This window comes from Macaca mulatta, chromosome 14 (genome assembly GCF_049350105.2).
Source record: "Macaca mulatta isolate MMU2019108-1 chromosome 14, T2T-MMU8v2.0, whole genome shotgun sequence".
NCBI classification, from domain to species: Eukaryota; Metazoa; Chordata; class Mammalia; order Primates; family Cercopithecidae; genus Macaca; species Macaca mulatta.
Window position 1 is genome coordinate 15,504,061 of NC_133419.1, and position 281,036 is coordinate 15,785,096.

At 44.7% G+C, this 281,036-nt stretch overlaps 9 protein-coding genes, 1 long non-coding RNA gene, 1 other non-coding gene and 1 pseudogene across 62 annotated transcripts; 5 read left to right on the forward strand and 7 right to left on the reverse strand.

The window, feature by feature from the left end:
- Positions 1 to 24,154: 24,154 nt before the first annotated feature.
- LOC704096 (olfactory receptor 5B21) lies at positions 24,155 to 25,376 on the forward strand. Its single transcript, XM_001094381.3, has one exon. The coding sequence runs from the start codon at positions 24,278 to 24,280 to the stop codon at positions 25,235 to 25,237; it is 960 nt and encodes a 319-aa protein (XP_001094381.1). The 5' UTR covers positions 24,155 to 24,277; the 3' UTR covers positions 25,238 to 25,376.
- A 46,129-nt stretch (positions 25,377 to 71,505) lies between these two features.
- On the reverse strand, positions 71,506 to 130,914 carry CTNND1 (catenin delta 1). 45 transcript variants are annotated; one of them, XM_077960577.1, is made up of 20 exons: positions 130,670 to 130,914; positions 102,246 to 102,364; positions 99,625 to 99,806; positions 97,221 to 97,292; positions 95,569 to 95,721; positions 94,302 to 94,837; positions 88,759 to 89,222; positions 87,443 to 87,626; positions 86,480 to 86,597; positions 85,229 to 85,382; positions 84,284 to 84,352; positions 82,707 to 82,834; positions 82,454 to 82,604; positions 81,524 to 81,716; positions 80,470 to 80,584; positions 79,198 to 79,285; positions 76,330 to 76,392; positions 75,176 to 75,282; positions 74,677 to 74,763; positions 72,238 to 74,377 (listed from the first exon to the last, which is right to left on the reverse strand). In XM_077960577.1, the coding sequence occupies exons 3-20, from the start codon at positions 99,655 to 99,657 to the stop codon at positions 74,366 to 74,368; spliced, it is 2,727 nt and encodes a 908-aa protein (XP_077816703.1). In that variant the 5' UTR covers positions 99,658 to 99,806; positions 102,246 to 102,364; positions 130,670 to 130,914; the 3' UTR covers positions 72,238 to 74,365.
- A 10,990-nt stretch (positions 130,915 to 141,904) lies between these two features.
- BTBD18 (BTB domain containing 18) lies at positions 141,905 to 148,929 on the forward strand. Its single transcript, XM_028842744.2, has 2 exons — positions 141,905 to 142,159; positions 146,291 to 148,929. Exons 1-2 carry the CDS (start codon positions 142,036 to 142,038, stop codon positions 148,306 to 148,308), a joined length of 2,142 nt encoding a protein of 713 aa, XP_028698577.1. The 5' UTR covers positions 141,905 to 142,035; the 3' UTR covers positions 148,309 to 148,929.
- A 407-nt stretch (positions 148,930 to 149,336) lies between these two features.
- Positions 149,337 to 151,073, reverse strand: SELENOH (selenoprotein H). 2 transcript variants are annotated; one of them, NM_001321341.1, is given in 4 exon segments: positions 149,337 to 149,579; positions 150,211 to 150,321; positions 150,486 to 150,631; positions 150,721 to 151,073. In NM_001321341.1, coding segments are annotated over 3 exon segments (369 nt in total). In that variant the 5' UTR covers positions 150,843 to 151,073; the 3' UTR covers positions 149,337 to 149,579; positions 150,211 to 150,220.
- An 809-nt stretch (positions 151,074 to 151,882) lies between these two features.
- On the reverse strand, positions 151,883 to 178,827 carry TMX2 (thioredoxin related transmembrane protein 2). Of its 2 annotated transcripts, NM_001195759.1 has the most exons (8): positions 178,613 to 178,801; positions 154,809 to 154,869; positions 154,453 to 154,566; positions 154,043 to 154,119; positions 153,703 to 153,809; positions 153,431 to 153,496; positions 153,211 to 153,340; positions 151,883 to 152,336 (listed from the first exon to the last, which is right to left on the reverse strand). In NM_001195759.1, exons 1-8 carry the CDS (start codon positions 178,799 to 178,801, stop codon positions 152,190 to 152,192), a joined length of 891 nt encoding a protein of 296 aa, NP_001182688.1. In that variant the 3' UTR covers positions 151,883 to 152,189. The 2 variants fall into 2 exon arrangements, with proteins under 2 accessions (NP_001182688.1, XP_077816412.1); XM_077960286.1 differs by lacking the exon at positions 151,883 to 152,336 and having other exon boundaries at positions 153,216 to 153,340; positions 153,442 to 153,496; positions 178,613 to 178,827.
- A 377-nt stretch (positions 178,828 to 179,204) lies between these two features.
- On the forward strand, positions 179,205 to 187,742 carry MED19 (mediator complex subunit 19). The gene is made up of 5 exons (XM_001101030.5): positions 179,205 to 179,454; positions 186,249 to 186,505; positions 186,663 to 186,759; positions 187,067 to 187,161; positions 187,360 to 187,742. Exons 1-5 carry the CDS (start codon positions 179,238 to 179,240, stop codon positions 187,426 to 187,428), a joined length of 735 nt encoding a protein of 244 aa, XP_001101030.3. The 5' UTR covers positions 179,205 to 179,237; the 3' UTR covers positions 187,429 to 187,742.
- Positions 187,743 to 191,043: 3,301 nt separating this feature from the next.
- On the reverse strand, positions 191,044 to 224,149 carry ZDHHC5 (zinc finger DHHC-type palmitoyltransferase 5). 2 transcript variants are annotated; one of them, XM_002808070.4, is made up of 12 exons: positions 224,072 to 224,149; positions 219,096 to 220,259; positions 210,036 to 210,157; positions 202,403 to 202,560; positions 201,172 to 201,344; positions 200,938 to 201,040; positions 198,860 to 198,951; positions 197,700 to 197,832; positions 195,530 to 195,653; positions 194,713 to 194,825; positions 192,307 to 193,166; positions 191,044 to 191,542 (listed from the first exon to the last, which is right to left on the reverse strand). In XM_002808070.4, the coding sequence occupies exons 2-12, from the start codon at positions 219,197 to 219,199 to the stop codon at positions 191,377 to 191,379; spliced, it is 2,148 nt and encodes a 715-aa protein (XP_002808116.4). In that variant the 5' UTR covers positions 219,200 to 220,259; positions 224,072 to 224,149; the 3' UTR covers positions 191,044 to 191,376. The 2 variants fall into 2 exon arrangements, with proteins under 2 accessions (XP_002808116.4, XP_014969633.3); XM_015114147.3 differs by having other exon boundaries at positions 224,019 to 224,149.
- On the forward strand, positions 223,481 to 225,292 carry LOC144334210 (uncharacterized). Its single transcript, XR_013403802.1, has 2 exons — positions 223,481 to 223,538; positions 224,893 to 225,292. It is a non-coding gene; the product is annotated as an uncharacterized LOC144334210 (long non-coding RNA).
- A 2,327-nt stretch (positions 225,293 to 227,619) lies between these two features.
- On the reverse strand, positions 227,620 to 228,186 carry LOC100430249 (transcription and mRNA export factor ENY2 pseudogene; annotated as a pseudogene). The gene has a single exon (XR_013403801.1). The product of XR_013403801.1 is annotated as a transcription and mRNA export factor ENY2 pseudogene (transcript).
- A 3,697-nt stretch (positions 228,187 to 231,883) lies between these two features.
- CLP1 (cleavage factor polyribonucleotide kinase subunit 1) lies at positions 231,884 to 235,968 on the reverse strand. 2 transcript variants are annotated; one of them, NM_001194783.1, is made up of 3 exons: positions 235,852 to 235,968; positions 233,871 to 234,306; positions 231,884 to 232,984 (listed from the first exon to the last, which is right to left on the reverse strand). In NM_001194783.1, the coding sequence occupies exons 2-3, from the start codon at positions 234,282 to 234,284 to the stop codon at positions 232,313 to 232,315; spliced, it is 1,086 nt and encodes a 361-aa protein (NP_001181712.1). In that variant the 5' UTR covers positions 234,285 to 234,306; positions 235,852 to 235,968; the 3' UTR covers positions 231,884 to 232,312. The 2 variants fall into 2 exon arrangements, with proteins under 2 accessions (NP_001181712.1, XP_014969606.1); XM_015114120.3 differs by having other exon boundaries at positions 231,889 to 232,984; positions 233,679 to 234,306; positions 235,852 to 235,950.
- Positions 235,969 to 244,048: 8,080 nt separating this feature from the next.
- YPEL4 (yippee like 4) lies at positions 244,049 to 248,855 on the forward strand. Of its 3 annotated transcripts, none has more exons than XM_015114123.3 (5): positions 244,049 to 246,468; positions 246,650 to 246,974; positions 247,146 to 247,189; positions 247,533 to 247,641; positions 247,864 to 248,855. In XM_015114123.3, exons 2-5 carry the CDS (start codon positions 246,834 to 246,836, stop codon positions 247,951 to 247,953), a joined length of 384 nt encoding a protein of 127 aa, XP_014969609.1. In that variant the 5' UTR covers positions 244,049 to 246,468; positions 246,650 to 246,833; the 3' UTR covers positions 247,954 to 248,855. The 3 variants fall into 3 exon arrangements, 2 of the variants coding, with proteins under 2 accessions (XP_014969609.1, NP_001248736.1); NM_001261807.1 differs by having other exon boundaries at positions 244,128 to 244,276; XR_013403199.1 differs by lacking the exon at positions 247,146 to 247,189.
- A 3,699-nt stretch (positions 248,856 to 252,554) lies between these two features.
- On the reverse strand, positions 252,555 to 252,635 carry MIR130A (microRNA mir-130a). Its single transcript, NR_031967.1, has one exon. It is a non-coding gene; the product is annotated as a microRNA mir-130a (primary transcript).
- Positions 252,636 to 281,036: the final 28,401 nt, after the last annotated feature.

Consider the following 281,036-nt stretch of genomic DNA (forward strand, 5'->3'; position numbering starts at 1 on the left):
AAGTGAGAAAATTGAATCAGTAATAAAAAGTCTCCTATCAAAGAAAAACCCAGATCCTGATAGCTGTACTACTAAAATCTACCAAACATATAGAAAACACCAATTGTTCTCAAACCATTCCAGAAAATTGGAAAGAAAGAAATATTTTCAAACTCATTCTACGAAGCCAGCACTGCCCTGACACCAAAACCAGACAAGGAAAAAACAAAAAACAAAACAAACAAACAAAAAAACTATAAGCCACTATTCCCGATTAACATAGATTCAAAAATCCTCAACATAACATTAGCAAACTGAATTTAACAGCACATTTAAAAGGTCATTCACTATATAAGTGGGATTCATCCCAGGATGCAAGGATGGTTCAATATATGCAAATCAATAAATGTGATACATCACATTAGCAGAAAGAAGGACAAAAACCATATGATCATTTCAATAGAGGCAGAAAAAGCATTTGACAAAATTCAGCATCCCTTCATGATAAAAACTCTCAGCAAACTGAGTACAGAAGAAACATACCTCAAAACAATAAAATCCATATATGACAAACCCACAGTTAACATCAAATTGAATGGGGAAAAGTTGAAAGCTTTTTCTCTAAGATCTGGAAGTAAACAAGAATACCACTTCTATTCAACATAGTACTAGAACTCCTAGCCAGAGCAATTGAACAAAAGAAAGAAATAAAAGGCATCCAAATTGGAAAGGAGAAAGTCAAATTGCCCATTTGCAGATGACATAATCTCATGTATATAAAACCCTAAAGACTTTACCAAAGAACTGTTAAAACTAACAAATGAATTCAGTATAGTTGCAGGATGTGAACATATAAAAATCAGTAGTGTTTCTTATGCTGATAGTAAACTACCTGAAAAATAAGCCAAGAAAACAATCCCATTTTTAATAGCCACACAAATAATAATAAGGTACATAGGAATAAATTTAACCAAAGAGGTGAGAGATCTCTACACTGAAAATTATAAGACATTGATGAAAAAATTGAAGAGGACACAAATAAATGGAAAGGTATCCTGCATTAATGAACTGGAAGAATTACTATTGTTAAAATGTTCATACTACCCAAAACAATTTACAAATTCAATGCAATTTTGGTGGGTTTTTTTTTGTTTTTTTTTGTTTGTTTGTTTGTTTGTTTTTTGTGGGGCAGGTGTGGGTTGAGGAGGGAAGCAGAACAGAGACAGAGACTCACTCTGTTGCCCAGACTGAAGTACTGGAGTACAGTGGCACAATCTTTGTTCACTGCAACCTCCGCCTCCCAGGTTCAAGTGATTCTCACACCTCAGCCTCCTGAGTAGCTGGGATTACAGGCATGTGCCACCATGCCCAGCTAATTTTTGTATTTTCAGCAGAGATGGGGTTTTGCCATGTTGGCCAGACTGGTCTTAAACCCCTGACCTCGGGTGATCTGCCCACCTTGGCCTCTCAAACTGCTGGGATTACAAGTGTGAACCACCATGCCCAGCCTGATTCAATGCAATTCTTTTTGAAATACCAATAACATTCTTCCCAGAAATAGAAAAACAAAATTCCAAAATGTGTATGGAACTACAAAAAATGACAGATCGACAAAGCTGGAGGCATCACACTACCTGACTTAAAAATGTACTATAAAGCTATAGTAACCAAAACAGCATGGTGTTAACATAAAAACAGACACATAGACCAAAGGAAAAGAACAGAGCCCAGAAATAAATTCACACACTTAACAGCCAACTATGTTCAGCAAAGGTATCAAGAACACACATTGGGAAAGGACAGTCTTTTGAATAAATGGTGCTGGGAAAACTGGGCATCCATATGCAGAAGAATGAAACTAGCCCACTTTCTCTCACCATATACAAAAATCAACTCAAAATGGATTAAAGACTTAAACATAAGATGCAAGACTATGAAATTACTAGAAGAAAACATAGGGGAAACACTTTATGACATTGGACTGAGCAAGCATTTTTTTAATAAGACCTCAAAAGGACAGGCAACAAAAGCAAAAAATAATCAAATAAGATTAGGTCAAACTAAAAACTAAAACACTTCTACATCACAAAGGAAACAATCAACAGAGTGAAGAGACAACCCATAGAATGAGAGAAAATATTTACAAACTACTCATCTGACAAAAAGTTAGTATCTAGAATATGTAAGGAACTCAAACCACTCAATAGCAAAAAATAAAATAAAATGGGCAAAATACCTTAATAGACATTTATCAAAAGAAAACATACAAATGGCTGACAAGTGTTTGAAAAAATGCTCAACACCACTAATCATCAGGAAAATGCAGATGGAAATCACAATGAGATATCACCCTGCTCCAGTCAGAAGGCTACTATTATCAAAAAGACAAAAGATAACAAGTGTTGACAAGAATGTGGAGAAAAGGGGAACAATTACACGCTGTTGGAGGGAATGTAAATTAGTACAGCCATTATGGAAAACAGTATGGAGGTTCCTCAAAGAACTAAAAATAGAACTACCATACAATCCAGCAATTCCACTACTGGGTGTATATTCAAAGGAAATGAAATCAGTATGTCTAAGAGAGATCTGCACTCCCATGTCTATTGCAGCACTATTCACAATAGCCAAGATATGAAGTCAACCTAAGTGTCCAACAACAGATGAATGGATAATATAACAGATGAATGGATGAATGCGATATATATATATATATATACACACATACACACAAATGGAATCTATTAAAAAGAATTAAGTCCTGTCATTTGTGACAACATTGAGAGGACATTATGTTAAGTGAAATAAACCTGACACAGAAAAACAAAGAGGGCATGTTCTCATATGAGGAATTTTGAAAAGTTGTTCTCATAGAAGTAAAGAGTAGAACAATGGTTACCAGAGACTGGAAAGGGTAAGAGGGAGGGAGGAATAGGGGGAGATTGGACAACAGTGACAATTTGATAAGAGTGTTCTATTACATGTAGAGTAATTACTGTTAACAATAATGTATTATATATTTCAAAATAGCTAGAACAGTTTGAATGCTCTCACCACAATAATAAATGTTTGAGATGATGTATGTCCTAATTACTTTGATTTGATAATTATACAATGTATACATGTATCAAAACATTGCATTGCACACCATAAATATGTGCAATTATTATGTTTTAATTTTTTTAATTGAGGCAGGGTCTCACTCTGTCACCCAGGCTGGAGTACAGTTGCACAATCGTGGCTCATTGCAATCTCTGCCTCCTGGGCCCAGGTGATCCTCCCACCTCAGCCTCCTGAGTAGCTGGGACTACAGATGCATATCACATCTGGATAACTTTTGTTTTTGTTTTTGTTTGTTCATTGGTTTGTAGAGACGAGGTTTCACCTTGCTGCCCAGGCTGGTCTCAAACTTCTGGGCTCAAGCAGTCTGCCCACCTCTGCCTCCCAAAGTGCTGGGATTACAGGTCTGAGCCACCGTGCCCAGCTAAAAAAAATTCTAAGAATTTGTTTATGTGTCACTCTTCTCTAATACGTTCTGGAAGATACTCCAAATTCTCTGGAATCTAACCTAGGGCTGGTAATGTTTGTTGTAAAAATAAACTCATCCATTAATAATGTCAATAAATAACATATTCCAGTGGTGTATATGTATAGATATATATATATATTTTTTTTTAGATGGAGTCTCGCTCTGTTGCCCAGGCTGGAGTGCAGTGGCACAATCTCAGTTCACTGCAACCTCCGCCTCCCAGGTTCAAGCAATTCTCCTCCCTCAGCCTCCTGAGTAGGTGGGATTACAAGTGTGTGCCACCACACTCATCTAATTTTTGTGTTTTTAGAGACAGGGTTTCACTATGTTGGCCAGGCTGGTCTCGAACTTCTGACCTTGTGACTGCCTGCCTTGGCATCCCAAAGTGCTGGGATTACAGGCATGAGCCACTGTACCCGGCCTCTGGTATCACTTTTTAGACATCATGAAGTGCTCTCCCAGTAGATATTTGACTTTCGTACCCTTACATGAAGGTATAAAAGTTTTCATACAACTTCATACATTCATGCTTCCAACAAGTATGTATGGAGGGCCCACTATGTCTGCTGGACTAAGCGCTGGAGATAGTGTGATAATTAAGAAAGTCTCTGCCCTCAGGTAATGTCTAGTCTTGCATTAAAAGTCTGTCAGACCGTGTGTCCCAAGTTGGCATTCAAAACACACCTCCGGTGGCTCTGCCTGTATCAGCCTCTGCAACCTGGGCCTTACTTGTCGAGCATTTCCATTTTCTGGGCACTGGATGGCACATTGAGGCCAAGAGCCCCAGTCTTTGAGGAGTGGCTGTTTTAACAGCAGCCAGATGGTGAGAGAAACACAGTTGCCTGAAGTTTAATTTTAATGTTCTGTGAATACTTTTTTTCCCTTTCATGTTGCAGGGGATCTGGGCCAAAGACTGAGTGGTGAAGAGGAAGAGAGAAATGAAATACTAAAAATGACAAACAAGGGAAGCAGTGATACATTCTCACTTGAGAAGTAACTGAGAAGACATTGCTGGGGGTTGCTGGGGGTGTATGCAAATGAGATGTAAATGTGACATCTACACCAGCTCAAAATTTTAGGGCCTTTTTATTTTACATACTCGGATGTGGGACATTGGGAATATTCTCCTGGAGTTTACTGTGCAAAGTGATTGACTGCTAACCTCATGCACCCTCACTGTGTATTTGATCATGTGTGAAATGTTTCCCCACTCTGGTCCTTTGTACCTCCCCTCACATGACAGAGTTGGATACATAGTCTTTAAGTTTTCTTCTAGCTTTTACACAGGTTCTTAGAGAGTAATAATTTCCTTTGCCATCAATATTTTCAGGAAATCAGCCCCAGATTTTGAACACTCCCACAAGGCCTAATCATGGTGAAGATACAGAGTTGGGGGCGCAGGGGATGGAGGAACAGGAAAAGAATGTTGTGGGAAAGAATTAACTATACAGGTCAGAACAGGAGAGGCTAGAAAAGATGGGGCTGGCCAGGCGCAGTGGCTCGTGCCTGCAATCCCAGCACTTTGGGAGGCCGAGGCAGGCAGATCACTTGAGGTCAGGAATTCAAGACCATCCTGGCCAACAGAGTGAAACTCTGTCTCTACTGAAAAAAAAAAAAAAAAAAATTAGCTGGGCATAGTGGCACATGTCTGCAATCCCAGCTATTCAGGAGGCTGAGGTAGGAGAATCGCTTGAATCCAGGAGGTGCAAGTTGCAGTGAGCCGAGATGGCACCACTGCATTCCAGCCTGGGCAACAGAGCAAGACTACGTCTCGGAAAAAAAAAAAGAAAAGAAAAGAAAAAGGAAAAGAAAAGGAAAAAGAAAATGAAAAAAGAAAAGAAAAGAAAAGCTAGGGCTATGCCTGACACAAAGTTGTAAGAAGCGCCCCATGATTGTTTAGGATCCACAGAGATACAGAAACCATAGGTTATCTGTGTCTTCTTGGCAGGTGCACCTAACACAATTCTCCTTACATATTAGGTTATAAAATTTGTTTAATTGTTGAACTGAGCAAATTTCATAGCATTCACTTTCTTTGTAGCTAGCAAATTCTCTAGTATTAAAGGCGTCTGAGCAGAGACTTGATGCCCACCTATCAAGGATGCTGAAAAAGGTGAATCACGCATTAGTCAATGCCTTTTAGAGTGGTCCCCAATGTCACTTGAAGCCCTGAGATTCTACATTTCTATAAAGTTTAATCAGATTAAATTGAATTGAATCCCCTCAAACTCTCAAGTTTTAGGCCCAGCTGCCCCTAAGTCTACACTTTTTTTTGAGACGGAGTTTCGCTCTCGCTGCCCAGGCTGGCATGCAATGGCGTGATCTCTGCTCACTGCAACCTCTGCCTCCCAGGTTCAAGTGATCCTCCCGCCCCAGCCTCCCAAGTAGCTAGGATTACAGGCATGTGCCACCACACCTGGCTAATTTTGTATTTGTAGTAGAGACGGGGTTTCACCATGTTGGCCAGGCTTGTCTCGAACTCCTGACCTCAGGTGATCTGCCCACCTTGGCCTCCCAAAGTGCTGGGATTACAGGTATAAGCCAACACGCCCAGCCCTAAGACCTAAGTCTAAGTCCTCTTGTAGCCTGCACTTGTACCAGCACCAACCAATGTTTGGTTATCCCTCCCATCTCCAATCCCCAATCTTTTATTTGTAGCCTAATCTGGGAAAAAATAATAATCTGTCAGATTCTCTTATCCTGTACCCTTCCTGAGACACCATCAGTCAACTTTCAATTCACTTTTTGGTTCCCTTCATTTCTCCCGAATTCATTTCCTTCAACCAGTTATTTATTCATTATTACCTCAGCCACATATTTATTCAACCAATAAAAATTTATTGAGCACCACTGTGTATCCTGCTATGTGTTTGGAGCTATCTAGAATACTGAACATGCAAACAGGCCAGGCACAATGGCTTACGCCTGTAATCCCAGCACTTTGGGAGGCCAAGGCAGGCAGATTGCTTGAGGTCAGGAGTTTGAGACCAACCTGGCCAACATGGAAAAACCCCATCTCTACTAAAAATACAAAAATTAGCCAGGTGTGGTGGTACACACCTGTAATCTCAGCTACTGGGATGGCTGAGACAGGAGAATCACTTGAACCCAGGAGGTGGAGGCTGCAATGATCCAAGATCACGCCACTACACTCCAGCCTGGGTGATGGAGTGAGACTCTTTCTCAAAGAAAAGAAAAAAAGGAATATGCAAATACTTCGGTCTCTGCCCTCCATAGAGGCTAAACTGCCACGTTTAGTAATTTTCAAAACGAGCTTAAGGCAGTTTATTACGAAGAACTAAGTGGCATATCCAGTGTGAAAATGCTGTAGGATTTCAGAAGAAAGGAATACTACTTTCAGTTAGGGTGGTCTGGAGAAACGGAAGTTTAAATTAGATATTTAAATACGGGAAAGATAAATCTTGACTGGGAGGAACAACAAGACGACAGGAATTAGAGCAGTGTGTTACATGCAAGGGTCTGACTGGATGAAGCACAGGGGAAATCCACACTGACAGACATGGGAGATAAGACTGATATTTTTTATACAGAGTAGGAGGCAGCTATAACCATGTTTCTGAAAGCTGTTATCCTCGACATTACAGTCCTGGAGGCTATGACCCAGCCACATTAACATTAGGGGCTATTTATGACTGAAGTAGGAAATGTGAAGTCATCAACCCTGAAAGCCTCATTCCAGCTACTTCTTACATGCAGAACCTTCCTAGGAATGAAGCCTGTGTTGGCAGCAGCGAGCATCATTTGCAGGAAGGTCAGCAATCAGCCAGCTGGAAGGGAAGATGGGGTGGGACGTGGAGGCTTCTGTGAGAGGGTAGACGTAGGTGGAAGGTTGAGGTGACAGACTGTGAGAAGGGTGGAGAAGAGGAGGTGTACCTGAGATATCATTAGGAAGCACAGACATGTTGAGATAAATTTACTTGCAACTTTCTGTCTGCAGCACTCTGCTATTTCAGCACCCTTGTGACTGGACAGCACTTTCCCCCTTTGGTCACTCTGAGTCTATTACGTGATATCTTCTTCCAATTCTACTTCTGATTCACCTTTTCCCTGTTCTTTCCAATGGCCATCTCCACCGCCCTTTACCATCCCCAGCAGGCTGCCTGAATGAATTACTGTCATCTCCTTGGAGATGCCTGCATTTAGCAACCCAAGGAAAACCCAAGGATGCAATCAAATAGGTTGATTTTTTTTTCTTTGTTTCCTAGAAGACAAAAGTATATTTGGCAATTTTAGTGAATCTAAATTGCAACCCATAATCAGTATAAGCTATCATTCACTGGGAGCTTAACAGGTGCCAGGCACTATGCTGATCTACATACATACTGTGCGTGCCATTTCTTGTTTAGTTCTCACAACATTCCTTGTGAGGTAGGAATTTTCAGCTCCTCTTTACAGATGAGGAACCTGGCAATCACAGATATTATGTAGCTTATCCAACACTACACCACCAATAAATATCAGAACCAGGATTTATACCTGGTTTAAGTTATTTCCAAGGCCAAAGTGTGGACGACAGGATTTTAGGTGAAACACAAGTTAACAAATTTATTTCAATAGTTACTGTATTAGTCTGTTTTCACACTGCTGTAAAGAACTGCCCAAGACTAGGTAATTTATAAAGGAAAGAGGTTTAATTGATTCATAGTTCAGCATGACTGGCGAGACCTCAGGGAACTTACAATCAGGGCAGAAGGCAAAGAGGAAGCAAGGCACCTTCTTCACAAGGCAGCAGGAATGAGAACAAATGCAGGAGAAACTACCAAACACTTATAAAACCATCGGATCTTGGCCAGGTGCAGTGGCTTATTCCTATAATCCCAGTACTTTGGGAGGCCGAGGCTGGTGGATCACCTGAGGTCAGGAGTTCGAGACCAGCATGGCCAACATGGTGAAATCCCCTCTCTATTAAAACCACAAAGATTAGCCAGGCTGGTGCATGCCTGTAGTCCCAGCTACTCGGAAAGCTGAGACAGGAGAATCACTTGAACCCAGGTTGTAGTGAGCATGCCACTGCACTCCAGCCTGGGCAACAGAGTGAGGCTCTGTCAAAAAAAGAAAAAATAGATCTCATGAGAACTCACTCACTCACTCACCATCATGAGTACAGCATGGGGGAAACTGCCCTCATGATTCAATTATCTCCACCTCATCTATCCAGTGGGGATTATTGGGATTACCATTCAAGATGAGATTTTGGGTGGGGACATAGCCAAACCATATCAGTTATACATTATTTTAGTATGCATTAAAGATACAACTGTTGTATTACCTCCATGGATTTTAATGAAATTGGCAGGTCTAGACTTAATTTTTAAATGAGTTGGATTTTTTAAAATATTAAGTAAATATTACAACTATCATGAAAATTTGGCAAAATATATGACTGACTTTTGGAAAACACTGCACTAGGCTAGACTTTGCATATTATTGAGTGATATGTCTGAGAGTTTTCCCAATCCCCAATCTTGCAAAGGCCACTATAGCATATAATTTCTCTATAAAATGGCATAGTCAACAAAGGCACACTGATACGCAAATGCTAGGGGTTTAGCTAAATTGACTCACTAGGAAAGCGACTCATTGCAAACACCAGTGGGGCAGTGCAGGTGGTTCAAATTCATAGCTCAGCAAAATTGCAAGTTTTCTTTCTGAAAAATCTTCAAGGCTAATTTGGTGAGTTCCTAGAGTCCCTTGTAATCATCTCCCACCAAGTACCTATTCCTGCTTCGTCTATATTGATGTCTCCCAACCTGGAATTTTGGAACTCCTGGAGATCCCTAAAGATCATAAGATAGGTATCTTAGGTCTACTATTAATATTTCCAAAAGCTGATGAAAGTAACAATTCAGTAAAGCAACACAGGCTAATTAAAACATCAAGTGTTGCTGTTTATAGTTGGAATAGCATAAACTCTATATAGTAATTCTATTTTTTATTTTCTTTTTTAGAGACGGAGTCTCGCTCTGTCACCCAGGCTGGAGTGCAGTGGCGGCAATCTCGGCTCACTGCAAGCTCCACCTCCTGGGTTCACGCCATTCTCCTGCCTCAGCCTCCTGAGAAGCTGGGACTACAGGTGCCTGCTACCGCGCCCGGCTAATTTTTGTATTTTTAGTAGAGACAGGGTTTCACCGTGTTAGCCAGGATAGTCTGGATCTCCTGACCTTGTGATCCACCCGCCTCAGCCTCCCAAAGTGCTGGGATTACAAACGTGAGCCACCACACCTGGCCTAGTAATTCTAATTTTTTAATTTTTATTCAAAGCCTGGTTGGCAGTTAGTCTTTAGTTTATAAAAATGAGAGCTGCTCAGGTAAGGTGGCTCGTGCCTGTAATCCCAGCACTTTGGGAGGCCAAGACAGGAAGATCACTTGAGACCAAGAGCTCGAGACCAGCCTGGACAACATGGTGAGACCTCATCTCTACAAAAAATGTTTTAAAGTTAGCTGGGCACGGTGATGCATGTCTATAATCTCAGCTACTTGGGAGGCTGAGGTGGGAAGATCGCTTGAAGCCAGGAGTTAGGGGCGGTAGTGAGTTGTGATTGCATCACTATACTACAGCCTGGACAACAAAGCAACACTCTATCTCAACAACAACAAAAAATGAGAGCTGCGTTACATTAATTAGTGTGTTTCAGAGGCAGCCACAATATTTCAGTAGATGAAGTTTACAGAATATACTGCTTTGAGGTGAAAGGAGAGAACCACTCTTGCAAATGATTCCAGGTTTATTATCCGTTAATGTCTTATTTTGTGCTGCACTTTGCTCTATTTTTTGTATGTACAAAACAGAAAACTATTCAAGTTAAGCTCAAATAAAGAGGAGGTATACTGCAAAGACAGCACAATCTTTCAGATGCTGAGCACATCAGGCTTCCTGGGACCTGGATCTGGCTTTTATCTGGGAGGCTGTCAGGGATGGAGCCTCCATGTGTCTCCTTCTTACTGGAGATGAATGATGTTATATCGCTGATTCTTCTTGTGTGCCTTTCCCTACCTCTTCACTACAGCGTGGCCCCTTCTGCTTAGCCATGATTTCTGCACCCCACGAATGCAGTTTACACATGGTTCTGGTTGCCATGGTGCCAGCCCCTAGCCTGACTGGAATGGGCTTCTGAGTTTAGCCACCACAAGCACATTTGTTCCCCCAGATTCCTGGGAAAGACCAGCGTGGAGATGTCCATTCCTGGTCCAATAAGCCATGCCCAGAGAGGGAGCCATGACATGGTACCCTACACTATATCTAAGCCTAGACTATATCTCAAACTGCAATGAAAGAGCAGTGCCCAGAGAAAGGGGCTATGGACAGGCAGGCATCCCAACACACATTCACTACTTGGCTTTATTTGCAAAAGATATCTAGTCTTCTTGGAAATGGTCACTATATAAATCTTAAAGAGTAATAATTAATATTAACAAGGAACTCATCAGGTATTTATTGAGAACCTGTTATGGGTAGCTCTGTGGATGCTACAGTCTGGTTAGGAGAGAAAAGGATAAACACACACGTAAATGAAAAGCATGTAATTATTGACATAAGTGTGACCCCACCAAAAAGCAAGACAGGAAGTCATCAAAGGGAGGAACCAGAGATCAGAACTGCTTCCCAAGCCCAGAACTTCCCCCTGTCAGCCTATCCTACTGTTTCATCTGGCGCTGACCACCTTTCCTCTCCACCTGTCTTTCCCCTGCATCAATGCAAACCCTACCTCCCTACACCACCCCCCAAAAACTCTTTCCTGATTAAACCAACCAGAAGGAATTTCTCCATTCTTCAACCTTTCTTGGCACTCTGAGCACCTCTTTTAGGGCACTTAAACCTTTCTGCTGTTCATTATATAATCATTGAAGTACATGTAATATCTCTTCTACCAGACTGTAACCTCCTTGATAATAAAAACCATATGATAGTCAAAGGACCTAGGGCGACTCCTTGCACATGGTAGGCATTTAATTAATATCTATCACATTAATTAATGCATTGAATACCTGCACGTAAGCATGAATAAGCAAACAGTAGGTGTATGTAGGTAGGATTTGAACATGTGCTAGAGAGAGGATATTCAAGGTAAGAGAAAGTTTATTATTTATTTATTATTTATGGAGGCAGTCTCACTGTTGCCCAGGCTGGAGTATGGAGTGCGGTGGTGGGATCTCAGCTCACTGCAGCTTCTGCCTCCTGGGTTCAAGCAATTCTCATGCTTCAGCCTCCTGAGTAGCAGAGATTACAGGCACGCACCACCACCCCCGGCTAATTTTTGTATTTTTAGGAAAGACAGGGTTTCTCTACATTGGCCAAGTTGGTCTCGAACTCTTGGCCTCAAGTGATCCACCCACCTCGGCCCCCCAAAGTGCTGGGATTACAGGTGTGAGCCACCGTGCCCAGCCAGATAAGAGGAAGTTTTTGTTTTCCCTTCATAGCGACAGCAGTTTACATATAGACACCAAATTCATCCAGGGCACATTTTTTTGACCCTCACCTCGTATCAGTGGATTAAGTAATCATGCTTGTCTTTCTTACCAATCTAAGCCCGCTATTACAGATGCCACAAAAATGTCTACCCTCTCTCTCTCGACTGCATCAAACTGCAGAGGCTTGATAAGCCGGTTGCGCTTTCCCAGGCCCTTTGTGGCTAGAAGTGATCATATGATCTACATCCGGCCAGTGAGCTTTAGGAGAAATCAGCCAGCTGGTTCTTGGCTTCTGCAGAAGACATTTCCTGACAAGCCCACCGCCAAACTTCTTGTAAACAAAGAATAAATATTCTTACAGCTTAAGTCACCTCGCTGGAGTTTTCTGTCACTTGTTGCTGGACAAATGTAATAGATCCATCTAACAAATAATTCCATTAATTCAACAAGTTTTTCTTTTAAGCTCCTACTAAAACCTAAGCCCTATTCTCTTCTCACCTTACACAAAGTTTGCCATCCTCCCACATACTCTATTCTTTTTCCTCTCTTTATCTATTGGGAAATATTGGTCCTTCCTCTCCTCTATTTTACATTTTGTGAGTCCATAAGAAAACACCTGCTTAATTAATTTATTCCAAAATAGAGAAGGCAGGCAATTAGAGTTAACCGATGCTTTACAAACTGACATACCTCTCAGGTGAATCTTTACAACCACACGTTGTGGCATTTTACGCTCATTTTGCAAAGCAAAAACAGGCTAATTGTAACTGAGGTCTTACAATTTGTAAACGTGATGAAGCCAGATTGTCTTTACCTGTTTAATTGCAAAAGCAATGCTCTTACGACCTCTTTGGGCTCTCTCCCACCTACTCTCACGTCCATACAAATTGGCTTCTTTGGGCTTATGCTGTTTAAACAATCAACAAAATCCACATATTCACCTCCGTTTCTATGTCTGTATTTGTCCTTCACAGTCAGCACTCAGTTGTCAGCATCCATGGGAAGACAGCAGTTGCACAGATACTCCAAACATAACCCAGTCTCAGAAATGTACAAGGTAACTTGGTTTAACAGCAGATTTTCCTTATAAGTGCTTGTGGAGGCTAACACTAAGAAAAAGTGGAGCTTTCTAAATACTCATCCAAGGATGGCAAAGTAAAAAAGCCCAAGCTGAGAAAGGCAGCCACCTGGTAGAGTTAGAAATGACAGCAGGTGGGGGCCGGGCGCAATGGCTCACACCTGTAATCCCAGCACTTTGGGAGGCCGAGGTGGGCGGATCACCTGAGGTCAGGAGTTCAAGCCAGCCTGGCCAACATGGTGAAACCCCATCTCTACTAAAAATACAAAAATTAGCCAGGCGTGGTAGCGCATGCCTGTAATCCCAGCTACTCAGGAGGCTGAGGCAGGAGAATCACTTGAATCCAGGAGGCAGAGGTTGCAGTGAGCCGAGATCACGCCACTGCACTCCAGCCTGGGCAACAGAGCGAGACTCTGTCTCAAAAAAAAAAAAAAAAATGACATTAGGCGGGGTAGTAGTCCCCATGTGGAGAGTGGGAAGTTAGCCACACAATCATATGCTCAGACCCTGAACTCAGAAATTGACACAGATCAAAAGAAAAGCCATGCTCTTTCGACTTTCTCTAAGGAAATGAGGGAGAAGAGGAGGAAGAAACTAGCAGCAGCTACAATTTACTGAGTATCTGCAATGTGTTCCTAGAGGTTCTCTCACAAGTAGTCTATCATTTAACTCTTACAGCAAGCCTGGAAGTCAGGAACCATTACATCCCCTCTCTTTTTTAACATAAAGTTTATCATTTTAACCATTCAAATATACAATTTACAACTTAAGTATATTGTATACAATATAGATTGTACATAACAATTTAAGTGCATTCACAATATTGTGCAAGCATCAACACTGTCCCTTTTCAGAATCTTTCATCATCTCAAACAAACTCTGTACCTATTAAACAATTTTCCATTCCCTCCCTTCTTCCCCCAGCCCCTAGTCTACTTTCTGTATCTATGAATTTGCCTGTTTTAGGTATCTTGTATGTATTTGTCTGTTCTTGCACTTCTATGAAGAAATACATAAGACCAGGTAACGTATCAAGAAAAGAGGTTTAATTTACTTACAGTTCGGAAGGCTGTACAGGTAGCATGGCTGAGAAGGCCTCAGGAAACTTTCAATCATGGCAGAAGGTGAAGGGGAAGCAGGAGGGAGAGAGGTGCTGAAGCAGGAGGAACAGAGGTGCCACACACTTTTTTTTTTCTTTTTTTTTTTTTGACATGGAGTCTCACTCTGTCGCCCAGAGTGCAGTGGCGCTATCTCAGCTCACTGCAACCTCCTCCTCCTGGGTGCAAGCTATTCTCATGCCTCAGCCTCCTGAGTAGCTGGGATTACAGGCAGGCGCCACCACACCCAGCTAATTTTTGTATTTTTAGTAGAGATGGGGTTTCACCATGTTGGCCAGGCTGGTCTTGAACTCCTGACCTCAGGTGATCCACCTGACTCAGCCTCTCAAAATGCTGGGATAACAGGCTGAGCCACCGTGCCTGGCCCTACATAAATATTTAATCAGGTAGATAACACATTACAGGTCATTGAAATCCCTATGTATCCTACCTGAGTCCTATGCCTCTCCCTTGCTAGAGAGACAACCATTATCACAAATTTGGCTTGTATCCTTCAGTGTAGAAAAGCATAATTTTCAAAATAAATTAAAACAGTAAGATGTTGGATTGGATATTCCAGTGGTTCTTGTCCTATATGGCAATCAACTGTAAACTTCGGGGCTGTCTTTTCTATAAGACAAATTATTTGCATCTCTACTGAACAAAAATGTGTAAGTTAACATGTAATTTCACTAAATTCGAGGCGTTTAATCAATAGGAAACAGTGAGTCAAATCAAGTATATTCTCCTGAATAACCCTTGGTGGACCTATTAAATCTGTATATATATATACACATATATATACATATATAAAAGTAGCAAAATACTGAAGCCTCTTGTTAGGGCAAGATAGAAAGCTCTGTGCATTCATTTATGCCAAATTATTGACTAGGCATTGTTTGAGAGGATGATGGGAATATGTGAAGATTTGTAGACTGGAATCCAGGAGACACAGGTTACAATTTTGAGTCTAGAACTAATTAGTTGCATGACCCTGGGTAAGTCACTTCTCTTTGAACACCAGCTTTACTTCCTGTTAAGATGAGTACTGAGCTGGGCATGGTAGCTCACATCTATAATTCCAGCAGCTCTGAAAAATTATGTGCATACCACTCCACTTATGAATTTTCTTTTTTGTTTTTTTTTTTAAGAGTCTCCCTGTGTCACCCAGACTAGAGTGCAGTGGCATAATCTCAGCTCACTGCAACCTCCACCTCCTGGGTTCAAGAGATTCTCTCACCTCAGACTCTCAAGTAACTGGGTCTACAGGTGTGTGCCACCAAGCCCGGTTAATTTTTTTGGATTTTTAGTAGAGATGGTGGTTCGCCATGTTGGTCAGGCTGGTCTCGAACTCCTGGCCTCCAGTGATCCGCCCGCCTTGGCCTCCCAAAGTGCTGGGATTTCAGGCATGAGCCAGTGAGCCCAGCCTCACTTACGAATTTTCTTTAACCCAGTTCCAAACTGAAAAAAATTTAAGTATAAGGAATTGCAACAAAGTTTTGATTTTTCTATGATGCTTCAATGTTTTTAAAAATTAGCATTAAAGGTTCAAATATATACCAAAGCAGGCAGTATAATAAACTGACTTCCATGTACCTATCACTCAGCCTCAACATTTGTCATTTTATAACCAGTTCTTTATCTTTCCACTCTTCCCAGTCAGGTTATTTTAAAGCAAATTCCAACGTTCTGCCATTTCCTGGTGCTTTTTTAAAAATGTCCAAATAAGTCTTTTCTTTTTTTTTTTAATGCCTCTACTTTGCTGGTGCACCAAGCGTGTTCTTGGTCTTCCCATATTCCGGACTCTAGTCCTGCCTCAGGCACTGCTGTACCGTCACATCTCAGCTGAGCCTGCTGGACTGGATGCTCTGTAATTCTCTTTAGCTGAAACAATCCATGATTCACAGAACCATAACCACCCGCACTCCAGTAGCCTCAGCTGAGCTTCTCGAGACGCAGTCTCAGGACAGCAGAGTCAGCTGACACAGGGGTAGGGAGGAACCCATCCTCCCGCCACAAAGCTCAGTCAGAGAGGGAGAAAAGGAGGAGAGAAGCGACAACTGGAAGATGATCAGTGTGTGTTCGCTCCTGGTAACAAATCCCTTGGCTCCTCCTTATGCCCATCAGCATTTCCTGTGCTTAGAAGTCAGCTTCATTTCTGGAAATATCATTTTTTTTTTTGTCTTGTTTTTTCCTTGGATTGCATTTTTTTTTTTTTCTTTTTGGACACGGAGTTTCGCTTTTGTTGCCCAGGCTGGAGTGCAATGGCACGATCTCAGATCACCACAACCTCTGCCTCCTGTGTTCAAATGATTCTCCTGCCTCAGCCTCCCAACTAGCTGGGATTACAGGCATGCGCCACCACACCCAGCTAATTTTGTATTTTCACTAGAGATGGGGTTTCTCCATGTTGGTCAGGCTGGTCTTGAACTCCCAACCTCAGGTGATCTGCCCACCTCGGCATCTCAAAGTGCTGGGAATACAGGTGTGAGCCACCATGCCCGCAGCATTTTTTTAAAATATCATATTTTTTAATTGCTAATATAAATAAACTACCCATTCCACTAACAAGGCCCCTAGTGCCTCCTCCAATGAGTCCCCAGAAGCTCTCCAGGATTCCTAGAGAGCTTCCTGGCAGGGCCCCAGAGTCCCTGCCCTAGTGTGCTTCCAGCTGTCCTCAGTGCTCCGTTACTGCCGGGACCCAGACTTGGGCAACAGTAATGAAAGTTTATGACACGAAAAGGGACTTACCTCTAACCCTGGCCCTAACCCTAGACCACGCCCAGCTCTTCACCAACCTCTGAACTCAGTGTCCCCAATTTGTTTGATCAGTATTGAGGCCCACAACAGATGCTCGATGTTCAGCAAAGGACCCTTGGGTCATTTAGTCAAAAACTGCATCAACTGTCCCCCAGGTTCCTGTAAGCTCCCAAGGGACAAGATGACTTTCCCTCGTTCAGACTTCAGAATCCAAGGAGGAGGTAGAAGTCTCCTACCTGCTCACGCTGAGCCTTTCTACTGCCAAGAATGGAATGACAATGGCCGGGCATCACGACTCAAGCCTGTAATCCCAGCACTTCAGGAGAATGAGGCAGGGGAATAGCTTCAACCCAGGAGTTTGAAACCAGCCTGGGGGGCAACATAGGGAGATCCCGTCTAAAAAAATAAAACAGAATAGAATGACAAACTCCATCTCCTCAAGGAGATCCTAACCCCCCCTAACCCCCCTGTGCCTCAAGACCAAAACAAATGCCCAAAATCTAGAGGGAGGGATAATCTCTTCTTCCCCGAGGCCTGAACCTCCCAGGTAGGGAGGTGGTGTGTTTCAAGGACCTCCCAGAGCTCTAAGCCTCCAGGGCCACCAGGGATCAAGAGGAGATGGAGCCAGCTTTATAAGCTCTGGGCAAGACCAAGATACATCCGTAGCTTCAGTCCCGAATGCCACGTTCTGTTTGCCTGAGCTGTGTGTCTTATCGAGTCTGAATGTGTGGCTACCCCAGGAACAGCTTTAGAGAGGAGAAACTGAAGATACAGGCTGGAGTGGAAGGGAGTCCCAGTACTACCCCCCACGTGGCTGGCCTGAGAGGATCTTGAGTTCCCCCCCTCCTGAGGTATATCGGGCTGAGGAGCACCATCTGCTAAGGTTGGTATTTTTCTATTGCAAATTTTACTGAGTTTCACCAGAGCTGATTCAGAAGGCTGAGGTTGCCTGTTCTCTTCCTCTTCCCTTCCCCCAAAATCCACACCCACCCCATCCCTTACTCTGTCAGCCTTTAGGCATTTCCTGAGATCCCATGGTATTCAAGGGTCTTGAGCAATGTTTTCCAGCTCCCCATTCATCAGGTACGCATAATCTCACTTGGTGAAAGTTAGTATATATCAAGTACCTACCCTGTTTCCAGAAGTGTGTTGAGTACCACGTTGACACACATTGTCTTCCAATCCTCACAGACACTGAGGTTCAAAGAGGTTAAGTAACTCTGCCAAGTTTCCTGACCCCTTCCAATGCACCCTTTGCCTGGTAAATGTTTACTGAGGTTAATTCCCAGTTCCAGGTTATCGCACTTCCCCGTCTCCTCCCCCTAGCAACACCTTTCTCATTCCTCAAGGTTCAGCCCCATGCCTCCTGGTCCTGAAGCCGCCCCAGAGCACCCCAAGCTGCAATCACCCTTCCCTCAATGGGTTCGTGCTGCAGAGTGCGCTCCACCCAACTTCACTCGTTTTCGTGGGAGCAAGTGTCTCGTAACAAAATTTTAAGATCTTAAATGGTCACAGCTGTGTCTCATGCCGTTGTTTACTTTGAACAACTATGATGGTTTAAACACTTTGAACAACCATAATTGTTTAAACGCTTTTGAACAATTGCAATTTTTCAAATATTTTCAGATTATAGTCGTTGTTCAAATCGTCACCGACAGCTTGTGATATAGCTTAAAACAGCCTCTGCTCTCAGAGGTTATCATATGATAGGGAAGCAAAACAACACCATGCAGGAGGGAAGACAGACTTCGAAACATGGACAGACCCTGTTACACAATTCTAAACACGTGTGTGAGTAAAAACCCACTGCCAGATGACAACAGCACACAAAACGAGGATTCACTGGGGAAAGGGAAGTCTTACTGGAGGGATTGAGGGATGGCGTTGCAGGATTATAGAGGAAGCTGGGAGGGTTGATTGAGGAGACCTGGAGGGATGATAGAGGAAACCTGGAGGGATGATAGAGGAAACCTGGAGAGATGATAGAGGAAACGTGGAGGGATGATAGAGGAAACGTGGAGGGATGATAGAGGAAACGTGGAGGGATGATAGAGGAGACCTGGAGGGATGATAGAGGAGACCTGGAGGGATGATAGAGGAAACGTGGAGGGATGATAGAGGAAACCTGGAGGGATGATAGAGGAAACGTGGAGAGATGATAGAGGAAACGTGGAGGGATGATAGAGGAAACCTGGAGGGATGATAGAGGAAACGTGGAGAGATGATAGAGGAAACGTGGAGGGATGATAGAGGAAACGTGGAGGGATGATAGAGGAGACCTGGAGGGATGATAGAGGAGACCTGGAGGGATGATAGAGGAAACCTGGAAATACTCTACACTTGAGAACCTCAAAGTACACCTGGAAGGCTGTTGCCAAGGTCACAACAATTGAGAATTATTGATAGGTGTGCCTCTGAAGGAATCAAATGGCCATCTGGGAGTTGAGATGGGAGCAGTGGAGGATTAGGAGGGAATGCAGTCCTGGGCCATGGGAAGACGGTGGAAGAGAGGGATTGGGAAAGTAAACAAGAAACTTTATTTGCTGGATTCCAGGAACTCAGCCTAAAAATATATGGCTGGGTGTGGTGGCTCACGCCTGTTATGCCAGCACTTTGGGATGCCAAGGTGGGAGGATCACCGGATATCAGGAATTCAAGACCAGACTGACCAACATGGTGAAACCCTGTCTCTACTACAAATACAAAAATTAGCCAGGCATAGTGGCGGGTGCCCGTAATTCCAGCTACTCAGGAGGCTGAGGCGGAAGAATTGCTTGAACCCGGGAGGCAGAGGTTGCAGTGAGCCAAGATCATGCCACTGCACTCTAGTCTGGGTGACAGAGTGAGACTGTCTCAAAAATTTTTTTTTAAATAATAATAATGCTGAGTATGACTTTGTGAATGTGTGTGTCTAAGGAACTGGGCTGTCATCCTATCAGAGAAAAATGAAAGCAGTAATATTCATTGTAGATCAGAGACTCATGGACATTTAGATTTGAACAGAAGGAAACCCCTAAGAAAGGTAAAAAGAATAAGTGTAAATGATTCACGGGGCATCTGGGTGGAGAAACTGGGGCACAGGCCAGGAGGCTGACTGTGCTAGGTTGAACGTCAAAGCTGAATCATGGATAGGATTCTGTCACACCACCAGGACCCTGACTTTCGAGATCACATATTCTGACCTTTCCAGTAAATAGAAGGCCATTCTGTGAAGAATCCTGAATTCTCCTATGGTCACATAATCACAAGCCCATCTCTGGGAGAGAGGGAGGAGAGGCAGCAAGGGCGGAGGCAAGGTCCTGGAGGTTTCAGTAGCTGGCTAGTTCTTCTAAGGCCACAGTCTTCAAACGAGGGTTGGTAGCCCTGAGGGTAAGTGAAGACTCTTCAAAGGGTTCACAAGCAAGACCATCTTAAGGGCACCAGTTTCCAGAACCTCGATGTCCATATCTATGCCTTCCTAAAACTGACAGGCTTGAGAACACCCCTGTGATGAGAATGCTGGACTCTCTCAACTCCCCCTTCACGATTGCCCTTCTCCCACTTTTGAAAAGAAATGCATGCTTTTTTTTTCTTTCTTTTTTTCTTTTTTGAGATGGAGTCTTGCTCTGTCACCCAGGCTGGAGAGCAGTGGCTTGATCTCAGCTCACTACAACCTTCACCTCCCGGGTTCAAGTGATTCTCCTGCCTCAGCCTCCTGAGTAGCTGGGATTATAGGCGCACACCACCATGCCCAGCTAATTTTTGTATTTTTTGTAGAAACAGGGTTTCACTATGTTGGCCTGGCTGATCTCCAACTCCTGACCTCAAGCTGTCCATCAGCCTTGGCCTCTCAAAGTGCTGGGATTACAGGCATGAGCCACCACACCCAGCCGAGAAATACATGCTTCTAACGCATGCTGAATCTTATGAGAAGGCATCTCACCAGCATATACAAACTTCCAGAATACCACACGAAGATATAATTTGATAACTAAGTATTGAAAAAATAAATAGAGATGCTGCTTAGTCTGGAGGCTGTTAGCTAGGCTTGTTCTCTCCCTTCGAATCAGAGGCTTCTGCTGCAGACATGCCCCACCAGACCCTCAGTCAGACCACGAAGCACCTGAGTTTGATATCCTGCTTCGTATTTACTGGAGCTGGGAATACTGGAGCAGCATGGTATGCCTTGTGTCTGGCATTTTCAGTCTAGATGTTAGTTGGGCCAGAAAGAATAACCCAGAACCCCAGAACAAACTGAGTCCCAATGATCAATACAAGTCCTACTCAGTGAATGTGGATTACGGCAAACCGAGAAAGAAGGCCCAGATTTCTAAATGAAATGCTTCACTGTAAAGCTGCTTAGAATTAGGATCTTCTAGATGCCATCCACACACTTTTCCTTTTAACCGGGAAATAGTTCTCCTCCACAAACATGAAATCATGTTGGTGTACTGCGTTGGACATTACACTGATTAATAAATAACTGAGATGTGAAAAAAAAGAAAAAGCAACTAACTTTAGAACGCCTATAAAATCCCTTTTTTGGCTTCTTGTAGAAGGAGCCTTATACTTAACTTAGTGTTTGATATAGTTTGGATGTTTGTCCCCACCAAATCTCATGTTGAAATGTGGTGCCCGGTGTTGGAAGTGGAGGCTAGTGGCAGGTGTTTGGGTCATAGGGGCGGATCCCTCACGAATGTCCTGGTGCCATCCCCACGGTTAATGAGTGAGTTCCTGCTCTGTTAGTTCATACAAGAGCTGGTTGTTTAAAGGAGCCTGGCACCTCTCCCCATTCTCTCTTGCTCGCTTTCTTGCTGTGTAACACACCTGCTCCCCCTTCCCCTTCCTCCATGAGTACAAGCTTCCTGAAGTCCTGACCGGAACAGATGCCGGGGCTATGCTTTTCAACCTACAGAATCGTGAGCCAAATAAACCACTTTTGTTTATAAATTACCTAGTCTCAGATATTCCTTTATAGCAACACAAAATAGACTCACAGAAAATTGGTACTGAGAAGTAGAGTGCTGCTATAACAAGATACCTGAAAATATGGAAGTGGCTTTGGAACTGGGTAATGAGCAGAGGCTAGAAGAGTTGGCAGGGCTCAAAAGAAGACAGGAAGATGAGGGAGAGTTTGGAACTTCTTAGAGACTGGTTAATGGTTGTGATCAAAATGCTAATAGAAATATGGACAGTAAAGGCCAGACTGACGAGGTCTCAAAGGGAAATGAGAAATTTATTGGAAACCGCAGTAAAGGTCACCCTTGTTATGCCTTTGCAAAGAGCTTGGCTGCCTTGTGTTCACGCCCTAGAGATTTGTGGAAGGTTGAATTTAAGAATGATGACCTAGGGAACTGGGTGCAGTGGCTCACATCTGTAATCCCAGCACTTTGGGAGGCCAAGGCAGGAGGATTGCTTGAGCCCAAGAGTTTGAGAATAGCCTGGGTAACATAGTGAGACCCTGTCTCTAGAGAAAATTTAAAACTTAGCCAGGCAAGGTGGCACATGCCTGTAGTCCCAACAACTTAGGAGGCTGAGGTGGGAGGATCTCTTGAGCCTAGGAGGTCGAGGCTGCAGTGAGCCATGATCAGTGCCACTGCAATCCAGCCTGAGTAACAGAGTGAGACCCTGTCTCAAAGAAAAAGAAAAATGACGATGACTTAGGGTATCAGGTGGAAAAAATTTCTAAGTAGCAAAGCATTCAAGATGTGGAGTGACTGCTTCTAAAAACCTATGATCACGTACAGGGGCAAAGGAATGACTTAAATCTGAAACTTACTGAAAGGTTAGCACAGTGTACCAATTTGGAGAATCACAACCTGGCCATGTGGCAGAGAAGAAAAAAGCATTTTCAGGAGAATCCAAGAGGGCTGTGGAGCAACCATTTGCTAGAGAGATTTGCATGAGTACAAGGGAGGCAGGTGCTCATATCCAAGGCAATGGGAAAAAGGCTTCTAAGCCATTTCAGAAATCTCTGAGGCAGCATCTTCTATCGCAGGCCCAGAGGCCTGGAGGGGTGGGGGGAATGGTTTCAGGAGCAAGGCCCTAGTCCACGCTGCCCTGCTCAGCCTCAGGACACTGCTCCCCTAATCCCAGATGCTGCAGCTACAGCTGTGTTTCAAAGGGCCCCAGGTTCAGCTCAGGCCACCATTCTAGAGAGCACAAGCCATAAGCCTTGGTGGTTTCCATGTGGTGTTAAGCCTGCAGGTGTGCAGCGTGCAAGAGTGAAAGAGGCTTGGAAGCTTCTATCTAGATTTCAAAGGATGTATGGAAAAGCCTAGGTGCCCAGGCAGATGCCTCCTGCAGGGCAGTTCCCCCACAGAGAGCCTTTACTAGGGCAGTACTGAGGGGAAAGATGGTGGTGGAGCCCCCATACAAAGTCCCCACCAGGGCACTGCCCACTGGAGCTGCAGGAACAGAGCCACTGCCCTCCAGATCCCAGGATGAGCCACTAGCAGCTTGCAAATCCAGCATGGAAAAGCCATTTTAACCCATGACAGCAGCCATGTGGGCCACACCCAGCAAAGCCACAGAGGTAGAGCTTTCCAAGGCCTTGGGAGCCCACCCCTTTCACCAGTGTGCCCAGGATGCAGGACATGGAGTCAAGGATGACTGTGGAGTTTTAAGATTTAATGTCTGCCTTGCTGGGTTTTGGACTTGTGTGAGGCCTGTTGCCCCTTTCTTTTGACCAATTTCTCCCTCGTGTAATGAAATGTTTACCCAGTGCCTGTACCACTAATGTATCTTAGAAGTAAGTAGCATATTTTTTTATTTTACAGGCTCATAGGTGGAAGGAACTTGCCTGGAGTCTCCGATGAGACTTTGGACTTTGGACTTTTCAGCTGATGCTGGTACAAGTTAAGACTTTGGGGGACTATAGGGAAGGCATGACTGTTTTGCAAGGGGAAAAGAACATGAGATTTGGGGGGCCAGGGGAAGAATGCTATAGTTTAGATGTTTATCCCCTCCACGTCTCCCCAGTGTTGGAGGTGAGGCCTGGTGGGAGGTATTTGGGTCATGGGAGAAGATCCCTCGTGAATGTCGTACTGCCCTCTCCATGGTAATGAGTGTATTCTTGCTCTGTTAGTTCACGCAAGAGCTGGTTGTTTAAAGGAGGCTGGCACCTCCTGCCCTCTCTTGTGCTCCCTTTCTCGCCATGTGACAGGCCTGCTCCCCCTTCACCTTCTATCACGAGTAAACGCCTCCTGAGTTCCTGACCAGAACAGACGTTGGTGCCAGGCTTGCACAGCCTGCAGAACCAGGAGACAAAGAAATATGTCTTCTTTATAAATTACCCAGTTTCAGATATTCCTTAATAACAACACAAAACAGATTAAAACAGTGTTCTTCCTCATTGTACCTTGCACAGAAGTAGATATGCTCAAGTAATACTGTTTGAGTGATTGCCAGTTGTAAACTCTGCAGATGACACCTGGAGAACTAGCCCTTGCCAGTGGCAACCACACCCCAGTCACCAAGTTCATCTTGCAGGGATTCTCCAATTATCCAGACCTCCAGGAGCTTCTCTTCGGAGCCATCCTGCTCATCTATGCCATAACAGTGGTGGGCAACTTGGGAATGATGGCACTCATCTTCACAGACTCCCATCTCCAAAGCCCAATGTATTTCTTCCTCGGGGTCCTCTCTTTTCTTGATATTTGTTACTCTTCTGTGGTCACACCTAAGCTCTTGGTCAACTTCCTGGTCTCTGACAAGTCCATCTCTTTTGAGGGCTGTGTGGTCCAGCTCGCCTTCTTTGTAGTGCATGTGACAGCTGAGAGCTTCCTGCTGGCCTCCATGGCCTATGATCGCTTCATGGCCATCTGCCAACCCCTCCATTATGGTTCCATCATGACCAGGGGGACCTGTCTCCTGCTGGTAGCTGCTTCCTATGCATTCGGTGGAGCCAACTCTGCTATCCAGACTGGAAATGTCTTTGCCCTGCCTTTCTGTGGGCCCAACCAGCTAACACACTACTACTGTGACGTACCACCCCTTCTCCACCTAGCTTGTGCCAACACAGCCACAGCAAGAGTGGTCCTCTATGTCTTTTCTGCTCTGGTCACCCTTCTGCCAGCTGCAATCATTCTCACCTCCTACTGCTTGGTCTTGGTGGCCATTGGGAGGATGCGCTCAGTAGCAGGGAGGGAGAAGGCCCTCTCCACTTGTGCCTCCCACTTTCTGGCCATTGCTATTTTCTATGGCACCGTGGTTTTCACGTACGTTCAGCCCCATGGATCTACTAACAATACCAATGGCCAAGTAGTGTCTGTCTTCTACACCATCATAATTCCCATGCTCAATCCCTTCATCTATAGCCTCCGCAACAAGGAGGTGAAGGGCGCCCTGCAGAGGAAGCTTCAGGTCAACATCTTTCCCGGCTGAGCCCTGCAAAGTGATTTGTTGGAATGAGGAAGGTGTAACATCTTCCAAAACACACTGTGAATTAACCTAACCAACCAAGAGCAGCCCTGGTTTTGGAGGAGATAGAAAAAGTAAACAAGAAACAGCGAATATATCTTGTACAGACCATTACAGTTTATAAGGCAGCTTTTTACCCATTATCATATCAAATTCTCACTACCGTATTGTGAGGCACCCTTTGTTACAATGATCCCATTTTACAAATGAAAGATACATGACTCAGAAAAAAATTAATTAATTACCTAAAGTCATGCCATGAGTGAGAGGATGAGTATCTAAAATCAGGAATTTCACATCACAACCAGAGATAGTTCAAGTACACCACAACCACAGTTGAGTCTCTACTGGCAGCTTATTGTAACTTCCAGGAAACATCAGATAAGGTGCAATACAGTCATTTCTGTTTTGCCACTGATTTAGTGAACTGGGAATGGGCAACAAGTGACTTAGTTCTTTTTTCCTGCTCTAAAAAGAGAGATAACCAGGATAGAGGTGTCCTTATTTCTTATTGCAACCACATTTTGCTGGACTGTGCCATGATAACCTCAGGATCCAGAGTGATCTTTTTTTGTACGTCTGTATCTTGGCCAGATGTGTGTGTGCGTGTGGCTCATAATTCTCAAGGGTTTGGTGGCAGGGGGATGTGTATGATGATTAGGCAGTTACATCATTACATTAGATACTGTGCTTTGAGAAACTGATTTTTTTAATATTTATATTCGGCCTATCTTTTTTTTTTTTTTTTTTTTTGAGATGGAGTCTGGCTCTGTCACCCAGACTGGAGTGCAGTGGCCGGATCTCGGCTCACTGCAAGCTCCGCCTCCCGGGTTTACGCCATTCTCCTGCCTCAGCCTCCCAAGTAGCTGGGACTACAGGCGCCCGCCACCTCGCCCGGCTAGTTTTTTTGTATTTTTTAGTAGAGATGGGGTTTCACCGTGTTAGCCAGGATGGTCTCGATCTCCTGACTTCGTGATCCGCCCGTCTCAGCCTCCCAAAGTGCCAGGATTACAGGCTTGAGCCACCGTGCCTGGCCTCGGCCTATCTTTAAGTGTACATGTCATATGGTGAGCATATGTGTTTTATAGAATCACACCAATGATGAAGCTGAACTTGAAGACCTAATTCAGGGTTGAGCACTGGATTAGAAAGCATACTCTTAAACCAATGCAAAGTCCTAATCTGAATGGAGTTGGTTTCAGCCTGAGATTTTTGGATTATTAAAAAGTTTGTTTTTCAGATATACCTCAAGGCAATTATTCTAAATACAGAAAATCTTACTATACACATAAGTCTATCATAGCATCATACGTGAAAATGAAAAATTGGTAATGACCTAAATGTTCAAAAGAGAAAAAGGATTAAATGACTTATTTCCTAGATGTATTTTAACATCAACCATTACAAATTATGCTTGTGAAGACTATGTAATAACATGGAAAACAGCAGGCCAGAACATCTAGAGTGCAATCGCAGTAATCAAACAAAAACAAGAAGCCTAAAACACACAAAAATGTAAATTATAGTTTTAGAGGAGGAAAAATGTTTTTCTATTTTTCTCAAACATTTTCCAAAACTTTTTTAATGAGTTTTTTGTTTTGTTTTGTTTTGTTTTTGAGATGGAATTTTGCTCTTTTTGCCCAGGCTGGAGTGCAACAGCGTGATCTCAGTTCACTACAGCCTCCGCCTCCTAGGTTCAAGTGATTCTCCTGCGTCAGCCTCCCAAGTAGCTGAGATTACAGGTGCACGCCACCACACCCGGCTAATTTTGTATTTTTAGTAGAGATGGGGTTTCACCATGTTGGCCAGGCTAGTCTTGAATTCCTGGCCTCAAGTGATCCACCCACCTCGGCCTCCCAAAGTGCTGGGATTACAGGCATAAGCCATGGTGCCCAGCCTAATAAGCATGTTTAATTTTGATACCTTATTCTTGTTACTAGTGGTGAATCCATACAGGTCTGTAGCAAATTCAATCCTTGCCTCCTTGGAGGGAAAGAATTCAGCTGAGTGGCAGATGTAGGTTTAAGGAACAGGGAGAGACTGAGGTAAGTTTTAGAGCAAGAGTGAAACTTTATGAAAAACTTATGGAGCAGGAATGAAAGGAAGTAAACTTCAAAGAGGGCCAAGTGGGCAACTTGAGAGATCCAAGTGCCTTGATCAACTCTCGACTTGTGTTGTTTTTTTTTTTTTTTTTTTTTTTTTTGAGACGGAGTCTCGCTCTGCCGCGCAGGCTGGAGTGCAGTGGCCGGATCTCAGCTCACTGCAAGCTCCGCCTCCTGGGTTCACGCCATTCTCCTGCCTCAGCCTCCCGAGTAGTTGGGACTACAGGCGCCCGCCACTGCGCCCGGCTAGTTTTTTGTATTTTTTAGTAGAGACGGGGTTTCACCGTGTTAGCCAAGATGGTCTCGATCTCCTGACCTCGTGATCCGCCCGTCTCGGCCTCCCAAAGTGCTGGGATTACAGGCTTGAGCCACCGCGCCCGGCTCGACTTGGGGTTTTATACACTGGCATGGTTCTGGGTCTTCTTTCCTCCTCTGATTCTTCCCTTGGGGTGGGTTGTGCACATGCGCAGTGGCCTGCCAGCACTTGGGAGGGGCCACATGCGCAGTGTGTTTACTGAAGTTGTAGGCATCTTCACTTGAGGCATTTGTCCCTTGCCAGTTCAGTGTTCCTAGAAGAAGACCACACAGCAGTTAAACTTCACCATTTTGCCTCTTAGCACGCATGCATGAGCCCACTCGCCCCACTCCTGAGATCTTACCGGGAAGCCACTGGTCATTAGCTTCAGGTGTTTTTGGGGGGGGTGGGGGTTTAGGTTGTTTTGTTTTGTTTTAAGATGGAGTCTCACTCTGTCACCCAGGCTGGAGTGCAGTGGCACAATCTCGGCTCACTGCAACCTCCACCTCCTGGGTTCAAGCGTTTCTCTTGCCTCAGCCTCCTGAGTAGCTGGGATTACAAGTGCACACCACCACACCTAGCTAATTTTTGTATTTTCAGTAGACAATGTGTTTCGCCATGTTGGCCAGACTGATCTCAGACTCCTGACCTCAAATGATCCACCCACCTTGGCCTCGCAAAATGTTGGGACTACAGGTGTGAACCACTGCTCCTGGCCCAGGTGTTTTCTGTCTATTGGAAGACTCTCTCTCCCTGGCATTGGCTGCAACCAGTTATTACTTTAGAGAGACAGTTTAACAACCCCCCGACCATCACTTGATGGTTGCCTGACATTCCTGGAGGGGCAACCTGTCTTGCCCTGATCATGTCTGCCTAACTACCTACCTACCTACTACCTACATTCTAAAAACGAACAATTTAAAAATCCCTTCCAGGAGGCTGAGTGTGAAAATTTCTCATTTTTGTCTTCTTTCATTCAGCAAATCTTTGCTAAGTTCCTCCTATGCTCCACCTACTTTTAACTTATAAACTAAATTTTTAGTACATTCAGTTGAAGTCAGGACTAGAATCTTATGGTAAAGAGATTTAGTAAAAATTAATCTAATTCATTCATCTGGGAAAATATTTACACGGCAATTACGTGTAACACAATGTGGTAGGCCCTAGCTCGACAGTCAGAACATCTATTAGGCAGATTGCTTATGCCATAGTAACAAACAAACCCCAATGTCAGTGACTTCATACCACAGAGCTTTTCACCTATGCTAAATTTGAGACACATCAGGTGACTCCATATCTGAGCCCCTCTCCTGTTGCAGTCCTGCCATCTCACCCTTTGCCCTCCAAGATCTTAATGGTGGAGGAAATGATCAAGGTCACACAGCATTTTTAAGCACCTGGCCTGAGGTTGGCTCACATCATTTTGACCCATGTACCATTGGCTTGAAACCAGTCTTATGGCTGATATATGGCAAAGGAGGCTGGGAAATGCAGTCCTTTTTGCACCCAGAGGAAGAAAAAGAAATGAGATTTAGTAAACACATAGCTTTGTGTGTCACTGGCCAACTGGACATTTGATTAGACCATCATCCGTAAGAAGTACTAAAACATCACTGGAAAAAATCAGAAATAAGGTACTGACTGGTTAACTCATGTTTCTACATAACTGAGGTAGACTGTTTCCTTGAGTGGACATTTTTAAACACTCCTTGCCTGGACTGACCTATCTCTTTTCAGCATTTTTTAAATCACATGCCCAAGTTGCATGGTGCCACTACAAGCAGTAAAACTAATGATGAGACCAGTCATTTGATGGCTGCCTGAAGCTGGGGGTCACAGTTACCTCCTTGAATTCTAAAACTAAATAATGTACAACATAGTGGTGTCTACTAAGAGTGATTTTATCTAAGTTTAACCCCATAATCTATCACCCAAGAAGTGGTACACACACAAACACATTTTCTCATGAAGAAAGAAGAAACTACAAAACAAAAACGCATTGGAAAACATGAAAGATAAAAATACAAAAGTTGAATGTGCATATCATGTGGCTCAACTGTACAATTTTAACTAGTAGACTATAAGTTGCTATTCACCTCAACTATATAAATATTGAATAAATACTTATAGGATTTCAATCTGAGAGTGATAAATTATCCTGCCCCTTCCACCGTATCTTCTATGTGTAGAATAACACCTGGCACATGGCAGGCACTCAATAAACATCTGTTCAATAAATGAGTGAATGGGTATCCACATGCTTGTTTTCCTTGGACTAGCAACACTGTCATCACCTGGGAACTTTCAAACGTAGAATCTGGGGCCCCACTCTTGACCTGCTGAATAAGAATCTGCATTTTGGCTGGGCGCAGTACTCACGCCTGTTATGCCAGCGCTTTGGGAGGCTGTGGCAGGCGGATCACCAGAGGTCAGGAGTTCGAGACCAGCCTGTCCAACATGATGAAAGCCCATCGCTACTAAAAATGCAAAAAAAAAAAATTATCCAGGCATGGTGGCAGTTGCCTATAATCTCAGCTACTCAGAAGTCTGAGGCAGGAGAATAGCTTGAACCCGAGAGGCGGAGGATGCAGTGAGCCAAGATCTCACCACTGCACTCCAGTCTGGGTGACAGTGAGACTCTGCCTAAAAAAAAAAAAAAAAAAAAAAAAGAATTTGCATTTTAACATGATCCCCATATAATTTGCATTTGCATGCAAGTGAAAGTTTGAGAAGCACTGAACCATATGACTCAATCTAGTCCTAAATTTATGAACCAAGTGTGCAGTTTTCCTCCTCCCAGAGCTCACAGTTTAGGCCGGGAGAGTGTTCTTAGCAGAGGCAAAAGCATAGCAAAGACCAAGAAGTGAGAAAAGAACAATGTGTCCTCTTCCCTGATCCTCTTTCACCATTGCATGTGATCTACATTAAAATGAGCGTTAGGAGGAGAATCAGCATTAACAGAGTCATCATGTTACCTAATGTGGGAAGTGGGAAGATAGGAAGGAACTATGGGAATAGTAACCTATCCCCAGCAAAACTGGCCAAAGTGCTATCTAAAAGTAAACTAAGTAATTTTGATAATGGCAAAAAAGTTAAGCAGTTCATATGAGTTCTCACAGCTAGTAAAGATATGAAGGACCTGGTTAGCTAATAAACATGAAAATCTCATTTTTTGAAGCAACAATTAAAAATCTCAAGATACACTTTCTTGGTTTTTGGTAAGCAATGTGGTTTGTTTTTGTTTAATTTTGTAATTGATGAATAACAATTATACCTATTAATGGGGCACATAGTGATGTTTTGATACACATAATGTATAATGATCAGATCAGGGTAATTACTTTATCCATCATCTCAAACATTTATCAATTCTTTGTGTTGAGAATGTTCAGTATCCTCCCTCTAGCTATTTGAAACTATATGTTATTGTTAACTATAGTCATCCTACAGTGGTATAGGACACTAGAATTTATTCCTCCTATCTAGCTGTAATTTTGTAGTCTTTAATCTCTCCCTATCCCTCCCTTCCCCCTACGCATCCCAGCGTCTAGTATCCTCTGTTCTACTTTTTACTCCTATGAGATCAACTTTTTTTAGCTTCCACGTATGAGTGAGAACATATGGTGCCTGACTCTCTGTGCCTGGCTTATTTCACTTAACATAATATCCTCCAGTTCCATCTATATTGCCAGGAATAACAGCATTTCATTCTTTTTTTATGGCTGAATAATATTCCATTGCATACATACCAATTTTCTTTATCCATTCACCTGTTGTAGAACACCCAGGTTGATTCCATACCAAGATACACTTTTATAGCCACCTAATCTCCAAAAAAATCTGATCAGCCCAGTGTTAGTGGATGTGGAATGGGGGACGGGGTGTGAATTGGATTGACCACTTTCAACAACAATTTAGCATCAAAATAAATGTTGAAGATATATATACACTATGATCCTGCAGTTCTATTAGTAGGCATATAATCTAGAGAAATTTTGGCACATTTGCACTGTAAAACATGTACCAGAAATTTGTCATAGCAAAAAACTGAAAACAACCAATGTCCATCAACAATAGAAATTCATGCATAAGATAGGACCTATTCATGGCTGGGTGTAGTGGCTCATGCCTGTAATCCCAGCACTTTGGGAGGCCAAGGCGGTGGATCACCTGAGGTCAGGAGTTCAAGACCAGCCTGGCCAACATGGCAAAACCCCATCTCTACTAAAAATACAAAAATTAGCCGAGCATGGTGGTTGGCGCCTGTAATCTCAGCTACTAGAGGGGTGCTGAGACAGGAGAATTGCTGGAACCCGGGAGGCAGAGGTGGAAATGAGCCAAGATCGTGTCACTGCACTACAGCCTAGGCAACAGTGCAAGACTCAGTCTCAAAAAAAAAAGGGTATTCATACAATGGAAACTAACAAGTGGCAAAAATTAATGAACTGCAGGTCTCTGTATCAACATGAATGTGGCTGTAAAACACAAGGTTGAATAAAATAAGCAAGTCACAGAGAAATGTATGCTTATTATTTCATTTGTATAAAATTTTAAAATAGGTAAAACTAAACAGTTATAATGTTTAAAAGTGTATTCACAGATAAACTATTTCAAATAAAACAAGGAATAACTGACACAAAATTTAAGAAAGTGTCTACCTCTTATGGAGAGAAAAGGGATAGAATTAGAAGAAGCACACAGAAGCCATCTCAGATCATGCTACTCCATGCATGATCGTTGGCCCACCAGTATCTGTGTCACCTGGTAGCCTGTTAGAAATACAGAATCTCCTAAGGTTTGTATGGTTTTAGGTCTAACATTTAAGTCTTTAATTCACCTTGAATTAATTTTTGTATAAAGTGTAAGGAAGGGATCCAGTTTCTGCTTTCTACTTATGGCTAGCCAGTTTTCCCAGCACCATTTATTAAATAGGGAATCCTTTCCCCATTTCTTGTTTCTGTCAAGTTTGTCAAAGATCAGATGGTTACAGATGTGTGGTATTATTTCTGAGGGCTCTGTTCTGTTCCATTGGTCTATATCTCTGTTTTGGTTCCAGTACCATGCTGTTTTATTACTGTAGCCTTGTAGTATAGTTTGAAGTCAGGTAGCGTGATGTCTCCAGCTTTGTTCTTTTGGTTTAGGATTGTCTTGGCAATGCAGGCTCTTTTTTGGTTCCAGATGAACTTTAAAGTAGTTTTTTCCAATTCTGTGAAGAAAGTCATTGGTAGCTTGATAGGGATGGCATTGAATCTATAAATTACCTTGGGCAGTATGGCCGTTTTCACAATATTGATTCTTCCTATCCATGAGCATGGAATGTTCTTCCATTTGTTTGTGTCCTCTTTTATTTCATTGAGCAGTGGTTTGTAATTCTCCTTGAAGAGATCCTCCACATCCTGTGTAAGTTGGATTCTGGAGTTCACTCATGATTTGGCTGTCTGTTTGTCTGTTATTGGTATATAGGAATGTTTGTGATTTTTGCACATTGATTTTGTATCCTGAGACTTTGCTGAAGTTGCTTATCAGCTTTTGGTCTGAGATGATGGGGTTTTCTAAATATACAATCATGTCATCTGTAAACAGGGACAAATTTACTTCCTCTTTTCCTAATTGAATACCCTTTATTTCTTTCTCTTGCCTGATGGCCCTGGCCAGAACTTCCAACACTATGTTGAATAGCAGTGGTGAGAGAGGGCATCCCTGTCTTGTGCCAGTTTTCAAAGGGAATGCTTCCAGGTTTTGCCCATTCAGTATGATATTGGCTGTGGGTTTGTCATAAATAGCTCTTATTATTTTGAGATATGTCCCATCAATTCCTAATTTATTGTGAGTTTTTAGCATGAAGGGCTGTTGAATTTTGTCAAAGGCTTTTTCTGCATCTATTGAGATAATCATGTGGTTTTTGTCTTTGGTTCTGTGAAAACCTAGGCAATACCATACAGGACATAGGCATGGCCAAGGACTTCATGTCTAAAACACCAAAAGCAATGGCAACAAAAGCCAAAACTGAGAAATGGGATCTAATTAAAGAGCTTCTGCACAGCAAAAGAAACTACCATCAGAGTGAACAGGCAACCTACAGAATGGGAGAAAATTTTTGCAATCTACCCATCTGACAAAGGGCTAATATCCAGAATCTACAAAGAACTTAACAAATTTACAAGAAAAAATCAAACAACCCCATCAAAAAGTGGGCAAAGGATATGAACAGACACTTTTCAAAAGAAGACATTTATGCAGCCAACATCCACATGAAAAAATGCTCATCATCACTGGCCATCAGGGCAATGCAAATCAAAACCACAATGAGATACCATCTCACACCTGTTAGAATGGCAATCATTAAAATGTCAGGAAACAACAGGTGCTGGAGAGGATGTGGAGAAATAGGAACAGTTTTACACTGTTGGTGGGACTGTAAACTAGTTCAACCATTGTAGAAGACAGTGTGGTGATTCCTCAAGCATCTAGAACTAGAAATACCATTTGACCCAGCGATCCCATTACTGGGTATATACCCAAAGGATTATAAATCATGCTGCTATAAAGACACATGCACATATATGTTTATTGGGGCACTATTCACAATAGCAAAGACTTGGAACCAACCCAAATGTCTATCAATGATAGACTGGATTAGGAAAATATGGCACATATACACCATGGAATACTATGCAGCCATAAAAAAGGATGAGTTTATGTCCTTTGTAGGGACATGGATGCAGCTGGAAACCATCATTCTAAGCAAACTTTCGCAAGGACAGAAAACCAAACTCCACATGTTCTCACTCATGGTGGGAATTGAACAATGAGAACACTTGGACACAGGATGGGAAACATCACATACCGGGGCCTGTCATGTCGTGGGGGGAGGGAGGAGGGATAGTATTAGGAGAAATACCTAATGTAAATGACGAGTTAATGGGTGCAGCACACCAACATGGCACATGTATACATATGTAACAAACCTACACGTTGGGCACATGTACCCTAGAACTTAAAGTATAATAATAATAAAATAATAAAATAAAATAAAGAAATACAGAATCTCAGACTCACATACTTACTGAATCAGAATCTACACTTTAAAATGATCCCCAGGTGATTCATAAGCTACTAAAGATATTTGTAAAGTTCTATTTCTAATGTGGATGGTGCAAAAATGGGTGTTTATTTTAGCAATATTCTTTAAATGCCAGAAGTTTTAATACACTTTTGCATTTATCATATATTTTATAATTTAATAATATTTTGGGGCCAGGCACCATGGCTCACACCTGTAATCCCAACACTTTGGGAGACCGAGGCAAGTAGATCGTTTGAGCCCAGGAGTTCAAGACCAGCCTGGGCAACATGGTGAAACCCCGTCTCTATTATAGATTTTTTTAAAAGAAAAATAATATTTTTGAAGTATATAGTTTTAATGATGTTTTATTTTAAAGTATATATAAAGACAGAAACAAAAATGAAGACCGCAAAGATGACAAAGTACTGAAACCAAACCCAGATATTTAGACTCAAAATCCAGGGCTATTCTCACTATAATGATATAATAAGGCCCACTATCTTTTTTTTTTTTTTTTTTTTTAACAGCTCTTGTGCTGCATCAGTAAACAGAACTTTGGTTAGTTTTATGAAATGCACCATCTAATCCCTTGTTTTCTGGGAAAAAGAAACCGCAATGACTTAGAGTTAAGAATGGCCCGGCACGGTGGTGGCTCAGGCGGGGCGCAGTGGTGGCTCATGCCTGTAATCCCAGCACTTCGGGAGGCCGAGGCAGGCAGATCACCTGAGGTCAGGAGATCGAGACCAGCCTAGCCAAAATAGTGAAACCCCGTCTCTACTAAAAATACAAAAACTAGCGAGGTGTGGTGGCGAGCGCCTGTAATCCCAGCTACACTGGAGGCCAAGGCAGGAGAATTGCTTGAACCTGCGAGGTGGAGGTTGCCGTGAGTGGAGATCATGCCACTGCACTCCAGCCTGGGCAGCAGAGTGAGACTCCGTCTCAAAAAAAAACGAATGTGGATACCGCCTCCCTCACGAACACTCATTCGCAGACTGTAAAGCATCCCTCACCCTCCTAGCCAGCAAGCATACGGCACCATGCGGCAAAGGTACAGCAAAGATAGGCTTGAGACTCAAGCTCCATCTTCCTCCTCAGTAGCAAAGGAATAAGGTCCACTATCTGAGTGTTTGCCCCAAGACAGTAAGTGAACTGACTCCGATGAATTTATCCATTTCTTTTCTTTTCTTTTTTGAGATGGAGTTTCACTCTTGTCGCCCAAGCTGGAGTGCACTGGCAGGATCTTGGCTCCCTGCAACCTCCGCCTCCCAGGTTCAAGTGATTCTCCTGTCTTAGCCTCCAGAGTAGCTGGGATTACAGGTGCCTGCCACCACGCCCAGCTAACTTTTGTATTTTTTTAGTAGAGACGGTTTCACCAAGTTGGCCAGGCTGGTTTTGACGTCAGGTGATCCGCCCACCTCAGCCTCCCAAAGTGCTAGGATTACAGGTGTAAGCCACCGCACCCGGCCGAATTTATCTATCTCTAATGGTCGTGCTGCAACTGGATGGACAAAATCCCATGATAAAAATCGATAAACTACTAGAAGCTTCAGTGGTTTGATCATTTTCATTTCAATATTCTGGAATGGGGGGTGGGTAGGAAAGCTATTTTCCCATTCAGACAGTCCCTGCCTTTAATAATACATAATGCTTTCCGGGAAAATGTTTTGGAAAGTAGAATGCCTGAAATTTGAACTTTGTACTTAAATGTTTTATTTGGTGGGGGAAGGAGGAGGAAGTGAGGAAAGGACGGAATTCAATCCATAGAGCTAGAGAAAAAAATTAACGAAGTCTCAAACATGATATAAATGCTTAACTTGATTTTACATCTGAATGTTACACGCTGTGTGCAGATATTTAAACTATTAAAAATAGATTATATTGTATTTTATTTATTTGTATTGAGATGGAGTCTCGCTCTGTCACCGAGGCTGGAGTGTAGTGGCGTGATCTTGGCTCACTGCAACCTCCGCCTCCCAGATTCAAGCGATTCTCCTGCCTCAGCCTCCCGACTAGCTGAGACAACAGGCATGCGCCACTACGCCCAGCTAATTTTTGTATTTTCAATAGAGACGGGGTTTCACCATGTTGCTTGGCCACGATGGTCTCGATCTCTTAACCTCGTGATCCGCCCGCCTCAGCCTCCCAAAGTGCTGGGATTACAGGTGTGAGCCACTGCACCCAGCAAAAACAGATTACATTTTTTTTGCCATCAAATTTAATTTTCTGGTGTATCAAATTTAATTTTCTGGTGTATCCTTGCAACTCAAAATCCTTGTTCATTCAGTTTACTTGAAATGATATTTGGTATATTCCTTCTCTCAGGGTTCATAAAGTACCAAGGAATAAGAATGGGACAGAGAGGGATACCTGCATATTGGCATTTACTATAACATCTTATTCCCATTTGCTTTCCAACTGCCAAACCATGTTGATCATATTTATGACTCCATGTCCCAAAAGGAAATCCTCTCCAGGCTCTCAGCTACTCCTTTTTCCCTCTCAGAGGGCAGTGGGCACATCCATCCACTCTCCCATGCCACTCTGGGTCCATAGGAATATTGTCTCAGACCCTCTCTGCCTGGCACTGCCACACGAACATTTCTTCTCAATGTCTACACTTCAAAAAGTACAGAAGCGGCCGAATGGGGTGACTCACGTCTGTAATCCCAACACTTTGGTAGGCCGAGGTGGGCAGATCACAGGTCAAGAGATAGAGACCATCCTGGCCAACATGGTGAAACCCCATCTCTACTAAAAATACAAAAAAATTAACTGGACTTGGTGGTGCATGCCTGTAGTCTCAGCTACTGGGGAGCTGAGGCAGGAGAATCACTTGAACCTGGGAGGTGGAGGTTGCAGTGAGCCAAGATCGTGCCACTGCACTCGAACCTGGGTAACAGAGCAAGACTCCGTCTCAAAAAAAAAAAAAGAAAAAGAAAAAAGGTGCAGAGGTTCTAGCAAGTTGGGCCACTGGATGGATTCCTCCTTAAAGATTCACCAGACTTAGAACTCACTTCTCCTCTGACTGCCTTCACTTTACAAGTCTAAGGAATTTGTTTCTAGTCTTTAAGAGAAAAGAAGGCACTGGAAAAACTGGCTCTGACTGATCACATACGCTTATGTGTCTGTGGTTAAGGCCTGAGTTTATTCTCTGGGTTATTCTCTGACTTTATTCTCAGGATGGTTCTAGCTTTTGAAGTTCAAAAGTTTTTTAATCACAAAGGTTTTATCTCTGCCTTGAGTTTCCAAAACATATTTTAAACCTCAAAGGCCAAGGATTGACTTCTTTGGTATCTGCACTATGCTGCAACAACCCTATCCCGAAGCATGGCTGCCAAGAGGTCAAGTTTGAACTGGGAAGGACCCCTGGGTTAAAAAATATATATATTATCTGGAAATAAAACCTGATATATCAAAATAATATTCTGCTACACGTAATTGTAAAGATCCACACATTTGTTCCATGACTGCACCTTATTTTTAGCCACAAGCTTTGCCAACATACTTATAACATTTTGTACATGTGTTTTAAGTTTGTTTTCTTTTGTAATTGAACACAGTTGTCAGATCTGCTTAAATTTGATAAGCATCGAAATTTACTGTTTTTGGCATACTGAATGATAGCTTCCTTTGACACAATTGGAAAATCATTAACATCAGCACTTTATTTTTCCATTTCCACTATACTTTTATAAATAAGGGCAAATATGCAACAAAATGTTCAAGTAACTGCGCAGACATTGCCATATTTAGATGGCAACACTGCTAAAATGAAACTATTGCCTGGCAGACGACAGTAACATAATGTAACTTGAAATAGTTATTTGTCTACTAAAATAAGAAAGTCAAAATTTGGTACAGAAAAGTTTAGAAGTGTTTATGTATATTATATGGAAATGATAGTCATATAAAAGCTAATGACTACCTGCATTTTGATTCATTAATTTTTGTTCATCTTCACCTGGCTCCATATCTCTTAAATATAAGCAATTATTTAAAAAATTATTTGTAACAGCTTTATTTAGATACAATTCACATACCATACAATTCACCCATTTAAAGTATATAATTCAGAGGCCGAGGTTGGTGGATCACTTGAGGTCAGGAGTTCGAGACCAGCCTGGCCAACATGGTGAAACCTCGTCTCTACTAAAAATACAAAAATTTGCGGGGCGTGGTGGTGAGTGCCTGTAATCCCAGCTACTCGGGAAGCTGAGCCACGAGAATCGCTTGGACCCGGGAGGTGGAGGTTGCAGTGAACCGAGATCATGCCATTGTACTGCAGCCTGGGCAACAAGAGTGAAACTCTCTCTCAAAAAATAAAATAAAATAAAAATAAAGTATACAATTCAATGATTTTTAGTGTATTTACAGAGCTGTACAACCATCACCACAATCAATTTTAGAAAATTTTCATTATCCGAAAAAGAAGCCCTGTACTCTTTAGCCACCATCTGCCAATCCCTCTATACTCCGCAGTTCTTCGCAGTCACTAGTCTACTTTCTGTCACAATAATTTGCCTATTTTGACATTTTATATAAATGGAATCACAAAAAACTGTGTTAGAGATGGGTTTCTTTCACTTAACTAAATGTTTCTAAGTTTATCCATGAAATGCCTTGTATCAGTACTTCATTCCTTCTTATGGCTGAATAATATTCCATTGTATGGATACAAGGCTACACTACTCTTTATTTATTTATTTATTTATCAGTTAGTAGATATTTGGATTGTTTCTACCTTTCAGCTATTGTGAACAATACTGCTATTAACATTCATGTACAAATTTTTGCATGAACATATATTTTCAATTCTCTTGGTTATACATCTAGGAGAGGAATTGCTGGGCTATAGGGAAACTGTGTTTAACCTTTTGAGGAATTGTCAGACTGTTTTCCAAAGTGGCTGCATCATTTTACCTTTCCACCAACAGTGCCTGAGGGTTTCAATTTCCCCACATTCTCACCAACACTTGTTATTATCTGTCTTTTATTATTATAGCCATCCTAATGAATATGAAACAGTATCTCATTGTGTTTGTGATTTGCATATTCCTGATAACTAAAATCTCGAGCACCTTTTCATGTGCTTATAGGTCATTTTGATATCTTCTTTGGAAACAACTGTCTATTCCAATCCTGTGCTCATTATTAGTTGGGTTATTTATATTTTTATTATTGATTTATAAGAGTTCTTATACAATCTAGATAAAAATCCTTTAACCAATATGTGATTTTCAAATATTTCACCCATTGAATAGCTTTCCTTTTCATTCTCTTGTTAATGTCCTTTAATTTATTTTTCTATGTTTTTCTAGAATTTTTTATTATTGTACTTTAAGTTCTAGGGTACATGTGCACAACATGCAGGTTTGTTACATATGTATACAGGTGTTGATTTGCTGCACCCATTAACTTGTCATTTACATTAGGTATTTCTCCTAATGCTACCCCTCCCCCACTGCCCCACCCCATAACAGGCCCCGGTGTGTGATGTTCCCTGCCCAGTGTGCAAGTGTTCTCATTGTTCAATTCCCACCCTAAGTGAGAACATGCAGAGTTTGGTTTTCTGTCCTTGCGAAAGTTTGCTCAGAATGATCGTTTCCAGCTTCATCCATGTACCTACAAAGGACATAAACTCATCCTTTTTTATGGCTGCATAGTATTCCATGGTATATATGTGCCACATTTTCTTAATCCAGTCTATCATTGATAGACATTTGGGTTGGTTCCAAGTCTTTGCTATTGTGAATAGTGCCCCAATAAACATATGTGTGCATGTGTCTTTATAGCAGCATGATTTATAATCCTTTGGGTATATACCCAGTAATGGGATCGCTGGGTCAAATGGTATTTCTAGTTCTAGATGCTTGAGGAATCACCACACTGTCTTCTACAATGGTTGAACTAGTTTACAGTCCCACCAACAGTGTAAAACTGTTCCTATTTCTCCACATCCTCTCCAGCACCTGTTGTTTCCTGACATTTTAATGACTGCCATTCTAACAGGTGTGAGATGGTATCTCATTGTGGTTTTGATTTGCATTGCCCTGATGGCCAGTGATGATGAGCATTTTTTCATGTGGATGTTGGCTGCATAAATGTCTTCTTTTGAAAAGTGTCTGTTCATATCCTTTGCCCACTTTTTGATGGGGTTGTTTGATTTTTTTCTTGTAAATTTGTTAAGTTCTTTGTAGATTCTGGATGTTAGCCCTTTGTCAGATGGGTAGATTGCAAAAATTTTCTCCCATTCTGTAGGTTGCCTGTTCACTCTGATGGTAGTTTCTTTTGCTGTGCAGAAGCTCTTTAGTTTAATTATATTCCATTTGTCTATTTTAGCTTTTGTTGCCATTGCTTTTGGTGTTTTAGTCATGAAGTCCTTGGCCATGCCTATGTCCTGAATGGTATTGCCTAGGTTTTCTTCTAGGGCTTTTATGGTTTTAGGTTGAATATCTAAGTCTTTAATCCATCTTGAATTAATTTTTTTATAAGGTGTAAGGAAGGGATCCAGTTTCAGCTTTCTACTTATGGCTAGCCAGTTTTCCCAGCACCATTTATTAAATAGGGAACTCTTTCCCTATTTCTTGTTTTTGTCAGGTTTGTCAAAGATCAGATGGTTGTAGATGTGTGATGTGATTTCTGAGGGCTCCGTTCTGTTCCATTGGTCTATATCTCTGTTTTGTACCAGTACCATGCTGTTTTGGTTACTGTACTTTGTAGTATAGTTTGAAGTCAGGTAGCGTGATGCCTCCAGCTTTGTTCTTTTTGCTAAGGATTGTCTTGGCAATGCAGGCTCTTTTTTGGTTCCATATGAACTTTAAAGTAGCTTTTTTCAATTCTGTGAAGAAAGTCATTGGTAGCTTGATGGGGATGGCATTAAATCTATAAATTACCTTGGGCAGTATGGCCGTTTTCACAATGTTGATTCTTCCTATTCATGAGCATGGAATGTTCTTCCCTTTGTTTGTGTCCTCTTTTATTTCTTTTTTTTTTTTTTTTTTTTTTTTTTTTTTGAGACGGAGTCTCGCTGTGTCTCCCAGGCTGGAGTGCAGTGGCGTGATCTCGGCTCACTGCAAGCTCCGCCTCCCGGGTTCACGCCATTCTCCCGCCTCAGCGTCCCAAGTAGCTGGGATTACAGGCGCCCGCCACCACGCCCTGCTAGTTTTTTGTATTTTTAGTAGAGACGGGGTTTCACCATGTTAGCCAGGATAGTCTCGATCTCCTGACCTCGTGATCCACCCACCTCGGCCTCCCAAAGTGCTGGGATTACAGGCTTGAGCCACCGCACCCGGCCGTCCTCTTTTATTTCATTGAGCAGTAGTTTGTAGTTCTCCTTGAAGAGATCCTTCACATCCCTTGTAAGTTGGAGTCCTAGGTATTTTATTCCCTTTGTAGCAATTGTGAATGGGAGTTCACTCATGATTTCACTGTCTGTCTGTTATTGGTGTATAAGAATGCTTGTGATTTTTGCACATTGGTTGTGTATCCTGAGACTTTGCTGAAGTTGCTTATCAGCTTAAGGAGATTTTGGGCTGAGATGATGGGGTTTTCTAAATATACAATCATGTCATCTGCAAACAGGGACAATTTGACTTCCTCTTTTCCTAATTGAATACCCTTTCTTTCTTTCTCTTGCCTGATTGCCCTGGCCAGAACTTCCAACACTATGTTGAATAGGAGTGGTGAGAGAGGGCATCCCTGTCTTGTGCCAGTTTTCAAAGGGAATGCTTCCAGTTTTTGCCTATTCAGTATGACACTGGCAGTGGGTTTGTCATAAATAGATCTTATTATTTTGAGATATGTTCCATCAATACCTAGTTTGTTGAGAGTTTTTAGCATGAAGGGCTGTTGAATTTTGTCAAAGGCCTTTTCTGCATCTATTGAGATAATCATGTGGTTTTTGTCTTTGGTTCTGTTTATGTGATGGATTACTTTTATTGATTTGCATATGTTGAACCAGCCTTGCATCTCAGGGATGAAGCCAACTTGATCTTGGTGGATAAGCTTTTTGATGTGCTGCTGGATTCAGTTTGCCAGTATTCTATTGAGGATTTTCACATCAATGTTCATCAGGGATATTGGTCTAAAATTCTCTTTTTTTGTTGTGTCTCTGCCAGGCTTTGGTATCAGGATGATGCTGGCCTCATAAAGTGAGTTAGGGAGGATTCCTTCTTTTTCTATTGATTGGAATAGTTTCAGAAGGAATGGTACCAGCTCCTCTTTGTACCTTTGGTAGAATTCGGCTATGAATCTATCTGGCCCTGGACTTTTTTTGGTTGGTAGGCTATTAATTATTGCCTCAATTTCAGAACTTGTTACTGGTCTATTCAGGGATTTGACTTCTTCCTGGTTTAGTTTTGGGTGGGTGTATGTGTCCAGGAATTTATCCATTTCTTCTAGATTTTCTAGTTTATTTGCATAGAGGTGTTTATAGTATTCTCTGAAGGCAGTTTGTATTTCTGTGGGATCAGTGGTGATATCCCCTTTATCTTTTTTTTTTTTTTTTTTTTTTTTTTTTTTTGGTGTATTTGATTCTTCTCTCTTTTCTTCTTTATTAGTCTTGCTAGCGGTCTATCAATTTTGTTGATCTTTTCAAAAAACCAGCTCCTGGATTCATTGATATTTTGAAGGGTTTTTATGTCTCTATCTCCTTCAGTTCTACTCTGATCTTAGTTATTTCTTGCCTTCTGCTAGCTTTTGAATGTGTTTGCTCTTACTTCTCTAGTTCTTTCAATTGTGGTGTTAGGGTGTTGATTTTAGATCTTTCCTGCTTTCCTTTGTGGGCATTTAGTGCTGTAAATATCCCTCTACACACTGCTTTAAATGTGTCCCAGAGATTCTGGTATGTTGTGTCTTTGTTCTCATTGGTTGCAAAGAACATCTTTATTTCTGCGTTCATTTTGTTATTTACCCAGTAGTCATTCAGGAGCAGGTTGTTCAGTTTCCATGTAGTTGTGTGGTTTTGAGTGAGTTTCTTAATCCTGAATTGTAATTTGATTGCACTGTGGTCTAAGAGACAGTTTATTGTGATTTCTATTCTTTTACATTTGCTGAGGAGTGCTTTACTTCCAACTATGTGGTCAATTTTGCAATAAGTACAATGTGGTGCTGAGAAGAATGTATATTCTGTTGATTTGGGGGTTGAGTTCTGTAGATATCTATTAGGTCTGCTTGGTGCAGAGCTGAATTCAAGTCATGGAATCCTTGTTAACCTTCTGTCTCATTCATCTGTCTAATATTGACAGTAGAGGGTTAAAGTCTCCCATTATTATTGTGTGGGAGTCTAAGTCTCTTTGTAGGTCTCTAAGGACTTGCTTTATGAATCTGGGTGCTCCTGTATTGGATGCATACATATTTAGGTTAGCTCTTCTTGTTGAATTGATCCCTTTACCATTATGTAATGGCCTTCTTTGTCTCTTTTGGTCTTTGTTGGTTTAAAGTCTGTTTTATCAGAGACTAGGATTGCAACCCCTACTTTTTTTTGCTTTCCATTTGTTTAGTAGATCTTCCTCCATCCCTTTATTTGGAGCCTATGTGTGTCTCTGCACACGAAATGGGTCTGCTGAATACAGCACACTGATGGGTCTTGACTCTTTATCCAATTTGCCAATCTGTGTCTTTTAACTGGGGCATTTAGCCCATTTACATTTAAGATTAATATTGTTATATGTGAATTTGATCCTGTCATTATGATGTTAGCTGGTTATTTTGCCCGTTAGTTGATGCAGTTTCCTCCTAGCATTAACAGTCTTTACAATTTGGCATGTTTTTGCAGTGGCTGGTACCAATTGTTCCTTTCCATGTTTAGTGCTTCCTTCAGGAGCTCTTGTAAGACAGGCCTGGTGATGACAAAATCTCTCAGCATTTGTTTGTCTGTAAAGGATTTTATTTCTCCTTCATTTATTAAGCTTTGTTTGTCTGGATAGGAAATTCCAGGTTGAAAAATCTTTTCTTTAAGAATGTTGAATATCAGCCCCCACTCTCTTCTGGCTTGTAGAGTTTCTGCTGAGAGATCCGCTGTTAGTCTGATGGGCTTCCCTTTGTGTGTAACCCGACCTTTCTCTCTGGCTGCCCTTAACATTTTTTCCTTCATTTCAACCTTGGTGAATCTGACAATTATGTGTCTTGGAGTTGCTCTTCTCGAGGAGTATCATTGTGGTGTTCTCCGTATTTCCTGAATTTGAATGTTGGCCTGCCTTGCTAGGTTGGGGAAGTTCTCCTGGGTAATATCCTGAAGATAGTTTTCCAGCTTGGTTCCATTCTCTCCATCACTCTCAGGTACACCAATCAAACACAGATTTGGTCTTTTCACATAGTCCCATATTTCTGGGAGGCTTTGTTTGTTTTTACTCTTTTTTCTCTAAACTTCCCTTCTCGCTTCATTTCATTAATTTGATCTTCAATCACTGATACCCTTTCTTCCACTTGATTGAATCAGCTACTGAAGCTTGTGCATGCATCACGCAGTTCTTGTGCCATGGTTTTGAGCTGCATCGGGTCATTTAAGGTCTTCTCTACACTGTTTATTATAGTTAGCCATTCAGCTAATCTTTTTTCAAGATTTTTAGCTTCCTTGCGATAGGTTCGAACATCCTCCTTTAGCTCAGAGAAGTTTGTTATTACTGACCTTCTGAAGCCTACTTCTGCTAACTTGTCAAAGTCATTCGCCATCCAGCTTTGTTCCATTGCTTGCAAGGAGCTGCAATCCTTTGGAGGAGAAAAGGCTCTGTGGTTTTTAGAATTTTCAACTTTTCTGCTCTGGTTTCTCCCCATCTTTGTGGTTTTATCTACCTTTGGTCTTTGATGATGGTAACCTACAGATGGGGTTTTGGTGTGGATGTCCTTTTTCCTGATGTTGATGCTATTCCTTTCTGTTTGTTAGTTTTTCTTCTAACAGTCAGGTCCCTCAGCTGCAGGTCTGTTGGAGTTTGCTGGAGGTCCACTCCAGACCCTGTTTGCCTAAGTATCACCAGCAGAGGCTGCAGAACAGCAAATATTGCAGAACTGAAAATATTGCTGCCTGATCCTTCCTCTGGAAGCCTCATCTCAGAGGGGCACCCAGCTGTATGAGATGTCAGTCGGCCGCTACTGGGAGGTGTCACCAAGTTAGGCTACACAGGGGTCAGGGACCCACTTGATGAGGCAGTCTGTCCATTCTCAGAGCTCAAACACCATGCTGGGAGAACCACGGCTCTCTCCAGAGCTGTCAGACGGGCACATTTAAGTCTGCAGAAGTTTCTGCTGCCTTTTGTCCAGCTATGCCCTGCCCCCGGAGATGGAGTCTACAGAGGCAGGTGGGCCTCGTTGAGTTGTGGTGGGCTCCACCCAGTTTGAGCTTCCTGGCCACTTTGTTCACCTACTCAAGTCTCAGCAATAGTGGACACCCCTCCCCCAGCCAGGCTTGCCATCTCACAGTTTGATCTTGGACTGCTGTGCTAGCAGTGAGCAAGGCTCCCTGGGCATGGGACCTGCTGAGTCAGGCACGGGATATAATCTCCTGGTGTGCCGTTTGCTAAGACCGTTGGAAAAGTGCAGTATTTAGGTGGGAGTGTCCTGATTTTCCCAGTGCAGTCTGTCACGGCTTCCCTTGGCTAGGAAAGGGAAATCCCCCGACCCCTTGTGCTTCCCAGGTGAGGCGGTGCCCCACCCTGCTTCGGCTCACCCTCCATGGGCTGTACCCACTGTCCAACCAGTCCCAATGAGATGAACCAGGTACCTCAGTTGGAAATGAAGAAATCACTCATCTTCTGCGTCGATCACGCTGGGAGCTGCAGACCAGAGCTGTTCTTATTAGGCCATCTTGAAACACTGCAATGTCCTTTAATTTTTATCTATAAAAATCATAGCAATTTATCTATTGTTATGGACTGAATTGTGTCCCCTGCCTCCAAAATTCATGTGTTGAAGCTCTAATCTCCAGTGTAATGGTATTTGGAGATGGGGCCTTTGGGAGATAATAGATTTAGATGAGGTCATGAGGGGTGGAGCCCTCATGATAGAATTAGTGCCTTTGTAAGAAGAGACACCAGAGAATGTGCTCTCTCTCTCTCTCACTTTCTTCTCTGTGTGAGGACACAGTGAGAAGGTAGCTGACTGCAAGTCAGGAAGAAAGCCTTCACAAGAACGCAACCATGCTGGCACCTGATCTCAGATTTCTAGCCTCCAGAACCAGAAGCCAATAAATTTCTGTTATTTAGGCCACCCAGACTATGGTATTTTGTCATAGCAGCTCACGCTAAGACATCTGTTTTATCTTTTGTTTCTAATGCTTTTGATGTCATATCCAAAAATCCATTGCCAAATCTAAGATCATAAAGATTTACCCCCTATATTTTCTTCTAACAGTTGTATGGTTTCAGGTCTTACATTTAAGTCTCTGATCCATTTTGACTTAATGTTTATATACAGTGTGAGGTAGGAATCAAATTTCATTATTTCACATGTGGATATCCAGGTGTCTCAACAACGTCTGTGAAAGAGATGGTTCTCTCTTCACATCAAAAATCAACTGGGGCCAGATGCGGTGGCTCATACCTGTAATCCCAGCACTTTGGGAGGCTGAGGCAGGTGGATCACTTGAGGGCAGGAGTTTGAGACCAGCCTGGCCAATATGGTGAAACCCTCTCTCTACTAACAATACAAAAATTAGCTGGGTGTGGTGGCACACATCTGTAATCCCAACTACTGGGAAGGCTGAAGCAGGAGAATCACTTGAACCTAGGAGGTGGAGATTGTAGTGAATTGAGGTCATGCCACTGCACTCCAGCCTAGGAGACAGAACAAGACTCCATCTCAAAAAAAAAAAAAAAAGAAAGAAAGAAAAAGAAAAGAAAAAAAAAATCAACTGGCTGTAAATATATGGGCTTATTTTTGGACTCTGAGTTGTATTCCATTCTATATGTCTATTCTTATGCCACTTCCATATTGTCCTAATTACTGTAGCTTTGTAGTAAGTTCTGAAATTGGGAAGCATGAGTCCTCCAACTTTGTTTTTCTTTTTCAAGAATGTTGTGGCTACTCTAGATCCTTTGAATTCCAATATGATTTTAGGATCAGCTTCTCCATTTCGCTAAGAAGCCAGCTTGAATTTTGACAGGGACTGTGTTGATTTGAAGATCAGTTTGGGGAGTATTGCCATCTTAAAAATATTAAGCCAGGCATGGTGTCTCACAACTGTAATCCCAGCACTTTGGGAGGACAAGGCAGGTGGATTGCCTGAGCTCAGGAGTTTGAGACCAGCCTGGGCAACACAGTGAAACCCTGTCTCTACTAAAATACAAAAAATTAGCCAGGCATGGTAGTGTAGTGACATGTACCTGTAATCCTAGCTACTCGGGAGGCTAAGGCAGTAGAATCTCTTGAAACTGGGAAGCGAGGGTTACAGTGAGCAGAGATGATGTATGATGTTAGCTGTGGGTTTTTTTGTAGATGTCCTTTATCAGGTTAAGAAATTTATCTTCTATTTCTAGTTTGTTGAGTGTTTTTATCGTAAGAGCAGGTTACATTTTTGCAAATGTTTTTTTCCTGCATCTATGGGAACACAGCTATTATTTTTTGTCCTATTGGTTGATTTTTGGATGCTAAACCAATCTTATAATACATTGATAGGGCCAGGCACGGTGGCTCACGCCTGTAATCCCAGCACTTTGGGAGGCCGAGGCAGGCAGATGACCTGAGGTCAGGAGTTTGAGACCAGTCTGGTCAACATGGCGAAACCTGGTCACTACTAAAAATATAAAAATTAGCCGGGTGTGGTGGCGGGTGCCTGTAATCCCAGCTACTCAGGAGGCTGAGGCATGAGAATCACTTGAATCCAAGAGGCGGAGGTTGCAGCAAGCCAAGATCGTACCATTGCACTCTAGCCTTGGGGATAGAGCGAGGCTTTGTCTCTAAAAAAATAAATCACTGGGATAAGTTTAACATGCTCATGGTGTACAAGCATTTTTATATGTTGATAAACCCTGTTTACTAGTTTTTTTGTTTGTTTTTTGTTTTTTGAGAATTTGGGAGTCTGTCTTCTCATTTGGGTTTTTTTGTTTGTCTGTCTTGGGGAGGGTCTTGAGACAGGGTCTTGCTCTGTCACCCAGGCTGGAGTGCAGTGGTGTGATAACAGCTCACTGCAGCCCCTACCTCCCAGGCTCAAATGATCTTCCCACTTTAGCCTCCCAAGTAGCTGGGACTACTGGTGTGCACCACCACACCCAGCTAATTTTTAATGTTTTTTATAGAGATGGGGGTCTCACTATGTTGTGCAGGCTGGCCTTGAACTCCTAGGCTCAAAGTTGTTCTCTCACCTCAGCTTCTTAAAGGGCTGGGATTATAGGTGTGAGCCACCATACCCAGCCAGGGTCTATATTCGTAAAGATATTGATCTGCAGTTTTATTTTTATGTCTTTGTCTGGTTTTGGTATCAAGATAATACTGACCTCATAGAATAAACTGAAAAGTGTTCATCCTTTTTTTTTTTTTTTTGATAAGTTTGTAAATATTTCTATTAATTCTTCTTTAAATGGTTGCTACAATTTGCCTGAGAAGAAATCTAGGCCTGAATGTTTGTTGTTGTTGTTGTTGTTGGCAATTTTATGTTACTTGTCCAATATTTTTACTTGATAAAGATCTGTTCAAAATTTCTATTTCTTCTTGAGTCACCTTTGGTAATTTGTCTGTTTTCAGGGATTTATTCACTTTATCTAAATTATCTAATTTATTGACATACTATTGTTCATAGTATTATTTTATAATCCTTTTTATTTCTGTTAGGTCAGTAGTGATGCCCCTTTTTCATTTCTGATTTTAGCAGTTTGAGTCTTCTCTTTTTCTCTTACTCAGTCTAGCTAAAATGTTTGTTGATTTTGTTGACCTTTTCAAGGAATTGGCTTTTGGGTTTGATTTTTTTTCTCTATTTTTTAAATTATCTATTTCATTAATTTCCACTCTAACCTTTATTATTTCCTTTTTTCTGCTTGCCTTAGGTTTGGTTTGCTCTTCTTTTTCCTTAAGTGTCTTAGGGTGGAAGTTTAGTTTATTGATTTTGAGATGATTCTTCTTTTATAATATAGATGTTTATAGCTAAAGCTTTCCTTTAAGTACAGTTTTAGTTGCATCCCATAAGTTTAGTTTTGTTCGTTTTTAGTTTTTTTTTAGACAGGGTCTTACTCTGTTGCCCAGACTGGAATGCAGTGGCACGGTCATAGCTCACTGCAGCCTTGATCTCTTGGGCTCAAGCAATTCTCCCACCTCAGCCCCCTGAGTAGCTGGTACTACAGGCATGCCCCACCACTGCCCAGCTAAATTTTTTTTATTTTTGGTAGAAATAAGGTCTTGCAGAGAACTGCTTGAACCTGGGAGGCAAAGGTTGCAGTGAGCCGAGATCGCGCCACTGCACTCCAGCCTGGGCGACAGAGCAAGACTCCGTCTCAAAGAAAAAGAAAGAAATAAGGTCTTTCTATGTTGCCTAGGCTGGTATTAAACTTCTGAACTCAAGCAATTCCCCTACCTTGGCTTCCCAAAGTGCTGGGATTACAGGCATGAGCCACCACACCTGGCTATTTTGTCTTAGTTTTTATTCATCTCAATGAATTTTCTCTTGTATTTTGTGTGTTTTTTTGTTGTTGTTGTGTGTTTAAGACAGGGTCTCATTATGTCACCCAGGCTGACCTCAAACTCCTCAGCTCCAGTGATTCTCCCAACTCAGCCTCCCCAGTAGCTGGGACTACAGGAACACACTGCACTCAGCTTCTCTTGATACTCTTCTTTAACCCACTGGTTTTTAGTGTGTTAATTTCCATGTATTTGTGAATTTCTCATATTCAGTTGTTGATTTCTCATTTCATTCCATGTAGGTGAAGAACATACTTTGAAGCATTTCAATCCTTTTAAATGTATTGAGGTTTGTTTTATGGTGTAGCATATGGTCTATTCTGACGAAAGTTTCATACGCGCTTGAGAAAAATTTATATTCTGCTGCTCCTGGAGTATCTGTTAGGATTAGTTGGTTTATAATGGTCAAATATTCTGTTTCCTACTGATCTTCTGCCTACTTGTTCTATCTATTGCTGAAGGTATTGAAGTCTCCAAGGACTATTATCAAATCGTCATCTCTCCTTTCATTTCTGTCAGTTTTTGTTTCATGTGTTTTGGGATGCTGTTAATAGGTGCATATACGTTTATAATTGTTATGTCTTCCTGATAGATTGGCCCTATTATTATTATAAAATGTCCTTCTTTATCTCTAGTAACATTTTTATTTTAAATTTTATTTTGTCTGACATTATTATAGCCGCTTCAGATACCTCTGAGGCTGTGTTCATTTTTCTTCCTCCTTCTGTCGTTGGATTTCATAATCTCTGCTGATCTATCTTCCAGTTCAATTCTCTCTTCTGCCAGTTCAAATCTACTGTTGAGCTTCTCTAGTGACTTTATTTCAGTTACTGAAGTTTTTAACTCCACAAAATCTACTTGATTCTTTTTTATAGTTTCTACCTCTTTATTAATATTCTCTACATAATAAAATATTGTCATTCTATTTTCTTTTACTTCTTTAAGCATGGTTTCCTTACTTTGATAATGGCTACTTTGAAGTCTTTGTTAAGTCTGACATCTGTCCCTCTCACAAATAGTTTCTGTTGACTGATTTTTATCCTGCATATAGGCCACACTTTCCTGTTTCCTTGACGTTAACATAATTTCTGTTGGAAAAAAAAGCGCTTCAGATGATATATTGTAGAAGTTCTGGATATCAGTCCCCTCCCTCTGCCGCCAAGGCTTGTTATTGTTGTATGCCTGTTTGTATATTGTCTGGCTGGACTATTTTAGTGAAGTCTATTTCCTTCACACTGTAAAACCTCTGATGTTGTTCCTCAGAGGGTGCAACATCGGGCATATGCACAGCCACCCTAGGATGTCAGTAATATTATTTTAGCACAGCTGTCTTCAACAGCCTCTTCCCTTGATCACTCCCAGCTCTTATGCTTCACTAATTGTCAGCTGATTGCTCTATTGTTTGTGACAATGTCCTGGGACATAAATTGCTCCACAGCTAATCCGATTAAATTAGAACTCCCTTTCAGGGTTCATTTTTGAGATGCATGTTTAAGGTTTGCTCTGTCCCCAGGAGGGCTCTTCTTAGGAATCCTTTTCCCTGATTCTCTCTGGTAAACTAGTTGGTCAATGGGTTAGCTTGTATCTATCATAAAGCCACCAGCTGCCTCTTAATTGCTTTCTAATGAAACTGCCATTGTTTGAGAGAACCCTTAGACTTGAACTTCCCTACATCCTGTATCAAACTCCGTTTCTTATGGGAAGACTTTAGATTTATTTGTTTAGAGCCTGCTTCTCCCCTAGGAAAAATACCAGAGCCACAGTTCCAGAGCTGAGGGGTGGGGATAGAAATGACTGGTGTGCTTCTCTCTGGGTAACAGCTCTGCCTTAGGCAAACTAATTTTTCCATCCTCTGACCTCCCCTCATTCTGCTCCTTGACTGTAAGTCCCCATTTGTCCTTGTTGTATTCAGAATTGAGCTCAGTTCTGCACTGAAGTCTCTTTCCTCTATTGCAATAGTACTGAATAAAATCTGTCCTTACCACCTCTAGTGTCCTGCTCCATTTAACACTCCTCACACTAATATTCCTCACACAGAAGTAAAACCCCACAAAACAATTTTTTGAACACTCTGTCATATATAATTTCTAAGTTCGTAAATCCTGGAATTAAAAATTTAGAAATTGTCAAATGTGTTGAGTATCATATATATGTATTTCTAGGGCATTACATAATGCATTACATTTATTTTCATTTCATTCCCAATCCCATCCTGAGCCCATCTCTCATAAAAGCTTTTCCCTGTGAGTTTTGTTTTTGTTTTTGTTTTTTTTTGAGATGGAGTCTCCCTCTGTTGCCCAGGCTGGAGTGCCGTGGAACGATCTCAGCTCACTGCAACCTCTGCCTCCTGGGTTCAGGCAATTCTCTTACCTCAACCTCCCAAATAGCTGGGAGCAATTTATGTCCCAGGACATTGTCACAATGCACCACCATGCCTGGCTAATTTTTTGTAATTTTTTTTTAGTAGAGACAGGGCTTCACCATGTTGGCCAGGGTAGTCTAGAACTCCTGACCTCAAGTGATTGGTCTGCCTCGGTCTCCCAAAGTGCTGAGATTAGAGGCATGAGCCACTCACTGTGCCTGGCCATGATTTTAAAGTCTGTAGAATTTTACACGTCTGCTATTATTAACTCTAAAACTTTTCTGTGGGTCTCTTACCTCTCTTCTCAGCACACTGTCAGCTCTCACAGGCATAGACATGCAGTTCAACTCATGTTTGTGGTTGGCTCAGCAGCACAACAGTGTTGAGTAAATGAAAATACAGCAAGTATCTGAGACTTCCCAATGTGCGTGGCATAATCGTGCTCAAAGACAACAGTCTAGACCCCCTAAGTGAGCTCTGCATTCAATACATGCTAATAATCCTAGGTAGCCACAGAGAATAAAAATGGAAGCATTACCCCATATAACTCATCACAACTAAAAAAAATGCTACTGTGCTTCTCCCACATATATGCAAAATATAGGCAAAATGATTTTCAATGAAACATTATTTAATGGAGCAAAACTCAGAAACAACAAAAACATCCATCAACAGGGGAAAGATCAAATAAATTTAGTGTGGCCATGTAACAGAATGCTATGCACAGGGACTGATATGGGCAGATGTTCAAATCATACTGTTGAGTTGCAGAACAATACACACAGAATCATTATTTATTTAAAGAAGGAAGGCAAAAGGAGGGAGGGAGGGATGGAGGCAGAGAGGAAGGAAGAAAGGGAGGGAAGGAGGAAAGAAAGAAGAGAGAAAGGGAAGAAGGGAACTGTGCATGTAAAAGTATCTTTATGCCTATAAATATATAGGAGGGGTTTTGAATGAAACTCTTAACAGCAAATATTTTTCTGTGAAAAGTAAAACTGGAAGTGGCGATGCAGAGGGAAAGGGAAGGCGTGGATGCTTTATGTACTTCTATGTTGTTTGAATTTCCTATTCCTTAAAAAAAGTAACTAAATAGGATAGAAAACGCACTGATATCAGGAAGAATTGAGTTGGAAATTCAGCTCTGCCACTTACTGGGTGACCCTGTACAACTCTGTCCTCTGCCTCAGTTTCATTGTCGCTACAGTAGAGATTGGCATCCACCTCCTAGAATGTTGTGTCATTAAATGAGATAAGGTATGAGAAGGCTTCTATCAGTCTCTGGCACAGAGTTGGTACTCACTGACATTTTTAAAGACCTTGGCTGGGCACAGTGCTTCATTCCTGTGATCCCAGAACTTTGGGAGGCAGAGGTGGAAGGTTCACTTGAGCCCAGGAGTTCAAGACCAGCCTGGGCAACATAGTGAAACCTATTTCTACAAAAAATTAAATAAAAAAAAAATTAGCTGGGCATGGTAGCTCCCACCTGTGGTCCCGATACTCAGAAGACTGAGGCAGAAAGATTGCTTGGGCCCATGAGGTTGAGGCAGCAGTGAGACCTGATTGCACCACTGCTCTCCAGCCTGGGTGACACAGCAAGACCCTCTCTCAAAAAATGTAAAAAATAAATAAAAATAATTTTAAAGACCTTCATATATCAGTGAATTGCCTTGCCAGTTTAGATTCCTCTCTGCCATGTATAAATAGCTTTTCCAACACATTATTAGACAATAGCATTGAAAACTTTTTAGCTAATTTGGTAAGCCCAAAAAGTGGAAATACTTAATTGTTTTTATTTGCACTTATTTTATTACTGGAAAGAGTAAACAATTTTCTATATATTTATTTGTTCTATAGCTGTGTTTATTAATTATCTGTTCAAGTCTTCTGGCTATATATATGTATATATATGATATATGTATATGTATATATCAGCTTTTCATATAATGAACACATTTAATGATTTGTCGTATCTGCTGAAAATATTTTGCCATTTTTTGAATATCTCATTTTATTTTATGTAGGTAACTTTTAATGCCTGTGTACTCTATATTTTCCTTCTTGATTTACTCAATCACTTAGAAGTTTGTAAGTTACAAAAATGAAAATACAAGCCACAGACTGAAAGAAAATATTTGCAAAACACTTATCTGATAGGCCAGGTGCTTTGGCTCATGCCCATAATCCTAGCACTTTGAGAAGCTGAGGCAGGACGATCACTGAAGCCCAGGAATTCAAGACCAGCCTGGGCAACATAGTGAGACTATAGTCCCAGCTACTCAGGAGGCTGAGACAAGAGGATCCCTCAAGCCCAGGAAGTCGAGGCTGCACTCCAGACTGGGTGACAGAGTGAGACCCTGTTGGAAAATAGCCAGCCGCGGTGGCTCACGCCTGTAATCCCAGCACTTTCAGAGGCCAAGGCGGCAAATCACCAGAGGTCAGGAGTTTGAGACCAGCCTGGAAAACAAGTTGAAACCCCATCTCTACTACAAATACAAAAGTTAGCCAGTCATGGTGGCACATACCTGTAATCCCAGCTACTCAGGAGTCTGAGGTATGAGAATCGCTTGAACCCAGGTGGCAGAGGTCGCAGTGAGCCGAGATCATGCCACTGCACTCCAGCCTGGGCCACAAAGCGAGACTCTGTTCCAAAAAAAAAAAAAAAAAAAAAAATCCACTTATCTGATAAAGGATTGGTATCCAAAATATATAAACTCTTAATAGAAAAAAAAATGTAAAAGGGGCAAAAGATCTGAACACTTTACCGAAGAAGATATAAAGATTATAGGTATGCAGATGAAAAGATGCTCACCACCATACATAATTAGGAAACTGCAAATCAAGGCCATGGTGAGAGAGAAAACAACAGGAACGAGATACAAATACACACCTATTAGAAAGACTGAAATCTAAAACACAAACATTTACACCAAGTGCTGGAGAGGATGGGGAACAGCAGGAACTCTCCCTCACTGCTGGAGGAAAAGGCAATTTCAGTTTACAATGCTAAGCACAGACTTACCACATGACTCAGCAATTGTGCTCTGTACCAGTCTGTTCTCACACTGCTATAAAGAAATACCTGAAACTGGGTAATTTGTAAAGAAAAGAGGTTTAATTGTCTCATGGTTCTGCAGGCTGTACAGGCTTCTGCTTCTGGGAGGCCTCGGACAACTTAGAATCATGGCAGAAGGCAAAGGGGAAGCTGGCACATCTTACATGGCTGGAGCAGAAGAAACACAGTGAAGGAGGAGGTGCTACACACTTTTAAACAACCAGATCTCATGAGAACTCACTCATTTTCATGAGAACAGCAAGGGGGAAATCTAACCCCATGATCCAATCACCTCCCACCAAGCCCCTCCTCCAACACTGGGGATTACAATTCGACATGAGATTTGGGTGGGGACACAAATCCATACCATATCATGCTCCTTGGTATTTACTCAAATTAACTGAAAACTTATATCCTCACAAAAACCTGCACATGAATGTTTACAGCAGTTTTATTCATAATTGCTAAAATTTGGAAGCACCCAAGATGTTTTTGGTTTTGTTTATCCAGGTAAATGGATACAGCCACACAATGGAATATTATTGAGCAAGAAGAAGAAATGAACTATCAAACCATAACATGACAGGAAAGAGCTTTAAATGCTATTTCTAAGTAAAAGAACCCAATCTGAAAAGGCTACATACTCTAACTTTTCTGAATAATAATTTAGTACTGTATATCAACGGTCTTAAAAATGTTCATAATTTCTGACCCAGCAATTCCTCTTCTAAGGAAAAAATCCAGAAGAAAAAGATTTAGGTACAAAGATGTTTATTACAGCAAGTTTATAATACTATACATAGGTATTACACTTAAGTATCCAACAACTGAGCAAAAGTTAAATAATGGTATATTCATTTAATTAAATATCATGCAGCCATGAAAAAAATATGACTTTGAAGAATTGGAAAATGTTATAAAACAATGTTAGGCAAAGAAAAGCAGGTAACTGTTGTATATATTGTATAATCTCTATTATTATTATTTTAAAAAATAGAAAAACACTAGATGGAAGGACAGCAGAATGTTAATAATGGTTGCCTCTGGATGGCAGGAACTAGGATTACAATTGACTTAGCCTCTACTTTAAAAAAAAACAAAAAAACTTGCTGTACTTTCTTATTTATTTACTTAAAGATGGCGTCTCACTCTGTCACCCTGGCTGTGCAGTGGTGTGATCATGGTTCACTGCAGGTTCAACCTCCTGGGTTCAAGGGATCCTCCTGCCTCACTCTGCCAAGTATCTGGGAGTACAGGTACACATGACCACACCCAACTAATTTATTTTTCTTTAGAGACAGAGGTCTCACTGTGTTGCCTAGGCTGGTCTTGAACTCCTAGGCTCAAGTAATCCTCCCACCTTGGCCTCCCAAAGTGCTGAGGTAACAGACATGAGCCACTGTGCCTGGCCCTTTCTGAACTCTCTAAATTATTTTCAATTATTACATTTTAAAAATTGTTTACAGCTAGTAAAAATAATATATTAAAAGTTACTCAATATGACCTTCTCTGTTCTGTCATCAGTTTGCTGTTTGTTCTGTCACTCAAGTTGGAATGCAGTGACGCAATCTTGGCTCACTGCAGCCTTCGCCTCCTGAGCCATTCTTTTGCCTCAGCCTCCTGAGTAGCTGGGAATACAGACATGCACCACCACACCTAGCTAATTTTTGTATTTTTAGTAGAGATGGTGTTTCACCATGTTGGCCAGGCTGGTCTCAAACTCCTACCCTCAAGTAATCCGCTCACCTTGGCCTCCTAAAGTGCTGGAATTATAGGTGTGAGCCACTGCGCCCAGCCCTGTTATCAGTTCTGTACCTCAAAGAAGTACCTCGACCTGCTGGGATGTAAGCTTAACTCTGCAAACCTTTTTACTGTATCCTACCTAGAGGCACTTACAAGGCACTCTAACTCTGGACCGCTGGCTACTACACAGGAATAATACACCTGGATGCAAACATGCAGAAGCACAAGACATCTTGCATGATGGAAAGCCACACCTCCAGAAGAGGGAAAGTTCCAGTCTGAATTGGGGGAAGATGAGAACAGAAATAATTGATAGGAGACGGACAGAAAGAAGGAGGGAAGTGCGGCTCTCTGGGACATGACTTGGCTTTCTGAATTCAGAACTATACCTGAAAATGAAGGAGACCTGGGTCCACTGTCAGACTGTAGTGCTTCTCCGTGAAAGGGCTTCACTTTAGCCCTAGAGGAAGGTAGTTGCTCTCTTTAGATAACGACCAGGACTCCAGAGTTTGAACCCCTGTAGCAGGAGTTAAGTGGCGGGAGCGGAAGATGAGATAGACTGTGAAGATAAGCTGAGTCTTTAGAGCAGAACTTCTCAAATCTTAGTGAACTTTAGAATTATACCAGGGAGATTGTTCAAATTGGTGATACTAGCACCAGAAATTCTAGGGTAGGACAAGAAATACCGGATTTTTAAAAAACCAACCAAACAAGCAGCAATAAAGGAATACTGTATTTTTATCAAGAAACTCTGCCGTCAAATCTTCCTGATGCATTTAAATTGCAGCAACTTTAAAATTCTAGAGACTCTCAAATGGTAGGCAAATATTATGTGTGTGTATTTTTCTGGAGCAGGTCCATAACAATCATTAGATTCTCAAGGAGTTCCATAATTCAAGAAGGCTAAGATCTTAATGAGCACAAAAAGTAAGAACTAAAGAGGCTTCACGCAAGCATCAAGTCAGAGGGGCAAAGGCAAGGTTAAGAAGCATGCATCCCGTCCACTAGGACATTGTACAGTGAAAGTCAGAGGGATAGAGATGCATAAAGATGTACCTAAATGATTTTCACCAAGTCTGGAATTTTTTTTTATTTTTAGACAAGATCTAAATGTTCTTATTTTTATTTTTAGACAAGATCTCACTTTGTCACCCAGGCTGGAGTGCAGTGGCATGATCATAGCTCACTGCAGCCTCAACCTCCCATGTTCAAATGATCCTCCTCCCTCAGCCTCCTGAGTAACTGGGATTACAGGCACGTAACCCCACGCCCAGCTAATTTTTGGGTTTCTTGTAGAGATGGGGCCTCACTATGTTGCCCAGGGTGGTCTCAAACTCCTGGGAGCTTCCCACCTCAGCTTCCCAAAGTTTTAGGATTACAGGTGTGAGCCACTGCACCTAGCAGAGTCTGGAATGTTAATAGTTCATTTTTATCAACCGTAAGCAGCTTGATGCATGAGTATGTGTCCATGTGTTTTAAAAGCACAGGGCTCAGTGAGACATTACATCTGAGGGAGACTACTAGGAGGGAAAGTCAGTGGATTTGCCTAGTCAGACAGACTCTAAGATTTCACAGAAAAGGGAAGAAGAGATGGCTAACTGTTGGGGTCTTACAGACTGGAGTTTAAGCCGCTATAAGAAGGTAGAGCACTGTCAAGTAGATGTGGTGGTGCATACTGAAAGCAGCTATAGTTGAGACAAGAGCAACAACAATACAAGTGGTCACTGTGAGCCCAAACCACTGGCATTACTCCCTGCCTCACCATATTATCAGTTATGGTGCACAGGAGGACAGACCGGAGACTCTGATCAAGGAAGATGCTGAGACAGTTGTAAGGGAGACATGAGCTCTCCGTGTGCTCTGCCAAGAGCCAGATAGAAGAGAAAGGAGCAGGGTTCCAGCCTATTCCCCAGTAGGTACTAAGGACAGGTTTTGTTTTTACAAGGAGTGAGCATATTTCCAAACCCTCTTCGTTGTCTTCCCTAGATGTATGGCCTGGGAAATGATAACTACAAATAATGTCTTAAAAGGTTTACCTCCTGGCACCAAATCTTCATTGGCTAAATTCCTCTCAAAACAAATGGCTTTATTCATTTGCCATATTAAAATAGCCTCCCAGCTGATTTCCCTGCCTCCAGTCTTCTGCGCTATGGCTCAAGTGACGGTCTTTAAAATATTCAACTGTTCTCTAATGGCTATAGAGAAATTTTTTGAAGCCTCAGAATCCCGTTTTTAAATAAAATATTACCTGAAAGCCAGATTTAATAAAAGTTAGAAGTAAAGCTGTTCTTGTTAAAATGTCCTGTTATCCCCTCTGTTCAGCTCCTGTCCCCTATCCTTGTTCCAGAGGCTCCACCTCAGAACGCTAGGTCTCCAGGATGGTGTGAAACTCATTTGTCTGCATGAAAAGAACTTTATAGCCCAACCACCCCTGCCACTGCCACTCCCTTCATAACCCCATATCCCGCTACCCCGTATGTACCTGTGACTCAGCCACATGGAGCTAATAGATCCCAAATATACCATTTAAAAAAATTATTACAGGGAATTCTAATTTTAAATTTTAAATAATATACAGAAAAATCAAATAGAATGAACCTTGGTGTACCCATACCTCAGCTTGAATTACCCATAGCCAATTGTGTCACTTGTAGCCCCATCTACTCTTCCCCCATACTTAGAAGCAAATTTCCTCATCATAACATTTTGTCCATTAAAATTTCAGTACATTGCTCAAATTTACAATGAATTAATCATAACCCATGAAACCACCGTCACATCTAAAAATAATAATCCCTGAGTAACATCAAATACCCAGTGTTCGAATTTCCAATTGTCTCATAAAATGTCCTCTTTATGTTAGGATCCGAATAAGACCCATGCATTGAGACGGATATTTTTTCTTTTAATTTATAGGTCTGTCTCCATTTTTTCTTTTCCTTACAATTGATTTATTAAAGACATTGGGTCATTTGTAATTCCTCCCATTTTGCGAATTACATCCTCATGGTATAGTTTAACACTGCCCCCATCTTCTGTGTTTCCTATAAAATAGTATTTGGATCTACAAGTTTGATCAGACTCAGGCTTGATACTTTTTTAAACTACTTCATAGGTGATAGTGATCTCTTTTTGTGATGTTAGCAGCTGTTGATGCTCAATACCTAAGATCCCTTTATTAGGGATTGCAAAAAGATAATATTCTGTTTCAATCACACCTTCAATTATGAGCTGAAATGTTTCTATAAAGAGAAACTTCCCCTTGCCTATGTGGACACCTAATGAGCCACATTCTTTTTATATTTCTGTACTCTTGCACATTATTCTATCTGAGTTGAATGACTTCACACCACTGGAATCTTAATTATCCTTCAAACCAACCAAAATGTCACCTCAGTGAAGCCTTGCCCTCCTTCCTGGCAGAAGTCAACCCTCTTCTAAATGTTAAAGAGAAATCATTATAATAATGCTTACCTCATTAATGAATTTACTGCCTTCATCCCTGGGATCAGAGCTCCTCAAAGACAGGAATAGCCTTAGGCCCTAGCATCTATATGAAGTAGTTTCCCATCGCTAGCAACATCATAATGGTTGTAGTATCATAACACAATGGATTACTCATGTATTTGTGGTGATACTGGTGTAAACAAACCTACTGCACTGTCAGCCATATAAAAGTACAGCACATACAATTATGTATCATACATAACACTTGATAATAATAAATTATTATTGGTTTATGTATTTACTATATTTGATCATTATTTTAGAGTATATTCCTCCTACTTATTAAAAAAAGTTTAACTATGCCAGGCAGGGTGGCTCATGCTTGAAATGCCAGCATTTTGGGAGGCCAAGGCAGGAGGATTGCTTGAGCCCAGGAGTTCAAGACCAGCCTGAGCCTGGGCAACATGGTGAGACTCCATCTCTACAAAAAAAGATACAAAACTTAGCCGGGCATGGTGGCATGCACCTGTAGTCCAGCTCTACTCAGGAGGTTGAGATGGGAGGATCACCTGAGCCTGAGGAGTTCAAGGCTGCGGTGAGCCAAAATCGTGCCACTGCACTCCAGCCTAGGCAAGAGAACAAGACACTGTCTCAAAAATTTAAAAAGGTTAAGTGTAAACTAGCCCCAGGCAGGTCCTTCAGCAGAAGAAAGCATTATTACCATAGATGACAGCTCCGTGCACATTATTGCCCCTGAAGACCTAATAAGACACAATGTGGAGGTGAAAGACGGTGATGATCCTGACCCCACGTAAGCCTAAGCTAACGCGTGCTGTGTGCTTGTGTCTTAGTTTTGGCTTTTGTGTGTGATTGATTCATTTTGAGAGACAGGGTCTTATTCTGTCATCCAGGCTGGAGTGCAGTGGCTCACTGTAACCTGGAACTCCTGGACTCAAGGGATCCTCCTGCCTCAGCCTCCCAAGAAGCTAGGACTACAGGAGTGCATCATTGCTCCTGGCTAATTTTTTTGGTTTTTTGTAGAGACGGGGTTTGCTATGTTTCCCAAGCTTGTCTTGAACTCCTGGTCTCAAGCTATCCTGCCAAAGAGCTGGAATTATGTCTTAGTTTTTAACAACAACGAGAAAAAATGTTTAAAGTAAAAGAACAAAATTTAAATAGAAAATAGCTTATAGAATAAGGATATGGAGAAAGAAAATATTTTGTACAGCTGTCCAATGTGTTTGCTTAGGCTGCTATTACAAAAAAGTCAAAAGTTTTTTTTAATTTTTAAAGTTTATGAAGAAAAGCTATAGCAAGCTAAGGTTAATTTATTACTGAAGAAAAATAGTTTATAAATTTAGTGTAGCCTAAGCGTACAGTAACGTTGTAGGTCTTCACATGCACTCACCACTCACTCACTGACTCACCCAGAGCAACTTTCAGTCCTAAAGCTTCATTCACGTAAGTACTCTATGCAGGTATACCAGTTGTTTCATCTTTTATACCATATTTTTACTATATCTTATCTATGTTTAGACATGCAAATACCATATTACAATTGCCTACAGTATTCATTATTACTATAATAATGGTACACACATGCTGTACAGGTTTGTAGCCTAGGAGTAACGGGCTATACCACATGGCCCAGGAGTGTAGTAAATGGTATCATCTAGATTTGCATAAGGATACTCTATGATGTTCCCACAACAATGAAATTGCCTAACAATGCATTTCTTAGAACATATCCTTGCCATTAAGTGATGAGTGACAGTACTGATGGGGTCCGAGTTTCACTTTTTAAGTCAGTTTCGTATAAATAACACTATGGAATGCAGGTTACAAAGCAACTGGCAATGAAGTACCATCACTAGAATACAAGTTACCAGAATTCAAGACACTCTACAGGAAGTAAAGGTGAAGTCAGAGCTGAGATATCAACTGTCCACAGTCAGACATTAGAGAGGCCCACAAAGGAGAGTTTTGGACCTGACTTCTCCAAACTACAGAGAAGACATGAGAGTCAGGCTGAGCCAGGGTCCTTCCTGGGAATTCCATCAGAAACAAATTAGAAGCAGGCTGTAGCCTTCAAACGGCTGGCTAGGACTCAAAGCCAACTGCATTCCACCGCCTTCCTCTGCACTCATTTCACACAGTGTCAGGACTGTAGGTTTTGGGATGGCAGGCAGAGCAATCCCTATCTTCAGATAAAACGTAGATTTAAAAAGCCAAAAATCCTCTGTGTTATGTTCCGAAGGAAGGCAGGGACAGGATACTTAGCATCTCTGCCCAGGGGCACAAAGCAGTAGGAAGCATATTTCCAAATCCTCTGAGGAAGTGAGATAGAGGTTGATAAGGCTGAATTGTCCAGAGAGGGGGCGAAACGGCCACACTGTCTGCTAATCCTAACCATAGGATCATGGGCTCTGGACTGAGGTTCTATACTGGGAAAAATGTCTCCTAAGTGGGCTATGAGACTTCCATGTTGGCCACAAAAAGGTGGCCCAGAAGCAGGAAGATACCAGGTCTAAAATGGCACAGACTTACAATGGTAAACTAGGCAATCATGAGGAAAACAAGGAAGACTAATATGCACTATGGTAGAAAGATGTCCATGACATGCTTTATGGGGAAAAAACAAAATTGCAGAATATGTACATCATAACTTCCATTAAATTTTTGTGGTCGGGCACTAACTAAACTTTTCTTTTCCAACATATCCTTCTACTTGCCACTGTTTCCTGTCTCAATCAGGAAATATGTCGCTGATATCACCCACATATCAGAAAATCATTCTTTATGTTTTTTTTTTTTTTTAGATGGGGTCTCACTCTTTCACCCAGGCTGGAGTGTAGTGGCATGATCTTGGCTCACTGTAACCTCTGCCTCCCAGGCTTAAGCCATCCTCCCACCTCAGCCTCCCGAGTAACTGGGACCAGAAGCCCTGTGCCACCACACCCAGCTAATTTTTTGTATTTTTAGTAGAGACAGGGTTCCACCATGTTTCCCAGGCTGGAGGAACTCATTCTCAACTCTTCTCCTCACCCTATGTTCCACCAATTCTACCTTCTAAAGCAATCTATGTTAGTAGTGAAAAAAATAAAAAGAAAAACCCACAGCATTTCTAATCAAACAAATCTGATCAAAAACAAAAAAATGTTTAACCTTTGTCACTGAGTGTAGCCTAAGGCAAGTTACTTAACTGCTGTAAAATGGGGATAATCACAGAGTTGTAGTAATTAAACAAGAATAATGCATATGGCTGGGCGCGGTGGCTCATGCCTGTAATCCTAGCACTTTGGGAGGCTGAGGAGGGCAGATCACCTGAGGTCAGGAGTTCGACACCAGCCTGGCCAACATGATAAAACCCCATTTCTACTAAAAATACAAAAATTAGGCAGATGTGGTGGTACACGCCTGTAATCCCAGATACTTGGGAGGCTAAGGCAGGAATTGTTTGAATCTGGGAGGTGGGGGTTGCAGTGAGCCAAGATCACAGTCACTGCACTCCAGCCTGGGTGACAGAGCAAGACTCCATCTCAAAAAAAAAAAAAGGAAAGAATGCATGTGAAGCCGAGCACAAAGGTTAGCCCCAAAATACTTGCTATTATTATATATATTCAGGTCATTCTCCTATGTATAGGGTTCGTGTGATTAAATGTTAATATATTCAAAGTACTTAGAAAGTTTTACACAGCACTAAATATTAGCTATTTACATTACTGAACTGGAAATATTATTTTCTTTCTGTACTGTGACCTAGTCTAAGCCACCATTATCCCTTGCCTAGAATCTTGCAGCTTCCTCTGATCATCCAGTCTTTTCCTCTCCACACTCTTCTCTATAGCTAGCGATCTAATGACTTCACTGCCTAAAATCCTTTGCCCTTGGAGTAATTTACCAAATGTTCCTTGAGGACATGTGCTCACTACATGTCTATCACCAGTATAGGGCCTAGTATACAACAAAGTACTTAATAAATGTATATAGCTTTTTATTCATTCTTTCATTCAATTAAATCCCTTCATGTTGCTCATGAGTTCTCATGCCCAAAGAATACTCCTTTATCTCTTGAGGTTTCAGACACCCAGAAAAACCTTGATATCTTGTGAGGAAGTCTTTTCTCATCTTGGTTCAGAAAAGTCTATGTGCTGTCACAAGCACTACCAGAATAAACAGATGCTTCCACGTGGGAATGCCACATAGTAATCTCTAAGCCTTTAACATTCACTTTTGCAAGAATCATTCCTAACACTTAAGCACCTAGAACAGAGCCTGGACAAAAGAGGTCTAAGTACCCACTGAAAGACTAAGGCTATCTTTTCCTAATCTAGGGTGTGGACATGTATACCACTTGCTTGTTATTTCGAGATCCTCTTGAATCCCTGAAGTAGTTGGACATAATAACTCGGCAATCATATAACTAATTATATGCATATATATGTAAAAGTATCTGGTGATAAATACAATAGTAATAATACACTATGTGCCAGGTACTGTTTTAAGTCCAATTACATTCATTATCTCATTACATCTTCATAATATGTAGATATTATTCTTCCCATGATGAAGGGTACCAAACGCTTTAGAAATCTGCTCAAGGTCACACAGCTAAGTAGCACAGCAAGGACTTGAACTCAAACAATTTGGTTCCAGAGCCTGAATTTTGTGCTGAGTAGTTTAATATAAATGATCATTCTAAATCATCTCAAAAATCTGAGCTAGATTTCAGAATCACTAACCTCAGTAAAAAGAAATAAAAAGCCAGGCATGGTGGCTCACACCTGTAATTCCAGCACTTTGGGAGGCCAAGATGAGCAGATCACCTGAGGTCAGGAGTTTGAGACCAGCCTGGCCAATATGGTGAAACCCCATCTCCACTAAAAGAATACAAAAATAAGTGAGGCGTGGTGGCGGACACCTGTAATCCCAGCTACTTGGGAGGCTGAGGCAGGAGAATCGCTTGAACCCAGGAGGTGGAGGTTGCAGTGAGCAGAGATCACACCAATGCACTCCAGCCTGGGTGACAGAGTGAGACTCCGTCTCAAAAAAATAATAAGAAATAAAAAGATTAAAGCAAAAGGCCTTTGAATAAGACAGAAGATAGCACATCTTGATCCCATATATAATCTAAGCTTGTATCACTAGTACAGACATGCTTTAAGTGTACCATAAGGGACAGAGAAATGTCTGTTGCAAATGTATGACGTTGTAATGTACCACCAATTCAAAATTGAATCAATGTCCCTGAGTAAGCCCTTCTTAGTGCCCAGGAAATGATGACCCAGAGATGAGCTTGAATAGCCTAATGCTTCCCCATGACCTCTCCTACTCTAAAGCCAGTGGTACCTAAAAATGATACATCTTCATGTCAAAGGGTAGCCTCCAGCTTTAGTCTAGCCCTACTCTGAGTCAAACCCTTTTAGGATATGGGGAGGCTACTCAGACAAATAAGACTTTGCAATTTCATCAGCAAGGTATGAAAGCTTTTGTACTGACTCTGTATTTAAGCCAGGCTGACCAACTCACATAGCAGCCAATTTTTAACTTTGCTTTTATAGAAATTGTCTTGGAGCTATTTCCCTTGTCCCTATTCTTGTTCTTCACTCTGCTCTTTGCTGCACACATCTACTTCACTTGCCACATGCTATACCCCAGTGCTGTGATATGAAGGTGGGTGCTTCACCACCACCACCTACCACCACTGCCCTGCAGGCTCAGCTTGTTCCATCAGATGCAGCACCGGTACTAACCTTGCCCACACTCCTTTTGCTTTCTTCTCTATTTGTTTGGAGGTTATATGTCCTGTGTTCATTCTTTAGTGGTTATTCCAGCTAATATGTATTAGGTTGGTGCAAAAGTCATTGCAGTTTTTGCCATTTCAATGCAATTACTTCTGTACCAATCTATTTAGTTTTTCAAGTCTTATCAGTATCTTTACTTTCCTCCTGAAGAACCTGAAAATTAGTGTTGTAATTGCTCCCTCGACTTTACATGCTATTGTCCTGCATTTCAATTCTAGTCTGTATTTCTCTCCCATAAATTACACATTCCTCTTACAGTGAAGGCTTTGGCAATCTTGTTCAGTGTTCCTTCTTGCATCTGATTCTCCATCTGAGATCATTTTCCTTCCACCTCAAGGACATCCTTTTATGAGTGGAAACTCTGCTTTTGTCTGAAAATGTTTTTATTAGCTCTTTTTAAAAAAAGTGTCACTGGGGGTAAGCTTCCATAAGAAGTTCCTTTTTTTCTTAACATGATGAAGATAAATTTCACTGTTTCCTGGCTTTCGTTGTTGACACAGAAGTCACCATCTGGCTGGTTTTCTACAGGTAGTCTGCATTTTCTCTCTAGATGCCCAAAATCTTTTCTTAGGTTTTCTGCATCTCACCCTGATGTACTAGATAAGTTGGTTTATCTTGCTTGAGATTCACTGGGCTCCCTAAGTCTGAGGTTTGGCGCCTTTCATCAAACCCTAAAAAATTTCTCTTTGAATATTGCCTCCTCCTATTATCTCCTGATGTTCCAAATAATGTATATTAGATCTTATTCCATTGTCATCTCAACCTCTTGCCTATTTTCCATTCTGTCTTTATCTGGAGTGCATTCTGTATAATTTCTTATCTTCCAGTTCACAAATCCTCCTTCCATTTGTCTAATCTATTTAATCCATCCATTAACTTATTACCTCAAATTTGTATTTTTCACTTCTAATTCAAAAAGGCTTTTTTTCCACTAATTCAAAAAGTTCATTAATCATTATTTCATTACAATCTGTGCAACAATGCCAACATCTGAAGTATTTAAAAGATCAGCTTCTGTGTCTGTCTCCATATTCACTCATTGTGCCTTACTTCTTTGTTCGGTTTATAATTTTTGGGCAAGAGCACTCATTTGCCTTGAAAGTATATCTATGGGAATTGTTCTGGGGCCTTAGAGGAATTGCATTTGCTTCTGGAAATCACCTGGAAGCATAAACAACTTTAAATTCCATAAATCACTTTAAATTCCCCAGTTAAGCTTTTTGGACCACACAGATAGCCTAAGTTTGGACTGAAAGCCCATAGAAGGCCATTTGTGGTTATGAATTGTCAGGGCAGATACTCTATACCTTCCATGTGGCACTAAGGTTGAGACAAATGAGTTCCTTGCTGCACCATTCTATGGAGTGTTTATTTCTTGTTCACCTTTACACTGAGGGTGTCTAGCTTTACAAGGGAACCTACTAGATTTCTCATTTCCTGTTGCCCATACTTTGTGTAATCACTAAAATAGAAGGTTATGGTCTGCTGAATTTGGCAAAAATTCTGAGGAAAAGCTGGCTTTGGCAGTTACTTCCTAGGATTCCAACTTTTGCTTCATTTTGAAGAGCTGTAGGCTCCTTACTTTCGTGCCTGCTCAGCAACATGTTTAAAAGTATTTTTTATAAATATATTTACCCAGTATCTTGGTTGCTTCAGCTGAAAGGACTTTTCAGAATATCTAATCCAGCATACTGCCAAAAACAGAGCCCTGAATTAGTTCCAAATATGCACACCAACGCACTCCCCCTGCCCCGATTCTGCCAACAGCATGAACTGTTTAAGACCAAAGATGCCTTTAAGATGGAAGGAAAAGAAGAATTGAGGTGAGCTGGGCATGGTGGCTCACGCCTGTATCACTGCACTTTGGGAGGCCGAGGCAAGCAGACCACCTGAGATTGGGAGTTTGAGACCAACCTGACCAACAAGGAGAAACCCCGTCTCTACTACAAATACAAAATTAGCCGGGCGTGGTGGTGCATGCCTGTAATCCCAGCTACTCCAGAGGCTAAGGCAAAAGAATCACTTGAACCTGGGAGGCGGAGATCGTGCCATGGCACTCCAGCCTGGGCAACAAGAGTGAAACTTCACCTCAAAAAAAAAAAAAAAGAATTGAGGTGAAGATAAAAGTGGGTAACTGACTGGAACATCACCACGGATACCTCATATTTCTTTTTCCTCAGGCACAAATGTCTTATGGCACTGTCCATTAACACTAGAGATACTAGGGGAAAAGACAGCAGGGTAGTAATACTTTTGCGTCCTCAATAAAAATGGAATAACCTGTCCTTTTTCAACAATAAAGATAAGAGAAGTTTATGGAGATAAGTATAGCACTTTTTCTCAGGTAAAAAAAAAAAAATTTAAGCTAGTTGCCACATGCTTATAGCTCCTACAATTATAACAAGTGTAAAGTTCTCAGTCCATTCATGGATAGCTAGCTATCCATGGTCATTTTACACTGCATAAAAGGATAAAAACATGTCAGGTTAAAATGATCAGACCAATCAATCTATCTTACCTCCTCCAACTTTCTCTTCATCCATGTCTGTCTCTAAATCCTGGACGGATCAGTTGAACTAATGCATTAAGTGACACAGGCAACAGAACAGTCTTAAAGCTGTGTGGAAAAAAAAATTGTTCCTAGCAATTATCTTGTTTCTTTTTTGAGCTTTCCTGAGGTAGCTCTCTCTGGAAGCTACCAGAGTGATTTAAGTTTACAGATGTGGTCTCCTTGGCTTTAGCCAACGGGGTTACTTGTTCCCCAGTTGAGGTACCCTTTGTAGTTAGAAGTAACACTTAAGTCAAAGTCGGCAATTCCAGGGGATTCTCTGTGACCTAGAGGACCCCGTATTAAGGGCTAGCTTCCTGCCTCAGCAACCTGAGCATTACCTACATATGATTTTCAGGATGAGAATCTTCTCCTACCCAGATACCACACACCAACCTATCACCATTATCTCAAACTCTATTCAAAGTAATGCATTCCTTTGACATAAAGTTTCCTCTATGAATGCTCTCTTAAAATGGTGATCACCACATCATATTGTCTACATTCACCATACTAGTATTACTGTCAGTGGAGTTGAAGACAGTAATCCTGGGTTCCACTTTGAGGCTGTAACCTTAAGCAAGTCACTAGATCAGTCCCTTAAGTCACAGTTAACTGACCACGCACATCAGAATAACCTGGATGGGCCAGGCGTGGTGGCTCGCGCCTGTAATCCCAGCACTTTGGGAGGCCAAAGTGGGTGGATCACCGGAGGTCAGGAGTTCAAGACCAGCCTGGCCAACATGGTGAAACCCCGTCTCTACTAAAAATACAAATATTAGCTGGGCATGGTGGTGGGCACCTGTAGTCCCAGCTAATCAAGAGGCCAAGGCAGGAGAATTACTTTAACCTGGGAGGCAGAGGTTGCACCAAGCTGAGATCGCGCCATTGCACTCCAGCCTGGGTGACAAGAGCGAAATTCCGTCCCCCCAACCCAAAAAAAGAGGATAACCTGGATGACTTACCATGAGTTTAGATTCCTGAATCCCACCTACTGAATCAATTTTTGGAAATGGAACATGGGACTCTGCATTTTCAACAAGCATACAGGGAATTCTTATGTAAGTTGCTCAGGTCTATAGGGCTAGGTCTAGTCAATTCCATCTATGAAAATATTAAGAACCTTTGCTTCAGAAATAAAAATAGACAAAATGAGAAATGATATGAAAAGACTGGTCCTTAGTTCTTCCTGGGTGAGGTGTTTCCAGTTTGTAGCAAAGAATATTAGTTCAGCAAGAAAAACAAGTGGCCGGCCATGCGCAGTGGCTCACGCCTGTAATGCCAGCACTTTGGGAGGCCAAGACGGGTGGATCACTTGAGGTCAGGAGTTTGAGACCAGCCTGGCCAACGTGGTGAAATCCCGTCTCTACTAAAAATACAAAATTAGCCAGGTGTGGTGGTACGCACCTGTAATCCTAGCTACTCGGGAGGCTGAGGCAGGAGAATCGCTTGAACCCAGGAGGCAGAGGTTGCAGTGAACCGAGATTGCACCACTGCACTCCAGCCTGGGTGACAGAGCAAGACTCTGTCTTTAAAAAAAAAAAAAAAAGTGGCCAAGTGAAGTCCCAGCTTTGACCTCTGTCACAAAGTACATCAGTATCAAGAAACTTGTGAGATAGGGCCTTTACACAACATTCTGTGTAACATTTCACTGTATTTAGATACGGCACAGAGAGAAGTGTTTTTAAGATCATAGATCTTGTCTACGGCCATACCACCCTGAACGCACACAATCTCATCTGATCATAGATCTTAGCTATACATGATTCTCATGGATTGCAATCTATGAGAAAAGATCCATCTGTTTCACTCTCTAAACCTAACCTTGACACAACGCTTAGCATATAGGAGATGCTTGGCAAATATTTATTGAATGAAATAAAACAAATGGACCAATCCAGGAGGAAGAGAGAAGAGTAGGGTTTGTATATCTAGCTCAATGCAGTGAATAAGAACAGGGAAATAAAGTGTTGCTGACCAAGTAGCCAGGTTTTTCTACATAGATAAAAATCACCTCAAGCAGGGCTATCAAAACTCTTTGGAAAGTAAACTCTAAACAGCTTTTTGGCTTTGTACTTCCATCCTCTAGTCTAACACTACAATTGTTAGACACAAATCAAGCTTTAAAAGGTAGATTTCCTGGTCTCACTAGCCCATGAAAGTTTTCATACCCAAGTCCTAGTTCAATAAAACAAGACAGGACCATCATCAGAAGCAGCTATATAATTTTAATCTAAAGATTTGGGCATACAGAAAGCATTTCACATAAATTCTCTTTAGTCTTTAATTATATGACAGGACATAACGACCTCAGAAAAATAAGTCTCTTCCCATAGATCTTAACCCTTGGTCTCTGCAGCAAAGACAGTTCCTGGTAATCCAGGTAATACGGTCTGTAAAATATTAATAAATAAGCCTGTCTACTGACTTCTGACTAAAGGACTGCATATAGCCTGAGAAGCAACATTATGGCCCAGTGGTCAGTACTTATATACATGGGCCTTTTGATCCTACATTTTCCTATTAGGTAGTTGGGATTGGTAGTTTCTAATCTTCTAGTCCTAAGTGTTATATTTAAAGAGGGCTACATATTACAGTGGACCTTATTCAATGTTAGTTTTGTCAAATGTTGCAAAAGAATCCCAGTAATTAAAGTCATTAATTCTTTATGCTTCAGTTTCCTATCTCTTAAGTTAGCAATAAGCTCCCATGTTCAACGTCAGCCACATTCAATTTTTAAGAATCTTCAGAAGAAAAAAATGTTTCACATATAGTTAACAAGAATGTTGCTTAATAAGACTTGGGGCTGAGCTCAAAATAAATCCTGGTATAACCTCCTTCTGGTTGCTCTGGAAAGGACACTGATACATAAGGAAGTAACAAAGATGAAAAGCAGGGAAGAAATAACAGCTTGAAGTGAAGAAATGACACAGACCCCCCACATACACACTTTAAAAACTTTATTTATATAAAAAACTCATTTGTTTTTAAAAGCATTAACAAGACAGAAAGAAAAGAGAAAAGGTATGGAGCAGAACACAGGCCCCTTAGTAGTGTTCGGTGGGAAGGTGGGATTTTTGGTTCTCTGGAATTGAATGTTTAGTGTTTTTATAAACAAAAGAGGGAAAAAAAAGTTAAAGGTCCCCAAAAGCCCATGGCTGTTCTATTACCCACACCCCACCGAGAAAAAAGAGCACCAGGAAAAGAGCAGAAGAGGACAAAAGAAATCAAGAGTGGAGCCAGGTCTGGATGGGGCAATTTCCCCTGTGCAGTATGCTCTTAGGGGTCACAGAGAGCAAAAGGCTCCTTTTTGCCAGAAAAGGTAGATGAAAGTGGGAAGAAATGGAAAGCGGGGAAAGGGTAAATGAGAAATTTTAATGCACGAGTAAAGGGGGTGGTGGGTTGTGCACTTTTCTCCTACCCCATAGCCTCAATATATAAGGGAAGGGGAAGAGAGGGATAAAGTTGCATGGAACAGAGCTTTTAGATTAGATTAAGGGGAGTAGAAGGCAAATAAGGAAAAGGATTAAAAATAATAATAATAATCAACCCGCATAGCAGCTGATTTCTCTAGCCCAACCTGCTAATTAATACATGCTAAAGTGAGAGGAGGCAATACTGGAGGGAGGGGACAATTGGGGAGACCACTTCCCTGTAACTCCTTCAGAGATGATGGTAAATTCTGGGCACCTAAGGAGTAAGAGTCACACCACTCACCTCCCTTACCAACCTTACTTTGAGATTCATCAGAATAGAATTTTGGCAAAATCCCACCCACATGCTGTTGAGCAAAAGCTTGCTATGACTGAAATCATGGCTATACCAATCCTCAGTGAAGAATCTGAGGTTCTCTAGGTCACTTCTCTTCTTTCTGCTATTTAGGGCCAATAGTAGGTAAGAAAGCAACAAAATATAATTTGCAAAATTATGAGAAATGAGACTGCAGAGGCAAAGAAAGGCACATGGAAGGGCGGGAGGAGATGCACCCCAGGCCAAAGGCACAAAGAAGAGGCAAAGCCAGGGGCAATCCCCACCTTGTAAGGGTAAAAGGGACAGGAGTTATGTACATCAAGTCCTTTAGTTTGCCAACCAATCCAGGGCAGAGGCAAGGGACAGGCCTATAAGGATAGGAAAAGGAGAAACAGGGGAGTGGGGAAGCCAGTTTCAGACTAATCGTTTCATGTACATTCCTACTAGCTCCTCCTAGAGGTCTTCTTCTTCCCAAAAACACATCTTTCTGCTCCTTCTCAACCAAAAGTCTTCCTTGACATTCTCCCCTTTCTATAGCCTCTTGGAAATGGCCAGGCCAACTCAGCAGACATATCACAGGGCGGGAGAAGTGGGTTAAGGACAGCCTCTGTTTAAGGGGCAGCAGCAATAGCCCAGGGTTGGCATGAGGCTTGCAGAAGAGATGGAGTCTGTAGGTTCTTGATGGTCCCTGCCTTGGAGATGAGGAGAGCAAGGTTTCTTAATCCCAGTTCTAGGAGACCTTCACTTACTCAAGGGTCCTTTGCCAGGTGGCATGTGCCAATGTTGCCGGCCTTCTTTGCTTCAAAAATAGCCATCAGGAATAAGGGAAGAGTTCACACTTTCCCCTCTCTAAAAGAAAATAAAAGTCCCTTCCCCACCAGGAAAAAAATCTTGATTAAGAATCATCAGTTTATCAGACTGCTGGACATTGCATATACAGCATGTAACTTCCAATTCTTCCCACGGCTTCCAGTGAAGATTGCTATTCTCTCCATCCCTCCCTCCACAAAAGGCCAAGAGTTCCAGGGAGAACTGGCAAAAAGAACTAATCTGCAGCAGTTTCTCAAAATATGCAAATAACTGAGTCAGGCTTCTTGGGAGAAAATGGAGAGAATGGGGGAGGGGGAAGCGTTGAGACAATTAAACTTCACCGGAAGAAGTTGGGAATTGATGGAAAGAAGGCAGCCACGTAGGGCTGTAAGGGCAGGAGGCAGCCTGGCAGTTGGCACAATAGTCCAGCGAAGAAAAAGGAAAATCATCAGTCAATTTCACCACCAAAAAATAAAAGTACATATAAGCCCAGATGGAATGGAGACAGTGGTGCTAAATCTTCTGCTGTGGAGAAAAAAGAGAAAGAGAGGATGTTAGCGGGGTTGGGATTAAGGAGACCCCCCCCCTCAAAAAAAGCTGAACAAATCTGGAAACAGGAAAGCAGCACATAATGGAGAATCAGATTACCAGCTGCATGTCCCAGACTCTTAAGAGGTAATAATCACAAAAGCAGAACCCCTCGAGCCCCATGTGGCTGAGACTAGTTAGCCTCTGGCCTGATCAGATCAGCGTGATTGACAAATTGCTGGCACACAGGAGCCTCCTTCCTCAAGGACAATCTTGGGGGTGACTGAAGGACATACCATGGAGGGGTAAGACACTTGGCCCCCCTCATCATCCAAAACCAACACATCCAACTCTTCCTCCAGAGATTCCTGCCCCTCGTCCTGCTGTGAACACATGCAATTTGTTAGTATGAGTAGAGACAGGAACCTCATGTGTGTGCCAGACCTGGGGAAACTCTGAAAATTTGTAAACTCAAACAAAACAAGATATAATAGTAAGAGAAGGGCAAAACATTCATAAACAGGGAGGAAGAGGAAAAAGGTAATGTTTGAAAATAGATCAGTTAGTGTTAGTCATATCAGTAACACTTTTACAGACATGCTTCCCCCATTTTGACCACTGCAGAATAACGGCCCATGAAATCCCAACACGAGTCAAAACCCTTACTTTTTCCTAAAAACCCCTACCAGAAAAGGATGCGATCTTTCTCTGTACTTTTTTTTGTATTTCACAAAACACATAGGATTCAAAATAGAACTAGCCTTAGACAGATAGCAGTATATAAAAAGAATTTACCATCAAGGGTGTTGTTCCCTTCAATGGCTCCATGTCGCCTAGATCCCCCGATCGATCCAGTGTTCTATTGTGGTCTCCTCTCTCATTTGGTGTGGAATAGTTGTTATCTGATTAAAAAAAAAAAAAATTGTACGCAGAAATATGACATTCCCCTCTACTGTACAATATATATCAAGCAGATGGGTGTAATTAGGCACCACTGTTGGGAACTGAGCTTGCCAAATGCTCCAGAAAGGCACTGAAGTCTGATAGTCCCAACTTAAAGAACTTGAATCTGGCTGACCGCGGTGGCTCATGCCTGTAATCCTAGCACTTTGGGAGGCTGAGACGGGCAGATCACTTAAGGCCAGAAGTTCAAGATCAGCCTGGCCAAATGGCGAAACCCCATCTCTACTAAAAATATAAAAATTAGCCAGGTGTGATGGTGTACACCTGTAGTCCCAGCTACTCAGGAGGCTGAGGTATGAGAATCACGCCACTGCACTCCAGCCGGGAGTGAAAGAGTGAGACTCTGTCTCAAAAACAGAACTTGAATCTTGAATCTAAGATGGAAGGCAATATGTATAAAATACCCAGAATATGGCATAATAAAGCTAAACAAGAGGTCTGTCTGAAAATGGTATTGGAATTAAAAGAAGAGCAAGTGAAATATGCTGCAATCGTTAGAAAGGACCTGACAAGGGAGAACAGGACTTGAGTTAAACCTTTGGAGACAAAAAGAATTTGGAAAAGCAAAAGGGAAGGACATACCAGTAAGAGGTATTACATGAGCAGAATCAAACTACAGAGTGAAAAGACAGAATAGCAAGCAGAATAGTTGGGCAGAAACAGAATGTATCCATTCACTCCGGAGAAGGAGACTGGGGTAGGAATATAATGGGCTATAAGTTTAGGGACACAAACTTGAATGTGTAGTAACGGGAGAGGCATAGAAAGATTTCTGAAAACCTTTGAGCATGTAGGAATGTGAAAAAAGTAGACAGATCAGATTTTATTAAATTTCCTTACATACTTCAAAATGGAAATGATCAGCCAATGCTCTCCCAGGATGGTAAATGGTTAAGGGTGTTAGAAAAAAAACTGTAGAGCTAGACAGCTCTCCTTAGCCCAGTGAAATATTACTCCACATCCTTAGGCAGGAATTAATCACATACCTAGCGATTTTGTGTTTGATCCCATATTGCTCATCTGAATTTCTTCCCGATCAGGTTTCTTATCTGTATGAAGTCAGAAAGTTATCCATGTCAAAAACAATTCTTCAAAATCTGTCCACATCATGAAAATTGCTCTCTGGTCCTCCTTTCTTCCCTTCATTCACACTTCTACTTAGCACCAACTATGTGCACCACAATGCCTGGATAATTTTTAAGTTTTTTGTAGAGATGAGGTCTCACTGCATTGCTCAGACTGGTCTCAAACTCCTGGGCTCAAGCGATCCTTCCACCTCAGTCTCCCAAAGTACTGGGATTACAGGTGTGAGCCATCACACCTGGCCCCTAGAGACTCTTAAATCAAAAAACAATTCCATCTAAACCAGCAGTTTTCAAATTATTTGGTCTCAAGGTCCTTTTACAGTATTAAGAATTATGAGGATCTAAAGAACCTTCATTGGTGTGAGTTATATGTATTAACTGTTACCATACTGAGAAGTTTAAAGTATCTATTTCACTTAAGTAAACTTATTACATGTTACCATAAACAATCTTTAATAAAATCCTTTACATTTTTGCACATCTCTTTGAAGTTTAGCTTAGATTCTCATATCTGCTTCTGCATTCAATCTGTTGTGATGTTATTATAGTTAATGTATATCAAGAAAATCCAGCCTCACACAGATAAAAAGTTGGAAAAGAGAGGATGATTTTAAGTCTTTTCAGATAATTGTGGTTATTATTCTTTAATAGTATATTAATTAATAGTATTTTCTTAACGGTTGATAGTAATGTGGAATCTATAACTAACAATCTCTTCATACTGTTTAATTAAAATCCATCGGTCCTTCTTGCACTTTTAATGGATCAATTACCTATGTGCGATTTTGACATATGCATTTGTCACTTGCAAAATACTGCTTCAAGTTATCCAGATGTTCAAAATGCTAACACATAGCATTATACAATATTTTGAAATCACATTTGTTAATATCACTGTTCATTTCATTAGAAAAGTCTTTTTTAATTTTATTCATGTATTTTTTGAGACAGGGTCTTGCTCTGTTGCCCAGGCTGGAATGCAGTGGCACAATCATGGCTCACTGCAGCCTTGACCACCTGGGCTCAAGTGATCCCCCTGCCTCAGCCTCCCAAGTAACTGGGACTACAGGAATGTGCCACCATGCCTGGCTAATTTTTTTGTACAGACATGGTCTCATTACGTTGCTCAGGCTAGTCTCAAACTCCTGGGCTCAAATGATGCTCCTGCCTCAGTCTCCCAAAGTACTTAAATTATAAGCATGAGACACTGCACTCGGCCTAGAAAAGTCTTTTCAGTATTGGGAAGTTACCAGGCTCACAGTAGCAAATAAAAGTTTTTCAAAACTACAATTTCCACTTGAAAGCTCAGGCAGCAAACACTGTGTTCTTTTCCTCAAAGCAACAAGCTTATCGCATTCATTTTTTGAGGAAATGTCTGCCAAATGCACACATCTGAATAATCCCTTTGTCTACCAGACGTTTTTTTCCAAGTAAAAATGGTGTTCCATTAAACAAAGTGGCTAGTGTGACTGGGTGCAGGATGTAATCCCAACACTTGGCCAAGGCAGGAGGATCACTTGACACCAGGAGTTCAAGACCAGCCTGGATAACATAGGGAGACCCCATCTCAAAATAAATAAATAAGCAATTAAAAAGTGGCTAGTCTAACTAGTAACTGAAACAATAACATAAGTACATTTCCTTAAGACAACCATCATGCTTTAATATGCTATTTCATCAGTACAGAATATTAAAAAGATGTATACTCAAGGGTAGAAAAATAATAAAAGTGATTTTTATTTTCTTATGAGATGGAGTCTCTACTCTGTTGCCCTGGCTGGAGTGCAATGGTGCGATCTCAGCTCACTGCAACCTCCGCCTCCTGGGTTCAAGTGGTTCTCCTGCCTCAGCCTCCTGAGTAGCTGGGATTACAGGGGTCTGCCACCACACCCAGCTAATTTTTGTATTTTTAGTAGAGATGGGGTTTCACCATGTTGGCCAGGCTGATCGTAAACTCATGACCTCAGGTGATCCGTCCTCCTCAGCCTCCCAAAGTGCTAGGATTACAGGCATGAGCTACCACACCTGGCCTGATTTTTTTTCTTCTCCAATTAAGTGAAAATGGCTCTCTGCTTTTACCTATGTGAGTGGCAATGAAGACTACAATGACTCATTCAGCTTTATGTCACTGCTAAGTCACCAGAAGCATCACTGCTTTCTGTGCCATAAGTACAAATGGTAACAGTCTTGGGACTCTCAGACCACACTTTAAGAACCAATAATCAAGGAAAAAGGCAAGTGTGATTAAGATAATAATGGTCACAATATACACTTCATGTGAAAAAGAAAAAAATTACAAAACAAAATATATAATTCATCTCAGAGGAAAAATGTGTTTGCTCACATGGTAAAAATGTTTAAAAAGATACAAGTGGTTTTCTCTGGATAATAGAAACAAGTGATTTTTTGTTATTTTTCTGATTGTTTATATTTTGTAATTTTAAAATAGTAATTATCTATTATAATATTCGGTATTAAATGGAAATTTAAAAGGAGAAAAAATAGAGAAAACAGACTAGAGTTCACTTTCCAGTGTTTTAAGTTCACAAGCAATGATAAGGGAATCACACTCAGGCTAATTACCTGTTTTGTTTTAATTTCTAATGCTTAGACCTACCCATTTCTGCATTAGGATCCTGGAGTGGAGAATTATTCCCCTCCCCCAAAAGACTACCCAATTCAGAAATAATATATATCCTATTTGTTAGTAAGCCACCTAGAACAGCAAGAGTGGCTAAATGGAGAGGGTGTGCCTTCTGGATACTGCACCTGATTTTTGGTTCCGGTCAATGAGAGGGAGAGTACTATCATCGTATGAATGACTGCTCTGGCTTCGGGAAGCATTGTTTAGATTCACCTAGAGGCAAACACAAACGCAATAGTATCACAGAATACTGAATTCACCCATATCTTATGCTCTAATGGGCATAAACCTCTAGGTTCCTATTCCCAAATAGAATTACAAAAAAGCAACTCATAAGAGTTGAATAAATAACCTAGATAGTGAAACAAACTAGGATATTATGGCTTCTATTTGTGTTCCAGAACAGGAGATTACAAAGGATCCAAATGTTGATACTATCAGAAGAAAATACAGTTTCAGAGAATAGTAAAAATTCTCTCAAAGAGCGATGGTAGATTTGGGCAAAAAGGCCATCATCCTTCATTATCACCTGCACCTAAAGTATGTTATGACGTAGAGGGATGCCTGAGCTGTGTCAGCAACAAATGAATTGTAGACACATCATCCTTTTGAGGAGTAAACCAAATGTTTTTTCTTTTTTTTTTTTTTTTTTGAGACAGGGTTTAGCTATGCTGCCCAGGCTGGAGTGCAGCAGTGTGATTTCAGCTCACTGCAACCTCCACCTCCTGGGCTCAAGCGATCCTCTCACCTCAGCCTCCTGAGTTGCTGGGACTACTGGCAAATGACACAACTGGCTACTTATTTTATTTCTATTTTTGGTAGAGATGGGTTTCACCATGTTGCCCAGCCTGGTCTCACACTCCTAGGCTCAAGCAATCCACCTGCCTCAGCCTCCCAAAGTGTTCAAATTACAGGTTTGAGCCAACACGCCTGGCCAGATAATTCCTAATGAAGAAATATGGGTCAAAAATAGATTCAACATGAGGCCAGGTGCAATGGCTCACGCCTGTAATCCTAGCACTTCGGGAGGCCGAGGCAGGCGGATTGCCTAAGCTCAGAGTTCAAGATTAGCCTGGCCAACATGGTGAAACCTCATCTCTACTAAAAATACAAAAAATCATCTGGGTATGGTGGTGTGCGCCTGTAGTCCCAGCTACTGGGGAGGCTGATGCACAAGAATCACTTGAACCCGGGAGGTGGAGGTTGCAGTGAGCCAAGACTGCACCACTTCACTCCAGCCTGGGCGACTGAGTAAGACTCTGTCTCCAAAAAGACAAAAAAAAAAAGATTTAACATGATGGTGAAACAGCAGAAACCAAAGACAACAGAAGCATTATCCTGGGACCAAGAAAAAAAAAAAAAAAAAGTAAAAGTCTTGGTCTCAAAAGTTACTATACCTGAAAGTCTGATTTCTTCCATCCTTCTTTCTCCAGTGGCTTCCGCAGTTCCTTATATCCCCAGATTGTTTGTAATACAAGTGCTGCTGCTCGAACTTCTTTTTCTGAGCGGTTCCTTTGGAGGAAAGTAACACCATATGGAATTTGGATATAAGACCAGGAAAAAAGCTTAGACCCTATATCGTCTAATAACATAAGAATATAAATGCCAGGGGCAGGGCATGGTGGCTTATGCCTGTAATCCCAGCACTTTGGGAGGCCAAGGCAGGTGGATCACCTGAGGTCAGGAGATGGAGACCATCCTGGATAACATGGTGAAACCCCATCTCCACAAAAATATAAAAAAGTAGCTGGGCATGGTGGCACACACCTGTAGTCCCAGCTACTCAGGAGGCTGAGCCAGGAGAATCGCTTGAACCCGGGAGGTGGAGGTTGCAGTGAGCTGAGATTGCACCACTGCACTCCAGCCTGGGTGACAGAGCGAGACTCTGTCTCAAACAAGAATATAAATGCCAAAATGGGTTAAATCAAATTTTTACCAAATCCTGTATTCTACCCCAAATAGTGACACAAAAAAAGTCTGACATAAGAGCCTATTAATTTATGGATCAACATCAAGACAGGTAACAGAGCAATAGCTCTTCACACTTTACATGTAAATAAGGGGAAATTTCTTTTTTTTTTTTTTTTTTGAGATGAAGTGTCGCTTTGTCGCCCAGGCTGGAGTGCAGTGGCGCGGTCTTGGCTCACTGCAAGCTCCGCCTCCCAGGTTCACACCATTCTCCTGCCTCAGCCTCCCGAGTAGCTGGGACTACAAGCGCCTGCCACCACACCTGGCTAATTTTTTCTATTTTTAGTAGAGACAGGGTTTCATCATGTTAGCCAGGATGGTCCCGATCTGACCTCGTGATCTGCCCACCTTGGCCTCCCAAAGTGCTGGGATTACAGGCGTGAGCCACCGCGCCCGGCTTCCTTTTTCTTAGTAACCAAAAGAAGGAAACAACTCCCCACTCACTCAAATTCTTCTGATTGTAATTTTAGGTGGTAAGCTCACCCTGATTTGTTGATCAACACCAGCTTCTCAATACCCTGTGTCTCTCGAAGCTTTTTGGCAGCCTCCAAGTTCTCGGCGATAACCTCATTGATAGTGTTCAAAATAGAGACCACAGTGTCCTCAGAGAAATTCCAAGAGGAATTCTGCTGTCCTCCTGGCAGATTCTTTACCAAGTTAGGAACAGCATGTTTACCTAGTCAGAAAGAATGTATACAGGGAGAAAAGATCAAGTCAGGTCATGAAGAGCCTTACATTATACTTAATTGTATTAATCATATCAAGTGTAGGTGCTGTCCATAAGAATCAACTTCATTATCCTATAGGATTATCATCTCAAAAGGGCTAAGGACCTGAAATAGCCATGGATTTACTGTCCTACCTATTCCTTTATTTCTTTTCTACTTCAACCACATTGAAAGTATAAATACTGTATATTAGATAAGCTACACAGTCCTTTCAGATACTCTAATGAAAATATCTTGAATATTATAATAATTTGATAGAAGAGTTATTATGAATTTAAAATATAAATAAACAACTGGGCTCCGCTACTAACTAGCTACATTAACTCTGGGCAATTTACTTAACTTCCATGAGTTAAGTAATTTCCTTATCCTATAAAAAAAAATGGACCTTTGTAAAGTGGTGAGGATTAAATGAAAACACAGAAGCATTTAACAATGCCTAGTAACAAAGTAAGTGCTCAATAAATAATAGCAATTATTATTCTATTTTTGAAGAGTTGTCATTTGTTTGCTTTCCAAGAACCATTAAATTAAAACCCTTACCAACTCTCGCATTCATGAACTATGAAGCGGGGGAGGGTCCTTCCCTTCAGTCATTTCAATAAATTCAATAAATTATAGGCATCTGCTGGACTACAAACACTGTACTAAATTTTGAGGTAATAGTTAGCATTCAACTCCTCACCAATTAATTCTTTGTTGCGAGCATCCACAGCCAGGTTTCTCAGTGCTCCAGACGCAGCTTTCACCACCCGTTCATGTTCATTAGTCAGGAGGTCAGCTATGGCAGAAAGAGCCTTCTCTTGACGCAGAGCAGAGCGGATATATCGACCATACTAGAATAGCACATAGAAAGGGGTAGAACAAATTACAAATGGCAGCAAACTAGTTATCTAAGTTTTCCCATCTCCAAATCCATTTTCTAAAAGGTACTTTACCGTCCAGCGCCCAGCACACAAATTCTGGATAGCTCCAGCTGAGGCTTCTAAGATGGCAGGAGTCTTGCTCTCCTTAAGAAGTGAGATGTATATCCGAACCACCTCTGGCTGAAATAAGAGCTCATAGCCTGCACAAAAGAGAAAAAGAAGGCAGAAGGTGCTAATCAGTACCAATAAACCAGGCTCTAGCTGGCTGGAGTTCAGCCTTAATACTCCCGATTGATGTTCTATACCATCAGGTTCCCTAAACTCTCTCACACTCTCTACAGCAAATTTAGAGGCCAAATTCCATGTCTTAAGAATAATGAGGCCAGGCGCAGTGGCTCAACACCTGTAATCCCAGCACTTAGGAGGCCAAGGCGGGCAGATCACGAGGTCAGGAGATTGAGACCATCCTAGCTAACACGGTGAAACCCCGTCTCTACTAAAAATACAAAAAATTAGCTGGGCGTGATGGCGGGCGCCTATAGTCCCAGCTACTCGGGAGGCTAAGAGCAGGAGAATGGCGTGAACCTGGGAGGCGGAGCTTGCAGTGAGCCGAGTTCACGCCACTGCACTCCAGCCAGAGTGAGACTCCGTCTCAAAAAAAAAAAAAAAGACTAATGAATCCATGGTAAGATTGGAACAAATATCAACTCATTATACTCAACTCCTCTCTTTCCTTCCTTCTTGCCTCCTCTCCCATAGCTTTGCCTTTGGTTCTACCATGAGCGCTCAGGGGCTCCATTTAGCTCATTGACAGCACTCAAGGTTAAAAATTCCTCATCTCAAATCAATTATTTCTAACTTAACCCAGTCATTCTTCCCATCTTTGCAATTACTACGACGGTCCATTACAGATTAAACGTTTATAATTTTTATATCCATGGAGAGCTGTGAACTTTGGACTCACTGTATTGATGAATATAAAGATCCAAATTTCTTATAGTAAAGTGTAAAAATTATCTTTTCTTTTCTTTTGGAGACGAGTCTCTGTCGCCCACGCTGGAGTGCAGTGGCGCGATCTCAACTCACTGCAACCTCCGCCTCCCGGGTTCAAGCGATTCTCCTGCCTCAGCCTCCAGAGTATCTGGGATTACAGGCACCCGCCACCATGCCCAGCTAATTTTTGCATTTTTAGTAGGGACAGGGTTTCACCATGTTGGCCAGGCTGGTCTCAAACGCCTGACCTCAGGTGACCTGCCCGCCTCAGCCTCACAAAGTGCTGGGATTACAGTCATGAGCTGCTGCCCCCAACCTAAAAAGTATCTTTCTTAGTAAAGGAGCTTCTTTTAAAAGTGAGGTTTAAGTCTCAGGCACTGTAGTGGTCATTTATGGTTCCCAAATTTCTGCTCTAGACTACCATCAGGACCTTATTCTATCCTCAAGTAACCTGAATAACTGCCTTAACAAGTAGTCCTTTGTAAGTTACTGCTGTAATACTATACAGCTTCCCAATACTTTCACAATCATTTCAGTCTGTAAGTTGGAAAAGAGAGGACAATAAACATATTACATAAAGTCTGCTGTTAAGTTACCAAATATCTTATCTTTGTACTATGTTTATGAGACCTTTGGAGACTGAGAAGATAACTTACCCCGAGCTGGACTCGTTCTTTTAGGGAAATCCACTGTGTCATTTGCTGGATCCTCTATGGGTTTTTTCCCTATAAAAACGAAAAAGGGCAGGAAAAGGGGTAAGTCAGTTTAAAATAGAAAAGATTCCACCTGGCACATTTTTCATTCTTCGGTCAGAACCTTTTGATCACAGATGCACCACGAGGGACAAAGGGCAGGTGGGGGCAACTTGTTCCAGCAGGGGACTATTCAGAAACAAGGATAGAAAACAGGCAGCAGATAGGTAAGATGAGGATGACCATTGTTGATGCTATTGTCCTGAGCTCTGATAATGGGGACTGCTGCCCAGAAACAGCATGCCATGAGCTATTAGCTCCAAAGAGCTAAACCTGTTTCAGTGTCTTCCTCAACTGAACTTTCCTACATGCATAGACAGGGAAAGGTTAGGCAAGGACATACTAGGGAAGCTAAAACCAAAACATGCAAATTAGAAGTAGATAAGCACCTTAAAAGACTCCACTCACCTCTGGAGAACCACTCATCTTCCAGTGCATCACCCAAGGCAGAAAGCAGAGAAGAGAAAAGAAATAAGAAAAATGCAGGAGAAAGATGTCAGCAGAATCATGGGCAAATAAGCAGGGAAGCACAGAGAAGAAAAGAAAAACACAGAAAATGCAAAGGACGTATGGGGAAGAAGGTCCCAGATTAGTTGAGTTCTCATTTTCCACTGCCCCACTCATTGATACCACCACCACCACCACCATCACCACCAACACACCACCACCATCACCCCACCACCAAACCTTGAATGAAGCACACAACACAGGAGAAGCAGCAAAGCAAAAAGACATCTGTAACCAGGCAGACTCCCATATTGCTTGCCAAGTATTTTGTATCTTAAGCTAAAGTGTTCCTTCCTTTCCCTGTCCCACATTAAAGAGTAAGAAACAGGAACCAAGACTCACCTTTGCCCTTCTTGGCCCCAAAGCAACTGGCAGCATGTGGCCCAGTATTGTTGGCAACATTGGGAGCTGCCTCTTGGTAACGCTCTGCCTGTGGGATCTCCCGGTGAACTTGATATGATAAGTTCCGAAGGAGGCAAACACAGTTTTCTACAAGCTTAGGTACACAAGATAAAAGGGCCAATGAGAAAAAAGAATGTTGTGATTTCTCCACAGGTTTCCATGACTCAGGTATTAAAATGTTGATATTCAAATGCATAACCCAATCCATAACTTCTCAGGATGCCTCTTAAGCGCTCCAGGCTTCTTGAAATCCCTGTAGCCTCAGGCTAATGGAAGGCCCAACTATGGACTTATTGGCTTCTGCCACTATTTGGTGTGTGACTGAAACTTGGATCATCATTCTTACTACTTAGACAATGTACAATTTTGGAAGACAGCTAAGCAGCTTTAAAATATATAGGTGACAGATTTTTAAAAAAAGAAAAAAAAGCTGGGCACAGTGACTCACACCTGTAATCCCAGCACTTTAGGAGGCTGAAGCAGGTGGATCACCTGAGGTCGGGAGTTCAAAACCAGCCTGGCCAACATGGTGAAACCCTGTCTCTACTAAAATACAAAAACTAGCTGGGCATGGTGGCAGGTGCCTATAATCCCAGCTACTCAGGGGCTGAAGCAGGAGAATCGCTTGAACCCAGGAGGGAGAGGTTGCAGTGAGCCGAGATCATGCCAATGTACTCCAGCCTGTGCGACAGAGCCAGACTCCATCTCTAAAAACAAACAAACGAACAAAACACATGTTTTCTTTTAAGTTGAATGCCCACTTTAAGGAGTAGGGGCTTGGCTGGGCACAGTGGCTAACGCCTGTAATCCCAACACTTTGGGAGGCTGAAGTGGATGGATCACGTGAGGTCAAGAGTTTGAGACCAGCCTGGCCAACATGGTGAAATGTACTAAAAATACAAAAATTAGCTGGGCGTGGTGGTGCACGCCTATAGTCCCATCTACTTGGGAGGCTGAGGCACGAGAATCACTTGAACCCAGGAAGCGGAGGTTGCAGTGAGCTGAGATCACATCACTGTACCCCAGCCTGGACAACAGAGTAAGACTCTGTCTCAAAAATAAGGGGTAGGGGCCAGTAAAAATAGTTAACATTACTTGAAAGCCTGAGATGATAGGTCTCTGACCTACAGATACTTCATAGTTCTGGTGAATGGAATTCACTCAGTCATTAAAGGTAAGACAAGCACTTACCTTGCTGTCTGAATCCTTCTGCCCAATCTCAGCCTGAACAATGAAAATGAGGGCATCAACTAAACCATCACATTCCCGAAGTTTCCGGCGAGCTTCACTCCTCTCTGAGCTTACATTCCTGAGGGGAAACCAGAAGCTTCAAGATGACTCAAATCCAGAAATCCTCCCTTAAATATCCCTCAACACCTACAAGATTCCTGAATATTTTTTTCTACTCACTATAATAGCGAATACTTATCATAAGCAAGGTACTGCAGTTCAGAGAAAGTTGATTAACAGTCCCCGCCTTCTAAATGTCTGTATCACTGTGGGGTAGGGGTTAATGATATATACCAGATGCAGTAATTCAAGATGGAATATACACTTCTTGTATGGAAGTATAATACATATGTAGAACAGAGCACACAGAGGTGTATTCCAAAGAGAGACAGATTATATAGCAGCATGTATAGGATATAAAAATAAGTCAGGAAAATTTTAATAAAATAAAGGCACTTGAGTTTAACTACAAAAAGATAAATAAGAAGAGAAAGGCATTCACGGAAAGAACAGACCTTCCTCACCCATGCCCTAACCTCCTAGTGCTCTGTACCTCTTTTGCTGCATTTATCACAGCCTGACTTGAAATACAGATAACTAGGGCAAGGACACAGACAAGTCCAGGACTAGACCACCTTACATGTGGTAGATGCTGAACAAAAGCTTACCAAAGTAGATGAACAAAGTCAAAGAGGCATAAAAGTGAAGAGGATGTGTGGGGAACAGCAAGAAAACTGACATAGGTACATGTGGTACGCATAAGAGAATAGCAACAAAGGTAGAAAGACAGGTTGGAGTTACAGTATGCAATACAGATAGGAATGGAGGCTAAAGAATAGGCTAAAGAATTTTAATTGTTTTTTAAGGAAATTTAAGTCAGTCCTCAAAAATTCACCTTCATATTCTCAAAGCCCCTATTGTTACCTAAGGCAGCCAGCTGTGTTGGTGAGCACCGATTCCCACTCAATATGGCGTGGCTTACAGTCTTCATTAGGTTCCCGCTCCCAACCAGAATGAGGAATGATCACTTCATCTGTCAAGGCATGCAGTGCATGGTCCACAATCTCCATTTTGATTGAGTCATGGGATGAAAGATTCCACAGGGTTCCTGGAAGAGACAACTCATCAGATGGCTCTTGAGCATTCAAGACAACATGTCTGAAGAACATCAAAGAGAATCCCCTATTATATCATTTCTCAGTCTTCCCCAGTGACCAAATACCTTGTAGTAATATTCAAGTTTTGTTTGTGAACCTCAGCAAGAAACATGTTCTACATTACAGCTCAAAATAAACATACAGATCATGAAATAAGGTTTTGTAAAGCAATATTTAACGATAAGCAATGCTCTCCGATCTATCTATACCAGAGTTTTTCAACCTCAGCACTACTGACATTTTGAGCCAGATAATTCTTTGCTATGAGGAGCTGTCTTGTCTATTGCTGGATGTTTAGCAGTATACCTAGCCTTTACTCACTAGATGCCAGTAGCACTCCCTCTCCCCTGTTCTAAGTTATAACAACCAAAAACATCTCCAACACTACAAATGTCCGAATGACCTCAGGGCAGGGCAGGCAAAATGGCCCACAACTGAGAAGCAATGGTCTATATTACTTTTTCTTTATTCCTTTCCCTTGGAATGCTGATTATGCTCCACAAAATTGTGTTTTATTCACTAATGGATCACACAAATAGATCACAACCCACAATCTGAAAAACTACTGCTCTAAATAAAGCAAGGACCACAAGCTTAAATGTCTATATGGGCCAAGCAGGTGAGTCAAGAGAGGAAGATATTTAAAAGAAATTACAAGCATGTGAAAAAATAGCAGTTGACAGCTCCATGTTTGGGAAACAACATCCTAAACGGCTGTAGTTGGTCAGATAATAGAATGTGTTGGAGATTAGTGTAAATTAGAGAACACATGCTCCAATCAGTTCAGACCAAATACTGCTAGGAAAGAAAAGAGATCCATTGTTAACAACTTTTCCACATTTTTAATAGAAGCCAAGAATCTGGAATTTTAAGTGAAATCTTCTGAATTTTAAACATCAGCAACCAGTTCTTTAAAATTTCAAAAATGCTGTGTGATCCAAACAAATCTGTGAGATGGATTTGACCCAAGGCCACCAGTTCACAACCTTTCATCAAAAGTAAAAGGTCTGGAAATCCCTCTAGTTCTTAACATCACTAGAGAGTAACAGTGACTTAGCAATTTTCCTTAGGCCTAGAACTCACCGGTAATGACTTCAGTAAGGTCCATATCACGAGCCTTTCGGAGCAATCGCACAAGGGCGGGCACACCATCACAGTTTTTTATGGCAATCTTGTTATCCTGGTCACGTCCAAAAGAGATATTCTTGAGAGCTCCACAGGCTCCAAGGTGCACTTCCTTTTTGGGATGGTCTAACAATCCCACCAGTACTGGGATGCCCTTGAGCTTCCGCACGTCAGTCTTCACCTTGTCATTGCGGTAGCATAAGTGTTGCAGGTATGCAGCTGCATTGGACTTGACAGCATCCAAGCGGAATCCAAGCATGGCGATCACCTCTGGCAGCTCTGGCTGTCTCCAATTAGGAGGTGGGGGCCCTCCTTTGCGCAGGCTATCCAAGCTTGCTAAACTTCCTCGCTCATGCTGGGCCAAAGGAGCCCAATAGTATTGATCCGATGGCACCTCCTCACCAATCATGTCTTCGTAGCTCCTGAGAAGTTTTGGAATAACCAAGAGAATACATCAAGTCATTATGGCTAGCTTCCTGGACATTCCCATTACCCTCATCTGCAAAGCAGGATTAACTGGAGTTTCAGTGTGCTCATCTTCTCTCTCCTTTACATGAATAATATACTGATCAATTTTCCTCAATGGGTTAGGAAAAATAAAAGGTAATAATCTTAAAGGCACCTACAATTTAATTAAAACTACACTTTTTTCTTTGAAGTCTGCAGGCTTAGAAAGTAACAAGCATTCAGGAGAGGCTAATCAAAAAGAAAGAACCAAATCCTTATTATTTATCATTTACTTGAATGATACCTGACAGCTATTAACTTTTCTAGGTAGAGATCAGGATAAACTCTCAAAAAGCAGAATTAACCAAAGCAACTGACTCAATGCCACAGAAGTCTGAGAACAGTTCCTTAACCAAACAGGAAATTAGGCATTTACACACAGGAAACAACTGGCGGGTTAAGACCTTTAAATGCATTTCATATTTAAGCTTCTCCTTATCCTATTTTGGAAATTATAAAAGATGGATTGATAGAGAAAAACTAATAAAGGGCTTCCTGCTACATTATAGGAGGATCTGGGTTTGGTACTGATGAGGTATAAACTTGAAAAGTAATTTTCACAGTCATCCCAAGGTCATGTCTGCTACTCAACAAATGTGTTAGTGGTAAGATTCCATCCTCCAATTTCTAAAGACAGTACCTCCAGTTCTTTCAAAATTGAGCCTATTCACCAACATCACATTTGGGAAGCCCAGCCACTAGGAACAGAGAAAGCAATTGAAAGTAAGAAAAATCAAACCAGGAGACAATTCTTCCTGTTTCAGTACTACCAACAACCACTAGAGGGTGAGTCTGTCACACTATTATTTATTCATAACTACCAGGAAGAAAGAAACCCATTATCTGTGAGCTCATCTCTTCTGGCTCCCACAGGAGAGGAGAATCTATTGTGTGGAGCTCTCCAAATAAGCCGTTGTTTGTTCTACAAAACCACTCCCACTGTCACCAAATACTCAAAGTTGCCCTGAGCAGAAGGGCTGCCTCACAGGTATCAACATCAACTATGCAACAGTGATTCAGATGGACAAAGTATTTAGTAAAACATGACCAAGATGGTCTTAAAATAACACGGAAACAGGACCAGGCGTGGTGGCTCACATCTGTAATCCCAGCACTTTGGGAGGCTGAGGTGGGCGGATTACCTGAGGTCAGAAGTTCAAGACCAGCATAGCCAACATGGCAAAACCCTATCTCTACTAAAAATATAAAAATTAGCTGGGCGTGGTGGTGGGCACCTGTAATCCCAGCTACTTGGGAGGCTGAGGCAGGAGAATCACTTGAACCCAGGAGGTGGAGGTTGCAGTGAGCCAAGATCGCACCACTGCGCTCCAGCCTGGGCAACAGAGCAAGACTCCATCTCAAAAAACAAACAAACAAACAAACACAGAAACAAAATGAATAGCTTAGATAGCTAAGTTTTAAAAGTAGGCTATTGAGCAGTATGTTAAGATTCCCTTTTTGTAGAGGGAAAATAGGATACAGTTACATGTACAATAAAAAAACCTCAAAGGATATGCACCAAAATGTTAACAGTGGTTCTTTATTAATAGATGGTATGCTTTTCTGGGTTTTTCAGGCTCCGTATTGAACATGCTTAACCTCTATTATTAATATACAAAATTATAAGAACAATTACCATAACCAAAATTTCCAAATAACTCTATCTTATATCTTTTTCTATATAGAGGCAGTGGATTGGGCATTCTTTCCTCTGTTTTACAAGTAACAAAGCTGTGCCCAGGAAGACCAAATGACTTGCTTGAGGCTACTTAGCTAGTGGCAAAGGCACAACTAGAACCAAGGTCTCAGGGTTCAGTGCTTTTTCCACTAATCACTGCCTCACTGTTTAAGTTTGACCTCGTATTACTCTTCTAGCCTGGAACAGGAAGCAGCAAATATTCTTGCTAGTCAAGCAGGTTTCCAAGTCCATTGCTACCCTGGAACAAACCCAAGAACGGCCCAAAACTCTATGTGAACTAGCACAACTAGGGACGGCAGAGAATGACCTGGCCACCCACACCCATCTGGGTCCAATCACTCTTTACTAATGAGGAAGTCAGAAAAAGCAGACTTGCAGTAGAGCCAACACCCTGGACAGACTGCTTCAATGATGGCTGTTATCTACCACTGTTCTAGGTTGCACCAGCCGAGGTCTGGTGCTCCTGGAGGAATAAAAATGACTCACATGGGAGTTGGATTAGCTATCCAAGACACCTGAAAGGTGAGTGACTCAGTCTTAGATAATGGGGCCTCTACCCCTGGGCCCAGCCCTGTTCACTCTTAACCAAAGCTACCTAATATATGAAGAAAATTAGCACCAAGGCATTTGCTTTAAAAGGTCATGACCCCATATAGAGAAATTCAGCAACAGCTGCTAGGATATCCTTACCATCAAGACAACCATAAATCATCCCTTCTTTTTTTTTTTTTTTTTTTTTTTGAGACGGAGTCTCACGCTGTTGCCCAGGCTGGAGTGCAGTGGCGTGATCTCGGCTCACTGCAAGCTCCGCCTCCCGGGTTCCCGCCATTCTCCTGCCTCAGCCTCCTGAGTAGCTGGGACTACAGGCGCCCGCCACCGTGCCCGGCTAATTTTTTGTATTTTTAGTAGAGACGGGGTTTCACTGTGGGCTCGATCTCCTGACCTTGTGATCCGCCCGCCTCGGCCTCCCAAAGTGCTGGGATTACAGGCTTGAGCCACCGCGCCCGGCATCCCTTGTTTCTTATCATTTCTCTTTGCGTGGAAAACACTGTTTCTAATTTATTCTGAAGCAGCATTGGCAGCCCATGGGCCAAACCTGTTTTTGTACACCCCCAGAATGCTTTTTATATTTTTAAAAGATTGTTTGAAAAAAAGAACAACAACATATGACAAAGATGATACATGGCCTGCAAAGCCTAAAATAGTTCTACATGGTCCTTTCCAGGGGTCTGTCGACCCCATTCTAAAGCATTCTCTCAAGGCAACAAGGCAAACCATATACCAGTCCAAACATCAATCACTCCTTTTTTCACATCACCAAAGAAATCTCCAGGGACAAGTAGTAAAGTCAGAGTAGGCAGCTGCTTAGTGACCTTTCAGAGTGTTGCTAACGTACCCCCCAACCCCCACTCAAGGATGCCACCACAATTTCACTTTACAATCAAATAATAAGACCCTAAGCACAGAATGTCAAGGCCCTTGTGAGGTCAAAGTTTGTTTTTAACTTTGGGATTAAAAACACCACAAGAAAGTTCTTATATATATCCTTAACTGTCTCTTTTGGTCCTGTATTCCTAAAACCTTCAACTCTGTTTTGTTTTGTTTTGAGACAGTCTCACTCTGTTGCCCAGGCTGGAGTGCAGTGGCGGCATCTTGGCTCACTGCAGCCTCTGCCTCCCGGGTTCAAGTGATTCTCCTGCCTCAGCCTCCTGAGTAGCTGGGACTGCAGGCACGAGCCACCACACGCGGCTAATTTTTGTATTTTTAGTAGAGACAGGGTTTCACTATGTTAGCCAGGATGATCTTGATCTCCTGACCTCGTGATCTGCCCGCCTCAGCCTCCAAAAGTGCTGGGATTACAGGTGTGAACCACCATGCCCGACTGACTCTGTTCTTAATACCAAACCAGAAGCTAAATAGAAATTCCCAAGAAGAAGTGAGCAAGAATTCCATGGCCCCAGACATCAGAATCCTCTGCCTAACACCAAAAAGGGGTCACATCTTAGCCAGAAACAGCAAAAACTTGAGCATAGAAGCAGAAGCAAAATTCAGTCTTCAGGACACAGACTAATAACAATCACAAGTTGTTTTCTTTTTTTTTTGAGATGGAGTTTCGCTCTTGTTGCCCAGGCCGGAGTGCAATGGCACGATCTTGGCTCACCACAACCTCCGCCTCCCGGGTTTACATGATTCTCCTGCCTCAGCCTCCTGAGTAGCTGGGATTGCAGGCATGTGTCACCATGCTCAGCTAATTTTGTATTTTTAGTAAAGACGGGATTTCTCCATGTTGGTCAGGCTGGTCTTGAACTCCAGACCTCAGGTGAGCCACCTACGTAGGTCTCCAAAAGCGCTGGGATTACAGGCATGAGCCACTGTGCCTGGCCCATATATTCAAATTATAGAAAACAACTTGTGGACCAGGCGTGGTGGCTCACGCCTGTAATCCCAGCACTTTTGGAGGCCAAGGCGGGTGGATCACCAGAGGTCAGGAGTTTGAGACCAGCCTGGCCAACAAGGTGAAACCGCATCTCTACTAAAAATATAAAAGTTAGCCGAGCGTCATGGTGCTTGCCTGTAGTCCCAGCAACTAGGGAGACTGAGACACAAGAAACACTTGAACCCAGGAAGTGGAGGTGGCAGTGAGCCAAGATGGCGCCACTGCACTCCAGCCTGGGTGAAAGAGGAAGACTCTGTCTCTAAAAAATAAAATTAGAAGTCCGGGCGCGGTGGCTCACACCTGTAATCCCAGCACTTTGGGAGGCTGAGGCGGGTGGATCACGAGGTCAGGAGATAGAGACCATCCTGGCTAACACGGTGAAACCCCATCTCTAATAAAAATGCAAAAAAAAAATTAGCCGGGCGTGGCGGTGGGCGCCTGTAGTCCCAGCTACTTGGGAGGCTGAGCCAGGAGAATGGCGTGAACCCGGGAGGCGGAGCTTGCAGTGAGCCGAGAACGCGCCACTGCACTCCAGCCTGGGCGACTGAGCGAGACTCCGTCTCAAAAAAATAAAAAATAAAAAATAAAAAATAAAATTAGAATATATTATTTTCATTTAAAAAATTATATATATAGTTATATTATACAGATATACATTTATATTTTATATATATAGCAAGTCAATACTAAGCCAAGTCAGAAAAGGGAAAAATGGGGTAGCCTTTCACCCCAAAAAAAAGCAGAGGGGAGGAGGCCACAAGTATCTCTGATCCCAAAAAGCTCTTAGAAGTTGAAGGAAAAGCTACCCCTTACCCCTGGTTTTGGAAAAACCCTTTTCTCTTCCCTATTCCTGCCTACCTGAGGCGCCGACGAGGGTCAGAGGGTGTCCCAGTCCGACGGGCAGTGCCATAATCAGACATCATACCATAATCCAGGTCATCATAGCCCATACTACGCTGGTCATCCTCTAGCCCATAAGGCTCTGGATGAAAGCGATGCAGATCCACGCTGCTCCCACCTACCCGAACCTGGGGTTGGGGCCCATACACATCCTGTCTACTAGGTGCCCGGTAGCCTTCCATGCTGGGCCTATACCGCTCCTCAATGCGGGTCACCCGGGACAGACTGCCATAGTTATCACTGCCACCTGGATAACCATCTTCATAGTGGCGGCTATAACCATCAGGAGGGTAGTGGAAGTTCCTAGGAAGGGTAGCAGTGCCGGCTTGCCCCACATAGGGACCAGGTCCCCCATTGCCATTCTTGCGGAAGTCACGACCCAAAGTCTGGATATAGTTGTTAGAAACTGATGAAGCATCCACAGGCAACCCGTCTGGTCCCATAGCAACTGGCTGTACTGTCCGTGTTGTCACAGTCTTCACTACTTTCTTGACCTGCAAGTAGGAAACAAGAAAAAGAAAAACTAACTAAGGAAGTGAGCAATTAAATTCTTCTTTTTTTTTTTTTTTTTTGAGATGGAGTCTTGCACTGTTGCCCTGGCTGGAGTGCAATGGTGTGATCTCAGCTCACTGAAATCTCTGCCTCCCGGGTTCACGTCCTTCTCCTACCTCAGCCTCCCGAGTAGCTGGTATTACAGGCACACACCAACACACCTGGCTAATTTTTTGTGTTTTTAGTAGAGACGGGGTTTCACAATGTTGTCCAGACTGGTCTCGAACTCCTGACCTTCCGCCCACCTCCACCTCCCACAGTGCTAGGATTACAGGCGTGAGCCACCATGCCCAGCCATGAACAATTAAATTCTATACCACACTAAAAGAAACAAACCTTTACATCCCTAGGACACTTTACCTAGAAATGCCTTAAGGCCTACCATCTATCTTTCTTTCCATCCTGTAGGAAGTCCCCAAGTAGGAAAATTGCCCTGACAGTAACTATGCCTATAAGGGAAGCTACTATAGACCTTGATATACCTTCTCTCTTCCCTATGCCATTAGATTTCCCCATATCTCTTCATCCTTTCTATCTGGCCAGAGATCACTTTATGCAATCAGATCAATAACGGCATATCAGTCCTCCATTTTAATTAAGTGCTTAACTCCTCCCCTAATAGAGAATAAAAGACCTCTTATCACTTCCAGATCTTACACACGTCTTAGTTTACCGTGGTCTCTGTGCGCCGAGTGGTCCCATCATCTGAGGTCTCCACAGAGACTACAGACATGGCTCCCTCAGGATCCTCCTCCGTGTAGGTCTCCACAATCTGCCCCGGCTCCTGCATCCTGGGGATGGTGCTATATAGAAGGTGACTGTGATCCTATATGCAAAAGAGAAAAGAGAAGGAACTATTATTAAGCACTATGTATTAACAAGCCATCCTAATAAGAAGCGTAAGTAGTGACCCTGGAAACAGGGACTCCTCATGCATCTTCTATAGGCCTCAGGATTTTTAGATGGGTGGCTGTCATCTTTTGAACTTGTACAAAAGGACAGCAGACATAATTTCCCAGTTGTAGTCATTTAATAAACATGAACTGAGTTAATTATAGCCACACCAACATCCAAGTGACAGACAGTAGATTTAACTTCCCAGCTGTGGTCATCTAAGGGAACATGAACTGTGTTAACTGCCATTTCATCTATGTCTGAGTGACCCCTCAAAAGAGCAGCTCACCCAATAAATAAATAACTTTTATTTATTTATTTGAGATAGGGTCTCACTCTGTCACACAAGCTAGAGTGCAGTGGCATGATCATAGCTCACTGGAGCCCCAACCTCCCAGGCTCAAGCAATCTTACCATTTCAGCCTCCTAAGTAGCTAGAACTACAGGCTCATGCCACCATGCCTGGCTAATTTTATTTTATTTTTTTTAGAGACAGGGTCTCACTATGTTGCCCAGGCTGGTCTTGAACTCCTGGGCTCAAGCAATCCTCCAGCCTCAGCCTCCCAAAGTGCTGGAATTACAGGAATGAGCCGACCATGCCTGGCCAAAATAAAGAACTTTTTTTTTTTTTGAGACGGAGTTTTGCTCTGCCTTGGCCTCCCAAAGTGCTGGAATTACAGGCATGAGATGCCGTGCCCAGCCTAAAATAAAGAACTTTTTTTTTTTTGAGATGGAGTTTTGCTCTTGTTGCCCAGGCTGGAGTACAATGGCATGATCTCAGCTCACCACAATCTCCACCTCCCAGGTTCAAGCAATTCTCCTGCCTCAGCCTCCCGAGTAGCTGGGATTACAGGCATGTGCTACCATGCCCGGCTAATTTTGTATTTTCAGTAGAGATGGGGTTTCTCCATGTTGGTCAGGCTGGTCTCGAACTCCTGACCTGAGGTGATCTGCCCACCTCAGCCTCCCAAAGTGCTGGGATTACAGGTGTAAGCCACCGTAGCTGGCCAAAAATAAAGAACTTTTAAGACAAACCTGAAAATCCCAGTAAGAGCCATCTTTTGACTGGCTTTATGTTACTCTTCAGATACTATCTAAAAGGCTCAAGACCAGCCAGATTTTAGGTAGCGTTTTCTGCTGCAGAGTAGAAGCCTACTGTCTCTAGAAAAGAAACGCAGTACTTAGGGATCAAATGGGATGGCAGTGGGGAAAAGGAATAGTCATAAAGATCAATGGTCATTAAAATTCATTTCAAAACAAAACTACATATATACTTTGGACCTCCACTTCTTTGTTTTCGTAAATGAAAGAAACTAATTGATGAGTGTGTACAATGTGCCAGGCACTTTACAAGACACAAATATGCTCTTATAGGCTGGGGAAATAAGAAAATACGAATGAAGCAACCCACGTCTTGAGCCAAAGAATTACCTGGGGTCCGTTGAGTTTCAAATCTGAAAATTTCTGTCTCTCAAGGTCAGCATCGCCCACAAACCGGCCGTTCTGAAACACAGTCCACAAGAAGACAATTCATTTTGTGGCCTTCTTTTGCTCTACCAAACACAAATGATCTTTTTTTCAAACAGAAAGAGGGCTTTCAAGAAGATATGTGTGGCCTGGAGTCCTTGTGTCAGTACTCATAAAAGAACCATATCACTCTTTAGTCTTAGCACTTTCCTCAAAATTGAAAATCAGGCCTGGAACTCTGGCAGACAGGGTCTCTGGAACATAAGAACGTAAGCTCCATGAGGGCAGAGGGTTTTTGGGATTAGTTTAGTGATATATTCCCTAGTGCCTTGAGCAGTGCCTGCACATAACAGGTGCTCAAAAACTATACGCTGAATAAACAGTACAGACCTAGATAATTTCCCCTACATGCAACCTTTTTGGAAAGCCATAAAAATGTAAGGAAAGTTGGAAGGGCTAAGTTGGGGAGTTTCCAAAGAGCTTTATAGTCTCATGAATCTTCATGCAGTACTACCACTGGAAACTCCCATTCCCGGCAGCTTTTTAAAGAAAGAAGCAAGATGGCTATCATGTCCTAATGTAAAAAATAGAAATTTAATTAAAGAAAAAAGCAAGAGATACGAGTCTCCCTTTCCAAGTATAAAAACAAGCACCCCAACTCCTCTCAAGAAAAGAGAAGGCTCAACATCTTTACCAACAATTATTCGAGCCACAGAATACATTCCAAAATGTCATCCAGAAGTTGCTCTGTCTTAAGCAGCAGGAAATAATCTTTATACCACATAAAAATGTATTTGCCTGCTCCTCTTCCAGCAGAACAGTGAGATCCAACCACTTTGGGAGACTCTTCCTCCACCCCACTCCCATTACATAGAGTGTAATGCTGCAGGGAGAGGAAGTTAAACATTACTTTCAGGAAGAAGGAAGGGTGTGGTTTTACTGCTAAGCAGAAGTTAAAAATAAGAGAGAAACCACATACTGAATCCTGGAATTCCCCATGACCTCCAAACCTGAGCAGTCCTGCTTTCCTCTTTCAATATAATTTCATACCTAACTTTCTATTGTAGTTCCTGTAAAAATCCCAGGAACACTGCAAGCATGCTGCCTCCCTCAGATTCCTTGATCCTCCAATTGGAATTCTGTTCTTTTTGCAAGGTTCCTCAGTATGAGGGACTTTCTCTATCTTAAAAAAAAAAAAAAAAAAAAAATTACCCGGCCAGTGCAGTAGCTCACGCCTGTAATCCCAGCACTTTGGGAGGCCAAGGCAGGCGGATCACAAGGTCAAGAGATCGAGACCATCCTGGCCAACATGGTGAAACGCCATTTCTACTAAAAATACAAAAATTGGCTGGGTGTGGTGGCACGTGCCTGTAGTCCCAGCTACTCGGGAGGTTGAGGGAGAAGAAACGCTTGAACCTGGGAGGCGGAGGATGCAGTGAGCCAAGATTGCACCACTGCACTCCAGCCTGGAGACAGAGCGAGACTCTGTCATAAATAAATAAATAAATTATTACTCAATGAAAAGGACTATAAGGGCATGAGCACTGTTCTGGTTCCCACCCAGAAATCTCTCGTAAGATGCAATCTATCAGGCAATGCCTACCACACACACACATGCACACACACACACACAGGAAGACAGACAAAACCTCAGACAGATTACATCACAGCAAAGTCAGACTAGAAAAACCAGAGGAAACATAAGATACTTCTTATTCCTAACACCAGCTCTCCCAAGTCACATCACAGAGTCAGCCAACCCAGAGACCACTGGCTCCTGTGGTTATTTGGGTTAAACAGCAGCATGATGCTCCCTCTCCAACTCTAACCAACAGAATTAACAATGACCCCTTCCTCCAACACATGATTTACACAGCCAACAAAAAGAGCACACAAGGACAATATAGAGCAGGAGTACACAATTTATGGATACTGCCACACCTGGGTACAGACTGTTCCCTCAGGGAGACTGAACTAGAGCTGAGCGCACAAGATGCCCAACCACTACGTGGGCATTTACTTTCCTGATTTTTTGATACCAAGGAAAAAAAAATCAGAAAAGTAACTTGAGTACAGCTGCAAACTACACTATCTACCATTACTTGAATTGTAGCCCACCCCAAAAAACCTACTCCAGCAAAACAGAAGTCAGATGGATGCTTCTAGAGACAGTAACTCCACCCAACTCAGTCCAGCAGCAATATTCCTTGTCTCTTATCAGCATTTAACACCTCTGGAAAAAAATCCCTGGAAGAACGGGCACTGGATAGCCCATCACCAAAAGGAGAGTAGCTTCCCAAAAAGGATCATAGCCTCTCTGTGATCATGCCAAAGTCCTACCTGCAGGTCTGATGGAGAGAGGGGTTACCTGATGCCGGCGGGTGAGTGTGCCGTTGGCCATGAGTGGGTTGGCATCTTGTGGTGAGACCCGGACGCGTTCCAGCTGCGCCGAGACGTGGCGCCGTTCCTCCTCCAGCGCCCGGGTCAGCTTCTCAAACTGGGCCTCTTGTTCCTTCACAGAGGCCAAGATGCTGGCGGTCGACTCCACCTCTGAGTCGTCCATGAAGGTAAGGGGCGGAGCCGCCGCAGGGCAGGGTAAAAAGGAAGGTGAATCACAGAGGAAGGAGAAGGAGGGAGAGAGACCCCCTCACTTCACACTACCGGGAAAGGGTAAGAGAAAGGAGAGAAAAGGTCAGAGGTCAGAGAAGACAGATGAATTATTAATCCCAGAGCCAAAGATGCCCTCTCGTGGTTTTACTGCAGTGCAGAAAGCAAGCCACCACCAAGCCTGGGAGCCCATCACCAGTGTCTGTTCAAGCGGCATCCTTTGCCCACTATGCTCTCTTCAACATCCCACCGGAAATAACTACTGAAAGGAACGGTGCAATTAAATCTAAGTCTCTACACTGTTAGGAGAGGGAGAATGTAGTGAGGTGCTGTAGTTATGTGATTGGATTATTTTTCCCTGAAAAAAATCTGCTGGTATCAACTCAGTGAAATGTGTAACTCCATGGTACAGACAAGCATTCACTATTCTGCAGGGACAAGCCACTTTTAGAGATAATAGGGCAATACAGATCTTACTTAACCTCTCCCACATCTAACACTAAAACTGCTGAAGTGGCAGCAAATTTTAAAAAAAAATTTACTATGCTAAACTAAAACGCCAATTAAGAAACGAAAGGGCCAGGCGCTGTGGCTCACGCCTGTAATCCCAGCACTTTGGGAAGCCGAGGCAGGCGGATCACGAGGTCAGAAGCTCGAGACCAGTCTGGCCAACATAGTGAAACCCGTCTCTACTGAAAAAACACCAAAAAAGGCCGGGCACGGTGGCTCATACCTGTAATCCCAGCACTTTGGGAGGCCGAGGCGGGTGGATCACGAAGTCAGCAGATCGAGACCATCCTAGCTAACACGGTGAAACCCTGTCTCTACTAAAAATACAAAAAATTAGCCGGGCGTGGTGGCAGGAGCCTGTAGTCCCAGATACTTGGGAGGCTGAGACAGGAGAATGGCGTGAACCCGGGAGGTGGAACTTACAGTGAGCTGAGATCGCGCTACTACACTCCAGCCTGGGTGACAGAGCAAGACTCTGTCTCAAAAAGAAAAAAAAAATTAGCCGGGTGTAGTGTACGCCTATCAACCTATCAACTCGGGAGACTGAGACAGGAGAATAGCGTGAATCCGGGAGGCAGAGGTTGCAGTGAGCCAAGATAGCGCCATTGCACTCCAGCCGGGAACACAGTGCAAGACTCCGTCTCAGAAAAAAAAAAAAAAAGAAATCAAAGTAGGCTGGGCGCGGTGGCTCACACCTGTAATCCCAGCACTTTAAGAGGCCAAGGTGGGTGGATCACTTGAAGTCAGGTTCACTTGGTCAAGACCAGCCTGGCCAACATGGGGAAACCTTATCTCTACTAAAAATACAAAAATTAGCCAGGCATGGTGCTAGGTACCTGTAATCCCAGCTGAGGCATGAGAGTTGTGTGAACCCAGGAGACGGAGGTTGCAGTGAGTCGAGATGGCACCACTGCACTCCAAGCTGGGCAACAGAGCAAGACTCTGCCTCCCAAAATATAATAATACATTCATAAAAGGGCCTTTCTACTTTCCAAAACTATACTACTATAGTTTGTTAAATATAATATTGATGGCAAAACGTGTTCCTTGACTAAAGGAGACAACAGAGTAATAGAACCACAAAAAACTCTGTGTAAAAAAGCACTGTCTTAAGGAAACTTCACCGCCTTGGGAAGTAGGAAGAGAAGTATTAGCCTCAACCTCTGAAAGTGCACCTCACAGTAGTTCATATTCTAACCTCCACAAGTCAATGGCTGAAGTTCCTACATCTCTGTAATCCTGCAGAAAGCTCTAACTCAAGCTTGTCCGACCCACAGCCTGCGGGACACACGCAGCCCAGGACAGCTTTGAATGCGGCCCAACACAAATTTGCAAACTTTCTTAAAACATTATGAGATTTTTTTTTTCTTAGCTCACTGGCTATTCTTAGTGTACATTATGTATGGCCCAAGACAATTCTTTCAGTGTAGCCCAGGGAAGCCAAAAGATTGGACACCCTTGTTCTAAATAGACTATATTTTTACCCCCTTATTTGTTCCAACTCAGGATAAATATCCAAGTATCTAAGGGTCTATGTGTGCTATCTGTACAATAAAATATAGTTATATAGAAATGAAGAGTTCTCCATATCATTATATAAACAGGAGGTTTAACAGGCATTAGTGATACTCTGTTGGACTCAATGGGTTTTTTTCTGTCTTATAGCTATGAGAGACTTTATGCCAGTCCAAAATATACAATGTTGAAAGACAGGTTTTGAAATAAATATTCTCCCCAATTCCCACCCTCTCACCAACCCATAAAGAAAAAAGGTACTTAAAAAGATTTTTTTCTGCTATGACATGAGAGGAATAAAAATACATATTTCTTAAAAATATTTTTCATTCTTAATAAACATATTTCCATACACACCTGTTAAGAGAAGGTCGCAACTGATTGGTTTAACACAGAGAACAGCCCAGTCTACATTCAAAAAATCATGGAAGAAGCATCCCAGCCACCACAGCAAGGAGGAAGCAGGAAGGAGAGAGCTGCAGAAATATTTGAAGGAAAAATGGGAATGAGAGGAAAATAAAATACACCCAATACATAGAACCAAGAAGAGCAAGGGGCAACATTAGGAATGAAAGGAAGTAATTTAAAATATGACTTGGAATTGCTTAATGTGACAGACAAGTGCCCTTTAGACCTTGCTGTGTTCAGATATCTAGGCCTTGGATGTTGTTTTCATTAAAACCTGGATTCTACTGTCGTGTGAGTTCCTCTACTTGTATTTCCATACATAACCAGAACAGGTTATAATATGCATAAAAATCCATTTACCCTGTTTCCAGCAACCAAATTGGGGAAAAAGAAAAAAACTGCTGTTGGAATGCCCTTCCCCCTCCCTTCCCACCCGTAAGGCAGAAACCTCAAAGCCCAGTCCCAGCATGCCCACAAAGACATTGAGAAACCAATGCAAAAGTTGTGTGGGGAAGACATGTGGGAACTAGCCTAGGCTGAGCCTTTTGCTTCAGTTCCCTTTCCCACGCTCCCCAGAGCCCCACCAAGCACAAATGCTTGGTCCTGTTTGCCTTAGAGTGTATGCAGAAGTCAGCAAGCAAGAGTACCCAAAGGAACTGATTAATAAGTGCCCAATAAACTCCTGAATCAATGCAGTCCCTAAGTTTAAAGAACGTGGTCGCCCTTCCCTAAATTCCTCCTACCCCAGCTTGGAGTTCCCATAATCACTTATCAACTCTTCTTCCTTTCAGTCTAAAACCCATTGCCACTTTCTCATATTCCCAACCTACATTCCAGTAGGCCACCCAAAGGTCTTTCTTGAATAAGCACCCTTATTTAAAAAAAAAAAAAAACACACCGGGGCTCCCCTTTCATCTCCATTTCTTAAGTACTTGCCCTTATCCACTATGTACAATGACCTATGAACCTTCCACACCAAGAGGATTCTGAGCTCAAAAAGAGACTCTTTCAGTTACTGAATTTCAACAGGGTCTGAAGTGCAATTACCACTCCAGCAGCATCCACCCTGTAATCTTCTTTGCTAATAAAAGCCCAAATTACTGCTACCATGGGGGATACAGTGACATTCCCTGCTGCAAAGAGAAAGTGTACAGATGGCCATAAATGGCCCTGCAACTTAAATTCAGTGAAGAAGGTTAGGAAGGGAGATAGGAAAAATGCTCAGGGTTCTAGGTCAGAAAGCAGTATCTGGAGAAACATTAGCTTCCACCATCTTCTTAAAGCTGACCACCCGGCTCTAATTTGGAAAAGAAGACAGCACAATTAAACAAAAAGATGAGATTCCTAGGTCTAAAAGCATGGGGAGATATTCTGCCTGAAAGAGGGCAGAAGCAGAGGCCATGAGATAGAACACAATTCTGGCCGGGCGCGGTGGCTCAAGCCTGTAATCCCAGCACTTTGGGAGGCCGAGACAGGCGGATCAAGAGGTCGGGAGATCGAGACCATCCTGGCTAACACGGTGAAACCCCGTCTCTACTAAAAAAATACAAAAAACTAGCCGGGCGAGGTGGCGGGCGCCTGTAGTCCCAGCTACTCGGGAGGCTGAGGCAGGAGAACGGCATGAACCCGGGAGGCGGAGCTTGCAGTGAGTTGAGATCCGGCCACTGCGCTCCAGCCTGGGCGACAGAGCGAGACTCTGTCTCAAAAAAAAAAAAAAAGAGATAGAACACAATTCAGAAGACTGGTCCCAGTTCTGGCTTTACTACTACCCAACAATGGCAGTAAACCCTGTCATGTTCTCACTTGTAAGATGCCAAATCCATTTACCCCGTTTCCAGGAACCAAATTGGGGAAAAAGAAAAACAAAATTGCTGCTTCCCAGGAGTTAGGAAATTAGCCTGGTCTAACTCAGAGTTGTGAGGATCAGGTGAGACAACATTATATACAAATGTCAGGTATTAAGTTGTTTCAAAAGTTGGTTTAACACTTCCAATTACTTCACAGTACGTCTCAGCCTCAAACTATTTTGTGAACTAGTAGATGAAATCAACTGGATCAAAAACATAACTAGGTTCTAAGGGGTGAATGGGCTGGTTTCCCTACTCCTAATCTATTTACTAGGAGGTCCCACCTATACCAGTGTTTCTGGGACAAAGGGCACTGCTCTAGTGCTTGGAAGTCATCACATCATTACACATCTGTCATAATAAGTTCTTGATTCTGTATTTGAGGCCTTAACAATTTATTACCTTGGAGAAAGAGAATGTGAAACAAACTAATGATTACCGAATGTTTTACATTTACTATCTTGGCAATCCTTACAACAACCCTAAGGAAGTTTTACTGCAAATAAGACTTATGGGTGAAGAAACTACCCAAGGTCTCACAGTTAATAGCAAATTTTGAATTTAAACCCAGGTCTGTGCCATTCCAAAGCCTGTTTCTCTTTCTATGCCATGGTGTCCAGTCCAAATAGAAGTGCAGTCAGTACCAGCTGGATGGTCCAGAGCCTCTCCTCTACAACCTTTGAGAGCTTTCTTCTTAACCATCACAGGAAAACAGGGAAAGAAAAGGGTTCTACTTTGTTTTTTTTAGGCTCAAGAGTTACCCATAATATCTACATGTAAGTGAGAAAACAAAAAAAAATGGAAGGAAAAAGAATGTACGAGTGGGGAAAGAATGAAGCTGTTAGGCAGGCTACAGTAAATGGTCTCATAACTTGGAGACTTAAGGAAAAAAAGATTCTTCTCCATGCCATATGCATCAAGAAGATTACACTACAAACTTTCAGCTGACTTTGGCAGACAGTCAGGAGTCATAATTACAAGTCCAGCCCAATACCTTTCCAGGTTTGCCACTTACTTTTTTTTTTTTTGAGACAGAGTCTCGCTTAGTGGCCCAGGCTGGAGTGCTGAGGCGCAATCTCAGCTCACTGCAACCTCCACCTCCCAGGTTCAGGCGATTCTGCTGCCTCAGCCTCCCTAGTAGCTGGGACTACAGGCTCGTGCCACTACGCCGGCTAATTTGTTGTATTTTTAGTGGAGACGGGGTTTCACCGTGTCAGCCAGGATGGTCTCGATCTCCTGACCTCTCGTGATCCACCTGCCTCAGTCTCCCATAGTGCTGGGATTACAGGCATGAGCCACCGCAGCCAGCTACCACTTACTTAGATTTAAATAGATTACATTTGCTCTCACAAAAAAAAAAGAATTCCTGAAGTCAGGGGGTTGAGGAGACATAAAGTGAAACTTGTTATTTCCCCTTAAGACTAGATTTTCTGGCCGGGCGCGGTGGCTCAAGCCTGTAATCCCAGCACTTTGGGAGGCCGAGATGGGCGGATCACGAGGTCAGGAGATCGAGACCATCCTGGCTAACACGGTGAAACCCCGTCTCTACTAAGAAATACAAAAAATAGCCGGGCGAGGTGGCAGCGCCTGTAGTCCCAGCTACTCGGGAGGCTGAGGCCGGAGAATGGCGTGAACCCGGGAGGCGGAGCTTGCAGTAAGCTGAGATCCGGCCACTGCACTCCAGCCTGGGCGACAGAGCGAGACTCCGTCTCAAAAAAAAAAAAAAAAAAAAGACTAGATTTTCTGAGAATACCTAGTTTTACTCTTAATAAGCCGTAAGTCCTACATTACCGGATCCCACTCACACTAGAAAGATATTCCTGCTATTATCCAGAGTCCATAGTCCATAGTAAAGATCCTTCATCCAAGCAATGATAATGATAAAAACTCAGTCTCTTCTGTAAGCACTCCAAACCAAAATAAGTTAAATTAAATCAAATACCCAGAAGGACCAAACAACTAGACAATGCTAACCAGATAGGAGGTTAAAAAAAAAAAAAAAATCACTTACCGGCTGGGCGCAGTGGCTCATGTCTGTAATCCCAGCACTTTGGGAGGCCGAGGTGAGCAGATCACAAGGTCAGGGGTTTGAGACCAGCGTGACCAACATGGTGAAACCCCACCTCTACTAAAAATACAAAAATTAGCCAGGCGTGGTGGTGCGTACCTGTAATCCCAGCTACACAGGAGGCTGAGGCAGGAGAATCACTTGAACCCAGGAAGCGGAAGTTGCAGTGAGCCGAGATCATGCCACTGCACATCAGCCTGGGTGACAGAGCAAGACTCAGTACCCCCACAAAAAATCACCTACCAACAGCACAGTCCCTGGAATGATTTCTTCTACTGTAAACTGGCTAAAGAAATACAAATTGGAATTATGATTCTTAAGGGGTTAAGCGTATAGGCTTTGTTATCTGCCTGGGTTTAAGTATAAGATCTATCACTTTTAGCTATATGACTTTGGGCAAAGTATCAACCACTCGAAACTGCAGCTTTCTTTTCTGTAAAATGGAGGAATAAAAATACATAGGGTGGTTGTGAAGATTAAATGAGGCATTTCATGTAAAGTGCTTAGAAAAATGTCTTGACACACAGAAAGCCAGTAATATTGTTACTACTACAGGAACTCGAGCTTGGGTGTGGTTGGTAGAGTTTTTGAAGTTTGTAAACCAGCCTCCCCAGGATCCCCTCTTCCATTTGCAGCAGACCTGAAAACTACAAGAATTATTCACTTTTAGAGGGAAAAACAAAATAAAACTCCAGATTAGGGGTCAAAAGACTGGGAGTCCAAGTCCTGGCTCCTCCAAAAACTAGCTAGGAGACCTTGGAAAAGTTATAACCCCTGTAAGCTTCCATTTTTATTACTCTTCATGGTTTAGTTTTAATGAACTAATATATATAAAACCATAGCCTGTGTGAACTCTAAAGTTCACCAATCTTCGGGTTTTTGCAAAAATAATTTTGTCTCCGGCAGCCAGTCTCAAAGGCAACTCTCCTCCTATCTTCCTATTTATTCATTATAAAATCAAAACCAATGTCACGGCCGGGCACCACGGCTCATACCTGCAATCACAGCACTTTAGGAGACCAAGATGGGAGGATCACTTGAGGTTGGGAGTTCAAACCCAGCCTGGTCAACATGGTGAAACCCCATCTCTACTTAAAATACAAAAAAATTAGCCGGGCATGTTGGCACACACCTGTAATCCCAGCTACTCAGGAGGCTGAGGCAGGAGAATTGCTTCAACTCAGGAGGCAGAGGTTTCAGTGTGCCGAGATTGCGCCACTGTACTCCAGCCTGGACGACAGAGTGAGACTCTGTCTCAAAAACAACAACAACAACAAAACGAATGTCACATATTTATGCTCTCCCTCTAAAAACAATGACAGGCAAAACTCCACTTCCATGTCATTCTAGGAAATTTTTTTTTTTTTTTTTTGAGACAGGGTCTCGCTCTTGTTGCCCTGACTAGAGTGCAGTGGTGTGATCACAGCTCACTACAGCATATACCTCGTGGGCTCAAGCAATCCCACCTTGGCCTCCCAAAGTGCAGGGATTACTGGCATGCGCCACTGTGCCCAGCCATTCTAGGGACTGCAAATGGCTTTTTTCAAAAGCACATTGGGCTGGGTGCAGTGGCTCACACCTGTAATCCCAGCACTTTGGGAGGCCAAGGTGGGCAGATCACTTGAGCCCAGGAGTTTAAAGACCGGCCTGGGCAACATGGCGAAACCCCGCCTCTACAAAAAAATTACAAAAATTAGCTGGGCGTGGTGGTGCACACTGTAGTCCCAGCTACTCAGGAGGCTGAGGTGGGAGTATTGCTTGAGTCTAGGAGGTCCAGACCGCAGTGAGCCACAATCACTACATTGCCACCTGGGCGACCCGGTCTCAAAAATAAATAAGTAAATAAATAAATACCATACCGAGCCTCCTACTACAGAATACTAAATCAACAAAACATAGCACCTGTAACACTACAGAACTGTATTACATAACATTCAAGCCAGAAAGGGGCCCTCCAGATACCTAAAAGGCATTTATTTGCCTTAACTGGCACCTGACCCCAAATTTGAAGACATTACTCCGGTTCAACCACAAACAAAGAAAATTGCCATTTTGTTTCTAAATCAAAGAAATATATTTTGTCAAGATTTTCTATGGCTTCTTATCAGTGCTTGTACCAGAGTCCAAAGTCGAAGTACCCCACCCTACCTTCACTTGATGTTCCACCTTTTTTTTTTTTTTTTTTTGCGATGGAGTCTTGCCCTGTCGCCCAGGTACAATGCCGTGATCTCGGCTCACTGCAACCTCCACCTCCCAGGTTCAAGTGATTCTCCTGCCTCAGCCTTCCAAGTAGCTGGGACTATAGGCATGTGCCACTGCGCCCGGCTAATTTTTGTATTTTTAGTAGAGACACAGTTTTACCACGTTGGCCAGGCTGGTCTTGAACTCCTGACCTCAAGTGATCTGCCAGCCTCAGCCACCCAAAGTGCTGGGATTACAGGTGTGAGCCACCATGCCCCGCCATGTTCCACCTTCATGCTCAGTCAGAACAGTTCTAGTATTTTTCACTTCACTGGGAAGACTCACCTTCTGTTAATTCCAAGTCCCTTAAGCTGATTTGCATTAAGATTAAAAGGACTGTGTTCACTTCACAATCTCAACTGAGCACTACTCAAGTCACAAAACCTGTATTATTCTGGATATGGCCTTCTCCTAGTGTTCACTGTTTCTATGCTTCCTCATGGATCTGCTTCCTGCTAGGCCCAACTTCTCCATTTAGAAGTGTTAAATCAAGTTTAGCCTAAAGCTGCCTCCTTACATATTTTAAGTTTGGCCTAAAGATTTCTCTGTACATAATGAACTATAACCTAAATGGTGGTAGAAATAGACTGTAACCTACTCTTGTGCCAATCACTGAGTTTTGGCCAATCAAAGGCGGGCCAACTGTTCAAACCATGAACAAATAAAGCAACTGCCAGCCGAGCCATAACCATTTCAGCCGTTTCCATACCTCGCTTCCATTTTCTGTTCATCACTTTCCTTTTTCTGTCCATAAATCTTCTACCACATGACTGCGCTGGAGTCTCTGAGCCTACTCTGGCTCAGAAGGCTCCCCAATGCGTGAATTGTTCTTTGCTCAATTAAACACTGTTAAATTTAATTTGGTTAAGGATTTTCTTTTAAAAGAGGGTAAAAGGCTGACAAAAGAAGTCTTATTTTCATGAGGAAAAACTAGGTGTCCACCAGGAATCTCTCTCATGAATTAAGGCAGGCTCTGGGCAAACCACCCTCCTCTTAGGAAAGAGGGATGCATTCTCTCTGATTGGAATGTCAGAGAAAAGAATTTTTTAAAAAACAAAGATATAAACTTTTTTTTTAATACTCCTTGTTAAAAGGAATTTGGGCTGACAACCTCTATACATCACCAGGGTACCTTAAACTCCCTTTAGTCTTATAATCCTTACTCAAAGCTACCTGTCAACATTCAAAGTTTTTACTGTAACTTTAAAAAAAAATTCACCTCCACTATCATGACCTCCTAAATTCTGAGACCAAATAAAACATTCTTCTCTTTCTCTTTACCCCTCCCAAGTATTCTGAGAACCCCCCCTAAACCATAACATATTAAATGGCTTAGCGCTGGGCTGGCTTTAAAGCCAAGGAAGGGTGTGGCTCTCAGCTAGTGAGGGGCCCAGGACTGAAAGGGTACAGAAAGAAACAAAACCTGCTTCTCTATGGAGCATGCATGACGCACACACAGGACTGGTCTAACAAGTCCTGATCTCTCAGGCCAGGCGGCCTCCTTCTCCTCCCCCATTATCCACATGCCTCTCCAAGGCCCTCCACTGGGACAGTTAACATTGAGTTTTCTCTTATCCTGAGAAGAGACTGAGTTACTTACCTGGATCCCTGTGCAACCTTGCCAAAGGCACCTCACCTAGCCTTAAAAGGAGAAAGCAGGGCTTTAGGGAGAGGCCGATAAGGAAACAAAGATAAGAGGGAGTGGCAAAAAAACAGAGCGAAGTGTTAGACTAAAGGAAGGGGAGAAGCCAAATCCCTTTCTCCTTCCTACAAGAGGAGAAAGATCAGGTACACTATGAAAAATAAGAAAAAACCTAATTGAAATGCAAAGGTATTGTTTAGGTCTCATGTCATAAAAGAGAAATCCTAAAATTAACTAAGATACCTTATACCCTTCCATACCCTAGGCTAGGGAAAAAATACATATATTTGTGGAAAAGCTTAACCTTAGAATTTACTAGGGGTCACCCAAGTGTTTGAGCTCACATTCCTTTTTTAAATAGCAGCTTCTCAGCCGGGCGCGGTGGCTCAGGCCTGTAATCCCAGCACTTTGGGAGGCCGAGGCGGGCGGATCACCAGGTCAGGAGTTTGAGACTAGCCTGGTCAACATGGCGAAACCCTGTCTCTACTGAAAATACAAAAATTAGCCTGGCGTGGTGGTGGGTGCCTGTAATCCTAGCTACCCGGGAGGCTGAGGCAGGAGAATCGCTTGAACCCAGGAGGTGGAGGTTGCAGTGAGCAGAGATTGTGCCATTGCACTCCAGCCTGGGCAACAAGAGCAAAACTCTGTCTCAAAAAAGAAAGAAACAAACAAACAAACAAACAAAATAGCAGCTTCTCACCAAACTTCCTAACTTTCAATCTATGGCATTCCCCCACCTCTTTGCCCATCATTTGAAAGTAACTTGGAAAAGGTGGAAGCATGTAATTGAGCCATATTTACAGTCCCAATTTCTCAAAATCCTGAAAAGACCAATAAGGCACTCTTTTCATCAAGTTTGGAGTATGTCTTCTTTTTGAGACAAGCAACAGGGAGACAGAACATGTCAATCTATAAATGAATCAATCAGAAGTGTTAAGGTCCTTTCTCAGCTTTAGGACAGATAGCAGGAGGAAATGTTTCTCCTTATCTGAAAGAAGAAAATCCTACTTTGAAGGGGAAGAAAAGTTGTGTATTATTGCTCTTCCCCTTGAAGTTATCATATAATCCTTTCAACACCTGCTGAGGTAATGGCCTCTTTTTATAAATAAGCATACTACCTGTATATCACAAGTATTTAGTATCTTGCCCAAGTTCATCAACTAGTAGTAAGTAGTGGAAACTCCTATTTTATTCCAAGTCCATGTTCCTTCTTGATAAAGTGGAAAGAGTATGAATTTTCTGTGCTTCCTGTGGTTAAAAGTCATTCTTAAGGCCAGGCTAGGTGGCTCAAGCCTGTAATCCCAGCACTTTGGGAGGCTGAGGCGGGCAGACGGCTTGAGCTCAGGAGTTCGAGACCAGCCTGGGCAAAATGGCAAGACACCATCTCTACAAAAAATACAAAAAAATTAGCCGGGTGTAGTGGCATGTGCCTGTAGTTCCAGTTACTCGGGAGGCTGAGGGGGGAGAATCACTTGAGCCTGGGGGTTCTAGGCTGCAGTCGGCCGAGATTGCGCCACTGTACTCCAGCCTGGGTGACAGAGTAAGACCCTGTCTCCAAAAAAAAATTTTTTTTAAATGACATTCTAGTTCCAATTGAGAAGTTAACCCAAAGTTAACATTTTTTTACGGAGAGGGGAAGGAGGCAAGAGAAGGTGGAATGGAACCAGCTAGACTTTTGGGTCTTACCTTAACTTCAAAGAACAAAACCTTACTCAATTTGGGAAGAGTAGCTTGCAGTCTACCTCAGATTTATCTCCCCTTTTATAAGGACCTAGTACTTGGGAGGAAAGGTGCTAAGAACAAAAGAGGCACTACTCTGTAAAAATCACCTACCTTACCACTGGCAAGCCTGCTCTAGAAAGCTGGCTACATGTCACATTCTCTGATCACCCCCTCAACCCTACCACAAGAAAAAAAATCCAATCACAAATATCCCTACTCTCATTTTTAATGTGACATCTCACTAAGCCAAAAGCAAAGATCAGAGCTGGGGTGGGAAACAGAAGGAACTAGAGGCAGTAAAGATTGTGCTAGCCAGCATAAGAACAGAGAAGAAGGATTGTTCTAGTGGTATGTTAGCAATCTGCCTCTAGGGCAGCTGTCCTCCTGGACAATCAAAGGCGGGTTTGTGTGTGTGCTCAGGAACCAGCCAGCTTGGCTCAAAGTTAAGGACTCAGCCACCCAATCCACAAAGTGAGAAAAGATGCCTGTTTCACAGCTGGAATGGAAGGCAGGGAAAACACAAAACAAGGGAGAAAAGAGGGAAGGAAGAGAGAGGGTATTGCAGGTGCTATTTCAGTCTAGACATAGGGAAGAAAAATCCTAGGAAACTACCAACCATTGTCTAGTCATGTTCAAACATTAGGGAATTGCTAGTAACTCTTAATACTAAGTAGGTAGGTTTCTCCTGATCTGTATGTAGTAGGCTGCCAATTGGAAGGATGAGACCTAAAATGTAAAGGACCTCAGCATTACCTGTTTCTTTCTGTCCCTTTTAAGCCCAACAAGGTACCTGCAATATACACAGCAAATGAACATTCCTTAACGTCTATTTCCTTCTAGAATTCCTTTCTTAATTAAATCTTAGAGATCCACAAAAAATAGCAGCACACACAAAACTCAGTAAGCTTCCCAGTGCTAAGAGATCGAGGCCATTTATATAACTCAAGTGCTAAAACGCAAAAGGCCACAGTCAGAATTCACACTCCCTAATCCCTCGGAGTAGCTAGATGCTCGGAGACCCATTAGACACACAAAGGCTGCTCTCTTCTCGGCAGAGCTCTGCAGCAGAGCTGCTCTCCAGGGACAAAGAGATTTCACAGGAGAACCACAAAGACATCGACCCTCTCTGTTCCCCCACTCCCAGCTTTCTCACTTCCTGTCACAGTAGCACCAGACCACAGTCTCCCAGAAACAAACAAATACAAAGTGCTGGATTCTGGGCTTCAGGCCAACCACATTCCAGGGCATCCTGTCTACCAATCACGGGCCAGAGCCCCCACTTTGCCCTGCTCAGCCCCTTATCATGTTCAGGGAAAACAACCCTCCTCTCTGCCCCAAGCCAACACTACGTAGGACAAAGCTCAGGCCTTCAAGAATCAGCAGAAAGATACTGTGTGTGGATCTAAGAGTTTGGAGGGGGTGAGGGAATTTTTAAGATTCCTACTTGGCAAGTTTCTTCACTTTGGAGGCACTGCATTAGGGATTTTAAAGCTACTGCTGCTGTTAATTCAGCTCAGCTACATGTGACACATCTCATTATGGCAATTTGATTACCAACCTGGATTCAGTGAATGGAATATTCCCATTTGGAGAACTACTTTAGGAACTTCACCTTCCCTATCATCCACCTCTGTTTTCAGCCTTTCAAACTTTTTCCCTACAAGCATAGAGTTGATTTAGACAGGCTCCACAGAGAACAAACAAAGGCAGCGGACTCCACCCTACAAAGAGGCAGTTTAATCAGGTGCTGGGAGCAAAGTTCCCCATTTCCCTAGAGAATGAGAGGACAACCACTAGGAATTGCACAGAAGCCAAATACTGGCAGCAAAGAGGTCAAGACAGCAACATCAGCTTTTCCTGCTCACAACCCCCTGAAGTGGGTCAGGGGCTGTAAATTTGGAGCCTAGTCAGAAAAGAAAGCCTCCTCTCCTAATAAGGGTCCTCCACTAACTCCAAGAATTAGATAAATGATAGACTTTTCTATTATCTTGTACAACCCATTGGAAATTAGCCCTAAGTCACAGAAGCAAAAACGAAGACAGAGGTTAAGCTCTATAAGCTAGAGATTCTTGGCCGGGCGCGGTGGCTCACGCCTGTAATCCCAGCACTTTGGGAGGCCGAGATGGGCGGATCACGAGGTCAGGAGATCGAGACCATCCTGGCTGACACGGTGAAACCTCGTCTCTACTAAAAATGCAAAAAATTAGCCGGGTGTGGCGGTGGGCGCCTGTAGTCCCAGCTACTCGGGAGGCTGAGGCAGGAGAATGGTGTGAACCCGGGAGGCAGAGCTTGCAGTGAGCCGAGATCGCGCCACTGCACTCCAGCCTGGGCGACAGAGAGAGACTCCGTCTCACAAAAAAAAAAAAAAAAAAAAAAAAAAAAGCTAGAGATTCTTGAAATCCAAAGAAGCAACACCCTCTGCCCAAAGGGCTCAATTCCCTTTGCATAAAAATAGCACGATGCTCAGCAGAGTCCTCCAACCAGAGGGACATACCAGGAACTAACTAGTAGTATGCTATCACTTCTCATCTTTTCTTCTTCCTTTATTTTTCTTATATTTCTTTCATCTTCTTAGATCTGCTAGAATTAGTCTGGGCCGAACCCTCGTCTAAAGCAGCACATGATACAAAAGAACTAAGTCTAAAACAGACAACTTAGAAGGATTTAGTCCTTGGCCAGGCACGGTGGCTCAAGCCTGTCGTAATCCCAGCACTTTGGGAGGCTGAGGCAGGCAAACCACTGGAGGTCAGGAGTTCAAGACCAGGCTGGCCAACATAGTGAAACCCCATCTCTACTAAAAATAAAAAAATTAGCTGGGCATGGTGGTGCACACCTGTAATCCCAGCTACTTCAGGTGGCTAAGGCAGGGGAATCACTTGAGCCTAGGAGGCAGAGGTTGCAGTGAGCTGAGTTCATGCCACTACACTCCAGCCTGGGTGACCAAAAAAAAAAAAGGATTTAGTCCTTATCTGGATCTGGTATGACCAGGTGGCAAGGGTAGGGCAGTAATATACACAATAGCCATTCTAGGGTGGGATAGAAAAGAATATTGAGCAACACTATGGAACTTCAGCAGCAGAGCCCAGCCATTACAAACTCTATCACTGAAGCATACACACAAAAAAGTTAACAATCTCTTACTTGGCATGGAATCAGACTAACTCCCTTTATCTCTCAAGAATACTGAACAATTAGTTATGACAGTTAGTATTCTTACCCAATTCTTCCTCATGCATAGCCCAGGCCAAATAATCAGACTTAATTAAGTACCACAGTGTGAAGTAGATATACTAAAGCAGATAAAAATAGTAGCTTTTAGTAGAGGAGAGTTTTCTGAGATACCAAAAAAAAAGTTGTAAAAGACACACCCAGGCAGAGAACTGAACACACCCACATCAATGCTGCTAATCCAAAAGGATGCTTGGCAAGTTCTCTGCATCAAATTGAGCAGGTGAGACAGAAAAGGAGTGCTGACTCAGAAATATAGTAATCCTGGGGTGTGAGGGAGGGAAGAAGACAAGTATAGCCAACCAATTACAATTCAACTTAACTTCACCAGAGGTCCCAGTTCTAATTGTATTTAGGCTCTTTGCAGACATATTTAGAAACCCCAACTAAAGGAATAATGAATGGATGCGAAGAAAGCCTCTGGAGGGCCCAATACTCAGCGGGTAGGAAGGATGAATCTGTTTTGTTGTCTAACTTCCCACACCCCTCTCTCTCCAAAGCAGGCCCAACACTGAAAGAATTACAGGGAGGGGAGGCAGAAGAAAGAATGTGACTGGGAAAGGTTTAGCTACATTCCAACTAGCCAACATCCCACATAGCATTAAGAGTGCCTGAGAATTCAAACCCACTACATAAGAGTTGCTGAGACTCTGCTAACACGCATCCAATTCCTGTGCCACCAACCCCCACCCCCAAACACTCTGAAAAGAAGAGTAATTGAGATAGCTTGATGAAGGCACCAGCTGTTTCCACAACCACCCTCCCTCGCTCGCTCCCTCCCCTCCTGAGACCTCAGTTCAAACTCACATCAAACACTTAATACAATTGACTGGTCAGTAGGAAGGAGAAGCCTGGACTAAAATAGCAGTAGGAGTGCCAACTGGCCCCACTTAAAGGAATGCTTTCTTGGCTCAATTCAAAAATAAGAAACCTCTGTCATCCACTCCCCTCTGCCCAATTATGTTCTCCTTTCCACAACTTACCCCGCTCTGTGTCAAATGAGTTTCAGTTTCTTCCCTCCAACTCCTTGGTCTATTTTCAAATGTCAGAAAATACAAGGGAGGTGTATATAAGGTTGAATGTAAAAGTAACATCGGAGAGATTAGGCTTCCCAGACTAAATCCAAACCTAGTACGGGGCTCCCATATAAGAACAAGGAGACAGGGGTACACCCAGCACCCATCTATGTGTTTCGAGTGAGGAAAAGAGTAAACCTTAAGCGGCTATACACAAACATTAGTGGTAACACGATTACTAACATGACCAGCCCCTCCCCCACCCATATTCCAAGTTGGCCAGAGTTAACCAAGGAGGAAGGGAAGGAAGCCAGCACTTCCTTTTCAGACAGGAAGTAACATTGGCCCTTCCTGTCCAGTTTTAAACAAATTGTCCAGCTAAGTTTCAATGCTAACATCCTCTCCTGAATTTGTTCCACAATTTAAAACCACAGATACAGTCTAAAGGTTTCTCTTCCTCCCAACAGGCCAGTCCTCCATACCATGCTAAGTGTTAGCATAACCCCCAAATCAAGAGGTAACATCTTTAATTCCAAAACAACACAGGACACAGAGGTAAATCACTTCACTTCAAATTAACGACTTTCTCGTCATGTCTACTACAATAAACCATGTTCTATACTTTTTTTTTTTTTTTTTTTTTTTTTGAGACGGGGTCGCCCTATATTGCCTAAGCTGGTGTCAAACTCCTGGACTCAAGTGATCCTCCCTCTTTAGCTTCCTAAGTAGCTGGGATGAAAGGCACAGGCCACCATGCCTGGCTCTACTTCTCACCCTAACTAAATAACCATCCACCTGAGAAATAACATATACATATAGCTTAATTCAAACATTCAGGTTTTGTGATCCTGAATCGTGAATGATCAGAATCACCTAGGGAGTTTTTTGAAAAAAATTAAATCCCCCCTCTATGTCAGTTTCTACAGGGAAGTCTGGGAATTCATGTTTTTAAAAAAAAAAAAAAAACCCTCATAGGCTGGGCGCGGTGTGGCTCACACCTGTAATCCCAGCACTTTGGGAGGCTGAGGCAGGCAGATCACCTGAGGTCAGGAGTTCGAGACCAGCCTGGCCAACATGGCAAAACCCCACCTCTACTAAAAATACAAAAATTAGACAGGTATGGTGGCACACGCCTGTAATTCCAGCTACTCAGGAGGCTGAGGCACGAGAATCACTTGAACCTGGGAGGCAGAGGTTGTAGTGAGCCAAGATCCTGCCACTGCACTCCAGCCTGAGCAACAGAGTAAGACTCCGTCTAAAAAATAAATAAATAAATATTAAAAAACCCTCATAGACTCTTAACGCCTGTTGTGAACCACTGTAGTGGCCTATCCCTAACAACCCACTGACCTTCTTGCTAAAAGGGCACTGGTTATAAAATACATTATTTGGGCCAGTTTTACTGCTCACCAGACAGCTCAGATCATTATTCAGTCTAGATTAGAGGCTCTTTGAAAGCATGAATCTAAATATAAGGATGGCTGCAATGGCACAGTCCTAACTCCTGTACTGCAGACTCAGAACCTAGAAGGAAGAACTGTCTAACTTGCCAGCACCATCTTCTCTGGAATCCTGAGTTGCTACAATGTAGGATATCCCTCTGTACACTGCAGATTGGAGAACCCAATTAAGTTTAAAACATCTTAGATGGCCTTCAGGGAACAGAGAGCTATGCCAAATTTTCAAAGGCTGGTTTCCACATTCTATCCCAAAAGAACTCCAAAGTCTTAAATCTACCATTAAAGATCCTAGATAATTCTAAACCACTTGACAAAAGAGAAAGAACCAGAAACTCTGGATTCAAGTGGTTACCTCTGACACTTATGCAAGCCACTTTAACTTCTGGTTTGAGTAAGAGCAAGCGAGTAACAAAAGGTCTTTAAAGAACTAAAAAGTGAAACATTCCTACAGGTAAACATGTGTCACTGAAGACTCAGGAAACAAGAATGGCATTAAAAGACATACTCTCTCCCAAATCCCAAAGTCAAACAATAAAGGTACATTTAAAACAAAAAACAAAGCCAAAAAAAGTTTTGTTTTCTTTTGTTTTTGTTTTTGTTTTTTTTTTTTTGAGACGGAGTCTCACTCTGTCGCTCAGGCTGGAATGCAATGGTGCAATCTCAATGCAACCCTGGCCTCCAGGGTTCAAACCATTTTCCTGCCTTGGCCTCCTGAGTAGATGGAACTACAAGTACGCACCACCACGCCTGGCTAATTTTTATATTGTTTTTAGTAGAGACGAGGTTTTGCTATGTTGGCCAGGCTGGTCTCTAACTCCTGACCTCAAGCAATCCGCCCACCTCAGCCTCCCAAAGTGCTGGGATTACAAATGTAAGCCACTGCACCTGGCCAAAAAAATTTTTTTAATTAAAAAAAAAAAAAAAAAAAAAAGCCGGGCGCGGTGGCTCACGCCTGTAATCCCAGCACTTTGGGAGGCCGAGGCGGGCGGATCACAAGGTCAGGAGATCGAGACCATCCTGGCTAACACGGTGAAACCCCGTCTCTACTAAAAATACAAAAAAACTAGCCGGTCGTGGTGGCGGGCGCCTGTAGTCCCAGCTACTCAGGAGGCTGAGGCAGGAGAATGGCATGATCCCAGGAGGCGGAGCTTGCAGTGAGCCGAGATCGCACCACTGCACTCCAGCCAGGGGGACAGAGCAAGACTCCATCTCAAAAAAAAAAAAAAAAAAAAAAAAAAGACATAGCCAGGCGTGGTGGCATGTGCTTGTAATCCCAGCTACTCAGGAGGCTGAGACAGGAGAATCATTTGAACCCAAGAGGCAGAGGTTGCAGTGCCGTTGCACTCCAGCCTGGGCAACAAGAGCTTAACTCCATCTCAAAAAAAACAAACAAAACAAACAAACAAAAAAACATACTCTCAGGCTGGTCACAGTGACTCATGCCTGTAAGTAATTACTGCACTTTGGGAGGCGAAGTGAGGAGGATCACTTGAATCCAGGAGTTCAAAACCAGCCTGGGCAACATATAGAGACCATGTCTCTACAAAAAATACAAAAATTAGCCAGGTGTGATGGAGGCTGAGATGGGAGGATCATTTGAGCCTGGGAAGTTGAGGCTGTAGTAAGTCATGATCATGCCAGTGCACTCCAGCCTGGATGACAGAGCAAAGCTCTATCTCAAAAAACTCTCAAGACAACCACAAACATCTGGCACCAGCTATATATGATGACGTAATACATATTAACCAGTTGTTTAAAACAATTTCAAAATTTTGGGTAATCTCTGATTGCCTGGATTATTTCCCATGCAAGATGATACAGTTACCTGACCAAAGGAGGAGATGGGAAGAAAAAAAGTTTATTGGTTGAGGTCATCCCTGATATTAAGTAACCAGATGACAACGAGGTAAGCATAATTAAAGGGAAGAACAGAGGGTAACCAGGTCAAGAGTCAGAGCTGAAAACTCCAAAGAGAGAGGAGAAGAGGGGTGAGTGAGAGACAGAGAGAGACAAAAGAGCAAGTAAGAGGGACAGGGAGAGGGAGAGAGACAGAGGAGACAGAGAGAGACAAAGAAAGAGAAGGAGACAGAGACTCTGAGGGGCAGACCAGCTAAACCAGAATTCTTAAGAGGGAAAGTAACAGTGGGTGATTCAAAACATAGGTACTCAATCAGATATCCTTTTACTTTCCTATATGGGGTTGCCATAGAACATCAAATCACTAAATAGTTGGTGCTTCTTCCTCAACTCCATCAAAGTCAACTAGGTAAAGTGGCTCAGGATGTGCTTTAATAACCTCTAAGGCCTAAACAAACATATGGAAAGGGAAAGTGGAGACATCAGTTAGTCATCAGGGATAATCATCTCTCCTGATGTGCAAGACAGAAATATGGATATGGTGACCTATAAAGGGGTCCTCAAAGCCATGAATTCTCAACAATCAAGGCATGGGGAAGCAGGAGCTTTTTGGTCAAATGAGCAAAAGGAGAAGCAGCAGACAAGTGGGGCAAGCCTATTTAGTCAAAAGCACATAAACCAAACCAATAAATGTTGTGCTCAAAAGGAAACTGTACAGGTCTAGGCTGTCACTCCTGCTCATAGAAAACGACTAGGTAGATAAGATGATGGAGAAACATACAGCATTTCTCTGGTAAGGAAAAATTTAGGGGCCGGGCACAGTGGCTCACACCTGTAATCCCAGCACTTTGGGAGGCTGAGGCAGGCAGATCTGAGCTTGAGCTCAGAAGTTTGAGACCAGCCTGGGCAACATGGCAAAACCCCACCTCTACAAGAAAAAAAAAAAATTAGCTGGGTGTAGTAGTGCATGCCTACAGTCCCAGCTACTCAGGAGGCTGAGGTGGGAGGATGGCTTGAGCGTGGGAGGCAGAGGCTGCACTGAGCTGAGATTGTGACACTGTAGAGACAGACCTTGTATCAAAAAAAAAAAAAAAAGAAAAATTTTGATCTCACTTCCCGAAAACAAATAAGCTTATTCTAAGTAGCTGCCTTATTATTATCATTCTCTAAGAGAAGGGTAATTAACCTATGCAAAATCGGCTACTATGCAAATTATCTGCTAACTATATTTTCATGGAGATTCCACAACGGGAGAAATATGGAGGTTGGGTCAGGTGCTACAAGAAAGACACAAAAATTCGGTAACAGCCATTGCCTCTGGGGTTTGAAGTGGAGATAATTTTTTTTGGTACAATATAATACACAACAAGACCCTACATTATTCCCCTTCCCCCAAAATACATTCCCAGTGGACCTCTCTGGACAGGTCTCTTACGTCTCCTTCCCTCCTCTCAATCTCTTTTGTTCACTGGCAATAACCAACCTCAGGGCCTTTGCACTTCCTACTCCTCATACCTACATGACTCCATCCTTCATTTCTCTTGGTCTCTGTCACATGAGACCCTCCCTGACCACTCTACATAAAATAACCTCACTCCCACCCTGGGACTTCTTATCCTCCATACTACTCATTCTACTTTACTTTTTTCTCAATAATATTATCACACTCTGACATACTACATATTTACTTATTATTTGTCTCTCACAACTAGAATGTAAGCTCTTTGAGAACAAACAGTAGGTCTATTTTGTTTGTTGTTGTACTTCAGTGTATGGCATACAACAGACTCTCGAATTTCTTTTGAATGGAGATGTTCTACTTCCTTCTTCAATGAATACAAAAAGTTAAATTTTAGAAAAAATAAACCAACTTTGTTTTCTTTTTTTTTTTTTTTTTTTTTTTTTTTTTTCTTTGAGATGGAGTCTCGCTCTGTGGCCCAGGCTGGAGTGCAGTGGCCAGATCTCAGCTCACTGCAAGCTCCGCCTCCCGGGTCTACGCCATTCTCCTGCCTCAGCCTCCCGAGTAGCTGGGACTACAGGCACCCGCCACCTTGCCCGGCTAGTTTTTTGTATTTTTTAGTAGAGACAGGGTTTCACTGGGTTAGCCAGGATAGTCTCGATCTCCTGACCTTGTGATCCACCCGTCTCGGCCTCCCAAAGTGCTGGGATTACAGGTTTGAGCCACCGCGCCCGGCCTTTGTTTTCTTTTTCTATACTTTTTTTTTTTCCCAACTGTGATCTTAGTTAGGCCTACGAAGAGGCTTAGGTAGCCTTACCTGCCTATTTGGCTGACCTTCAGCAGGGTAGACATCCAAGAGGCCAACTGTGCTCCAGTTAACACAGTAGTCAATGGAGAGCAGAACAGCAAAGAGGTTACAGAACTTGACCCATTCCAACAAAGCAGGAAAGAAATCAGATTGGCACCAATTTCTCTTTTAAAATAGGCTATTTTAAAAGTGTACTGAATATACACCAGCTACTTTATTTCAATGAGATTTACTTCACTTGCAATGAAATGGGAACTGCAGGTGCTTTGATAAAGGTATTGAGAAGTTGACCTAGTTTCTATAACAACGTCTTATGTCCTCAACCATGAGAATACATTTTAGTTTCTTAAAATATGAGCTTCTTAGAACAAAAATCTTTTCTCTCTTTTTTTTTTTTTTTTTTGAGAGAGTCTCACTCTCTCACCAGGCTGGAGTGCGGTGGCGCGATTTCAGCTCATTGCAGCCTCTGCCTCCCAGCTTCAAGTGATTCTCCTGCCTCAGCCTCCCAAGGAGCAGGGACTACAGGCACACGCCACCACACCCAGCTAATTTTTGAAATTTTAGTAGAGACAGGGTTTCACCATGTTGGCCAGGATGGTCTCAATCTCTTGACCTCATGACCCGCCTGCCTCGGCCTCCCAAAGTGCTAGGATTACAGGTGTGAGCCACTGTGCCCGACCATGTAACAAAAATCTTTTCAGTCCATAAAGATACCTCCTAATGTGCTACTGCACTACAATATAGAACAACATAGAAAGCACAAATAAAACAGATAATTTACTCTGGAGAAAGTAAATTTTTTTTGCTCAACTGTCAACTAAACCAAAATGAGTAATTAATCAAGAAATGTGGATGAAATCTAAAAATCAAAGATAAAACCAATCTGAATCACTAGAAGAGACCAGTCTTCTTGGATTACAACTGATTCCTAAACTAGATCTAACTGAAATGAAGTGGTATCCTAACAGTTGTACCTTTAGCACACGGGTACAGTTTATTCTAGAGTAAAAATCAGAAATACGTCTTTTTTTTTTTTTTTTGAGACGGAGTCTTGCTCTGTTGCCCAGGCTGGAGTGCAGTGGCACAATCTCCGCTCACTGCAAGCTCCACCTCCCGGGTTCACGCCATTCTCCTGCCTCAGCCTCCAGAGTAGCTGGGACTATAGGTGCTCGCCACTACGCCCGGCTAATTTTTTGTATTCTTTAGTAGAGACGGGGTTTCACTGTGTTAGCCAGGATGGTCTCGATCTCCTGACCTCGTGATCCACCTGCCTCGGCCTCCCAAAGTGCTGGGATTACAGGCGTGAGCCACCGCGCCCGGCCAGAAATACTTCTTTATATTAACTGTGAGTGAGGCAAAGCAATGCCCATGAAGACCTAAGGGAAAACCTAAGGGGAAAAAAAGGAAACCCAACCTAAAAGAAAAAAAAAAGATAAGGGAGGCAAGAGGAGGCAAAGAGAGACAAAGGAAGACACCACAGAGAATAGGAAAGCAAAAGAAAAGGAGAAAATACAGGAGAATTGGTAGAAGAAATTGTAGGTAAAATAAATGTGGGGAACTGAGTGTGGGAGGCTACGGGGTGCCAACAGAAATTAGCTTAAATAGCCAGGCAAGGTGGTGTGTGCCTGTAGTCCTAGCTACTCCAGGGGCTGAAGTGGGAGGATCACTTAAGCCCAGGAGTTGGAGACAGGACAACATACCAAGACTCTTTCTTTTTTTTTTTTTGAGACAGAGTCTCGCCCTGTCACCCAGGCTGGGGTGCAATGACATGATATCGGCTCATTGCAACCTCTGCCTCCCGGATTCAATCGATTCTCCTGCCTCAGCCTCCCGAGTAACTGGGATTACAGGCATGTGCCACCATGCCCAGCTAACTTTTTTTTTTTTTTTTGTATCTTTAGTACAGACGGGGTTTCATCATGTTGGCCAGGCTGGTCTCAAACCCCTGACCTCAAGTGATCCGCCTGCCTCAGCTTCCCAAAGTGCTGGGATTACAGGTGTGAGCCACCATGCCCAGCCTCTGTCTCATTTTTTTTTTTTTTTTTTGAGACGGAGTCTCGCTCTGCCGCCCAGGCTGGAGTGCAGTGGCCAGATCTCGGCTCACTGCAAGCTCCACATCCTGGGTTCACGCCATTCTCCTGCCTCAGCCTCCCGAGTATCTGGGACTACAGGCGCCCGCCACCTCGCCCGGCTAGTTTTTTGTATTTTTTAGTAGAGACGGGGTTTCACCGTGTCAGCCAGGATGGTCTCGATCTCCTGACCTCATGATCCGCCCGTCTCGGCCTCCCAAAGTGCTGGGATTACAGGCTTGAGCCACCGCGCCCGGCCTCATTTTTTTAAAAAAATGTAAAATAAAGAAAAATTCTTCAAAGAAATTGGCCAAGTACTATTTAGAACACTACTTTCATGGGTTCTTTAGTATGAAGAAAAGGGAGGAAAAAAGAAGGAAAATTCCTAGACTGGAATAAACCTGCAAGTTTCTAAGCAAGGTTGCATCTAACACATGTGTATTTCCCACAGACCACAGCTTGGCTTTTTCACATATAAAAGCTGACTCCTTTCTTAGAAGCACACTTCTCACAGGAAGCATTTATGAACTCATGTCACAGTTTTACAAATGTCCACAAATAAGTGTTGCAAACACAGAATGATGTCCACAAATTATTCTGTTTATCCTCCTCCCACTAACACTTCACTTTACTAAAGTTATCCATTCTCATACTACTGTTGAACTTCACCCACAGAACTCTCCAATTATTACCTACTACTAAAAATAATTTTTTCCCATTTAAAAAATTTAAAAGTTAGCTTTTACTCAGGAAGCCCATATATTCTGTAATGCAAGCACCTACATCTACCACAGATTCTCAGGTTTTAAGAGACCTTCGGCCGGGCATGGTGGCTCACACCTGTAATCCCAGCACTTTGGGAGTCCGAGGTGGGTGATCATTTGAGGTCAGGAGTTTGAGACCAGCCTGGCCAATATGGTGAAACCCCCCCCCCTACTAAAAATACAAAAATCAGCCAGGGGTGGTGGCGGGCACCTGTAGTCCCAGCTACTCAGGAAGCTGACACAGGAGAATCACTTGAACCCGGGAGGCGGAGGTTGCAGCGAGCAAAGATCACACCACTGCACTCAAGCCTGGGAGACAAAGTGAGACTCCGTCTCAAAAAAAAAAAAAAAATTAAAAAAAAAAAAAGATCTTTAAGGGCATTAGTTCAACAGACAAACAAAATTTGAATTCTTTAAAGCATCCATTCTAATAGCAAACACAAGATATTACTATGAGCTGTGCACTACTCTGTAAGTTTTACATACGTTAAACAACTTTAGAGTCACGACAATCCTGTAAGATGGTTGATATTATCCCCATTTTACAGACAAGGAGGCCAAGGCAAAGAGAGATTAAGCAATTTGCCCTAGGTTACATGGTTCCTCCATGGCAGTCTGGCTACCCATCCATGCTCTTAATCATTATGTTATGCTGCCTTGCCTCACCATATTGTGGAAGTCTCAGACTGGAAACTCCCTTTTTGGTTAGCATATTGACCAAAAAATATAGAATAAAGCATTTGTGGCAACATGTTAACAAATGATACCTAGGCAAATGAAGGGTATACCGGAGTTACTGCAAGCAACTTTCCGCAAGTTTGAAATAAAAAGTTGAAAAGTGCTTTTGTCATCACATCACATCACATCAAACATCATGGGACATGTTTTGTGAAAGTCATAACCAAATTATCTATTGCTGACCAGCAAGGAAGGCTTTAAGATAAAATTATGGCCGGGCACAGTGGCTCATGACTCTAATCCCAGCACTCTGGGAGGCCAAGGTGGGCAGATCATGAGGTCAAGAGTTCAAGACCAACCTGGCAATTATGGTGAAACCCATCTCTACTAAAAATACAAAAAATTAGCAGGGCGTGGTGGCGTGTGCCTGTAGTCCCAGCTACTTGGGAGGCTGAGGCAGGAGAATCATTTGAATCCAGGAGGTAGAGGTTGCAGTCAGCCAAGATCGTGCCACTGCACTCCACCCTGGGCAACAAAGCAAGACTCCATCTCAAAAAAAAAAAAAAAAAAAAAAAGATAAGAAAACTATTTGGCTCTTTATAATTCCCCCACTATATGCCTGATCTAAATTGACCACACCACACCAATCAAACTGAAGGGCTCCCTGGAGAGGAAGTGGCCCTAAAAACAGGGAACACTATCCCTGAATAAAATGGTAAATTCAGGCCCCATTCTCAGTACTTAATATTTAATAATAACATGCAATTCCAAGTAGAATTAGGGAAAAAATTACTTCCAAAAAATACATTAAACAATTAAATACAAGTCAATCCATACCCTAATTTCCCCCTCATTAGTTCTAACCAGAACAGTTGTTCTTGCCTTCTTACAATCCCCCTGCCAGGCTATATCAATGCTCTATTGGAAACCTTGGAGGCAGCTGCATAGTTTAGGCAGAGCAATTCCCACTTCAGCTTTGTGTGGCATTTAACCCTTCTTTGAGGGAAGAGAACGTGAAAGAATATTTGTAGTTATTCACATCCTTATTACCTACAGTTCACTCCTTTAGGCAAGTTCCTTGTTAATACCTTTTAAATAACCCAAGAAAACTAATTTCGGTTCTTAAACTCATAAGCTTCCCAACACATGAACAAAATCTAAAGTTTTGTGGCTAAAGCAGTGATTTAAAGAATACACTGATATTCAAACATACTTTCTTTGAAACACTGATGTTCAAAACTATCATCCCAAGCTCTTAATATTTTTATTAACAAGCATAGAAACCATTCACCTCCAAACAGGGCTGAAAGCAAACTTTTCTGCTGATGTCTTAATATATTCTCCCCTAGGAAATGGCTACATTTAAGGTTTTCAGTTGTTGAAGTTCATTATGAAATGAACTGACTAGGATACTTTTTTTTTTTGAGATAAGATCTGGCTCTGCAAGTCCCCCTAAGTCTGGAGGGCAGTGGCACGATCTCGGCTTGCTGCAACCTCCACCTCCCAGGCTCAAGCTGTCCTCCCACCTCAGCCTCCCCAGTAGCTGGGACTACAGGCACACTCCACCATGCCCAGCTAATTTTTTTATTTTTTGTAAAGAGGAGGCTTCACCATGTTGCCCAGTGATCCACCCACCTGGACCTCCCAAAATGCTGGGATCACAGGCGTGAGCCACCGCACCAGGCCAGATCCTTACTTTTTATACTATTCTTTGTACCACTTGCCAAGAAAGGAACAGGATTAAAGAAATGCTAAAATTTAAAATCCTCCATTATCTCCAGAAACTTTGCTTAAAAATATAAGGGAGGGCCAGGTGTGGTAGGGCACACCTATAATCACAACACTTTGGGAGGCCAAGGTAGGAGGTTGGCTTGAGCCCAGGTGTTTGAGACCAGCCTAGACTACATAGAGAGACCCCATCTCCACAAAAATATACAAAACTTAGCCAGGTATAGTGGTGTGCACCCATAGTCCTAGCTACTCAGAAGACTGAGATAGGAGCACCATTTGAGCCCAGGAGTTTGAGGCTGCAGTGAGCCATGATTTCACCACTGCACTCCAGCCTGGGTGACAGAACAAGACCCTGTCTCAAACAAAAAAAAAAAAAAATTAAGGGAGGAGAGGCATAAAAGGTTGAAACTACAGACTACAGTAAAAGTTGCAAAAGTACATTGCAATTTGATTAATCTATGTTGTTTTGCTTCCTTTCAAACCTTCCCCACAAATCAGTCCCTCACTGATTCTCATCAAATGCCTTATTTAACCAAGGCTTACTGAGCACTTCAGTATGCAGCAGACACTAAGACAGGTGCTAAAAAGATACAGAGATAAGACAGTACCTACACCCAAGCTGCTCATAGTCTAGAGGGAAAGACAAGAATATCTGAACTACCTCCTACAAGCCTATCTCTGCAAGTTGATGATATCCTATCATTCCAAACCACATACCTAAAAATTCTCTGGAAGAAGAAATTTTACTGATAATTGAACAACGTGTGACACAATTGCAGGAAGTTTAAGAAATTAGGACAGCAATGGTGGGCATATGGATATAGAAAGATTCTCGTTCTAAAGATTAAAATAATATCCATTCTAGCACATCCAGCTCCCCACGAGCTCTATGGAAAATAGATCTTTTACATACATTATCCCAACAGGGGTAGTGGGGAGTTGGAGGGGGTTGGAAATTTGAGTACTGCCCCCGTGCCAAGATGAAACACTCCTGCCTCTAACAAGGGCTCATTTTAGTTCAAGCTGTTGTTTCCATTCTCTGTGGTGAATGGCAGTATATTAGTGGTTAAGTCCATGGACTTTGTAGTTAGTCAGAGCAGGGTTAATCCTGGCCTCAACCATTTACAGGCAGTGAGATTTTCACCAAACCTCAGCTTCTCTGAGGGTCAAATTCCTTAAAAAACAAAACAAAACAAAACAAAAAAAAACGGTGGTGGGAAATTAATAGCTTATGCAAAATGCTTAGAATACACTAAAAACAAGGTGTGGGGAGGTAGGGGGGAATGAGGGCCTTGGCAGTTACTAACGGGTACCAAAATAGAAGGAGATAAATTATACAAAGCTAATCATTTTGTTATTCCAATTGATAGTGATCTATTTGCATCCATCCTATCTCATCCATCCCTAGAGAGCAACTACTTCATAAACCTAAGGCTGGATTGTAATTACTTAGTGCTTTTCTTTTTGTTAATATCTCCAAATAGTCTCAATTTTACCCTAGCTCAGAGAACATGTTGAAGCTTCTCTGACTATCCATGCTGGAACCTTGAGAAAGGTACTAGAACTCCAACCACCTAAAAGAGAACCGCCCCCCCTCCGCCCCCCAATCTGGAACACAGACCACTACCTTACTCACATAACAAAGAAACCAACCGTATATAGGAGGCAAACAAGGAAAGAAAAATCTGAACAGCTCATACTTACCTGTCATCATTTTTTACCCCAAAACCAAGACGAGGAGCAAAATAAAAAAATTTTAAAAATAAAAGATTTACTTATCTGCATCCCTTATAATTCCTGAAAGAACCAGTGGAGGTGAGGTAAAAGACAAATCTTCCATCTTATCACCCCAAAGGCTCTGTACTACACACCAGTCAAAACAGCGCCTCAGTTCGTGGAAACAGTCCTGGACACTAGGTTAACCAGGATGCTCACTTCGACTACACAAAGCCCACTATTTAAAGCTAAACCCAAATCACCACCACTCAGTCATCCAGAACCTATTTTCAAACTGCCTTTGTACTCCTCCTTCAGATTCCCTCATCCCTCCCCCTAAAGGTTGAGTGGGAAACAGACACTCTGGAAGCAACATGACCAACACTCTAAAGATCCAAGAAACCTCCCCAGGCTGGAGTCAAGGCATAGAGAACATTTGAAAGAAAATTTGGAAAATACTAAACAGACTATACACATTGTATTTTTTTCTTTCTTTTTGACTGTACTTGTTATAATTATGAGATCCAGACATCAAAAATTTCCTGCAGCCTTTGCCTAGATTATAGTCAAAGGAGGAACAAAGTTCTGTTTCCTCCTGAAGCCACAACTTCACAAGGATGAAATCATCTTTCAAGAAATACCCTCATTCTAGAAAAGAAATTCAAGGAAGTCTCGTCTTAAAAAAAATTTGCGGCAGGGGGGTGGGGGGTGGAACGAAATCAAATTATTAAAGATACATACCAGTTTAAAGCTAATGAGCAGCTTACACACTAAAGCCCATCTTGTTACAATTAGGACAGTATCTATAATTTTCAGCCTGATTCGCATTTTCAAAAAGAGAAGAGAATACCCTAGTTTTTCAGCTAGTGATGAGTTGGCTATATAATTATCTAGAATCAGTACTTTTGCAAGAATGTATTTGCGAAAACAAAACAAATCTTAAGATTAAATATATGAAAGCACAGTCATAGGCCTTCAGCTCTAAGAGATTTAAGATTTCATGGTAAATTAACTAAGCAATAAACTCCAAAAAACAACTTTCAGTTTGGTTTAAAAATAAAAATCTCCCTTGTGTTTTCTGAAACGTATTTTAAACACTAAACTTTGTATAAATGGTTTTTCTAAACCTAATTTTATTCCAGCCATGGCCCTTTCAGAGTGCAGAAAGCTGAAAATATTTTCAGGTGTGTAGTCACTTTACTCAGGTGAAATAAAAAGCATGATTAGAATTTCCTTATCCCTTTAAACACATAAACCAAACGTTGTCGTATTTGCAGATTTAACAAACACCTCCACAAATCTTTGCTATGAAAGGTAGTTTAGAAGGAAGAAGGAGATGGCAATTCAGTTAACATTGTTCCGTATGTTTTCTTTTATAAGCCAAAGCAGGGAGACTACATCTAGCAGGAGAATGAGGTTCCCACCCACCGCACCTGGAAAAGTAAGAGGGATCCACCCAGGAACAGCAGGGCTGAAACCGATACGGGCCGTTCAAACTCTCTGGGGGAAAAACAATACCATTTACGCTGCAAAGCTCCCTGCAACTTTCCACTTCCACAAATCCAATGACAAAGAAAAAAAAAGTTTGAAACATATGAAGAACCATCTGCATAACTGGGTTCCGACACGGACAAATTCCTTTCCCAACCCACATGCAACATGCCAAAAAACCAACTTTTGGGCTCTGAAAACAGAAATATGTTAGCTTAATCCAGAAAAAAACAAAACAAAACAAAACAAAAAACATAAAATCAAAGAACACACCAAAATGTAAATTTTCAAACCTGCTCTTACCCCTCTGGATCTACTCAGCTTCCTGTATTAGAGAGACCTAGAAGTTTGTTTCCAGGTCTTGTATATTTCACCTTTTTAAATATAATAAAATACCAAAATCTACCCCGCCAAAGTATTGAAAGTAGAAAGAAAAATAATTGCTTAAAAGTTACTCATCAACATAACGAACTCTCTCCCGTTTTTTAATTCCCTCCCGTTACCGTAAGACAAAAATTCGACTTGCTTATCCTCCTTTTCCCGTCAGTACATACATTTTCTTTAAAAGCCACACACCTCAAATGTGGAGTTCTAAAAACCAGTCCTTTAAGAAAGAAACCCAAGGCTTCGCCAAGGTGCTGAGAAAGACAAATCCAGCAAGGCAGTTGATTTTTCGCCACCTCTTCCTCCTTTCAGGATCTTTCCTGCTCTTCTTTCTCTCTCTCTCCCTCTCTCTTTTTTTTCCCCCTCAGATCCAACACCTAAAATGGAAGTTGCACCCAGCCAAAGGCAAGGGAGCCTGGGTGGTGACAAACTGATCTGGCAGCCCTACCCCCTTCGCTTTCCTAAGTGATGTCAGCCCCTGTGAGCTTCCAATAGGAGTCAGGCATAAATCAGGGAGCTGACCTTATCCAATAGGAAACTTTATTATAGAAAATTAAAAAAAGAGAGGAGGAGAGAAAGACACAAGGGGAAGTTTATACATATATATTTATATTTATATATTTATATTTAAAGTGGAGAGACTGTACAATCTCTGAGGAATTACTGCAGAGCTGAGGGGGGCGGGGGAGGCAAGGGAGACAAGGAACAAGGGCTTTTCAGAATGGCACGCCTAAGTCTCAGTTCTCTTTGATGATGGGTTCTTGCTCCCTCTTCCGTACTATCCCAGTGGGGAAATAGAAAAGAACTGATTTTACTTGCCTGCTGCTGTTTGGTTTGTTGCTTCCTATCCCAAAGCATTTCCCTAAAGGAAGATGGTAAAGAAAGGAGAGAGAAATCCTAGAAACAGGACTACTATATGTTGACTGGGATGGTAGGGGATATCTGAGGTAAACCCAGTTTCACTGTTTTGGATTAGTTGCATTAGAGCTAATTTTTTTTTTTTTTTAATTTCTAGACTTGTTAACAGTTTTTAGTCTCTATACTCTGAATTAGAAGGAAGCAGAATCCACTGGGCTGTTAAAGAAAATCACTGTCTTCCCAATTTGTCCCCAAATCAAAATAATGTGGGTTTGTTGGGAAGAGGACATGAAATCCAATAAACAATATATTTAGAGGGAATAACAGCATAGGTAAAGAAAGTAAATATCGCCGGGCGCGGTGGCTCAAGTCTGTAATCCCAGCACTTTGGGAGGCCGAGACGGGCGGATCACGAGGTCAGGAGATCGAGACCATCCTGGCAAACACGGTGAAACCCCGTCTCTATTAAATACAAAAAAACTAGCCGGGCGAGGTGGCGGGCGCCTGTAGTCCCAGCTACTTGGGAGGCTGAGGCCGGAGAATGGCGTGAACCCGGGAGGCGGAGCTTGCAGTGAGCTGAGATCCGGCCACTGCACTCCAGCCTGGGTGACAGAGCGAGACTCCGTCTCAAAAAATAATAATAATAATAATAATAATAATAAAATAAAATAGAATTACATACAAATCAAAAAAGATAACTTAGTGGTGAAAAATATGTTAAAATTTAAATTTATCTGAAACAGGAAAACTGTCTCTACAAAAAAACAAAGATTAGCCAGGTGTGGTGGGGCAAGCCTGTGGTTCCAGCTACTTGGGAGGCTGAGGTGGGAGGATCACTTGAGCCTGGGAGGTTAAGGCTGTGGTGAGCTGTGATCACACCATTGCATTCCAGCCTGGATGACAGAGCAAGACCCTGTCTCCCTCAATAAATCAGTAAATAATACAAAATGGCTATCTCAAAATAAAGTATAATAAGCATTAATACATACTGACTGAGGGAAAAACTGTTCATACTCAATTAATAGAAAATAAAAAGACTAGTTCCACTTGGGTTATTTTGAGCACCTATTGTGAGCCAGGTACTCCACCAGATGACAAGGATAACAAGATTAGAAAAGTTTTCTGTTTTCATAGAGAATAGGAAAGAATTCTTTCTCTAGGAAAGAATGAGAGGATTAATAAACAAAAGTCAGATGGACCACTATGTAGATTTTAAACAGATTGATGGGAATGACTTGTGGCTTACTCCAGATTGGATGTCAGGTGCAAACTCTCTGGAGAGGTGACATTTAAATTGAAATCTTTAGCCACATGTGGTGGCGTGTGCCTGTAGTCCCAGCTACTCAGGAGGCTGAGGTGGGAGGATCAGTTGACCCTACAAAAGTAAGGCTGCAGTGAGCCATCACTGCGCCACTGCACTCCAGCCGGGGCAACAGGGGGGACCTTGCTTCCAAAATAAAAGAAAAAAAGAAAATGTTGAAATCTGCCAGGTGCAGTGGCTCATACCTGTAATTACAGCACTGTGGGAGGCCAAGGCGGGCAGATCACCTGAGGTCAGGAGTTTGAGACCAGCCTGACCAACATGGAGAAACCCCGTCTCTACTACAAACACAAAATTAGCCAAGTGTGGTGGTGCATGCCTGTATTCCCAGCTACTTGGGAGACTGAGGCAGGAGAATCGCTTGAACCTGGGAGGCAGAGGTTGCGGTGAGCGGAGACTGCGCCATTGCACTCCATCTCAAACAAGAGCAAAACTCTGTCTTGAAAAAACAAAAAGAAAAGAAAATGTTGAAATCTAAATGATAAGAAGCAGCCAAGTAAGTAAGAAGATATAAGCCCTGAGGTATGGAGCTGAAACATACTGGACCCAGCAGAGAGCACTGGAAACGAGGAGGATGGAGGAATAGATGAGAATCAAGACTGTGAAGTTTTCTATAGCTCAGAGAATAAAGTTTGTATTTGTATTCTTAGGTAGAGGAAAACCTATGGGGTTTTTTGGTTTTGTTTTTTGTTTTGTTTCGTTTTGTTTTGTTTGTTTTTTGTTGTTGTTGAGACGGAGTCTCCGTCACCCAGGCTGGAGTGCAGTGGTGTGATCTCAGCTCACTGCAACCTCCGCCTCTCAGGTTCAACCAATTATCCTGCCTCAGCCTCCCAAGTAGCTGGGATTGCAGGCACCCGCCACCATGCCCAGCTAATTTGTGTATTTTTAGTAGAGATGGGGTTTCACCATCTTGGCCAGGCTGGTCTTGAACTCCTGACCTCGTGATCCACCTGCCTCGGCCTCCTAAAGTGCTGGGATTACAGGTTTGAGCCGCAACACCCAGCCAGGGGGTTTTAAACAGAATGAGATGATCACATTTTTAAAAGATCTGGGTGGGTGCAATAGCTCATGCCAGTAATCCAAGCACTTTGAGAGGCTGAGGCGGGAGTTCAGGAGTTCAAGACAGCCTGGGCAACATAGCAAGACCTCATCTCTATAAAACAGCAAGACCTCATCTCTATAAAATAAAATAAAAATAAAAATAATTAGCTAGGTATGGTGGCATGAGCCTGTGGTTCCAGCTCCTCGGAAGGCTGAGGCGGGAGGATCACTTGAACCCAGGAGTTCCAGGCTGCAATGAGCCATGATCAGGCCACTGCACTCCGGCCTGGGTGACAGAGCGCAACCCTATCTCCAAAAAAAAAAAAAGAAAGAAAGAATGAGCAGCCGGGCACCATGGCTCATGCCTGTAATCCCAGCACTTTGGGAGGCCGAGGCGGGTGAATCATGAGCTCAGGAGTTGAAGACCAGCCTGGCCAAGATGGTGAAACCCCGTCTCTATTAAAAATACAAAAAAGTTAGCTGGGTATGGCGGCAGGAACCTGTAATCCCAGCTACTCAAGAGGCTGAGGCAGAGAATTGCTTGAACCCGGGAGGTGGAGGTTGCAGTGAGCCGAGATCACACCACTGCACTCCAGCCTGGGTGACACAGCGAGACTCCATCTCAAAAAAAAAAAAAAGAAAATAAAGAAAGAAAGAAAGAAAGAAATGGTCTTTGATAGATTTATGCAAAAATAGATTAAAGAGGGATAACAGTGAAAGCAGGACAAGTTTATTTATTTATTTTTTATTTTTTTGAGACAGAGTCTCACTCTGTTGCCCAGGCTAGAGTGCCGTGGTGCCATCTCAGATGACTATAACCTCCACCTCCTGGGTTCAAGCGATTCTCTGCCTCAGCCTCCCCAGTAGCTGGGATTACAGGCATGAACCACCACACCCAACTGATTTCTGTACTTTTTTTTTTTTTTTGAGACAGAGTCTCACTCTGTCGCCCAGGCTGGAGTGCAGTGGTGTAATCTTGGCTCACTGCAAGCTCAGCCTCCCAGGTTCACGCCATTCTCCTGCCTCAGCCTTCTGAGTAGCTGGGACTATAGGTGCCCGCCACCACGCCCGGCTAATTTTTTGTATTTTTAGTAGAGACGGGATTTCACCGTGTTAGCCAGGATGGTCTCGATCTCCTGACCTCCCAAAGTGCTGGGATTACAGGCGTGAGCCACCGCGCCCCGCCGATTTCTGTATTTTTAGTAGAGACTGGGTTTTGCCATGTTGGCCAGGCTAGTCTGAAACTCCTGACCTCAAGTGATCTGCTTGCCTTGGCCTCCCAAAGTGCCATGATTACGGATGTGAACTACTACGCCCCATCCAAGAGGAGTTTAAAGGCTATTGTACTGGTCAAGCTGCAGTGACAGGGATTTGGATTAGGGCAGCAGTAAAAATGGAGAGAAGTCAATAGACAGAAGATGTGTTTTAGACATACAGAATTGTTTTATGGTTTTTTTCTTTCTTTTTTTCTTTTGTTTTGATGCATGGAATATTACACTCGGTGCTCAGTTTTACAAACCCTCAAAGTTTCATGTCCCCATCTACAATCATTACCACATACAAAACCAGAAAAACAAGATACCATAAAATGGTGAAATATTAAGAAAAAGCTGAGAGAGGGAAAAAAAAGTGTGCTTTAAAAAGAAGTATTAAAATTATTATATAGGGCAGAGTGTTATGCTGTGATGATTCTAGTTCTAAAATAGACTAAAACAGCCAGGTACAGTGGCTAATGCCTGTAATCCCTGCATTTTGGAGGCCAAGGCAGGAGGATCGTTTAAGCCCAGGAGTTCAAGACCAGCCTGGGAAACCCAGCAAGACCCTCACCTCTACAAAAAAACTTTAAAAAAACAATTAGCAGGGCATAGTGGTGCATACCTGTGGTCCCAGCTAATTTGGGAGGCTGAGGTAGGAGGATTGCTTAAGCCCAGGAGTTCAAGGCTGCAGTGAGCTGTGTTTGTGCCACTGCACTCCAGCCTAGGTGACAAAGTGAGACCCTGTCTCAAAAATAAAATAAGGCTGGGTGCAGTAGCTCACACCTGTAATCCCAGCACTTTGGGAGGCCAAGGCAGGTGGATCACCAGAGGTCAAGAGTTCCTGACCAGCCTGACCAATATGGTGAAACCTCATCTCTACTAAAAATACAAAAATTAGCCAGGCGTGGTGTCATGCACCTGTATTCCCAGCTACTTGGGAGGCTGAGACAGGAGAATTGCTTGAACTCAGGAGGTGGAGGTTGCAGTGAGCCAAGATTGTGCCTGCACTCCAGCCTGGGAGACAGAGCGAGCCTCTGAATGCCAAGAATAAATTTTTAAAATTCAACTCCAAAACCCCACTGGTTATCCATACAAAGAAAAACAAAATATTTTTACTCCTTTCTACCCTCTGGTGGTTACACATTACAATCAAAGTTTGTCATTTTTGAAGCCCTGGATAGGATGGCCATTTATCAATCCCTTTAGAAGTTATTATTATCTCTCTCTCTTTCTTTTTTTCTTTTTTTTGAAACAGAGTCTTGCTCTGTCGCCTAGGCTGAAGTGCAGTCGTGTGATGTCAGCTCACTGCAACCTCCGCCTACTAGGTTCATGCAATTCTCCTGCCTCAGCCTCCCAAGTAGCTGGGATTATAGGTGCCCACCATCATGCCCAGCTAATTTTTGTATTTTTAGTAGAGACAGGGTTTCGCCATGTTGGCCAGGCTGGTCTCGAACTCCTGACCTCAAGTGATCTGCCTGCCTCAGCCTCAACAAAGTGCTGGGATTACCGGCCTGAGCCACCTTAAGAAATTCTACCAACACAAGATTTAACTAAAATCATGTTAGATTAAAAAAATAAGAAGTCCTCTCCACTTCTTGAAAATTAATTTAATCCTCATGGCAATATATTAATGAGAAGATATACATTTATAATTTCCTTACACTTCCACACAGTCATCTATACTGGTACTCTACCTGCCCAATCAAGTTCTGATTCTACAGTAACAGATGCCATAAACAAGGGTTGTTCTGCCTTCTCTTTTGTTTTCCTTGCTTGTTTACGTGTGTGTGTGTGTTGTGCTGTTGTTGCTGCCACTGACATCTAAAATCTGTCCTCCTTCTGCTAAGTTTTATGTCCTCTCACTAACTGCCTCTTCTTCAAAGTAAGACAACAGCAACCAAAAATGTTTTCTGTTCCTTGTTTTTTCTCCATCTCAACATCAGAGGCCTCAGCCTGGGGGAAATAGTACCTGACTTGGAAATGCACTCCCCACACCACCATTTCAACCAACCTCAAATCATTTTTGAAAAGGTGTTAGATATCAATAAAGACATTTGGGCACACTGTACCCTCACCCCTCTACGTTTTGTCCCTTTGCACGTTCCCCTTGTCTTAGGCATCTTTCTTCCTTTCTACCTCCAGTTGACCTCAGTGGGAGCTGGTTCGTTTCAATTCACCCCACTTTGTCACCAGCAGCTTTGGACTCAACCATTCTCACCCAGAGTTGGACATCACAGACTATCTACTGAGGGGCAATAACTGAAGCCAGGGCCTAGGTCCTAACCCACACGGGAAAGAACTGCTGTCCAGAATTATACCATGGGTTGGCACTCTCTGTATATATTTAATCTTGAGATAATTAGGCCAGGCACGCTGGCTCACACCTGTAATCCCAGCACTTTGGGAAGCCGAGGCAGGCGGATCACTTGAGGTCAGGAGTTTGAGACCAGCCTGGCCAACACGGTGAGACCCTACCTCTACTAAAAATACAAAAATTAGCCGGGCGTGGTGGTGAGTGCCTATAATCCCAGCTACTTGGGAGGCTGAGGCTGCAGAATCACCTGAACCCAGGAGGCGGAGGTTGCAGTGAGCCAAGATCATGCCACTGCACTCCAGCCTGGGCAACAGAGGGAGACTCAGTCTCACAAAAAAAATAATAATAATAATAAATCTTAAGATAATTTAATTTTAGTATCATCCCTGAAAACAGCTGATTCCAGTCAGGAACTGGGCTAAATAAATTGTCTCTGGGTCGGGCTCGGTGGCTCATGCCTGTAATGCCAGCACTTTGGGAGGCCAAGGTGGGAGGATCAATTGAGCCCAGGAGTTTGAGACCAGCCCGGGTAATGTAGGGAGACCCTGTCTTTATTTTATTTATTTATTTATTTACTTACTTACTTATTTTGAGATGGAGTCTTGCTCTGTCACCCAGGCTGGAGTGCAGTGGCATGATCTTGGCTCACTCCAACCTCTTCCTCCTGGGTTCAAGCCATTCTCCTGGCTCAGCCGCCCCAGCAGCTGGGATTACAGGTATGTGCCACCATGCCCAGATAATTTTTGTATTTTTAGTAGAGACAGGGTTTCATCATGTTGGCCAGGCTTGTCTCAAACCCCTGACCTCGTGATCCACCTGCCTCAGCCTCCCAAAGTGTTGGGATTACAGGTGTGAGACACCGCGCCCAGCCGACCCTGTCTCTATTTTAAAAAAGAAAAGAACGAATGAAAAGAGCGAAAGAATGAACGAAAGAAAGAACATACTGAAGAAAGCAGAAAAAAAGAAAGAAGGAAAGAGGGAAGGAAGGGAGGGAGGGAAGGAAGAAAGGGAGGGAGGGAAGGAAAAGAAAAGAAAGAGAACAAGAGAAAGAAAGGAGGAAGGAAGGGAGAGAAGGAAGGGGAAAAAGAAAGAAAGAGAAAAGAAGAAAAAGAAGATCAGTCCAAGCACGGTAGCTCACGCCTGTAATTCCAGCACTTTGGGAGGCCGAGGCAGGTGGATCACCTGAGGCCAGGAGTTCGAAACCAGTCTGGCCAACATGGTATAACCCCGTATCTACTAAAAATACAAAACTTAGCTGGGCATGGTGGTGCATGCCTGTAATCCCAGCTACTCAGGAGGCTGAGGCAGGAGAATTGCTTGAACCCGGAGGTGAAGGTTGCAGTGAGCCAAGATCATGCCTTGCACACCAGCCTGGACAAAAAGAGTGAAACTCTTGTTTCCAAAAAAAAAGAAAGAAAAGAAAAACAAATCAGCCAGGCGTGGTGGCACTCGCCAATAGCCCCAGCTACTTGGGAGGCTGAGGTGGAAGGATTGCTGGAGCTCCAGAAGTCGAGGCTGCAGTGAGCTGGGATCGCGTCACAGCCTGGGAAACATTAACTACTTTTTTTTTTTTTTTTTTTTTCCTGAGACTGAGTCTTGCTCTGTCACCCAGGCTGGAGTGCAGTGGCGCAATCTCGGCTCACTGCAGCCTCTGCCTCCCGGGTTCAAACGATTTTCCTGCCTCAACCTCCCGAGTAGCTGGGATTACAGGCACGCGCCACCAGGCCCGGCTAATTTCTTGTATTTTTAGTAGAGACGGGGTTTCACCATGTTGGTCAGGCTGGTCTCTAACTCCTGGCCTCGTGATCCGCCCCAGTCAGCCTCCCAAAGTCCTGGAATTACAGGCGTGAAAACAGCGCCCGGCCTAATTAACTTTTTTTTTTTTTAATCGTCTCTCTAAGGATAATAGAGACCGTTCCGGGGGGCGCGATTTCTGCAAAATTCTCCAAGATTTGGGGTTAGAGTGGAATCAGTAAAGAAACTGAATTCAGAAACTGCCCAATGACCTCATTCCAGAACATCTCCGGTCTTAAGGGATTTCTAAATTAGCGATATGGGGGACCCGGTGTTAGCAGAGCCATCTAGAGACCTCTTCCTCTACGAAGCCTAGAGCGCTCCTAGCAGAGCCAAGGGCATCTGCTGCCTCTTCAAAGGGAAGATGGACATGACTCTTAACCGCCTTGGCACCCTCTCTACTACAGCATCCCTACCCTCTTTTTCGGTGTGTTTTCATCGAGTGCTGAGGAAGACGACAGCTTTCACAAGAATTCCTCCCCGGTGGGCCCTTCCCCCTGCCTCTTGCAGCCCAGCCATCTTCCCTCAGCCCTCAAGTCCCTCGAGACTTAGCCTCCCGCCCGAAGCGCTCCTCCTGCTCTGATTGGTTCTCCCGGGAGCCTTCGGCCAATGGGAATGACGTATTCCGGCGGACGTAGCCCGAGGGCTCGGGAGGAGGAGGGGCGTAGGGTTCTGCGACGCGCAGCGCGCTAGGGCGGTGGCACGAGGTGTGTGGCGCTGGCCGCGTGGCCTCACAACCCTCGCTATCACCACCACCCAGTGCATGTGGGTGCCGAGGCCCGCAGAGATACAAGGGCGCCAGGGGCTGCCTGCAAAGTCTGTGCTGGTGGAGGTGGCCGTGACGGGAAGTCCTGAATTTGGGCCTCCCGGATCCCCACGCTCCATTCCCAGAAACCCTCGCGCCTAGAAATCTTTCTTCAAAGGAGTTGGGCCAGGGCGCCCAAGCGTGCGGGGCACCCCGCTTTGCAGGGCTCTCCCTGAAGCCCCGCTTTTTCCGCCAACACCGATTCCCTTGCTTCTGGGCCGGGAGGTGAAGCACTCAGCCGTTGGTCCACCTGCGCTTCTTTGCTCAGCCTCCCGACTCAACGCTGGACATTGAGAGGAAGCAAGGCAGGCTGGACAGAGGACAAGCACAGAGAGGGCAACAGGAGCAAAGTCTACCGCAAAGCTATTCCAGGTTGGGTCTGGGGGCAAGGCCGGGCGCTCGTGGATTGGGAAGCTTCCCCAGGGCCCTTGCAACAGCTGCCATCCTCCATCCACATCTCTCTTACTGGGATGGGAATTTTTATTTTTTTATTTTTAAATTTATTTATTTATTTATTTTTTGAGACGGAGTCTTCCTCTGTCGCCCAGGCTGGAGTGCAGTGGCTGTATCTGCAACCTCCGCCTCCCAGGTTCAAGCGATTCTCCCACCTCAGCCTACCGAGTAGCTGGGATTACAGGCGCCCGCCACCATGCCCGGCTAATTTTCGTATTTTTAGAGACGGGAGTCACCATGTTGGCCAGACTGGTCTCGAACTCCTAACCTCAGGTGATCCACCTGCCTCAGCCTCCCAAAGTGCTGGGATAACAGGCGTGAGCCACCCCGCCCGGCCAAGCCTGCCTTCTCTTAATTTACCTTTTCACTCTTCTTTCCTGATAGTTTTGACGTGAACTGTTCGGACTCTCAGTGCTACCTGATAGAAAACTGCATTCCAGGAAAGGAACTCAGCTGTGCAGTGAGTGGGGGGGTTTCGATGCTAAAAGCTGGACATAAACCTGAAGTCAGAATACTCAGTTTGTTTTGGGAGGGGTAAAGTGCTTAACTATCCTTGCTCCATTGTTAGCCTGGTAATTAACTATACAAACCTAAAGGCCAAATTCTTTGCCTACTGCCAGGGTCAGTCAGGCTCACTTTGGTCTAGTACAGCCAGCCAAGGGTGGCAATGTCCTCGGTTCTGTGAGAGACCTTCCCGCAGAGTCAGAGGCTTCTCTTCTTTATTGTGCACCCTCTGCTGGTTAGTGTGATACAGTGAGCTCAGAGAAAAGGTGCATAGGACTTACTAGAGATAATTTTATACCCAATAGTATTTCCTTAAAAGTGTTAAATTGAAGATTATACCTATGGAGCGAGGATGTGGTGCTCAGGAAGAGTATGAGTAGTCAGCATTGTAGCAGTTGAGTCTCAGTGGTAATGGAAATGAGGAAAGTTGAAGGATAATAATAGCTACCATTTGGGGCATGGTAGTTATTTTGTGCCAGGCACTCACTGTGCTAAGCAACTTTACCTTCACTGACTCATTTAATCTTTAAAACAACCCTACAAGGTAAGTACTATTATTCCATTTCATGAATAGGAAAGTGAGACTCAGAGAAGTTAGGTCACCTGTGTGAGATTATACAGCTAGGCTAATAAATAGAGCCGAGACCCAAACCTAGGCTTATCTCTGAGCTCCCACATGTAACCACTATGATAATTTTCTTTTTTTTTTTTTTTTTTTTTTTTGTTGAGACAGAGTCTCCCTGTGTCGCCCAGACTGGAGTGCAGTGGCCGGATCTCAGCTCACTGCAAGCTCCGCCTCCCGGGTTCACGCCATTCTCCTGCCTCCGCCTCCCGAGTAGCTGGGACTACAGGCGTCCGCCACCTCGCCCGGCTAGTTTTTGTATTTTTTAGTAGAGACGGGGTTTCACCGTGTTAGCCAGGATGGTCTCGATCTCCTGACCTTGTGATCCGCCCGTCTCGGCCTCCCAAAGTGCTGGGATTACAGGCTTGAGCCACCGCGCCCGGCCGATAATTTTCTTTCATGAGATATCCTTGGAACAATTTCTGGGCTGATGTTTACTCAACTCATATACTATTATCTCTCACGTTCAAAATTTCCCTGCCATTTCAAAGACAAAAAACAAATTAGATATAACCATGCCTCTGAAATGTATTATTTCACCTACAGGAGTCTGATCTGTGAAAACCTAGGTTTGTTAAGACTCTGCCAACATGTGCTCTCCTGCCAGTCCCAAAATCCTATACAGGAACCCCCGGTTCCTCAGGTTAGCTTTTCTGCAGCTTCATCACCAGCAGCAGAGTGATGTGTTCTGTGATGTCCTTCTGCAGGCAGAAGGTAAGAGACTGGTGGGAATTCAACTGAAAACTCACCACAGAATAAGATAAAACGAGTTCAGGGCCAGAGGGTAAAGGACAAAATCAGCAAAATGTTACTGCCTATGACCACTGTAAACTAGTTGGTAAAGGGCTGTTTGTTTCTAGGACAATTACTACTGTTTTCAAGAGTGAAATTGTGACTTTGCTTCTTTCTCTTAAATAATGAATCTAATTGTAAAGTTTTATAAGCAGATAAATTCTATATAACATAGATAATATTCCAATGGGATGGTTGTGAAGATTAAGAGTTAACGTGGGTGAGCACTTAGAATAGTGCTTTTAATGTACCAACCACAGTATGTGTTAGATGATACTATTATGTTTTCCTTTTTTTGAGAGTCTCACTCTCTTGCCCAGGCAGGAGTGTGGTGGCACAGTCACAGCTCCCTGCAACGTCCACCTCCTGGGTTCAACTGATTCTCATGCCTTAGCCTTCTCAAGTAGCTGGGATTACAGGCATGCACCACTAGGCCCAGCTAATTTTTGTATTTTTAGTAGAGATGAGGTTCTGCCATGATGGCCAGGCTGGTCTCAACTCCTGGCCTCAAGTGATCCACCCGCTTCGGCCTCCCAAAGTGCTGGGATTACAGGCGTGAGCCACCATGTCCAACCCCATTTTCCCATTTTCTTTTCTTTTTTTTTGTTTTTGTTTTTGTTTTTGAGACAGCGTCTCACTCTGTCACCCAGGCTGGGGTGCAATGGCTCGGTCTCGGCTCACTGCAACCTCCACCTCCCGGGTTCAAGCAATTCTCCCGCCTCAGCCTCCCGAGTAGCTGGGACAACAGGTGCGTGCTACCACACCCGGCTAATTTTTTGTATTTTTAGTAGAGATGGGGTTTCACTATGTTGGCCAGGCTGGTCTCAAACTCCTGACCTCATGATTTGCCCGCCTCAGCCTCCCAAAGTGCTGAGATTACAGGCGTGAGCCTCTGCGCCTGGCCTGCTTAATTTTTTAATCTTCAAATTGATGACTTTTGCTGTTTGTTGCTAAAACTAAAAATGTATAGCTTATTTCCACCCCTTCACTTCACACTGGAAATATTAATTCAGCATAAAGTAGACCCTGATATATAATGTACAAGGCCCAAGATTAGAAGACAGTTACTTAGTAACTGTCAAATGGGCAGGTAACTTCATCTCTCTGGGGCTCAATTTCTTCATTTATAAAAAAAAATTATGATAACCAATATTGTATACCACTCTACAGTTTGTGGAGTACATACAGTATAGTGTCTCATTTGATTCTAAGTCTTGTAAGAGAAGTCTTAGCTATATAGTTCCAATTCTACATAGGAATGAGTTGAGGACTACAGTTAAGTGACTTGCCTGCTGCTTCTCTTAGTAAGTGCAGAGCTGAGATTGACTATTTAATTCCAAATAAAGAAGAAAACTATCAGTTGCCTGTTGTATGCTAAACACTGCTACCGTGGTCATACAAAAGTTCCTCTTCCTAAGGAAATCTTATAAGGGGAAGACATCCAAATATCCAGTGCATTCAAGTAACTGTGCAATATATTAAAAATATAATTGGGTAAGTATAGGCAGACTTAGGAGGATAAAAAAGGAACATCCTTCACAGACTTGAGGAGACTGGGAGACAAGGTTAGGGAACTTTTCTTGGAATAACCCCTTAGGTGAGATCTGAAGGACAAACAAGTGGGAGGAAGCAGGGAACAATTTTTCCTGGCAGAAAGCAGCATATATATAGGTTCAGAGATGTGACCAAGGGATTTGTTCATTATTACTAGAGCAGACTATAAAAGGTGTATTGACCAGAGAGGAAAAGGGAAATTAGTAAACATGTGAGGTCTGAAGTGTCATGCAAAGGAAGTAGGTATTTCAGGACACTGGGAAATGTACTGAACAGTTTTATGCAGAAGGTTATAATCTGATACCTGCTTTAGAAACAACATTCAGCCATTACTGGTTACTGAGCCTAGATAGGCAGCTGTTTCATAATCCAGGAGAGAAGGGATGGTGGTCTGAATTAAGGCATTGAGAAGATAAAAATATGAGCTATTAAAGAGAGTTTACAAAAATTGCTGAAGTGGTTAAGGGCATAGACTCTGTAGCCAGACTCTCTGGGCTCAAATTCTTTTTTTTTTTTTCTTTTTAGAGACAGGGTCTCACTGTTTTGCCTAGGTTAGTCTCAAACTCTTGTGCTCAAGTGATCCTCCCACCTCAGCCTCCCAAAGTGCTGGGATTACAGGCGTGAGCCACCACACCCGGCCAGGGTTGTTTTGTTTTGTTTTTTGAGACAGGGTCTCGCTCTGCCAACCAGGCTGGAGCAGTGACACAATCATAGCTCACTGCAAACTCAACCTCCCGGGCTCCGGTGGTTATCCTACCTCAGCCTCCTGAGTAGCTGGGACTACAGGCATATACCACCCAGTCAGCTAATTGTTTGTATTTTTAATAGAAACAGGGTTTTCCCATATTGCCTAGGCTGGTCTCAAACTCCTGGGCTAAAGCAATCTGTCTGCCTTGGAGGCCGAGGCGGGTGGATCACCTGAGGTCAGGAGTTAAAGACCAGCCTGGCCAACATGGTGAAACCCCCTCTCTACTAAAAATAGAAAAATTAGCCAGGCACGGTGGCGGACGGCTGTAATCCCAGCTACTCGGGAGGCTGAGGCAGGAGAATTGCTTGAACCCAGGAGGCGGAGGTTGCAGTGAGCTGAGATTGCTCCATTGCACTCCAGCCTGTGCCACAGAGCGAGACTCTGTCTCAAAAAAACAAAAACAAAAACCAACAACCCTGATACTTAAATTAGATGTGATGGGTAAGGGAGGGGAAATGAAAAATGACTTCTGGTTTTCAAGCTCAGGCAACTGGGTGAATATGATGCCTTACTTCGAAGTAGAAAATGAGAGAGGTTTTTGGGGTGGGGAGTAAGTTCATTTTCTGGAAAAGTTGCATTCAAGGTGCGGGTAAGGCATATATGTAGACATGCTAGCTGTGGTATGTTCACTCCCTCAGGAAAGGGATCTAGGCAGAGGTATGGATCTGGGAATCATCAGCAAGCCTTTTGTAATTAAAGCCATGGAAGAAACGAAGTGAGATTACCTGGGAAGTGCCCATTAAATGAGAAGGGGGCTCAGAACAGATGGCTAGAGCACAGCAGATAGTCCACCTCCATAGCTCTCTCTGTTAGACCACAAGTTGCTTCTATAAAAGTTTTTGAAGTCTTGTGTGAGTCAATAAAATTAAATTCAGCAAGAATGATGATCCTCTATTTTGTGTCAGGCACTGAATATATCTCAGTGAGAAAGACAGATATGGTCCCTGTCCTCACAGAGTTACAGCCTAGTGAAAGAGATGGGTAATTACAATACAGATAGCTAAGTGCCACGATAGCTACAGAGTACCTCTGCCCAGGAACACCTAACTCAGACTTGTGGTGGGGTGAAGGAAGGCTTTTTTTTTTTTGAGTCACGGTATCACTGTGTTGCCCAGGCTAGTCTCAAAGTCCTGGACTCAAGCAGTCTTCCTGCCTCAGCCTCCCTAGTAGCTGGGATTACAAGCATGTGGCACTGCACTCAGCCCCAGGAGGCTTTCTGAAGGAAGTGATGACAAAGGTAGATTTTGAGAATAAAGAAACAAGTTAGCGGGCTGGACACAGTGGTTCACGAGGTCTGTGATTCCAGCACTCTGGGAGGCCAAGGCAGGTGGATCACCTGAGGTCAGGAGTTCGGGACCAGCCTGACCAACAAGGTGAAACCCCGTCTCTACTAAAAATACAAAAATTAGCCAGGTGTGGTGGCATGTGCTTGTAATCCCAGCTACTCGGGAGGCTGAGGCAGGAGAATTGCTTGAACCCAGGAGGCAGAGGTTGCAGTGAGCTGATATTGCACCACTGCACTCCAGCCTGGGTGACTGAGAGTATCTTAAAAAAAAAAAAAAAAAAAAGTTAGCTAGGCAAAAGGTAATGGCAGAAGCTTCCAGGCAGGCAGAAGAATCATTTTCTTTTACTTGAAGTCCCATGGAAGGAAATAAGAGAAGGGGCAGTACATTTGGGTAGTAATGTCTGTGCTTACCCCATGAATATGCCAGTCTACCTGAGATAACAAAAGAATTTGGGTTTCCCTTCAGGTGAGGCAGTTCCAGCTCACTGCTGCATCCTGTCAGCTTACAGCCCCTTCTTCACAGAGCGCCTGGAGCGGGAGAGGCCAGCTCAGGGTCGGAAGGTGGTGCTGGAGCTGGGCGGCCTAAAGATCAGCACACTTAGGAAGCTGGTGGACTTCCTGTATACCTCAGAAATGGAAGTATCTCAAGAAGAAGCCCAGGATGTGCTATCTGCTGCCCGTCAGCTCCGTGTGTCTGAGCTGGAATCCCTTCAGCTTGAGGGTGGAAAGTTGGTGAAGGCCCCACAGGGCCGAAGACTGAACCGAGAGTGCTTACAACCAACAAGTGCTGCACCAATCTCTGCCAGAGTGGTGACACCCAGCCACCACCCTCACACCCCACTGCCTGCTACTCGGACTCCTTGTCCTCTTGGGGCAATAAGATTGAAGTCCTTGGGGAAGGAAGAGGGGCCTCAGGAGAACAACCGACAGAATGCAGACAATCTGTCTGGCACTCTTCTGCTCAAGAGGAAGGCCAGAGCCTGCCCAACTCCGCAAGAAAAAAGCTCTTCACCATCAAGCCATAGTCAAGGGCCTAGAGAGAACAAGAATGACACTGCCCTTGATCCTACAGTGCTCTCCCCACCCAGCTTGTACCCCTCTGTGGACAAACACCTGTTGCCCAGAAAGATCAGGCTCAGTCGCTCAAAGCCATCTCCTGATATCTGTACATCAAAGCCTTCCAGCATTTTAAGTGGACCTAGCTCAGTACCTGCAACCCCTGGCCGGCGTCTTTGGCGGCAGAGGAGTGTAAATAAAGAAGCACCAGAGGACAAGCTAAAACCAGGGAGAGCTAGTCCTCTACAGACCACCCCAAGCCCATCTGGTCTGGGAAAGACAGGTGGGAGCAAGAAGCGGAGCCCTGAAGTTAGGGCACCTAACTCAGAATCTGCAGAGGAGGGGCAGGTTGGGAGAGTTAAACTTAGGAAGATTGTCAATGGGACTTGCTGGGAAGTGGTGCAAGAACCTCCCCTCAAAAACTCTCAAGATAGCCCCCAGATCCCAGATCCTGGAGGAGACTTCCGAGAGCCTTCAGGAACTCAGCCATTCTCCAGTAATGAGCAGGAAATGTCATCTACTAGAATAGAACTGTGTCAGGACTCCCCGGTGTGCACTAGGCTACAAGACATTCTGGTCTCTGCTAGCCACTCCCCAGACCACCCGGTGGTGAAGTCAGAGTTTGGGTCCAGTCCAGAACTGGTAGAGAAGGAACCTATGTTGGCTATTGACTGCAGAGAGCCCTATGCATTTGACACAGCCTTGCTGGAGCAACCCTGTGAGGCTGAGGAGTACCGAATCACAAGTGCTGCTGCCACCAGTGAGCTGGAGGAGATCCTGGACTTCATGCTCTGTGGCTCAGACATTGAACCACCTATAGGGTCTCTGGAGAGTCCTGGGGCTGAGGGCTGTAGAACCCCTACCTACCATCTGACAGAAACAGGAAAGAACTGGATGGAAGGGGAAGAATGGTGTCTACCAGACATGGAACTCTGGCCCAGGGAGCTCACAGAATTGGAAAAGGAACCTGCTGGTGAGAACAAAGAGCCAGCTGAGCTCCTTAGCCCCCTTGTCATGCCCTCTGAGGTGAGTGGAGAAGTGCTTTCAGTAGGAGGCCCTTGGACACCAGACCTTGAAATTACCAGCTCCCAGCCACTGGATGGTCAGGAAGACAAACTTCTCCATGTCAGCTCCCTTGATATTCCCCAGAGGTCTTATGGGGACCTCTCACCTCCCTGCTCAAACTGGGTGGAGACTGGGCTGGAAGTCTCCCTGACTACAGATGAGTTATTATACCCTTCTCCCAAGGCAGGCAAGGAGGTATCTGGTCACTCTGAACTACTAGGCTCACTTCCTGCGAGCTCTGAAGAGGAAGAGATTGATGTGGTGGACTGGACAGCAGAGGGGAGGCTGGTACCCACTAGTGTTCCCTCCGTATGGCCTGACCCTTCCTCAGAGTCAGAAACAGAGGTAGATATACTAACATAGCGGAGGGGGGAGGGCAGGTGAGGGGGCCTGGGAGGGTGGGAAGTGTTAGCTAGCAAAAGGCTTGTTGACAGAGAAGCTGGCACATGCCCTCCCCTCTTGGCACAAGAGGCAGGTGTATCCCTGGCTCTTTGTAGGTCCCTTCCTCCCCTCCCTAAGCCTCGGAAGCCAGGCAGAAGCCAAGGGTACCACACATAGAAAATTATGAATTTGAACCATCTTATTTCTTTGTAATCTATTTTCCAGTTAGTGACAACTTAAACTGTGTGCTCCCCAGTTCTAGTGGGTCATAAGTAACAGCCAAGGTCAGGTCTCTCAGGTCATAAGGCATCCAGTCACTGGTAATTTAGGAAAAGCTGGGAAAGAACACCTTCTGTGGTGGTGTACTGTTTAAGAAAATGTTCCAGAGGAAGGTGTAAAACAGTGTTGGGTGGAATACTATGTGGGTGGGAGTGATGGATGCTGTCCAGCACCTAACATGGGGCTTATTCACTGCCAGTATTAGGAAGTCTAGCTAAAACCTCTGCAGGGAACAAGAAGATGTACTTCCATCATTACTTCCAAAAAGTAAGTTGAAAAAGATAGTTGCTTTTTTTAAAAAATAAATTATTTACTTTGCTCCCATAATTTTTACAAGCATTTTTCATGTTTTACTAGAGACCCTAAAAGTTCCAGGTCAGGCCAGGTGTGGTGGCTCATCATGCCTGTTAACTCCAGCACTTTGGGAGGTCAAGGCAGATGTATCACTTGAGGTCAGGAGTTTGAGACCAGCCTGGCCAACATGGTGAAACCCCGCCTTTCCTAAAAATAAAATAAAATAGATATTAGCCAGGCGTGGTGCTGTGCACCTGTGATCCCAGCTACTCAGGAGACTGAGGCAGGAGAATCGCTTGAACCTGGAAGACAAGAGGTTGCAGAGAGCACCACTATACTCCAGTGTGGGTGACGAAGTGAGACTCTGGCTCTTAAAAAAAATTTTTTTTTTTTAAAGTTCCAGGTCATATGGCTATCTTGGGCTATGAAAAACACAAGGACTACCAACTCCACAAGGCTGGCTTTGTCCATCCCTTAAGATTAAGTTTTACTCTATTACTCAAATACTTTATTTCAACTTTTATTAAACCAAATCCAGTAACTTTTGCAATGCCTTACTAGAGGGTTGCCTCACAACTGAACCATCATTTCTGGCGGGGTAGAAACCATGGCTTCAGGCACATGACTGAAGTTTGGCCATGTTCCATCATTAATGTTCCAGCATCACCAGGGACACAAAGCTGCAAAAATGAGAAGGAAAATAAGGTTAGAGAAAGGATCCAGGCAATGATAAGGACTGAGGAAGACAGGTTCTCCAACCCTTGAACTCACAAACCCTGGAGCTCAAGGATTGCATCCTTCCTCCAAATCTCACTCAACATAAGTGCAGAACATGCCAAAACACTGTATGAAGCACTAGGGACAAAGACAAGGTCAAAATCCTTGTAACCAAATGTGATGGTATTGTAGTACAGTGTTAACACAGGGGACAGTAACAGAACACCCTAGAACCAAACAGAAGAGTGTAGCGATAAACATAAATGAAGTAGCATGAAATAAACTTCCAAATGGAAAACTTGTCCATACCCCCAGGGCAACAGTCAACTACAGTCTTCCAAATGACAAATTGCACTTAGGGCACACTAGATAGAAAACAGTATTGTGTCTTTTTTTTTTTTTTCTCAAATAGACGGGGTCTCCCTATGTTGGCCATTCACTCCTGCCTCGATCTCCCAGAGTGCTGGGACTGCAGGCGTGAGCTACCCACGCCAGGTGGGTACTTGTAGCCACACCAAGATTAATCCCTTCTCTTCCTCAACAGCGGCCGCGCCCCCCACTTCCCATTTCAAACCTCAGCATGAGGACTTCTACCCAAATCTCCCTACGACAGGTACTTCTTCAACTCTTCCACCACCTCTTGAGGCTCAGGGAATTTGAGTTTGCGTGGGGGCCCCTTCTTAATCCCAGTCCAGAGCTCCGCACCTGCGAAAGGACAGAATGAAGTGAAGTTACAATACTTCGGAATCCACCCGCACGTCTCTGAAGTCATGAGACTGCCGCGGTTTCTGAGAACAGCGCTTCCTCTCTTCGGAATCCACGTCCCTCTCCCCTCCGCCCCTCTCCCCCACACCCACGTCCCCACTTACTGCTGCCGTCCGGGCGCAGCAGCGTCACCTCGAAGCTGCCCCTCCGGGGCTTGGTCGGGTTCACCTTTACTGGAAGCTCTGGGGCCTCCAGGCGCAGCGCCTGACTCAGGGCCGCGGCGTTGCGCCCATAGACGCGTCAGCTCGTGCTAGGGAGAGAAGGGGAGGTTAGAGACCGGGGCCTCTGGCCCCGCCGCGCCACTATTCCCTCTCCCCGGTTACTCTCCAGGCCCCTCACCAATGCTCGATAACAACGGTTGTCTCCTCCATTCCCTCCCCGCTGTTCGCCAGCTTCTCTTGCTTCTCGGCTGCGGCGACCATCGCGGCCTCAGCCTTCCGCTTCCTACCGCGGGGAGCCATGGCGCCTAGAACCTGGCCGAGAATGCAGCAGGCCTGGTGGGTGGGGTGCAAAGACGCGACCACTGAGCTGGAAGTGGGCAGCGAAGACCGCAGCCCGGAAGCTACCCTCCTACAGCGGAAACCTCTCCCCAAGGAACGGAAAGCGTGGTCCGCAGCGCCCACGTGGCCTGGAGGCGGACCTTGGGGCACAACCACTTTGCAAGCAGGGAGAGGGGAGGTGCGGGAAGCGCCTGACGGAACCACCCATCGCTTCGGGTCGACGAGACAGGGGACGCTGGGATGGTGAACACAGCAGGAAGGGGCGGAGACAAGGGTCCTATTGCAAGCCTCGCTTCACGCGCCGTCTTTTCTGTACCTTTGCGTCGCGCTACATGTTGTGTGCAACGATCCGTCGCCAAACTCTCCTCCCTGGCAACTGCGAACCAATCCCAAACTAAACCCACCACCTAACAGTGGCCCCTATTCTAGGCTTATGGAAACTGGCCTTCTGCAACTCTTGCCAATCCTGGGGATCAATGCCCGGCCTTTGGTAAAACCGAATAGGATGACCTTTGACGTCAAGATGGGCAATTCCTCTGCAGTTGCCAGGCTTTTCTAGTACAGGAACACACAAAGGTGCAATCAAAAGGAAATCCCAATCTTTTTATTGTGGAAAACCATCAACTGGGTGTGGGGAGTAGGTCAGAGGGTTAGTGAAAGTCCAAGGGATTTCTCCTCCAAGTCCTATCACACAAAGGGAAGTCTCAAGCCTCTATTCACCCCTTCTCAATCCCCACAAAACAGGGGGTTGTTCAATATCGTCTTCAATGATAAAAAAAACTTTGTGGTTAAAGGTTTCTCCTTAGGACTAGTGACAAAGTTAGGCTTATGCTTTTAGTAAAGACCATAAACCAAGCCAGAAGGGCTTAAGGAAGCAAGAGTCCTTGAGGGAAAATTCTTAGCTTTCTATACCCCAGCATCCTAGCTTAGGGTTAAATCTAGGTCTAACCAGGCTCTGCAGGTCGAGTAAGAAGGAATAATGAAACCATAGTTTCATAGAGAAACCATGGAGATGTCTGAATAGTTGATAACACACTGACCCAAGCTTGGAGGAAAACCATTTCCCCTCCATCATAGGAGATCTCTTTCTTTCTTGCTCCAGTGAACAGCTGGCCACCGCATGGCAGGCCTTCTTGTAGGGTGCCTGACAATTCCCTAGATGCCTCTGTAAAATCAGAAGCAGCACCCTGCCGCCCCACCCAGTCACAGCCAAACGGAAAACATAAATAAAAGGCTGTAGCCTCAGGCTTGTGGTTATGGAAGGAGCCTGGAATTGACAGGAGAGGAAGCACTGCCAAAGTGAGGATCTTATTTGTCCTTCTTGCTTTCCCCATCAGACACTCTGGTGGGGGTTGGAGCCACAGGCTGCTCCTCGGGGATATTGTCTCCAGCCTTTGATAGCTTCTTGGCCCGCTGGTATAGCTCATTTAAGTTAAATTCTCGGATCACATTCTCCTGCACAAAAGAGATGCACAAATCAGGATCTGGGTTGGAAGGGAGAGTAAAGAGCCTGGGAAGTAAGGCATTTTACACAGTCTGGGAAAGGAAGGAGTAAGCAAAGGACAAAAATCTTCCCTAACCTTCCTCTTTTTTAGGTACCCAGAAAAGTCAACTAATAGTTAAATACCCATTATGTGCCAATGGGTATTTAACTATTCAATGGGTATTTATTCACTGTGCCAAGAATTATATATACCTAAATTATTTAATGTAATCTGCAAAACAATCCTGTAAGCCAGGGGTTATTACCTCCAATTAACTGACAAGGAACCTAACACCTACAGACAATATGTGCAGGGGCCTTCGAGACCAAATCTTTTTTTTTTTTTTCTGATGGAGTTTCGCACTTGTTGCCCAGGCTGGAGCACAATGGCGCAATCTCAGCTCACTGCAACCTCCGCCTCCCAGGTTCAAGCGATTCTCCTGCCTCAGCTTCCTAAGTAGCTGGGATTACAGGCATAAGCCAGCACACTTGGCTAATTTTGTATTTTTAGTAGAGATGGGGTTTCTCCATGTTGGTGAGGCTGGTCTCGAACTCCTGACCTCAGGTGATCTGCCAGCCTCGGCCTCCCAAAGTGCTGGGATTACAGGCATGAGCCACCGTACCTGGCCTGAGACCAAATCTTAAACTAATAATTGTTCCCCAGTACTAGCAGGTCTGGCACATAATATATATTTGCTAAGTGAATTAATACACGAGGTCTAGTAACTAGTCCACACCCTTAAAGCTAATAGGCAAGTGGCAGAACTGTGAATCAAAGCTGGGTAGGGCTCGAAAGCCCACCTACTGTTCTACACCCTTCATGCACCTGCCCTTCCTTTCAGGTACCTCAGAGAAGGTCCATGAGACAGCCCGTCCTTTCTTGTCAATCTGTGGCCGCCGCATTACCTCCTTGCCACCTTGGAACAGGATCAGGGTAGGGAGCTGCTTGGTGAGGGGTGATGTGCTCACTTTGTACCTGCAGGGCCCAGGAAGTTCTCTAAATGCCCCTGTGTATAACACTCAAAGTGATTCCCTGCTCAGACCCTCTGCCCAGGTCTTTACATACCGTGTACTAACATCAGTATAGCGTCCAACATCCACCTTCCCAAAATTTAACCCTGTACAGTTGTACCTGAAAAGAATATATTATTTAATATACTGAAAAAAAAAAACAATGGATCAAGGAAAGTGGAAGTATCGATATTTAAGAGGGGAGAGGGAGATGCCTTTGGTTGCCATGTATAAAAATCAAGGACAAAAGAAGAAAAAAAAAAAAAAACAGTGAGAGGGAAGGCACAGCATCTTCATTTCCACCATCTCTCCTTTTGCACTACTCACTTGAGGGAGAGGTCAGCATAGATAGGAGCAAATGATTGGCAGTCATTAGACCAATTGGCAAAGAACTCCACAATCCAAGTGACCCTCTTGTCCCGTTCTAGTTCCTCCTGCCAAATACAGGGAAGAAAAGTGAGCTGGATCCACATAGCCTCCTGGGAAGTTTCACACCTTAGCATCTAATTCCTCATCCTGGCGTTCCCTCTTCCCCGGCTCTCATAATGAACCACAGTGCCCTTGACATCCATTTTGAAGCACTGTTGTTCCTCCTAGTGAATGCAGAGCACAACTACAAAATCATCCACAAGGGACCCAAGAAACAGAAAAGGGAAAGAGCACTCACATCAATGGTTTTATCATTGAAGTACTTGATATACTCAGGGCCCATATATAGGGGGGGTTTGCACGTCATCAGGAACACTAAACACAGAAAGAAGATGTCAGAGGAAACATAAAAAGCCTTACACAGGGAATTTACTTCCAAACCAACCCAAGGATTTCAGCCCCCAAAGAATACATACACACTTGTGGATGTATGTAGATGACCAACACATTCCCTACCTCTACAAATACAGTCTCTATAAACTGTTATCATCTGAGCTACATATATAATTAATTAGGTACGAGATATGGAAGAAGGGTATGGAGAAACATGTTTGGGATTGCAACTGTTGGGACTGTGGTTTCCACAATCAAGTCTATCAACACAGTCTTACAAAAACAAAAAACAAAAACAAAGAAAGGTCTCCTTACCTATGCAGAGTGTGATGTAAAGCAGGCCCATGCGAATATCCAAGCGGAAGAAAAGAATTGCATTGGCCACTTTACTAAACATGAAAATGTTGCCTATATGTTGCTCCACAGTGACTGAAACACAGAGATGTCACAGGTCAGGCTGGGCTGTGCACTCCTATATCCCATTCTTTGTCCCTCTTCATGGGGCACTTTGATATAGGAGATGGGGAGGGAATAGGTCCAAGTTCAAATTCAGCCTTGGAATTAAATGTAGGACAGATTTACCAAATGATTGCCACTCTCTTAACACGAAGGAAAGGACCTCCAAAGGGCATTAGATCTAACCTTATGACTGAGAAGTGGGCCAAACTTACTGGATCTGCGGTTCTTCATCATCACAATGGCACTGAGAAACATCAGGATCTCCACTTCTCTCTGGAACAGAATCAAAGTATTATAACAGGAATGCAGTGACTAGAGCTAATTTAGGTAGGAAAGGGAACTAAATATGTAATAAAAACCAATAGTGATCCAAACTGGGAATGGTAACAAGAACGAACGAACTGCAATTAGGTAAGGTGTACTGGGATAAACATCAGTCAGAAGACCTGGATTCAGGTTTTACTCCTGCCACAAACTTGCTGGTGCTTTTCTTTTTTCTTTTTGAGATGGAGTTTCACTCTTGTTGCCCAGGCTGGAGTACAATGGTGCAATCTCGGCTCACTGCAACCTCTGCCTCCCGGTTTAAAGTGTTTCTCCTGTCTCAGCCTCCCGAGTAGTCGGGATTACAGGTGCCTGCCACCACACCCGGCTAATTTTTTGTATTTTTAGTAGAGACTGGGTTTCACCATGTTGGCCAGGCTGGTCTCAAACTCCTGACCTCAGGTGATCCACCTGCCTTGGCCTCCCAAAGTGCTGGGATTACAGGTGTAAGCCACCACGCCCGGCCTGCTGGTGCTTTTCAACAAAGCACTTAATCCCTTAGCTTTGGCTTCCTCAACTGAACAGTATCTATTTCAAAATGCTACTGGGTAATTAAATAATAGATTAAAAAGAGTTGTATAAAGCATGATATGGTATAAAATCATAAGATTATTAAGATCAACTCAGTGTGACCCCTGTAGAATAAAACTTTTCCAGGTAAGTTTTCTTGATAATAGCCCATTAATACAATATCTAGCTATTCCATGTGTTTAATTTTTTATTTTTTAGACAGTCTTGCTCTGTCGCCCAGGCTGGAGTGCAATGGTGCAATCTCGGCTCACTGAAATCTCCACCACCTGGGCTCACGTTTCTCCTCACTCGGCCTCCCAAGTAGCTGGGACTACAGGTGCACACTACTGCACCTGGCTATTTTTTGTAGAGACCGGGTTTCCTCATGTTGCCCAGGCTGGTATGGAACTCCTGAGCTCAGATGATCCGCCTGCTTCGGTCTCCTAAAGTGCTGCGATTACAGGTGTGTGCCACCAAACCCAGCGCCCATGTGTTTAATTTTACTTAATCATTCCTCCCCACCCAATATTCATCGTGATAATCCATGTACTTTTGCTATAATTTGAGAGCTGAAAGGGGCTTTCAGAGCTCTCAAAAGCCCTTTTCAATACTCTTGTCTTACAGTTTTCTCACCTTCTAGAACAACCTTATGGTCCAACCTGTGGCTCACATGCAGCCCAGGATGGCTTCGAATGGGGTCCAACACAAATTCATAGACTTCCTTAAAACATTATGATATATTTTATATATATATATATATATATATATTTTTTTTTTTTAGCTCATCAGCTATCATTAGGTGTTATTGTATTTTATGTGTGGCCCAAGACAATTCTTCCAATGTGGCCCAGGGAAGCCAAAAGATTGGATACCCCTGTTCTAGAATGTAACCACCAAGTGAGCAAGCGAGACATAATAAACATGACAAAGACACTGAGAAGTAATAAAAATCTAAGCCTTGAAGTGACTGAACAGACTGCCTCTTGGCTAAGGGGACCCCAGAAAAACCTTGAAAACTGAATTCTTGGCCGTGACAGGGTGCGAGCTCAGACACCTCTTTATACCCCCTCCTTCACTTACCACCATTAGGCTTTCTTAAACAGAAAGTTAAACAGAAACCGGCCCTTTGAAAAGACTTGCTCCACCTGACATCAACCAACTGCCTGACACTGCCCATCCCTTTTGCAGTCAGGACAAAACAACTAACCAGCATTGCTTCCTGGTAAAAGAGCAGTGACCATGTAGTGGATCTGGCCAGGCTAAGGAGAACGCAGTTTCTGTGTCCTCTGCTTCACCTTTTGACTTGAGAGGGCTGGAAACTCCACCTCAGATCACTCTAACATTACCATTTTTGAACATGGGTCTTATGGACAGATATGAAGCTCAACTGAACATGCACATGTTTCTCCTTTCATAAATATTCATGACTCTGCCAATATATTATTAAATATGTGTGTTTGACCACCCTGCTTAGCATAAATTCCTGTTTCCTTTTACCCCGCACTCCAAGTGTCTGTTTTTGGCTTCTGAGCGGAGGCTCTGCTTCTCTGCCTGACAGGATAGCCTGCAAGCTGCAAACGTTTATGAGAAATAAAGCTCTCCTGGCCGGGCACGGTGGCTCAAGCCTGTAATCTCAGCACTTTAGGAGGCCAAGGTGGGTGGATCACCCGAGATTAGTCAACATGGCAAAACCCCGTCTCGACTAAAAATACAAAAAAAGTAGCTGGGCACAGTGGCATGTGCCTGTAATCCCAGCTACTTCAGAGGCTGAGGCAGGAGAATCCCTTGAACCCAGGAGGCGGAGGTTGCAGTGAGCCGATATCGTGCCACTACACTCCAGCCTGGGCAACAAAGAGTGAAACTCCGTCTCAAAAAAAAGGAAAATAGGGGTGAGGGAGTATGACAGACTTTAGTAAATATTATACCCGAGACAGAAATTAGGAAAGATTTTTTTTTTTTGAGACGGAGTCTTGCTCTGTTGCCCAGGCTGGAGTGCAGTGGCACGATCTCAGCTTACTGCGGCCTCCACCTCCCAGGTTTAAGTGATTCTCCCGCTTCAGCCTCCCAAGTAGCTGGGACTACAGGTGTGCACCACCACGTCCAGCTAATTTTTGTATTTTTAGTAGAGACGGGGTTTTACCACGTTGGCCAGGATGGTCCTGATCTCTTGACCTTGTCATCCACCCCCCTCGGCCTCCCAAAGTGCTGGGATTACAGGCATGAGCCACCCTGCCCTGCCAGGAAAGATTTTCATGAATGAAACTAGGTGGGTTAGAATTGGGAATGAAAGGCCGGGCGCGGTGGCTCAAGCCTGTAATCCCAGCACTTTGGGAGGCCGAGACGGGCGGATCACGAGGTCAGGAGATCGAGACCATCCTGGGTAACACAGTGAAACCCCGTCTCTACTAAAAATACAAAAACTTAGCCGGGCGAGGTGGCGGGCGCCTGTAGTCCCAGCTACTCGGGAGGCTGAGACAGGAGAATGGCGTGAACCCGGGAGGCGGAGCTTGCAGTGAGCTGAGATCCGGCCACTGCACTCCAGCCTGGGCGACAGAGCGAGACTCCGTCTCAAAAAAAAAAAAAAAAAAAAAAAAAAAAAAAAAAAAAAAAAAAGAATTGGGAATGAAAGTTGTGGAAAGGTGAATTTTATTTTAATTTAATTTAAATTTTTTTTTTTTTTTTTTGAGACGGAGGAGTCTTGCCCTGTTGCCCAGGCTGGAGTGCAATGGCACAACCTCGGCTCACTGCAACCTTTGCCTCCTGGATTCAAGCGATTCTCCTGCCTCAGCCTCCTGAGTAGCTGGGATTACAGGCACCTGCTACCATGCCTGGTGAACTTTTGTATTTTTGGTAGAGATAGGATTTCACCATGTTGGCCAGGCTAGTCTCAAACTCCTAGCCTCAAGTGATCCACCTGCCTTGGCCTCCCAAAGTGCTGAGATTATAGGCGTGAGCCACTGCTCCCGGCTGAAAGATGAATTTTAAAAGAGAGTTGTAGTTAACCAGGAGACCAAAGGTAGGACCAAAATAAATTCTCTAAGGACAGAAAATGGTCTATGGAGGGACTGGTTATTGCTACTGCAAACTTCATTTCTTTTCTTCCCCATACTACAACTAGACTTTCTCCCTGCTTCTTTGCATCCAGGTAGAACTGTTTGACTAGTACTTGAGAATGGAATGTGAATGAAAGTGATTTACCACTTCTGGGTTCAGGCAGTTAACAAAGGGTGTGCCCTTGCATTCCAGCTTTTTTTCATTTGCTGGCTAGATGATGCTGGGATGACCCAAGGCCACAGGTTGAAGACAAAATGAGCCTTGGGTTCTAGGATGACTCTATAATGCAGAGTCCTTGGTTGATCTATTTAATTGTTTTAAAACTTTTTATTGTGGATAATTTGAAGCATACAGAAGAGAGGATAATTGAATGAACCCCTATTACCCAGCTCCAACAGTAACCAACATTTTGCCACTGTGATTTCCAATTCATATATACTACCCATTTTTTTTTAATTTCTTAGAGAAATTCCTATCAGCTGGGTGCAGTGGCTCACGCCTGTAATCCCAGCACTTTGGGAGGCCGAGGTGGGCGGATCACCTGAGGTCAGGAATTCGAGACCAGCCTGGCCTACAGGGTGAAATCCATCTCTACTAAAAACACACAAAAAGTCAGCTGGGTGTGGTGGCACGCGCCTGTAATCCCAGCTACTCGGGAGGCTGAGGCAGGAGAATCGCTTGAACCCGGAAGGCAGATGTTGCAGTGAGCGGAGGTTGCAGTGAGTGGAAATTGCACCACTGCACTCCAGCCTGAGAGAGAGAGCGAAACTTCGTCTCAAAAAAAAAAAAAAAAGAGGCCGGGCGCGGTGGCTCAAGCCTGTAATCCCAGCACTTTGGGAGGCCGAGACGGGCGGATCACGAGGTCAGGAGATCAAGACCATCCTGGCTAACACGGTGAAACCCCATCTCTACTAAAAAATACAAAAAAAAAAAACTAGCCGGGCGAGGTGGCGGGCGCCTGTAGTCCCAGCTACTCGGGAGGCTGAGGCAGGAGAATGGCGTAAACCCGGGAGGCGGAGCTTGCAGTGAGCTGAGATCCGGCCACTGCACTCCAGCCTGGGCGACAGAGCCAGACTCCCTCTCAAAAAAAAAAAAAAAAAAAGAGAAAGAGTAGCACTTTTAAGGTATCAATCTGAAGAATGTTAAAGGAAACACAGTGCAGAATTTAAACATTTAAAAAGTTCTTGAACTAAAAATAACAATATTTGTAATAAAATCTTGTTTTAGCTAATTTAAGTTTTATGTGAGTGCATTTTTATAAATATTAAAGACTAATCTCTAGAAAGATAGGTTTTCCTTTAATCATAGCCAACTGAATTATACAACCCCTTTAAAAATTCCTTCTTACTGGCCGGGCGCGGTGGCTCAAGCCTGTAATCCCAGCACTTTGGGAGGCCGAGACCGGCCCATCACGAGGTCAGGAGATCGAGACCATCCTGGCTAACCCAGTGAAACCCCGTCCCTACTAAAAAATACAAAAAAAAAAACTAGCCGGGCGAGGCGGCGGGCGCCTGTAGTCCCCAGCTACTCCGGAGGCTGAGGCAGGAGACTGGCATGAACCCGGGAGGCGGAGCTTGCAGTGAGCTGAGATCCGGCCACTGCACTCCAGCCTGGGCGACAGACCGAGACTCCGTCTCAAAAAAAAAAAAAAAAAAAAAAATTCCTTCTTACTAACCTTATTATGATTTACAAAAACCATTCACAGTGGTTAGGCTGTTTTACCCTAAATCTCTCTTTCTCTAGCAACCCAGTTATTTTATTTGAGGGTAAAAATTCACTCTACAAGATTCTTGGTTTCTGTTTGTTTTGAGACGCAGTTTCACTCTGGTTTTTTTTGTTTTGTTTTGTTTGTGTTTTTTTGAGATGGAGTCTCGCTGTCACCCAGGCTGGAGTGCAGTGGCTCAATCTTTGGCTCACTGCAAGCTCCGCCTCCCGGGTTCAATTCTCCTGCCTCAGCCTCCTGAGTAGCTGGAACTACAGGCGCCTGCCACCACACAGCTAATGTTTTATATTTTTTTAGTAGAGACGGGGTTTCACCGTGTTAGCCAGGATGGTCTGGATCTCCTGACCTAGTGATCTGCCCGCCTCGGTCTCCCAAAGTGCTGGGATTACAGGTCTGAGCTGTAACTGTGCCCAGCCTGAGACGCAGTTTCACTCTTGTTGCCCAGGCTGGAGTGCAATGGTGCCATCTCGGCTCACTGCTACCTCCGCCTTATGGGTTCAAGCGATTCTCCTGCGTCAGCCTCCAGAGTAGTTGGGATTACAGGCACCCACCACCAATGCCTAGCTAATTTTTATATTTTTAGTAGAGATGGGGTTTCACCATGTTGGCCAGGCTGATCTCGAACCCCTGACCTCAGATGATCTGCCTGCCTCGGCCTCCCAAAGTGCTGGGATTACAGGCATGAGCCACCATGCCTGGGCTTTGTTGTTGTTGTTGTTGTTGTTTTTGAGACGCAGTTTCACTCTTGTTGCCCAGCCTGGAGTGCAATGGCGTGATCTCGGCTCACTGCAACCTCCACCTCCCGGGTTCAAGCGATTCTCCTGCCTCAGCCTCCCAAGTACCTGGGATTATAGGCGCCCACCACCCTGCCCGACTAATTTTTGTACTTTTAGTAGAGACGGGGTTTCACCATGTTGGCCAGGCTGGTCTGGAACTCCTGACAGGTGATCCACCCGCCTCGGCCTCCCAAAGTATTGAGATTATGTGAGGCACCATACCCGCTGCATGCATATATATATATATATATATGGTTTACCACAACCTCCATCTCCCGGGTTCAAACGATTCTCCTGCCTCAGTCTTAGTAGCTGGGACTACAGGTGCACACCAACATGCCCGGCTAATTTTTGTATTTTTAGTAGAGACGGGGTTTCACCATGTTGGCCAGGCTGTTCTCGAACTCTTGACCTTGTGATCCAACCTGTCTCGGCTTCCCAAAAGTGCTGGGATTACAGGTGTGAGCCACTGTGCCCTACCCGCTTTTATGTATTTTTAAGCCAATTAATTAGAGCTCTTTATATATTTTCAGTAGTGAAAATATTGTATACACACACATAAATATACAGACTTATTAGGTATGCCGATAGAAGCACACGGCATAGACTCATAACGACCTTTTTTTTCCATTTTTAAAAATCTTACACTAGGCAGCTGTCAGCTAAACAGCCTTAAATTTGCATATTAAAGGCAACTCGGGTGAAAATCAGATAGCAAAATTTACATCATAAGGTAAGAAAAGTCTAGTGTGCTAGAGGGAGATTAAAAGGGTTTCAATTGCCAATTGAACGTAAAATTATATGTCTATTATAAAGGCCTTTAAATACACACACACTTACACACTTCCCATAGCTATTAATTCAGTACTTTCACCATGAGACAAATACAACTTCACCGACTTGCAAAAAAACAGAGAACAGTGGTTTTTAGGTTGAAAAGTAACAGCCGATTTAAACCAGGCAGAAAAAAAAAACAGAACCTAGAACTCTAGTTTTCAGTTCGACCTCAGGACTCTTTTTCTTTAATGCAAATGTGCACGAAGACTATATTACTTCCATTTTATATCAACTCTGGCAAGTAGAGATGCCATGAAACCTACAGAGGGCCCGAAAAGGGGACATCTCCTCATTTTCTCCTTATTCTTAGATTTGTTCCCTGCCCTTTTTTTTTTTCCTTAGAAAGAGGAGCTGAGCTGTAGCCTCGGGTTCTTGTGTGGTGGATTGATGCATGCTGCTTGTGGGCAGGGCTCCACAGTGTCACCACTGAGTCATTTCTGCCCTCTTACCTGTCTCTCTCCAGAGGTCTGTGACCTCCGAGAGGGCTCAAAACGCTGGGTGATCAGCCCTTACACGCGTTTCCTGGATGAGCCATTTTTAAAATTGTTTTTGGGGGATTTCCCAAGTGCAGGGCCACTGTATGTCTTGGGGGTCAACCCCCTGGACACTCCCACGAGGCCCCCAGTCATCCAGGGGCACCTTTCGGCTGGGAAGAGCAAATGCCCTTTCTCTTCAGAGCTGGAAAACTCAGTCTCTATGAAAACAACAGTTCAGTTCCACACACAGATGAACCGAATCAAGATAAATTTTAGGAGAAAAAGCAACAGAGAATTCCCTTCAGAATGCATATCCAAACTACAATTAGGATCCTTAAACAAGTTCCTAGGAGAAAACCAGCTCAGAATAAATCAAGGACCATCAGCCCTTGAAGGGAGGTCCAGGGCTCAGGACAACTTAACAGTTCCACCCGAGGAGAAGCTCGAACTCAGTGGGGCTTTAACGGGCTCCTGCTGGTACCTTACCTCCGGTTTCCGGCAACTCCTTCGGGGTTCCGAGTCTTCTCTGAGACCCACGTTGGGCACCATATTATTGTTGCCAAAAAGAGTCAAACTCACAGTGAAACCCCGTCTCTACTAAAAATACAAAAAATTAGCCGGGCATGGTGGCAGGCGCCTGTCCTCCCAGCTACTCGGGAGGCTGAAGCAGAAGAATGGCTGAACCCGGGAGGTGGAGGCTGCAGTGAGGTTGCAGGGAAGGGGAGGTTGCAGTGAGATCGTGCCACTGCACTCCAGCCTGGGCAACAGAGCAAGACACCGTCTCAAAAACAAAAAAAACAAACAAAAAAAACTCTGTAAAATATTTTAAGAGATTTATTCTGAGCCAAATATGAGTGACCATGCCCCATGACACAGCCCTCAGGAGGTCCTGAGAACATGTGCCCAAGGTGGTCAGGGTATAGCTTGGTTTAATATTTTAGGAAGGCATGAGACATCAATCAAATACATTTAAGAAATACACTGGTTTCGTTCAGAAGGGCAGGACAACTCAAAGCGGGGGCTTCCAGGCTACTAGTAAATTTAAACATTTTCTGGCAGACAATTGGTTGAGTTCGTCTAAAGACGGGATTCATAGAAACGAATGTCCAGGTTATAATAAAGGACTGTGGAGGCCAAGTTTTATTGTGCAGAGGAAGCTCTCAGCAGACTTCTTAGACAGCAGGTTGTAAATTGTTTCTTACTGGACTTAAAAGGGTGCCCAGCTCTTAGTTGATTATCTCCTGGATCTGGCAAGGAAAGAAGGAAGGAAAACAAAGGGGAGAAGGGATGCTCTATAGAATGTGGATTTTTCCCAGAAGAGACTTTGCAGGGCAATTTCAAGGTATGGGAAGGAAAGAGATTTTGGGGTAAAACATTTTTAGTCTTCCTTGTTATGCCAGAGTCAGATTGGAAAGTAAGTCACAATAGATATCCAGGGTTAAATAAAACCCATCTGATGAGAATTTATGGTTTGTAGGGCATGACTCACCAGACCCCTTAGAAAGGAATTTGGGCCAGATTAAAAAAAAAAAAAAAAAAAAAAAATCACAGCTTAGTCCTCAGTCCCCCCTCTTGGCCAAAAAGCATTCCATAGAATATATGTGTAGGCCAACAAACACCAGCAGGTCGCAACATACTAGGAAGCCTCATTCCTAGAGTTGTTTGATTTGGCCATCTGGCAGGGTCCCACAGGACTAGGAAGGCTTGTTTCTAGAGTTCTTTTGATCTGATGGTCATAGTTTTAAATATTAGCGATTTGGATAATGGAGGGAGGACATGGTATGACCTGATGTAATAACCAATTGTTTAAGGGATGAAATGGGGTCAGGCTTAGTCTAAAAAAATCCCAGATCAGATCTACTTTCTGAGCTATTACGATCCGGGTCTTTAACTGTGCATTTCCCTTTTGCTGTATCTGGCATACAAGAAATATCTAATGCTAATAACAAATATCATAAAGACAGTGAAGATTTGGGTGTTCAGGGTTATAGGTAGAATCTGAGGGCAGTCAACAACCCAATCAGCCAGGAAAAATCCTGCATGCCTCATCATATTCCTTGAATAGACTTACAATTTGTTTATACTCCTTATTAAGGGTTATTTGCACCCTGTGATAAATCTTACTTGAAAATTGTGATACCAACATTAAATTAGAATGTAATACATTTATTCTCGCTTCCGGCCAATTTATCTCCATAGGTATAGCATCCTGAGGGAGAATATAAATTAAATGGGAGAAATGCCTGGTCCTTGGTTTTTAAATGGTTATAGACTTATTAAAAGTAGACAAACCGATTTTTCCCACAACTTTTGTATTGCACCATATACTGGTATTTGGGAGAAAAGGTTTTATCACAGGAGAAGTCATATAATTCTACAGTGTTTTTTCCTTGGCAGGACTTCCTATGGCTGAGGGCCTTGAGAGTCAAAAGACTTATAGTCAATTAATTGTCTTAGGCCATATAGGAATGGATGTGGACAGGCATTCATTACTTCTTAAAATTATTATTATTATTATTTTTTTTTTTTTTTGAGACGGAGTCTCGCTGTGTCTCCCAGGCTGGAGTGCAGTGGCGTGATCTCGGCTCACTGCAAGCTCCGCCTCCCGGGTTCATGCCATTCTCCCGCCTCAGCCTCCCGAGTAGCTGAGACTACAGGCCCCCGCCACCACGCCTAGCTAGTTTTTTGTATTTTTAGTAGAGACGGGGTTTCACCGTGTTAGCCAGGATAGTCTCGATCTCCTGACCTCGTGATCCACCCGCCTCGGCCTCCCAAAGTGCTGGGATTACAGGCTTGAGCCACCGCGCCCGGCCCAAAATTATTAAGTTAAAAAAAAAGCCGACAATAAACTCAAAAAGTTACAAGACTGACTTCTTTTTATTTTTTTATTTTATTTTTTATGGAAACAGAGTCTGGCTCTGTCGCCCAGGCTGAAGTGCAGTGGCATGATCTCAGCTCACTGCAACCTCCACCTCCTGGCTTCAAGCAATTCTCCTACCTCAGCCTCCCGAGTAGCTGGGACTACAGGCGCACACCACCACGCCTGGCTAATTTTTTGGTTTTTTGTAGAGATGGGGTTTTACCATGTTGCCCAGGCTGGTCTCGAACTCCTGAGCTCAGGCAATCCACCCACCTCGGCCTACCAAAGTGCTTGGATTACAGGAGTGAGCCACCATGCCCGGCAGACTGACTTACGTTTAATTTTTATGTGTTGAGCTACTGTAAGCTTGGTTTCTGTTACAGACTTATAGCAATTAGCTATACAAAACATAAGCATCATTCTGAAAAATAATTAAAAATATGTATATATACTTATCTATATCTGTAGATATATTTATCTTCACAACTTATAATTCGGAGTATTATACCCAGGAGGCTTTGTTCCACGGTATTTTATCATGTTAGTAAATATTTTTCCTTAATTTTATAGTAAGCAGAAAATTTTTATGGTTGGGTCGGATGCAAAAGTGACACATAATAGTTTAGAAGGTAACCAATTTTGTTTTACCAGCTGTGTGGGCATTTTTAGTACCCCCTTCTTGATTTGGAGGGTTTAATCTTGACCTTTTTTTTTTTTCTTCGAGACAGAGCCTCGCTCCGTCGACCAGCTTGGAGTGCAGTGGCACAATCTCAGTTCACTGCAACCTCCACCTCCCGGGTTCAAGTGATTCTCCTGCCTCAGCCTCCGAAGTAGCTGGGATTACAGGCATGCGCCACCACATCCGGCTAATTTTTGTAATTTTAGTAGAGACAGGGTTTCATTCTGTTAGCCAGGCTGGTCTCAAACTCCTGACCGCAAGTGATCCACCCACCTCGGTCTCCCAAAGTGCTGGGATTACAGGCATGAGTCACCTCGACCAGCCAATCTTGACCTAATTTTATCCCTCAAAACCATCCCTTATAACCTTATGCGCTACCTCTTCCAAGATAGTCCTTGGGCCTAGAGGGAGGCAGCTTGTATAGTTTTAGCAGCAGAGCATTAGCAGTGAAACAGATCCAGGGTCAGTGGGATACCAAATAAGGGAGATTCATGTTTCTAGTTTTCAGAATACCATGATTTTGGTTTCCTTCAAAGTAAAACAAGGAGAGATAAATAATGGCTTAATCTGCACTTAAAAAGTTAGGGCTGAGGCCAGACATAGTGGCTCACGCCTGTAATCCCAGCACTTTGGGAGGCAGAAGTGGGCGGATCACCTGAGGTCAGGAGTTCGAGACCAGCCTGGCCAACATGATGAAACCAGTCTCTACTAAAAATCCAAAAATCAGCTGGGCGTGGTAGAGGGCACCTGTAATCCCAGCTATTTGGTAGGCAGAGGCAGGAGAATTGCTTGAACCTGGGAGGCAGAGGTTGCAGTGAGCTGAGACTGTGCCATTGCACTCCAGCCTGTGCAAAAAGAGTGTCTGAGAATCCATCCCAAAAAACAACAAAACAAAACAAAACAGGGCTGAAATCTAGTATTAAGTATCACGCTTTTCCCTTAAAACAATTATTTTTTAACTATTATTGAACTTATGCAGACAACTATACTGTTACAAAATTATAGTTCTAAGTTTGGAGACCTTGGGCAAGGTAAATTTGCTTACAAGTACATACTTTACCCAAATAACTTAAAAGAAAAAGATTCTTCTGGACCCTCCTTTTTTTTTTTTTTTTTTTTTTGAGACAGAGTCAAAAAAAAAAAAACATTGAAAAGTACTTAGTTTTTGCTATCAGCCTTGATAAATGCTCCACACAAAAGACTATGCAATGGAGGATTTACATGATCTGATTTACGTCTTCAGTTTTATAGTACTAGAAAGGGAAAAACATCCCCCAATTAGATATAGTACCCATTTTTTTTTGAGACAGAATCTCACTCTATTGCCCAGGTTGGAGTGCAGTAGCGTGATCTCAGCTCACTGCAATCTCTGCCACCCAGGTTTAAGTGATTCTCCTGCTTCAGCCTCCCAAGTAACTGGGATTACAGGCGCCTGCCACCATGCCTGGCTAATTTTTGTATTTTTAGTAGAGACAGGGTTTCACCATCTTGGCCAGGCTCCTGACCTTGTGATCCACCCGCCTCGGCCTCCCAAAGTGCTGGAATTACAGGTGTGAGCCACCATGCCCGACCTTATAGTACCCATTTTCATAAGACATTTAGGTAAAAGGAGTTACAACTACCTTACATAAAGCTTGTTTAAACATCTTACATTTTACAGTTCTATTAACCTAAATGTTTTTATGTTCTGGTCCCAGGAAGCTTTTTTTTTTTTTTTAAATCCCCAAACCATTTTACCTTTTCTGGTACAAAGGGCTTGGATTCTCAGCAGGGGGTTGCATCTATAAGACCTATGAGGGATAGGATATTTGATAAGGCTTCTTAAACAGACCTATGATTCTGTGGGAGGGGCACCCATGTGAAACAGGCCCTCTTAACCTACAAATTTACCATGACCTGGGTAACAGACATAGTTGGTGGGAGGATATCCCAGTTATCATAAAGCTAGTCCAACATGGCTTGTATAGGAAACATACTAACTGCTTCATCTCAGGTACTTCACTTGGTATTTCAAAGGGAGAGTTGGGCAATTCCCTTCTCAGGGCAAACAGACCTTATAATGGCATTATCTGGCCCACTAGCTGATTGCTTTTTCAGGAATAAACCTCCTGTGTGTTTGGATCATGTATACTCAGTGATTGTTCAGTAATGAACTGTGGGTCCTGCATTAATCCAAACAAGCTCTTAAATTCTGTAGCATTTAAAATTAAGAATTTTGTCCTTAAAGTGGTTATTTTTACAATTCACTATAATAAAGTTTTTTTTAAAAAAGCTGAATGATACTAATCTACAAAATGGAACAATTCCTTTACATTACACCTTTTGGTTTTAAATAGTTACTTGGTTTTGCCCTTCCCCTATATCGACTATTTTCTTGGTAACCTGTTGCCCTGGCTTGTTTTGTTTTGCTTTTTTTTTTTTTTTAAATCCATTTAGTTTTATCTGTATATTTTTCTTCATTATAAAGCAACTCTTAGCTTATTTTATTTATTTATTTTTTTTGAGGCGGAGTCTTGCTCTGTCGCCCAGGCTGGGGTGCAGTGGCATGATCACAGCTCACTGCAACCTCCACCTCCCGGGTTCAAGCAATTCTCCTGTCTCAGCCTCCCGAGTAGCTGGAATTACAGGCACACAGCACCATGCCCGGCTAATTTTTGTATTTTTTTAGTAGAGATGGGGTTTCACCACATTGGCCAGGCTGGTCTTGAACTCCTGACCTAGTGATCCACCTGCCTCAGCCTCCCAAAGTGCTGGGATTACAGGCATAAGCCACTTAGTTTCTTTCTTTTTTTTTTTTGTGATGGAGTTTCGCCCTTGTTGCCCAGGCTGGAGTGCAATGGCACAATCCCGGCTCACTGCAACCTCTGCCTCCCGGGTTCAAGTGATCTCCTATCTCAGCCTCCCAAGTAGCTGGGATTACAGGCGCACGCCACCATATCCAGCTAATTTTTTTTGTATTTTTAGTAGAGATGGGGTTTCATCATATTGGTCAGGCTGGTCTCCAACTCCTGACCTCAGGTGATCCACCCGCCCCAGCCTCCCAAAGTGCTGGGATTACAGGCATGAGCCACTGCACCCAGCCCAAGCCACTTAGTTTCTTAACAGAAAAGAAACTTACATTTTTTTGAGAATTGACATCTTGCGTTTATAAATTCTTTTTTTTTTTGAGACGGAGTCTTGCTCTGTCCTCCAGGGTGGAGTGCATTGGCGCAATCTCGGCTCACTGCAACCTCCGCCTTCCGGGTTCAAGGGATTCTCCTGCCTCAGTCTCCCAAGTAGCTGGGATTACAGGTGCACACCACCACACCCGGCTAATTTTGTATTTTTGTACAGATGGGGTTTTGCCATGTTGACCAGGCTGGTCCCAAACTCCTGACCTCAGGTGATCTGCCCACCTCAGCCTCCCAAAGTGCTGGGATTACAGGCTTGAGCCACTGCGCCCGGCTGATAAAATTTTAATAAAAGCGTATTTTATGTTTCTACTGTCTTAACTTTTTTTTTTTTTTTGAGATGGAGTCTGGCTCTGTCGCCCAGGCTGGAGTGCAGTGCCACAATCTCAGCTCACTGCAAGCTCTGCCTCCCGGGTTTAGGCCATTCTCCCGCCTCAGCCTCCCGAGTAGCTGGGACTACAGGCGCCCGCCACCTCGCCCGGCTAGGTTTTTTTATTTTTTAGTAGAGATGGGGTTTCACCATGTTCGCCAGGATGGTCTCGATCTCCTGACCTCGTGATCCGCCCGTCTTGGCCTCCCAAAGTGCTGGGATTACAGGCTTGAGCCACCGCGCCCGGCCTTAACTTCTAGTAACCCAAATTTCCAGTGGGGAAAAAAAACTTGAGGGTTTAAACATGACTTTAAGACTTTTAAATTACTGGAGAGTTTTACCAAGGTTATGTAAATTAAAAGGCATCTGAACTAGCTTTTACCAATCTGATAAGCACTTACATTTTTTAAATTACTTGATTAGAGCTCTTTCATGTAGTTTGGTAGTGAAATATCACTTCTATATGACATATATAAAGATACAGATATAACAGGCATGCAGAATAAAAGCCATGTTCAAAAGATACTTTATTTGCCTGTTTTCAAAAACAATTTTTCTCCTTTACTTTAGATAATTAGTAAAAGTTACAGGACACAACAAAAGGTGAAGGAGAGAGCCATCTTTCAAGGCCTTTTCAAAAAGAAAGAGGGCCGGGTGCTCACGCCTGATTTTATTGTCTCAACTTTTTTATCTTTTTCTTTTCCTTTTTTTTTTTTGAGACGGAGTCTGGCTCTGTCGCCCAGGCTGGAGTGCAGTAGCCGGATCTCAGCTCAGTGCAAGCTCCGTCTCCCGGGTTTACGCCATTCTCCTGCCTCAGCCTCCCGAGTAGCTGGGACTACAGGCGCCCGCCACCTCCCCCGGCTAGTTTTTTTTTTTTTTTTTTTTTTTTTTTGGTATTTTTCAGTAGAGACGGGGTTTCACCGTGTTAGCCAGGATGGTCTCGATCTCCTGACCTCGTGATCCGCCCGTCTCGGCCTCCCAAAGTGCCAGGATTACAGGCTTGAGCCACCACGCCCAGCCTTTCTTTTCCTTTTTAAAAAATTCCTTCACTGAAGCTGGGCGCAGTGGCTCACACCTGTAATCCTAGCACTTTGGGAGGATCACTTCAGCTCAGGGGTTCGAGACCAGTCTAGGCAACAAAGTGAGACCTCCTCTCCACAAATGATTTTTAAACATTAGCTGGGCATGTTTGTTGGCACGTGCCTGTAGTCCCATCTGCTTGACAGGCTGAGGCGCGAAGATGGCTTAAGCACAGCAGGTTGAGGCTGTAGTGAGCTGCGACCATACCACTGCACTGTAGCGTGGGTAGGACTGCGAGACCCTGTCTGCCCCCTCAATTTTTTAAATTTAATTTAAAAAATAAATGAAATTACTTCACTGAGAAGGAAGAAGTCTCAACTCTTATTGCCTGGTTAGTCCTGGGCAAGTCCAATCCAAGGAGGGCCTACCTGGTGTCACGAATTAATGGGTCTATGATTGACAGCCCCCCACATATTGGTGGGATACTACAGGAACCACACACATGAACACCATCCTTAACTGTCTATGACAACAAGAGTCTTTCGCTATCTTAGCCTATTTTTGAAAGTGAATATTTTGGGGGAATGTGAGGGTTATATCATCTGGTATTCTGAACCTAGAAAGTTACCTCTGAGACTTTCCATGAAAAAAGCTTATTGGCTTAAGTCGCTAATTGGCTTTATTTAAAAAACATTTTAGGCCAGGCATGGTGGCTCACACCTGTAATCCCAGCACTTTGGGAGGCCAAGGCTGGTGGATCACCTGAGGTTGGGAGTTCGAGAATAGCCTAATCAACATGGAAAACCCCATGTCTACTAAAAATACAAAATTAGCCGGGCATGGTGGCGCATGCCTGTAATCCCAGCTACTCAGGAGGCTGAGACAGGAGAATCGCTTGAACCTGGCAGGTGGAGGTTGTGGTGAGCCGAGACTGAGCCACTGCACTCCAGCCTGGGCAACAAGAGCAAAACTCCATCTCAAAAAAAAAAACCCTTTATCTATTTATTTATTTATTTACATAAAACATTGATTGATTGATTGATTGACTGATTGGAGATGGAGTCTCACTCTGTCACCCAGGCTGGAGTACGGTGGTGTGATCTCGGCTCACTGCAACCTCCGCCTCCCAGTTCAAGCAATTCTCCTGCCTCAACCTCCCGGGTAGCTGAGATTGCAGGCGCACACCACCACACCCGGCTAGTATTTTGTATTTTAGTAGAGACAGGGTTTCATCATGTTGCCCAGGCTGGTCTCGAACTCCTGAGCTCAGGCAATCCACCAGCCTCGACCTCCCAAAGTGCTAGGATTACAGGCATAAGCCACTGTAGTAGGCCTGAAAAAAAAAAAAATTAGATAGCTCTTGTCTTAAACAGCTATCTTTCTGGTACCTATAAAAAGATACAGAAAGAACACAGCCTTGAAACTCCCTTGGCAATATTTTTTTTTTTTTTTTTTTTTGGAGACGGAGTCTTGCTCTGTCACCCAGGCTGGAGTGCAGTGGCCAGATCTCAGCTCACTGCAAGCTCCGCCTCCCGGGTTCACGCCATTCTCCTGCCTCAGCCTCCCGAGTAGCTGGGACTACAGGCGCCCGCCACCTCGCCCGGCTAGTTTTTTTTTTGTATTTTTTTTAGAGACGGGGTTTCACCATGTTAGCCAGGATGGTCTCGATCTCCTGACCTCGTGATCCGCCCGTCTCGGCCTCCCAAAGTGCTGGGATTACAGGCTTGAGCCACCGCGCCCGGCCGGCAAGATTTTTAAAAGACAGAAATCAGATTCAAAACACAAGTTAAAATTCTTTGTACACTCAAACTGCTTGTTTGGGATCCCTTGAAGGGCCTGCAAAAAGGCACTGTGATCTGTGCTCTAGTGGCTGGCAATAAAATGGTTCACTGCTGCAGTCTGAGTTGAATTCCTCATAAGGTTAACAGTCCACTGCAGATACAAGTCTTTTAACTCAGGGGAAAAAAAAGAAACACTTATAAAAATTAGTTTCAGGCCAGGCATGATGGCTCACGCCTGTAATCCCAGCACTGTGGGAGGCCAAAGCGGGCAGATGGCTTGAAGCCAGGAGTTCGAGACCAGCCTGACCAACGTGGCGAAACTGTCTCCACTAAAATACAAAAATTAGCCATGTGTGATGGTGCACGCCTGTGATCCCAGCTACTCAGGAGGCTGAGGTATGAGAATTGCTTGAATCTGGAGGCAGAGGTTGCAGTGAGCGGAGATCATGCTAAAGCACTCCAGCCTGGGTGATAGAGCAAGACTCTATTTAAAAAAAAAAAAAAAAATTTATTTGTTTTAAATTTCCATTTGTGACTTCTGACTTTTGGGGGTACTCATTCGTTATTGGTACCATATAGACAATATGTAAGCACATGTATAGACACGTACATACGTATATAGGCACATGTATCTATACAAAAGCCAAAGACTAGAGAGTTTAATTCAAAAGAGAAGAGTTTTAAACTCAACATGAACCCATTAGTGACTTTTGGAGCTCTATGAGGAAAACAAGAGGCCCCAAAAGAGAGGGTCAGTGGCACGTTTTTCTTTTCTTTTTTTTTTTTTTTTTGTATTTTTAGTAGAGATGGGGTTTCACCTCGTTGGCCAGGCTAGTTTTGAACTTCTGACCTCAGGTAATCCACCCACCTCAGCCACCCAAAGTGCTGGGATTATAGGCAGGAGCCACCACACCGTGCCAGTGGCACCTTTTTTTGTCTTCCTCAAGGGGTCTCAGGGTTGTCAGAAGTCCCATCTAGACCCCTTCAAGGGTTATCAAAGGTGGCAAAAGGAAGAAGTAAAAGTACATGGAAGAACAAGTTTTGGAGAAGTCAATTTGGGGAGATTTTAAGCTTCCCAAAAAGGCTAATGAAATTTTACATTTTCAAGGCAGGGTGCAGTAGTTCATGCCTGTAGTCCCAGCACTTTGGGAAGCTGAGGGAAATGTACCACTTGAGCCCAGGAGTTCAAGATCAGCCTGGGCAACATGGTGAAACCCCATCTCTACAAAAAATACAAAAATTAGCCAGGCACGGTGGTATGTGCCTGTAATCCCAGCTACTCAGAAGGCTGAGATGGAACGCTTGAGCCCGGGAGGTCAAGGTTGCTGTAAGGTGAGATCTCACCACTGTACTCCAGCCTGGGCAATACAGTGAGACCCTGTCTCAAAAAACAAACCAAAAAAAAAAAAAAAAGAAAGAAATTTTACGTTTTTCTCAGCAAAGATCATGCCAACAAGAAAGGAAGTGAACACAAGGACTAAACATAATTTTTTTTTTTTTTTAAAGGGGGTTTCAGTCAACTGAAAAAATTTCCAGGGCATGAGATCCAAAAGATCCAAAAGAGAAAAAGCAGAAAACCTTTAAAATAAAAAACTGGCCAGGCGCAATGGCTCACGCCTGTTATCCCAGCACTTTGGGAGGCTGAGGCAGCTGGATCACGAGGTCAGGAGATCGAGACCATCACGGCTAACACAGTGAAACCCCGTCTCTACTAAAAATACAAAAAATTAGCCGGGCATGGTGGCGTGTGCCTGTAGCTCCAGCTCAGGAGCTGAGGCAGGAGAATCGCTTGAACCTGGGAGGCGGAGGTTGCAGTGAGCCGAGATTGCACCACTGCACTCTAGCCTGGGAGACAGAGCGAGACTCTCTATCAAAAAAAAAAAAAAAAAAATTATAGCCTGAATATCAGCTTTTAGTTAAGCCAACTTCTGACCAGAAAGCTCTTTTTAAAAATCCTTTGTGGCCAGGCTCAGTGGCTCACACCTGTAATCCCACCACTTTGGGAGGCCAAGGCAGGCAGATCATGAGGTCAGGAGTTAGAGACCAGCCTGGCCAACATGGTGAAACCCCGTCTCTACTAAAAATACAAAATTTAGCCAGACATGGTGGTGGGCACCTGTAGTCCCACCTTCTCGGGAGGCTGAGGCAGGAAAATTGCTTGAACCCAGGAGGCGGAGGTGGTTGCAGTGAGCCAAGATCACGCCACTGCACTCCAGCCTGGGCGACAGAGTGAGACTCCATCTTAAGAAAAAAAAAAATCTTTTTTAAAAAATTTTTTGTTTGACATAGGGTCTTACTCTTCACCCAGGTTGCAGTGAAGTAGAGGGATCTCAGCGCACTGTAACCTAGGCCTCCTGGGCTCAAGGGATCCTTCCTCCTCAGCCTCCTGAGTTGCTGGAACTACAGTCGCGCACTACAATGCCTGCCTAATTTTTAATTTTTTGTAGAGATGGTGTCTCGCCATGTTGCTTAGGCTGTTTTAAATCTTTTATTATCAGGCCAGGCGTGGTGGCTCAAGCCTGTAATCTCATCACTTTGGGAGGCCAAGGTGGGTGGATCACTTGAGGTCACGAGTTTGAGACCAACCTGGCCAACATGGTGAAACACTGTCGTTATTAAAAACACAAAAATTAGCTGGGCATGGTAGTGGGTGCCTGAAATTCCAGCTATTTGGGAGACTGAGGCAGGAGAATCACTTGAACCCAGAAGGTGGAAGTTGCAGTGAGCCAAGATCACGCCACTGAACTCCAGCCTGGGCAATAGAGCGAGACTCCCATCTCAAAAAAAAAAAGGGGGGGGGGTTGTTTCAGAATAAATGAATGGAGGAAAACAATGATATAGATAAAACTAAATAGATATAAAAAGTTGAGCAAAGAGGCTTTGCCGCCACCACCGGGAGCCCTGTACTATCAGTCATGGTCAACCCCACCATGTTCTTTGACATCACCGTGGATGGTGAGCCCCTGGGCCACGTCTCCTTCGAGCTGTTTGCAGAAAAGGTTCCAAGGACAATAGAAAACTTTTGTGCTCTGAGCACTGGACAAAAAGGGTTTGGTTATAAGAGTTCCTACTTTCACAGAATTATTCCAGGGTTTATGTGTCAGGGTGGTAACTTCACACGCCATAATGGCACTGGTGGCAAGTCCATCTACGGGGAGAAATTTGAAGATGAGAACTTCATCCCAGAGCATACAGGTCCTGCCATCTTGTCCATGGAAAATGCTGGATCCAACACAAACAGTTCCCAGTTTTTCATCTACACTGCCAAGACTGAGTGGTTGGATGGCAAGCATGTGGTCTTTGGCAAGGTGAAAGAAGGCACGAATATTGTAGAGGCCATGGAGCGCTCTGGGTCCAGGAATGGCAAGACCAGCAAGAAGATCACCATTGCTGACTGTGGATAACTCTAGTAAGTTTGACTTGTGTTTTAGCTTAACCACCAGACCATTCCTTCTGTGCTCTCCTCTCAGGAGAGCACCCCTCCACCCCCATTTGCTCGCAGTATCCTAGAATCTTTGTGCTCTCGCTGCAGTTCCCTTTGGGTTCCACGTTTTCCTTGTTCCCTTCCATGCCTAGCTGGATTGCAGAGTTAAGTTTATGATTATGAAATAAAAACTAAATAACAACAACAAAAAGCTGGGGAAAGAAAAGAAAGAATGAAAACAAATTCTAAGAGGTTATAAAAGGTTTATGGAAATTTTATCTTGTGTAGTCAAAGCTGATCAAGATTAGACAGATTTGTTTGTAAAGTTTATTAAAATTAGCATTAGTATTAAAAGCACATTAATATATAGCATATATTATATATATTATATGTATTTTTTATTTTACTTATTGATTGATTTTGAGACAGAATTTTGCTCTTGATGCCCAGGCTTGAGTGCAATGGCACGATCCTGGCTCACTGCAACCTCTGCCTCTCGGGTTCAAGTGATTCTTCTGCCTCAGCCTCCAGAGTAGCTGGGATTACGGGCACCCACCACCACACCCGGCTAATTTTCTGTATTTTTAGTAGAGACAGGGTTACACCATGTTGGCCAGGCTGGTCTCGAACTCTTGAGCTCAGGAAATCCACTCGCCTCAGCCTCCCAAAGTGCTGGGATTACAGATGTCAGCCACCACACCTGGCCAAGTGTCTTATTTTCAAGGAGGCTCTTGGAAAGCATGGGAAGAATTCTGACAAATACAGGTTTCTGATAACTTTGAAATTGCATCATTGGACTGGGTAAAAATTTCCAAAGTCTAATGAAAATAAAACTGGACTCATAAAATTGCTAACCTCCAGACTAATGTTTTCCATTTTTCACCCACTCTTCTGACTTAGAATCACTAAAAATTAAAACAGCCTTCTTTTTGACTTGGCGCAGTGGCTCATGCCTGTAAATCCCAGCTCCTTAGGAAGCCAAGTCAGGAGGATCCCTCGAGCTCAGGAGTTCAAGACCAACCTGGGCAACATAAAGAGACCCCACCTCAAAAAAATTTTTTAAAAATTAGCCAGGTGTGTAGTGCATGCCTTTGGTTCCAGCTACCTGGGAGGCTGAGGTGGCAGGATGGCTTTGCCCAGGAGGTTAAGACTACAGTGAGCCATGATCACACCACTGCACTCCAGCTTGGATAACAGAGCAAGATCTTGTCTCAAAAAAACCCCAAAAAACTAAAAACCCTGCCTTTTTCCTAAGGCCTTATCAGCTAAAGCTAGTCAACTTGTCTTTGAAAAAAAAAAAAATCACCGTAACATCTTATATTTGGACAAACTTTACACACAACCTACAATCTAGGAAAATAAATTGCTATTGATCTTCCCAACTGACTGCCCTCCAGACTCTAAAGAAACTAGTTTATACGCTATACCAGATATTAAGCTTTGCCTTGTTCCATAGATATGTCTCTCTTATTAAATCTGTTTGCCTACATCATGTATAGAAGACTAGCTTTGAGAACTCATCTACAATGCCATCTCCTGAAAGGAGACACAGAAATTTAACTGAACTGGCCTATCCCCCAAAATGAGAGACTGGTTTAATGGGATCCTTTGCCGCTCAATTACTAGCCCAATTTCTCTCTCCACAGACACCAACTCAGCTTTTATAGGGAAACTTCTAAGGAAGTTTCAGACAAAGGAAATAAAGGAGACCAGGGACTCACAGCCCAAAATATGGCATCCTGTATGCTAATTATTTTAAATTAAAGGTCCCTGGATACCAGCAGATACTGGAAGCAGCTTTACTCTGATAACTACCTTATCTGCCTAAAGTCCAGACCTGTCAAAGAAGAAAACAATTACTTCTGGTCTCTTCCCTGAGTTTTCATTAACTTAACTCATAGTACAGGAAGAAAGACTGAAGCCTGTCAACACACCCGGACAGATTTTTGTCAGAAACCACTGTCTGCTTTGCAGGCCCAACAGTCATTGTCCCACGCCACTGTATGTTCTCCAGGCCACTGAATCACCCTAAAAGTCATTTACAATCCACCTTAAAATCACCCACATTTCCCCATCTCCCATACTCCTATGAAGAAGGGTATATAAGCCTCTGTACCCCACTGGGTCATTCTCCTTCAATTCCCTCATGCTATGCACGTTAAAATAAAATTTCTGTGCCTTTCTCCTATTAACGTGCCCTTTGTCGGCTGATTTTTCAACAAACCCTCAGAGAGCTAAGGGGAAGCTTTGCCTTGGCCCTTACATGCTATATAGCAGAGGGTAAAGTGCTTTAAGTTCATGTTCTGAGCAGTCCCTCCACCCATTCCAAGGAAGCACAGCAAGGAGCTTGGGACACTTCTCAAAGAAAGCCCAAAGATTTCTTTACAACTTATTTTTTACAATTCCTTTACAGTAGCCCCAAAATTTTATCCACTTTCGCATCCTCAGGATCAAGCAGAGTGCCTAGAGTGTACACTCTAGAAATGCTGATTGAATTAAGAAACGGCTGACAGTGTGTGCAGGTAGTGTGGCCACAAGAATAGTTTCAAGTCCCAGGCACTCATTAGTTGCATGACCTGGGGCAAGTCGCCTAAATATACCAAGATCCATTCCTTCACCAATGAAACAGGACTACTACTACTTGCCTTCCCTACCTTACTGGCTCCTCAGGAGGCTTTACATAATGAGCGGCACTGTAAGATGCTATACACGTATATGTACAGTTTTGACAGGGCTGTTTCTTAGTCTAAATGGTGAAATGGAAAGAAACCTGGACTCAACAGTCAGAAGCTGTTGGGCCGTTGTACAGGGCTACGACTAACAGGTTCCGTTTTCCCATATTAAACACAAAGTTTAGTCTCGACGATGTTTCGGACTCTGCACTTTACAGTCTGTTAAATCCGCTACAGGCTCGGAACCTCAGGTGTCCTCAGAAAGGTAAACCCCAGGGTTCCCAGATGCACCTGCAAGGGCAGGGACAGTCAAGGTCGCGGTACTGAGACGCGGGACGCTCACCCAGTCAAAGTCACACGGGTTACCGTCTTCGCGTTGGGTGGGCAAACCGTGGCAGAGTGGCGGCAGTTTCCTCACGAGTAGGAAGGCAGCAGAGAGCAGGGCCGACAGAAGGTAGTAAGGTTGGGCAAGCCATCGTGAAAGTCGCGGCACCGAATACACCAGAGCAATTAGAGGAGCCAAGACCGCCATCTTTTCGGCCGCAAGGGCCACTGCTCACCGGCGTCGTAGGTCCGGCCCCGCCTCCCCCACCATAGCGACTGCTATTGGGCTACATCTCAAACGTACGGCCTCTAAACCCGGATGTAGTTCTGTCAACGCTGTGGTATGTCAGAACCCAAAAAAGAACTTAATATCTTATTGGTTGGTCTAGCTGTCGCTTTATCAGCTTAAGTCATTTTATTGGACTGTAGCTAACGTAGCTAGCAGAAGACTCTAATAAGGTTAAATAGCACTTCCTGAACGTTCTCAGAGAGCGACGGAAGTAGTTGTTGAAACAAGGTAGGCGGTGCCTGAGGCATCCAATGACAAGCGGTTCCTTGAGAAAGAGGTGGGTATTCCTTAAAGGCATTGTCCAATGAAAATTACCAACGCCAGACACCGAGACAGCGCCGGGGCGGAGGGGACGATGGAGAATTTCACGGCGCTGTTCGGGGCTCAGGCTGACCCACCACCGCCCCCAACCGCACTAGGCTTCGGACCAGGAAAGCCTCCACCCCCGCCACCGCCTCCTCCGGGCGGGGGACCCGGCACGGCTCCGCCTCCCACCGCGGCCACGGCCCCTCCCGGCGCGGACAAGTCAGGAGCTGGCTGTGGCCCTTTTTACCTCATGAGGGAACTGCCAGGTGAGTACTCGGCCTTGCCAAAGCCAGCCAATCAAATCTTAGAGAGGAGGTGTTGGGCGTGGCTCTCAGCCGGCTAACGGAGGTGCGAGGTAACCTAGGCAACGCATACCCGGACTGTGGAGCCCTAAGTCGAAAGGGCTATTAGGATTCACAAGCAGAGGGATGAGTTGAATTCAACCAAAGGGATGAATGGCGGGGAGCGGGGTGGTGCATCTCCGTGACTGTCTTTTGCACCATGTCCAGGCTGTGTTCCTGACACTGGTTTATGTCTCCCTAAAAAATGATCTAGGGCTGGGCGCAGTGGCTCACGCCTGTAATCCCAACACTCTGGGAGACGGAGGCGGGCGAATCACCTCAGGTCAGGAGTTCGAGACCAGCCTGGCCAACATGATGCAACTCTGTCTGTACTAAAAACACAAAAATTACTTGGGCGTGGTGGCGTATACCTTTAATTCCAGCTACTCGGAACCCGGGAGGCGGAGGTTGCATTGAGCCGAGATTGCTCCACTGCACTCCAGCCTGGGCGATAGAATGAGACTCCGTCTCAAAACAAAAACAAACAAACAAAAAATCAAGAGTTTGAGTTTGGAACTCGAGAGGCCTGATTTAATATCTTTGGGGACCTAAAGTTTTAGTTACAAGTCTCCCACAGACTTGCTGTGGGTTTGGGGCAAGTTGCCACTCTTCCAAGATTTCTGCGTTTCCTGGTGTCATCAAAGAAGGGGTAAGAATCGAACCAAACTCTTTTCATTCAAAAAATTATTTTGTTGAGTACCTATGTACCAAGCACTTTTCTAAATGCTGGAGATACAGTTGTGAACAAGACTGACAAGATGCTTGCCTTTTTTGGAATGTACATTTCAGTGTAGGAGGCATTGTAAACAAGATAATGTCAGAGAGTGGTTAATGCTAGGAAGAGAAAACATTATAAAAAATTGAAGGTGGCCAGGCGCATTGCTCACGCCTGTAATCCCAGCGCTTGGGTAGGCTGAGGCAGGAGGATCCTTTGAGCCCAGGAGTTTGAGACCAGCCTGGGCAACATGGCGAGACCCAGTCTCTACAAAACATACAAGATTAGCCGGCCGTGGTAGTGCTTGCCTGTAGCCCCAGCTACTCAGGAGACTAAGGGAGGAGAATTGCTTGAACACAGGAGGTCCAGGCTGCAGTGAACCAAGATTGTGCCACTGCACTCCAGCCTAGGCAACAGATGAGACCCTGTCTCTTAAAAAAAAAATTGAGGGGCAGAACTACTTTAGCTAGAGTGGCCAGAGATGCTCTCTCCACATAGCTAAAATTTGAACTAAAATGTAAGCATAGACAAAGGGCCAGCCAGCTATGGACAGGAGGGAGAGATAATTCTAGATACAGGAAATGAGGTCAGAAACCCTGATGTGAGAAAAAGCTTAGAATATCTGAGGGACAGAAAATCAGTTGGACTCCAGTGAAGTGAACAAAAGGAAAGAGTGTTAGGAGAGAGATGAAGCTGGGAGAGTTAGGCAGAGGCTTTTATAAAGCAATAAAGGCATTTAGATTGTAAATACAAAAGGAAGCCATTTAAAACAATTTTTTATAGAGACAAGGTCTCACTGTGTCACCCAGGCTGGACTGCAGTGGTACAGTCATAGCTCACTGTAACCTCCAATTCCTAGGCGCATGCTGTCCTCCCACCTCAGCCTCCCAAGTAGCTAGGACTGCAGGCATGTGCCACCACAGTTGGCTAACTTAAAAATTTTTTGTAAAGACTGGGTCTTACTGTGTTGCCCAAGCTGGTCTTGAACTCCTGGCCAATGACAGTCCTCCCACCTTGGCCACCCAAAGTGCTAGGATTATAGGCCTGAGCCACTGTGCCCAGCCAAGGAAAGCCATTTTAACATAGGAACTTGGTCAAATGTACTTATTTAGAGAAGTAAATGGATACAGGGTGTTAGATGTAGAGCTGACAGGGTTGAAAAGCTGAATATAGAGCCAGGTGCTGTGGCTAACGCCAGTAATCCCAGCACTTTGGGAGGCTGAGGTGGGAGGACTGCTTGAGCCCAAAAGTTTGAGACCAGCCTGGGCAATATAATGAGACCCCATCTCTACAAAAAATAAAAGTAAATTAGCTAGGGATAGCAGCGTACACCTGTAGTCTCAGCTACTTAGGAAGCTGAGGTGGTAGAATCACTTGAGCCCAGGAAGTTGAGGCTGCAGTGAGCTGTGATTGTGCCACTGTGCTCCAGCTTAGATGATAGAGGAAGAAGCTGTCTCAGTTAAAAATACATATTGTATATAGAAGTGAAGGAGATAGAGGAATTGATGCCTTTTTAAGTTTTCAGCTTGAATAATTGGGTGTATGGGTACGAGACTTGGAAGATGAGGAAGGAACAAGTTTGAAGAGGTGGAAATCGAGTTGTTTTGGACATGTTTGGTCTCCAAGATGCTGCCTTTCTCTCTCTTTTTTTTTTTTTTTTTTTTTTCTCCTGAGACAGAGTTTTGCTCTTGTTGCGCAGGCTGGAGTGCAATGGCGCAATCTCGGCTCACTGAAACCTCCGCCTCCCAGGTTCAGGCGATTCTCCTGCCTCAGCCTCCCGAGTAGCTGGGATTACAGGCATGCGCCCCCACACCCAGCTAGTTTTTTATTTTTAGTAGAGACGAGGTTTCTCCCTGTTGGTCAGGCTGATCTCAAACTCCCAACCTCAGGTGATCCACCCACCTTGGCCTCCCAAAGTGCCAGGATTACAGGTGTGAGCCACCACGCCTGGCCTCCCAGATGCCTTTCATTGTCTCAAGTCTTAGTTCCGCATCATGACTTGAGGGAAGTAGCGACAGATATTGGTATGGTACTTCAAAGTTCACAACACATATGAAGTAGTATTTAATACTTAGAATAGCCCTTTGAGGTAGCATTATTATCTACATTTTATAATTGAAAAAACTGAAACATGGAGAAGTTGACATCCCTTTGATTAGTTAGTGGTTGATGTCCACCAGCAGTTTCCTTTAATCTTTCTTTTGCCTTCCCTATTCTGATTGTAGCTATTGGTATCAGTCAGTTGACAGATTGAATATCTGTTCTGGGCAAATGCTGGGTGTATGAGGAGGGTGAGATGGAGAGAGAGATTAGTAATGCTGGTCATTGCTTTTCAAGGAGATTAGTTAGGAATGTAAAATTTGTGGTTTAAGGATAGTGACTATATTTCCTGTCAACTCCATCTCATTTTGTGCTCATGCCTCACAACAGCAATTAACAATATCTTAGCCATCAATATTAAGAACTATCTAATGGTTTTCAAAGTGTGTTGCTATCCAAAATGACAGTAAGAATAAAATGTCACTTGAGCTAGACCTTGAATAATTCATGTTGGTGAAGAAAAATTAGGAAGAATTTTCCTAAAATGAAATAATGTGAGGGGTGTGTTTTTGAGGCGATAGGGAGATTCATTTGGACGGATCAGAAATTTTGCATAGAGGAGTAGTGGTTGATGAGGCCCCAAAGCTAAGTTGGAGTAAGATGTAATTAGCCTTGAGTGCCAGTCAAAAGGAATTTGAGTGTTCTCCTGAGGGCAAAAAGAAACCATTAAGATTTGTGAACCGAGGAGTACTGCTTTCCAAAAATATCTGGAACATGTGGGTGCCGTGGATTGAAATAGAGAAGCCATGAGTGATGTTGGCAAGTTTGGAATTTCAAAACGAAAAAAAATTTTTTTTTTTTTAATCTTGTTGGGCAGGGTGGTTCATGCCTGTGATCCTAGCACTTTGGGAGGCTGAGGCAGGCAGATTGTTTGAGTCTAGGAGTTCAAGACCAGTCTGGGCAACATAGGGAGACCCCTGTCTCTACAAAAAGTATAAAAATTAGGCCGGGCGCGGTGGCTCACGCCTGTAATCCCAGCACTTTGGGAGGCCGAGACGGGTGGATCACAAGGTCAGGAGATCGAGACCATCCTGGCTAACACGGTGAAACCCCGTCTCTACTAAAAAAAATACAAAAACCTAGCCGGGCAAGGTGGCGGGCGTCTGTAGTCCCAGCTACTCGGGAGGCTGAGGCAGGAGAATGGCGTGAACCCAGGAGGCAGAGCTTGCAGTGAGCTGAGATCCGGCCACTGCACTCCAGTCTGGGCGACAAAGCGAGACTCTGTCTCAACAACAACAACAAAAAAAATTAGCCCAGCATGGCAGTGTATACATGTAGTTCCAGCTACTTGGGAGGCTGAGGCAGGAAAATAGTTTGAGCCCAGGATGCAGAGATTACAGTGAGCCAAGATCGTGCCATTGCACTCCAGCCTGGGTGACAGAGCGATACTATCTCAAAAAATAAATAAATAAAAATAAAAAATAACCCTTGTAGAATAGTCAAAACTGGAATATGAACTCTCAAGTTTAGAAAAAACCCAGACTGCCTTCTCACCTGGGTCTTAAGGATAACCATCTGGACAGAGGAGAGCTGGCGGAGCAGGGGAAATTCAGAAGATTGTAATGGCAAGAGGCAGTGCCCAGAGTTATGAGGAGAGAGGCTGTGACATTGGGTCTCCTGCCATTACCCTTGCTCAGTCTTCTGAGTTGTTTGGTAGTAAAGGGAAGGAAAAGGGTGAAATAAGGCCTAGCAGTATAGAGCGAAAGTGTCTTGTTTATTTAATAAATATTTATTAAGCACCTAATGTGTGTACTGTGCTAGGCACTAGCGATACATGAATGAACAAGACATTGTCTGTGCCTCCAAGGAGCTTACAGTTCAGTACCTGTTTTTCTGAGTGAATGATTATAAACAAGCCATTTTTGTCATTTGTACCCTCTGTGTCTATCATAATTACAAATGAAGTTGTAGTTAGCCATTTCTTCCTTATTAAGTTACTAATAAATGTATATTTTTAAAAAAAAAGAGTCAGCCATGCAATATTTATATAGATAGTGCCTTGCATATATATAATACTTTTTTTTTTTTTTTGAGATGGAATCTGACTCTCCCACCCAGGCTGGAGTGCAGTGGTGCAAACTCAGCTCACTGCAACTTCCACCTCCCGGGCTCAAGCAGTTCTCCTGCCTCAGCCTCCTAAGTAGCTGTGACTACAGGCGCATGCCACCACACCCAGCTAATTTTTGTATTTTTAGTAGTGATGAGGTTTCACTATGTTGGCCAGGCTGGTCTCGAACTCCTGACCTCAAGTGATCTGCCTTCCTTGGCCTCCCAAAGTGCTGGGATTACAGGCATGAACCACTGTGCCAGGCCTGATACTTTATGCTTTTCAGTATATTTTCATTTGAACCTTGGGAGAAAATGATGTGTATGTAAGATAGCTATTATTCCATTCCACAGATAAGAGGAAACTGAGGCATGGAAAGACAGCCAGAATAATTCTAGTTGCCTGACTAGTTTTTTTGTTTTTTGAGACAGGGTCTCACTCTCACGCCCAGACTGCAGTGCAGTGGCCTGATCTCAGCTCACTGCAACCTCTGTCTCGCAGGGATTACAGGTGTGCACCACTATTGCCCAGGCTGGTCTTGAACTCCTGACCGCCTCGGTTTCCCAACGTGCTGGGATTACAGGCGTGAACCACCGCACCTGGTCATTAGTTGACTGACTTCTAATAAAACATTTCTTCCTGGACGTGCATGGTGGCTCACACCTGTAATCCCAGCACGTTGGGAAGCCGAGATGGGTGGATCACTTGAGTCAGGAGTTCAAGACCAGCCTAGCCAACATGATGAAACCCCATCTCTACTAAAAAAAAAAAATACAAAAATTAGCCAGGCATGGTGGTGCGTGCATGTAATCCCAGCTACTTGGGAGGCTGAGGTGGGAGAATCACTTGAACCCGGGAGGTGGAGGTTGCAGTGAGCCAAGATCGTGCCACTGCACTCCAGCCTGGGCAACAGAGCAAAACTCCCGTATCAAAAACAAAAAACATTTATTCCTTTTAGGCAAGGCATCATACTCAATATCATGAGGAAGAATAAAGATGTTGGTAACAATTTAGGCGGTGGTAGCTAGAAAAATCTCCCGGTTCTTTTCTTATGTAAAGGTGATTAGTGTTTCTTGCTAGTACAAAAAAATGTCCTTGACAAGACCCTTAAGTCACTGGGTCATATTTGGTCCCCTTAGCATGGTTGTAGCTAAGCTGTGAGGTCGTATTTTCCTGGCTGTGTCAGAGAATGTAATTTTCACTAGTACATTTTATGAGAAGCGCTCAGAACAGCATTTACCGTGAAGCAAGAAGCACCATGTAAATCAACTCTAGTTAATCTGAGAGAGTGGAGTGTCTCCTTCATTGGGCTAGAGCAGTTCCTGTCTCTGCCCTATTGGATTTTTGCCTGTTTTTCCCCTTCCCATTGGAAGCTACCATTGTGTTGTATTGTATTTTTCATGTTATTTACTTTTGCTGTTTTTTTCTTTTTTTTTTCTGAGACAGAGTGTCACTGTCGCCCAGGCTGGAGTGCAGTGGCGCAATCTCAGCTCACTGCAACCTCCACCTCCTGGGTTCAAGTGATTCTCCTGCCTCAGCCTCCTAAATAGCTGGGACTACAGGTACGCACTACCACACCCAACTAATTTTTTGTATTTTTAGTAGAGACAGGCCTTCACCGTGTTAGCCAGGATGGTCTCAATCTCCTGACCTCATGATCCGCCTGCCTCGGCCTCCCAAAGTTCTGGGATTACAGGCAAGAGCCACCGTGACTGGCCTGCTCTGTTTCTTTAAAAATAAATTTTAAATTTTAAAATCTGCACTTAAAAATTCCTTATTTAGGTTAATATATAGTCCTTCACTCCCTGGGTCTACTTTGAAGACTGATCTTTTTTATTTTTATTCTGCGTTGTCTAGGTAGCACAGAGCTGACGGGCAGCACGAATCTGATCACACACTACAACTTGGAACAAGCCTATAATAAATTCTGTGGGAAGAAGGTGAAGGAGAAGCTAAGTAACTTCCTGCCTGACCTGCCAGGGATGATTGATTTGCCTGGTTCCCATGATAACAGCAGCCTCCGCTCTCTCATTGAGAAGCCCCCTATTCTCAGTAGCTCTTTTAATCCTATCACAGGGACCATGCTGGCCGGCTTCCGCCTCCACACTGGCCCGGTGAGTCCTGTTGGAGGAAGAAGGCAAATGGGGAGGCCTAAACATGGAGATGGTTTTTCTGTCCAAGTCTGTTCCTTCATAATGGAGCAGAACGGATGATAGGAGCAGGAGAGATTTCCTCCCTCTACTCACCTGGACCTTCCTTTGGTTCCTTCAGTTGCCAGAGCAGTGTCGTCTGATGCATATTCAGCCTCCCAAGAAGAAGAATAAGCACAAGCACAAACAGAGCCGTACCCAGGATCCTGTCCCCCCAGGTAAGAAGCAGTTTTATTCAAACCAAAAAAAAAAAAACCTGACCTGAATCTGGTTTGAACTTCCATAGGTAAACCCAGTTAAGTTCAGTATGGAGCTCTGGACTCCTAAATTCCCCTGAAGAAGAAACCAGTGTACTGTGGTCTCTTGGGACTTGGGACGGGGACTGTAGCAGCACCTCTGTATCCTTTTTGGCCATTTGGACAAAAGCAGTTGCCCCGACTTGGGATTTTCCTGTAGTCTTCAGTGGTTCATAACAGTAGAGGATTTTGAGCTTTATGGGTGATAGGTACCTAATGTCTCCTACAGAAACACCATCTGATTCAGATCACAAGAAGAAGAAAAAGAAAAAAGAAGAGGATCCTGAACGGAAAAGGAAGAAGAAAGAGAAGAAGAAAAAGAAGGTAGAGTAGAGGCCTATTGCCACAACCCAGTGATTTTCCCTAGATCTCACCCCTGTCCTAAATACCCTAAAGAGTTCTTTGCCTCAAGTTGGACCCACGATTGAAAACCCAAGGCAGGTTACAGGTTTCTCCTGTACAGCCTGATCAAAGCCAAGGCTAGTTCCTAGTTGTTCTTACCCCTCCTTCTTTCTCTCCCAGAACCGGCATAGTCCAGACCACCCAGGTATGGGCAGCTCCCAAGCCAGCAGCAGCAGCAGCCTACGCTAACAGGACCACTGGACTCTTTGCCAGGATGGCTTTTCCTGCTGTACTGAACCTGCTGACAAAAGCTGCCTTCCAGGCTCTTGGACACTGCCTTGGGAGCATCCTGCAGCTGGGACAGAGACCAGCTCCTGTTGGGCTCAGTTGAGACTAAGTACATTAGGAGAGAGAGGGACATGCTTTTGTAGGCTCATCCCAGTTGGTTTTCTCATGGACATCTCCCAGGAAGCTTACAGTTTTCTTCTCTCTCTGTTGTGCAATTTGTCTGATTTAGGACTTGTTCTGTTTTTTCTTAAAAAAAAAAAATTACATTTATCAAATTGGCTGAAGTGTGACTGCTGTTAAGAGGTATGTTCTGTGAGTCAGGATTTAAGACAAGGCATTGCTAAGACTTGAGGGGATTTGGGTCTTGTTGTTACATTATGCAGGGAACCAACCAAAATGAAAAATGACCCAAGCTTACTAATACTCCACAGCAGACACAGAACACTCTGCCCGTTATGTTAAGAACCAGGCGCCTGGGTGATCTCAGGCTCCATCTGAAGAGCTGATCCAGGTAGGGCTCAACAGTGTATTCTAGGTCAATTTTGTGTTGAAACAGAATAGCCAACTGAAAACACATGGACAGTCACCCATGTATTTCAACAAGATTGGTTTCTTAGGTCAGAAGCCTGTGATCTTTTGAAATGAACTTCTGGCAAGCAAAGGTAAATGCTTCTCTTCTCTTTACAATAACTTTTGACCTGCTTCACTCCTTAGTTAAGACAATAAAGTTAGTTAGCTGATGTGAAAACATTTCTAAAACAGCAACAAAATGTAACCTAACCTATCAAAATGTTTAAAAAAAAAAAACCTTTAGTTTTTCCAGCTGGTTAGGTAACTGAAAACATCCATGAGAAAACCTGAATTAATGTAACCTGACTTTAAATTTAACACACAGTTAAAATCTGTTGCTGTGAAAGCCAAGTTTGTTCCTCAATCAGTGGGTGGAAAACCACTCATTCAACTGGTTTAAATCCAGATTTCAGAATAAGAGTTTGCTGGGGTGTTTTTTTTTTTTGGACAGAGTCTCACTCTGTTACACAGGAATGCAGTGGCGTGATCTCGGCTCACTGCAACCTCTACCTTCTGGGTTCAAGTGATTCTTGTACCTCAGCCTCCCAAGTGGCTGGGACTACAAGTGCGTGCCACCAGGCCTGGCTAATTTTTGTTTATATATATATATATATATATATATATATATATATTTTTTTTTTTTTTTTTTTTAATTAATTTTGGAGACAGAGTCTTGCTCTGTTGCCCACGCTAGGGTGCAGTAGTGCAATCTCAGCTCACTGCAACCTGTGCCTCCTGGGTTCAAGTGATTCTCCCACCTCAGCCTCCCAAATAGCCAGGATTATAGGTACCCATGACCAATGCCCAGCTCATTTTTGCATTTTTAGTACAGATGGGGTTTCACCATGTTGTCCAGGCTGGTCTTGAACTCCTGACCTCAAGTGATCTACCCACCTCAGCCTCCCAAAGTGCTGGGATTACAGGCGTGAGCCACCGCACCGAAGAGTTTATATTCTTACATTTTGAGTAATTAAAGGGTTCTGGCCAACTGCTGGAGATTTAGCATCTAAGGATACCTACTGAAAATTAAGAGCACAGCTTTTGTCCAATAGAAGACAGTCTATCTAATTGAACTGACACCAGTATCTAGTTAACCTGCTTTCAACAGGCTTTCGTATCTATCTCACCTTTGGCTGTTTCCAAAATTAGCTTTACTTTCCAGAGACTAAATCCTGTATTAAAAAAACAACTGTAGGCCGGGCACGGTGCAGTGGTTCACGCCTGTAATCCCAGCACTTTGGGAGGCGGAGGCGGGTGGATCACGAGATCAGGAGAGTGAGACCATCCTGGCTAACACAGTGAAACCCCGTCTCTACCAAAAATGCAAAAAATTAGACAGGCTTGGCGGCGGGCGCCTGTAGTCCCAGCTGCTTGGGAGGCTGAGGCAGGAGAATGGTGTGAACCTGGGAGGCGGAGCTTGCAGTGAGCCGAGATCACGCCACTGTACTCCAGCCTGGGCAACTGAGCAAGACTCCCAAAAAAAAAAAAAACAGCTGTAGCTGGGCATGGTGGCTCATGCCTGTAATCCCAGCGCTTTGGGAGGCCAAGGCAGGACTGCTCAAGGCCAGAAGTTCGAGACCAGCCTGGGCAAAATTGGTCGAGAGCCTATTTCTACTGAAAAAAAAAAAAATAAGCATGGTGGCATGCCGCTGTAAGTCCTAGCTTCTCAGAAGGTTGAGGTGGGAAGACCCTTGAGGCCAGGAGTTTGAGGGTATAGTGATCTGATTGTGCCACTGCCCTCCAGCCTAAGCAACCAGAATGAGGCCCTGTCTCTTAAAAGAAGAAAGAAACAATTTTTAAGAGTTCTCTAAGCTTTCAAATAACAGCTTTGGTGGTTTCAAGAGACTTTTTTTCCAGGTATTTTTAAATTAAATTACCCAAATAAAAACAGGACCTGTTGTTTTTAGAAATTGAGTCTCTATGTTGCCAAGGTTGGCCTGGAACTCCTGGGTTCATGTGATCCTCCTGCCTCAGCCTCCCTCAGTGCTGGGATTACAGGCATGAGCCACCACACTCGGTCTCTATTTTTTTAGTAGTAGTTGTTTTAAGTGGCTAATTTCATTATAGTCTTGCCTAAAGAAGGGCTGGGACCAGAGAAGCTTATGAGTTTGTCACTGTGGTAACTTCCCACCAGAAATCGTTCACCTTGTCTCAACCAGACAAAATAACACAAGTCAGGGGGCGCTGGTTAGATCAGGATTTCTTTTTATTCCTCGTTGGTTTAAAATGGCTAATCAGAATAAAAAATAAAAGGGCCTCTTTGTGGAGGCTGGGATCTCCCCTATTTAGAGGTTAGAACCCAGGTATCCCCTCTACCCAGCACCATAGTGAGGTGGGCTGAGGGGTAACCCCCAAGGGACAATTGGAGGGGCCTAGGCCTGCCACTCCTTCTCTCTATCCCCCGTTTTTGGCATGTGATGAAAAATATTGCTTTTTGGATTCTTCTCTCCTGGCCTTGGATTTTAAAATCAAGTTAACCGTGTAAGCTAGGGGAGGCTCCAAGGGGCTAGTAGAAGGAGCCCACTCTAATCCCTCTCCCCCAAGGAGGGGATTATCCAGTATTGTTTGAGCTAGGCCAAGTTATTTTCCTGATCTCCCCCCACCACCAGTGTCTTGAAGTTTTGACCCCTTTCCTAGGGAAACTAAATGCCAATGAGCCTAGAAAACTAATTCTCCTCTCCAAGTCCCTCCCTCTTGTGACCAAAATCCCAGACTCGCCTCTCCCCAGGCTTCTTCCTAATCACACTTAGCACCAACAGAGGATGCTATTTCCTTAGTAACTGGAACAAATGAGAGGGAACCACAGGGAAAAGACTGACGTCTCCCCTCTTTTCCTGCTGGTCTGAGGAATGGGAAGAGTAAGATCCCCCTCCATATATGTATCCCTCCCTCATTTTCCCATCCCAGGATAGATATATAATTTCTTTGATATTTATAATATATATATATATATATTATATGTACACACACACCTGGTAACGCAGAAGAGGAAAAAAATAGAATCCGTAACAATAATAAAAAAAATTATTTCTGGTTTAAAAATGATCTGGTTCCCTCCAGGGCGAGCAATTGCACAAATGTCCACTGAGTCTGGTCCAGGGATCAAGGAAGGGAAGGTCTTAAAAGATAAGAGGAGGGGGTTGCTACCCCAGTCTCAGGGCCCCAACTCTCCGACTCCCCAAGCCCACTGCATTTTAGAAAACGCTCCTCATCCTCTTGGAATTGGTGGTTTAAAAAATGTCCATGCAGGGGAGGGGAGCCCCTTGAGGGAAGGAAGGTGGCCACCTGGGGCCCTTTGGTGTAGGCGCAGAGGCGTTGGGGAGGGGAGGCGCCGAAGGCTCACACCGAAATCTCATAGGTGGTACCACCAACCCCTGACACCTTCTTGACTCCTCCCCTCGTGGGGCTACTGAGAGATGGCTGGCCTGGGCCAGGGGAGGCTGAGCCTAAACTCTTGGGCTGCCCATTGGATTTGCTGTAGGCGGTCTTCAGCTGTACTTCATCTCTGGAAAGAAGAGACGAGACAGGTGTCAGGAAATGGTACACAAAACATTGGAAAGGGAGACAGTTTCAAAGGTTCAAAGAAAAAATTGGTGTTCTTTTCTATATCCATACTTTCTTACCCAAACGTCCCCCTTTATTGCCCTGCTTAAAATAAGCCTGATTCCCAATCTCTCCTATTTACTGCTACTCTCTTTTTTTTTTTTTTTTTTTGAGACGGAGTCTCGCTGTGTCACCCAGGGTGGAGTGCGGTGGCCGGATCTCAGCTCACTGCAAGCTCCGCCTCCCGGGTTTTTTTTACGCCATTCTCCTGCCTCAGCCTCCCGAGTAGCCGGGACTACAGGCGCCTGCCACCTCGCCCGGCTAGTTTTTTGTATTTTTTAGTAGAGACGGGGTTTCACCGTGTTAGCCAGGATGATCTCGATCTCCTGACCTCGTGATCCGCCCATCTCGGCCTCCCAAAGTGCTGGGATTACAGGCTTGAGCCACCGCGCCCGGCCCTACTGCTACTCTCTAGTAACAGCTATAACATGTACTTACTCCCAGGCAAATACTTTTAGGAAGATAGGATTATGGAAAAAGTATTAATCTTCAGTCTCTTAACAGGAATTGCCCATGAAGGCAGGTGGAGTCAAAGTGAAAATAAAGAGCTACCAGGATACCCCTGGGTCCACCTACATTAGGATGTACAACAGAAGCCCTGATGGCTTTTGCAGAGCAGTATGCCAATTTGAAATGGCTAAGGGTCAGGATAGTACTAATACTTACTTGGGTGTCAGTAATGGCTGCAAGGCCACTTCTTCTGTCTCAGAGACACCAGGTTGGGCTTTCTGGCTGCTGTAAGACATCGATCGGCCCAGGTATGAGGCCGTTGGGCCTGGTTCAGGGGACCCTACTCCCCGGCCCCTTAGCCCATCTGGCTTGCCAAAACGGGGGGCAGCTGGGCGTCCCAGTGGAGTCTTGCCCAAAGGTGATCTCTTTGAATCATCTGAGGAGGAACTAGTACGAGGGGCATGGCCTGAGCCTGGTGTTGACTGAATGCCTGAGTCCCCCAAGCCTGGTTCCTCCTCACGGCCTGGGAGTGGGGGTGACTGGCGCAGCAACTTCTCTCGTTCCTGGAGGGAGGCCACAATGTGGCGCGACAGATTGTCGTAACGGACTGGTGAGGGCTCTCGGTGTGTTGGGCCAGTTGGCACCAAACGTGGGTGTCTCTCAGCTTCCCGTTGCTGGGCCAGCCTGGCTGACAGGAAGGGAGAGGTATAGCCTAAAGGTGGGTCTGGCTCAGGCCCTGCCTGCACTGACTCAAAATCAGGGCTGTCTGAAGGTGTGAGCAAGCTGTCATAAGATAGGCTTCCATTGCGTGTCTGGTTGGCCAGGCTCTTATAGGAGGTGGAGGTGGTGCCCTCTGAACGAATGGATTGCAACTGGCCCAGCTCAAAGCCTGTGCCCTGGGCTGACTTGAGGCTGGAGGAGCGTGAGCCACTGGATAGTGGATCGAAGTGAAAACTTTTGCCAAAGGTAGGAGAACGGAAGCTCTCTGGTTCCAAGCTGGGCTCTGAGCGGTAGCTGGGATGACGGCTGCTCTCTGCAATTGAGGTTGGCTCCTTCAAGCTGTCCCCACGACTCAACTAAGGAAGAAAGTAAAGCAGGCTCTTAGTGCTCCTCTTGTGACAAGCTAGACCCCGGAGCCCAAGGAGTTGGTCAAAAAGAGTATTATGTGCCAATAATATGCTTAGAACTCTTACATGCATTATGTGGGTTAATCCCTCAAGAAAAACTGAATTCAAACAAATATCTCATTTTCAGATACAGAAAGCAAGGCATACAAAGGTTAAGTATCTCGCCCATGGGCAGAACTGGGTTATAAACTCAGATCAAGCACTAATCTATTATGCTATATTGCCCAGTCTGATGAAGGACACAGTATCAAGGAGATTCAGTTCCACGAATGCCAACAATTAGTGAAATGTACTTTGTTTTCTTCTCTTCCCTTCCCCTAATCTTTTTTTCCCAGAACAGCTGGCATGTGTTTTGTGTGTATGTGTGTGTGTATTTGAGGCAGAGTCTCACCCTGTCGCCCAGTCTGGAGTGTGATAGCACAATCTTGGCTCACTTCAACCTCAGCCTCCCAGGTTCAAACGATTCTCCTGCCTCAGCTGGGATTACAGGCGCCCGCCACCACGCCCAGCTGATTTTTGTATTTTTAGTAGAGATAGGTGTTTTTAGTAGAGATAGGGTTTCACCATGTTGGCCAGGCTGGTCTTTTGCTCCTGACCTCAGGTGGTCTGCCCACCTCGGCCTCCCAAGGTGCTGGGATTACAGGCTTGAGCCACCATGCTTGACCTTCTTTTTTTAATTTTTTTTTTTTGAGGTGGAGTCTCACTCTGTCACCAGACTGGAATCCAACAGTGGGATCTCCGGCTCACTGCAGCCTCCTGAGTAGCTGGGACTACAGGTGCATACCACCACATCCAGCTAATTTTTTTTGTTTGTTTGAGACGGAGTCTCACTCTGTCGCCCAGACTGGAGTGCAGTGGCGCAATCTCGGCTGACTGCAACCTCTACCTCCCAGATTCAAGCGATTCTCCTGCCTCAGCCTCCTGAGTAGCTGGGATTACAGGTGCCCCACCACTACCACGCCCAGCTAATTTTTGTATTTATTCATTTTTTTTGAGACGAGGTCTCAGGCTGGAGTGCAGTGGCGCAATCTCAGCTAACTGCAAGCTCCGCCTCCCGGGTTCACGCCATTCTCCTGGCTCAGCCTCCACGCCTGACTAATTTTTTTGTATTTTTAGTAGAGACAGCGTTTCACTGTGTTAGCCAGGATCATCTTGATCTCCTGACCTCGTGATTCGCCTGCCTTGGCCTCCCAAAGTGCTGGGATTACAGGCGTGAGCCACTGCATCCCGCAATTTTTGTATTTTTAGTAGAGATGGGGTTTCACCATATTGGCCAGGCTGGTCTCGAACTCCTGACCTTGTGATCCACCACGCCTGGCCTAATTTTTGTATTTTCAGTAGAGAAGAAGTTTCACCACGTTGGCCAGGACGGTCTCAATCTCTTGACCTTGTGATCCGCCCACCTTGGCCTCCCAAAGTGCTGGGATTATAGGAATGGGCCACCATGTCCTGTCAGTTGGCATGTTATTACCCCACCTCTTAGAGTACTCAGTACCTTGGCGCTGGAGGAATGCGGCATGGCAGCTGATGTACTGCTGCTACTGTAACCCGGCCGATACTTGTACATGGTAGGTGTCGGAGGGCTGTCCTTGCCCAGTAAGCTGCTATCTGCAAGAAAAAAGGCCAAGGGGGCACTACTTTACAAGCGGTGTTTTGGTTTAAGAGACAGGGTCTCATTCTGCTGTCCACGCTGGAGTGCAAGTGGCACAATTATAGCTCACTGGAGCCTTGAACTCCTGGGCTCCCACCTCAGCCTCCTGAGTAGCTGGACTGCAGGCATATGCCACCATGCCCAGCTAATTTTTTTTTATTTTTTGTAGAGACAGCCTTGCTATGTTGTCCAGGGTGGTCTTAAACTCCTGGGCTCAAGCAATCCTCCTGCATTGGCCTCCCAAAGTGCTGGGATCACAGGTGTGAGCCACTGTGTCTAGCCTATGAGTGGTTCACTTTATCTGCCTAGGGTTCCTTAAGTACAGGTAGAGGACAAGGTAGGGATATACCCTTCGCTGAAATCAAGACTAAAGACTCAAACCAGCTCAGAACTCAGGGTGGATAAATGCACCAAAAAGGTCCTATGATGTTCTCTGGTCTGCCTAGAGGCTGACCATTTTCCCGGCAAAAGTCCCATTCACTGCCAATAGCTAAATGGCATCTCTTCTCTTCCAGTTGCAAAGTGGCACAAGTACCAACTGTTGGGTATTTAAAGTCACAACACAAGTAATATCTCCCAGCCCTCGCATGTCCTCTAAAGCTCATAACCTTCTCAATCCTGCCCCTAGTTCTAGTATCTTACAAATCAAGGCAGCCCTTACCCTCATTAGTAGCCAGGCCGAGGTGTGTTCGCAGCCCCGTGTAACGGCTCAGGTCTGGCTTAGGAGGAGGTGGAGGTTCAGCATCTGCAGACTGGCTCTCTGTTATCTCCAGGCTTCCCTTAGACTGGATTGATGAGGGGAGCGAAAAGTCAGATTTGGAAATTGAGCATTACGGCAACTCACAGTATTAAATTGGTATAAAAGAGAGGTATTTGGGAGTCAATTCTCATGTATTTCCTTTTTTTATTTTCTTTTGAGACAAGGTCTCACTCTTGCCCAGGCTGGAGTACAGTGGCACACGCATGATCATGGCTCACTGCAGCCTGCAACTCTTAGGCTCAAGTGCTCCCTTGAGCCTTGAGCCTTCAACCTCAGCCTCCCAAGTAGCTGGGATTACAGGTACATGCCACCACACCCAGTTAATTTATTTTACTTTATTTTGTAGAGACGGGGGTCTCGCCATGTTGTCCAAGCTGGTCTTGAACCCCTAACCTCAAGCAATACCACCCCACTTTGGCCACCCAAAGTGCTGGGATTATAGACATGAGCCACTGCCTATCATATATTTCTAAACCAGACTGGAAGACAAGGCACAAGAATCAGTTTGGGTATAGTATTAGATGAAGAAAAGGTTTTTTTTGTTTTTTTTTAAATGGAGTCTTGCTCATTCACCCAGGCTGGAGTGCAGTGGTGTGATCTTGGCTCATTGCAACCTCTGGCTTGCAGGTTCAAGCAGTTCTCATGCCTCAGCCTCCCACGCAGCTAGGATTACAGGCATGTGCCACCACACCTGGCTAATTTGTGTTTTTTTTTTTTTTTGAGATGGAGTTTCGCTCTTGTTGCCCATGCTGGAGTGCAACGGGCATGATCTCGGCTCACTGCAACCTCCACCTCCTGGCTTCAAGCAATTCTCCTGCCTCAGCCTCCCAAGTATCTGGGATTACAGGCAAGGGCCACCACGCCCAACTAATTTTATATTTTTAATAGAGATGGGGTTTCTCCATGTTGGTCAGGCTGGTCTTGAGCTCCTGACCTCAGGTGATCTACCCACCTCAGCCTCCCAAAGTGCTGGGATTACAGGCGTGAGCCACTGCGCTCAGCCAGAAAAGTTTTCTATTTTTTATTTTACTCTGTTTTAGAGATGGAGTCTCGCTATGTTGTCCAGGCTGAGCTCCTGAATTCAAGCAATCTTCCCACCTCAGCCTCGCAAAGTGCTGGGATTATAGGCATGAGTTACTGTACCTGGCAGAAGAAAGGTTTACAAAAGGTTTTAATTCTGTCACTTATTTGCCCATGTAAACCAACAACTACTTGTTTAGCTCCTACCATCTAGCTGTAAGCTGCTAAGTCCTATGAAGACATGGAAATTAATGAATTCATTTTTTACTGTTAATGAACTTAAAGTCTAATGTAGGGCCGGGTGCAGTGGCTCACGCCTGTAATTCCAGCACTTTGGGAGGCTGAGGGAGGTGGATCACTTCAGGTCAGGAGTTCGAGACCAGCCTGGCCAACATAGGAAAATCCTGCCTCTACCAAAAATACAAAAATTAGCAGGGCATGGTGGCATGTGCCTGTAGTCCCAGCTACTTGGGTGGCTGAGGTATGAGAATCGCTTGAACCTGGGAGGCAGAGGTTGCAGTGAGCTGAGATCATACCACAGGAGTCCAGCCTGGGTAAGAGACCAAGACTTCCTCTCAAAAAAAGAAAAAATCCAATGTAGAAAACAAGAGTTGTACTGAAGTAATTTTAACACAGATCAGTAAGTGATAAACACTGTAAGAAATATAGGCCAGGCGCGGTGGCTCATGACTGTAATCCCAGTACTTTGGGAGGCCAAGGTGGGCGGATCACCTGAGGTCAGGGGCTCGAGACCAGCCTGGCCAACATGGCAAAACCCCATCTCTACTAAAAATACAAAAATTAGCCAGGCAAGGTGGCAGGCACCTGTAATCCCAGCTACTCTGGAGGCTGAGGCAGGAGAATTGCTTGAACACGGGAGGCAGAGTTTGCAGTGAGCCGAGATCGCACCACTGTACTCCAGCCTGGGCAACAGAGCAAGACTCTGTCTCAAAAGAAAAAAAAGAAAAAAAGAAAACTAAAGCAAGCTTCCATCCCTTTGCCTTGAGTTAGTTTTCCATGTTATCTAGCTTGACTTCCCTAAATTCCTCACCTTTGTTCTCCTCAGCTCTCCCTGGATGCCATTATCCATGATCTTCACAGTTATCTGCCCATCTGAAACTTCTGGTCGAAGGAAGGGAGGTCTGATTACAATTGTCTTCTCTTTCTTTGGTCTCCCCAAATACCTAAATGTCAAGAGAGAGAGCTTTCATTCATTTATTTTCAAGTATCTACAGTTTGCATAAAGCATTTTTATCAGGTTGGTGCAAAAGTAATTGCAGTTTTGGTCATCACTTACTTAGCAATAAACAGATTTCTTTGATTCTGTGAAGGACTGCAGCAAGACTAGGCCTTTGTGAGCAGATACCTAGCTCAAGGAAAGCACTTTAGAGTGTATCTTATTCACTCTCAATTTTCAAAGGAGATTTACCTTAATACCTGAAGAATATCAATGGAATTCAGTGTCCACTAAAGCAGGGGTCCCCAACCCCTGGGCTGCAGACCAGTACCGGTTTATGGCCTGTTAGGAACTGGGCCACACAGCAGGAGGTGAGCAGTGGGCCAGCAAGCATTACCACCTAAGCTGCACCTCCTGTCAGATCAGTGGAGGCATTAGATTCTCCTAGGAGTGCAAACCCTAGGACCCTGTTGTAAACTACACATGCAAGGGATCTAGGTTGTATGTGTGTGATCTCAGCTCACTGCAACCTCTGCCTCCCAGGTTCAGGCTATTCTCCTGCCTCAGCCTCCCAAGTAGCTGGGATTACAGGTGCTTGCCACCTTGCCCGGCTAATTTTTGTATTTTTAGTAGAGACGGGGTTTCACCATATTGGCCAGGCTGGACTCGAACTTCTGACCTCAAGTGATTCACCCACCTTGGCCTCCCAAAGTGCTGGGATTATAGGTGTAAGCCGCCACACCCAGCCATGAGAATCTAATACCTCATGATCTGAGGTGGAACAGTTTCATCCTGAAACCACTCCGCCCCAGCCCCCATCTCTGGAAAAACTGTCTCCCATGAAACCGGTCCCTGCTGCCAAAAAGGTTACGGACCACTGCACTAAAGGATGGTCATGTAGGTACTTACCATTCTAAGATAGAGAACCCTTCCTAAAGGCTGTCTCCCACCAGACCCCTCCTTTACCAGAACAAGCCCAAAGAAGATAAAAGTTCTGACCAATGGTAAACACTAGACCAAAAGGATAGGTGTACCTGGGTGCTGGAGAACTGCAGAGAACACGGCTGACATTGTTACAGCAGCCATTGGTGAAGGGGTTCACACCTCCCCGGAATTTACCCGTAACCTAGAGGGAGGAAAAAAATACCAGGTTAGAAGATGAGACCTTGACTTCCAAAGGCCAAAATACAAATCTATTACAAATTATTGTGCACTCACTATCTGAGGGATACGCAAATGAGTAAAACACAAGAAATTTATATGTTATGGTTAAGAGCAGGGAATCTACAGTCAGCGTCCTTAGTTCAAATCCTAGGGTCTACCTCATGGTTACTGACCCAAAACCTGTTTCCTCATATAAAATGGGATAGCTTTCTAAATATTGAAAACTAAAATAAAGAATAAGCAATTAAGGGCTGGGCATGGTGGCTCACACCTGTAATCCCAACACTTTGGGAGGCTGAGGCAGGTGGATCACCTGAGGTCAGGAACTCGAGACCAACCTGGCCAACATGGCAAAACCCATCTCTACCATAAAAAGATATAAAAATTAGCCGGGCGTGCTGTCAGGCACCTGCAACCCCAGCTACTTGGGTAGTGGAGGCAGGAGAACTGCTTGAAACCAGGAGGCAGAGGTTGCAGTGAGCCGAGATCCTGCCACTGCACCCTAGCCACTGGGCTCCCGCCTGGGTGACAGAGCAATACTCTGTCTCAAAAAAGAAAAAAAAAGCAATTAAGGTTAGCTACTATTATATGCACAAAAATCATTGCTTTCCTGTAAGCAGCACTATAAGTTTCTTGAGGGCTAGCCCAAGTCTTTTGTTGTTTCTATAAACTGAGAGCCTAAATTCTGCAGTATCCAGTGGGCATACAGTAAATGTCTGTTAACTAAGAAATGGCCTCCTTTTTTTTTTTTTTTTTGCAGGAAGATCTTAAATATATGCATATGAGCGCATATATACACATACATATATGTCTTGCTACACTTTAAACTATTAATATAATTTTTTGACAAACTAAATAAAGAATACTATTATTTGGATACCAAGTTCTGTGGTGAGTATTGTTTAAAAAACTATCATCTTATTCTTTATGCTATATTGTCTAATTTCAGTTTGGTTTGGATCTCTCAATTGATATTTCAGGTGATGATGCCAAACCATCCAAGAGTTTCATTGGAGACAGACATTATTTTGTTACAAAAGATATCTTAGCACTTTGGGAGGCCGAGGTGGGTGGATCACCTGAGGTCAAGAGTTCGAGACCAGTCTGGCCAACATGGTGAAACCCTGTCTCTACTAAAAATACAAAAATTAGCTGGGCGTGGTGATGCACACCTGTAATCTCAGCTACTTGGGAGCCTGAGGCAGAAGAATCACTTGAACCCAGGAGGCGGAGATTGCAGTGAGCCAAGATCACACCGCTGGACACCAGCCTGGACAACAGAGTGAGACTCTGTCTCAAAAAAAAAGATATTTTAGGGCAAAATTCAGCCTTTATCTCTATTGTCTTAGTATCTCTTTGAGAGTTTCTTTTCTTTTCTTTTTTTTTATTATACTTTAAGTTCTAGGGTACATGTGCACAACATGCAGGTTTGTTACATATGTATACCTGTGCCATGTTGGTGTGCTGCACCCATTAACTCGTCATTTACATTAGGTACATCTCCTAATGCTATCCCTCCCCCACCCCGCCCCCCCACCCCACAACAGGCCCCAGGGTGTGATGTTCTCCACCCTGTGTCCAAGTGTTCTCATTGTTCAATTCCCACCTATAAGTGAGAACATGCAGTGTTTGGTTTTCTCTCCTTGAAACAGTTTGCTCAGAATGGTTTCCAGCTTCATCCATGTCCCTACAAAGGACATGAACTCATCCTTTTTTATGGCTGCATAGTATTCCATGGTGTATATGTGAGAAATGGCCTCTATTCTTAAATGGCCTCTATGCTTACATGAGGAACTAGGACTACCTCACTCCCTACCATTAATCTCTACATAATCATGAAAAGTATTCATTAAGCATCTCTTTATGGAAGCACTACACTGCACACTAATCAGAGGGCTAAAGACACATGCCCTGCTCTTCAGGGGTCTCTCGTCACTTCTCTCCATACCTGTTCATTGGTTGTGCGTCCCCTGGCCACCAGCACCACGTGAAATCCCGTGAGGCCAGCTACAGGGATGAAGAATAAGCCAGCCACACACATTACTGCCATTCTGATGCCAAACAATCAAGGAGAACAGAGCAACATGATCTCACTTTCCCCAGCTCCTACTGCAGCCATTTTCCCTTCAGCCCTCATTCCTCCCCCTTCCAATCCCACAACCTAAAAGGCCTTGAAGGATACGTGACAGCCGTGCGGACCCCTGAGAGTTCCTCTATGTGGTAGAGGACATAAAGGAGGCCAAAGCCAAACACACCCATAATGTGGGCTGTCAGGGAAAGGAGGAAGAGGAAGAAATAACGGTAGTTCCGGCGACCAATACAGTTGTTCACCCAGGGGCAGTGATGATCAAATTCCTAGGGACAAAAAGAGACAGATGAGAGGCATCCCTGGACCATAGCATTAAATTACTTCTGTCAAGAAAAGAAACAAATGGCAGCTAAGTTTTGGTTTTAGTAATTTATGATCATGGTCATCAATTAGTCCAAAATTAAATCCAGTTTATTTTGCTCTATAAATCTGCAAGGGAGACCCTCCAGAGGTTGGTCAAAGGCCAAGGCCAAACCAGGCATAGTGGCGCACACTTGTAGTCCCAGCTACTGGGGAGGCTGGGGCTTGAGCCCAGGAGTTCAAGGCTGTAGTGAACTATGATGACTGCCTGTGAATAGCCACTATACTGGGCAACATAGCAAGACCCCACTTCCAAAAAAAAAAAAAATGAAAAGGCCAAGGCCAGTTCTCAAAGTTTATCCCATGTGACCAAGGAACTCTAAAAGTGACGAATGTCAGCGGCTTTGCAAAAACATCAAGATTCATGAGAAAAGAGGATTAGATGGAGAATTTGGCAGGTAACTGCTTACAGCTAAGTGAAAATGGAATGGAAAAAGGACAAGGGATACAGAAGGACAGGCAGGAAAAGAACTACAACAAATTGAAACGCAACGGCATGATTTTCTGGAAGAGAAAACTCAAAGCCAGGATAAATAACCAAAGATGAGCCAACAGCTAGAAGGCTAGAACTATAAATCCTGGTGTCAAGAAAGCCTACACCCTGCTGGTGCAATGGCTCATGCCTGTAATCCCAGCACTCTGGGAGGCCAGGGCATGAGAATCACTTGAAGCCAGGAATTTGAGACAGTCCAAGCAACACAGGGAGACCTCATCACTACAAAAAGTATAAGTAAATAAAAAAGAAAGTCTACGCCCATACTGAGTTAAAGCTTCCCTCCTGCAATAATATTTATGCTCTGCCTCTCATGTTATGTCATTACTAACACCATGTGACAGAGCTGGACCATGTGGCCAACCTAGTTAGACAGGACTATACCACATCCAAAGCTAAGAATCTGTTATATGGTTAGGATGAAGACAGTGAAGGTTAAGCATGAAGTCTTACCCCACCTAGGGTGCTTACCTCCACACAGTTGTCACAGACACTGCAATGGGAACATCGAGGGGGACGGTAGAAGCGGCAGGTGGCACACCATTTCATGCGCACCTGGATGCCCTTGATCTCCACTGTTTTGTAAAGGGGAGCTCGGAAATCATCTTCCTTGTCCTCATCCTCCTCAGCTGTAGAGAGGAAAAGTCAATTAAAAACAACTATGCCAGAACTGTAGTAAGTGCTAGGGATCCAATGATGTTTCAAATATAGCTTCTGCCTTTGAGGAATTCACATTCTAATGAGTGAAACTAGGGACTAGGAACTATAAGACTGTGAGGTCAGGTTTTTATACAACACTATGGGAACACGGATGAGGAAGCAATTTATTCTGCATTGGGAAGTGAGGTTCAAGATAAAATGACTCAAGAGGTAGCTCTTGTATGCATCTGCTGGTGTTATTTGGCTTAAGTATATGAATATATTTTAAACAAATAGTTTACATATCAAAGCACATACATAATGAGTTTACATAAGAGTTCAGTATCTATATTTATATGAGTGAACTATAGCAATTCAGGAGAGGAACTAACATCAACCTTTTTTTCCAGGCACAAATACTTTGCCCAGCCAACCGTGGTGGCTCATGCCTGTAATCCTAGCACTTTGGGAGGCCAAGAAGGGCGGACTGCCTAAACTCAGGAGTTCAAAACCAGCATGGCCAACATGGTGAAACCTCGTCTGTACTAAAAATACAAAAGTTAGCCGGGTGTGGTGGCGTGCGCCTGTAGTCCCAGCTACTCAGGAGGCTGAGGCAAGAGAATCGCTTGAACCCGGGAGGCGGAGGTTGCAGTGAGCTGAGATCACGCCACTGCACTCCAGCCTGGGCAACAGAGTGAGACTTCATCTTCATCTTAAAAAAAAAAAAGAAAAAAACCAAATCCCTTCCCAAAATGTCTTCCCCTACTCTATGAATTTTCTATATATATACATATTTCAGTATTATTTGTTGCACAAGCATAAATGCCCTTTCTCTCAATTTTCAGCTATCAGAAACCCACCATCCCATTTCAAAACTTAAAAGACATTATTTGCCTTCTCATATACAATTAGCAATTTTTTTGTTTTTTGTTTTGTTTTTTGAGATGGAGTCTTGCTCTGTTGCCCAGGCTGGAATGCAAGGACGTGATCTTGGCTCACTGCAATCTCCCCCTCCCAGGTTCAAGTGATACTTCCGTCTCAGCCTCCCAATAGCTGGAATTACAGGCGCATGCCACCTCGGCGGCTAATTTTTTGTATTTTTAGTAGAGACAGAGTTTTCCCGTGTTCCCCAGGCTGGTCTCAAACTCCTGAGCTCAGGCAATCCACCCGCCTCAGCCTCCCAAAGTGCTAGGATTACAGGCATGGGCCACCGCACCCAGAGCAATTTTTATTTTTTATTAACCTAGAAAAAAAAAATGTGGGAAGGAAAAATTAAATAAATGATAGTGTGGGATTAAAAATTAAGTTTTCAAATTTTACTGATTTCTTTTCATAGCATTTTTTCATATTTACATGGCAAGAAATGCTAGGTAAAGAACTGTACAGCCGAGTGTGGTGGCTCATGCCTATAATCCCAGCACTTTGGGGGGCCAAGGAGGGCAGATCACTTGAGGCCAGGAGTTCAAGACCAGCCTGGCCAAAATGGTGAAATCCAATCTCTACAAAAAAATATAAAAATTAACCAGGGGTGGTGGCACATGCCTGTAATCCCAGCTACTTGGGAGGCTGAGGCAGGAGAATGGCTTGAATCTGGGAGGCAAAGGTTGTAGTACGCCAAGCTCATGCCACTGCACTCCAGCCTGGGTGACAGAGTAAGACATTGTCTTAAAAAAAAAAAAAAACCACACACATAAATATATACTGCAGATACATGGTATACATAAATATACACACATATTTTTTAAGTCTTCAAATATTGTGAGGATATATACCACAATAGTAGTTAGCTCTGGTCTGTGAAATTATAGGTAATGTTTTGTCTTTTTTATACTTTGTACATAATGAATGTGCACTACTTATTAAAATCTTTAAATAAAAGATTTTTTCTTTTGGTCAGGCACAGTGGCTCATGCCTGTAATCCCAGCACTTTGGGAGGCCGAGACAGCTGGATCATTTGAGGTCAGGAGTTCCAGAGTAGCTTAGCTAACATGGTGAGACCCCATCTCTACTAAAAATACAAAAATTAGCCGGGCATGGTGGCACGCTCCTGTAATTCCAGCAACTCAGGAGGCTGAGGTAGAGTAATTGCTTGAACCCGAAAGGCAGAGGTTGCAGTGAGCCAAGATGGCACCACTGCACTTCAGCCTGGGCAACAGAGAGAGACTGTGTCTCAAAAAAATATTTTTTTTTTTAAAGGGAAAAAATTCAAATGCTATTTTTCTTTTAAGAGAATCTTGCTGTATCACCCAGGTTGGAGTGCTGTGCTGCAACCACAGCTCACTGAGCCCTGAACTCCTGGGCTCAACTGATCCTCCAACCTCAGCCTCCCAAGTAGCTAGAACTGCAGATGGGCGCCAGCATGCCCAGTTGACATGCTCCTTATTTTGAAACGTCTGATCGTTCTACATCATCATCTACCAGAAATGATCTCTTTGATTACTCTTACAACTTATCACAATGTATTTTTTGTTTGTTTTGAAACGTAGTCTCGCACTATCACTGGAGTGCAGTGGTGCAATCTCAGCTCACAGTAACCTCCGCCTCTAGGCTTCAAGCGATTCTCCTGCCTCAGCCTCCCAAGTAGCTGGGACTATAGGCATGCGCCACCACGCCTAGCTAATTTTATATTTTTAGTAGAGACAGGGTTTCTCCATGTTGGTCAGGCTTGTCTCAAACTCCCGACCTCAGGTGATCCACTCACCTGGGCCTCCCAAAGAGCTGGGATTACAAGCGTGAGACACTGCACCTGGCCCACAGTGTATTTGTTTATAGAGGTGTCTTCCTCTCTTCCTTTCTAGTCTGAGCTACTTGAAAGGAATGACCTTTTTATTTTTTATTTATTTTTCTTGAGATGGAGTTTTGCTCGTCGCCCAGGCTGGAGTGCAACGGGGTGATCTCGGCTCACCACAACCTCCACCTCCCAGGTTCAAGCAATTCTCCTGCCTCAGCCTCCCAAGGAGCTGGGGTTACAGGCATGTGCACCACCATACCTGGCTAATTTCTGTATTTTTAGTAGAGGTGGGGTTTTGCCATGTTGGCCAGGCTGGTCTTGAACTCCTGACCTCAAGTGATCCGCCCCGGGCTCCCAAAGTGCTGGGATTACAAGCATAAGCCACCGCATCTGGCCAGCAATGACCTTCTTAAAAACATCACCCCAAATGACCATCATAGTGCCTTCCATATTACATCAATAAATATTTGATGAATGAATATTAAAGGCTCATTAAAATAGCCTTCCTTGGCTTTAGGGACACAAAGTTCCTTTCCCTCACCCTCACTTCAATCTTTGAAGGTAAGTCACAAATGAAGCACAATGATATAGGCTTTGGAAGCACAATGAGTTTCTTTTTTTCTTTCTTTTTGAGACAGAGTCTTGCTCTGTTGCCCAGGCTGGAGTGCAATGGTGCAATCTCGGCTCACTGCAACCTCCTCCTCCCCCGTTCAAGTGATTCTCCTGCCTCAGCCTCCCAAGTAGCTGGGATCACAGGCACCAGCCACCATGCCAGGCTAATTTTTGTGTTTTTCAGTGGAGACGGGGTTTTACCATGTTGGCCAGGCTGGTCTTGAACTCCTGACCTCAGGTGATCTACCCACCTTGGCCTCTCAAAGTGCTGGGATTAAGATATGAGCCACCACGCCCAGCCCACAGTGAATTTCAGAAACACTTCATCTTACCAGAGTTGCTAGCCCGAAACTACTTGTCTCACTCTTGCAAAATAACCTCACATTTGAGAGGAAAACTACATGTCATCAGTGACAACCTTTGTCAACTTATCTTCTTTCCACCTTTTAGTCCGCTGATGATGGTTCTCTCCCCTCCTATTCCAGAAAGAGCCTACTTCTTCTGCAAGCAGAACCTTCAGATATGTACTGGAAAGCATCTCCTTCCTCTAAAAGTCCAATTTCAATTATCACCTTTCTTCAATATCAGCTTCTCTCTCCTCTGGTTCCATCTCTTCACGCCACAAACAAGTTAAATTCTTTATCCTAAAAAACCCTCTCCTTCTCCCATACGGTATTACTCCAACTTCTGCCTTCACGGCTTTTCTTTGGACTTTTTTTTTTTTTTTTTGAGACAGAGTTTCGCTCTTGTTGCCTAGGCTGGAGTGCAATGGCGAGATCTCAGCTCCCTGCAACCTCCGCCTCCTGGGTTCAAGCAATTCTCCTGCCTCAGCCTCCCGAGTAGCTGGGATTACAGGCATATGCCACCATGCCCGGCTAATTTTTTGTATTTTTAGTAGAGATGGATTTTCTCCATGTTTGTCAGGCTGGTCTCAAACTCCTGACCTCAGGTGATCTGCCCACCTCAGCCTCCCAAAGTGCTGGGATTATAGGTATGAGCCACTGTGCCTAGCCAGCTTACTTCTTAAGAGAGTAATTTTGGGCCAGGCGCAGTGGCTCATGCCTATAATCCCAGCACATTGGGAGGCTGAGGCAGGCGGATCACAAGGTCAGGAGTTCGATACCAGCCTGGCCAATATGGAAACCCCATCTCTACTAAAAATACAAAAATTAGCTGGGCGTGCTGGTGGGAGTCTATAGTCCCAGCTATTCGGGAGGCTGAGGCAGGAGAATTGCTTGAATCCAGGAAGCAGAGGTTATAGTGAGCCGAGATTGTACCACAGCACTCCAGCATGGGCAACAGAGCAAGACCGCGTCTCAAAAAAAAGAAAAAAAGAGTAATTTTGATACTCATTGCCTGTTTTCTCATTTCTCACTCACTGCCTTCCAAACCTATACAACTTAGAAATTTAGCAGTATCAGGCCGGGCGCGGTGGCTCAAGCCTGTAATCCCAGCACTTTGGGAGGCCGAGACGGGCGGATCACGAGGTCAGGAGATCGAGACCATCCTGGCTAACACCGTGAAACCCCGTCTCTACTAAAAATACAAAAAACTAGCCGGGCGAGGTGGCGGGTGCCTGTAGTCCCAGCTACTCCGGAGGCTGAGGCAGGAGAATGGCCTAAACCCGGGAGGCGGAGCTTGCAGTGAGCTGAGATCCGGCCACTGCACTCCAGCCCGGGCTACAGAGCAAGACTCCGTCTCAAAAAAAAAAAAAAAAAAAAAAAAAAAAAAGAAATTTAGCAGTATCTCTTCCTCATACACACATGTATCTATTTTTGTTATAATCAATTATTTCAGGCCAGGCGTGGTGGCTCATGCCCATAATCCTAGCACTTTGGGAGGCTGAGGCGAGTACATTGTTTGTGCCTGGGAGTTTGACACCAGCCTGGGCCACGTGGCGAAACCCCATCTCTACCAAAAATAGGTATAGAAAAATTAGCTGGGTGTGGTGGCCCATGCCTGTAGTCCCATCAACTCCAGAGGCTGAAGTGGGAGGATCACCTGAGCCCAGGGGGTCAAGGCTGCAGTGAGCCGTAAGGACGCCACTGCACTCCATCCTGGGCAACGGAGTGAGACCCTGTCTCAAAAAAAAAAAAAAAAACAGGCCGGGCGTGGTGGCTCACGTCTGCAATCCCAGCACTTTGGGAGGCCGAGGCGGGTGGATCACAAGGTCAGGAGATCGACACTATCCTGGTGAACACGGTGAAACCCCGTTTCTACTAAAAATACAAAAAATTAGCTGGGCGTGGTGGCGGGCGCCTGTAGTCCCAGCTACTCGAGAGGCTGAGGCAGGAGAATGGTGTGAACCCGGGAGGCGGAGGTTGCAGTGAGCCGAGATTGCGCCACTGCACTCCAGCCTGGGCGACAGAGTGAGACTTTGTCTCAAAAAAAAAAAAATTATTTCTTAGTTATCAAAGAAAATGGGAAATTTGAGTTTCCATACTACTGGAGCTCTCTAATTTCAATACTGTCAACCATCAGCTACTTGATGAATTTTCCTTAGTTCCCACTTTGTTCTATTTCTCCTCCTACTAACTCTTCTTACTCAATCCTTCCTCTTCCTCCTCCTCTGATCGTTACAGAAATGTCAGTGCTGATCAGGTCTAACCTCAGTTCTTTCATAATCTCACAGTATTTTCTCTGGACAATCTTACTCCTGTTGCTTCAAATATCACATGGATGAAGATTATTAAATCAAGGTCTTCAACACTGACTATTCAATTGCCCTCTGGGTAACTCTACCTGGCTGATTCAAGTATATCAAATTCAACATGTCTAAGAGTATTTATTCTCTGTCTTCCTTCCAAACCCGTTTGACATTCTTATAGCTCATATTTTGGTTTATAAAAATCAGTATTCAACTTATCTTCCAGTTATGAACCTTGAAACTACTCTAGATAATTCCTCCACTTTCTCTCTCTTGCCAAATAAAATCATGAAAAGTCATGAAAAACTGTTGAGTCTACTACTAAAAAATCTGTAAATCCAGCCCTGAATTCAAGTTCTCATCTGGTTTATTTCCATAGCCTCCCAAAAGGTAGCTGGTTTTTTTTTTTTTTTTTTTTTGAGACAGAGTCTTGCTCTGTCCCCCACACTGGAGTGCAATGGCGCGATCTTGGCTCACTGCCACCTCTGCCTCCTGGGTTCAAGCGATTCTCCTGCCTCAGCCTCCTGAGTAGCTGAGATTATAGGCACCCGCCACCATGCCCGGCTAATTTTTGTAATTTTAGTAGAGATGGGGTTTCACCATGTTGGTCAGACTGGTCTCAAACTCCTGACCTCAGGTGATCCGCCCGCCTCGGCCTCCCAAAGTGCTGGGATTACAGGCATAAGCCACTGCGCCTGGCCTATAATTCTTATAAGAATTATTTTTCTAAAAGGAATACTGATGTTAAGTCCTCCAATTAAAGACCTCTTCCTATCCAAAGGAAAAAGTATGATCTATTTAACTTAGTATATAAAGTCCTTGACAATTTGGCTCTGGGTTTACTTCCCATCCCTCTGGTCGCACCATGCATAACATCCTCCTACTAAGTTTGCCATTTCATGGCTATAAGCTTCCGCATGTGCTGTTTCCTCTGCCTAAAAATGCCCTTCCCTCCTATGTTCTACTTGTTAAAGTCCTTCCCACCTATTTTCAGAAGCATTTCCCCAATTTATTTGGGCAAAATATGTTCTCATATTTCTTTGTTCTCAATGTTTTATATTCTCACAGAACCTTGCTCATGCCTCCACTATAGTCTGCATCACACTGTTATAAGTGTCTTAATTCACTGTGGGTATTACTGTACCTAAAAATAGCATCCAACCCATATGCTTTAAATAAATTTCTGCTGAACAAATAACTAAAACTCAAAGATTTGACCCAAAGTGAATCATAGGACTAGAAGTTATGACATATATTCCTGAAGGCCCTGACCTGATTTTCATCATCAGAGGAGGATAAAAGTATCCCCAAATCCCCGGACTTTAAGGCCCAAGATCAACAGCGTATGCCCAAATCATTATTTTTCATATCCCAAAATCCCAGGACTCTTAAGGCCCAAGATCAACTGCGTAGGGCCAAATCATTATTTTTCAAAGGCAGTGTAAGGTGCTTCTAAGACAGAAGCAGATCTTACCTCGAGGGAAAATCCCTGGGTCCATGAAGGTGGCCATGCTGAAGTTGGCCAACACAAAGAGAAACATAATTGCATTGTAGATGGGCACTGCAGGTGACACATACAGGCTTAGTCCTGGACACCTGCACAGACAATAAAGAAAATGAGGGGTTGCCTCTAATATTTTGGACACGAACCATACATACAAAAATCAGTAAAGACTTAGCCCCCTACCTATAGATAAATCTTGTGTGGTTTACGCTTGCCACCCCAAACTATTATCTTTATCTTTCCCACCAAGTGAGTCTAGCTTCCTATGGGAACTGCTCACTTTAGATAAAAGTACAAGACTCAGAATCTCTCCCATCTTAACCCCTTGCACTAAAGTCTTTGTGCTTCAGATTCATTCTTACCCTGTGGATCTTGCCACATGTTTTGAGATCTGTCCTTATCTCCTTTCTAACCAGACATGAGAACTAGGTACTAACTATGTAACTGATACCAGCTACACTCCCTTCTCTGGAGCAGCCTGAGGTTTCGCGATCCCAGCTATGTCCCACTGACCTGCACATTGGCCCAAAGCATGGGATACCACCTACCTCTCTAGCCCCCGCTCCCCCTTGCCAGGTGACTCTGAACCACTTAAGTGCCTAAAGTTTCTTCATTGTATTGGATATGCCTGAGAGTTTATTCAACTAGAGGGCAGTTCCTAAGGTTGGGAAATTCTTTTAAAACACACAGATGAGAATGGATATCAAGACACAGAAGTAAACTCTTTGATGTCTAAAAATGAAGCAGGAATGGGGGAGGATAGAGACTATCAGACCAAAGAAGTCCTCAATTTTGTAGGAAAAAGAAACTATCCAAACATACCCAGTATTCCACAGCAATCAACTCAAGAGACATGCTTCAAGGTAACTTTTCTTGACCAAAAAACAATTCTCTAGTCCAGAATTAAACTCAGTTTCTTTCAGGATATGAATCTACATAGGAATGCTTCGAGAGCTCTTCCTTTCTCTGCTGATTTCCTGGGAGCTGGAAGTTTTGGAAAAACATGATGTGCTGCTTGTTTTGTCAGTAGTATCAAACACTCTCGTCACAGCTCAGGGAGAACTTCCCACTATCAAGACAGTGGCTAAATACTCTAATCTACTTTGTGGCTGAGAACTTAATCTCCAGAATGAGGACAGCATCTGTCCTTGTCCCCTTTATCTGGACCAGTCAAAGGAAAGGAAGAACTCACTGAAGGAAAGGAAGAAGAGGACAGGAGGACAAGACAGCATATGATTCCAGAGAAATAATCCACAGCAGTCCTGGATTCTGTGAAGAAAAGATATCTGCACCCACCAAAACAAAAGCACAGCCCTGACACTGACTCAGAGCAGTTCGGAGGAACTCAGTTCCTTAACGAGATATAAGTAAACTAAAGATAAGAGACAAAACTGTCACAAAGCATCTCACAAATCTTTACCACCACCATCTATTTATTCAAATTCCATTCAGCCATTCATTTTAAAAAGTTTTTAATATTTATTATATGCCAGGCTTTTTAGATAGTAAATATCAATTAGCTGTTTGATTCTCTTGATGTGTCAGTACACAGTTAGAAGACAAAATAATGAAGCTGGAGCGAGGGCCTCAATTATAGGGACTAAACAGACCTTCAGTCACAGTTCTATACTATCCTCAAAGAAAGCCCCCCATGGAAGCTTCTTCCTCTATGAGTTCTTTGGTTCAGAAAAGATATCTCCATACATTGGCAGGGTTTGGAGTGGAATATAAGCAAAAAGAAGAGTTCCTGCACTGCCTCACCCCAAAGCCTGATATCCTAGGTTCCTTAAGAGGGAGGGAGAGAAACTGAAAACCAGTCATCCAGGTCAGAGCCCCTCCCTAGTACTAAGTTGTCACTTCAATTTCCGCCTGGGGAAGAGGAGAAAGGGTGACTCACTTGACTCCTACTGCCTGGGAAGATAATTAGAAGGGAAAAAGAAATTAAATCCTCAGAACATTGAGGTGCCCATGATTTAAAAGTCTCATTCCTACAACTGGCCACTGTGGCCTCTTGAGCTTCTGAAAGAAATAATCACCTTAGTTTCCATCCCTGAGGGAAACTAACGAGAATAAGAACAAGATATGAAACCATTTGCAGGCTCATGTCAATCTTTCTGACTCAACTCTTTCTTCAGTTTTGTTTTTTGAGACAGGGTCTCGCTCTCTTGCCCAGGCTGGAGTGCAGTGGCAAGATCACAGCCCACTGCAGCCTCAAACTCCTGAGCTCAAGTGATCCTCGACCCCAGCCTCCTGAGGAGCTGGGACTACAGATGCACACCACCACGCCCGGCTAAATTTTTTGTAGAAACAGGGTTTCACCATGTTTCCCAGGCTGGTCTCAACTACCGAGCTCAAAGCGATCTGCCCGCCTCGGCCTCCCAAAGTGCTGGGATTACAGACATGAGCCACCATGCCCAGCCAGTTTCATTTTTAAGCAAAGCAACTCAATTTCTTACCCCTGGATGATGAACTTTACCCCTACAACCTTCTGGATATCAACTTGTTCCAGATAAAGTGTGTAATCCTGGAATGGAATTCCAGTATCTGTTGCCAAAATGAAGTCTGCCCCCACAGTGCCAGAATCTAGAAATGATGCAAATAACAACTTCATGGGCAATATTTGCTCCTAGATTCACAGAACCATTGCTTCCAATCAGCACTGTAAGGAACACCCCACCAAGGAGAGGCATGTGTGAGCAGAGCCTGTTCTTGCCATATCCCAAATTCTGCTTGATTTAAGGAGAGGCTTTCCGTTGCTACGGTACTTTGCCAGATTCCTAGGTGACCACCCCAAGTGGCCTGTCTGAATCTGTTGCCTTTGATGGAAGATGAGGCCAGAGCTCAGAACAGGAGTTGTTGGGGCTCGTCCTTAGACTATGGCAATAATCACAAAGCTCTAAAGCCTAGGGAGTGGCCACAGCCCAGAAGGCTGGCTGACTCATTGACAGGACTACCAGACCTATACCATCTCAGGTAGAACAGGTTCTTCTGCCCATCCATTCAGCACTCCTATTTTCAAGGCCAAACAAAATTGGGAGAATGGGGCCAGGCACAGTGGCTCACGCCTGTAATCCCAGCACTTTGGGATGCCAAGGCAGGTGGATCACCTGAGGTCAGGAGTTCGAGACCAGCCTGGCCAACGTGGTAAAACCCCGTCTCTACTAAAAATACAAAAATTATCCGGGCATGGTGGTGAGCACCAGTAATCCCAGCTACTCAGGTGGCTGAGGCAAGAGGATAGCTTGAACCCGGGGGGCAGAGGTTGCAGTGAGCCGAGATCGCACCACTTCACTCCAGCCTGGGCATACGAGTGAAACTCCGTCTCAAAATAAATATATAAAACAAAATAAAAATAAAATTGGGAGAATGGATTCCAATATCCACACTCCTGAAACCCTGTTTCCTAGCACTCCCTAAGCATCCTATTACAAAAAAATGGTTAAGTTCTTAGAAAGAAACACAAAGTAGGAGTCAGGAATCTTTGGATTTTAATCCTGCCTCAATCAATACTTTGCTATGCAAGGCCTTAGGTAATCCACATGAAACTCTCCACCTTGTTACTTCAGCTACATAGTACAAATATGAGAATGAAGGAGAAAGATCTTCACTCAAAATGTATTAGAATTCATTTTTTTTGAGACAGGGTCTTGCTCTGTCACCCACGCTGAAGTGCAGTGGTGTGATCTTGGCTCACTGAAATCGCCCCCCAGACTCAAGCAACCCTCCTGCCTCACCCTCCCAAGTAGCTGGGACTACAGGTACATGCCACATGCCACCATGACCAGCTGACTTTGCTTGTTTTTTGTAGAGACAGGTCTCACTATGTTGGCCCGGCTGGTCTCAAACTCCTGGGCTCAGCAATCCTCCCACCCCTGCCTCCCAAAGTACTGGGATTACAGGTGTAAGCCACTGCTCCCAGTCTCTAGAATTCTTTTTTTTTTTTTTTTTGAGATGGAGTCTCACTCTGTCACTCAGACTGGAGTACAGTGGCACAGTCTCGGCTCACTGCAAGTTCCGCCTCCTGGGTTCATGCCATTCTCCAGTCTCAGCCTCCCGATTAGCTGGAACTACAGGTGCCCACCACCACGTCCGGCTAATTTTTTTGTATTTTTAGTAGAGATGGGGTTTCACCGTGTTAGCCAGGGTGGTCTTGATCTCCTGACCCCGTGATTCACCCATCTCGGCCTCCCAAAGTGCTAGAATTCTTTTTAAACTAGCTGGCTTGATACTGAGCATTCAGTGGACTGAAGACAAAAGAAAACATTATTAACTATCACCATCATTATCATCATCATCAGTTATTCCAGCTCTACCTTCCCCTATCTGAAATACTAGGGATTCAAGGACACTTAAAACAGAGACACTAAGCTCCTAAAGAATAGGTCTATGCATTCCACTCATGCCCAGCATATTGCTTGAGCATATGACTAGTGTTCCCTGTTGATGAGAGAAGGCTGAAATGAATGTTCCACTTCCTGCCCATGGGGATCCTCATTTAGAAATGCTTTCCTCAAGATTCTATGAGAAAACAATTTCTCCCTTTACAGGTAGGCAATCCAGTTTCTCTGAAAACACCTGATTTGTGGTACCTCTGTAACCCAGACTTTCAACCAGCTGAATGTGAGACGTAGGACCTGGGCACTTATTCCTGGATAAGAAAACAATGTGAGAAGGAAAAGGAACAACCACTGCTCCATTAATGTGCTAAATCACAAGGCTGCTCCCACTCAAATCAAGTGCTAATACCTCTGCAGGTTGGGGGGCGGGCAGAGAGAAATCCATGGAGGTTGGCCAACTTCCTGTGGGTAAAAGGGTTGGAAGAGGACTGAGGCAGAAACTGAAAAGCCACAAGCTATATCATAGATGGGAGCCTGAGAAGACCATCATGGATTTCCAGACAATTCTGACTTTATCCTTCCCTTAGAACATCACTTGAAGTGGCCAGGCGCAGTGGATCACGACTGTAATCCCAGCACTCTGAGAGGCCGAGGTTGGTGGATCACCTGAAGTCAGGAGTTTGAGGCCAGCCTGGCCATTATGGTGAAACCCCATCTCTACTAAAAATACAAAAATTAGCTGGGCGTAGTGGCAGGCGCCTGTTATTCCAGCTACTCAGGAGGTTGGGGTAGGAGAATCGCTTGAACCCAGGAGGCGGAGGTTGCAGTGAGCCAAGATCACACTACCATACTCCAGCCTGGGTGACAGAGTAAGACTCAATCTCAAAAAAAAAAAAAATCACGTGAAGCAGAGATCTTATCCCTGCCCCCTCCCCACCAGCTTTAGAAATGGATAAAATAAGACCTTAAATGGACTAATTCACAGTTTGATAAGACTTTAAACAAGATACAATTCAAAGTGATTCCAAATGGTGTTACCAGGAGCACCAGAAGGTCTCAGGGGATCCTACAGGGTAAAGAGGCGATACCAAGGGGCTGGGCCTCTACATGCCAGCCTTACTTGAACCAGAGCAGCCCTACTTTTTATGGGTTTTTTTTTGGTACATAAGATTTAATTTGAAAAAGGGTCATGTTGCTTAAACAAACTGCTGTAGGTCAACGTTCTCCTTACAGACAGGAAAAACTTAGGTCCACAAAGGTTAATAGACTTTACCAGAATCAATCTCCTAACCTCCCCCAAAGAGTGCTTATCCCACTTACCTAGCACTGCCCCTCTGCCAGTCAAAAAAGGAGATTAAACTAAGATAGATAAGCATCGAAGTAGTTATCCTAAATGAAGTCTAGCAACTAACTGGGAGGTAGAAGGTTACTTCAGCAGACACTCTGCCTCTCAAATAGTGAAAACGGAAAAGAATTAAGACAGGATCCACACCATTCCTTAGTTTTAGTGCTGGACAAATTCAGGGAATGAGAGGGATTAGGGTTCCAGGAGGAAGGCCTCAATTGTTCTGTTCAAGATTCTCTAGGGCAGAAGATCACTATTTCTTTGATGCAAACTCAACTGGTAATTTCTGCTTATAGCTTTCCCTAACTTAAAGAAACATGGAAGGTAAATTGTTCCTAATTAGTCGAAGCCTACATGCCTCCACTAATTATGTCTGTTACCTGAAAGGGACTCTCCCTCCTACTCACAGTCCTCTAGATCCCAAAGTAATTCTCACCTGGGGCTTCTAATAATGTAGCTAGTTGTAGCCTAGTGAAGAGAATAGGAGGATGATAGAGTAGTTACAGATTTACAGCCCCACACAGGAGCTAGTTCAGAGAGCTTTCCTCTTGCCTCTCCATTTGAAACCCTGAACTCTTTTTTAGGTTGTGTATGGTTTTAAACAGGGGATTCTCCAAGGAACTGAACCTCAAAAGAGGTAGAATACATGATAGGATAGTTTTTAAGAACAGTGGTGCCTCGGCCCAGATATACGCTTATAGAGGAAATACTCTAGTCAGATGGAGAAGAGATGAGAATTTCAGAATTACCAGAGCTAGGTGCTAGAGTAAGATAAACAGTGTTTATGCCCCCACAAGGTGAACAGGGGAGATGCATAGGAAAAGAGGGAACCCAGAAATTGGTTCTGTGGAAACTAACGCCAGGGGGAAGGAACTCCAGCTATGACTTGGGGTTCTTCTAACTTTGGATGAGAGGCAATAATTCCAAATAGGGTCAATATTGTCCTCCAAAATCCTCTTTCCTAGAGTTAAGAGACCATGGAATAAGGAGGGTTCCTACTTTACTGGCACCAGGGAATGGGAAAGTAGGTTAAACAGCTTCAACTATCAGCTGAGAAAATGCCTATGTCAGGACAACTCTTTGTAGGCAAACTGGTATAACCAGTCAAACACTTCAATGGTTCCAGATTAGCAAATTAAAAACAAGGATTCTGCTTGCCCTATCTCAAGAAGAGGGAGTTTGAAAGACAGAAATCACTTAGTCCCCTCAATTTCCTTCTCCGAAGGCTCTGTCTCTTAAAGGAAAATAGACCCTCCCCAGTTGAGCAGAGCTAAGGGTATCAAAACTGGTCTTGTACATCCCCTTCTTGACCCAGAATCAAAATTGCTACAAGGATACTAAGATATAATATAAATGTCCCTTTGTTAAAATTTTGATTCTACTTACTGGCCATATTAGCAAAAACCAAAACAAGTTCTGACACCAAAGACTCACCCATTTCTGGTAGTAAATACATGAAGAAGGACAGAACACTGAACATGTTGAGTTTAAGCAAGAGAAAAAGATTATGAAGAAAATATTAAGTCAGAGAAGAGCAGTACTGTCTCTAGATCCTTGAGAGCCTCCAGCAGGTATGCTCAGGCTCAGAGCTGGGGGCCAAAAAATCTACAATTTCTCCGCTTCAGAGGAGGTGAGAAGTAGGATGGTGTTCATGCCTTAGATAGTGATTCTTTCCCTCCTTGTTTAAAAACTAGAAAAATATATCAGTATTACTTTGCTGACTCTTTAGACAATGTGACTCACATTTTTCAGAATATCTTTTGGCTTCTAAAGCTCAATATGGGGGGTTTTCCTTCCCTTCTACCTCAGATTTAACTTCTGTGTATAACTGCCTCCACCCCAACAATCTCTACTTCAATGAGCCCAAGTGTTTTTATTCCCTACCACTTCAATTCACTTTCTTCCTCTTTCCAGCAACCTTATGTTGCCCTAAATGGCACTTCTCAACTAGGTTTGAGCCTGAACCATGAAAGTAACTTCCCAGAAGATCCAGCATGCTCTGACGATTCCAAGAGCTGCAACTAGAGCGCTAAATCAATGACTCAACAGTATAGGCTCAGAAGCCTGGTGCATGTTAATTTATAAACAGGTAACAGCAAGGATGCTTTCCAGATGGTCAAGAGCTTAAAAAAAAAAAAAAAAAAAAAAAAAAACTGAGGAAAAAGGGAAGGGTAAATCACTCAGTCTCTTCCAATAACAAGTAAATGAACAAAGTCTGAAGATCAAAGTGAGAATGATGCAGATCCTAGATCCTAAATGGGAAATTTTTTCATACCAACTGCTTTTCCCAACAGAACCGTGTTAGCCAGGGTGGTCTTGATCTCCTGACCCCGTGATTCACCCATCTCGGCCTCCCAAAGTGCTAGAATTCTTTTTAAACTAGCTGGCTTGAAGTAATGGGAGAATTACTGTCATTCCCTCAGCAGAAACTAACATAAAGGGACTCTTTTTGGACTCTCTTCCCAAATACAACTTACCCTTTCCTTTCTCAGTGGCCTTCACTTCTCCAGGCTTCTGCTCTTAAGAGTACAAAGAAAATCATCTGGGTAACACTAAAAGCCAAAACTGTCTCATTGGTATATCTTATAAATCAATTCTGAAATTTTCCAGTACTCTCAGTTTCCACAATCTCAAACCTAAGCTTCAGACATCCTGGAAAAAAGCCATTAGCATTTAAAAAGCCTTTAGTCAACCCAGCACGGTGGTTCACACCAAGGTGGACAGATCACTTGAGGTCAGGAGTTTGAAACCAGCCTGGCCAATATGATGAAACCCCATCTCTACTGAAAATACAAAAATTAGCGCAGCATGGTGGTGGGCACTTTTAATCCCAGGTATTCAGGAGGCTGAGGCAGGAGAATCGCTCGAACTCGGGAGGCGGAGGTCACAGTGAGCTGAGACCACGCCACTGCACTCCAGCCTGAGTGACAGAGCGATGCTGTCTCAAAAAAAAAAAAAAAAGCCTTTAGTCTAGTCTAGTTCTCTTTCTCATAGAATTGACTGCTTAAACTGCTTTAAGCCTCTCTGGTGGTTTCCTCCCACTTCCTTCCTAGTTTAGGATCATCTAATGATGGAGCCGGGTAGAAAAATATGAAGACATCTATGATTCCAAAATAAAGGAGGAAAGGGTAGGTAGAAGATTCAGCAGAATTTCAGTAAAATGTATAACAAGGCTGAAAGGACAGGCTTTTTCTCACTTTTCTTACATATCTCTGGGATTTGGATTTACCTGTACCAGACACTGAGCCATCTCAGTCACTTGGCTTTGCAAAACTCAAGAGAAAGCATACCTCCTCACTTCCCATGGAGTATCCACCCACCAAACATCCCTGCTGGGAGAAAACTCACGTAAAGGCAAAGAAGAGTGTCGTAGCTCCCACTAGGAAGATGGCGGCTGCAGAGACCGGGACATACTTGCTGGGTTTGAATCTCTTTCCAGACTCTGCGGGCATGTTGGAGCTCTGATGGGAAATCTGCCCTGCCGCATAGCCCAGGCCCACACAGCGGCAGAACAGACAAGAAAATGGGAGGAGGGAAGCAACAGAAAGGAGTACAAAAGGAAACCAGGGAAACAGAAAACTTTATCACCCTTCCCCCTCCCAAATAAAGCCAAAGGTCAAAAGATCTCAAATGAAGGAAAGCACATGGGAGGGGGAAAGGTGATTCCAAATGATGAATAACCACCTCTCCAGAACAAGGCAGAAGGGAAGATTAAGAAACACAACTTGTACAGTTTAAAAATTGGAGACAAACAGTAGGCTGTACACATGCAAATGGTTGCAGGCGGAAAACATGGACAGTCAGACAGATCAAGATACAGCTCATGGATGGAGGCAGGTCTTCAAAAGAAGGGGAGAATATCAGGGTATGGCAAAAAAAACTTTGGGCAAAGAAAAATTCTTCTGAGGAGATACTATAGTACCTCCACAACTACAGTTCCATAAAATGTGAGCTGCACCTAAAAGAGGCGTGCCCTGTGTTTCTATTTCAATCCAAGAAGGAACCTGAGGCCCCTTCCAACTTTTAAAGAGGAGTTGTGTTTACTGCAGTCTTTGTCTCTTTTAGGTAGTCTTCTCAATGCCACCACTCCCACACCCTGACTTCACCAGGGCTTGTAGTCTGGCAATGGTGGTTTATTTCTCTCTTAATGGCTAAAGCTGGATAACAACTGTTGTAAGTTTGAGTTGTAAATCCTTTTCTTTGAAGGGGAAGGAAAACAGGGCAAGCTTGTCTGTCTTCAATCTCTTGTAATTCTCAAGCCCTTTAAGCGCTCTGTTTCCTACAGAGTTCATGTAAAACTAAAGGGAAACTTAAAATCCTTGAAGCCATGTTCTTCCCAATAGGCAGAATAAGATGAAGAAATCAATTCCACTTGATGACACTTAAAAAGTTTACTGTGGATGAAAACGAAGTTCCAAAGATGTCCCTGTTTCCAGACTAGTCAATGTCTCTTATCTTTCTTCAGTCTTCAGCTTTCCAGATGCAGAGTTCAACCGGGTTATTGTGCCTCACCTGGAGAAAAACAAGTATCTTTATCAGAGAATTCTTTCAGGGTATTTCTTAGACACCAAGGCTAAAATTCCACAGGCTGCTGTTAAAAAGTACTTTCTGAAAGAAAGACTGTTTTCCATTTCACTTACAAGTATGTGGGTAAGAAAGGACTCTGAATTGGGAGGAAAACTGATTCAGAATCCTTTGCTCTGTTCAGACTGGAAGGAGAACATGGCTTAATCTGGTCAAAGGTCATCAAAGGACTAGTTCTTGTAATGGGCCCATCTCACCTGACAGAGATGGTAGTAACAAATACCAAGAATATTAAAACCACAAACAAGGGCACAGCAGTGAAGGGCAGTCCTAGAACAAAGATTTCTCTTTGGACAAGAAGAATGTTTATTGCTATAGTGAAAAAAGAAAAAATTAACCTCAAAATTAGGAAAGCAAGTCTCATTTTCTTTCTCTGTGTGTTTCTCTTGCTCCTCTATGCTTTTTAGTTACAATCCTGAAGAGGCAGAGGCTGATTTTTGGTCTTCTGGAATCACCCATTAGAACACTGGGTAAGAAATGTTCTTGCATAGAAAGGCATGATGCCCTCTATGAGAAACTGAATAAAGCATAGGGTTGGTCCTTTTTTCCCAATTCAACAGTTTATTATTCCTATATTGGCCTAAGGTAATTGAGCCCCACCTGCCCAATATGATTAAGAATAACAATGACTTCTGTTGATGACAGTAACAAACTAACACCAGCATCTTAGGATTTTATAAGATGCTTTTCATCTGGTGATCTCAAAGCACTTTACTCACATTATCTGGTGACGCAGTCCCTTATCCACTCTTTAAAATTGAAGGCTACAGAATGCCTGAGGACATTCCACTGAATCACTTGAGGTTCAGAACCCAAGAGGTCACATGCCCCTTTGGTGACACAAACCCTTTCTACCTTTTCATCCACTACCTGCCCAGCGATGATAACTTGGAATCTGCAAGCCAAAAATTTTAAGTTAGAATTTTAAAAGTAGTTTTATTCCCTTCTCTACTAAAAATACAAAAATTAGCCAGGCAGGCGCCTGTAGTCCCAGCTTACTCAGGAGGCTAAGGCAGGAGAATCACCTGAACCCAGGAGGCAGAGGTTGCAGTGAGCCACTGCACTCCAGCCTGGGCGACACAGCAAGACTGTGTCTCAAAAAAGAAAAAAAGAAAAGAAAAAAAAAAATTCAGAAGATTCAGATAACAAAATATAAATGTGTCCTATAATTTACCGCTTCCTCTCTCACCTGTGGCATGGAAAGCAAAGGTGCCTTCCCTTATGATTCATTTCTTTCTTTAAAATGTGAGTTTCAGAGGGCCAAACAGCAGTATTAGAATACAGTGAGCGCCCAGAAATTCTAAGAAATTGTTATAGTCCTAGAAAACATAAATCCTCTCTAGTCCCTGATTTAATGATTATTTAACTCTCAGTTTCCTACAGGAATCAAAGCCTAACATTTGGAATGTAGGCCTCGGTAACTTTGTTAACAAAAGCAAATTCTTGGTTTGTAGACAATCTGTACTTTGTTTTTTTTAAACAGTTTCCCTCTATCACCCAGGCTGAAGTGCATGTCACTGCAACCTCCACCTCCCCGATTCAAGCAATTCTCCTGCCTTGGCCTCCCGAGCAGTTGGGATTACAGGAGGGCACCACGACGCCCAGCTAATTTTGTATTTTTAGTAGAGATGGGGTTTCACCATGTTGCCCAGGCTGGTCTCGAACTCCTGACCTCCAGGTGATCTGCCCACTCACCCAAAGTGCTGGGATTACAGGTGTAAGCCACCCTGCCCAGCCAATATGTACTATTAAAGAAACTTTTCCCTCAAAATCCCAAAGACTAGAAAAGATGGAAAATTACACTAAATTTTATCTAGAGTAGAATATCATTTAGATACTATATATTATTTCATATATTTTCCACAGGAAAAAAGTCACATGGACTAATACTGACATAGCAATACAGAGTCATGAAAGGCCATGCAATTTTGGGAGTATAATACTGGGAATACAAAAGAGATCCACATCTGAGATGCTTGGGGGGGCTACACAATAGAAGGGAAACCATAAAACCTAAGAATTTACTGCGTATAAATAAAGATGAACCAATTCTTAGCAGAAGGATATGCTGCAGATAGTAGGATGAAACCACAAGGGTGAGCGTGGTTCATCAGAGTCAAGAGTCCGAATCCATACTAGTATCAAAAAAGTAAACAAGAATATGTATGCCGGCCAGGCGCGGTGGCTCATGCCTGTAATCCCAGCACTTTGGGAGGCTGAGGCGGGCAGATCATTTGAGGTCAGGAGTTCGAGACCAGCCTGGCCAACATGCCAAAACCCTGTCTCTACTAAAAATACAAACAAATGAGCAGGGCGTGATGGCGCACGCCTGAAATCCCAGCTACTAGGGAGGCTGAGGCACAAGAATCGCTTGAACCCGGGAGGTGGAGTGAGCCAAGAACGCAGCCACTGCACTCCAGCTTGGGCGACAGAGCCAGACTCCGTCTCAGAAAAAAAAAATAATAATAATATGTATGCCATATTGAGGCACAGAGTAAACTATGAAATGGAAATATGTATATGTAAAACAATACAGGATATGTGGTTTGAAGGCTTTAATAAGGTTTAATACAGGTATTTCCTTAAACAGGTGGATACCAGCAGTACCAAGGACAACACAACTATTTTTTGTTGAAATAAGTGGTGTAACAGTAATAGAGTAAATCTAAATACACAGTAATGGAGGTACCATGGAATAATTCACATGTCAAGGTATGGGAGAAAGAGCCAAGAAGTTTAATGTGGGTGTTATCATTATATACCGAGATCGTAAAATACATGGCAATATAATTTTGTAAACATTAAGTTTATAGAAAGGGTGATAATGAGCATTCTGAAGATATTTGATCCAGGACAGAGGAATACTGAGATAAAAGGATGATATGAAAATGTTAGATCAACTTGCTCAAGATGGCATTAACCAGGAAGTGAAGAATCCAAGGCAGAAAAATAGTCTAGAGTATAACATATATGTGACCCTACAACTGCCTTCGTAACTTTTAGCAACTTTCTTACTTCTTATTTCAGTGTTTCATTTGGCCAAGTGGGTAAAACACTTTCCACCTCCCTGCCCCAAAAAGAAATTTACATAGGTAAAATATTGACAAACGCATTCGAGTTCCACTTTAAAAAGTACAAAGTACTAAAAGCATGGAGCACTCGGCTGGTGGCGGCAGGAGGAGGACGCGGACGGGTGAGAGAGAACAGGTAACAGAATGAAGCTTGAGCCAAAATAAGTATCAGCAGAGTGGAGCGAGGGAATCGAACCGCAGAGCGGTAAAAGGGAAACAGCCCCCGGTCCCCACCACCGGACGGGGGCAAAGAGAATCACCCGTTCGGGCAGGACTGACGACCGCTGAAACCGAGGAGAAGGAATCCACGGCGGCCAGGCCCACCGAGGTTAAGAGAGCGGGCAGCGGGGACCGCAGAGCCCGAGGGCGCAGGGCCGGGGGCGGAAGGGGCGGCGGCTGGGCGCCAGGCACCGGGGACCGTGGTCTCGAGCTGAGTGGCCGGCTCTAATCCGTTCCGAGCCCTGGTGGCCGTAGATCCCCGGCCTCTACTCGTCGTCCGTTTCCAGGGCCCACGGGTCCCGCCGCGGTTGGAAGACCCGGCCCGGAGGAGAAATGGGGCCTTAACCCCCTCCCCGTCGTCGGTCCCCCTTCCCTAGAGGTCACCCTCCCCTCCCACCTCACTGGTCCGGCACTTCCGGTTCCGCAGGCACCGGTGTCCTCGGCACTCACCCCCTAGCCCGGTGCTCGTCACCACCACCGTCGTTGTCACCGCCGCCTCCCGGCAGTGCCGTCCTGCCTCAGAGAAGCAGCGCGCGGCCCCCGCACGCTCCACGCCCGCCCCGCTGCCGCGCGCTCCCGCCAGGCGACGCTCGACTCGGAGCCGGCGCGCGGCCGTTGCCCTCAGTGCCGGGTCTCGAACCCTTCCAGCGTTCCCATTGGTTCCCTGGTCCGGACTCGCGCGACGTCTCGCGCGGCGCACGTTTGTCTCATTCATGCGGCTCGCGCTGCCGCGCCCACCCCCGCTCACTCTCCCATTCACCCATATCCCCCACCCCGACTCCGATCTGGGGCGTGCGCGCGAACCCTGGCGACCGGGGCGACCTCGCGTTCTGATTGGCTGCAGCAACACAGCGTCGTACGCACTCGAGGAGACGAGAGCGCGCACGTAAGGCCGTGGGGTTGCGGGGACGACTAAGAGACAGGGATTGGCCTAATGCACAGGAGTCAGGAATGAGGAAATGGCCAGGCGAGTCTTCCCTTCTCCTGCGTCCTGTTGTATTCCCACTGAATCCAAGCAAAAACTCTCGGAAAGAAGAAAAGAATTATGTGTGTGTACTGGAAGTACTCAAAAGCAAGCAGCCACCTTCTCGAATTCAGCAACCCCTCTCCCAGTGAGGTGGTACAGTCCAGACAGGCTTCTAGCGCAGCCAATTACTGACGGAGTTTCGCCGCTTCCTGCTTCAGCCCCTTCGCGGCGGATTGGCCAACCATTTGGCGACTAGGCCTGCCTTTTCTCCTTCCCACCTCCTTTTTTTTTTTTTTTTTTCCAGACGGCGAAAACTTTATTTAAAACAATCTTGCTGGAGAAATCTTCAGTCCGGCGAGGTCGCTGGTCCAGGCAGAATCCAGGATGATGGAATGCTCTGGGCTTTGGTCCCACATGAAGGGGACGCCCGGACTTGAAGAGCCATTGTAGGGCGAGTCTCCTGCCAAGGGCCGGGGAGGGAGATAAAGAAGAGCAGGCGCCAGCCTTGGAGCCGTAGCGCTAACCGTGAGAGGGAAGCCTAAGGAGCGCGCGACCTGAGGCGGTGGCAGCACGCTCCCGCACCCGGCGTGCGAGCCGGGAGGTGAACTCTCTGAATTCCATTAGTTTCCCACTGCCACAGGTGGAGTGGGCGCCCGCATCCCTCACCTCACCCAATCCGAGAATACAAAGCTGGAAGCAAAAGGTTCTCTAGGTCCCTGGCGAGCTCACTCTGCATAGGTCACAGTGCTACGCTTTGCCCTGATTAGCCCAAGACAGCTGTGAACCCAATAGCAATGCCACGTGTTCTCTCCCCGTTCAGTTCGAGGCTGTTTCTTTTTTGGAAAGCAACTCTGGCTATTACATAATGGCCCCTCAGAAAGGTGTTTCACGAGCCACTTCCCTGAAGCCGAGGCCCCTCACCTGTCTGTAAAATCCTGCCTGTCCTCGGGTTTGGTCTCAAATGTTGCTGGCTTTACTGTGGTTCTGACACTTTAGTATTAGGCAGCAAGGTAAAGGAGAACTACCTTCTCCTGTTTTCTGGAGTCTAGTTCCTTCTCTGACATGGTATATATTATCAATTCTAGTTTATTCTTGTTAACAGAGTCAAACCAGCATTTATTGCAACACACTTGAGAGTTCTTTATAACGACTTTGTATTTTTAAAACTCTTTAGACCTGGCCTGGCGTGGTGGTTCACGCCTGTAATCCCAGCACTTTGGGAGGCCACGGCGGGCGGATCACGAGGTCAGGAGTTCGAGACCACCCTGGCCAACATAGTGAAACTCCGTCTCTACTAAAAATACAAAAATCAGTCGGGCATGGTGGGGGGCGCCTGTAATCCTAGCTACTCGGTAGGCTGAGGCAGGAGAATTGCTTGAACCCAGGAGGCAGAGGTTGCAGTGAACCGAGTTCAGACAACTTCACTCCAGCCTGGGACACAGCAAGACTCCATCTTAAAACAAAACAAAACAAAACAAAAACCTCTTCAGATCATATGAAAGGTAAATGTAAGGCATTATTGAAGATACAATATTGGTATTTCATTTTTGATTTTTTGAGAGGGAGTCTCACGCCGTCACCCAGGCTGGAGTGCAGTGGCACGATCTCAGCTCATGGCAACCTCCTCCTCCCTGGTTCAAGCAATTCTCATGTCTCAGCCTCCTGAGTAGCTGGGATCACAGGTATGCGCCACCACACCCAGCTAATTTTTCTATTTTTAGTAGAGATGGGGTTTCACCATGTTGGCCAGGCTGGTCCAGAACTCCTGACCTCAAATGATCCTCCCACTTTGGCCTCCCAAAGTGTTGGGATTACAGGCATGAGCCCGGGTGCCTAACCTGATATTGGTATTTTCTACCTGTAAGCCATGTTTCTTTAAGTCAGCTTTCATTTTTCTGTTGCATATTTTTCTTGGATTTTTAGACTTCCTGATTTCCTCCACTTCACAAATTAGGCATTTTTACTTTCAGCTTCCTAAGAACTTGTAAATAGTGGTGTCTCTTGGCTAGACAGTGCTAAATGGAAAAAAAAAAAAAAAAATCAGTCTTCCACCATCCAACTGAACTCAACTCCCCTGGGATACTAGCTTGGATTGGCAAGCTTTCTTAGGTGGATGAGCACTAACAGAGGTATAATCACTATCCCAAAGTTGAAAGACCGAGATTCCACTTGTCCAGTTTTCCTTGGGATCACTCAAGGTATTTCTTGGAAAGAACGTTTAATAGAAGAACGTAAAGTTGAAAGTGCCAGCTACTTCTGAAAAGTATCCAGAGTAAAATCTAGGCTAAAACAGTGGGATATCCAGACCACTCAAACTTCAAATTACTTTAATATGTTTATCGATTAATACCTTACAGGTTTTTGTTTTTCTGAGACAGGGTCTGGCTCTGTCACCCAGCTGGAGTGCAGTGGAGCTATCTCAGCTGACTACAACCTCCCCCTTCCATTCTCAAACAATCCTCCCACCTCAGCTTCCTGAGTAGCTGTGCCACCATGCTTGGCTAATTTTTTAAGATTTTTGTATAGATGAGGTCTCACTAAATATTGCCCAGGCTGGTCTCGAACTCCTAGACTCAAGTGATCCTCCTACCTCAGCCTCCCAAAGTGCTGAGATTACAGGCATAAGCCACTGCACCCGGCCCTTTACAGTTTTTCTAGCGTAGCTTATCTACACTTTTCCAAATTGTCTTCAGTTGCATTTTCTCATGCCTATAGATGGCAAACCACTGGGTCATTTTTAGTTCAACTCACTAGTAAATAAACATGCAAATAAGGACAAAATGCTGCCCTAGGGTTTAGAAGCAGAGAGGAATGCCCTGCCTTTTAGCACCAAACAAACCAACAACCTCTTTATGTTTGTTTGTTTGTTTTTGTTAAGACAGGGTTTCACTCCTGTCACCCAGGCTGGAGTACAGTGGTGTGATCTAGGATCACTGCAACCTCCATCTCCCAGGCTCAAGTGATTCTCATGCCTCAGCCTCCAGAGTAGCTGGGACTACAGGCACATGCCACCCCACCCAGCTAATTTTTATTTATTTTTTTTTAATTCATGAACTATTTATTAAAATAACACATTTAGGGGAAAAAATCAATACAATGTCTACATCATCAGTGAAAACTATACCATCATACAAAAAAAGATTTTATTTGGAGAAACTTTTCTAATTTATGGCAAGTTTTACTTTCAGAAATAAAACCACAGAACAACACAATCTAATTCAATCTTAATGGCTGGCATGCTGAGCAAGGAATGTTCTTATTCTTTCTAGCTCCTTCTTTACACTGTCAGGTACCAGGGTTCTGCCTTTTGGAGTGATTTCAGCCACCAAGTCATCAACAGTAACGTGTTCGAGTCCTTGTTCTTTAATGACCTCTTTACAGTGTGCCTTCAACTGATCCTTCCAGCCTCATTCAATTAATTTAGCTCTCAGCAACTCTTTGAAGCGTTCTCTTTCTCCAGTTTCTATCAACTTTTGGTTAATCGCTCCTCTCATCTGTGCATCTTTGTTCATCTTGCTAACCACACTCTGGCTGCCCAGACTTAGACCCTCAGTAGCTTGGGCACCTAAGCACACAGAAAGCTAGAACACGCATTTCCCAATTTTTGTGTTTTTAGTAGATGGGGTTTCACCATGTTGGCCAGGGTAGTCTCCAGCTGCTGAGCTCAAGTGATCTGCCTGCCTCAACCTCCCAAAGTGCTGGGATTACAGGTGTGAGTCAGTGCTCCTGGTCAACTTCTTTGTGTTTAAATACTGCTATCTTTCTTCCTGTCCTTGTGAAATGTCTATGTGTTAAAGAGTAGTTCTTACCTTTGTGCTGTGGATCCTACCTCCTTCGCTCCTGCATTTTTTTTGGTGGGGGAGGGGGGGATAGGGTCCTGCTCTGTCACCCAGGCTGGAGTGCAGTGGCACGATCTCAGCTCACTGCAACCTCCGCGTCCCATGGACAATTAATAGCTCAAATTTAACACTGCCAAAAAACTTGACATTTTCTTCCCCCCTCCCTAAGTTTCCCTTGTCCCTCAGGGGACAACTCCCTGAGTTTCCCCAATCTCATGTCTAACCTAGTGTCTCTTGTTAAAAAAAATCTAGGATGCATCCTTGATTCCATCGTTTTCCTCACCACTCCATTAGGAAGTCCTACCTTCAGAATATCCTCTCACCAGCTCTACCTGTACTGCCCTAGTATTTCATCCCCCACCAGTTCTCACATTTACACTCTTACAAAACTCTCCTAATTCCTGTCCTTGCTTCTACACTTGCCCTATAACCCACTCTCTGCAAAGCAGTGATCTTTTCAAAATTTAAAGTAATCAGCCAGGCTAATCCCAGCACTTTGGGAGGCCGAGGTGGATGGATCACTTGAGGTCAGGAGGTCGAGACCAGCCTGGCCAACATGGCGAAACCCCATCTCTATTAAAAATACAAAAATTCGCCAAGCATGGTGGCACATGCTACTCAGCTACTCAGGAGGCTGAGGCAGGAGGATAACTTGAACTCGGGAGGCAGAGGTTGCAGTGCACCGAGGTCATGCCATTGCACTCCAGCCTGGGTGACATAGCAAAACTTAGAAGGAGAGAAGGAAGGTGGGGGAGGGAAGGGGAGGAGAGAGGAGGGGAAGGAAGGAAAGGAAGGAATAGGAAGGAAGGGGAAGGAATGATAAGAAAGAAAAAAGAAGGAAAGAGAAGAAAAAGAGAAAAAGCAGGAAGGAGGGAGAAAGGAAAGGAAAGAAAAAGAAAGAGCGAGAAGGAAGGAAGGAAAGAAAGAGGCATGGGAAGGAGGAGATCAGCCAGGCGCGCTGACTCACGCCTGTAATCCCAGCACTTTGGGAGGCCAAGGCGGGTGGGTCACCCGAGGTCGGGAGTTCGAGACAAGCCTGACCAACACGGAGAAACCCCATCTCTACTGAAAATGCAAAATTAGCTGGGCATGGTAGCATATGCCTGTAATCCCAGTTACTCGGGAGGCTGAGGCAGGAGATTCACTTGAACCTGGGAGGCGGAGGTTGCGGTGAGCCAGATTGCACCATTGCACTCCAGCCTGGGCAACAAGAGTGAAACTCCGTCTCCCTCCTCCAAAAAAAAAAAGAGATCAAATAATTACTCTACTTAACTACCCCTCCCCACTGGTTCCCATTGCTCTTAACAGTAAAATCCATTCTTAAACCAGGCACTGTGGAATGAGCCTGTAGTGCCAGCTACTCAGGAGATTAAGATGGGCGGATCACTTAAACCCAGAAGTTCAAAGCCAGCTTGGGCAACATAGTGAGACCCCCCATCTCTCTCTTTTTTTTTTTCTTTTGGAGATGGAGTTTCGCTCTTGCTGCCTAGGCTGGAGTGTTGTGGCGTGATCTTGGCTCACAGCAACCTCCGCCTTCCAGGTTCAAGTGATTCTCCTGCCTTAGCCTCCCAAGTAGCTCGGATTACAGGCATATGCCACCACGCTAGGCTAATTTTTTGCTTTTTTTTTTTTTTTTTTTTTTTGTATTTTTAGTAGAGACAGGGTTCCACCATGTTGGTCAGGCTGGTCTCGAACTCCTGACCTCAAGTGATCCATCCACCTCAGCCTCCCAAAGTGCTGGGATTGCAGGCATGAGCCCCCACGCCTGGCTGAGATCCCTATCTCCTAAAAAGAAAAAAAAAAAAAATCCCTGTTCTTTTTGAGACAGAGTGTCGTTCTGTCACCCAGGCTGGAATGCAGTGATGCAATCTCAGCTTACTGCAACCTCCACCTCTCGGATTCAAGGAATTCTCAGCCTCCCGAGTGGCTGGGGTTAAAGGCGTGGCCACCACCCAGAGCACCTGGGCCAAAAAATCCATTCTTCACCCCGGTTTACAAAAGCCCTACATTATCTGGTCTTTGCTGCCCCCTCCAGCCTCATCTTGTACAGTCTCTCTTGGTTCCACGCTTCAACCACACTGGTTTTTCTCTTCACCAAGCTCACCAAGCTTGTTCCTTTATTAGGGTTTTGCAGTTTTTTTTCACTAGGAAGGTTTTGCCCCAGACTTCACACAGCCATTTGAGTCTTAGTCCAAAATGTATGCTCAGGAAGGGCCTTTCCTGACCACCCAGTCGAAAGTAGCCTCTAGTTACTCTGTCTCATATCCCCCAAATTTAAGTCTCTGCATAGCACTTGCCTTTTTAAATGTGTTTATTCTATAATGTAAGCTCCATAAAACTTTTGTCTATCTTGTTCCCCATCTAGAATGGCTCCTGACAAACAGTAGGTCCTCAGTAAACATTTATGGAAAGAAGGAATGGATGAATGGCATCAGATACTTAAGTAATCCAAGTCCAAACCAGGGACACCAAACAATCATTTGCAAGAGATCGAAAAGAATGGGCTTTCCCAGCTTCTTACCACCTGAAAGCTCAAGTTATACTTTGACTTAGGGCCTAGTTCCAATCAAATAGACAAGAAGGATAGCTGTACTGGAAGGAAAATGAGCTATCTCTGGAAAATGATTAGATATGATGAAATCTCATTCCAAGGTTATCACCAGCCTCTAACTCCCCACAGTAAATCCAGCACTGACAGCAGATTTACCATCTATTTACCTAAGCGCAAAGGAAAGGGGAACTATCATAAGAACTCACAGCCAGGGCCAGGCGCGGTGGCTCACGCCTGTAATCCCAGCACTTTGGGGCGTTGAGGTGGGCGGATCACGAGGTCAGGAGATCGAGACCATCCTGGCTAACATGGTGAAACCCCGTCTCTACTAAAAATACAAAACAAAACAAAAAAATTAGCCAGGCACGGTGGCGGACGCTTGTGGTCCCAGCTACTCAGGAGGCTGAGGCAGGAGAATTGCGTGAACCCGGAAGGTGAAGCTTGCAGTGAGCCGACATTGCGCCACTGCACTCCAGCCTGGGCAGCAGAGCAAGCAGAGAGTCTCACACCTGTAATCCCAGCACTTTGGGAGGCCGAGGTGGGCAGATCATGAGGTCAGGAGTTTAAGACCAGCCTGGCCAACATAGTGAAATCCTGTCTCTACTAAAAAATATACAAAAAATTAGCTGGGCGTGGTAGCAGGCACCTGTAACCCCAGCTACTTGGGAGGCTGAGACAGGAGAATTGCTAGAACCCAAGAGGCAGAGGTTGTGAGCCGAGATCGCGCCACTGCACTCCAGCCTGGGTGACAGTGCGAGACTCTGTCACAAAAAAAAAAAAAAAAAAAAACTCACTTGACTCACAGGTAGGTTTCTTGCTTTTCCCCTCCTCTAAGCATTTTAGCAATAAATCATTCCAATGATGTTTCTATAACACTTAGAGGAAAAAAAATAAATTATACCAACTTCTATGACATGGCAAAAATATTTATTAAAATTATTTTTAAGTTTGAACTTTATTGGAAAGAGTCCCTCTAATTCACACTTTCATCCTAGATAAATGGGTAAGAACCCTATATGGAATATAAAGCATTGATTTTTAAAAACCACAAAGTAGCACAGTGAAAGAAATGCAATTCTCCAGGGTCTTAGAGAATTCAAAGTGGCATCTTAGGTAGTCTAAGCAACCAATTAGAGTCTCATGGTTTTCCTTTTGGTTCCAGATTAGAAGAGTCAGGTTACCACTACCTGTTTTTAGAGGTAGAATATGAACTTCTACTAGTCCACAGTTTACTGGTTAGGTGGCCCCAACAGAGTCTCTTATCTCAGCCCATCTGCCTCTAGGGGTGGCCAGAAGATCTCTATGTCCCAGGCAGCAAGGCTTCCTGCTGATCTCTACTTCAGATCCATGAACCGGATGTCCATGATGAGAAGGAAGTTCTTAGGCAGTGGGCGGGGGGCTGGAGACAGAACAGTAAACACCTGATGCTCCAGGTCCACACTGGTCACCACAATGAAGCCAGCTACGCTCGTCTCAGACAGGTTCTCCTCTGTGCCCTCGGCAGTGCTAACACTCAGTAGGTGGTGCACCATATCTCGCCCAGGAGTGACGGGTACTAGCTTGAGCTGATTATCCTCTTGAGACATGCCCAAAGGTAAACAGGAGTCTGGGATGGTGGGTGCCCCAACTTTGTAGATTTTCACATCTGAAAATTTGACATTGAAGGCATGGGGATAGAAACAGCCTCGGAATCCATAAAAATACTCACGGATACGCTCATCCCTACATTCCCGCCGGAAGTCCTTGGAGCGCTCCACCACACCCCCAGATTTAGGGAGCAGCACGGTGCGTACAAAGTGGGGGAGGTCCCGTTTCAGTTCGTTGTACAGTCGTTCTTGATCCAGAACCACAACGACATCCACCTCAAAAGCTGAGGCTGCATGCACCAGAGCCTGGTAACCAGAGCCCTTGACCCAGCCACAGGTGTTAATGACACAGCCACTCACAGATGCCCTTCGGTTCACCTCACACCTTTGGTTGAACACATCTGCTAAACGAGATGTAATCTGCAAAAGAGAGGATCCAGGTAAGAACAAAAAACCCAGACAAACCCATGGCTACTTTGTTCCTCTTTAGAATAAGTGCTTTTAGATATAAGAAAAATGACTTTTTTTTTTTGGAAATGGAGTCTCACTCTGTTGCCCAGGCTGGAGTGCAGTGATGCGATCTCAGCTCACTGCAACCTCCACCTCCCGGGTTCAAGTGATTCTCCTGCCTCAGCCTCCCGAACAGCTGGGATTACAGGCACTGGCCACCACGCCCGGCTAATTTTTGTATTTTCAGGAGAGATGAGGTTTTGGTTTCACCATGTTGGCCAGGCTGCTCTCCAACTCCTGACCTCAGGTGATCCACCTGCCTCAACCTCCCAGGTTGTGGGATTACAGGCATGAGCCACTGCACCCAGCCTGAAAAACTGACACTTTTAATGGCTGTAGTTTTGACAACATAACATGGATTTAATTTTTATGTTGCTGCTTCTACCTCCTGTATTATGCCGTAAGTAAAAATCTAACAAATTACTAAGAATAGATCCACAGAAATGTTTAACAATCTGAGACTGACTTATATTTGGAACTGCCTTTTCTGAAGTAATGCAGCAGAAATACCAGCTGAGAAAATGCAGTGTAAACTAGTAAACTTCCCCAGTTTCCTACCCTGATAGCAACCCTTCCCTCCACTTCACCTTTCTCTGGCTCTGACCTTATTATAAAGCTTGATGTTGGTGCCAGGAGTGGTGGAACCAAAATGATACACCAGAGGGGCCTGGATAGAGAAACCCTCTTCCACGTCTGCAGGTCGCTCAATGTAGAGGGCCCCCATGGTACCAGGGATGGACACAGAACCCTGGCCCACATCCAGCTCCACATAAGTGGGACGGCGGCCCAAACGCACTGCATAGTTGAGCAGAAGGCGACACACTGTAGACTTGCCCACATCAGTGGGGCCCACTACCATCACACGGGGACCTCGCTCTTCTTCCTTTTCCGCTTGCCTCCGCATCTGTTCCAAGGCTGTGTGAGTGTTGAGGTAAAGCAACATAGGAGTGTCCTTGGAGACATAAGCCACCTCAGTGCGGCCGCTCAGTTGCACAGAACAGCCATGCCAAGTGAAAACAGCCACCTTGGCACCAGCATCAAAGGTGAATTTCTTGTTTCGGGTCAGCTCTGTGCCAAAGATCTCTGCCATGCCAGTCAACAACTCCAACTGAACTGACTGAGATGCCTCCACCTCAAAGCGAAGTTCTGTTTCTCGCTCTAGTTCAAATTTAGTGGTTGGCTTCTTGTCATCATTAGCCTCTTCTCCCATCTCTTCTGTGTAGCTGCTGCGCCTAGAACACAAATTAAATATCAGACCCAATTGTAAGTCAGTCCTCTGTTACAAAAACATCCAATGGGGCCAGGTGTGGTGGCTCATGCCTGTAATCCCAGCACTTTGGGAAGCTGAGGTGGCTGGACCACTTGAGGTCAGGAGTTTAAGACTAGCCTGGCCAACATGGTGAACCCCGTCTCTACTAAACATACAAAAAAAAAAAAAAATTAGCCGAGCATGGTGGTGGGTGCCTGTAATCCTAGCTCTTTGGGATGCCAAGGCAGGAGAATCACTTGAACCCAGGTGGCAGAGGTTGCAGAGAGCCGAGATTGCACCACTGCACGCCAGCCTGGGCAACAGAGCAAGACTCCATCTCAAAAAAAAAAAAAAAAAGAAAAGAAATCATCCAATGGGCCAGGCACAGTGGCTTAGGCCTGTAATCCCAGCACTTTGGGGCACTGAGTTGGGCAGATCCCCTGAGCTCAAGAGTACAAGACCAGCCTGGGCAACATGGTGAAACCCCATCTCCACAAAAAATGCAAAAATTGGCCAGGCCTGGTGGCTCACGCCAGTAATCCTAGCACTTTGGGAGGCCAAGGCGGGCAGATCACCTGAGGTCACGAGTTCAAGACCCGCTTGGCCAACATGGTGAAATCTCGTCTTTACTAAAAAATACTAAAATTAGCCAGGCATGGTGGTGAGTGCCTGTTGTCCAAGCTACTCAGGAGACTGAGTCAGGAGAATCACTTGAACCTGGGAGGTGGAGGTTGCAGGGTTGCAGTGAGGCGAGATCGCACCACTGTACTCCCGCCTGGGCGACAGAGCTAGGCTCTGTCTCAAAACAAAACAAAACAAAACAAAAACATACAATGAATGTTTCCCCTTACCTTGCTTTAATTCTCTCCATATTTCTTATCACCATCTGTCTCACTATATATTATGTTTTCCCCGCCTTCCCATCCCAAAATGTAAGACTTGGGCATTTTTGTTTGCTACTGTATACTACTTAGAATAGAGCTTGACAGACTGTAGACACCTCAATACATTGCGTGAATTAATGTCTCAGACATCAGAGAAAAACCATACCTACAGATGGACAGAAGATTTAATTATATCACCCTCCATCACTCTATTGGTAAACTCCAGACTTGAGAAGGTAACAGATGCCCAGACCCCAATCATCTTAGTCAACAGGAAAGGGCGTCTGCAATACGGATGCAAAGCAAAGAACACCGGGTTTGAACTCAGAAAACAGCATAAGCCTCGGCTCTGTAACTACTAGTAGTGTCTTTAGACAATCACTTAACTTCTCTGAACCTTTGAAGCTGTCGACTGGAAAGCACTTACACTTCCTCAAATACAGTGTTGTTCTTGGTGTTTATAGGAATTGTGGGAGGAAAAAAAAGCACTTCGTAAACTAGAAAATGACAAGGAAACGATATGAATTATTTCTGATCCTGGACTGCAGCTCTAGGTTCAGCATTTGTCCCAACCTCCCCAGACACCAAAATCTCCCCGGACCACAAGGAGGCGACAGTCGCGTTCCTGCCCTTTTTTAACTCACCTGCGCAGCCAGGAGCCCAACAGGTAAACCCAGAAGGTCCTCCAGTGCAGAACTCAAACCAAACTACAAGCGGTTCTTGCCCAGACCCACGCCGGAAACAAACGCAGTTCCGCACTTGCGCTATGAAAGGACACGCGGTCGCACGCTGCCCTTTGGGACGTGTAGTTTGCCGGAACAGCCGAGAGCGGGTGCACTCGCTAAGCCGCTCGGCCTTCTGGGAGTTGTAGTCAAAGGATTGTTTTGAACTTGACGCCAAGGGTGGGAGGGGCGGCGGCCGTCATTATTCGTGAGGCCGGAGGGAGGGGTGAGGAGGCGTGGCGGTTGCGCCCCCGCGCTGGGCAGCGACAGGTCGAGGGACCTGGCTTCGGCAGTGCGCGTCCGCGGCGGGAATCTCGCCCCAGATTTCCTGCTCCCCTGCAGCGCAGGAAAGAGAAGGGAGGCCCGGAAGAGAGGGCGACTTACTGTCTAGGTCTAGGTCCCGCGACGGCCTGCTTGCCTGGACAAGCCACGAAGCACAAAATCCTGTTTGGGCAGGGGGAAACCTAGGGGTAGGGAAAGCGGAGGAAAGCAGCCCGACAGAGGTTGCACCGAGTAGTTGTCTCCCACCTTACACAGTGCTTGGCACATGGAAGGCATTTCAAAATTTTTTTCTTTAATAAAAGAATAAAAATCCGATGATTTCTTCCAGCTACAAGTCAGTCATTACCCAACAACCTCTCTCCCACTAAACGAGGATTTTTGTTGGCCACTCATTTCCCTCCATAAATCTCTGACAGTTACAGGTCAGTCATTTGCCCCTCAGCCAACAGGCTCCACCACGTCTATAATCCTCTTTTTACTAACTTGGGCTTTGGAATCTTACATTATTTGCTATACTGCTTACATCACTGTGTGACTTTGAGCAAATCACAGGCTTCATCTCTCTGAGATCCTTTTTTGTTTGTTTGTTTTTCTTTTTATTTTTGAGACAGCGTCTCACTCTCTCGCCCGGGCTGGAGTACAGTGCCGCGAACATGGCTCACTGCAGCCTCGACCTCCTGGGCTCAAGCATGACATCGTTTTTTGTCTGCAAAGTGGGGATAATAACAGTGCCCAACCTAAAGTTGTTTTGACGATTGCAGGAATGTGCCTGTAAAGTACTAAGTACGATGTCTGTAATACAGAAAAATCTGATGTCAGCTTTTACGTTTTTATTATAGGCTGGGGGGAAGGGACTATAATACCATTCATTCGTGCAATACTTAACATTTTTCAGATCCCTTTCAGGCATCTTCTTTCACAGCCGCCCTGTAAAGTCAGCTTTATTATATCCAATTTCAGATGGGGGAGGAGACTAAGATAGGTGCAGGGATTTGCCCAAACATTAACATAACTGAGTCCAGTTATGATAATAGTAAACATTTAAGCTGGGCGCGGTGGCTCACGCTTGCAATCCCAGCACTTTGGGAGGCCGAGACGGGCGGATCACCTGAGGTCAGGAGCTCGAGACCAGTCTGACCAACATGGTGAAACCCCATCTATACTAAAAATAGAAAAATTAGCTAGGCGTGGTGGCAGGCGCCTGTAATCCCAGCTACTGGGGAGGCTGAGGCAGGAGAATCGCTTGAACCCGGGAGGCAGAGGTTGCAGTGAACCGAGATCAAGTCACTGCACACCAGCCTAGGCAACAGAGCGAGGCTCTGTCTCAAAAAAACAAACATATTTATATACTTCTATATGCCAGATACTGGTCTATGGACTTTTCAGGTGTAAATTCATTTAATCATCGCCAGAATCCTATGCAGTAGGTACTGTAATTGTCATCTTCACTTTACACGTGAGTACTTTTTTCAGTCCTGCTCACGTAGTTAATTCATATTGAGGAGACTGGGAAGATTTTCTGGTTGGTTCGCCAGAAAGATTTTCTCCTGCTGGTCCTACTTAGCAGCACTCCCCAAGCAGTGCCATCCTCACTTGTCACTTCTGAGTTTTCTTTGATGGTTTGCTTTAATTATTTCATTCATTCAACATGTATGCCTTAGCTTTTTTTTTTTTTTTTTTTTTTTTTTTTAAGATGGAGTTTTGCTCTGTTGCCCAGGCTAGAGTGAAGTTGTGCAATTTCAGCTCATTGCAACCTCTGCCTCCTGGGTTCAGGTGATTCTCCTGCCTCAGCCTCCCAAGTAGCTTGGATTACAGGCACGTGTCACCATGCCCAGCTAATTTTTGTATTTTTACTAGAGATAGGGTTTTCACCATCAAGTGATCCGCCCGCCTTGGCCTCCCAAAGTGCTGGGAATACAGGCATGAGCCACCGTGCCCAGCCTATGCATTAGTTTTTCAATTAACTATTGGGTGTCCCCTAATCTTCTCTTCTTTAAAAATTCAGTTCCAGTCTTCCATTTGCAAATTTTCTCCCTGAGTGGGCTTATCCTCGCCTTTTTCCATGCAATCTATCTCCCAGATCTGTTTCTTCGCCTCTACTGTCTCCCTTGAGGCAGTTTCTCCCAGTTACCTGAAAGTCATTTTTATTTGGATATTGTATAACCATCTCAAGCTGAACTTAGGGGAAAAAAACCCCTCCCTTCCTTTAGACTGCTCTCCATTTTGCTTCTAAAATACAGAAAGAGTCAGGACACAACATTTAAAGCATCTGTGCTTGACTACACTCTCTTCTCTCACCTTTTTTTAAATTGTTATTTTGAGATGGAGTCTTACTCTATCTCCCAGACTGGATTGCAGTGGTGCAATCTCAGCTCACTGCAACCTCCATCTCCCGGATTCAAGCTGTTCTCCTGCCTCAGCCTCCCAAGTAGCTGAGATTACAGGCTTCCACCACCGCACCTGGCTAGTTTTTCTATTTTTAGTAGAGACAGGGTTTCACCATGTTGGTCAGGCTGGTCTCGAACTCCTGACCTCAGGTGATCCACCTACCTCGGTCTCCCAAAGTGTTGGGATTACAGGCATGAGCCACAGCACCCAGCTCTTTTCTCAGTTTGAATCTTTCACCAAGCACTCCTGCCATCTCCACCCCACCCCCAAACAATACTGTCATCATATGTTCTTATTCTCCTCTCCAGCTAGATCCTTGATCATTTTCTTTTTGCTTCCAAACTTTCTTTCTCTCTCCCTTCCTCCCTTCCTCCCTTCCTCTCTGTCTCTCTGTCTCTCTTTCTCTCTTTCTCTCTTTCTGAGACATAATTTCGCTCTTGTTGCCCAGGCTGGAGTGAAGTGGCATGATCTCGGCTCACTGCAGCCTGCACCTCACGGGTTCAAGCAATTCTCCCGCCTCATCCCTCCCAAGGAGCTGAGATTACAGGCATCCGCCACCATGCCCAGCTAATTTTTGTACTTTTAGTAGAGAAGGGGTTTTGTCATGTTAGCCACGATGGTATTGAACTCCTGACCTAAGGTGATCTACCCGCCTCAGCCTCCCAAAGTGCTGGGATTACAGGCATGAGCCACTGTGCCCAGCCTGCTTCCAAACTTTCAATCTGAGCTGGGCCCAGTGGCTCACGCCTGTAATCCCAGCACCTCAGGAGGCCAGGGTGGGTGGATCACTTGAGGTCAGGAGTTTGAGACCGGCATGACCAATATGGCGAAATCCCGTCTCTACTAAAAACACAAAAATTAGCCAGGCATGGTGGCGCGTGCCTGTAATCCCAGCTACTCAGGAAGGTGAGGTGGGAGAATCACTTGAACCCAGGAGGTGGAGGTTGCAGTGATTCGCAATCACGCCATTGCACTCCAGCCTGGGAAACAGAGCGAGCTTCCATTTCAGAAAACAAACAAAACAAAATAACTTTCGATCCATGCCCTGAAAACTAACCATCTGCCTTTTCCCACTTCTCATTGTTCTCCTCAACAATTGCTTTTCAAATTCTTTTTCTACTTTTATTTCCCCTCTCTTCTGTTGCCCAAACAAGAGCACTTCTCTATTCTTTCTTTACCTAGCTTTTTCTCTCAATTCCAAATCTCTGGTACTATCCCTCAAGATACCCACGTTGTCTTTTCAGAATTTACTTTAAACCCCAGAATCTTCCCTGATTAAATATTTAGAATTTCTTTTTATTTTCATGCTCAACTAGCAATGTCTCCCACTACCCATATTTCCCTGCCTTAACTTTTTTTCCCCTCTTTACGTGTGAGAAGAAAAACAAACCACCCACAAGCACTGCTTTCTAGACATCCCTATCTTTGTCGTACTTCATTTGCTAAATGCTAGCCTCTGTTAGAAATCAGGGTTTTTGTCTTAGGGGATATGTTCTGTGGTCTCGAACTCCTGACTTCAGGTGATTCGCCCGCCTCGGCCTTCCAAAGTGCTGGGATTACAAGATGTGAGCCACTGCACCCAGCCAAGAATGCTGGGGTTTTTTGTTTGTTTTTGTTTTGTTTTGTTTTTGAAACAGAGTCTCACTGTCACCAGGCTGGCTTGGAGCACAGTGGCGCGATCTCAACTCACTGCAACCTCCAACTTCCTGTTCAAGCGGTTCTCCTGCCTCAGGCTCTCCAGTAGCTGGGATTACAGGCACGTGCCGCCATGTCCAGCTAATTTTTTTTTTTTTTTTTTTTTTTTTGAGACAGTGTCTTGCTCTGTCGCCCAGGCTGGAGCGCAGTGGCCGGATCTCGGCTCACTGCAAGCTCCGCCTCCCGGGTTTACGCCATTCTCCTGCCTCAGCCTCCCGAGTAGCTGGGACTACAGGCGCCTGCCACCTCGCCCGGCTAGTTTTTTGTATTTTTTAGTAGAGACGGGGTTTCACTGTGTTAGCCAGGATGGTCTCGATCTCCTGACCTCGTGATCCGCCCGTCTCGGCCTCCCAAAGTGCTGGGATTACAGGCTTGAGCCACCGCGCCCGGCCATCCAGCTAATTTTTGTATTTTTATTAGGGAAGGGGTTTCACCATGTTGGCCAGGATGGTCTCGATCTCCTGACCTAGTGATCCTCCTGCCTCAGTCTCCCAAAGTGCTGGGATTACAGCCGTGAACTACTGTACCTGGCAAGAATGCTGTTTTGTTTTTGTTTTTGTTTTTGTTTTTTTTGAGACGGAGTCTTGCTTTGTCGCCCAGGTTGGAGGGAAGTGGCGCCATCTCAGCTCACTGCAAGCTCCGCCTCCAGGGTTCACGCCATTCTCCTGCCTCAGCCTCCGAGTAGCTGGGACTACAGGCACTCACCACCACGCTCGGCTAATTTTTTGTATTTTTAGTAGAGACGGGTTTCACCGTGTTAGCCAGGATGGTCTCGATCTCCTGACCTTGTGATCCGCCCACCTCAGCCTCCCAAAGTGCTGGGATTACAGGTGTGAGTCACCGCGCCCAGCGAGAATGCTGTTTTGAAATGACACTAGGGTTTACTGCCTATCATGTGCCAGGCACTTTTCAGGCATTTAAATGTTATATCACTTTAGTTTACATCTCCATGAGGTAAATATTATTAACTTCATTTAGCAGAAGAGTAAGACTAAGGCACAAAGAGTATCAGTAATTTGCCTAGTGGCTCCTGCCGAGTAATTGGCACAGCTAAGATTCTAATTCAGTCTCTTTGAAGCCAAAGCCAGACACTTGGTTCATGTCTGAAGATGCAACTCAACCACTCTGTTAATCAGGGTTCTCTAGAGGGACAGAATTAATGGGATAGATGTATACATAAGTCGGAGTTATTATAGAATATTGACTCACATGATCACAAGGTACGGTCCCACAGTAGGCTGTCTGCAAGCTGAGGAGCAAGGAAGCCAGTCCGAATCCCAAAGTTGAAGACCTTGGAGTTCGATGTTCGAGGGCAAGAAGTGTCCAGCATGGGAGAAAGATGTAGGCTCAGAGGCTAAACCAGTCTGGTCTTTCCACATTCTTCGATCTGCTTTTATTCTGGCTCAGTTGATTAGATCGTGCCCACCCAGACTGAGGATGGGTCTGCCTTTCCCAGTCCATTGACTCAAATGTTAATCACCTTTGGCAATACCCTCACAGACACACCCAGGAACAATTCTTTGCATCTTTCAATCCAATCAAGTTGACAATATTAACCATCACAAGTCCACCCCTTGTCAACTTGAACCCATACACGTCTCCTGAAATCATACATAATCTTCAAATAAAGACAATAATAAGGTCATAATTACGCTTAACATAATACAGCTATCCTTCGTACAACCGGAAACACACCAATCCCCAACCCAAATGCTATTACATAGAGGTAACAACACTTAAATGCTGATATCGGCCGGGCGCGGTGGCTCAAGCCTGTAATCCCAGCACTTTGGGAGGCCGAGACGGGCGGATCACGAGGTCAGGAGATCGAGACCATCCTGGCTAACACGGTGAAACCCCGTCTCTACTAAAAAAATACAAAAAACTAGCCGGGCGAGGTGGCGGGCGCCTGTAGTCCCAGCTACTCGGGAGGCTGAGACAGGAGAATGGCCCGAACCCGGGAGGCGGAGCTTGCAGTGAGCTGAGATCCGGCCACTGCACTCCAGCCTGGGCGACAGAGCGAGACTCCGTCTCAAAAAAAAAAAAAAAAAAAAAAAAAATGCTGATATCAAGTCAGTAAGTCTTATGTCACATGATAAAGGCAAAAGAAAGGAAATAAAATGAAGATATTTTCTTTTTTTTTTTTTTTTTTTTTTTTTTTGAGATGGAGTCTCGCTCTGTCACCCAGGCTGGAGTGCAGTGGCCGGATCTCAGCTCACTGCAAGCTCCGCCTCCCGGGTTCACGCCATTCTCCGGCCTCAGCCTCCCGAGTAGCTGGGACTACAGGCGCCCGCCACCTCGCCCGGCTAGTTTTTTTTGTATTTCTTAATAGAGACGGGGTTTCACCGTGTTAGCCAGGATGGTCTCGATCTCCTGACCTCGTGATCCGCCCGTCTCGGCCTCCCAAAGTGCTGGGATTACAGGCTTGAGCCACCGCGCCCGGCCAAGATATTTTCTTAGTACAAGTGTATATATGCACAAACATGTTCCTAACAAAAGGAGGAGGCAATACTCATGACAATTACAGTCTTCATTTCTGCAACTGGTCACGTGGTCATAGCTTGTATTGATGACTACTTTCTTTGACTACCCATTCTGTATTCCGTTTGCCTTCAGCTAGCACCTCAGCAGATTATGTTTTTTTAACCTGGTGGAGTGACCCAAACCTTGATTCCTGAAGGGTCTGGGCTGTTTGTAATCCTGCCTGGATTGGGCTGTTGTAGTTTCCCATTGACCTTAATCACAGGGCATGGTAATATTAAGAGACACCCTATGGGATCTCCTGTATTCCATGCATACTTCCTTACCTCCATTGTGGAGCAGTAGACTGATTTCATCTTGATAGTCTGGGTCAGTCACCCCAGCCAACACTGTAACTCCCTTCTTAGCTAGTTGACTTAAAGGTAAGAAGAACCCAAAGTGGACAGGTGGCAATCTTAAATTCCAGTTTAATGGAATCATTGTTGTGTCTCTTGGTGGCCACGTTCCTCCCTCTGGAACTAAGACCTCTAGGCCAGCAGAACATAATGCCGCGGAAACAATTGCTATTTTGGAAACATCTAAATGCATGGGTCTGTACTAGGCATTGCGGTCCTGGGATGTAGAGAGGAATTTCCCAGAAGGCCTGTCTCAGGAAGTTTACAGCCCAATAGAAAATTTCATATAATGTAGGTGTCTCCATTCATGAAGCACACATAATTTGGAGGTAGCTGTTAAGAGGTTTCTGCATGCAAAATGTCATATTGGGTCTATGACTCCTTCAGGAGTATTAAACTGAGGCTTTAAGGCTTGGTACAAGTTTTGGGGCACGGTTTGCCATCCATGACAATTAGTACATCTGTCTTTTCCCTGCTTCAGGGCTGGTGTCCAAGCTGAAATGGGAAAGTGTATCATCTTAAATGTGTGTGTGCTGCCTCACTCTGCATCCATATCTTCCTTCACCAGCCTTGCCACCTCCTTTCCTCTAGCCCTGCCACCCTCACTGCATCTTTGCCCAGCCCTGTCTTCCCCCAGGTTCTTCCTATCTCCTTGGCCACACTGCCTTCCTCCTTAACAACTTGCCTCTCCCCTTGCCCACCATCGCCACCTCGTCCCTCGGCCCCCACTCCTCTAGCCCCATCCTTTGATGCCTGCCCCCTCCCTTCCTTCCGACCCGCCTCCTGTGTCTCCCAGCCCTGCTCTGACGTGGGAGGTGAGGGGGGGTGGGGGGATGGATGACTCACAGTGTTATGATGCAGTTCCACAACACACAGCCACATTCACCCACAGACCGAGGTACAGAACGAGAGACAACCTCTGCCCCCCCAGCAGCTGGCCAGCTTTGCAGCCCCAGTCTTGAGTCCCCAACTACCCTCCCCCCACCCACCCCCATCCCCTTCCCAATTGAAGGAGCGGAAAGAGAAGAGAGAAGAGTGAGCAGAGAGATTGAGAGATTGAGAGAGAGAGAGAGAGATAGACGGAGATCTCTGGAGCAGACCTCAAGGTGAGGGGGCAGCCCTTCTCCAAATGAATTTTTTTTCTCTTTGCAAATTTCCTCCTCCTGCTGCGTGTTGCTTTCTCCCCTTCGCAAAAACATTATTCATCCACCCTTTGTCCTCCCTTCCCCCTCCCTGCTGCCTCCGCTCCTCTCTCTCGGTTCTTCCATCCCTCTCCAAGCTCTGACGATTCCCGCACTTATTTCCCGGCAACTTTGGCTGTAGCATCAGGCATTACTGTTTATTGTTTTGCTGCTGGTGCAGACCCCCAAAGCCTGCCCTGGGAGCTGGCAGTGCTGCTAATTATTTGGACCATACCATACTGAGAATACCAGCCCGGGGGATGCCAAAACCTCAGAGCAGATGAGAAAATCCATTGTGAGCAGGTGTCCCCCTCCCTTTCTTTCCCCCCTAAGAAGCACGAGATTCGCACCTGGTTCCTCCAGCCTCTGCCTCGGCGCCTCTGTTGTCAGCTGTCAGTTGCCCCCGCCAGCCCTCCCTCTCCCCTTCCTCCCACGGTCCAGCCCCATCTCACTTCAGGGGAACATCTCTCCCCAGCACTCGGCTTGCCTTTGTTTTTTCTCCAGTCATTTGCCCAACTTGCTTCTCCCTGTGATCCGAGATGGGTGAAAAAATGACCCCTACTCCCCTTTCTGTGATTCTCTGGCCTTCCTTGCAGCCTCTCCTTGGCTTGACTGGGAATTAGGGGAGAGGGAGGGAGGCGTGACGGCTGGAGGCTGGAGAAGGAGCCCAAGATTGGGGACCCAAGCTGCCCCGTTCCCCATGCCCCTTGAAGGTGTTTCAAGGTAGTGCATGTCAGAGGGGAACTCGCAGGCAAAGTTGAAGGCAGACCTGTGAAGCAGAGACTGAAAGGTGGTCTCTTGGCAAGGAGGGCCCATTTCCTGCAGCCGGAGCCCAATGTCACCCTGAACTCAGCCCAAGGTGTTTTCCTGGGGCCCAGCCAGGAGGAGAGGACCTGAAACTGAAGATAGTCTCTATGGAGGTTTTGTGGAGAGACTGCCTGGCGGCCTTCAGAGAGTGGAACGGCTGGGTGCTTGTGGCCACTGCGGACGACAGGACGAGGACAGTCTGTATGCCCTGGCTAACCGCAGCCAACACTGCCTCGCCTCTGCTTAGTGCTCTAGCATTGCCAGAGTGCCCAGCTGGCATCTCTGAACCAGACTTAGGCTAACCACCCACAGCGGGCTGGGAGCTCTATGAAGCAGAAAGCAGCAGCTCACCTGCTTATCGGAGCCCACAGGGGCCACCTCCCTTCTTATCCTCTCCTCCAGCACCTTCAGCCACTCGGAAGCTGGCGCGTGGGCAGAAGGCAATCTTCCTCTATTCCTAATCAGAACCCAGCAATTACTTCATCTTCAGTCACCCACAGTCACTGCTGTTTGTCCCTGCCCCCTGGGAGAAGGTAGAAACATTTTCTGCCTTGTGCCCCAAAGCACAGCTGTTAAAAATGAGTCCTCCTTCTGCTGTTCGTTGTGGCCGTTGCTCTCACCCTACCACACAGCCCTGCCCAGCCCAGGAATCAGGCTCCTCTGACACGCTACCCATTTCCCATTGGCTCCAGCTGTCAGATTGCCTGAAGAAAATGTATTTTCTGCCTAAGTCTTTAACCAAGGGCTAAGGCAACAGTTAGTAAAGAATAGGAAAGAGAAAGACCAAGGGGCCCAGAGGCTGGGAAGACAGGCAGGTGCTTATTCTGGGCCAGAATGAGTGAACCAAGGTGCGGGAATGGGCGGCCACATGTGAGGGCTTCCGTACTGCTGGAAACAACTATAAAGTTCTAGTGAAGAGCGCAGGACCCTGACCTCAGGAGAGAACTGAATCAGGGTTTGTAAACCTGCCTGCATGCTCCTCCTCCCCTCACCTTACACCTCCCCCGCCAAAATGTATAAAGGATCAATTGTATTGCAAACAAAGGCCATGTAAAAGAAAGACCTTCAGGCATCCCCAACTCTTAAAAGACTCTGATCCCCGGAGACACAGTGCCTACCAATGCCTGTGCGATGCAGAGCCTCACGAAGAACTGAAAACCAAGGAGAGGGCACTTGCAGATGACGTTGCTCCCATGGCAGCGTCTGTGCTCGTGGGCTTCTCTCTGTGGAAAATGGTGGAGGCTGCTTCTGCCCCAGGAGGGAGAAACACCGACTCCCTGGCTTTGGCGCCAGAAAGGATCGGCTGCCAGGTTTGCCAGAGCAGGATGGGGATCCAGGGGACAGGGCAACAATGCAACTGGATGCCGAGGGGGGATCGATGGTGATGGGGGAAGTAGAGGTATGGGTGAGCTGAGCCCCTTTTCCTCCATTCCCTCAGGAGGGGCCCTCCTGAGGTCACGGCTCCCCTGATGTCCTTTCCCCTCTTCCCAGGTGACTTCTATTTCTATCTGGTTCTCGTCTGGGGGGGCCCTCGCCGGGCAGCCCCCCAACACTTCTCCTGCCCTGAAACACGGCTCTAGCCAACCTGCTCCGCTGCTTCACCTGCGACCGTCTCTGCGGGGGCTGCACGGCGCCAGCCCCTCCAGCCCGCCAGGGCATTGTCCTCCAGCCCGTCATGCCCAGCTGTGACCCCGGTCCAGGCCCTGCCTGCCTCCCCACCAAGACTTTCCGCAGCTACCTGCCCCGCTGCCACCGCACTTACAGCTGTGTCCACTGCCGTGCACACCTGGCCAAACACGATGAGCTTATTTCCAAGGTATGTGAAGCGGGACCTGCCATTCCCCTCTTCTCGTGCACCAGGCTAGCCTGAACATCACCCAGGGGTGAGGCAGCGAAGCTCTTCCTCTCTCCCACACACCCCTGCGGGGATTCAGGCAGTGGGGCTGAGGGCTGCTTGGTAGTCACTGTCTGTCCTATGTCTCCACAGTCCTTCCAAGGGAGCCATGGCCGAGCCTACCTGTTTAACTCCGTGTGAGTCTACCTCTTTCCTTGTGCGTGTGCTTGTGCTTATGTGTGAGTGAGTCATTTCCCTGTGGAGAAAGGGGGGAATCCATAAGGTGATCTTGTGCCTTCAGTCTTTGCCTCCCCTTTTGCAAAGGGGTTCTCAGTCTGAAGTTCTCACATGGGGAGCCCAGGGAGAATTGAAATCATAACGTTGGAAAAAGAAGGCCCAGGCTCTAGTCTTAAAGGGGTGAATTATTAAAGGCAGGGGCTGTCCAGTTCTCTCCAGTTGGAAGTTCCCTTGGGCTGTCTGGGGACTGGACTGACAGTGCAATCCCACTGGGTGCTGGGTCCTTCCTGTTTCCTGAGACAGGGTCAACGTGGGTTGCGGGCCAGCTGAACAGCGCCTCTTGCTCACGGGGCTCCACTCGGTAGCTGATATTTTCTGTGAGAGCTGCAAAACCACACTGGGCTGGAAATATGTAAGTACCTGAGGAAGAGGGTCACCCTCTAAAGTGGAAGTCCCCACAGCCCTTCAAGCCCCAGTGACCACATCAGGTCCTTGCATGGTCCAAAGAGGAAAGAAAGAACTAGTTACTGGGTTGGGCTAGGTGGATGAGTCTCGGGGTGGGGGCCGTACAGGTGGCAATGGGGCCTGGAAGGAAACTGCTTTGTCCTACAATCACTGCTTTCTCCTTCACCAGGAACAAGCTTTTGAGACGAGCCAGAAGTACAAGGAAGGGAAATATATCATTGAAATGTCACACATGGTGAAGGACAACGGCTGGGACTGAGGGGCTCAGGCAGGCTGTGCCCTTCCTCCGCATGCCCCTCCCTCCCCACGGCCCTGCCAAGCAGTCTATACCAGCATGAGTACTGCCCCACCCCTGGGGGAAACCTGGCTCCAACCAACCCCTCCCCTGCCTCCACCATATCCACTACCAGGCACCCTTTGGAACAGGGGTCTGGGTGTACCCCAGGGGTGTTAAGGCTCAGGAGTGGGCAGCAGTCAGGGAGAGACAGAACTGGGGGAAAGGGATGGTTGTGGGTCCTTCTGTTCCCAAGTTCCTGAAAGTTGAGGCAATGGCAGGGCGTAGACTCAGGCAGAGAGGATTGTGGGAGGAATCCGTTTTTGCTCCACCTCTTTTTGAGTGAACAGAGGACAAACCTTGGGTCACGGGGCTAGTAGATCGTGGACCACAGAATAGCAAATGAGAAAAAGCTTGGGTTGGAGTGAAATTTTGGTCTCAGGCAGCAGAACAGACCAGAGTCTCTGAGGATGAAGTTTCCCACCCCTATTTGTAGGGAAAAGGACTCACGTGCAGGGAAAACTCAAATCCCAGGCCCTGGGAAATAGTAAAAGAATCAAAGGGGTTTCCATTTCACTCCACTTGTTAGTTTATCTTGGCACTGAAGAGGCACTTTCGAATATCTAACTTTTGCCGTTGGATGGGGTAGGGACAGCTGCACGCGGAACAGCCCCCACCGCCAGTCGGCTGCTTCCAGAACAAGCAGTCTTTATGGGCTTTCTCTGAGGCCCAGTCACTGCTCCTGGGACCCAGTCCCCTGGAGGGGAGGTGGAAAATCAGTGCTACGGGTCCAGTCTTTCCCGTGGCTGCCACCAGCGAATGAAACTTTTGTATGATACATAAAGTGCTTGGGTCTATTTTTAATAAAAAGGGAAAAAGCAACTTGAGGCAACCTGTCCTCTGACTTTCTTTCCCCATGCATGTACCCATAACTGTCCCCGTCACACACAACCCCCCACCCACCCACCCGGGCCTGTCCCTTTAGACCACTAGGGGGCAGCAGTTGCCGTATCCATGGCAAAACTACTGCTTGAGCTTTTACCAGAGGATAAACTTCAGGTGAGGTTTTGCGTATAAGAGGGGTGGGTTTTGTGAGCTATTCCATCGAGAGCATCCAAAACCCCTTCTGTCTGCTGGCACCCCGACAGTAAGTCCATTTTTGCCTAGATCCAGGATTGGGCAACTGAAAGGGGCTCATCTCAGAATAAGGATTTTCTTGAGTCCCATGGCTTTTCAGCCCGGTTCTGTAATGTTCTGGTCAGTTCATGGGCACACTTAAGGCTAAAAGGAAAATCATTCAGCCAAAGTGCTGCCCTGGCAGTTGATGGGAAGTGAAACAAAATAGCTCAAAAATTAGGCCGGGCACGATGGCTCACGCCTGCAATTCCAGCACTTTGAGAGGCCAAGGCTGGTGAATCACTTGATGTCAGGAGTTTGAGACCAGCCTGACCAACATGGTGAAACCGTTTCTACTAAAAATTCAAAAATTAGCCAGGCATGATGGCACGTGCCTGTAATCCCAGCTACTCAGGAGGCTTAGGCAGGAGAATCGCTTGAACCCAGGAGGTAGAGGTTGCAGTGAGCCAAGATCATGCTGTTGCACTCCAGCCTGGCAACAGGGCGAGACTCCGTCTCAAAAAGAAAAGCTCAAAATCGCAACGTCAATGCCACCGTGTGGCCCAAGGGGCATTTTATTGGCAGTGACATGAAATCCCTACTGTTGTTGGGTGCCCAGCAGTTACAGGGGAGACCATATACATCATAAAGATCACTTTTTGGTAAGCTATAATATTCTTTCCAGATTCATTCATTAATACTCCCAATATTTATAAAGCACCTATTACTTGCCAGGCATTGTGTTAAGCACTGTATGTTAAGCACATGGTGAAGATAAGGCAGCTGTGGCCTGACTTCCTGGAGCTTTCTGTCCAGTAGGAGATGCAATAACCAGGCAATCCCTGTAGAAGAGGATAATAAGGGCTCTAAGCAGGGACGCAGAGGAAGCTTGGGAGCTCATAGGAAAGGAACTCAGCCTAGATTTAAGGAGTCAAGGAAGGCTTCACAAACGTGATGACTACGATGGCATTTGAAAGATAAGAAGTTAGGTGGCAAAGGCAAAAGTGATAGAAGTATTTCAAACAGAGGGAACTGTATGTGTCGGGTAACTTATGTTTAGTTAGTTGAAGGAAATAAAAGTTTCTTGTGGGCTGAAAGCAGTGGCTCATGCCTTAATTGCAGCACTTTAGGAAGCCAAGCCTGGAGGCTTGAGGCCAAAGTTTGAGTTTAGACTGGGCAATATAGCAAGATCTTGTCTCAGTAAAAAGAGCCATATCCGCACCTGTAGTCTCGATTACTCAGGAGGCTGAGCAGGAGGATCACTTGAGCCCAGGAGGCCGAGGCTGCAGTGAGCCATGATCATGCCACTGCACTCCAGCCTGGGGAACAGAGCAAAACTTTGTCTCCTTAAAAAAAAATTGCCTGTGGCTGGAGTATAGGCAGCAAGTGGGTGAGAGATGAGATGAAAGACAAGCAGGAACCATAAACTATTTAGGGAATCTAGATTTTATCCCAATGGTATTAGGGAAATATGGAAAAATTGTTTTTTTTAAAGTGGAGTGGCAGTATCAAATGGCTATTTGTGCCCAGACAAGAGGCTCAAATAGAAGTTTTAATAGACTGAAGAAAGTAAGGAACATATGGAAGGGCACAGTGGCTCACACCCATAATCCCAGAATTTTGGGAGGCTGAGGTGGGCAATCACTTGAGTCCAAGAGTTTGAGACCAGCTTGGGCAACAAAAATTAGCCAGGCGTGGTGGCGCATGCCTGTAATCCCAGCTACTCAGGAGGCTGAGGCAGGAGAATCACTTGAACCCATGAGGCAGAGGTTGCAGTGGGCCGAGATCATGCCACTGCACTCCAGCCTGGGCGACACAGCGAGATTCTGTCTTAAAAAAAAAAAAACAAAAGAACAAAAAATGGAGAGGCTGTCTGGGCAGGAGGAAGGAGGACTAGAACTGGAAGGCGCATAAGTAAAAGGCGAAGGGAAAAAGGCAAGCCATGGGGAAATGTCCAACATCCCCCAACTAAGGCCTTTGGGTAGCCTGACCTATCTTTCGGTTTCTGCGTGCCTAGTGATGCCAAGACCCCTCTAGGGGTTCAGCAGAGGTCCTCAAAACCCTATCCCTCTTGGACCCACTTCTTGCACCAAAGTTTAGAAAGATTTCTCAAGTCCCAACCTCTGCTCTTGAAAACCAGGCACAAACTAGCTGCCTTCTTAAAGAAGCTCCCCACATATTCCTCTCATTCAATTTATTTTAACATGTTCTAATTAAGCCTACTAGGTGCTGTGGGAGACAGAGAAGTACACGGCAGAGTCGTTGCTCTCAAATTTCTGTCTCTTTTTTTTTTTTGAGATGGAGTCTTGCTCCGTTGCCCAGGCTGGAGTGCAGTGGCGCAATCTCAGCTCACTGCAACCTCCGCCTCCCAGATTCATTCAAGAGATTCTCCTGCCTCAGCCATCCGAGTAGCTGAGAGTACAGGCGTGCATCGCCACGCCTGGCTAATTTTTGTGTTTTTAGCAGATACAGGGTTTCACCATGTTGGCCAGGCTGGTCTTGAACACCTGACCTCAGGTGATCCGCCTGCCTCGGCCTCCCAAGGTGCTGGGATTACAGGCATGAGCCACCGCACCCGGCCTCAATTTCCTTGTAATTGGTCCTGGAAGAATCGTTCTGTGGGTTGATTCAAGGGATTCTATTAATCTCTAAAATTAAGTCATGGGCAATGCTGTCCAAATCTTGGATGCCCAGACAGGTGTGCCCTCAAGCAGCATTATCATCAAACACCCGGTGACCAAAAGGGAGTGGTGCAGAGAAAGGCAAGTGGATTTAGGAGGGAGCTGCAGGTATGGGATGCCAGGAGCACACAGGTCCTTTTCCCTGGGGAGCAATCCTTTTCAGTTAACCCCTTTTCCTTTCTGGTGTATTCCTTTTTTTCTCAAGTAGGCCTACTCTGTACCTAATAGTGATTCTCCTGATCTTTTCCCACTCACTCTCCATTCCAGGCTGAGTCTGGGAACGCTTATCCTTCTTAGCCTAGGAGTTGCCACCACTTGTGGTCCTTAAAGGCTTGAGGCTTTGGATGATACCCTCATACAACCAGCAGATGGCATCAAAACCTTCCATCCCTCAGCTCAGGACATCTCCCAGTTTAAAGAACCTACTCAGATCTCTCCAGATGGGTCTACAAAAAGATGAGTGAGCTCTCAAGACTTAAAACAGGGTTGTATCTAGGCTTTGCAACCTAAGAGCTACACAGTCTTAGCCAAACTGTTTAAACCTTTCCGACCCTCAGTTTTTTCATCCATAAAATGGGCTGTTACCTCCCAAGAAGTTATTAGGGTTTACAGTAACAGAGGCAGTGTCTATCACAAGCAATGCACACAGAAGTAGCTCCATAAATGTGAGCTATTAGTATAACCACCAAGTGAGGTTTCCCAGATTCCCACCAGGGTAGCTGACTGGTGCCCAGATGGGAGAGGAAATTGCAATGCTGAGGAGGCAGCCAGCGCTGGGTAGCACTACACGGCCAATGCCCTTTTAACATTGCACTGCTAGTGACAGGTGCAGACAGTAGCACAATGTGAAAAGAGCTCTGGCCAGCAGCAGAGGCACGCCGGCCCTGCCTCCTCACTCCTTCTCCCAGTCCCCGGCCCACTCAGCTCACGGGCTCCCTCTGCCCCTGCTTTGCTTCAATACAGCTTCTTTCCCTTTTATTCCATTCTTAGTGTTAATTCTGTTTTTTCAACACTCTTCCTTTCCCCTTCTTCCTCACCGCGCCCCCCCTGCCCCCAGCACACAGACCACCTTTTTCTTGGAGGTTTTGGGATGGGAGGTCAGGACCCACTAAAGCAGGTGCAGGGATACTTTGGGCCTGAAAATGGTTATTAGCAATCCCCAAAGTCTGGAGGTCACTCGCATGAGGCTGTGTTCATCTGGATTTGCATTTCTGCCAGCTTCCCTTCTAGAGAGGAGCTTGCTGCCCAAGACTACAGAACCTTGTACTCTTATCTAAGTTTCCATCTCCTTTTCAATTTAGATAAAGGGGAGCTCTAGGCCTCAAGGCAACACTCTCAGATGACCTTCCAGGACCAGAGAGGTGGGAGCCTGTAGTCACAGCTCCCCACACAGTTGAGAGAAGCTTCCAGGCGGGAGGTAAAAGCTGCCGGTGAAGCCCCACCCCTGCATCTCCTTTTGGAGGTCCTGAAAGCACCTTGCAGATTCAGCATTAAAATGGTGAGGGTGATTCCCTCATAGTTACTGAGAGTTAGGGATAGGGTTTCACTGGCAGTGGGATTCAAATCTGAGTTATTTCCTGTTTTATCCAGGGACCCTTGGTTGGGGAGTCTTCAAGCTCATCCTAGCACTTCCCCATCCTATCCGACCCTAAGGGGGCTTCAATCCAGGACAAACAGTCCCGGGAGGATTAACACCCAAGGCCAGAAGGCTGCCCTGGAAGGACACCTGGATATCTGGAGGCTCAGACCCAGGCAGGCTCTATTGTGGCACATTCCAGCTAGGGCCACAGCCCCGGAGCCCAGCTCCAGTTCTGACCTGGTGAACTTTGTGCAGCCCAAAGAAACAGAGGCTGGAGGGTGATTCCTCTAGTGCCCTGATCAACAAAAGGCCTCCCAGGCAACGGTGTGGCCTCTGGGAGATGCCCTCTACACTACTCCACAGCCACCATAAGGAATAGAGGACAGAATTCCAGTTGGAAGCTCTTCCTCTGGGCTTCCCCTCTAGCCTCGTCCCACCCCCTCAGGAAGCAGGAGAAGTTCCCTCCCGCCCTCCCAGGCAGAGTTTTTTCTCGTAATCTGCAAACATGGGGCCCTGCCCCACAGTTTGCACAGTTTTAATGGGCGGAAACCAAGACCCCTCGAGGGTCAGTCACCAGGCCTCTCTGCTCTGGGGTTGGGCAAACCAGTCCCAGCTGGGAACTGGATCACACCAACAGGGGGCAGAGGGGCAAAGATAAGGCTGCACAGCAAGCTTCAGGGAGGCGGGGGGAAGAGTCTTCCCCAAGAAGTTTCCAGGTCTCTCCTTAGGGAGTGCAGGGAGAAAGGGCCAAGAGCCCCTCAGCTCTCACACACCCAACTCATTCCTGAGGAGCAGGCCCAGCGACTCACCAGCCAGCAGGACCCCTCCCCCACCTTGGGCCCAGGAGCCAGCCCCCAGCTCCTTCCAGAAGCGAGTGTAGAGACCGAGGAGGAAATGGGGGAGGGGAGGCCCCGGCTCAAGTTCTCTCCTCTCCCCCTCCTCATTGGCCACCATCTTCCGGCCCCTGCCCCCAGAGCAGCAGGGGATGGGGCCCAGCCTGTAGAAGGGAGAGAAAGGGCAGGTGGGGGGTTAGCTGGAGCAGCAGGGGCAGGGGGCTGGCCCCAACTGTCTCCTCCCACCCCCTCCTCGCAGCCATGGCGACGGGAGGAGGAGACCAGGAGGGTCCTGAAAGCCATGTTCTGTGAATGGGATGAGAGAGGCAGCTGGGAAGTGGGGGGTGAGGGGCGCTCTCCTTCAACACCCAACTGTGCTCCCCCTCAACACACACACCTCGAGGCTGGACCACACAGGCGCGCGTACACACCACACACACACACACACACACACACAAACTCTCAGCCATACTTGCACAACTCAGCCCTCACTACACACCCAAACAACAAGAACTGGAGTGTGAGAGCACGCCCCCCACACACACATCCATGCACCCCTCAACACCGCACAACTATCAGCTCGAAAGCCAGCCTCACACCACCACACCGTCCCTGGCTCACCCTACAACTTCTGAAGGTGCAGAACTCCCTGCCCTGCTCCAGCCCTTCGGCCCCCGGCTCCCTCGGAACACTCCACGCCCTCGCACACAGCCCAGGTGGAGCCAGATGGCCCAGCTTGGCCGTGCCCAGCGGAGCCCCCCATGCCTTCCCCACCACGCCCCCCACTGGAAAATGACAGTGAGGCCACATCAGAAAGACACGCCTGGTACTTCCCAGTTACAGTGTTTCGAAAGGAAAAAATAGAAAAGATGCCCACGAGTGGAGAATGAGGAGGGAAAAAGGAAGACGAGAGAAAGAGCCCAGACCGCCCCCCTCCCTTCCCCAAGAGAGAATAAAACCGAGAATCGGTGTCGTTACCCTTCGGGAAGCTCTCGATACCTACACATTGCTCTTCGTTAGGATCCTCTGCCTGCCACCTCCTTCTTCCCGGGCTCTTTCTCTGCCCTTCCCTCCCTCTTGGCTCCCCTCCCTGGCCTCGCTCCCCCTCGCTCACGCCCTCTCGCACCCCGCCAGCCCCTCTCCAAGGCCGGGCTCGGATCCCCAGCGGCCGCCCCGCCATCCACCGGCCGGGACCGAGGTTGCGAGGCCGGTGGGCCGCGGAGCCCCTCTCCTCTGCCGATCTCGCTCTTCCCCCCTCGCCCCCTTTCTCCTTCCACACTCCCTGCCGTCCATCTTGAATACTTGGGATTCTTGAATGGAGTGAGCAGGATCCGCTCCCCCAGGCTCCCATTGGCTGTGGGTTAACCCTTTTGAAACGAGATCCTCCCTCCGATTGGCTGCCAGGCTCCCCTCTTCTCCCCCAACCCCCATCCCCTCCGCCTTCCAACAGCCCGCGAGGTCAGGGCGCTCCCGGAGCCCCCTCCCCTGGCCTCTCACCCCCACAACCCCCGCACCAGGATGCCCCTCTCCCGGCTCTTTCCGTCACGCTCCCCACAGGGCTGCAGGTGAAGGCAGATCCAGTTCCCGCCAAATGCGGCCCCAAGGTGGGGCCGGCAGAAACCGTGTTCCCAGATGCCCCTCGTGCTGGATTTGGAGACCTTGGAAGACAGAAGGGGTGCAATTTGCTGCCCGTCTGCAACCCCTCCTTGACCAGAAGTACTTCTCCAACAGGGGATCCACTCAGCCTTTCAGCCTCACCCAAGGCGATGGGAGAGCTCTCCTGAACGCCCACTCCCCTTGGGCTGGCCAGGAGGAGGGCAGCTCTAGAAAGAAGATCTGGGGCTCTTCACAGGAGCTAATTCCCCGAGTGCCGCAGGGTAGGCCTGACCCGATCAGGAATGTGCAGCATCTGGAGCTCCGCTCCGTCAAAAACATCCCCTCAGACCAGCCCTGCCCCGCCTGGGCCAACGTGCTGTGCGCCCACAAGGGGCTCAGAGGTGGGGGAGCCAGAGAGGAAGGCGGCAGCAAGGACGAGGGCGATATGTCAGGCCTTGGAGTAAGGTCCGGGGTTTTAGGCCTAAATCTGTCATTAAGATGCTTGGCGAGATCTGGGCGCGGTGGCTGACGCCTATAATCCAAGCACTTTGAGAGGCTGAGGTGGGAGGATTGCTTGAGCCCAGGAGTTCCAGACCTGCCTGGGTAACACACTGAGATCTCATCTCTACAAAAAATAAAAAAAATCAGCTGGGCGTCGTGGTGTGGCCTATGGTCCCAGCTACTAGGGAGGCTGAAAGGGGAGGATCACTTAAGCCTAGGAGTTCCAGGTTGCAGTGAGCTATGGTCAGGCTCGGTGGCTCACGCCTGTAATCCCAGCACTTTGGGAGGCGAAAGCAGGTGGATCGCCTGAGTTCAGGAGTTCAAGACGAGCCTGGCCAACATGGTGATACCCCGTCTCTACTAAAACTACAAAAATTATCAGGGCCTGGTGGTGATTACCTGTAATCCCAGCTACTTGGGAGGCTGAGGCAGGAGAATCGCTTGAACCCAGGAGGCAGAAGTTGCAGTGAGCTGAGACCACACCATTGCACTCCAGTCTGGGTGACAAGAGCGAAACTCCATCTCAAAAAAAAAAAAAAAAAAAGCTCGGCGAGGTCATGTTTCCTCTTTAGCTTCAGTTTCCTCGTTTGCAAAACGTTGGTCTGGAACAGCGCAGTCCTGATAGAAGTTTCTGTGAGAAGATGGAAATGTTCTATATCTGCATCATTGTCCAAAATTACATATATCCTGGTCCATTTTTTAAATAAAATGCCTCAAATAGGCTTGGGTCCACAAACCACAGGAGAACAAGATCCGCTAAGCCCCTACCTTAATAGCTGGCACCTGCTGATTGGGGCCCCTTAGCTGCCCTCACCTGAACCAAAGAGTTGAGTTTAGCTTGAAAGATAGCTAACTTATCAGCTTGCCTGATCATACCTGGATCATTAGTCAAATAGTTGAAGGACCCCCAAGATGGCTGCAATGCATTATGGGCTGCAACAAAATGCAGCAGGGCAATCCTGAAGAAAACACCTAAAGCCCCAGCCCAACAACTACTAGGCGATGCTGGGGAAGATTGTGACCCCATAGTACTCAGCCTATGAGGATCGCGGGGAGGGACTTGCGTACTAGGGGATAAATTGCTTGTTGTAACTGTCCTGGTTGTGCCTGCCTATCAGACATCCAATCTTGCAAGACTGTCGTTAAAAGTCTCACTTTCCCTGTTCCTTGTGCCTCTAGTTCCATTCTTTGGGTTTAGATGGGTGAGCATGTTTCCCTCAGTCATCAAACAATATGGTAGCCACTAGCTACATGTGACTGTTGAGCACTTAAATATGCTACAGTGACTGAGGAAGTGGCTTTTAAATTTTATTTCATTTTATTTACTTTTATACAGCCGCATGAGGCTAGTGGCTACTATACTGGTCTAGAAAATCTTTGTGGTATTGCTAATGAGAATAGGATTCTATGACCCCCTTTCTTTTTTCTTTTTTTGGAGACAGGGTCTTGATGTGTTGTCCAGGCTGGAGTCCATCACAGCTCACTGCAGTCTAGACCTTTCAGGCTCAAGTGATTTTCCTGCCTCAGTCTCCCAAGTAGCTGAGGCTACAGATACGTGCCACCACACCCAACTAATTTTTTTTTTTTTTTTAAGAAAGACTTGCTATGTTGCTTAGGCTGGTGTTGAACTCCTGGGCTCAAGCAATCTTCCCATCTTGACCTCCCAAAGTGCTGGGATTATAGGCATGAGCCACCGCACCTACTGGCCCATTCTATGATTCTTTTTTTTATTTTTTTGAGAGAGAGTCTGGCTTTGTTGCCCAGGCTGTAGAGCAGTGGCACAATCTGCAACCTCCGCCTCCTGGGTTCAAGCAATTCTCCTACCTCAGCCTCCTGAGTAGCCTGGATTACAGGTGTGCACCACCACGCCCGGCCCCTAGTAGAGATAGGGTTTCACCATGTTGGTCAGGCTGGTCTCAAATTCCTGACCTTGTGATCCACCCACCTTGGCCTCCCAAAATGCTGGGATTACAGGCGTGAGCCACCGCGCCCGGCCATGAGACACTGCGCCTGGCTCATTCTGTGATTCTTGTCTGGGAAAAGAAAAAATCCATTCTTTTCATCCTCAGGCATGAACTCCTCCATGTCCAAATCACAAATCATAAGGGCGTCAATTCCCAGGAAATGAGGTTCAAATTCTTGTCACTTTTGTCAGGAATCCTTTCCTTATGAATGTCAACCACTTTTCTGAGAAGGGAGCTGAGATACACCCACCCCACTACACAGTGAAAGATTGTGGCTAAAAGGGAATTTGCAGGTTTGTCCAACCTTCTTGTCTTTTCAAAAATAGAAAACAAGATGTTGATGGGGTGGGGAGAGGGGCTTTCACTTGCCCAGGGACGGTCAGGACAGCAGGTTGATGTGTTCACTCACGAGTTAACATGCACCTGTAAAGTTAGTCCATCTCTTTGGGGCTCTTGTGGAAGCACACACATACATGTACATCATTAAGTTCATTCAAGAAACGTACTTCTCTGACCTTGGCCAAATGAGAGCCAAGATTGAAATCAGCCAGTGTGGCTGATACTAAGAGATGGTCAGCTCCATGAGAGGGCCAGATGGGTCCTCCAACTGGCATGTGGAAATCCAGAGCTCCTGGGTATGCCAGGATTACAAGAAGATGGACAGCCCAGAGCCCACTCCCTGGTTGAGGGACCCCCTTGTGGCATTGCCACCATGAGAAAAAGGAAGCTGAGGGGTGGGAGAAGAATGCCTCTGAGTTTATCCTTGCACTGACCGAGACACAGAATTAGCTTGGATTTCTGGAGGATGAGGAGGGCAGGGTGCCCAGGATTTTGGTAGCTACAGGCCATGACTTGTGAATACAGGGCCCTAACATAACAGAGAGAGAAAGCCGCTGCAGGGAGTTAATAAAGGAGATGGCTGCACTGGCCTGAGCTTATACAGTGTTTGTCCAATCTTGCTTCTGGAGAGCCTTTGCCTGGGTAATGTGCATGAGGGGAAACACAGAACTTCCTGGGAAATGGCTGCTGTCTTCAATATTTCCTTACTACTAGGAGACATTACTAAATGACTGCTCTGGTGAGAGATTTAAGGAGTTCAGAGAAAGGAAGGATTGCTCCCAGTGGGGAATGGAATCCAAGAAGGCTTCCTGGAGGAAGCAGCATCTGAGACTTGAATAGAAAGTATTTAGACACAAGAAGGTGCGAAAATGAAGACAAGGAAATGCCAAGGAGAGAGAACAACACAAAGGCTGAGAGGTGGGGAAATGGTGGGATTGGTTGGAGATTCAGTGGGAACCTAGGGTGTCTGAAGGGGAATAGAAAGGAAGAAAAGGCAGCTGGGACAGATCATGGAGGGCTTGGACACATCTCTCCAGCCTCTACTCTGCTCCAAAGACATCATTTGCCTTGAACAAACTTTCATCTTTTTCCTCAGCAAGACACACCCCTCAACTATTCATTCCACTGCCCCAGGGCCTCCACGCTCAGCTCTCTGCCTCTTTTGCCTTGGACTACAGGCCCATCTGTGTTCCACAGACATCCTTTCCTGGACAAAATGGGTTCCAGTTGCCCAGTAGAGAATGGACTGTCATTGGTGCCTCTCAGTTCAGTCTCCTGTCTCTGGATTCCCAGTGTGTAGGTATGAGCTGCATGAGGGACCCTCCTTTTTCACTCATCACCTTCCAAACCCCCCACATGGCCCCACCCCTTCTCAAGAGAGTCAAAAATGGAGGTCCAGAACAGCTAGACATGGTCCAACCTGTTACAGGAGTGTAAAAAATGCACCCAGGAGCTACTTGGCTCCTAGCCACCCTACCCCACCTCCACATTCTTCACTCCTCTTATGGGAATTTCAGAATGCACCTGGGCTTTGCAGGAACCTCCCTTTCCCACCACCCCCACAGCAATCCAAGACTATTCTGGAGGTGCTTCCTTTGCCTTCCTCCCTAACCTCCATTGTCCTACACAGATATGGGTCCCTCCATGCCTATTTGGGTAAATCGCATAGAAAAGAAGGATTGCTCCCAATGGGGAATGGAATCCAAGAAGGCTTCCTGGAGGAAGCAGCATCTGAGTCTTGAAGAATAGAAAGTATCACATAGAATACTATAAATGTGAGACAGGGAGACCATCTGCCCTAAACCTCTGCCTCTTGGAAGAACTGAATCTGAAACGCTGGAGAGAGTTGCCTCCTTGCTTAAACACCAGTGGAGGTAATTCAGTTGCTAATAACACACGACTTTTTTTTTTTTTTTTTTTTTTTTTGAGACAGAGTCCTGCTTTGTCACCCAGGCTGAAGTGCAGGGTTGCCATCATGGCTCACTGCAGCCTTGACCTCCTGAGATCAAGCAATACTCCTGCCTCAGCCAACTAGATGGGACTACAGGAACATGCAACCACACCTAGCTAATTTTTTTTTTTTTTTTTATAGAGACAGGGTCTCCTTATGTTGCCCAGGCTGGTCTCAAACCCCTAGGCTCTAGCCGTCCTCCTGCCTCAGGCTCCCAAAGTGCCGGGGTTATGGATGTGAACCACTGTGTCTGGCTAACACAGCTCCTAGTTCACTTGAGATGATGATACAGGCTTTTCCATGTGAGCCTCTTTCATTTCCCCTTCTTCCACAGTAAGGTGTCTCTTCACCTTTACCATCCTGCTTCTCTGAAACGCTCCTATGTCTGAGCACTGCCTGTATGGAAGGCTCTGGAACCATTGCTGGGAAACACTGCCGGCCCAGAAGGTGCTCACAGTTGAGAAGAGTGCAAGGCAGACACGTAAAGAGGAAGTCACGGCCAACTGCGGTGGCTCACGCCTGTAATCCCAGCACTTTGGGAGGCCGAGGATCACCTGAGGTCAGGAGTTCAAGACCCGTCTGACCAACATGGTGAAATCCCATCTCTACTGAAAATACAAAAATTATCTGGGCGTGGTGGCACGTGCCTGTAATCCCAGCTACTCTGAAGAATTGCTTGAACCCAGAAGGTGGAGGTTGCGGTGAGCCAAGATCGTGCCATTGCACTCCAGCCCGGGCAACAAGAGCAAAACTCTGTCTCAAAAAAAAAAAGGAAAAGAGAAAGTGACACTGTGACAGGTGCCCAGATAGACCTAAGTACCTTCTTTCTGAGGTAAACCTCTTTCCTTGAGGTCTAGCTCTCATCCTTTACTCCATCAACTGCCCCATTTATTGCATCTCCAATCCCTTTCCATAAACCTAGGGCAAGGGTCAGCCAACTACAGCCCACAGGACTAAATCCTGCCTTTGCCTGTTTTTTGATAAATAAAGTTTATTGGAACACAGCCATGCTCACTTGTTTACACATTGTCTATGGCTGCTTTCTACAACCACAACAATGGCAGAGTTAAGTAGTTGCGACAGAGACCATATGACCAACAAAAGCCTGGCATATTTACTGTCAAGCTCTTTACAATAGAAGTTTGCCAACTCCTAAATTTATGGGCAGCTTTGGACCTTGCCATCTCAGAAAGATGTAATGGAACTCAAGAAAGACAACTGAAATTACTCCGAGATGGGAGTGGAAGGACGCAGCCCAGACTTCTCATCTCAGCATCTCTTTTCCTATGCTCAAGTCTTCCCTCAACCTATCATGAAGCATCTCGAAATGCTAGGTGGCTCTCTGTATTATCACTCCTTCATGGCTCGCTCATTCCTTTTTTTTTTTTTTTTTTTTGAGACAGAGTCTTACTCTGTCACCCAGACTGGAGTGCAATGGTGCAATCTTGGCTCACTGCAACCTCTGCCTCCTGGATTCAAGTGATTCTCCTGCCTCAGCCTCCTGAGTAGCTGGGATTACAGGTGCCCACCATCACACCCAGCTAATTTTTGTATTTTTAGTAGACATGCAGTTTCACCATGTTGGCCAGGCTGGTCTTGAACTCCCGACCTAAAGTGATCCTCCCACCTTTGCCTCCCAAAGTGCTGGGATTACAGGTGTGAGCCACCACACCCAGCCTATGTCTCTCTCATTCTTAAATCTGTGCAATCTGACTTCTGCCCCCCAATTTCCGCCGAAATGGTTCCCACTAGGAAGCCAATGACTTCCTTATTACTGATCCACCATTCTCCTCTCAATTCTCATCACATGCAGCCTCTCTTTAGCACTTGCCACTATTGACTATATCAGTCTTGAAATGCCCATGGCTTCTGGCAGACTGGCATCTCCTGGATTCCCTCCTACCTCTCCAACTCTTCCTTCTCAGCTCCCTTCCTGTGAGTCTTCTTTACTCCCTTGTTGCCTAAATATACAGATTCTGTGTGGATTAGTCCTTGGTCTTCTTTTCCATCTATACTCTCTCGGTGGACAAAATCATCCACATGCCTGATTTCAACAGTCACTCACATAGACCCAGATTTCTAACAGAAGGTTGCAATTCCTCAGATGTATGTCTTGCCAGCCAACTAAGCTGAATTTGGGCAACATCAAACATATGTCTTCCTACACCTCTGCCTTCACCTAATCACTTTTGTCTCTTTTTCCATCTGCCCTTTAATTGTTGCCATTCCCGAGAGATCTGCCCTTGACTCTCCTCTCTTTGGGGGAAATTTCATCCATTCTTACAGTTTTAACAATCACCTATACATGAATCATTGCCAAATCTATATCTCTAGTTGTACTGCCAACTCCTTACATTCCCAAATAGATGTGTGAGGTGAGCAGCTGGTGCTTTTGCCTGCTCAGATATTCCAACCCCCTTCTGGTAACTACATCTTAGTTTTCCTTTGGGAAGACGGCTATTCTCTGACCTCAGTCCACATGGTTCACATGAGACTGACTTCATCTGCCCCTTCAGGGACAGTCACACAATCCAGATATATTAGTTGTCTATTGCTGCCTAACAAATTAATCCAAAACATAGTACCTTAAAACAACACACTTATTTTCTCAGTTCCTGTGGATCAGGAATCTGGGCAGAGGTTAGCTTGGTCCCCTGATCATGGTCTCTCATGAGACTGCAATCAAAGTGTCATCCAGGGGTTGGGGTCTAATCTGAAGGTTCAATGGGGATCAGATCTGCTTCCAAGCTCACTTTCATAGTTTCATAGATCTAGTTCCTCAAGAGCTGTTGGACTGTGGACCTCAGTTCTTTGTTCACTGTTGGCTGGAGGCCATGCTAGGTTCCTTGCAATGTGGGCCTTTCCAACATGAAAGCCTGCATTGTCAAAGCCAGCAAGAGAGAGAGTCTGCTAGCAAGATGAAATCACAATATTTTGTAACCTAATCACAGAAGTGACAACCTCTCCACATTGCCATATTCTACTGTTAGAAGTAAGTTACTCAGCCGGGTGCGGTGGCTCACGCCTGTAATCCCAGCACTTTGGGAGGCCGAGGCGGGCGGATCACAAGGTCAGGAGATCGAGACCACGGTGAAACCCTGTCTCTACTAAAAATACAAAAAATTAGCCGGGCGCGGTTGTGGGCGCCTGTAGTCCCAGCTACTCGGGAGGCTGAGGCAGGAGAATGGCGTGAACCCGGGAGGCGGAGCTTGCAGTGAGCCGAGATCGCGCCACTGCACTCCAGCCTGGGCGACAGAGCGAGACTCCGTCTCAAAAAAAAAAAAAAAAAAAAAAAGAAGTAAGTTACTCAAGAGGAGAGGATTACACAAAGCCATGATTACTAGGGAGTAAGATCACATCACTGGGGGCTGTCTTAGAGGCTATTACCCACAGTAGACTTAGCCAATTAAGTCATAATAATTGGATCAAGGATGGGTATCCAATCAGAGTCAATCACAATTAGGCCTAAGGTGTTTGCTGTAATCTTTGGGAAAGTGGTATTGTCAGCTCCGTTTTTCGGGTAGACAGAGCTTGAAACTGCTGACGGCCATAACTGCTGCCAAATGGGGGAAGATCTGCCTGAATGCCAACATAACAGGGCAAAGCAGAGGTAAGAGACGGAGAGAGACAGGCGCCTGGGAACCTGACAGAGCCATGTCTACAGGTGAAGCTCTTGAGTTTTTTTGTTTGTTTCTTTGTTTTTGTTTTGAGACGGAGTTTTGCTCGTGTTGCCCAGGCTGAAGTGCAGTGGCGCGATCTCGGCTCACTGCAACTTCCGCTTCCCGATTTCAAGCGATTATCCTGCCTCAGCCTCGAGTAGCTGGGACTACAGGCACACGCCACCATGCTCAGCTAATTTTTTGTATTTTTTAGCAGAGATGGGGTTTCACCATATTGGCCAGGATGGTCTCCATCTCTTGACCTCGTGATCTGCCTGCCTCAGCCTCCCAAAGTGCTGGGATTTCAGGTGTGAGCCCCTGTGCCCGGCATTTTTTTTTTTTTTTTTTTTTTTTTGAGACGGAGTCTCACTCTCTTGCCCAGTCTGGAGTGCAGTGGCGCGATCTTGGCTCACTGCAAGCTCTGCCTCCTGAGTTCATGCCATTCTCCTGCCTCAGCCTCCCAAGTAGGTGGGACTACAGGCGCCCGCCACCACGCCCAGCTAATTTTTTTGTATTTTTAGTAGAGACGGGGTTTCACCGTGTTAGCCAGATGATCTCAATCTTCTGACCTCATGATCCGCCTGCCTCGGCCTCCCAAAGTGCTGGGATTACAGGCCTGAGCCACCGTGCCCAGTCCTGTTGAGTTTTTCATTATGTAAGCCACAACATTGCCTCTTCTTCTTACGTTAGTCTCAATTGACTTCTGTCACTCATAACAAAAAAAAATCCGACTGATAAAATGTCATAGAGGTGTCTTGCATGCAGTTTGCTTAAACCCAGTTTCATTGTCTTACCTTCACCTTCCCCACAAACCTGCTTTTCTTCTTAGATTCTATTTCACAGTTAAAAGCGTAACACAGTTGTTTAGGCTGAAAACCATCACAGGATCATCCTCATTGGCTGTGCTAATAAGGAGGAGTAGCCCATGTAACATGGGTTGCAAATTGGAGTGTCCCATGAAACATGATCTTAAATACTGATAAGTTACTCTAGGCTGTTAGAATCTTACAGAATTTCTGGCTGTGAGTCACATGATTTAGAGGATAATAGTGTATCTGACTCTCCTATCTGAACACACCATGGACTAAAATGAAATTCTGACAAACTACCTGATGAGCTTGTGGATCAGAAGACACCTGAGGTTTGATTTGTGAAACAATTCTTTCTTTTTTTTTTTTTTTTTTTTTTTTTGAGACAGAGTCTCACTCTGTCGCCCAGGCTGGAGTGCAGTGGCACGATCTTGGCTCACTGCCAGCTCCGCCTTCCGGGTTCACACCATTCTCCTGCGTCAGCCTCCGAACAGCCGGGACTATAGGCGCCCACCACCACGCCTCGCTAATTTTTTGTATTTTTAGTAGAGACAGGGTTTCACTGTGCTAGCCAGGATGGTCTTGATCTCCTGACCTCGTGATCCCCCCACCTCAGCCTCCCAAAGTGCTGGGATTACAGGCATGAGCCACCGCTCCCGGCCATGAAACTATTCTTTCTGTCTCCAGGCAGATTAAACGAATTTGTGTAGTTTCAAAGTCAATCATAATTTCTTTTACATCTTTTATCTTAGGGTTGCAATCATAATTCTAATCCTTACTTTTCTTACTCTCTGCCACCTTCACCCAAATTGCCCTAAATCCTGTGCATTCTGCCTCTTAGACGAGTCCTTTTCTCTCCAATACCCTGCCCCTTGGGAGTTTGTGTCATCCTCTGAATAACTTTCCTTTCAACACCCGTTCCATCAGAGTGTAAGTCTAAAACACAAACCTCAGATCATTCGTGTGTCCCGAATTATGATGGCTCCCTCGTATTTATTTATTTTAATTTATTTTATTTATTTATTTATTTATTTTTATTTTTTTGAGACGGAGTCTCGCTCTGTCGCCCAGGCTGGAGTGCAGTGGCCGGATCTCAGCTCACTGCAAGCTCCGCCTCCCGGGTTTACGCCATTCTCCTGCCTCAGCCTCCTCAGTAGCTGGGACTACAGGCGCCCGCCACCTCACCCGGCTAGTTTTTTTGTATTTTTTTAGTAGAGAAGGGGTTTCACCGTGTTAGCCAGTATGGTCTCGATTTCCTGACCTCGTGATCCGCCCGTCTCGGCCTCCCAAAGTGCTGGGATTACAGGCTTGAGCCACCGCGTCCGGCAATTTATTTTATTTTTTTGAGACAGTGTTTCACTCTCTTGCCCAGGCTGGAGTGTAGTGATGCAATCTCGGCTCACTGCAACTTCTGCCTCCCAGGTTCAAGCGATTCTCCTGTCTCAGCCTCCAGAGAAGCTGGGACTATAGGCGCTTGCCACCACGCCCAAGTAATTTTTGTATTTTTAGTAGAGATGGGATTTCGCCATGTTGGCCAGGTTGGTCTCCAAATCCCGACCTCAGGTGATCCGCCCGCCTCAGCCTTCTGAAGTGCTGGGATTACAGGTGTGAGCGACCACACCTGGCCTCATTTTTGTGTGTGTTTTTTTTAGTAGAGACGGGGTTTCACCGTGTTGGCCAGACTAATCTCAAACTCCTGACCTCAGGTGATCTGCCCACCTTGGCCTCCCAGAGTGCTGGGATATCAGGTGTGAGCCACCGTGCCTGGCCCCTAGTATTTAGATAATGCTTCCTAAACATTATTGGATCACGGACACTTAAAAAAAAAAAAAGGCCGATGACACCTACGAGTGACTCTAGAAAAATCTGGTTTTTTGTATTACGGTATTGATATGGTTTGGCTCCATGTCCCCACTGAAATCTCATGTTGAATTTAATTCCCAGTGTTGGGGGAGGGATCTGGTGGGAGGCGATTGGATCACGGGGGTGGATTTCCCCTTGCTGTTCTGGTGATAGTGATTGAGTCCTCACAAGATCTGATGGTTTAAACCTGCGTAGCATTTCTCCCTCTCTCTCCTGCCACCATGTGAAGAAGGAGCTTGCTTCCCCTTCGACTTCCGCCATCATTGTACATTAACTGAGGCCTCACAGTCATGCTTCCTGTTAAGCCTGTGGAACTGAGAGTCAGTTAAACCTCTTTTCTTTGTAAATTACCAAGCCTTATGTAGTTCTTTATGGCAGTGTGAGAACGGACTAATACAGGTATACATCTCAAAGGGATCACGAACCCTCTGGAGTTCATTCACATGCCACTTCCCTCAACACACGCTCTCATCTCCTCCAGGTCAGAACTTCTTCAAGAGGATACATTCCAAACTTCTTTTTTTTTTTTTTTTTCATTCCAAACTTCTTAGCATGGAACTCAAGGCCTTCCAAACTTATTCCGAGTTGCCTGTCGAGCTGCACCTACCACCTGTGCTGTTATGGTTATTTTATGTCTAATTCCTCATCAGACCAAGATGCTCCCTGACAGCAGAGATTGTGCCCTTTCATTTTTCCTTTTTACATATCCCCAGATGGAATGAAAGTTTCTCAGGATGAGTAATCTGAACCCTTGGCCTAGCTAGAAAAATTGTTGGTTGACTGCTAGATATTACTAATTTCCAGCCAGCCAAAGGGTTTTAGGGTCACGAGCCTAGTGAATATAACTACAATGTTCTATTCTCCAAATATATTTGGGGAGAGCTTTGATTCAAACTTTTCAGTTTTAGTGGATCCCATAAATATGGAGACTTCTCAGACCTTGTGCCATGATTTTAGTTTAGAAAATATAGGTCCTCAGTGGTGAAGTTACCACATTTGCCAGTTAATTAGTGCCAGGGATCTCCTTTTGGTAGCTACAGCTCTTTGGACCCTAGAGAAACTGAAAGAACTAGTCTGGTTGGTGGATTCTTAGGAGAGTTTACTGATTTCATAATGTAGCCCTGACCTAATCCCAAACTCCAAGACAAGCCAGGGCAGGACTGTCTCCCACATTAGTCCAAAATGGACGTTCTAAGGAAATCTTAGGCAAGAGAAAATCACTCTTCCATGGCCACATTTCAAAATTTTCCCCACATTTCAAATGTTTTCCCACATCCGCTACACACACTGGGACACTTCATATCACATGGAGAGAAGTGAAGGGAGACATTACCAGTCCTTTAAAGTTCCGAGAACAAGAGCTCTGTCTGTCTTGTTGAACAGTTTGTCTACTGCCACAACAGTGCCTAGCACAAGTAAGTACTCAATTAAAATTTGAATAAATCAATGGGAAAATGGGAGAAGTCCTGACCTCAGATGATCCACCTGCCTTGACCTCCCAAAGTGCTGGGATTACAGGTGTGAGCCACCACGCCTGGCCTCTTTAAAAAAAAAAAAAAAAGTATATATATATACAAAACTTTAGGAGGCTGAGGCGTGTAGATCACAAGGTCAGGAGTTCGAGACCAGCCTGGCCAATATGGTGAAACCCCGTCACTACTAAAAATACAAAAATTAGTTGGGCGTGGTGGTGGGCGCCTGTAGTCCCAGCTACTCGGGAGGCTGAGGCAAGAGAATTGCTGGAACCCAGGAGATGGAGGTTGCAGTGAGCCGAGATCGTGCCACTGCACTCCAACCTGGATGACAGAGCAAGACTCTGTCTCAAAAAAAAAAAAGATTTTAAATAGCTGGGTATGGTGGTATGAGCCTGTGGAAGCTGAGGTGGGACCTGAGCTTGAGCCCAGGACCTCAAGGCTGCAGTGATCTATGATTGAGGCAGGAGAATAGGGCCTGGAGGCAGAGAACCTAAGCACTTTCTAGAACTAAATCAAATGGAAACACTTCAACTGTGACAGGAAATATCCTCTTGTTTACATAGGGTGTATAAAGAGTAAATGACTTTGTAACTTTCCTTCATCCTCTTCATTTACATAAGGCATACACCAAGTAACCAATGGAAACCTTGGCTCACTGCAACCTTGGCCTCCCAGGTTCTAGCAATTCTCCTGCTTCAGTCTCTTGAGTAGCTGGGATTATAGGTGTGTACCACCACACCTGGCTAATATTTGTATTTTTAGTAGGGACGGGCTTTCTCCATGTTGGCCAGGCTGGTCTTGAACACATGACTTCAGGTGATCCACTCTCCTCGGCCTCCCAAAGTTCTGGGATTACAGGCGTGAGCCACCGCACCCGGCCAGTAGATAATATATATAAATTAGCGGAAAGCAAGAAGGCGTCCTAGGACAACAACAAAGTATAGATTCTCTTTAGACAGCTATTTGAGTAGATAAGGCAATTCACAGGACTGTGGCTTTGTTTAATCCTAGAGCAGTTCCAGACTCCAGGTGCTTACTTACTTAAAGGGTAAGAATCATCTTCACCCCTTCTGACTAAAGCCATGGAGTCCTGATCCCAAGAATCAAAGACACGGGGCAGCAAGGAGGAGGAAAGACCATCCAAACACAGAGATATAATTCCTCTAGTTGAACGATAACTAATAGGGCAAAACCTTAGCTGATAATGACTATGAGAAGCTATGCTTTAGTATTCCTAGCTACACCCATCTCCGGAGGAGATGCATAAAATAAGAATAACATGAATGTCATCATTGTAAAATAAAAAAAAACTTTGCTTGGCTGGGTGTGGTGGCTCACGCCTGTAATCCCAGCACTTAGGGAGACTGAGGCAGGTGGATCATCTGAGGTCAAGAGTTCAAGACCAGCCTGGCCAGCATAGTGAAACCCCGTCTCTACTAAAAATACAAAAAATTAGCCAGGCATGGTGGCAGGTGCCTGTAATCCCAGCTACTTGGGAGGCTGAGGCAGGAGAATCGCTTGAACCCAGGAGGTGGAGCTGGCAATGAGCTGAGATCGTGCCAACTCCAGCCTGGGCAACAAGTGCAAAACTTTGTCTCTAAACAAAACAAAATTTTGCTCAAATATAGACACTGCACACTTTGAATCAAAAGTGTTTGCTGACCATTTATAGGCATAGGTGGGACCGGAGATGTCCTGAATCAGATTCACAAGGAGTTTCATAGTGGTTGGAGTGGAAAGCCAAATATTTGTATACTTGCTACTGATTTTACATGGCAGTGTAAGTTCAGCACTGCGTCTAAAGATGGAGGAGGTGCTATTGGCTGGGAAAAGCAGAAAACACTGTTGGAGAATGGGAATTTGCACTGGACTTAGAAGAATGGCAGCATTTAAACGAACAGGATCTGTAGAGACGGGCTGGTGGCTCATGCCTGTAATCCCAGCACTTTCGGAGGCCGAGGTGGGCAGATCACTTGATGTCGGGAGTTAGAGACCAACCTAGCCAATGTGGTGAAACCCCCATCTCTACTAAAAATGCAAAAATCAGTCGGGCGTGGTGGCATGTGCCTCTAATTCCAGCTACTTGGAAGGCTGAGGCAGGAGAATCACTTGAACCCAGGAGACCAGAGGTTGCAGTGAGCTAAGATCATGCCACTGCACTCCAGCCTGGGCAACAGAGCGAAACTCCATCTCAATAACTAACTAACTAAATAAATAAATAAATAGGATCTGGAAATGAGTTTTTGTTTTGTTTTGTTTTGTTTTGCTTTAGCCAATATGTACTGAGTGCCAACTCTGTAGGTTCCAGGCTCCATGCTCAGAGCAGAGAGGATAATGACAAAAAGATATGGTCCCTGCCTTCCAGGAGATTTTCAAAATTATTTCAGCAAAACGGCAAGTTTTCTAGTGAGGTTCACTCTGGGCCCCAGAGGAATCTCCAGGAAACTCCATTCTGATGAAGCGGAGCTAGATGGCCAGGGACTGGGGTTCCAGACCAGACCGTCTGGCTGTAGCAGCAGAGTAGGAATTGGCTCTGATGCTGCTCCCAGAAGCCAGTCGGCAGACAGGCTCACTGTGACCATGACCACACCATTGTGGTCCTTGGGCAGGAACCATCCTCACCCTGTTGGTCCTGTTAACATGCATTTTCTGGCCGGGCGCGGTGGCTCAAGCCTGTAATCCCAGCACTTTGGGAGGCCGAGACGGGCGGATCATGAGGTCAGGAGATCGAGACCATCCTGACTAACACAGTGAAACCCCGTCTCTACTAAAATACAAAAAAAAACTAGCCGGGCGAGGTGGCGGGCGCCTGTACTCCCAGCTACTCGGGAGGCTGAGGCAGGAGAATGGCGTGAACCCGGGAGGCGGAGCTTGCAGTGAGCTGAGATCCGGCCACTGCACTCCAGCCTGGGCGACAGAGCGAGACTCCGTCTCAAAAAAAAAAAAAAAAAAAAAACAAAAAACAAACATGCATTTTCTTCTCAGCCCCTGACCCACAGCCCTTGGGAATGGTATTTGGCCTACTATATTAGTCTACTCTGGGACTAATATAGACTTTGGTTCTTTTTATTTCTTTCTTTTTTAAGACAGGGTCTCACTCTGTCGCCCAGACTGGAGTGCAGTGGTGTGATCTCAGCTCACTGCAATCTCCGCCTCCCGGGGCTCAGGTGATCTTCCCACCTCAGCCTCCTAAGTACCTGGGACCACAGAGTAGCTGGTACCACAGGTGCGCACCACCACACCCATCTAATTTTTGTACTTTCTGTGGAGATGGGGTTTTGCCATGTTTTCCCAGGTGGTCTCGAACTCCTGGGCTCAAGCAATCTGCCCACCTCGGCCTCCTGAAGTGCTGGGATTACAGGTGTGAGCCACCCCACCTGGCTGACTTTGGCTTTTTAAAAAATCACTGTTATAAGAGACGCGTTCTGCCTTTGTTGCCCAGGCTGGAGTGCAGTAGCTATTCTTAGGCACAATCCTGCTACTGATCAGCAAGACGGTTTTGAAAGACTTTGACTTTTAAGTTGACTTAGGAGAGAACATGAGGAAGAGGTACTTGCGGGACTTCCAAGAGGAAATGCCCAGTCACAGAGCAGGCCCTTTAAACCTCAGACAGTGAATTGGGGCATCCTGGGGTAGGAGGACTGGAGAAGACCCAGGGGTGGGGTCTGCAAATAGCAGACCTTGGTTTGAATGTCACCTCTCCCTTTCCCAGCTGAATCATCCTGAGCAAATTGTTTCCTTCCTTCCTTCCTTCCTTCCTTCCTTCCTTCCTTCCTTCCTTCCTTCCTTCCTTCCTTCCTTCCTTCCTTCCTTCCTTCTCTCCCTCTTTCTTTCTCTCTTTCTCTTTTTTGAGACAGGGTCTTTCTTTGTCATCCAGGCTGGAGTGCAGTGGTATGAACACAGCTCACTGCAGCCTTGACCTCCCAGGCTCAGGTGATCCTCCCAACTGAGACTCCTTAGTAGTTGGGCCCTCAAGCGTGTGCCACTATGCCCAGCTAATTTCTGTATTATTTTGGGAGAGACAGGGTTTTGCCATGTTGCCCAGGCTGGTCTCAAACTCCTGGGCTCAAGTGATCCTTCTGCTTGGCCTCTCAAAATGTTGGGATTACAGGCATGAGCCACTGTCCCCAGCCCAAATTATTTCTTGGAGGCTCCTTTTCTTCATTTGCAAATCTTTTCTTCATTTGCAAATCTGGCAAAACAATACCAATAATGGGATTATTGCAAAGTTCCAATGAAATACTGAAAATAAAGGCTAGAGTTGGGCACATGTAAAAGCCAACTGAAAGTGGACTCACGCACGGGTGGGGGCTCTCAGGGTGTGTAGAGAGATGAGCAGAAGGTGTCCAGCTGAGCCTGGGCACGCCTATATTTATGTTTTTTGGGAGGATTGAATATTTGGCCAAAACGCTTTTCAGATCTGCAGTCACTCAAGGAAAAATGGAATGGAATGGGGAAGGGGGCTAGGAGGCCAAGAGGCAGGCTGCACGGCCACCCTGTCACTCCAGGATGATGGATGAGCCTATTTCAAGGTTTGTAATTAATGATGACTAGCTCTGAGATCCTTCCCGTGAAGACTGCCTGCTCTTCTGTGTCCAGGAAGCCCTCCTCAGGAATTGGGGCTAGGACTGGGATGTAACATTTGTCCCCAAACTCTGGCACAGACTTCCAGAGGATGGTGTGCATGTGCTTTTGTACATGTGCATAAATACAAGTACGTGTATATTTTTGGTGCTTCTATCAGTGTATGTGTACATGTATGCACATATGTGTGTTGTGTGTATTTACATGTTTATGAGTGCACATATGTGCTAAATTGCTAGTCAAGAGAAAGTTTTTGGTTGTTTTCTTTGAGATGGAGTCTCGCTCTGTCGCCCAGGCTGGAGTGCAGTGACACAATCTTGGCTCACTGCAATCTCCACCTCCCGGGTTCAAGTGATTCTCCTACCTCAGCCTCCTGAGCAGCTGGGATTACAGGTGCCTGCCACCACACCTGGCTAATTTTTGCATTTTTAGTACAGACAGGGTTTCACTATGTTAGCCAGGCTGGTCTCAAACTCCTGACCTCAAGTGATCCGCCCACGCCAGACTCCCAAAGTGCTGGGATTACAAGCATGAGCCACTGTGCCTGGCCCAAGAGAAAGATTAAATAGGGTAAGAAATGAGAAGAATGGGTCAGGTGTGGTGGCTCATGCCTGTAATACCAGCACTTTGGTAGGCTGACCTGGGTGAATCACAAGGTCAGGAGTTCGAGACCAGTATGTCCAGTATGGTGAAACCCCATCTCTACTAATAGTACAAAAGTTAGCCGGGTGTGGTGGCGTGTGCTTGTAGTCCCAGCTGCTCAGGAGGCTGAGGCAGGAGAATCACTTGAACCCGGGAGGCAGAGGTTGCAGTGAGCCGAGATTGCATCACTGCACTCCAGCCTGGGCGACAGAGCAAGACTCTGTCTCAAAAAAAAAAAAAAAGATCAGGCGCGGTGGCTCACGCCTATAATCCCAGCACTTTGGGAGGCCAAGGCGGGTGGATCACGAAGTCAGGAGATCAAGACCATCCTGGCTAACACAGTGAAACTCCGTCTCTACTAAAAATACAAAAAATCAGGCAGCCGTGGTGGCGGTCGCCTGTAGTCCCAGGTACTCAGGAGGCTGAGGCAGGAGAATGGTGTGAACCCAGGAAGCGGAGCTTGCAGTGAGCTTAGATTGTGCCACTGCACTCCAGCCTGGGAGACAGAGAGAGACTCCGTCTCAAAAAAAAAAAAAAAAAAAAAAGAAACGAGAAGAATGCTTAAAATCTACACTTCTGTCTGGGTCACATGAAGCAGACTCTCAGTTTAAGAGAAGTTACTTGACTATGACTAGATCCTGTAAATATGCAAATGTGGTAGGCAGACCCTGTTCCAGTGGAGGAAATAATAGAAGTTTCTGTGCTTCTATGGAAGCTACCACTCGCTATGGTTCCTGGTAGTCAAAGCAGGTCAGGAGAGAAGAGGTGTCCCAATTTGCAAAAGGTTTTTTTTGTTTGTTTGTTTTTTTGTTTTTTTTTTTTGAATAAGGGGGATCCATATTTCCCCCAACATTTCTTCCTAAGATTCAAAATTATGGAGAGCTTTTGGGATGGATGGGTGTAATTTCTGTCTTTTTTTTTTTTTTTTTTCCTTTTTTTTTTTTTTTTTGAGACGGAGTCTCGGTCTGTCGCCCAGGCTGGAGTGCAGTGGCCGGATCTCAGCTCACTGCAAGCTCCACCTCCTGGGTTCACGCCATTCTCCTGCCTCAGCCTCCCGAGTAGCTGGGACTACAGGCGCCCGCCGCCTCGGCCGGCTAGTTTTTTGTATTTTTTAGTAGAGACGGGGTTTCACTGGGTTAGCCAGGATGGTCTCGATCTCCTGACCTCGTGATCCGCCGGTCTCGGCCTCCCAAAGTGCTGGGATTACAGGCTTGAGCCACCGCGCCCGGCCTTTTTTTTCCTTTTTGTGGAGAACGGGGTCTCGCTATATTACCCAGGCAGGTCTGGAACTCCTGGGCTCAAGCTATCCTCCCGCCTCTGCCTCCCTCAGAGCTGGGATTACAGGCGTGAGCCACCGCGCCCGGCAGATGGGTGTAATTTCAACAAAAGCTCAGGACAAGGACCATCGCTGAGTTCTCTAACATGAAATTACATTTTGAGAAATGAAAGCTTGGTTATTGAGCACAAGTTCTAGAGTCAGATACTGGGGTCTACTCCTACTTCCACTATTTATCATCTCTGAGATCTTTTTTCTTTTTGAGATGGAATCTCACTCCATCACCCAGGCTGGAGTGCAGTGGCGCGACCTCAGTTCACTGCAACCTCTGCCTCCCAGATTTAAGCGATTCTCTTGCCTCAGTCTCCTGAGTAGCTGGGATTACAGGTGCCCACCACCACACCCGAGTAATTTTTGGTAGAGATGTGGTTTCATCATGTTGGCCAGGCTGGTCTCGAACTCCTGACCTCAAGCGATCCACCCACTTTGGCCTCCCAAAGTACTGAGATTACAAGCGTGAGTCACTGCTCCTGGCCTTCTGAGATCTTGAATGAGTAGATCAATTGCACTCTAAGGTTTCATTTTTCATCTATAAAAGAGGATAATAACGAAGTGGTGCTACTTTATATTATATAAATTTGAATTACACAAACTTGAAAAACTGAAAATCTCCCTAAATTAAAAAAAAATCATCAAGGGTTGCATAATTTCAAAATTGGTGGGCTGCGTGGATTGTAAACTGTACTCATAACTATTGGTACATGATAGTGGCACCTGAGCTGGCGAAAGTAAATAACTGCCATCAGTGCTCATACTTGTGTGAATCAGCTATTGTTTATGTACATCATAAATTCTGATAGTGACATTTATGACTAATGTGCTGTTATTTTAACATTCAGCTTTATCTTTTTTTTTTTTTTTTTGAGACGGAGTCTGGCTCTGTCGTCCGGGCTGGAGTGCAGTGGCCGGATCTCAGCTCACTGCAAGCTCCGCCTTCCGGGTTTACGCCATTCTCCTGCCTCAGCCTCCCAAGTAGCTGGGACTACAGGCGCCTGCCACCTCGCCCGGCTAGTTTTTTGTATTTTTTAGTAGAGACGGGGTTTCACTGTGTTAGCCGGGATTGTCTCGATCTCCTGACCTCGTGATCCGCCCGTCTTGGCCTCCCAAAGTGCTGGGATTACAGGCTTGAGCCACCGCGCCCGGCCTCAGCTTTATCATTTAAAATATTTCCTGTATTCTACAATGATATTATCTCAGAGTTCATTCATTAAGTCATGGCATTAGTGCTAAAAACACCCTCCAAAATCAGTAACTTTGTAATGGAAGTTAGCTATGATAAGCCACTACGAAAAAGCCCAAATAGCTGTCCTGACATGCTAAGCAGTTATTTAAGAGTGCCTACTCTGAGAAATATTGGAGATTTTTGTATTTAGAAAATAAACAATAGTGTGAAGACAAGAAATTCTACAATGGTTGAAGATTCTCTCCTTACTTTTTGCATTTATTATTCTGGAAAACTTAGTGTCAAATTATCTAAATTTTGAATTATCTAATATCTTCAGTAACATATCCTTTTCCTAAGCTGTGATCTCTCTTAAGTGACGTAACATAATCCATGTAAAATTCTTAGCACAGTGCCCAACAGCATGGCAAATGGTTAATGCATGTTAGGTAGATATGTGGCTGATGTGGTTATCAACCATGAGTCAAGACAATGTCCTAAGGGTTCATAGGGATGAGGCTGATTCTGACAGAGCCTATGGCTCATGTTGGAAGCCTTCCAGAATCCAGAGAGAACCTGAAGGTATTGATCTTTGAGAAACAGTAGCTGAACAAGTATAAATTGTAAACTTTGGAATCAAAGTTTAAGTCCCCACATCAGCTGTCTAAGAATCTGGAACTGGCCAGGCATAGTGGCTCACACCTGTAATCCCAACACTTTGGGAGGCCAAGGCGGGTGGATCACTTGAGGTCAGGAGTTTGAGACCAGCCTGGACAACATGGTAAAACCCCATCTTTACTAAAAATACAAAAATTAGCTGGACAGGTGGTGGGTGCCTATAATCCCTGCTACTCAGGAAGCTGAGGCAGGAGAATCCCTTGAACCTGGGAAACGGAGGTTGCAGTGAGCCAAGATTGCACCATTGCACTCCAGCCTGGGCAACAGAGACAGATTCTATCTCAAAAAAAAAAAAAAAAAGAATCTGGAACAGCAAAAACACCTCCCTAAAAAGGCAAATGTCCATGGGGCTATGCAGGACAAGACTTCAACAGTGACACCAAGTGGCAGCAAAGACTCATTGCAATGGAACCCTAATCTCACGTCAAGGTTCTTCCTAGAACTTCCCCAAGCAAATCCACGTGTGGAGGAGTCTACAGTTGGGGACAGGAAACAGATCACTGAAAATGGATCTGTGGACATACAGGCCTTTGTCTACCCCAGAGTAGAATTGCAGGGCAGGGCATAAAGGTGGGTGTTGTAGGGGTGTGTGTGTGTGTGTCTATGAGTACATAGCCCTCTGTCCATCCTTCTCAAGGGAAATGGAAATCAAGATAACTTATTTATTTATTATTATGAATACATAGGCAACTGTGTATTTATAATAATTTATTCTATGACACAGGCAGCTGGAAGAGCCAGAGATTGTTAAATATGCCGCAGAGATAGCAACAGAAGATTCAGTTTATAGGCAAAGAACTTGAAACTTCATGTAACGAAGTGTTCCTAATATTATAATGATCCTGACAAAATCCCTTGATTCTTCCGGGAAAAATAGAGCAGCAGGTTGCTGGGGAAAGTTGCTAATAGTTGTCTGCAACTATGTAAGACCACATATGGTATACTGGAAAAGTGGTCAGAATTATTCACATTTCCTTATATTAATGCCCTTAGCAGAATGACTTTGCAGGTCTTTTCCTTAACAGGTAGAGATTCTTTCCTTACCTTGAATCTAAACTGGTCTGGTTACTTGCTTTGGCTGCTAGAATGAGGCAGAAGTGACGTTCTATTAGTTCCTAGCTTCAGATTCAAGAGGCCTTGCGTGCATGCCTCTGCTTGCTTTCTTGGATTTTTGCAACCTTCATATGAATAAGCCAGACTAGCTTCCTGGAAGACCAGAGATCACTCGCATCAGAATTGGTCAGCTGGTTGATCCCAGCCAAAGTCCAAAACATGTGAAACAGCCTATGCAAGCTCAGTGAAATCAAACCTCATCAAACCTTCAGATAACCCCCAGCTGACTGCAGCAGGTACATACCTAAGGCTACCCTAGATCTGCCATGCCCACACTGACTCAATGACTAATTAGCAAAATAAATGTTCAGGCCGGGTGCGGTGGCTCATACCTGTAATCCCGGCACTTTAGGAGGCCCAGGCGGGTGGATCACCTGAGGTCAGGAGTTCGAGACCAGCCTGGCCAACATAGTGAAACCTCATTTCTACTAAAGATGCAAAAATTAACCAGACATGGTGGCACACGCCTGTAGTCCCAGCTACTCGGGAGGCTGAGACAGGAGAATCGCTTGAACCTGGGAGGCAGAGGTTGCAGTGAGCTGAGATTGTGTCACTACACTCCAGCCTGGGCAAGACAGAGCAAGACTCCGTCTCAAAAACAAAAACAAAAACAAACAAAAAAACCAAACAAAGCAAAATAAATATTCATTGTTTTAAAAAAAACAAAAAAAGTGACACATGCCCTCTTATAAGAAAAGCTTCAGAGAGAAAATATTTAAATTATCTGGGGTGTGGTGGCTCACACCAGTAATCCCAACATTTTGGGAGGCCAAGGCTAGAGGATCACTTGAGTCCAGGAGTTCCAGACCAGCTTGGGCAACATGGTGAGACCTGTTTTTTTTTTTTTTTTTTTTTCTTTTTCCAAGGCAGTCTTGCTCTGTCCCCCAGACTGGAGTGCAGTGGCATGATCTCAGCTCATTGCAACCTCCACCTCTTGGGTTCAAGTGATTCTCCTGCCTCAGCCTACAAGTAGCTAGGATTACAGGTGCCTGCCACCACGCCTTGTTAATTTTTGTATTTTTAATAGAGACGAGATTTCACCATGTGGGCCAGACTGGTCTCGAACTCCTGACCTCAGGTGATCTACCTGCCTTGGCCTCCCAAAGTGCTGGGATTATAGGCGTGAGCCACTGTGCCCAGCCAAGACCCAGTCTTTATAAAAAACAAAAATTTAGCCAAGCATGGGGGTGCACACATGTGGTCCCTGCTACTCAGGAGGCTGAAGTGGAAGGATCATCTGAGCCCAGGAGGTCAAGGCTGCAGTGAACCAGTTCAAGCCACTACACTCCAGCCTGGGCAACAGAGCAAGACTCTGTCTCAAAAAATAATAAATAAATAAATTCTCTTCATTTCTGTATTTTTCTATGCTTTCTAGATGGGTAGGAATCTCCTCTTTCCCTCTACCTGGATATGATAACTCATTCATTTAATCATTCATTTCATAGTTTTTTTTTTTTTTTTTTTTTTTTTTGAGACGGAGTCTCGCTCTGCCGCCCAGGCTGGAGTGCAGTGGCCGGATCTCAGCTCACTGCAAGCTCCGCCTCCCGGGTTCACGCCATTCTCCTGCCTCAGCCTCCCAAGTAGCTGGGACTACAGGCGCCCGCCACCGCGCCCGGCTAGTTTTTTGTATTTTTTAGTAGAGACGGGGTTTCACCGTGTTAGCCAGGATGGTCTCGATCTCCTGACCTCGTGATCCGCCCGTCTCGGCCTCCCAAAGTGCTGGGATTACAGGCTTGAGCCACCGCGCCCGGCCTATAGTTTTTTTTTTGAGACAGTCTCTCGCTCTGTCACCCAGGCTGGAGTGGAGTGGTGCAATCTCGACTCACTGCAACCTCTCTCTTCCAGGTTAAAGTGATTCTCATGCCTCAGCCTTCCGAGTAGCTGGGATTACAGGCATGCACCACAACACCCGGCTCATTTTGTTATTTTTTAATAGAGGCGGGGTTTTGCCATGTTGCCCAGGCTGGTCTCAAAACCCTGGCCTCAAGTGATCTGCCTGCCTCAGTCTCCCAAAGTGCTGGCATTATAGGCATGAGCCACTATGCCCGGCCTCCATAGTATTTTTTCTTTCTTTTTTTTTTAAGTGCAAGATACTTTGATAGGCTCTGTAGGGTCACATGGTGCAGGGAGTAAGAAGACACAAATTTAAGTTATAGTCAAGTTTGGGCACAAAGGAAATAAGCCTGCCCAAATAAATCACCTACTACATTTGAATTTGGATAATGTCAGATCGATTTGCAGCAGTCTGACCTTTGGATAGTTACTTAACCTCTCTGAGTTTTGGCTTCCTCATTTCACAAACGGGAACATTACCTGGCTCAGCATGATTGGAAGGGTCAAAGAGATTTGCAAGGTCCTGTGCCCACAGGGGTCAGAATCACCTTCCACCTCCTGACCTTGTTGGTTCACAATTCAGGTTAGTGCTGAGCACCACCTTCATCATGTCAGGATCTCCCCAAGCAGAGGGGAATCTTCCTGAATTTGCTTTCACTAGGCCGGGCACAGTGACTCACACCTGTAATCCCAGCACTTTGGGAGGCCGAGGTGGGCAGATCACTTGAAGTCAGGAGTTCCAGACCAGCCTGGCCCACATGGTGAAACCCCATCTCTATTAAAAATACAAAAGTTAGCCGGGTGTGGTGGCGGGCGCCTGTAATCCCGGCTACTTGGGAGACTGAGGCAGGAGAACTGCTTGAACCCAGGAAATGGAGGTTGCAGTGAGCCAAGATTGCACCACTGTACTCCAGCCTGGCCGACACAGCAAGACTCCGCCTCAAAAAAAAAAAAAAGAAACTCTATCTCTACTAAAAATACAAAATTAGCCAGGTGTGGTAGTGCATGCCTGTAATCCCTGCTACTTGGGAGGCTGAGGCGGGAGAATCACTTGAACCTGGGAGGCAGAGGTTGCAGAGAGCCGAGATCGTGCCATTGCACTCAAGCCTGGGCAACAAGAGCAGAACTTCGTCTCAAAAAAAAAAAAAAAAAAAAGTCATAAGAAGTGCTGTTACATCTCAGTTTCATCATTTCCTAACTACAGGACTTTGAACAAGACTTAGCCTCTCTGAATTTACCATATAAATTTATTGTGAAGATTAAATGCCTACAAAACTCCTAGTAGACGGTCTATGTTCCCAACAATGTTAGCTACTGTTATTGTTGTTGTCAGAGTTGTTGCAGACAAATAAGC

Bases quoted from the DNA above. Each gene is read 5' to 3' on its own strand.
- LOC704096 (XM_001094381.3), top strand. From the start codon at position 24,278: ATGACACCTGGAGAACTAGCCCTTGCCAGTGGCAACCACACCCCAGTC.
- CTNND1 (XM_077960560.1), bottom strand. From the start codon at position 99,819: ATGGACGACTCAGAGGTGGAGTCGACCGCCAGCATCTTGGCCTCTGTG. The intron at 84,353-85,228 runs GTGAGTCTTGGT...TCGTTTTTATAG, and splicing joins TGGGGCCAAGAAGGGCAAAG to GGAAAAAACCCATAGAGGAT. The intron at 76,393-79,197 runs GTGCAGTATCCA...GACTTCATACAG, and splicing joins TGACCGGAACCAAAAATCAG to ATAAGAAACCTGATCGGGAA.
- BTBD18 (XM_028842744.2), top strand. From the start codon at position 142,036: ATGTGCTCTCCTGCCAGTCCCAAAATCCTATACAGGAACCCCCGGTTC. The intron at 142,160-146,290 runs GTAAGAGACTGG...GTTTCCCTTCAG, and splicing joins TGTCCTTCTGCAGGCAGAAG to GTGAGGCAGTTCCAGCTCAC.
- TMX2 (NM_001195759.1), bottom strand. From the start codon at position 178,801: ATGGCGGTCTTGGCTCCTCTAATTGCTCTGGTGTATTCGGTGCCGCGA. The intron at 154,567-154,808 runs GTAAGTTTGGCC...TCTGTGTTTCAG, and splicing joins GATGAAGAACCGCAGATCCA to TCACTGTGGAGCAACATATA. The intron at 153,341-153,430 runs GTATGTAAAGAC...TGGGCCCTGCAG, and splicing joins TATACTGATGTTAGTACACG to GTACAAAGTGAGCACATCAC.
- MED19 (XM_001101030.5), top strand. From the start codon at position 179,238: ATGGAGAATTTCACGGCGCTGTTCGGGGCTCAGGCTGACCCACCACCG. The intron at 179,455-186,248 runs GTGAGTACTCGG...TGCGTTGTCTAG, and splicing joins CCTCATGAGGGAACTGCCAG to GTAGCACAGAGCTGACGGGC. The intron at 187,162-187,359 runs GTAGAGTAGAGG...TTTCTCTCCCAG, and splicing joins AAGAGAAGAAGAAAAAGAAG to AACCGGCATAGTCCAGACCA.
- ZDHHC5 (XM_002808070.4), bottom strand. From the start codon at position 219,199: ATGCCCGCAGAGTCTGGAAAGAGATTCAAACCCAGCAAGTATGTCCCG. The intron at 201,041-201,171 runs GTATCCTTCAAG...GTTTGGCATCAG, and splicing joins GGGGTCCGCACGGCTGTCAC to AATGGCAGTAATGTGTGTGG. The intron at 193,167-194,712 runs GTACTGAGTACT...TTTCTTCCTTAG, and splicing joins CGCATTCCTCCAGCGCCAAG to TTGAGTCGTGGGGACAGCTT.
- CLP1 (XM_015114120.3), bottom strand. From the start codon at position 234,284: ATGGGAGAAGAGGCTAATGATGACAAGAAGCCAACCACTAAATTTGAA. The intron at 232,985-233,678 runs GTCAGAGCCAGA...TCTCTTTTGCAG, and splicing joins ACATCAAGCTTTATAATAAG to ATTACATCTCGTTTAGCAGA.
- YPEL4 (XM_015114123.3), top strand. From the start codon at position 246,834: ATGCCCAGCTGTGACCCCGGTCCAGGCCCTGCCTGCCTCCCCACCAAG. The intron at 246,975-247,145 runs GTATGTGAAGCG...ATGTCTCCACAG, and splicing joins ACGATGAGCTTATTTCCAAG to TCCTTCCAAGGGAGCCATGG. The intron at 247,190-247,532 runs GTGAGTCTACCT...TTCCTGAGACAG, and splicing joins GCCTACCTGTTTAACTCCGT to GGTCAACGTGGGTTGCGGGC.